A 288358-nucleotide genomic window follows, 5' to 3' on the forward strand; every position below is an offset into this window, starting at 1 on the left:
CATATTTTGGTATGGTTAGTCAACAAAATAACAAGCGATCAAATAGATGACATCATCTCAGCAGAAATTCCTGATCAGGAAATCGATTCAGGTTTATTTGATGTTGTTACAAAAAGTATGATTCATGGACCATGTGGTGTTCTAAATATTAATTCGCCATGTATGAAAGATGGGAAATGCACGAAGCGGTATACCAGAGATTTGATTTCCGAGACAATTAATGGAAATGATGGTTACCCATTGTATCGCCGACGCTCAACAGATGATAATGGCAAATCAATCAATCTACGAGTCAATAATCAAGATATTACAGTTGATAATAGGTGGGTTGTCCCCTATTCGCCAATACTATCAGAAGCATTCAAAGCTCATATCAATGTAGAATATTGCAATTCTGTTAAATCGATTAAATATACCTGCAAGTATGTAAATAAAGGCAGCGACATGGCTGTGTTTGGTGTTGCAGAGAACCGAAATGATGAAATAACACAATAAAAGACTTGCGTAGTAATGATCAACAGATATTTGGTGGCGCTTTGATTCTGATGGCTGGTGATTTTCGTCAGACATTGCCTGTGATTCCCCGTTCAACACATTTTTTAACATTTTTATTATTACTTATCTAATTTTTTAGACAATTTAGCCATAACCTCTGACAGCGAGGTTAGTGCTTTGTCATTTGGGTCAGCACCTGTTGCAGCTGCTCCTGAGTAGTCCATTCCGTTTTTGTACGCCTAGGAATATATGAAATAATTGTATATATGTATATATATTTAAAATTTGCAAAATTACTTACATATGCAGTTTATCCATTGTTGTGTACTTTTTTGTTTGCTTATTTTTCTTAAAACAGCTGTTTGACAGCTAAAAGCTTTTTAACTCACATGGTGACTTTTTAAAGCTTTTTTCTTATGAGGTTTGAGCAAGAATAGCCTCACAAAATATGCCTCACAAGAAATCTTTCAAATTTTTCCTCTCAACTCAGTTGAGAGGTTTTTTCAGAATAGGGCTGATAATTACGTTGGCTTGTCATAAGCTTTCATAGCTTGTATATTGGACTAGAGGCATTGCCAGTTAAAATGCTTTTTTTATTCACAATAGCTATGATTTTTCCCAAAAAAAGTAGTTGGCTATAGCGACAACCCTCATTTTGACAGATAAAAATGTAAACAAATGAAAAATATATAAATGAAAAGTATATAAGTGCACGAAATGGAAAATTTTATAAAAGATGCGGTAAGTAGGGATTTTAAATTAAAATTAAGACAAAATTAAATTTTTGTGTTTTCCAGTTGCTTGTACAAGTTATCGCGAGGAAACGACACACCCTAATTCCCGTCGTAATAAGAGCCTACCACTCTGCACATGTCGCTAAGTCAGCACATTTTGCGTGAGAACATTGGGTGCGGGTTGGTGGCTTGAGCTAAGTTAGGAATAATTTTAAGGGGCACTTTATACTTGACAACTAAGCCGAGATGACGGCAAATAAAATAATTTTAAAATTGAACAATACATTTGAATAATTGGCGCCCAACGTGGGGCACGCGAGTGAAAAGTTTAATAGAAAAATATAAAGTTCTTAACTCGACTCGTGTGACTACGATAGCTGGATCACTTAAAATCAACAACAATCAACTACTTGGACTCAACGTGGACTTTAAGAAGAGACAACCTTTGGCCCGATCAACTAACCGGAAGAACCTGAACCTAATTTTAATCTATTCAAATCCAATGGAAGGGTAAGTGAGATGCTCGTTTCCTGGAATAAATATAACAATAATTGTGAATAAAATAAAGGAAGGGAATAATTTACACAAATTCAAATGATGAAGAGGATAAGGAAATATTGACCATCCTTGCTGGTTTAGCTGCTGAATCAAGTTCGTCATCGGAGGATTCAGAACAAGAGCAGATAGAGCATCCAAAATGCTCTAATTTTGTGGACACCATTGATACTTTTGGAGATGAGGATTTCAAATCACACTTTCGTTTGAGCCGCACCACTTTAGATTACTTAGTAGGTATGCTTTGGTTTTGTTATGAGACTTTTCTGTATGAGTATTTTTTGCAGGAAGATATGAAGATACATATGTGGTTGTGATGTGACAACATCAATTTTAACAAATATTCGCTCTCGAACCTGCACCTTCTCTATGTTTTAAGTTCTCTGGTTGGACAAAGTGTTGCAGTTGGAGCGAAAAGCAGATGAGTACAGTAGAACAAGTTGAATAGAAAAAGTAGAACTAACAGAACATTTGAACTAAGCTTTCACTTTTATGTTACATTTTTATATGTTTTTATATAAACGAAGGTGAATCGTAATTAATAGTTATGTAATTAAATATTGACTTGTACCGTACCATTAAAAGGAATAAGAAACAACAAAGCGTTGTTGAAGTTGGGAAACAGTATACATAGGTTTATTGTACAATTTAAATATTAGTATTAAAGTTTTGTGGATTTTAACATAACATTATTTTCTCTATGCGTATATACTACTAATATTTGTGTACATGCATTTTCAAATAATTGTGCAATTTAAAATATTTTAATATCGGTATTCTGCTTGTCACGATTGTCCCATGCCTCTAATTGTCACAATCGTAATTTAGTGATTTTGTTAGTCAGGATGTCTCATTTTGGTACTCTGGCAGATACAGTCTCAAAAATATTCACCAAATAGTATGGTGAAAAGAAGGACAGCAATCAGCTGTTTAGTTTAGTTGATTAGAGATGAGTGCAAGTGCTTGGCAATTAGTTTTTTTTTTTTTTTATAAAATTTCAGCAGTAAAACTTCTTCTTAATAATTGCACAGTACAATTATTGAAAACTAATACTGAAATAGTTTATAATAAATGCTTAACATATGCATTTTATCAGAATCAATTGTTAAGTAAATATGAAAAAATTTAGCAACACAATTATCGATTAACACATGTGTTAATCCTTATATTTGATAATAATGGAAAAGGAAGGTAAGTAATTGTAAACAATATAAATTTTATTATTTTATGATTATTATAGTATATGTATATTGTATCTTTCTTACAGATCATAATAAAGTGTTGCGCACCTCGAAGGGGCAAATCGAGTGCTATCTCAACATTGTGCGGGTTCACACGGAGATAAAGTTGCATAAAAACGACCCATCGGGGGTTATTTTGCAATAATGGATAACAAGGTGCATATCTTCTAGCTACATACGCTACATAGCTGACTGTTTTGCGAAACAAAGAAAATCCGTTTTCATACGAAGAGAACACATTTAGGAAGTTCTTTCGATTTCCCAAATCTTTGTGCTGCGATCTCATTCATCAACTCAAGCCGCATGACCAACAGCAAACATCGATTCCATTTGAACTTCGGGTGAGTTACATTTTAATCTTTAATAGTTATGTAATTAAATATTGACTTGTACCGTGCCATTAAAAGGAATAAGAAACAACAAAGCGTTGTTGAAGTTGGGAAACAGTATACATAGGTTTATTGTACAATTTAAATATTAGTATTAAAGTTTTGTGGATTTTAACATAACATTATTTTCTCTATGCGTATATACTACTAATATTTGTGTACATGCATTTTCAAATAATTGTGCAATTTAAAATATTTTAATATCGGTATTCTGCTTGTCACGATTGTCCCATGCCTCTAATTGTCACAATCGTAATTTAGTGATTTTGTTAGTCAGGATGTCTCATTTTGGTACTCTGGCAGATACAGTCTCAAAAATATTCACCAAATAGTATGGTGAAAAGAAGGACAGCAATCAGCTGTTTAGTTTAGTTGATTAGAGATGAGTGCAAGTGCTTGGCAATTAGTTTTTTTTTTTTTTTATAAAATTTCAGCAGTAAAACTTCTTCTTAATAATTGCACAGTACAATTATTGAAAACTAATACTGAAATAGTTTATAATAAATGCTTAACATATGCATTTTATCAGAATCAATTGTTAAGTAAATATGAAAAAATTTAGCAACACAATTATCGATTAACACATGTGTTAATCCTTATATTTGATAATAATGGAAAAGGAAGGTAAGTAATTGTAAACAATATAAATTTTATTATTTTATGATTATTATAGTATATGTATATTGTATCTTTTTTACAGATCATAATAAAGTGTTGCGCACCTCGAAGGGGCAAATCGAGTGCTATCTCAACATTGTGCGGGTTCACACGGAGATAAAGTTGCATTAAAACGACCCATCGGGGGTTATTTTGCAATAATGGATAACAAGGTGCATATCTTCTAGCTACATACGCTACATAGCTGACTGTTTTGCGAAACAAAGAAAATCCGTTTTCATACGAAGAGAACACATTTAGGAAGTTCTTTCGATTTCCCAAATCTTTGTGCTGCGATCTCATTCATCAACTCAAGCCGCATGACCAACAGCAAACATCGATTCCATTTGAACTTCGGGTGAGTTACATTTTAATCTTAAAGAAACAGTATGTCTTCATGCAATCAAATTTCTCTAGTTTATTTCAGTTTGATATTTTTTATGCAATGGCTCATATCAGTGTTGCGTGGGAAATGCATATTTTGCGGTGATGAGCCAACCCACCATTTCACCTGAAACACCAAATGATCAAAATTTCAATACTAGGCACATAAGAGCAAGAAACACGATTGAAAGAGCATTTGGAGTTTTAAAATCACGCTTTCGTTGCATTTCAAAAGAACGTACATTGCGGTACAAACATTCAAAAGCTGCATTATTTGTTTATACTTGTACAATATTTCACAATATATTACGAAACCGAAATATTGCCAGATCGATCACCTCCTGAAAATGTGGGAGCAATCTCTGAAATCCATCACAAGATCGACTGAGGAGGCAAAAAATATATTTCACGTTTTCCCCAATCACACATGACTAAAGCTCTTCAGGCAGATATTAATCAAATTTATCGATTGATTGATACGGTGAAATTTCACCATAGACAAGCGCGAAGCATAAACATGAAGGCACTGCGCTAAAATACATAGCCGGAACTCTAGATTTCGACGATTTTAATGAACTTAAATTTAAAACACAGGAATTTACAGAATCCAATGACCGTCAATTCTTCCTAAACACACAACGGATTATATCTGTGTGAGACAACTATTCAACAATAATAAGGCGACATGCAAAACTACCTACAATAACCTTGATCCGATTATCGAAGTTGGCAGTGGCTTAATTATCATAAACGACCAAACAGTCGAAGTTCGTGAAGAAGAAACATCATCGGTTACAATATCCGGCACTTATTTAGTGACTTTCGAGGGAGAAGTTTGCATTAATGGTACAACTTTTTTCAATGAAAAAGTAAAGGCAACACTCCGACCTGGGATTCCTTCAACGCAGTTCGTTAACTTGACCGACCATTTGGAAATTTTAAGCCTACTTTATTTGTGCAAAATTAATTTGAGCAACCTTGGACACATTGAAAACCTACATGGAATAGTCCATAACCGCACTACCCTTTGCATGTTAGTGATACAGCTATCATTAATTGATGCAGCATTAGTATTTTGGATACGCAGGATGAATAAACGCATAAAGGACAAAAGTGACAAGAAGGATGCGGTAGCCAAGATCATGAAAGCGGCCCGATTTAGAAAAGGGGCAGTTAACACATTAGTCTGCTAGTCTGCCCCCTGTAGTGGGGGAAGCAGTACCTTCATCTTTCAGATAGTACATCCTTGCCACCCAACGACAAATTCGCTAAAGTTCGACAATATTTCACGAAACTAAACGTAAATTTTACTGCCAATTTCGAAAAAGCTGGTTCTTCACACATTTCCATAGACGAAACTATAGTACCATACTTTGGAAGGCACCGTACCTCAGGCACGGTAGACTGAAACAGAAATGCAACACTGTGTAGAGAACAGATGTGACAGCAGCGAACGGACTGGAATGACAACGAAACAGTAGGTACGAAGACGAATTAAGGACAGACCACGCAAGACCACCGGCGACCACGGACCATACCACTCCACATGCATGTGTGCATATAAGGTTACATAAAATAGTAAAACTCCAATTTATATTTTAAATAAGTGTTACAATAACTAAAGAAACGGCAATTTGTGAATCAAACCTACATACATACTTGTATTTAAATTACTAATGCCTATGTATGCTTTTCTTTGTGAAGACAATCACACAAAACAAATTAAAATCGTACAAAAACATCCAAGTCTCTACTTGTACTATTTTCCGGCATCCCTTCTGCTTTTAAAGCAGCAAGCGAATTGCACTAATAAGCAAAAGGCATATTAAAAAGTACAGAACTATATAAAAGAAAAGTTATATATCATCTCTCTTAACAGCTTCGAATTCTTAGGTGATGTTCTTGGGAATATTCAGTTGCTCTCTTAATTGTTATAACTATGCTTTTAAAGGTCACATTGGTCAACTGAATATTCCAGGCAATGTTCGGCTATCATTTTGTCACGTAGGCAAAATGCACCGCTAAAACGTTTGGGCTTGAGGAGAGATAATCAGTCTTGAATCAACGATTAAGCTGATATGAGCTTCGGATCAACAGGGGGTTATTGAATGCAGAAAGATACTGCTACATACCAAATAAAATTATAAATGTTATAATAAGAATAAAAAAATCGTGTTTTATTTAAAAACTAATCAAGGTGGCTAAATGAGTTAAGCTTTCCGCCCTCATACACCACTACACCACACAACACACCACTCATCAAGCAACTCTGTCACACTCAAAAAGCAACACTGGCACACTCTCCACACTTGGAGACCACACTCTCCACAGTCCAACGAGCAAAAAAAGGGCTCGTCCTGAAAGAAGCGTGCCTGTTTTTTTCTTCGATCACGACCTACGAGCGAGCAACATCAGCGGACTTTTTGATTTTCGACGCGCAGCAATTTTCTCAGTTTTTCACAACCATCGTGTGTCATCATTTTTGATTTTCGGCGCGCAGCAATTTTCTCAGTTTTTCACAACCATCGTGTGTCATCATTTTTGATTTTCGGCGCGCAGCAACTTTCTCAGTTTTTCACAACCATCGGGTGTCATCATTTTTGATCTTCGCACAGCAGCTCATCCAACCTAGTTTCGATTTGTTTTATATATACACTTGGTGCAGCCTCCGACCAAGGAGCCCAACATTTCACGGTTTTCCATACATTTACTGTCACTCCACTGGTATCCGACCAGGGAGATTTTCTTCTTTAACATTATACTTAAAATATTGTAAACGCATTTGTGAAGCTTGTGAATATCCTCCTGAATTAAAAGGCAATCATTTGGCCATAACAAAAAAGTCATTTTATTCCGGAGTGGGTGCTAAGGTGTAAGTGCTAAAGAAATTATCTATAAGTAAGTAAGTGGTAAAATAACTACAAGCGAAGAACAAAACTGGCGACGAGGATGCGATGATTGATATTAAAACAAACATCCAGTGTACGAACTATAAGCGTGAAGTTACATCAAGTGAATTATTGTTCAAGACTATTAAAAAACATACGTTACTGTACACAAGATAAAGGTGTACAATATATTATTTAAAAAAAATATATATATATGGAACCATGATACAAAAACAATAAGGAACCGTTCTATTGTGGTTTGTGCTTTAGAGTGGTTTGTGTTTTGGATGATACACTCAAAGTCTGTTAAAGGCTTACAATAACATTGAAATAATTAGCTGTTACCGATTGATGTTATAATAGCGTTTTTAATCTACTCTCAAATATGTATCTTTTTGTTGTGCTACTTGACCTAATTAATAATCATGGCATTAACATTGTCTGAAAGCTTAAGAGAAGCACAAAATGTTCCGACATTCTGTGGAACTGATAATTATAAACTATTAACATTTTTTCGTGATATGGAAACAATATTATCACTCACCCAACCAGAAAATATGGAAATTGAAAGAAAAGTGATAACAAATAAACTACGTGGTGAAGCTCTGCAGATGATAGAAACGCTGATTGAACCATCTTATGAGGATATAATTTCAAAATTAAAAACCGAATTTGGGGTAAAGACAAGGGATTTGAATCTTCGCAACGATGCAATGAACGTGGACGCTCGAAAGATCGAACAACTTCATTATAAGCTAAGTCAAATTTTATTTAAAATTGTTGCAAGGCAACCCTGTCAACTCACATATTCATGCAGCCCTGCGTTTTTCATTTTTACTTTGAATGTACTTTTTCTAACTTACTTGCGTTTTGACTTTGAATCAATAAACTTCATTTTGTACTTTAATAGAAAAGCAATATTATAGAACCGTTTTATTTGCACCGGGAATATTCCACAAGGTACGACCTTCCAACAGGTTATGGGCCCAGGTGCAAATTCCTGGGAGCCGAGTAAAATGAGTGCGTCATTTTTTAATATTGAGAAATTAGATGAATCTAATTACGATTCGTGGAGTCTACAGCTGCAAAGTGTTCTAGTGCATCAAGAATTGTGGTCCGTTACGTGCGGAGAGACTGCTTGTCCAGTCGAGGGTGCAGATGAGAAAAGCGTGTTACTTTGGAAAGCAAAGGATGAAAAAGCAAAGGCCACAATTATCCTTAGCATAACACCTATGCAAATAAGCCATATTAAAACCTGCAACACAGCGAATGATGCATGGAAGCGATTAAAAGAGGTGCACATACCAGAAGGTCCGGTAAGAAAAGTGACATTGTTTAAGCAGCTAATTGCTACTCGAATGGCTGATGAAGAGTGTATTCAGCAATATGTTTGCAAGTTTACAACACTCGCAGAAAAGCTAAAAGAAATTGAAGTTGACCTGAAAAAGGAATTGATTGTTATTATGCTACAGGTAAGCCTTCCAAAAAGCTTTGAAAATCTGGTAGTTGCTTTGGAATCGCGTGATACGCTACCATCGCTTAATGCAGTTAAAATCAAGCTGATAGAAGAAGGCGAACGAAGAAAAATAAGCAATTCTATATATGTATACCGAAAGTAGGGCGCAGGCGTTCATGGCACAAGAAAGCACATACGCTGAAAAAAGGTGTTTGGTTAACGCAAAGTCAAATGACACAGCAAGTTCAAATAGCAAAAGCAATGGCAAAAGCACACGATCGAACCTCAAATGCTATTTCTGTGGAAAAAAAAGCCATTTCGCGGCACAATGCAAAGAGAAACAACGAGAACATTCTATGCAACAAAATGTAAAGAAAAATGGTCTGTTCGTCGCAAAGCAATGATCGTTTTTACATAGCGGCAGCTTGGTGCGTCGACAGCGGCGCTTCGTCACCAGTGGTGGACCATTTTAGCATTTTTGCAGCTAAATTTAGCTTTTTTTTGTATTTAGCCGCAAAATTTTCATTTAGCATTTAGCATTTTCTTAGCTTTTTGCGATTATTAGTTAAGGATTTTTTAGCATTATTCTATCCAAAAAATTTCAGATGTTTTATTACTTTTTTGTATAAATAAAATCTGATAATTTTTAGTTGACTACACATTTATACATAAGTATAACCATGGCAACCATTTGCGTAGTGATTAAAAAATAAAATCTGGCATCACAGCTCAATAGAACAGCTGTGTTTTCATTCATCTCTAATAAAACAAAAAATAGCAATTTGTTTAACATAGACAATGGAAAGGTTGGTAGTTAACTAAAAAATGAAATTATGTGTAAATTTAAGTAATGATAATGATTTTTATAGGCATCTTAAAAGAAGTGACCCAAATGATTTAGATATTAACGAAGTTAGCAGTGACTCCGAAGAAAACACGTGCCGGCCCAGCACCAGTAAAAGGTAAATAAGTACTTATTCCGTGTGTTAAAAATGTACTAAAAATCATATACTCGTAAATATTGCAGAAAATATACCCAAAGAACCAGAAAAAGCTGGTTTAATGATCCGAGACTATGCAAGTGGATTGTCGAGCTAAATGATCAGGAGGTAAAGTGTAAGTACACTTCTTACTCATGAAAAAACTTCTAAGCATTTAGCAGCAGCATCGCCTTTCACAAAAAACAATCAAAAAAAACTCGATTTTCACCCACTAAACAGCAATTCCAAAGTAAAAGCAGCAGAATTATGAGAAGCTTTATATGTAGCGGTACACACTACGATAAGGTCAGCCGATCATTTAGTCCGTTTACAAAAATATATATTTATTGATAGCAAGGTCGCCGTTGGCATGACATTGGGTCGAACAAACAAATACTGTAGCAGCAGTAATATGATTGCTGATATTCTTACTAAGAATTTAGCAAGATCAACTCATGAGAAACTTACTGAATTATTGGGGTTGAAATAAATATCACAGATTAATGTTGCACGAATATGCTCACTGAGGAGGCGTGTTGGAAGGCAACCCTGTCAAATCACATATTCATGCAGCCCTGAGTTTTTCATTTTTTACTTTGAATGTACTTTTTCTAACTCACTTCCGTTTTGACTTTTGAACCAATAAACTTCATTTTTGTACTCTAATATTAAAAGCAATATTATAGAACCGTTTTATTGGAACCGGGAATATTCCACAAGGTACGACCTTCCAACAGGTTATGGGCCCAGGTGCAAATTCCTGGGAGCCGAGTAAAATGAGTGCGTCATTTTTTAATATTGAGAAATTAGATGAATCTAATTACGATTCGTGGAGTCTACAGCTGCAAAGTGTTCTAGTGCATCAAGAATTGTGGTCCGTTACGTGCGGAGAGACTGCTTGTCCAGTCGAGGGTGCAGATGAGAAAAGCGTGTTACTTTGGAAAGCAAAGGATGAAAAAGCAAAGGCCACAATTATCCTTAGCATAACACCTATGCAAATAAGCCATATTAAAACCTGCAACACAGCGAATGATGCATGGAAGCGATTAAAAGAGGTGCACATACCAGAAGGTCCGGTAAGAAAAGTGACATTGTTTAAGCAGCTAATTGCTACTCGAATGGCTGATGAAGAGTGTATTCAGCAATATGTTTGCAAGTTTACAACACTCGCAGAAAAGCTAAAAGAAATTGAAGTTGACCTGAAAGAGGAATTGATTGTTATTATGCTACAGGTAAGCCTTCCAAAAAGCTTTGAAAATCTGGTAGTTGCTTTGGAATCGCGTGATACGCTACCATCGCTTAATGCAGTTAAAATCAAGCTGATAGAAGAAGGCGAACGAAGAAAAATAAGCAATTCTATATATGTATACCGAAAGTAGGGCGCAGGCGTTCATTGCACAAGAAAGCACATACGCTGAAAAAAGGTGTTTGGTTAACGCAAAGTCAAATGACACAGCAAGTTCAAATAGCAAAAGCAATGGCAAAAGCACACGATCGAACCTCAAATGCTATTTCTGTGGAAAAAAAGGCCATTTCGCGGCACAATGCAAAGAGAAACAACGAGAACATTCTATGCAACAAAATGTAAAGAAAAATGGTCTGTTCGTCGCAAGCAATGACCGTTTTTACATAGCGGTGCTTGGTGCGTCGACAGCGGCGCTTCGTCACCAGTGTGACCATTTTAGCATTTTTGCAGCTAAATTTAGCTTTTTTTTTGTATTTAGCCGCAAAATTTTCATTTAGAATTTAGCATTTTTCTTAGCTTTTTGCGATTATTAGTTTAGCATTTTTTAGCATTATTCTATCCAAAAAATTTCAAATATTTTATTACTTTTTTGTATAAATAAAATCTGATAATTTTTAGTTGACTACACATTTATACATGTTACCATGGCAACCATTTGCGTAGTGATTAAAAAATAAAATCTGGCATCACAGCTCAATAGAACCGCTGTGTTTTCATTCATCTCTAATAAAACAAAAAATAGCAATTTGTTTAACATAGACAATGGAAAGGTTGGTAGTTAACTAAAAAATGAAATTATGTGTAAATTTAAGTAATCATAATGATTTTTATAGGTATCTTAAAAGAAGTGACCCAAATGATTTAGATATTGACGAAGTTAGCAGTGACTCCGAAGAAAACACGTGCCGGCCTGCACCAGTAAAAGGTAAATAAATACTTATTCCGTGTGTTAAAAATGTACTAAAAATCATATACTCGTAAATATTGCAGAAAATATACCCAAAGAACCAAAAAAAGCTGGTTTAATGATGCGAGACTATGCAAGTGGATTGTCGAGCTAAATGATCAGGAGGTAAAGTGTAAATACTGCCATTGTACTTTAAAACCAAAACTAAGTACACTTCTTACTCATGGAAAAATTTCTAAGCATTTAGCAGCAGCATCGCCTTTCACAAAAAACAATCAAAAAACACTCGATTTTCACCCACTAAAATGCAATTCCAAAGTAAAAGCAGCAGAATTATTAGAAGTTTTATATGTAGCGGTACACACTACGATAAGGTCAGCCGATCATTTAGTCCGTTTACAAAAATACATATTTATTGATAGCAAGGTCGCCGTTGGCATGACATTGGGTCGAACAAACTAAAATATTGTAGCAGCAGTAATATGATTGCTGATATTCTTACTAAGAATTTAGCAAGACAAACCCATGAGAAACTTACTGAATTATTGGGGTTGAAATAAATATCACAGATTAATGTTACAAGAATATGCTCATTGAGGAGGCGTGTTGGAAGGCAACCCTGTCAACTCACATATTCATGCAGCCCTGCGTTTTTCATTTTTACTTTGAATGTACTTTTTATAACTTACTTGCGTTTTGACTTTGAATCAATAAACTTCATTTTGTACTTTAATAGAAAAGCAATATTATAGAACCGTTTTATTTGCACCGGGAATATTCCACAAGGTACGACCTTCCAACAAAAATGAATAATAAATTTCACTTAGAAGGTTCAGTAGAACGTTTATATACTCCAAGGAATAATGAGGTATTGATTTTTGATGTGTATACTACATTTTTTACCGTTAAACATTCGAACTTTATTATTACAAAATAGTACTGATACTTTAGAAAAGGCAAGCAATAATATTTTGAATGACATTCAAATATTAAATAAAAGTAATTCTAAGGATAATTTAAGTACCTAATAATACTAATGGTTATCGAAACACGTTAAATCTAAATAATTCAAATAATAATAATAATCAGTTTCGGCAAAATACTAAATTTCAAAATAATTATGGAAATTTCAGAAATAACTTTCAAAATAATAGCGGAAATTTCAGAAATAATAGTGGAAATTTTAGAAATAATTTTCAAAAATGTGCTTTTAATAATGGTAGATACTTCAGAGATAATAATAATTATCAAAATAATAACAGTGGTAATTTTGTTGGTCGAAATCTCAGCCCAGAACAACAAACAACACCTATGGAGGTAGATAACTTGCAAACATACGAAAATTTTCGTCTTTCTCCACTACAAACGAATTACCCTTAATGAATCTTACCATTAATGATAACAGAATCAGGTGTTTCATTGATAGTGGTTCCATGACCACATTAGGCAACCTCGATACATTTAAAAACTACAATAATAAAAGAAAATTAAAAAAGCCTGTATTGTTAAAAACATTAATGGGGACTCGCTTAATTTCTGAGGAAATTATAGTTGATGTTCCTATAGAATTCAATATGGTAGATAAAACTATGTCTATAAAATTGGTGGAATTTGTGAACAAACCATTTGATTGTATAATTGGCGCAAACATATTGTTGCTCCTCAAGGCATCCATTGATTTCTCTATTGGTGCATTGGTAATAAATAATCGGACCTTTCAAGAACTTACAAAAGTAAGCAATCATTTAATGATTTTATGATCAACAATCCGGGAAAGAAAATCGAAATTTCTGATATAGCAAATCTTACAAGGACTCCATTTTTGCGAGCTTTTTCTCCCGACAATATTATCAAAGGATTTTTAGCCACTGGAATATTTCCATACGATTCATTAATTTTTTCTGAGTGTGACTTTTCCCATTCTGAAATCGAAATAAGTTCCGATGTTACCATCGAAACTAATCAAGCCGAACGTATTGAGAATTGCTTGCCAACTGATGCTATCCGGAGGTCACCATCTGAACCGAATTGTTTTTCTCCAGAGGTTATTCGCCCGCTTCCCGTACTGAAGAAGAAGAAAATCTTATCTAAAAACCAAGGCAAGTCAAGAATATATACAGATTCTCCAAATCACGATTAGAGGAATTGAGAGAACAAAGCGTTAATAAATCCAAGTTGCCAAAGCTAACGCTTTGTAAAAAAACAAAAACATTGCGCAATCCAAAAGCTAAAAAGCAGCGGAAGATAAGTTCATCATCCAGTGAAGACGGTTCCTACAGCTTGGCTGATTCTGTTAAATCCTTTAATTTTGGTGACGATCTCAACAACGAGGAAACAGCTATGGAGGTCACTGATGGAATTCCCGTTGAAAGCGAAAATTCCATGAATGAACATAAATCTTTAGAGGACGAAATGAATATTAAAGAGAATATATTTGTGCTGGTTAAATTCACGAACAAAACTGATTTTTATGTCATTGGTGTAGTCGTAGAAGTGAATAGTTCTACGTGCATCGTAAAATTTCTAAGACGTCAGCTCAAAACGCAAATCTTTTATGAACCTAATATCGAAGACAAAAGCTGGGTTTCTAGGCAGGACACAGTGCGTACGTTGCCTACGCCTGAACATGGACCAGGAACTTCTCGAACACAAAGCAAATTTATTTTTAACGTTTCGTCATATATGGGTTCTCATAGTAACTTGGTTATAAGTTGGAAAACAAATGGAAGAGAAGACTAAATATCAACTCATATCAACAATAATTATGAGAGAAAGTATCTGCTCTTGCTTTGGTTTCTCTAAAAAAATGGATTTTTGGACTTAACGTGTCGAAACCTCCCCCTTCTACCCTATACATACGGCATAAAAACATTGTATCCAGAGGTTTAGGAAGTCAACCTATCTTATAGGCACAATGAAGACATGTTTACAAATTTCGTTCATACTAAAGTAAAGACTGAAGAGTTACGCTATCGATGAACGAGAAGTGTCAGAAACTTACGTCGCGAGTGTAGAGCAGTAAAAGCCATTAAGCTAACAGAAGTTATAATGGGTTGTCAAAAAAGTCTTGCGGTATTTTCGCTAGTTGGCGCTGAAAGCGCGTAGTTCTACTTTTATTCGTCGCATCGGGAGCTCGGATGGGAGTTTCTTTTGCATCCACCGTATAGTCCGGATCTCGCACCAAGTGATTACCACCTGTTTCGGTCCATGGCGAACGCCATGGTAGTCTGAAGTTGGCCACAAGAGAGTCCTGTGAAAATTGGCTCTCCGAGTTTTTTGCCAATAGGGAAGCGAGCTTCTATGAGAGGGGCATTATGAAGTTGGCATCTCGTTGGGAACGCGTCATCGAACAAAACGGCGCATAAATGACTGTGATCGCATTATTGTAACCACAACAATTGAAAATTCAATAAAAATACCGCAAGACTGTTTTTGACAACCTAATATAATCAAGTGAGAAGTGTAATAAAATATAAGGTGAAGCAGTAGAAGCAGAGAAGCTAAATACTGAAGGTGAAAGACAGTATTGTCGTTAAAGTATAGAAGAGATAAGACAGTAAGAGTGAATGAGACACCAATTTTCAGAATAGAAAAATACAATAAAGAAAAGTGAAGTAGAGACAAGGAAAAAGCACAGCGAAAGAGTGACAACAATATTGTTTAAACAAGTATGAAGAATGACAGAAATCATCAGAAGACGTAAGATGCAAAGTACTTAAGAAGGACGTGAGTGAGTATAAGGAATAAAAAATAAACAAACAACAAGATATGTTAGACAACCAAAAAACTAGACAACAAATTAGAAAACTGTAAAGAATGAGTTACCAGTGAAAAAGAAACTAATCAAAATCAGCGAATAACAAGAAGTATGTGGCTATAATAAGTCATCATAATAACAGATGTTAAGTAAAATAAATACAAGTCTTTCTAAAAGAAGCAAGAAAGACAGGCAAACAACGATTGTTGGAGAAGAGTAGTTATTGACATCAAAAATAAGTAATAATAAGGCTAATAATTAAAAAAAAAAAGGAGCAGCAATAGCAGTTTTCACCAAATAAAAACACAATTTCATAAGAAAAATTTATAACTAAGTGAGAAAAAGAAAATATAAGTAAATGAATTTGAAGTAGTAAAGTAACTAAATTAAACATAGAATACAGAAAGCAAAGCAAACCAAAAATAAAAAATAATTAATTAATTAAGGAATTGAAAACTGAGTTATAAATTAATTATTATAAGTAACATTTTAAGCCGCAAATCAATTTTTCAAAGCATTTTTGTTACAGATACTTCAAGTCTTAAAAATATTACATAATATTATATATATTGTAAAATTGAAGTACACCTACATTTACTTCTTTTTTGTATGAAATATTAATTAATTTTTAAATACTTAATTTATGTAGCACGTATAAATTATATTAATATACTATATAAGTATGTAAGACAAAGAAATGCGACCGTGTGGACTGAACGTTTTTGACACATGACAACACTGACTGAACGAAAAAGGGACTCGAACGGAATAAAACCAATAACGGACGACACTTGAATAGCGGACGGCGAACAAGAAAGTCATATTGTAAAGCACCAGTTATTTAATAAAATATTGATCTTTTGTACAATTGCACTATAAAGAACCAGTACTTTAATAAAAGCGAAATTGATCTGTCATTTGTAAAGTTTGATAAAGTGAAATGTAATAAAGTGAAGGTAATAAAATGAAATCTATTGTGAAGCGAAGTTGGTCCAGTTCTCTGCACATCAGCCATTGGTTTCAGCAAACCGGACTTAGCGAGTCCGCTACGTTTTTCTATATATCGGTCGGTTGGCCGTACGCTATATCCTGTCATTGGAGGCTCAACGCAAGCTATCCTACATATATACATTTAATTACTTTATACCTAATTTTTTATATTGATAATATTCATAGTTGTAAAATATTGTAAGACCATGGAGGAACAAACGATTTTACGTATGACAGTAGAGACGTTGAAGGCACATCTAAGAAGAGTTGGGTTAAGTGTTCAAGGACGGAAAATTGTACTTAGAGACAGATTTCTAAGACATCTTAATCTCATGCAGACCCATGAAGAAGATATTGATGGTGAATCCGCGTATGAGGAAGCAGTTACACAACGAGCGGTTGCAATCAGTAGCAACTTGACGCTAAGAGATATTTAAGACAAAAAGATGGTAAATTACTAATCGAAAGGGAAATAAGAAAATGCGAAAATAAATTTTATTCAGCTTAATTTTTTAAAAAAAAAAAGTTAAATAATTCATTTTGTATGATAAAAAGAAATAATACTTGTTTATCAGACATGCTAAATAATAAACATGCTAATTGTACAAAGATTAAAGAAGCAAATAAAGTAATAAATATTATAAAAGACGGTGCCATAATAGTTTCCGGAAAACATATTGTGAATAATCATACAATAGTCGGAGGATATTTGATAACTTTTTTGAAGATAATATAATTATTGATGGTATAAAATATGAAAATCCGACTGGAAAAATTTTTAATTATTTAAAAGAAGGAAAATTTAAGTAATTTTTTATTAGATTTGCAGTTCCTTTTAGTTTCATCACTGCTTTCTATCATTGTGAATATTCACAGTAAACAAATCAAAAATTACACATCTATTACTTTTTCTATTACAACGAAATATGTACGTTTTCCTTTGAATTTTAATAAATATATATGTACATATGTGAATAGCGAGTTGGCTGCACGCGTTCGAAATAAAGCATTATAAAAAGTTGAACTTTGGATCTAATTATTTTATAAAAGAAAATTCAACATTTTGGTAAACGAATATATGAAACAACAAATATTGATTTAAGATTAGAAAACTTTAACATATTAAATCCAATAAAACAAGAAATTAAAAGAAATCCTATTTGATGGACATTTAGTACTTTTATTGATAATCATATTAGCTTATTTTATTACAAAAGTGATAACATACAGTAGACGCTCACAAATTAGAACTCTCAGAAATTAGAACATCCAGAAATTAGAACCAGAGTTTTTAATGTATTGATTGCTCTGAAATTAGAACTTGAAGTTCTAATTTCTGAGCATTTTTTTTTTATTTTAAACACAACCATTTTTTGTTTGCATTGACCGCTCTGAAATTAGAACTTGAGGTTCTAATTTCTGAGAGCTTTTTTTTCATTTTTAACACAAGGGAATTCCCATTCTTGATTTTTATTTTACTGAACAAATGTAAAATAGAAAGGGGAATCCCCAAGTTATATTTTAGTTTTTGTTTTGCCTTATTTTCCTAATTTCTGAGAATTTTTTTTTCATTTTTAACACAGGGGAATTCCCATTCTTGGTTTTTATATTACTGAACAAATGTAAAATAGAGAGGGGAATCCCCAAGTTATATTTTAGTTTTTGTTTTACCATATTTTTGGTGTTTTTGTCATTCCTATGTGAAATTTGATACACGTGGACATATTTTGCTAGACTCTACCGAAAACTAAAAATAACTTCCTTAAATCTAAAATAAGCGTAAAAAAGCCACTTTATCTTTAGAAACCAAAGTAAAGATATTGGAAAAGCTGGACAAAGGAGTTCAAGGGAATCGTCTAGCGCTAGATTTCAATGTAAGCAAATCTGCCATCAGCTATATCAAGTCAAATAGATCATCTACATATATTAAATGCTGTTTCCAACACTTATCAGGAAGCATCAAATAAAACTATGCATAGTGCCGAATATCCGAAAAAAGAAAGTCGTCTTTATGAGTGGTTTTTCAAACATCGCGAAAGGAAGTGTACACTGACAGGAACAATATTAAAGGAAAAAGCTAAACAAATTTTTGGTGAAGAATATCCCGATAAAAATAAAAATGCATTCCGAGCAAGCGATGGATGGTTTACTAAATTTAAAAAGCGACACGGCATTCGTTTTTTAAAAATTGGTGGCGAGATTCTTTCTAGTGATATTGCCTCCATCACTCCATTTATTCACAGATTCCGTGCAAAAGTCACTGAGATGGGGTTAATGGAGTCGCAATTATATAATGTGGACGAAACCGGATTATTTTATCGTTGCCTACCAGATAAAACATATAGTGTCTCTGCTTGTGAAAAAAGTGCGTCTGGATACAAAATTCAAAAGGAACGAATATCAATTTTACTTGGTTCAAATGCTGATGGCTCTCACAAATTAGTGCCTTCTTAGTTATTGGAAAAGCCAAAAATCCCAGGAGCTTCAAAGGTTTTAATAATCCACTTCATTACAACTTTTCCAAAAATGCTTGGATGACGTCTCGGATCTGTCATGATTGGTTTCACAAGATATTTATTAATGAAGTAAGAGGAAATAATTGTGCTTTTAATTTCTTTAATTTTAAAATATTTTTTTGTTTACAGGTCATCCAGTTTTCTCAAAAAAATAACTTGCCTCCGAAGGCTCTTTTGCTTATCGATAACTGCTCCGCGCATGCACCGATTGAGCATCTTCAAAGCAAAGATGGCAACATAGTTGCATATTTCTTGCCGCCAAATGTGACAGCAGCTGTGCAACCAATGGATCAAAATCCCATTAAGTTAACAAAACTTGTTTACAGAAGTAAGTTACTTGCTGAAATAATAGCTGAAGGTGGTGCACTGAATAGTCTGTTGAAATCCCATTCCATCCGAAAGGCAATAATATTTCTGAAACAAGCTTGGGATGAGATAACTCCAAAAGTGATGAGGAATTCTTGGTCAAAGTTGCTAAATTGGGACTCTGACCAATACGACAGCGATGATGATGTGCCACTAGCAGAGTTGCTTAACAAAAATGAGGACTGCAATGAATCTCTCCAAGTAAATCAAACTCTTTTAGCAGAAATTGATCCAAACAGTTTCATGTGTATTGCTGACATCGAGAAATGGAATGAAGATGAGTTTGAAGACCGAACTGGTGATGACCTAAGTAGCGATGATGAGTTTTCTGATAGCAGTGAAGACGATGTTGTTGATGACACACCAGTTATTTCAAATGTTATAGCTATTGAAAGCGTTAACAATTTAATAAATTGGTGCAACAAGAGTGAATTGTCTTCCAGTAAGCACATGACCAATCTTTTGGCCCTCCGTAACGATATTGTTATATCGGATTTAAAGAAACCAAAAAAACAAACAAATATTACTGATTATATGTCAAACAAAAATTAATTTTGAACTGAGCCCTTATCCTGAGTTTTTAATTAATTTCTGAAATTTTTAGTTGTTTTTTTTTTTTAATAATTGTTATGTAATGAACTGAATTGTTATGTTTAAAAAAAAATAAGAAAAGAAATAAAAAAAATGTTTTTATATAGTTTTTGGAAGTGGCTTAACTCTTAGTTTTATTATTCACGTTAAAAAAAAACCGTCCAGAAATTAGAACATTTCGGAAATTAGAACTACCCCAAAAACAAAGTGGTTCTAATTTCCGAGCGTCTACTGTACTTATATTATATTAAATATTAAAATTCAAAAGAAAAAGAGAAAATGTTAATAAAACCATCAACTCAAATTAACAACTTACAGAATATACATACATATGTAAGTTAGCACCCCATACATTCAAAATGTATCATATGATGCATTAATATCATATGATACAAAGCAATATAATATGACACCACTAAATCGCTGAGAGTGCGACACGTGTAGTGGCAACCTATGGGAAGCGCAGCGTCAGCAAACTCCATACCCGTTGCAGCGGCAAACATAGGTCTAGAGTTAAGTGTAATTAATTGTAAATTTTAGTTCTTGCGCAGAATTCAATAAAGGCGCATAGCTCCCAAATAAAGGGGCATTGCTCCCAAAAAAAGGAGCATAGCTCCCGAAAACCATTTTTTTTATTAAAACTAACTAAACGTTTTTTAACTTGTATATTCGAAAACGGGACGCTTCGATTTAGAGGTGGGAGAGTTAAAGCCACCAATAGCCAACGGCACTTATGCCTAAAAACAACAATAATCATATAAATTCATTATGTCAAATATGTTATTGACACATCGCCAATTAGGCAGCGGCCATCAACTATAAATTATGGCTCATTTTAAATAGAATTAGACAGCACATCATCTAACACCTAAGCTCTGCACTTCTTAGAATGTAAGATGAAACTTTGTATTGTACCTTTCGCAAAACGCAATTTGCATACAGGCGATGATGATACTGACGAAGCATGTATTTAACAGAACATTGATTTAATCAATTATTAACCAGCTGATTAAAAAACAAAGACTTAGTTTTCCAAAAAACAAAAAAAAAATGCGAAGGAAAAGTAAAAACATAAAATAATAGATGCGCTTTCCAAAAAACAGTCATTAAACCTAATCATACATGTAGGACCGGTAAACTCGACCGTACTAGATCCAGCGCTGATTGAAAAAAATATAATAATCTATTCTATCCATAGATCCGCAAGTTTGGACGCGGTTGTAATAATTGAACTATACCATAATTCTCAAGTATAGTTCTTTCAACCAATCTGTTATCACCGCTAGGTGCAAAAGGTTAGGTTAGACTAAATTCTAACTAGGGTGCTGTCGTGTAAGGAGCAAGTGAGATCTTAGTAAGAAATTTAAACTCGAATAACGAGTAATAAAACGTTAAGTTATTTGAATAAGAAATAAAAATCGGAGTCAAAGTAGAATTTCAATATCAGCAATTCATTTAGTAAACCCATTACAATTGGTGTTAGAAGTGGGATTATTAAATAAAGTTCTATAAGAGATGAGTTTTAGAATGGCTAAGTTTAATGAACTGGTAAGGCTGAGCTCATGCTACTACCGGGGTCACAGCTGGTGGACGGCCTACGCTAAGTAGGTTAGCTGCGAATAGTAATACGCAGCCTCCGATCAAGAGCTGCAGAAGAGGAGGGCTTGGCTCAAAATGTCTCACGCGCCCAATGAACCTCCCGCGAAGAGGCGAGAAGATGCCGCCTTAAAATAAGCGTCCACAACCACCACCGGGGTTGTACCGAGGGAGAACCTACCCAAGAGAGGGAGGCAACAAAGCGACGAGGGAACAGAAGACGACGAAAAACCCTGGGCCAGAGCCCATCAGAATTAAGACCAGTAAAATTCTGATTATGGTGTACTGGAAAACCGATACGGATCAGATTGACAAAGCGCTGGGGAGGACAGTATTCTGTCACCCTCAGTAGATAGGAGTGACATCTTACCGAAATGGCTGGCAGGCTAATATTGCTCTCACCTCCGTCTCGTTAAAACCATGGCAGGTCTTCAAGTACGTTCAATGCACGTTGCCAAAAAAAAATGAACACACCGCAGCAACAGCAAAAAACCCAACAGAAAGAACAACAGAACAAAGATGGTCAAGAAGAGGCATACGGCACAGTCTTCCGTAGAAGCAGTAAAGTTTACTGAACTAAAGATTCCACAACTTAAATTTTCATGTATAGTTTTATCAACGAATCAGTTACCTTTACAACTATAATTGAAGTTTCTGTTTTATACAATTCCGACAAGAAATAATAATAATTAATAAAAAAAAAATATTGACTTTGAGAAGCCAGATAAATATATTTCACAAGATGGTTCTTCAAAAGATATTATAGAGACTATTACTATCCAGCACATTGCTTTTGCAAAAAAATATACGAAGTTGAATAAACAACGCACATAGGTCGATTACTCAAAATTAGCTGGCCAAAAGTCCATTTTTTTAATAAAAGGTTATCAAGAAATAGTATTTACATAGAAAAAGAAATAGCCCAGTAATAAGAGTTTACCACCTCCACCCACCTAACATGCACTGTATGCTTGCGCCCGTATTTCGAAACTTGATCTTCGCATTACTTGTCTGCTATTGTTTTTTTGTGATCTCAGTTGACGAAGTTAAATAATCATTATTTTTGTGCTTTCGAATTATTGTTTCGCACATATTGTGATTGGATTTGAACAATTCAGGTAATATTTGTTATATTCGATGGATTTCGAAGTGATTACTGCTCGCAAGTGAATGTGTTAACAAAAGCGTTAGGTTATTTGAATTAGAAATAATATTACAATTGGTGTCAGAAGTGAGATAATGAAAGAAATTTCCATAAGTGTTCAGATTTCTGAACAGTTTTTAACGGTTGCAATTTTAGATATGAATCATCAACATATGTAAATATACTCTTAATCATTGATATATATTTATCAATTACCTATTATATAGATTGTAAGAGTTGTAGGCTTTGCAATACTGTATGCGAAGTACTGCCTATTGTAAAGGATCACATATGATCCTAAAGTAAAGAACAGATGGTGTTTTCACTTTCGAAAAATCGACTTTTTTTGTCTTATCTTATTGCTTAACATTTCAAGAATATGTCCTTAAAATTTTAAGTCGATAGAAGTAACATTCTTAGAGTTATCGTCTTATTAGTCTCCTGGCCTTTAATGCTCTAACTCTAACAGCTGAGGGCGGCCGGGATAGAAGTGCAGCTTTAGACGAGTTTTTCTCAAAACGACTTTTTAAAGTCCGTGTCATTTCAAAACTACTTGATCGATTCATTTATAACTTTGAACACATTTTTAACATATAAAATATCGCCCCCCCAACGTTTATTAAATAATTTTTTTTTCATTAAGGGTGTTTTCCACCCACAAAATGGCAGAATTTTTAGTGGAAAATAACAGTTTACACTTTAGATGGCCGCCAAAAACTTTCGAATGCAAACAAAAATTAACAGAGAACGTTGGGGGAGAGATTTGATTATAGTTTAACTAATTTTTCTTTATTTTTTATTTTCAGATAATTTCCGGCCGAGTTATAGTGAACACCGCAAATTCTTTTTTTCTCAAGACGTTCTGGGAAAAGCATTTACCTTCTTCATATCACTGAAGTTGACATAAAGCCATAACGGCAATGCGTTTGGAAAAATACCACAATCTTATATTTAGGTATAAAATCGATTTTATAATATATATTTAGAATAATAAAATATTTCTAAGACTGCAAATGTCGAACCAACAATTTAAATAGACTACCAAACAGTGCTAAAGGAATCCACAAATAAGTGCCAAGTGCCAAGAGCAAATAAGGCAAATAAGTTCAAAAGAAAAAAAAATCGAAATATAAAACTAAAAGCTGTGCATAAAACGTTGTTTGAATTTGCGAATATCTAACATATCGATAAATCGATAAAGCATTTTAGGCACTTGTTTAATCAGCTGTTTTTCGCAGGTAAATTTTAAGAATGTCTTCAAGTGACTGCAGCATTATATGAAACACCTAAAAAACAGAGAAAAGTTAAAGTAAAAAGACTGCAAAAGTTTAAAAACGAATGGAAAAGTAAATTTCCATAGCTTGAAAAAGATGAAGATCAGTTCAAAGCAAAATGTTCTATCTGTGCAATAACTTTTTCAATTGATAAAAGTGGCATAGGTCAAGTAAGATTCAAAATTGTTTAATACGTGGTTTTTAGTTTAAAGTTATCATTATTTTAGATAAAACAGCATAGTGAATCTAACACGCACGCAAGTAAATTAAAAATTACGCAACAATCTTCAATTTTAAATAATTTTCTACGATTGAATAAAGAATTTTCAAAATAAATACAATATCACCTTATTTTTTGGGCACAGTAGTATACAAGTTAACAATAGTTAACGTAATGAAGTTCCCATACTGTCAAAAATTGCAATGCATGCAGTCTGGATCGTTTACTTCATGCGTGATCAAATTAAATGTTTGGTCAGCGATTGTAATTCGATGATCAGCTCGATGCAAGAGCATGGCACATGAGCGTGGGAATGCTTATGGAAGTAATTAGAGACCGACGCTAACGGCGGCAGCGACGGTAAGAATAGTAGGTTAGCAGTAAGCTTACTGATTATTAAATAAACAGTTTTTGAAAGAAACTCAAAGTGTTAACTCAATTAAAATAACTTGGGTAGACGACAACACTGTCGCTACCGCTGAAGTGAAGTGATACGAAGTCAATTAAAAATAACTTATACGTTCAGCGCAGAATCCAGCGGATTGTGCCAGCCGTGGTGTGACTCCATCAGAGTTGCTGAGTCACCATTTATGGTGGTCGGGCCCAGATTGGTTATGTCAGAAAACAACCCCATTTGACCAGGCACCGAAGTTACAAGCTGGCGAACGTATAACTATCCGGAGTGAAGAGAGGTCAAGAGATTTAACCTTCGCATCCTCAATTAGATTGCAGCTTACCATCACACAAAATATTCCACTAACACAGCGTTTTAGTTCCATCAAACGACTTATCAGAACTACAGCCATAGTTCTGCGCTGGTTACCAAGGTATCGCCATTTTCGACAACATCTTGTTACAACCCCAGAGTTGGATAACCGTAACCTTACTTTTACAACCGGGAAATTTCGAAGCAGTTGCTTCGACCGGGCAGGATGTCTTAAATTTATTTTAAATTTATTATTTCATTTCACACTATGCACCCTGTGCGTTGTACCTCAATTACCTAGTATTCCTTACTTCTATTATTTCGTTTAACTATTGTATTACTATCGCTGTAAAGATCTCTTCTAGTTTGGATTGCCGTAATAAACGGACGTGTCTTAGTCCTGCGTTTGATTTAATCATTAACACTTTTATTTAGGTATAAAATCGATTTTCTTGTACATATATACACATTTAACAATCCATATCGAGTTGCTTTAAATCATTAACTTCATTTATTTAAGTTAATTAACCTTCTTCATATTACTGAAGTTGACATAAAGCATAACAGCAGTGCGTTTGGAAAAATACCACAATCTTATATTTAGGTATAAAATCGATTTTATTATATATATTTAGTCTGTCGTCAATCGTTTGAGTTAAAGAATCATCCCCGGAAAAGAAAACATAGTAGCTGATGCAATGTCACGTATCGACGTCCTACATACTCCAAGCACCATCGACTTCGCCAAACTTGCGGAGAGTCGAAAGTCTGACTCAGAGCTCAAAGACTTACAAGCTTCGAATTCCAGCCTATTAATTAAACCATTTACGATTCCAGGCAGCGATATAGACATCTTTTGTGATGTAAGCATTAGCCAAGTTCGACCATACTTAACTCCTTCGTTTCGTAAAACAGCTTTCGACTCCATACACAATTTGGCACACACCGGCGCCGCTAAAACAACAAAATTAATCGCAGAGAAATTCGTGAGGCCGCACATCTGAAAAGATTGCCGCTTATGGTCCAGGTAGCTAAAGTTCAGCGCCACAATAGAGCACCGTTGTCAATATTTACGTTAATAGAGCAGCGATTTGACCACATAAATATGGATATCATCGGACCATTACCACTCTGCAAGGGTTATCGATACTGTTTGACAAGAGTCGATTGAGAATTCGCGATGGTTGGGGGCATTCCCGCTCGAAAACATGACGACAGAGACCATTGCTTTCAATTTCTACACACACTGGATCGGTAAATTTGAAGTACCGAGTAGAGTAACAACAGATCAAGGTAATTTGAATCTACACAATTTCGAGTTTTCGTGCGCAGCAACACAATTCGTCAACCTCTTCAACAACCACCATACGAGGGACCATTTCCCGTAGTTGAACGCAGCGACAAATTCTTCAAAATCAAAGTCCGAGGAAAGGACGTAAATATTTCCATCGACCTGTTAAAGTCAGCTTTCGTCGCCGAGTATTACCAAACCCTGTCGAATCAAATAATTCAACATAAATGTGGGATCCGAATACCGGACTAGAAGTGGTCAACAATACAACGCTGACAAAAGAACACAATTACACGCAACCCTTTAACTGGACGAACTTTTGACGAAACACGAACAAAGACAAACCAGCCAAAGTTCAGTTGAGTTTGAGTTGCCGTCAACTGTAAGTCGTGCCGAGCCGTTGTCCGCGAAAACGTTTATGCTAGTGCGTATGTGTGTACTACATGTAATCTTAAGAACTATATTCAAGACTTTGTTTTTTAAAGAATAAACACTGGTTGAACGTTTAAATGTTGTGTTTAATATCCTGACGGGGAGTGTGGGTGGTGGTCACTATAGTAGTCCCCACAAGTGGTGTCAGAACTGGGATTGAATCGGTACGTGAAAAGTGACGCTTACAGTAAAATAAGCCGGGTAAAGGAAAAATTGTCGAGCAGTGCAATAAAACATTACGCGCATCTAAAACGCTCAAATTGAATATTCTTTAACCCATCGTTGCCAAGCGCAACATTTCGAATTGTTTTTTTATTTCTAAAATAAGGAAATAAATCTATGAAATGTAAGATAGTCTCAAAAAGAAGTACTAACAGATAGACAACAATTTTTTTTATGGCTTTTCAAATACAAATGCATTTTATTTTTATCATTCAAAAACTGCTAATTGAGTCATCTCGGGATCGATATATTCATCCAATCATAAAAAATATTAATTTAAATAAACCTTTACTTTTTACACTATACAAAGCTTTAACAATATCTTCTTTGTGATATAAACCCTTTTGGTGGACAAAACTACCTACACGTGTTGTTTATCTTACATTTCTAGGAAACGTTGCGTTTACGCAACCTTAGGAATAACAATAGTCTGTTATTGTTGTTACTCAGCATGCCATTCGTGTTAGAAATGTAATGTGTCAATAATGGGTTCTCGCTATTCAAGGAGTAGTTCTGTTTTGTTTTTATTATTCAGTTGGTTCTAGAACGTTGAGCTAATAACATAGATAACTTGATATGAGACTCTTTGGTTCGAGAGAGAGCTGTCAAAACTATGCTAATAGTATCACATAGTAATATCTAAAAACGTTAAGTGAGTGTATACAAATCAGTAAATAATAAGGCGAAATATTATGGCTTGGCAGCGATTACTATCTTCTCAAGAAATTCTGAGTACCTTAGAAGAGGAAGAGGATTTACAAGATGCCCACTCAAATCGATGCCGTATACATCCCCCCGACGGTTGACAATGTTACATGACGAGGAAGGCCTAGATGATGACGCGCTAGGTGATTTTGACAATATTGTGTCCACTGATATCGCTGGAACATATGAAATACACCGATTTACCCTTAGAGCCTGAAAACACGCAAAAGGTGAGCTCGGTCCTTCAACATCAAGAAGCCAAGACTGTCAAAGAAGTCCCCAAAATGTGTTCCAGACTGAAAAAAGAACATCCGACCCTATATGAGATTGTCCTACAAGAGTGATGAAACAGTAATGACACAAAATATTGAAGAACGTGTGGGTGGAAAAACACCTTTGAAGTATTTTCACTATTTTTAGTGATGAAATTTGGGAAACAGATTGTATGTTTCTCCGGAAAAATATGCTCGTTGACCATAACCGTCATTCATTTATCCTCTACGGTAGCAGAACTCAAAAGATTTTATGGTATATTATTATTGTCTGGCTATCATTCTTTACCAGCAACGAAATTGTACTGGTCAAAAGATGAAGACAAAAATGTATCAATTGTAAGAAATTGTATGAGTCGGAACAAATTTTACTCTATAAAGGAAAACATTCATCTATGTGATAATGCAGATCTGGATAAAAATGATAAATTCGCTAAATTGCGTCCTATTTTCGATGTAATGAATCAAAAGAATATGCAGTTTGGAATATTCTCACTCAACTTGTCAATTGACGAAGAAATGGTGCCGTACTTTGGACCTCATAGTTGCAAGATGTTCATCAAAGGAAAGCCTGTAAGATTTGGATTGAAGATACGGTGCTCGTGTATTTCAAATGGTTATCTGTGTAGGTTTATTCCATAGGGCGAAAAGGATAGTAACGACAATAGAAATGATTTAGGTCTATGAGAAAAAAACTGTTCTGGACCTATTGTCATGTCATTGAAGATCCTCGCAAACATCGCATTTTTTGACAACTTCTTTTCTTCGCACAAATTATTTTTGCATTCTGAAAGAGAGAAGGCTATTTTGCCACTGGTACTATTCGAGAAAATAGAACAATGAATAAAACCATGATAAATACGAAAACTCTTCAGAAAAAAGAGAGAGGATCATTTGATTTCAGCTTTGACCAAAAACATGAAGTATTATTAGTTCGATGGAATGACAATTCTGTGGTGACTGTGGCTACTAACAACGCAAAAATCGAACCATTGGATACGGCAAAACGTTACGATAGAAAAATAACAAAAAATGGTGAATGTGCCACAGCCCCAGGTTATAGCAGATTATAATAAAAATATGGGAGGCGTCGATCTGCATGATAATGGAATTGCCAATTATAGAAGTTCGAGTAAGAGGGAGAAAAGTGGTGGTAGCCACTGTTCATCGAATTTGATAGATAGTGTTTTAGTAAACTCGTGGAAGATTTACAATCTGGCAAATGAGCGATCTATGACTCAAATAAATTTAAATCTTACGTTGCTGTTAGTTTGATGAAAACCGAAGAAGCCCAACAATCAGATAATTCTCACTTTTGGGTAATTCAAATAGAAATTTAGGAAGACCATCCAAAAACGCATTACCTTCCAATATTCAAGGCTTCGATAATATTGGTCATGTCATAGAAGAGCACGAAAATAAACGTCGAAGAAGATGCAGACAGTGTAAAGTACAACTAAATTTATATGTGTAAAAATATCAAATACATCTTCATGCTGATTGTTTTAAAATATTTCACTCACGCTAATCGCTATAGTATTAGCGTAAGTGAAATATTTTAAATGTATTTTTATGACTTGCTTGTATAATATACAGTGGCTCACAGCTTATTTGACCCACCTTATATTTTCAAAAATAAATGAGTATAACTTATTAACTAAAAAAGATAGCAAAAAAACAAAAACGCAGTTATTTTAGTGGATATTGAAGGAATAAAAAGGCGCTTAAATTTTATTAAATTCACAAAAGGTATCATATTTATTCAACTTTAAAGAAAAATACTGATTTTTTCAATGTCACAGCTTATTTGACCCACTGCATTTAATGAACAGCTTCTCTTCCAAGAAGCTTAGCCTAACGGTGCTTTTTTTGTTTACATTTTGCTAATTATATTTGCACATAGAATTTTCACTTTTGATTGGATTTTGTCAAGAAAGCACGTGTTACAACCATGGGAAGACGCACAACGATAGAACAACGAGAATTAGTCCTTAAACACTATAAAAACGGACTTTCTCGACGAGAAATTGCAAAAATTGTGCATATACCAGATGGTACCGTGAAAGCTATCATCCACAGATTCGTTTTCGAAAACCGCATCGAAAATAAAGGAAGAAAAGCGCCAAACAAGGTTTTTAGTAGAACTGATGAACGCTATATTGTGCAAAAAATTAAAAAGGACCCAAGGATTTCAGCCCCAAAACTAGCCAGTGAGATGCAGGACATAACCGGCAAAACATTTTGTACGGAAACTGTCCGACGTGTTTTAAGAGAACATAATTTTCACGGTCGAGTTGCTCGCAAGAAGCCGTTTATTAATAAAAAAAATAGAGACAACCGCTTGACGTTCGCAAAGGAGCACATAAAACAGGATCCAGGATTCTGGAATGATGTCATTTTTGCTGATGAGTCCAAATTCAATATTTTTGGATCCGATGGATGTTCATATGTGTGAAGGAAGCCCAATACAGAGCTTAAGGATAAGCACCTAAAGCCGACTGTAAAGCATGGCGGTGGCCATGTAATGGTGTGGGCCTGTATGTCGGCTGCAGGTGTTGGAAGGCTTCAGTTCATAGAGTCAACAATGGACAAAATGCTTTATCTCAATATCCTAAAGGATAATTTGATTCAAAGCGCCGAGGATCTAGGAATAAAGGACGATTTTAGATTTTACCAAGACAACGATCCCAAACATACTTCGGGAATCGTTCAAACTTGGCTAATTTACAATTGCCCTCATGTGATGAAACCACCGGCGCAATCACCCGACCTGAACGTGATTGAAAATCTGTGGTCAATTTTGGATACCAATATCCGCAAACGACAGATCTCCAATAAAAACGATCTTAAAGTTGCGTTAATGGAGGAGTGGGCTAAAATACCTCCAGAAACAACCAAAAAGTTGGTGGAATCTATGCCAAAGCGCCTAAAAATGGTCATAGACGAAAAGGGAGGCCATACAAAATATTAAAATTTTATTATCCTTTTGTTATTTTGTTAATTTTTATTTAATTTAAGAAATGGGTCAAATAAGCTGTGACATTGAAATAAATCAGTATTTTTCTTTTAAGTTGAGTAAATCTGAAACCTTTTGTGAATTTAATAAAATTTAAGCGCCTTGTTATTCCCTCAATATCCACTAAAACAACTACGTTTTTATTTTTTTTGCTATCTTTTTTAGTTAAAAAGTTATACTCATTTATTTTTGAAAATATAAGGTGGGTCAAATAAGCTGTGAGCCACTGTAAGTTTCAGTAATCCCAACGTTGTAATATTTTTTTAACATTTCACGGAATGAAAAATAATTAATCAATATTTTTTTTTTAATGATTTTCTCTTTTTTATATTTTTTTAAACGTAAGAAACAATTTATGCAATATTTTTTAAAATAATCGGTTAATAATATCAATAAGCAATAAACATATTTACAAACCATGCAAAATATTTCGTTTCGTAAAGTGGGCACATAACGCCAAGTTGTACATAACGCCAAGTTGTACATAACGCTAAATTTGTACATAACGCTGAGATTGTACATGACGCGTAACGAACGGCTAAAATTTGAAATCAGCGACGAATCGGCACCGACACTAGCAACGGGAGATGCATAAAATATATATGTTCAACGGAATGCTCACCACAGTAAATAAGGGTGGATGCATGTAAATGACATCGGCAGAGGCTGAGCAGTAACGAGACAGCGAACGAATAAGAGCAGTGCACTTGTGTAACAGCGATCGCAACATAAATAAGAGAGGCAATGTAACGAGTTCCATTCAATTGTATTAGAGGAGATTTTGCACGGCGGTGGCTGTAAGTGCGAAATAGAAGCGTTTTGCTGCAGCGAGTTTACGAGTTGCGTGAATTCTGTACAAAAGGCTTGTGTGCAGAGAGTTTGTGTGGCGGTGGCTGTATAGCACAAACACACTGTGTTTTGAAAATATTGCTGGAGGCGGTGAAATTTCGTTACTTTGGGTTTACGACACGGTTGCGTGGCAGTAGCTGGAGAGGAGAGCGTCGATATAAGGAGAGCAGCAAGGTTGAGAGAATTTCGTCGAGTTGCGGGAAGCAGATAAGTAGAAAGTAGTAGCTAAATAATTGATAAAATGCAAACGAATGAATTGTTGTTGTTAAAACTAAGTGAAGAATTTGATACAAAATAGTGAAACAATTTGAATTTAAAGTATAATTCTATACCATTGTTAGCTTTAAGAGAAAACGAAAGCACACTAATTTTTTAAACGCTCTAACGTTTTCAGAACACATTTGTTTAACATTATATTTTATAACTGTGTTTTTTTTTGTTATCGCTGACAACGACTGAATACCATGGAACGGCGCGAAATTTTAAATTTGAATGTGAGTGGGTTGAAACAAAAAGCCGTTTTGCTAATTATATTATGTGCCAGTATATTTACAAAAACTAATTTTAATATTTTTTGATGGAAGGAAATAAACAACGAACAATGTGGACAAACAGTGACGAAAATGTTTTAATTGAATTGTGGCGTGAACAAGTCGGAGACTTGCGACGTGCTAAACGAAATTTGCCCATCTATGCCGATATATCTGTGCAAATGGCACATAAATTTACTCCAAAAGAAGTTCATGTAAAAATAAGGAGTCTGACACAAAAATATAGGTATACTATACTACATCAAAATAATTTGTTTGACATTATTAACTTTTGTGAAATTGCAGAGAGGCAAAGAAAAAAGTTGGACCCTCGGGGGGCAGTCCATCGGGATGGAAACATTTTGATGCGGTCCATCAAATTATCGCACTGACGGCAGCCAATACTGCTGAAATCTACGAATCAAGATACTCAGCTGATACTTTGCAAATATTTTGCGCGACGTGCAGGTGTAGTAAAGTTTAAGAAGTCTTAAAAATGAATTTTTAATCAATTTAACAGTGAATAACTTGGTGGATAGTGAGTGTAGTTTGCTTCTTAAATACAAAAAAAGCAAGGAAACAAAGTTTTTGGCGTAAAAAAAAGAGGTGTATGACCGAAATTTTAAAGAAGACGGCAATAGTAAAATCGCAAAACTTCTTTAAAACAATTCGATTTTATCCTCAGGATATATATATATCACATTTTCGGATGTCTCGTGAAACACAATTAATGATAATAATTAAGTTATAAACAAAAATAAAGAACGATTTCGCTTGCCTCATTTCTTCCATATAAATTTTGTAGATGCCGATTTTGTCACTTTTTCGCGCACGAAATGTCAAAATTTGAGCTGCTCGAACGTTTGACATTTGCAAAAGTTGCTACATTTTTGCGTCTATATTGCCGCAGTGATTGAGACTCGAACACCGCCAAACTTTGAAAGTTTAAAACAAATCGCCGACAATAATTTGGTGCGTGGACTAAATACAAATTATATTAATACTAATACAAATTGTGTTACATGCAATAAATCAAAAATATGTGCAGTGCCTTTTCCAAAGAAGTGTGAAAAAGAATCGAAACCAATACTAGAACTGGTGCACACAGGCGTCTGTGATCCGATTAACGAAAATCAGTTGGTGGCACAAGGTATGTATTTTCTCACTTTTACAAACGATTTTTCGACAATGATAATAAGTTCAGCGAATTCTTAAATGAATGTGGGATTAGAATTGAGATCGTATTCCATAGTTCATCAAAATGAACAGATAAGTGGCAACCACTTATCCGAATGTCAAATAGTGGATGCCAACTGTGGCTTACGTAAAAGTTGTGGGCGGTAAAGCTTAGCGTCCATCAAATTCATTTATTCATTCCTGATCGTAACGCCGTGCGCAACACAACGCACCGCGCTGAACTTTGTGACATTTTTTAGAAAGTTAAATTATATATGTATTCCTATGCATTTTTTATACAAATAAACGGAACAATTTAAGTGACTATAATTTGAATATTTCTACATGAATACGAAATTAAAAGACTGTGCCATATAAGTTAGCACATTAGTCTGCCCACTGTACTGTTCTTAGAACTACTCCACGTCAGCCAGTTAACGCAGCAATAGTCCGCGTTTTCTCATCAACTTGCCAATTCTTCACTACAACAACAGCAGGTGCAGTAGCAGCAGTAATGCCAAAATTGTGCCAAGAGTATGAAAATCAAGCAGGACTTCTATTTTTAAGTTTCAGTACTAATTTTCATCATTTCAACAACAGCATTATTTCAATAAAAGCACATAGTGCTGAGAAAAGAATTGGCGCCCAACACGGATAGAACCAAAACAAGGAATACTGAATACTGAGGACTACTGGAGGACTAGCGAAACCATACCAAGGACAATTGATAACATGATCTATAATATTATTATGTAATCAATATAAACAAAAAGCAAAAAAAAAATAAATGAATAAATAAACAAAAAATGTATTGAAGTTAATTTTGAATTTAATAAATAGCTCATAGACTAAGATATATATGTGGGGTTGAGCAACGCTGAAACCCTTTTTCGCATAAAGCTCTTCTTCGCAAGTTTCGAACAACAAGCGCAAAACCAGAAAGTGCGAATGTTAGACGAACACTTGTTGAGTAAACGCGTAGCCGTGCGCATTTGACGAATTTATCAGAAGACGACCGAAGTGTATCCTTTTTAAAGAAACTCAACTACCAATATCTTTTTCTCTTTTTAAAAACTAAATATCCTATTCGTGTAAATTTAAAGTTAATTGTTAATCGTTCTTTTGTAATATTCATCCGTGTTATAAAATAAAACTATCATATTCTAAAGTGTAAAACAATAGAAGATTGCAAGCGTAAATTTTATTTGAACAGAAGAAAACTACTTCGTAAGTGCGTGGGTGTAATCCCCACATATATTTACATGAAATCGGTCGTTTAGTAGATAAAAGTTTTGCTACAATACAAAAGATCGTTACTAAGTATAAAACTGTGGGGACACCCAGAAAATAAGTCGCGCTCCGGTCGCCCACGGGTCTTCAGTCATAGGGAAAATAGCTTAATTGTAAGCAAAGTAAGAACAAATCCCAAGATAAGTGCCCCTAAACTAAAATCTGAAATGGAAAATGAGATTGGAAAACAATGTAGTACCCCAACTATTCGACGTATATTGTATAATGCTGGCTATCATGGACGTAGTAAAGCCTTTCGTGAGTACCGTCAGCCGACATAAACGGATCGCATTTGCAAAAGATTACGAAAAGCATGACCAAACATACTGGAACCAAGTCATATTTTCAGATGAATGCAAATTTAGTATAAGTGGATCCCAAGGGTCGTGAAAAGGTATGGAGAAAAGTTAACGCAGAGTTAGATCCTATTAATATGACTGGCACTGTTAAACATGGTGGGGGTTCGGTCATGGTTTGGCGGTGCATAGCGTCAAAAGGGGTGGGAAATTTGGTTTTTATTGAGAACACTATGGACCGACACGGTTATTTAAACATTTGAAAAAATAATTTAAAACAAAGTGCTATTAAATTGAACATGGAGGGGTCATTCATCTTCCAGCAAGACAATGACCCCAAGCACACATCGAATATTGTGCGAGAATGGCTTTTATATAACGTGCCAAAACAATTGAAAACACCGCCACAAACCTTATCGAGCATTTATGGGAACACTTAAAGCGTCAAGTAGGTAAACATTCGATAAAAAATAAGGAACAACTAAAAAATATCCTTGACGAGGAGTGGAATGTAACTGTAAAGCCATAACGACAGTGCATTTGGAAAAATTCCACAATCTTATATTTAGGCATAAAATCGATTTTCTTGTATATAGTGATATATATACATATAAAAATATATACTTCTATATATATATCTATCCCTCTCCCTCTATAACACGTAATGTTTTTTTTAAAGAAATATACTTGTTTGCTTCAACAAAAGTCTGAAAAAAAAAAACAATTGTACCAGTGCTAAAACAAACAAAAAAAATTTTTACAAAAATTAAAAAAAAAACTTAAAATGTGTATAAAAACTAAACATTTTCAAAGCAGTGAAATAAAACAATATAAGCTCAAAAGTTTGTGGGAAGTTATAGGTGTTTTTAAATTGATAACTTTTATAAAACTTATAAATTCCCTAATATGTGTGGTTGACGGTGACCTCTAGCAAGGCCAAGGGCAAGCAAGCTGATACCTGGGCAAAGCAACGGTATCCTCAAGACAGCATAACGATCACGTGACGTAAGTACAATTTGCGACGACAAACACGACAGGAATCGGCAAATCACAGCAGCGCAGCAGCAAGTAGAAACAAATTGACAGCAGCGTCGTTGGCCGCAGCGGAGCTACAACAACATTGCAAGTGTTCTAGTAGCTACCGCATTAACAACGAAAGGAGTTTATAAATATATATATGTATAAACCGTTGGTAACATACAAATATACCAGCTCTTACTAATAATATACAAGTACATACATTTATGTGGAATTGAGGTAACCCCGACGTAGCTGGTAACCCTTAAATACAATCCACATATCAACCATTTTGCTACAAAACTTCTTTTATACGAAATAAAATCTACATCAACGATGACAAGGGAGTCGGAGAGTTTTGAAATAGCCGCGAAGTAAGCAAGACGCTCGACGAAAAGACGTGAATACAATTCTATTAACTTTTCTTTAAATCTTTAATCTAAATTGTAAATCATTTTTAAATAACTTTTACTCTTAATTAAAACTTTGTGTTTAAATGAGTTAAGCCTCCCTCACTCTATCCGGGAAAAACTGGCGCACCCTAGCACAACTCAACTCCCCTGAGAGGAACACCACACTTAGCATCGGAAAACAACATGCACTAATACAACACACCGGGGGACAAATTGCATTTCACCACAGCAGGATGACAACTATCTACCTAACAAAAGGATTGGATCATCGCTGCTTTGGACACATTCGTTTAATACTTTCGAAGAGAAACGTTGACCACACGGTTCTTACGCGCTGACCTACCTTGGTTTATATTTACAAACTTTATAAAATATTAATTTAGTGATGTAAATAAAATTATTGAAAAAATAAAGTGTATACAAAAATAAACAGATATTTTCATTTTGATTGCCGCAGTGGTAGCTGCACCCCACGATATTGAGTGTACACATAAACATGGTCCTTCGAGCCGTTTTTTAAAATAAAATAAAGGTTTCTCAGTAAGAACTGAATACTTTTTTAAGTACATATACGTTTTTTTGTATAAGACGGTTTTTTTTTAATTTTATTTTTATTTTATATGCTTTACTTTCAAACTGCAATATTAATATTATAGGCACACCCTAATGATAGGCTTGCATGTACTTGTTTTTGTGCAATTCAGAGCTCGTCGAAGAGATCAATATGCTCTGTACATGCACGAATTGTTTGTGCTAATGATTTTATGCTTATGTTTTTGTTCTTAAGCAATTGAGCGCTCGTTAAAGAGATCACTTTGCTATTTGTGCACAATCCTGCTTGTTTTTGTTTGCCAAAGAACAAGAGGTATTCGACAATTCATTGATAATAAAGTCAAAAGCAATATGGCAACAGATTCAGAAGAAATATCCTATGTATCCCTTAAATACAATAAACATTTTAAGGTCAATACAATTGGAGAAGACAAAAATCCAACATACCCTAAAACATGGTTTGCTGAGAAAAAGTCTAAACCTGTATTAACATTTCCCAAAAATTCAACAACTCATCAAGATTTGCGCAACATAATGAAGGGGTCATTAAATAACACTGTAGAAGTTGCAGCGGTTTTAGCTTATGCACGTTATATATTAGCGGGAATTGAAGAACGAATAGATGGTAAATGGGAATCATATGGAGTAGTTATTGGAGAAGATCGAAAAATTACACCATTGGATTTGGTCAAAATTGAAGAGGTTGAGACAACCTTCAGTAGTACTATTGTTTCTGTAAATGCAACAGAGGATGAGGATAGGTGGATAATGACTCTTATCACAGGTGTATATCGTGTAGAGTGGGCAACTGATGAAACTTACAAGCGAAATCTCATGAATACAATAACTAATATGGCAAAAAGTCATGGAATGCCTGGAACACATTTTCCAAATCTTGTTTGTTCCAATAATCGAGGCTGGGTCTCTTCATCCGAGCATCGAAAGTTGATGGCTTTAATTGATATGTTTTTCTTCCGATACGATCAAAATGAATGGGCATTTCTAAGAACAGGAACAATAGGGTCTCGATTCAAAGATTGTGCAGCCCTGCTCACTTATAATTACGCTTCATCCTTGATTGGTTTGACAAATCAAGGCGATCTATTGCTATGGATTTTTGATAGTACACTGGCGGAGGAAGCTGTTCGATTATTTGAGGAAGGAGAAGAATATGGTCTACAATATTCATACTTTCCATATCAAGTAGACTTTGGATTGTGTACAAGAAGTGCATACTCTGCAAGGATGAACCCCGCAATACATTGTTTCGGTAACATAATTGGTGCTATGATGGCTCAAATGAGAAGCTTCAATGCTCGGATGATCTTACAAGCAAACGTGAAAGACATTATATCGAATGCGCAGTTGTTGGGATTTGTTTTTGCCACACGTACTGAACGAAATATTCAATTTCTAAAACACAATGATCCAAAGTTGGAAAAAGGAGTAGAATCATATGGTAAAAAACCAGATACAAACAAGGACTCTGATGGCTCTGACTCTGAGAGTAATCCAAATGAATCAATTATGCCTAGTGGACCGGATCCTTTAGAGTGGTTTACCTGGTATGACCAAATAGATGGTAAACCAAACAGAGAGATGCGGAAATTCCTCAAGCAAGTCCAAGACAGTATCCAGAATGTTAGACCTGGATCCATAGGAGAAACTTGTAAAGGACCCCTATTCTTGCAAGATATTTGATGTGGATTTATAAAGTCAAACATGAAAAAAAAACATGAATATAAGGGTACACAATTTATGTAGGATAAAACAAATTTTGTTTGTATTTCGACAATTTGATGAATGAAATTATAATTTTTTATATTATAAATTTTAACGTAAATGTTAATAAAAAAATATATATGTCGACGAGCGGGGCGGCGAGAATTCTAATACAATTTATTTTCCACTTATCGAGATCACAATGTAGAATCGCGGTAGAGTAGCGTAGGCAGTGTATATGCGAATTTAATATAAATGAAGGTTTCTAACGAAGTGCTTAGAACGAATTGAATCTCCTGTCCGGTTGTCCATTCTTTTTGTTGAGTGGGTACAGGTGTGGTGAGTTGTGTTGGTGTGGTGTGGTGATGTAAGTGGATGGTGCCATCGGATGTGGTGTATTATGCTGTCTTGCTAGGGTGCGCCAGTTTTTCCCAGATAGAGTGGGGGGATGCTTAACTCATTTAAACAACTTTGTAAAATCTAAAACTATTCGTTTACTTATTGATTAAACGGATTATACAAGCGTGAGTAAAAGCCCTACATTTGTTACATATTATATAATATACTATATATTCGTTACCTTAGACATTACATATGTATATAAGCATTGAGTTAATTACGTTTTAAGAATTAATACTTATAACAAATCGATTTGGATACCTTGGAAATAAGCAGATTTAGTCTGGTGTTAACGTGTATAAAAAACATAGACAATTTTGATGGCAACGATCCAGATTTTATAGAACAAGTCGAAAATATTATACCGTCAATAACAGAATTTGATACATATAACAGAAATGTTATATTTGGTGTGCCGTTATATATTCAATAATTAAAATAAAGCTGTAAAAGTGTTTTTATAATGTCAAATAATAAGACTAGCGAAGACAAGCCTAAGAGCAGTCGTGGCGCAGTAGCTAGATCTAAGCCAGCCACTAGGCTTCAGGCTAGTGCCACTGCCAGTACTAGATTTGAGGAAAACCCTAGACGTAAGAGCGGTGATGCCAGCACTTCAAGGAAAGTAGCTGAAGTACCAAAGTGTAGGGGCTTTCAAACTTCAAAGCTTGTTCAGAGAATGAGGCCTAATAACTCCATACTAATTTTATATGTGATATATTTTACCAACAAGTCTACATCTCTGAATATTCTCAGAAAAAATCACGCTGTTATAAATTACGTGAGAGTAAAATGGGAATACCAAAAGCGACATAGTAATCAACTAACGCAATGCTATAACTGTCAAATGCTGTGCAGTAAAGGCGTATTGTTCATTATGTGTGGGAACCCACAAAACTACGGACTATAAAGAGGAGTCAGCTATCAAATGTGCAAATTGTAACGGGCACCACAAGTCTAACTTCTACGAATGCCCGAGCAGATTAAGTTATATTAATTTAAGATCTCAAAAACAGCAGAATCGTTCTAGACTTAAGGCAAACACTATTATTAATGCTCCTCGTATAAATGACAGGAACTTGTTTCCAAACTAACTTAGCCAAACAATCCGACCGACAAACCATACTTGGGTAACTTCGCAACAACTAAATTCACCAAACAGCAATGAAGAACTCTTCAGTATTGAAGAGATTAAGTCACTCACTTTCGAGTTAATTAAAAATCTGAGGAATTGTAAATGCTGACGTTCCATAATCCAAGGATCTAATGCAAATGTTTGAATTCATTTGCAACTTACAAACGAATCAAGAAGCGAAACGAGCAGACTGGGAGTTGTTGTCTCTCTCACACAGTCTGCTCAGAGAGACAATGCTAGTGAGTAATTGACTACCGAGCAGTGAACAAGTTCTTAATAGTTATTTTTCTCCTACTTCATTCGCTCTCAATCGCTATCAATTTTAAAAGATAACGAAGCGTTAGGACGCTTGCGTTGAGTTCTTAGAAGCGTTATAACGCTAGGAGACAAGAAAGATTCATTCGAGAACGGACAGCCAAACGAACAACAACCCATCTGTATATTCTGACATAAAATTTAAATAATTTGTAATATCTAAAATTCGCATTGAAATAAAATCAGTTACACCCTAAAAATTGGGGGCTCAGCCAGGAATTGGAAAAAGTGTTATTTAAGAACATTTTTTTTTTAAGAAAGAACGAAGTAACAAACTCATCGTGGAGAATTTTTACACATTGTATTAAACTCATTTTGATAAATAAATAAACATCCTACATACATACATAGAAGTGCCTGCATGCTCAGTAAGTTAGATGTAAGAAACAAAATTTATAATAAGATAGTAAGAATAAAGAGCTAAGCAAAGAAGCTTGAATTTTTATTCCAGGGTGACAAATAAAACTTATAAGTGAAGAATACCAAAAAGGATTTTGGTATCCCACTTGAAATTTATTACAACAAAACTGGCGACGAGGATGGGATATTACAGGCGATTCATGAAGGATTACTCAAAAATCGCATATCATTTAATAAAGTATTTAAAAAAGGGCGAAAACATAAATGTTAAAGACAAGACTACAAAGATTCGATATTAATGACATAAAAGGAAAGGAAAATGTAATTGCAGACTAAATTATGAAAATAATAATCTAATATGATGGAATTGAATTGAAACGAAATATTCACTGATGTTCAATCAACCCTAAATTCACTAGATTTACGCTAGATACTGCAAAGAAATCAACTTCAAAATATTCCTGGTGTTCAAATATCATTGAACATGCATATCAGCAAAGCCGAAATACAATCAAAATAAATATCTATTTTCAAATATGCGTACATACACATATATTTAGTTATTTAAGATAGTTTTAAAATTAGTATATAAGCAAGGAAAATACAAAATAAAATCAGAATGAATAAATTCTCAGCTCATACAAGTCTTTATTTTTCCCCCACCAGCGGTAAGAAGTTAAAGATACTTATTTGGGTTTATAACATTTGATAAGAAGTATGTTCAATGATATTTGAACATATTGGCGAGGGAAAGAAATGATTATTGAAAATTAGGGGACTGTATATGAATATTTATATGTATGATACTTAAACTAAACTTTCTTAAATTTAGTTATTTTGCGCTTGTAATATCGATGCATCAATTTCTTCACTTTTATGCCCAATATTAATGCAGTGGTTGGTGTGCATCTACTTCGTCTATCACCAATCCAACGTTGAGGTCTTTTCCGTTTGTGTGATCCGCTTGATTCTGCATTTTAACAGTTTCGGGAGCTATAATTGTTGGCTGCTTTCCATAATTTACGAAATCTTTTCCTATTTTGGTAAGTTTAGGATTGGGCTCAACTAAAAAATCCAATATTCTATGGCGATATAAAAGAATGGACAAATTTTACAAGAAATGGTACACAATAACGAGCAGTTGCCGAGCGCAGCAAAAATGCTGCGTTTTCGTCTCTGCTTAAAAGGCGAAGCTGCGCGATTAATACAGCACCTACAAATTTCAACAAGAAAGTATGAAGCTGCATGGAGTCTGCTAAAACAAAGATATGACAACCAAAGAATTCTGTTCACAACACAGTGGGAATAGAATAATGGATCAACCAAATATAAATAGTGACAATGCTGAAAGCGTGAGACAACTATTAGATACAACAAATGAGTCTCTTAACGCTATAGAGTCCCTGGGAATAAGCATTGAACAAGCTGATCCATTTATTGCGCGTGTAATTGTCCGGAAGTTAGACAAAGAAGGACTGAAATTAAATGAGCAAACAGTTAAAAAGACGAGAGAAATTCAACAATTATCGGACATCAGAGATTTTTTGGATCAACACTTTCAAACATTGAAAGCAGTGGCTGATAAAGAACATCTTAGTAAAAATCGTAAACAACATACTTATGTTCAATGTCAATAATACCTTGAATAATACAAGGCAGCCAATCAAGCAGATGTGTTCCTATTGTAAAATTGTAGGTCACACCTTACTGCAATGCAGAAGATTCAAACGCATAACCATTGATGATAGGCGTAAATATGTAAGGGACAACAAAATCTGCTACAGGTGCCTAAATCATAATTTGGGAGAAATTTGTAACAGCTACATCAAGTGTACGAAATGTTTTCGAAATCATCATGATACCTTACATGTTGAATCCGAAGAGAGCAAAAAAGTTATGTCCACAACAAATAGCTCAAAAGCAGTTATACTAGCTACAGCGCAAATAAGAGCAAAGACAGCAAGTAGAGAATATAAGTTAACACACCATAGTAGCCAACAACAAAAGAACAAGAGCAACAACACGCTTCCGGACAACATTTCAATTCCACCGAAATCGCTGACGATGCGTCTGGAGCTGAGCGTGCGAAAATTATTTTTCAAACTACAGAAGCCAGGTACTCCACTGCCAACTATATTGCTGACGACGCGCTCAACGAGTTGCGCGTGACAACAACAAACACCTATCGCTGCTACTGCGCAGGCAAGTCACGCGGCAGAGCGCGTGCAGTTTATTCAGACAGGTATTTAGGCGTAGTCGCCGCTGCAATAGTTTTAAAAAGTTCAGTTGTATTTACTCGCTCAGCTTTTACGGCTGCCCTTGCACCGAAGCAAGGGAAATAAAGAACATTATAAACTTATAAACAACCGGTCTTGTCATTTATATATTGCTAAGCGCACTTATAGATCAAGGATTACAAATAACCACAATATCCGAAGAAGCAGCACAGATATTAAAACTGCTGAGGATGAAAACAAAAACAAAACTATATGGTTTAAGTGACGCTGTAGTTGGTGAATCAAAAGCTACAATTCAGGTTGAAATTAAACCAAGATTTTTACGTAACTACAAAGAAAAGGTAAATGCCGTAGTTTTACCAGTTCTAAATATAAACTATACAATTCGATTTTGCGTGCGTCGCGTAAAGTGTTCGTCACATTAAAATATAATATGAGTTTACTATACCAAATAGAAAAGTTGGATGATACCAACTATGATACGTGGTGTATACACATGCAATGTCTTCTGGTGCACACAGATATTTGGACTGTGTACTATCGTACAATCGCAGAGATGACTCGCAGTATGCTTGTGCAGGCTGGACTTTGAGAGTCAGTATGGGCTGAAGCTGTTGCAACGGCAGTCTATATTCGTAATCATTCAGTTACTAAGCCACTTGGTGATAAAACACCATACGAATGTACGACATTTGTGAATATTTGATTCAAAAGCAGTTGGTCTAGATCAGTGTCGGCCAAAATGCATTTTTCCTATGCCCGGGGCATAGGCTAGCTGCTGCGACGTCAAACACGTAGACTCACACGTATACTCTTCTGCCAGCTTCAGAAAAAACGAAAGAGCCAGTAAAGTTATTGTGAAAATTAAAATGGAAAAGGTAAGAATGAAACTCGGAACATAAATTTTATACAATTACAAAAATTTTAGTTAAGGCAAAAGCGCCTACGGCTGAAACCGTCCCATCGCTGGACAGAGTCGCAGTCCCTGCAGCTGTTGCAAGCAGTATCCGACGCAATTAAAGATAGTCCAGAATCTTTTGAGGTAAGGGTTTTAGAAAAGTGAAAATGTTTAGTTACATCTGTTTGTTTTAACACGAATTTACGCATATCTTCCAGAAACCGACCTCCCAAAGGTTTTACGAAAAATTGCAGCAAAATACACATCAATCTGTCCTTTGCGTAGCTATGAAAAGCAAAATGAGGTACCTCAAAGCGTTGTACGTTGCCGCGGCAGCCTGGAAAAACAAAACTGGGTCTGGACTACTCGCTAATGGTGACGAGTCAAGCATATCAGCGCATGTCAACAAAACTTGTCCCAACTTTGACTTACTGGAAGTTATCTTCGGGCAATGCAAAAATGTAAATGCCGGAGTAATTTTTGAAAGCACTGACAGCATTGAAGTACTGACTGATTCCCCTTGTGCTGATAGTTCGTTAAACGATACCATCGATTCCTACGACTTGTGTGCGCTCGATTGTGAGGATTTAGTTGACCCAATATTACCTATAAGTAGCGATTGCAGTGCCGCCGCCGCGGGAACTTCTACACCACAAAGTTCGTTGGACTTTAGAAGTTCAACAAAAAAACCAAAAAGAAAGGGTGAAGACCCGTTCAATAAATTGATTTTTATTCAGGAGAAAAGGTTGGAATTAGAAGCTAAGAAAATAGAATTAGAAAAAGAAAAAGAAAAGAATGAGGTCGGGTTGAAAAGAATTGAACTGAATAATCAATTAGAAATGAAAAGAATTGAAACTGAATCAGAAAAAGAAACCCAACTGGAAATTGAAAAACTGAAACTTGCTAGTGAAGAACGCATTAAAATGTTTGAAATAGAGTTAAAGTTAAAATCAAAATAAATGTGAAACTTTAAGAGATTTCACATGGTACTTTTTTCGCAAATTTAAAAGATCTCATAGCAAAATACATATATGTGGGAGTGACAGACGAACGTAGGACCAGAAGTGGACGTAGCTTTGACGTGACAAGAATGTAACAGATAACAACCCTGTTGCTACAGGACAAGAACGTAACAGATAACAACCCTGCTTCTACAGAAAAGAGACGAGACAACGAACGAACGAACAAGTAGAGACAGAGAACGATTATTAGCTTAACCGACTCTAACGAACGATCAAACAGTTTCAGTTTTGGCATTAACCAGAGCGGACGCTCCGGTTATATCATACGTTAAGGACAATTGTATTAAGCTATAAGTGCATAATTCAAATAAATAAATTAACGCTTTTAATTAAATATAACCGCCTATATATATTTGAATGTAACTAAATGTTAATAGGCACAGAAGCACTTTTTATTTTTCTTGTAAATAAAAGCATATATTAATGGGTTTTAAAGATATGTAAACATGAGTTTCAATACTTTATTTTTAAGTTTCCATTAGTGATAACAATGAAAGGCGCTTAGATGTACCTTCAACTGTTGGTAAGTTTTGATCCCCAGGCTCGTCGGCTTCACTGTTTTCATTAATGCTTTCTTCGTCAACATCAAAACTACCGTCGCTTTCTTTTAATATAATATTGTGCAATATCGCACAAACTAATATCCACCGGCATACAATCTTTACCGAATTATCACTCTTTATTTGAATTTTGAGTTCTTTCAAGCTATTAAAACGTTCTTTCAATAAACCAAAGCAATGCTCAATGGCGTCGCTATCGTCGAGCGTGGTTCGGTGGTAAGTTGAAAAGGAAGAAAACGACGTAGAGTCAGTCGAGTTGAGGACTTGATCTAGTGAAGTCGTGTTCAAGAGTTAATAGTGTGAAGAGAGAAAATATTGTGAAGTGTAAGTGTGAAACCGAAACTCGCTACGCTGCAAACATGTCTACCGAAGACAATGGGATTCCGACATATATATAAGTAAATAAGCTAATGTCGAACGATAATACAGTTAAGCCTAATATTAGAAGAATGTCAGTACAGTTAGCATTAGAATAAGGAGTATGTAAACTAATAAGGAATGAAAAGTTAGTTAGTCTTAAGATTCACTTCAATAAATACGGTTGTCAAAAAAAGGAAGAAGCTTTTTATTTTGTAAACCATAACTCGCACGTCAAAATTATAGCTCCCAAAAGCAATAAACGCTTATACTTGAAGGTATGTGATGACAAATTGAAAATAAAATATGTTGATGCTATACACTCTGGCACTTGCTACGATTCATTAATTTGGAAAAATTAAAATTCTGAATCTATTCGAATATATAAAGATTAATTATGCAAGCAAATGCAACTCTCAATTCTCTCTCAAAAAGGTAAACAAAGAAATGTCATAAGAAAACACAGTTACATGGCGTCAAGCGAACAAAATTAAATTTAAAGAAAAAAATTAAAATTTTAGATGAATTAAAAGCGGGGGAAAAGATCGCAACAATCTCAAAGCGTACAAATATATGTACATGAAGCAACAATTCGTACCATAAGGAAAAACGAAACAAGGATAAGAAAAGTGGTTTCAGCCGCCAGTGCTGGGTGTTTTTTACGTGGGCGATTTACATTCCCATACTCTAAACATTTAGTAATTATATGTATATACATATGCATATAGTAAATGCTTAATATCTTACTAAAATATGGGTTCCAAATTCATCTAAGTTGAGTTGAGAGTGAGCGTATTCCTGTTATGTCAACTCAACTACTCAACTATAAACATGCATACAAAGAATGTCCATACAGTTAATCTTAATACTAGAATTAAGCGCACTAACAAAGAATATTAGTACAGCTAGCATTATGATTAGGAGTAAGAAAACTAACAAGGCATGTCAATTAGGTCAGTCTTAAGATTCAGTTCAATAAAAGCGGTTACGAAAAAAAAAAAGGCCGAGGCTCTTTTTTATTCCAAAACCATAACTCGTGAGTTAAGGAACTTTTCATTAAACAGAAATAACCAAAACATCTCTTGCAGCACAATAGTGTATACATATGTACATAGTTGATTTTATTCAAAAAAGATCGTGCCTATGAAACAGAAAGGAATGATTATTAAGGGATCCATTGGCTGCCGTTTCAGAACTGTTCAATAAGTTTATAGAAAACTGCCAAAAAAAAGTATACAATTGGTACCCATGGTTGCATTGACGAAATGTTAGTGCCGTTTCGCGGTATGTGCAGATTTAAAATGTATATGCCAAAAAAGCCTGCAAAATACGGCATTAAGATAATGGCGTTAACAGATGCTCGCACACAGTACTGCTGTGAAAGCATATGTGTGAACTCTGCGGGGTACATCGGCAGGTCGCGTGATGGGACCTGCATATGTGCAGACCGTTTCAGAAGGCAATATGTACAAATTGTGTACAAAACCTTCAGCTCTAACGTAACCGTTTCAGAAGGCAATATGTACAAACCATGTACAAATCCTTCCGCTCTTACCTAACCAAAAAATTCGAGCTTCGCTTTTTAGCGTCAGATTCTTTTGAGGGCCACCACCGCTCACAACTGAATCTTTCTCTTTCTCCCGCAAAACATATAACAGGTTCATAACCATATGGTTGGCAACCGGTGTGGGGGGGTTTTAGTCGGTAGGCGCAATCTAGCGAATCCGACACTATTTGTATTGATTATACATCACACATGTTGTGAACATTTTATTAATATCAAATAAAGGAAAAGTCCCTCACAGGACCTAAAATTATATTTTTTTATTCATAACCCAAGGAATAAAATTAACTGGCGCCAGTTAATACCAGTATCAACGACACTTATACACAAGTATATGAGAAACGCTGATAAAGCCAGTTCTGCCCTAATCAAATAAACAAGAGTATCAAACACAAGACTTTGAACATGCGAGACATGCATAGGCCGCATTATAAGCACTTGTTTACAAAAAATAATAAAATTAGACTTTAGACCTAAGCCACAAAACATGAATATGTTATCAGCTTAACGAATAATATACATATAACCCATAGCATAAAACGAAAACGTTCATTAAGTATGTGAATTTCTAAGAATAAAGATCATATTCTGCAAAAGAAAACATATATTTTTTAACCATTCATAAGTATATGAGTTAACTCGCCCGAGCAGGGACCGTAGTAAAAATTATTTTAAAAAAATCCTTCGGTAAATCGGTTTTAAAAGGACAACGAACCTTAGATTGGTCACCTCCATAGAAGGATTAATCAACAACCTCATAGAGGATAATATATAGAAGTTACAAAGTGAAATAACCAATTAAATTAAAAATGAGCATGTCACCAGAACAGGAAAGTGGACAAATAACCCTAACTCCAACCTTCCATTCAGCAGAGGAGATACATAGATCTGAATATGCTCAAGATATTATCATAATTCAATGGATTAATATAGAGCCTGGCACAAAATGGCTACGAGACTCATGGAAAGCATACGAGCTTTCGAGAGGGGCATAATAAATATGTGCAAGCAAAATTTCGACAATATAATAGATCGCCTGGATGACAACTTCGCTGACGAGAGACCATTATATATCCTCGAAGCCGAAATGATGAAATTAAAGGAAGGAAATCAATAAATTACATTATATCGCGACCAAGTGAATCAAGCACTCAACTTAGCTCTATCCAAAATGAGCATGACCCACAAGAATGAATACATAGCACAAGCAATGAGCAATGAACTCCAGTCCAGAAACTTGGTATAAAATTCATGATATTGTTACAAAAGTAGTATTAAGTTTGGTACCACGTGTGTTTGTATTGCTAAATGCATTTCTTATTGTAAACATTGGGCGCCGCGGTTATCTGTTTGTCCACTCATAACATGAACAACAGCTGCATGTATATGGAATGCATAGCACTACGTGCGTTTGTCTTGCTATATGCATTCCTCATTGTAGGCATTTGGCGCCAAGATTGTCTCGTTGTCCACTACTAATTGCCAGATGCAATATTCGAAAAGGACACGTCGGCATCAGCGAGGAGTGCGTGGCTATATAAGCCGTGGCAGCGCCAACGTAACGATCCAGTGCTAAAAGTAAACTGCTACTCGTATAGTGAATAAAGAGATATTGTTTGAATTAAACGGTTGTTTTAGTTTTATTTGTCAATCCATGATACGAACCTTAGAACAGTGAATTCGTAACAACATTATAATCACTACATTTAGTACAATTAAACAGGTATTTTGTCAAAATCTGTTAAAAGACATTATCATAGAGAATGAAAGAGAAGAGATGCTGAAGCATACGCATGAACGAGCGCAAAGAAAGGCACAAATATAATATTAAATAAAAGAGATACCAGAAACCTGTTATTTCCTACAATGAAGAATGACGCACAAAAATTGATACAGTTGTGTACAATATATAAAGAGAATAAATATGAACGTCACCCAGTTAAGCAAGTTTATGGAAAAAACCCCAATACCAGAAGGCGTAGGCACATCTATACAAATGGATGTATTCCACATTAGTAATACAATGTATTTGTTACGCATAGACAGTTATTCAAAATATGCATACCTTACGGATTGCCAATGCATTGCCCACACTCTAGTCACACGGTTATACAGTTGCCAATGTATTGGACACACTCTAGTCACGCTATAAAAGGAAAGGAAAAAGAAGTCACTCTGCGCATCATCTCACGTGCGCAATCATCCAGATTTTTTTTATTGGCTCATCTCGTGTTAATTACAATCATACAACTTGACGAAGACATCTCGTGCTAATTACAATCATACAACGTAAGACAATCATTATAAAAAACAAGAAAATTATTTGTAACGTACGTGCAAAAGCTTTGTATTAAGTGAGGGCTGATTTGTTGTAAAGTGATCAGTGCTCGTGTTAATAAACATGGGGTGCAACACCCAATCCGGAACCAATTAAAATTTACTTCATTTTGTACACTCAATATTAAACAGATGGAGAAGGTGGTTAATAAAATGAGCTTGGTCCATGCTGAGGTTCTACAATCCAAGGATCAAATGCAACGAAAACTTTTTGAATTTATTTGCAACTTACAAAAGAATAAAGAAGTGAAACGGGTAGACTGAGAGTTGTTGCCTCTCTCAGTCATAAAACAGTGGATTTGCAAAAAAGTATTAGTAAAACATATTTTTTTACCTTTGTTTCCAAAAAGTTGTACAAATGCACCATTGTTCATTAAATATTACATGTGTTGCATTTGTTTGTAAAATAAAGTTTGTTGACGTTGGTTTTTTCAATCGCTAAAACAAAGACTCGCATCGTAGAGAGAAATGTTAAAAGAATACAATAATGGTGCATCGAAACACGTCTATGAAATTGTGACAGGCGATGAATCGTGGATTACGCGTATGAGCCCGAAAATAAACAGCAGTCGCCCGTATGCAAGTTTCAATATTAGCCTAATCAAGCAAAAGTTGTTCGCGCAAGTTATGCATTTGTCATCATCCTGTCTTATCCATTGATCATAAAGTACAAGTATCAACACATCGTTTAAACGTCTGAGCTTGTGATCGTCACAAATATAAACATAGTTGTGTAACCATTAAATAAAAAAAAATATAGAAACCCAATTATGAGTTCCAAAGTTAAATAAACACAGATTCCGATTAAAGTTTTTTTGAAGGTATGTGATGATAAAATGAAAATAAGGTATGTTGATGCTACACATCCTGGATCATTAAAATGGAATACGAATCAATTAAGAACTTTAATCGAGCAGGAATATAAGTGAGGCACAAGAAACGTTTGGTTGCTAGGTACATTTTTAATTAAGTCATTTAATCACTAAATATATATATATTTTTTTTCATAGCTGACGGTGGCTATCCACTAGAGCCCCGGCTGCTAATACCCCACCTATTCATTTTTCTAATTTTAGCTTAGTAGTTATAACACATGTGATATAATTTGTTCATTAAAAATAAACATTTCTAATTTTAGATAAATCAATTGGTGTTGTTTTACTCCATTACCATCTGACATACTACATATATATATTTTTTCATAGGTGACGGTGGCTATCCACTAGAGCCCCGGCTGCTAATACCCCACCTATTCACGGCAGAAGGATCTTCAGAACGTAAATTTAACGTGCATGTACGAGTTAAGGAAAATAACACAACAGAACAACCTGAATGTTCTGTCGATAGTACAAATAGTTGTAAGCAAACATAATGTCCTTTAGTCTTAGTATTGCCATCAAACGTGAAGGTGGAGATATTAAACTCAACAAATAGATAAAATAATAAACACAATATTATTATTATTTATTATTCATGAATGATAAGTACTCAAAATATTGTTACTTACGAAAACTGGAAAACAAATTAAATTGTCATGAGTGCATAGAGGAAATATTATCTCAAGGGTACCCCAACACCAAGCATCTTATGACTGATAACGAAAATATGTTTGTAGGCAATGTAGCGATGGCGGTGTATAACAGACTTCATATTACAAATGCATTGACTCCAAAACACCATACAACAAGGAAGTATCAAGTTGAACGGGTTCACGGTACGCTAATCGAAATTTCGACAAACTTAACTAGCGAAAACAAAACAGCTCCTGGCGAAGAATTTTTTAACGCGGTACGACAGTAAAATAAAACTAACCATTCAACTGCAGGATACAAACCGGAAGAGGTATTCTTCAATCGGGAAAAGTATCCGGAAATAGAAGATGTTTTACTCAAAAATCAAGGAAGAGTATTAAATTATCACAATAAAGATAGAAAGAAAATTACATATACATAAGTCAGGTGATATAATTTATTCCCGAACGGACAGACGGAATAAAAGTGCCAATAAATATAACAAACATACTGAAAAAGAAGATCGCGGTGCAACCATTCTAGCTGAGAGAGGAAAAATTATCCATAAAGACAGCATTCGAAGACAGGCTATAGCATGTACGGCGGTATTATATTATTATTTACAATTTATTCCTCTTTTGCAGATCTAGTGACTGACCTCAGCAATAGAAAATTTATTTCGACTGAGACAGACATAGTGTATTTATTTGAAGACACACAATTTTTGTACCATGCAGCCTATTAACGACTATACTTACACCGTACTAAATTATTATGAGGAACAGGTTTAATGCAAATCCGAATGAAGAAGAGGCTATTCTTGTCAGTAAAAATAATATGTAGCTTAAGGAGACTTAAGTTTTGATTTTAATAAAACAGTCGTCGTTCTTGCTTTAATTAAATACTGCTACCGAAAACCGAAAAAAGGTTACTACTGTTATCAAATTGAAAGCAAAGCCAAGAATAACAACAACAGGAGTAGTTGATGCAATAATCAATATTATCACCAGCGTTGACCCATTTTATGATTTTACTTAATATTGCTTATGCTGCATATTTTTGCAATTATTTGGTTATGCTGCATATTTTTGTATTTGTTCATTTTAAGGTCTTATTTTTACCTTTTATTCTTTTTTTTACCATTTTTCACAACACTGTTTCTGTTAAATATTCATGTTGTCTCTTTTACACCTTTATATTTTACTAAGCATAACACCGACAATGCTATCATTATTGCTGTTTCAGTCTATTGCATTGTGCTTATGCTTAGAAAATTCTTAGTAAGTTGTCAAACGTGTTTAGTGGTTGAAATGCCGAAAGTAAAAGAATCGAAGCAATCTTTTTTAAAAAGAGTCACGGAGCAGTATAGAGGCATCTTACGCTGCGATGAAAGTGTACTTTTTTGTTTGTACTGCAACACAACGATTACCGCTGGACGGATGTTCAACGTCACACAAAAGTTCACCATTTTACATTTTGGTATAAAACCAATTTTCTTGCATTTACACATTTAGAAATCAAAACGAATTGCTTCAAATCATTAGCTTCACATATTAAAGTTAATTAACCTTCTTCATCTTACAAAAGTTTACATAAAGCCATAACGGCAGTGCATTTGGAAAAAGTCCACAATTTTACATTTAGGTATAAAACCGATTTTCTTGCATATACACATTTAGAAATCGACAACGAATTGCTTCAAATCATTGGCTTCATATAATAAAGTTAATTAACCTTCTTCATCTTACAAAAGTTTACATAAAGCCATAACGGCAGTGCATTTGGAAAAAGTCCACAATTTAACATTTAGATATAAAACCGATCTTCTTGCATGTAGACAATTAGAAATCCATATCGAGTTGCTTCAAATCATTAGCTTCACATAATACAGTTAATTAACCTTCTTCATCTTACTGATGTTGGCATAAGGCCAAAACGGCAGTGCTTTCGGAAAAATTCCAGAATTTTACATTTAGGTATAAACATGATTTTCTTGCACATACACATTTCGAAGTTCACGACGAATTGCTTCAAATCATTAGCGTCACATAGCAAAGTTAATTAACCCTTACCATCTTCCTCAAGTTGACATAAAGCCATAACGGCAGTGCATTTGGAAAAAATCCACAATTTTACATTTAGGTATAAAACCGATTTTCTTGCATTTAAGCATTAAGCAATCCATATCGAGTTGATTCAAATCATTAGCTTTACAAATTAAAGTTAATTAACCCTCTTCATCTTACTCAAGTTGCCATGAAGCCATAACGGCAGTGCATTTGAAAAAAATTCCACAATTTTACATTTAGGTATAAAACCGATTTTCTTGCATATACACATTTAGAAATCAAAACGAATTGCATCAAATCATTGGCTTCACACAATAAAGTTAATTAACCTTCTTCATCTTACCAAAGTTGGCATAAAGCCATAACGGCAGTGCATTTGGAAAAAATTCCATAACTTCACATTTAGGTATAAAACCAATTTTCTTGCATATATGAAAGCTAATACTGAAAACAAAGTGCCATCAGAGACAACAATGCGTAGATACGTTCCAAAATTATACTACGAATGTATGGAAAATTAAAAAAAAAGGTGGAAAATAAATATATATGGGTGTCATTAGACGAAACGACAGACGTCGAGCAACGTTATATTGCCAATTTTGTATTTGGAGTTCTTTAAGAAGAAGAAGAAAAAGACAAGTATTACCTTTTAAATGTAGCCGAGCTGGATTCGGCAAACGCAAGTAATGTGGCTGCATTCTTTAATGACAGCATGCAATTATTATGGCCAGTAGGCATACAATATTCGAAAGTCTTACTTGTCGTAACAGACGCAGCAGCCTATATGTTTAGGCCAGTGCCTAATTTCTTTTTACCAACCCTAGTGAGTATATAACAAACCATTGCCAGTTAGCTGTTAATAACTTTCACTCAACTGGCAATGGTTTCGTTAAAAACTCCCGCTAGATTTGACTCAATGGCTTAGCAAGCGATCCTGCTAGTCACCCTTTTTCACTTTTCCTAGCGATCTGAGCGAATCAAGACGTCATCCACCGGCCATCATAATCAGCATCACCACTACACAAGCGAGGTAATTTGTAATAATTAAAATTCAATAAAGAACCAACCTTTGTTACATACATATTCTATATTAGACACAAAACTTGGTGGTTTTCTTTCACTAACATATTTCCTTTCTTGTTTCATATTCTCAACCAACGACGCATCGTCCTCGAGTGACTCGTCGAGAGTTCGAGAATATTCATTGGTCCTTCGAGCCGGATATTAAGCAACCATATTTTTCAAGCGAGTTTTTGGCACTGCACACCAACGGACAATTAACACCGCACACCGGGATTCTTGTTGCACAAACACAAACGAGGCGCTGCACACTAACTGGTAAATTAACACCGCACACCGGGATTCTTTTTTTAACATAAATACATTTTGGCGCTGCACACCAACTTAGGCAAATCAAAGGTACGTAATTGGTTTTTAATAGCACTTTGATATAAATCGTTTTATAAAAAAAAAAACAAAAAAGGATATATGAAATATAAGAATAACTAAGGCACTTTGCTTCCAAATATGCACTATCTAAATGCAGCACTGTAAGTGTCATAATTTGTGGTATGTACCAGAGATAAATTTATCTCTGCATGTAACATGTTTTGCGCATGCATTGCATAGACTTGCTGAGTTTGTCCGTTGTCAATTCAACAAAGTAAATACGCTTATTGCAAGCAACAAATCTGTTTTTTTAAAGGTAAGGTTTTACTGTATTCACAAGGCAAACATTTATTTAACAAATTTTTTAGGCACCCTCGCGTAAAAAAACTTTTGGAAATGTTCCCAGATTTACCATTGCCCCCGAGTCCAGTTATAACCAGATGGGGGACCTGGTTGAAAGCTGCGGAGTACTACTGCAAAAATTTTAATGAAATTAAAACTGTGCTTGACACCTTCGACCCAGAAGACTCAGAGGCCATTAAAGTTGCAAAAAACCTTTTTGAAGATCAGCAATTGAGCAATCATCTACACATCTTTTTTGGGAATCAAGCAATATTTTTCGTAAGATAATTTTTATACAAAATAAGTATTTAATCGTAAAGTACATCCAAAAGCGTTGTACAAAGTGAGGGCTGATTTGCTGTAAAGTGATCAATTAAAAAGACTGTTCGATGTATCGGCGCAACAGGTTATTATCGATAATCGCTCATCTGCAAAATCAGCTGTTTACCCTGATCCCTATTTATGAAAAGAAATTGGGCTGCGTGTTAAGTACTACATTTGCGAATTGTTGTTAAAGTGAATAAAAGTGAATGAGAATAAACAAAATAATGAATAAGCGGAATTTAAAGAGACTAATTAAAAAGCAAAGGGACATTTACTTAAACAGTCTCAGTGGTGAAAAGTTTGACGAGGTAGAAATAGCAGAATCAGAAGTGATTGGTGCAACAGGAGAGATTCAGCCAGAGGTTGGGATTGAAACAAGTGTGTTAAATGAAGAAACAAGTGAATTAAATGAAGAACCAAGTTTAAAAGAAAAACTTGCGAAATGGTTTATTAAAAATAGACCTTCACGGGAAAGTTTTGAAGAGTTGTTACTAATTTTACGTAGCGAAAACTTGGATGTGCCGCGAAGTGCTGAGATTTTTATTTAGACGGTGATCCCAGAAGTTCCAGCTCTAACTGTAACTGCAGCGTTGTAATTGAGCAATTTCTCGCTGTTAAAAGTAGTTATAACTACATATATGTACAATGTACATTGCGTGACATTGCGTGACAATGTACATTGTACATATCAGAAGTATGTAGGAAATAACATTAAGCATACGTATGTATATCTCATTTTAGAGGATATCGGGAAGTTAAAATCATTTGTCTGTAAAAAGTTGCATCAAATGGAACGTAAGAAGCGCTTTATATTCCACAAGATTATATAACAAATCATTATTAATTTCAGAAACTCAACTTGCCCATAATAAAGCTGTAATGACTGCTCTGGCGGCACAGAAAATCGTCACGCAAACGCTAATTCGCCAGGAGTCATTGGGAGCGCCAATCGCAGAGCTTTTCCCACTTTCAAGTGAAGAAAGTCTAAAAGCGATAGAGGAAAAAATATTGCCGGAGAATCGGGAGATTTACGTAAGTGTGAAAGTCGTATATATTTCCCGGTCATATATACAGCTATCCACAATATAATAGGAGTAAAATTCAATATGATATTTTTTGCAACTTATATAGTTAGATGCACTTATTAGTTGTATATCTACATGTGTATATTTTGAAAACAAGAAATATATCGGAAAGAAAACATTAAATTTGTGCTTTGAGGAGAATTAACTTTTATGTTTCAAAAATAAAAATAGATATATACATGTTTGGAATTGTTGAAATGAGTTTTTAATTTAGATTTTGTGGCTTTTTTTTGGAGTAGAACTAAGCATGACGGAGCTACCTTAGGACTGTCCACGACGGAACCAGTTAAAGGCGAGTGGCAAAGTAATGCACTGGGCGACAATTGCCACCGTCAATGACAACACCGTGTAAAAGTGGACAGTTGAAAGCATTGCTTGGGTATTGAGCTAGAACTAGTACTGTCATCAAAAGGTCTAGTTCTATGCTAATTCTGAACTAGTCGAATTTTCTGCAGGGAAGTATCAAGCGTATGTACGTATGTGTATAAGTGCGTTAGATGCACTAATCTAAATAGCTGTAAAATATCAATGCGTTGGTATCTGAAGAATGCAATAAAAATAAACACATTTACACATGTGTATGTATACTAAGCATATACACATATATGTACATGTCGGCGCACCCTAATAGTGTGTGGATGTTGGTTTGCGTGTGTGAGTGTATGTGTATACAGTTTAGGGAATTTCATTAGAAGACTAAGTTCTCATTATTCCATCAGCCGTTAATTGTGCTGTGATTGGTTGTCGCTTCAGGAAGTACCGCTTTAGCAGGGCGACAGCGTGGCGACGCCACCATCGAGTGTGGTTGTCTGCATGTCGTCTCTTCAAGGAGTACCGTTTTAGCGGGATGACTGCGTGGCGTCGCTGTCGTCGAGCGTGGTTCGGTGGCAAGCACAGAAAGATTCCTTCTTCAGTTGTGTTTTAGAACTTAGTGAGTGAACAAGTGAACAAGGTGTACAAGTGAACAAGTGAACCAAGTGAACAAACTAAGAAGCCGAAACTCGCTGCGTTATTAGGATGTCTCAAAACGACGATCATGCTGCAACATACATATGTAGTTAAGAGATTAGAATTAAGAAATGTATTGACGAAACAAATTTAAATAAAGAATTTCAAAGTCAAACGTGAACTCTCACAGTACGGATTAAAAAAAGTGTTTTTCTGTACACCTGTTTTATCTTAAGCACACCTTAAGTGTTCAAATATCATTGAACATGCTTATTTATCAGCAAAGCCGAAATTCTACTGAATACAAATATCTATTTATATATTTACATGCAATGCGCATGCAATAAAAACAAAAATGCATAGGGACACATGTCATAAATTTAGAGAAGAGATAAGATTATCATACACACACATATGTATCAAAACAACCCCATGTCTAGCAGCAATAAACAATATGCTGCAATACATATAATATACACACATACGCTTATATTTAGATAGATAAGATAGTTTTACAAATTGTATATAAGCAAGAAAAATACAAAATAAAGATCAGATTTGAAAGAAAATCTCAATCGAAAACATTCCTTTTATTTACAAATTTTACTTCCCCCCACCAGTTGTAAGGGGTAAAAGAAGAATTAAAAGGAAATATTTCAAATAAAGGAGCCGTTAGCTATCAATTATTGCCCCCCACCCGAGGTAAGGAATAAGTGAAGCAAAACGCTTAACCTTTATTAACATTAAGTATAGACTGTGAAACCGTTCATTAGTGTTCAAATTTTTGGATCAATAAATTTCAAGGTTTTTTCAGAAAAAAAAATTCGCTACGTTTCGGCCTTCTAACTGTAACTCAAGTGACAACTACGAACCCGAGAGAAGTTTTATATTTATGTTAAAGCAAAATATGAATAAAAGGGATGACGATGCGTTATCATTCGTACTGGATTCTAAACCTTTTTACCAATTCAATCTTCCTAGCAGTTCACCACGTTCAGATTGCGAAAATCTACTTTATGAAGGTTTCTCTCTAATGGAATGCATACAATTCAACAAAATCTTAATTGACAATAATAACTTACTTGATCTTTGTTTCAGTGACCTACATGTACATATTGAGCGTACCCAGGAAATTACTATTATAGATCGGTATCATCCAGCTTCGAATATCTCAATTGATCTTCAAGTGGAAGTGGATTTCTACAACGGCTCACTCAACGCATTCATCCCTGATATAAAACGACGTCTATTAAAATTCCCCTAGTTAAGACAAATTTACATAATTTTCTTTTTTTTTACTTGCTGTACTATAATTTCTATGCAATAATTATATTATAATTTTATAGTATTTCCCCTCTAAATCAATTTATATTATATTTCTTTATATATGTTGTATAATGCCGATTGGCGTAAAATTATTAAATAAATAAATAAATTATGTTATTTTGGAATCACCAATTGAGATTGCAATCGCAATGTAAGGAGAGTACATACATGTAATGTTGGCAACACCCTGCGTGATGCTGGAAAGCAGCAACAAACTTCACGTCTCGAGAAGTAACGACAGTTGGCGAATACAGTTGGTGAAGACAATTGGCAAAGAAGAGAAAAAACATTGATTTTCCTAAGAAATGTGAAATCAGTTTACTTCATGTATACATACATGTAAAAGCTACGATCACTAAATTAGAGAAAGAGCTGAGAGAGCAGAGAGCAAGTGGCAGGATCAGCAGTTTTATGGTTTGCTCTTCTCTAGTTGTTTTAGCTAAATTCATTCGTTATAAGGACCTACAACAGTCAAGTAAACTATCTATTAACTTTATATTTTAAACTAAATTATAATTTGTATTGAAGAAATTCGGTTTTTAATCAAACATACCCCGTCGTTAAATACATTTTTTTAATTGAATTCGTTATGGTCGTCAAACATACTACGACTCTACATATGTACATTGGTCTAGTCACTGAAAACAGTGTTCCGTTCAAGGTGCTTAATTCCTATAATAAGCGAAAATATGTATAATTTACCCCATATATCAACGCCATAATGACAAAAGTGGTAAAAACTTCATATTAAATGGAAGCAAGTGTAAAGCTGTACTAGAACAAGTAGCTGCGAATATTAGACTCGATATACAGAATGTAAAAATCGACTGATATCTTTAAAAACAGATAGTGCAATGCAGCTTGATGGAAATATATTCGGAATCAGTGCGCAATTTATCAGCAAAAATTAAATTAAATCGCGAATTCCTAGCATGGTGGAACTTAAAGCAGCTGGATCAAGTGCATCCAAAAATCTGGCCCAAGAGACTTTATCGGTTTTAGAAAAATACGAAATAGAACTGAGTCAAGCGATCACAACTTAGCCTTGAAAATAAAGTACATACGACTTTACAAGTCAATCCTTAAGCCAGTATAGACGTATGCAATGCAGTCTGGGGTACGGCGAGTATATCCAACATTGAAATCCTCCAAAGATGTCAATCGAAAATTTTAAGAAGCATTGTAAGTGCTCCTTGGTATGTAAGCAACTTCGAAATCCACAAAGACTTAAATATACATTTTTTTAAAGACGAAATCAGCAAATCTTGTATTTATTAAGTATTTAGATAGATTGTCTAATCATGAAAATTTACTGGCAATAAATTTACTAGACAACAAATAAAGGTATTGCGATATATTTTTTTGAATTTTTAAACTATTTTTCGCTTATTTTTGGATGGCATTTTTTGTAACTGTCCATAGTAGGCTTTGTCAATTTTGTCACCGTTTTTTCCTCAAACTTTGCGTCAAATCAAATTCAAGTGCGGTTGAGTAATAAATGTGCAAATATGAAACAATTAACTTCTGATGAAAAAAGTGCAATTTTAACGTTAAGGAAGGAAAATTATTCCGCGAGGGAGATTTCAAAACGAATTGGATGCAGTCACGTCTCTATCCTTAAGTTGTATAAAAAATTTGATGCAACAAAAACAACAAAAAGGACTCCTGGAACTGGATTGAAAAACAAAAAGACCACTGACAGGATGGATCGAAATTTAAAAAATTTGTGCATACGATCTCGATTTTCGTCTTCAGCAGAATTGAGTTCCGAGATGAGGGAACGTTATGGAGTCACTATTAGTGCTTCTACAGTACGAAGAAGATTAGTAGCTGCAGGATTACGAGCACGACGGCCAAGAAAAAAACCAGTTCTGAGCACAAAAATGCGTGTTGCTCGGCTGAATTTCGCCAAACAACATCAAAACTGGTCTATAAATGATTGGAAGAGAGTGATTTTTACGGACGAATCCAAAATAAACTTAAACCAATCGGATGGCGTCGTATACGTTCGTAGAAGGAGACATGAAGATTTGAATCCTGAGACAGTTATAACAAGGTGCAAATTCCCACCCAGTTTTATGGTATGGGGTGGCATTTCCTACTTCGGTTGTAGCGAATTGGCTTTCATCAACGGTACGTTGAATGCTCAGGGCTACATTACAATAATAAAAGAGTTTTTGGAGCCATCAATCGATGCGCTGTTTCCAGTAATTGTTGATCCGATATTCCAGGACGATTCTGCACCATGCCATAGAGCGAAAATTGTGAGTTTTAAAATTTTTGTTATCAATAATTAATTAATTTAAAAAACCAGTAAAATTAAAAGCAATTAATTCATTATTTTCTTTAAGGTAAAGGAATATCTGGATCGAACGGGCATAAAAACACCGGGTAGTTTCCTTAAATGGGAAATATTCACGACATACATTTTTATCTTAACTACCTAACATATTTATGAAATAAGTTATAGTTTAAAGATTCAATAAAAATTCTTTTGAAACAAAAATTATTTACTGTCATGAGTATTTATTTCTAGTTTGAAATATGTAGGTAGTGGTAACTTTTATCTGCACAGTACTGTATGTAGATACTGGCGTCGCCAACGTAGTTTAACGATGAAATTATTTGTTAAAATGTAGAAAAGACAGTTGGTGACAAGAAGCACAAGGTGAAATATATACATATATTGAGAAGATATTTATTGTTTTATTATTTGGCGAAAGATTGTTAAAAGACAGTAAGTCTACTCTTTGCAGAAGCAGAGAAAAGCGTACAGACGTGTTCGAAATAATAAGAACAACCAAAGTGAATATTGAAATCATTGAATAAAATTTTCTCAGTAATATTTTATTGAACCTTTTTTTCTTAAAAAATTTATACATATTGTGAGTGTTAAAAAAATTGAAAATCTGGTCATCAAATACGCACTAACTTTTTTGTACTGCAAATTTTGTTGCATTGGGTCTTAAACAGCCTGTTCGAAAAAATAAGAACAAAGCATGAAAAATTATAAGAATACACGTTTGTTGTTTTGAAATGCATACAAATGGCCTTACATTTAATATGAAGTTGCTCCCCCACGATTTTTTATTACTTCGGCACATCTGGACTGCATGGAGTCTACAAGGGTGCGGCATCTAGAGAGGGGTATATTTTCCCAAGTATTCTTTGCTGCTCTCCATAATTCTTCCAAATTTTGTGGCTTAGCATCCCTTATTCCCTTTTTTACATCCATCCATAAGTGTTGGCTGCTAAGGTTAAGGAGCTAACACCAATGCCGATTGTACTGGAGCAGCAACCTATGGCGGTGCAGGTAAACATGCCATACCAACAACATGACTTAAAAAATACCTGGGGTAATTTTGATGGCACATTAACGATGTGGCCTGGGTTCCGTGATCGGTTCTCTGCTGCCATACACGAAAATAGAAATGTTTCACCAGCTTTCAAATTTTCTTACTTAAAAAATTCGCTCGTTGGTGGAGCTGCACAAACACTGGGCGAATGGCAGCTTACGGATGATAATTATATAGAGGCGTGGGATCGCCTCAAGCAGTTGTATGACCGCAAGTATCCGATTTGTCGTGAACATTTACGACAGTTTAATCGTCTGCCAGTTATAGGAGGTGTACCGCGAGCGCATGAGCTTCAGCGAATGTCTAATGTGACACATGAAGTGTTGCGGCAACTTGGAGCTCAAGGAGTCCCAGTCGAGTCTTGGGATATGATAATTGTTCATATGTTGCATGAAAGGTTAGATCCAGATACGAGTAAGCAGTGGGAGTTTGTGAAAAGAAACAATATCTGTCAGAATTGTATTAAGAAGGGGCACTGAGCTGATAATTCCTTTAAAAAAGTGTGTTCTCGTTGTCCAGAACAGACTAAACATAACAGCTTGCTTTGTCCGATGAGGGAGGTGGTAAAACAAGCACTAACGGTTAAAGTTGATGAACCTTATCGCAGGCGCAAGTTAAAAGGCAAATGTGGATCAACAAGCACTAAACGGCGTCGTAGCGCAGAAATTGGATATGCTCATCCTGGTTGGTTGGTCAAACGAGGCTTAAAGAAACAGCTCAAGTTCAAGTATTATAAGCCTCATAAAAAGAAAAAGAACATTACCAGACACGTAATAACAGAAAAATTAAAGAAGAATAATACTATACAAACAATATCTTCTTATATATACATAACTGGAAGGAATTAAAATTAAAATGTTTTATGGTGAAATGAAACAATGGTCGTCACAAAGTAAGAAGCTGCCTAGCAATTTCTCCAGGAAAAATATGAGAATAGAAGGCTACTGTTAGTCATTCCTAAATGCATCCATAATTCATATTCATTGTGTCCTTTCACATTGTCATTTGTCATTCTTATACTGTGCTTCCTCTGTACTTTAAGTCTTTTATAGTGGTTAATAAAATTTGAATGGTCATAGCGTTGACATCGTGTGTTTGTTCTCCAACAATATCTAACAAGGGTTATGGGTTCAGTCCCATCGTTAAGTGTGTAAAGTGTAAAGTAATTAAAATGAATATTAGCATCGACGAGCACGGCGGATTGTTGGTACACAGTGGTCGCCACGTGTCCGGAAGCTCCAGGTCCCGAAAAGGTCGCATTTATGAAAGCTGATAGTAAGGCATTGGCCTTAATTGCAATGAATGTTAAAACAACGGAGCTGCTACATATAAAAAATTGTTCGACTTCCAAATCAAAACCAAAAGGCAAAATGCTTAAATTTGTTGGTTATGCAGAAGGTGTTAAATGCTATCGTCTATACAACAGCGAAAATAAATCTATTACTATATCCAGAGATGTTATATTTTTCGAAGAGTCGATTTGTAATGAACACAATGTCACTAATGTTAATCGTTCATACACAAATGAAAGCAAATTTAAAAAGCAATCCACAATCTACACGAATTATTACTTTGATGATGTTGTTGCTGTGAATGATATTGCTACTGTTAATGATGCCGCAGATGTTGTTGCTGCTAATAACAGCTACAATTTACAGTACAAGTAGACTGGATTGGATCAACCGACAGCAAATGGAGAAAGTGCAGCAAGCATGAATTAGCTGTGAATGCATTTATGCTTTGAAAGGACTAAATTTAGATTTAAACGACAAACACGCCATCATAGTTCGAATAATTGTTCGAAAACTAGACAAAGAAAGTCAGAACGTAAAAAAAGTAAGGAAATACAAAGCTAGATAATGTGAAGAAATAATCGCAAAAAGTCCTCCACAATGATGACGAAACGCTCGAAAACAGCGATACTCCTAGCAACAACGCAATAATTGAACAAACTATAGTCGCAACTTATACAAGGATTTTTGTAAATTGGAACACCTTTCCCAGTGGCTGGTTACCTGAACCAGTGGGAATAACAAAGAATTTAATTGGTTATATTGAATATTGAAGACATCAGAGACCTGGGTATCACTATTGACAGAAGACTAAATTTCAAGAAACATATCGAAAAAATTACTTCGCAGGCATACAAATTACTAGGGTTGATTAATCGTATGTGTAGGGAATTTGAGAACAATTGCTCATTAACCTGCCTGTTCTCAGCATTAGTGGTACCCATTCTAGAATATGGAACAGTGATCTGGTCCGCATTCACGGACTCAATGGTCAACAGAGTAGAGAGAATCCAGCACAAGTTCTGCAAAGCGCTGCTATTTCATAACAGACACAGAAACGATATCAATTCAACAGAAGACGTCCGAAGAATCCTGAAAATAAATGACCTGAAATCTCGACGGCAGTTAGCAGACCTTATCTTCTTCTTCAAAATCTTCAATGGATTAATTGATGCCCCAAAAATCTTTGCAGACTTTGAAATCATACCAAATGAGCTTAACCTTAGACAGATCCTGAATCCTGAAAACGTGCAGATCGAACAAAAACTATGTAATCAATGGCCCAAAGGAAAGAATCTGTAGATTGGTAAACTCTCTGCACAGTGACGTCAACTTCTTCAGCGGATCTCTACAGAACCTCAGAAAGTTCGTTATAAAGGTTTATTAAAATACTAGCATACGAACTAGGTTACTTGTTTAATTCCTAATTTTATATGTTTAAGCCTGATGTCTTATTTAGAATTATAATTGTTATTTGATGTATAGTGCCGATTAGCGTTAAATAAATAAATGAAAATAGATCTCGATCAATAAGTAAGTACGCATATCGAGAGTATCAAGTAAGAAATGGAAACATTTTCTGCATGTAACGCTTTTAACGGTTTTATCGATTCTTGAAGTAGAATTAAAAAAAAAATAATTTTCAGGTATTTCCCGTGAAAATTAGTAAATTTTTTCAGAAAAGCCGTTCTGCTGAACATTTACCGAAATCAGTTTTCATAACACGTGTCGCACTGGTTGCTGAAGCTGGGTTCAAAGCACAAATTTCAAATATTTCAACGCCACTGAAATTCGCATACTTCGTTTGGTTGATGTAAATTCAATTAAATTGCTTAGTTTAGATTTTTTTAAGCGCTTAATCTACATATCTTACAATAACTTAGCAAATTAATACTATTAATAATTCTCGTTTGAGGCTGAGTTAAAAATAATATATATTAAAAAACGACATTTTTTGAGTCCTCATGAAATTTTACGTTTTACGAAATTTTCTCGTCGCAACAAGATTCTAAACCCTATCTTAGCTCCAACTTAAACTTAAATGCTAAGTACATACTTGGACACATGTAACTTTACAATGTTATGTTGGCCGCTTTTAATTTCTCATAGTTTTGTTTTTTCTGCAGACGTGTTTTCGCATGTAGGAAAAATGGTTGAATTGTGCGTTGGAAATCGTCGTTAGTACAAAAATCAAATTTACGCTGATAGGCCTCTAAAGAGAAATGAAATTTTATGAGTAAATTGTACAACGACATAGTAAGTGCATTATACACAGGCGCTAAACACTAACCTTTCAATGCCTTCGTCACGCTCAATGTGCGTATAGCTAGCTTTTCTAGTGTGCCCGTCCAGCAGAAATGCTGCGCAACATGATCGCTCATTATGCGACGCCATGAGGTTTTCAGAAAACTAACAGGATTGTATATGTGTTGTGCGGTTAATTCCGTTATCTGCAAATAAAATATATAATATATTGGAAATATAAAAAAATAATTATATTTGAATAACAGAAATTAAACTCACCAAATTTTGATATGCTTCTTCTGAGTTTTTAATCAATTCTTCAAACACTTTAAAATCTATCACAGATTGGAATGGTGTTTCAGGTAAGACTTTTTTATAGTTCGTATGCCGACTGCATTGACTTTCGTTGGAAGTTACGGCACTGTTTTGATCTTGAAGAAAAAAAAATAAATAATTAATAAATAAAAAATATGTTATTGTATTATACAAAAAATATAATAATAAAATAAACTTTTACTTCGGTTGCATCGAATCTTTAAACCCCTTCACAATTAGAAAATAATTTTGAAAATAAATAAATAAACAAAAAAAATAAATATTTAAATAATAAATAGTATTATTTTCAAATACCTTTGACAAACGGTGCTTGCTTTATAATCGCTTTGAGTTCAGCAATCACTGAAAAATGCAAAAAGTACGATTTAAGGTAAATAAAATATTTATTTAATAAAATTTTATAGAAGCATTATAGTTACCTCTTTTGGCCTCATTGAGTACTGTTATTGGACTTGTAATAGTTTCAGCGAGACTCTAGATAAAAATAAAGATTATAAAACTCATTAAAAATTATGAACTCTTTTATTGAGCTATGTAGTATGGCTATTGTTATTAAATAAAATTATATTATTATTTCCTAAAATTAATGTGATTATTGCCGGTTGCAACACTGCCATGTTGAAACATAATGCATAAAAAATAATTTAAATAACAATTGCATTCATTTATTTTTGTTTTTCCAGATATATTTTTTAACTTTTAAAACCAAGTTACCGAATTTAAAAAAGTTTAATCCCAGTTTATAATTAAAAATTAATCAAATAATTGTATTGCGTATGTCGTGTCCTACAATTACGGTTGACTTTTGACAATGAGAGCATATTTTCAATAAAATACCAACACAATGAACTCTTTTCGTTTTACTTTATTATTACGACGTATTTTTAAGTAAATAAAAATGTTTACTCTTGTTACCAAAAGCATATATGTATGTATGTATTTGATACATATAATTCACAACTGAAATGTTATTGTCTCACAAAAAAAATTATGAAAGGAATTTTTATTTAACCCATCATTGCTGAACACAGCCTGTCTATCAACGGAATTTGTATAACCGTTGCATTTTGTTGCATCTGGAAAGGAAAACTGGCAATTACAAGTAAAATAGTATGAAGCACTCATCCAACAGAAGTTCCGAGATCATTTCGAGTTTTGTTTGTTTTGAAAATATTATGGCGCTAAAACTGATGCATACTTTTGCGTTCGAGTAGACATTTCAAAGCTGGCAACTATTAATTTACATGCATCAAAACAGTTGAAGAATATAAAATACAAAATTCCTTCTTACATGCGCTGCTGCATTGCTGGATATATCGTGCTTAAAAGGACCCAATTCTTCTTTTTTGACTATAGGTAGGAATATATTTTGTTTAGACGCTTTTCTAACCAATGCTATTAGTTCATGCTGGTGCGTGAGTACTTTGTCGATTTTAGCAGTTAGCTCTGGTTGTAAAAAAAAGGTTACAATAATTTGTGCAAGCACAAACAAACAATGCCTACCATCCATATGAAGTACACGCTGTTCTTGTTGATTTTCCAATTCAAGTTCCGCACTATTATTTAATTCTTGTGATATATCCATTAAGAAATGTGCGCGAAATAATTCTTCTTTATTTTGCTTGTTGAGCTATGTTTTATAACTTGTTTTCGCCAGTCTTATATTGTTTGGCAGAATTAGAATTAATTAATCGCCTATGCACAAGCTTAACAAATGGCTTTATTTTTTTGCTGTAAAATAGTTAAACATCAGTTTTAAATGAGAAGAGGGTATCCACATGTGAACTTACTTTTCCAATAATTTTAAGTTTTATTGTGATTTAATTCACAAACTTGAAAAATTTCCACACAACCGAAACGCAATTAAAATTTTTGACAGGTAATGAAAAAAAAATTAAGTCATAACACTGAAGTATTTTGAATATTTTTTTAAGTTTCGCGTTTTCTAATCGATAACCGATAAATGGAACAAACATAAATAACGGCAAGGTGGTAGTAAGCATGTTTCAATTTTCGGTAATTATAGAAGGTTGTGCCAATACGAAGTGTACTTCCTCTTACGAAAGAGGTGCTTGTATCCATAATGTCAAATTCCTTATTTCTTGTTTTTTTTCATGAATATTCTGTTTACATTTTGATGATTTAGTGTTATTAACAACACTTACGTGGGATCTCGACAGGCAATAGATAATTTATCAAAATCTGTATTGCTATATTGTCAATGCATACTGTATATTGCTTATGTTCAGCAATAGTTGTCGAAATTGAGAGCAATACAAAATTATTCAAGTATTGAAGCGTAAAACAAATGAAATCTTTTTTTTTTTGCAAAATCTACATTTTGCCAATATATTTTTGTCATCCTCATACAATTTTTAAAGGCTTCAAGAGCTGGAACAGCTGTATCTACATATGTTAAGCTGTTTCGCAGCGTGGACAAATGTGCAGAAAAAATTGCTGATATTTTTTTAAATTTCTATCCAGTGTCTACTACAAAAACTGTTCGTAAACGCGTGCATCCCTTTTAGAAAACAAAAAATTTTGTCAAGGGAAATGGATATAACGACCATATCAATGCCTAGACGTATTCGGGATAATCGCCCTACCGCCTATAATCGGTTTACTGGTCATCTTCTGACAACGCACTTGAAATTTAATTAGGCTTCTTCAGTGGCACTTGGTCAAAGCTATAACTTTTTTCTCTGTTGAAGAAACAAAATGATAAAATCTACACAAAAACTTCGAAAGCGCAAAAAAAAAACTAATCCAGGTGCTCAACATAGGCAACATCCAACTGCTGTAATAATTTGCTGGGAAGTCTACTGTAGAGTTAAACTTTACTTCTGTTAAAATAGAGTTAAAGAGGTGTATCAACAGGATATTTTAGAATACTTGGTTCAGCAGTTAAGCACTATATTCTTCGATGGAAAGCATTGAATATTCCAATGAAATAGTATTTGGTTCAAGCAGCGTCATTAATATCAACGTGCTTGCTGCTAATGTTCAATGGTTGAACCGACTGAGGGTTTTTGTGAAAGGTGAATATTTCGAATAAAATTTTATACAAATGATAATATGTATATGCATAGCTAAATATAATTGTATTTATAAAAAAATATGTTATAGTTTTACAAAGGGTAGGGAGTAAAAAAAACATAAAAATATGTAAATATATTACTTACATGTAACGTGCGCCAATCTTCTAATAATGCACGAAACCGTATACGCGCACCAATATCACGCCCACATATATCTCTAACGTCTACCTCTTCTATATACTGCATGTAGTCTAAGCCAATATTCATGTCCTTCAATTTAGCCCAATAATGCTGCAGTCTATGTTTATTTAGAAGTTTTAAAAAATCATGTTCATGCGTTGAAACTATTTCAAAAAAGAAAGTAAAAAATGTTATAAAAAATATATATGTATGTATATATTATATTTCTATCTACCTTTTGTTTGATCATCTGTTTTTGCGTCGAAGGATATGGACTCCTCACTAGTTTGACAACCATCATCTTCATTATCATCATCATCACCAATAGATGAAATAATATTAGTCTCAACTAATTGGATAGGATCGAGAAAACTACTGTGGGCGCCATTTGAAGTATCGGCCATATCATGCTTTAAAGCCACTTCCCACTGTTGTTGCTCATCGCTGGAAACCGACGGTATTGTTTTGATTCTTTTACACATACCACCAAGTTCTTCATTGTTCGTTTTCGTTTCGACTCGGCTTTTGGATGTGCAGTTTTCATTGGAGTTATTGGTACAGTCATTTCCAATGTCCATAATGTCAAGTGTAGGTTCGACTTTAATGTTTGCAGATAATGTGGCGATGTTGATTGAGTTCTGAGCTTCATCGATACTTTGTGCGTTAGTTTTGTCTTGCATTCTTATATGACATTGGGGTTTTGTTTGAAAATAATCTTCAGATATAGCGCTGATGCAGCTTTTTAAATCGTCTCTAGGTATAGAATTCTGAAATAAACAAAAAAAAACGTTAAATTCGGCTGCACCGTCGCTATGATACCCTTCACAGTTTGAGTGGCAGTGTTGCCGATAATAATAACCTGCACATTACAAGATACTTTGTCAAATAAAAAAGTTTCTCTACAAAGACTTGAGTTTGATAGGTCAGTTTATATGACAGCTATATCCGACAAATGAGCAGTTCCTTCCAAGAAAATTACATGTTCAAAATGTAAGATCGATACCTCAAAACCTGTAGAACTAGTTACTTTAAGTGGAAGTTTCTGTTCTTAACATTTTTTTGTAAAACTATACTTGCTGTTCAGAAATATTTCCAATAATGCTTCGTTTATACAGTTTTTTTTAACAATTATTTTTTTTTTTACATGAATAACAGTGTATAAATTGTCTAGCAATTTAATGTATTGTGAGGAAAATAACTGTGCTGATAAATAATTTTACTATTATAAGCGCATGCTTATAGTCAGTCAGTTTTTCAATACTTCGCCTTAAGAAAGTATAAAATATATGTATGTATGTATACATTTAACCTATCGTTAAAAGAGGCGCGAGGAATGACCGATACCTTCTGATAATCTCTTCGAAGCCGCTTGCGTCGTGCATCTCTACTCCGCCGATTATTGAGGTCTGCTTTTTTTCTCGGCATTTTCACATAATTATGCTTCGTTGCTTATTTTGTGATATTTAAATTATTCATTTTCCTTTTTTTTTGTAAATGAATAAGTTATTGAAAGAGGGAACATTTTTTAATTAAAACCGTTAGTAGTTTAATTTTTAACTAAATAATACCTTACGTATTATAGCAGGAACAGCGAAACACGCTACTCCCTTCCTCAGTTGCCGTCCGTAGAATGCAAAATGTGTAAAAAATTGAACCCCTAGAAATCAGCCATCTTTGTTTGTTTTCACTTGAACAATGTTGCGTGTATGATTATTTACAAAAGCTTTCAAACTGTTAGCTCCCGATACATTTTATCAATACCAAATCGATAGTTAACAAATTTATCGATTATAACAGTACTTCGACAAGTTGTAATTAAAATAGAATTAGTTCACTAATTCAATAAAATATATTATTTCATAAAAATCATTACTATAAAAAGAAATTTGAGGTTAAAAGCTGGGGTAGGAGAATGAAAGTAACCGCGCTTTCACTATATACATATGTAGTGTGTTATTGGTTCAGTGATAAAAGATACGAATAAATCATTATGATCTTAAATCTTAAATTTGCTTAAATACCTTTAAGTTCATTTGCAAAAGTTTAGTTTTTAGTTTGGCTTCCTTAAGCTCCCATTTTTGCTTTTTTACAATTAAGTTGTGCTTTTCGAACTCCCATCTGTGTTTTTCAGCTTCTCTTTTGTTTCTCTTACAGTCCCGGCGATGTTTATCGGCAGATCGCAAATCATTTACACTATAACATGGTTTTCGATCAGGTCTTCGAGAAGATTTGATTTTTCTACACTGTGCAGAGTGGTTTGAATTTAATGACAAATACTTGTTTTCGCCTTCCTATAATGTTAATATTCATTATTAAAAACATAATTTACTTATGCAAATATACCGATTGATTTATATATGAATTCACTCACCTTTTCAACAGTCTCGGAATCTTGAATCGGATCGTCAAAACTACAGCTCTGCGCTGAAGCATTAAACATATTATTCATTTCAGGGTCAGTCTCAAATGTGTCTGTGGCAAAATAAATAAAACTTATTACAACATAAAAAATTTATTTAAAAATAAGTTTATTCAGTAAATTACTGAATGCTGCTATATAGTTTAAATTAAATTAACTCACCATTGCTTTCGACATCATTTGAGCTACAGTCTGCTGAAAATCCTACTATAGCTGAGAGTTTTTCAATATTTTCATCAATAAACAACTTTTGAAATGTTTGTTCCTCATCGTTTTTGTCTTTGCTTTCCATTCGTCTTAATTTACGCTTCAAATTATCATATTTTTCTCGTAAATTTTTAGATCCTCTTCTACAGCCAAACTTATTACCAAATTCAATATCAATATTTTCCCATGCTTTTCTTTTCTCCTCCCAAATCTGCGCATCAGTTAGTTTACTTTCAATTACATTAACGTATTTATGTGCCAATGATAGTAAAAAACTTTCTTCAGCAGGCGTAAAATTAGGTAGTCGGTTTCGTTTTTGTTTATGGGTCATCCTCATTCACTTGTATTAGATGCAGCAAGAGTGGATATTATTCAAATACTTTTTTGCTATGGCACGTTATCCTTGGTTCTGCTAGTTTGTAGTACATACATATAACAACGCTATAATTTTATTACTACACATAAGTATGTTGATTGCATTGTTACGTTATCCTTACTTTTTCGTTATAAGCCATTTTCTTTATGATTTAGTTAAAAAATCCTTCTTAGCTTCCCTACATAGATAAGGCGCAAAAATTATGCGTCAAGAACTTTAGACCGGGAGCCTCTGTGCAATGCCGCTTATGGGCAGCTGCTGTAAATGCGTTAGATAAAAGGCTCATTTCAACAGTAAATCACAATCCATAAACTAGTAATAATATTAATTTAAGTCTCTGTCTACTTCTAAACTAATAATTTTCGTATTATTTAAGATTTTCGTGAACGCAAATAATTAACAAATCACAAATTTAACTTGTGCACTCACATTATCCATGCACCAGAGAACGTATAATATTAAACGTTCTCTGCATGCACTCATCTTCACACCGGGAGTGTTGCCAGATATAATTGGGTTAATTGCAGACGATTGCACCGATTAATGTAAGTTCTACGAGGCTTATTTGTTTTATAGCGGGATTCTGTAACCAGTCTCTAGTCTCTGTTTGAGACATTTTGAGGCAAAGTCTCAATTTGAGACTAGTTACTATTCACTAAACAGTCTCTAGCGTTAGTCTCAAAATATTGAGACCTGGTAGTTAGCAGGTCACAAAACTAAAAAGAACTCTTGTCTGCCATTTTGAATATACTGAATAGAGATCATCATAGATATTAATCGATTGTCGTTTCTTTATATTTTGTAAGCAACTCAAACACGAAAAGGTTAAAAATAAATCAATTTTACATAAATTTCGTAAATATTATGAAACAAAGTCAACATATATTTTTATTTTCATTGATAATTATGTTTTTTGACTATGTTATAGAAAATTTAATATTTGTTATCGACATATTTATTTTCATTCTGAATAATGAAATGTAATAGATTTTGTGACTGTCACTTACAGAATAGCAATATCATCTCAAGTCTCAAAAATTGTCTCTAACTTAAAATCTCAAATTTAGAGACTTGAGACTGTCTCAAGTTACAGAATCGCACGGTTAAACTGATAAAATAAGGGCTAGGAATAATTAAGTTATATGTTTTTTCGGTAAATGTTCAGCAGAGCGGCTTTTCACGGGAAATGTCTTAAAACACTCGTTTTTAGTTCTACTTTACGAATATGTTAGGCGCGTGCTTTTAAAAACAATATTTTCGGTAAAGGTTCACGAGAGCGGCTTTTCCGAAAACGTGCACCAATTTTCACAGGAAAGGTCTTAAAAAACTCGTTTTTAACTCTACTTTACGAATATGTATGGCGCGTCTTTAAAATTAATATTTCCTTTGTTTTTATCAAAAAACATCGTATTTCCCGAATTGAAAAATTCACTTTTACACTTTACACGTCTTTAGATGTTAAAATTATACTTTCTATAAATTATGTACACGTAATTATTGCTGTTGTTTAGTTAATCAATAACAGAAATTGGTATTTATGTTATTTTTATAAAAATATAAAAACTTCACAATCACCTCACTTCAACGAAAATGGCAAGGTTATGTTCAAAATTATGGCATCACTGTTGTAAATTCGAATGGCCACTATTGATTCATGCACTGATCGTTTTCGAATTATCGATACTCTCAATATTCGAGACTGATAGAGAATTTGTAAAAATGAGAAATACATAATAGGAAAATTTATCATTCATTATTATTGTAGAAAGAAGAAGAATTTGGACACAGAAGAATTATGAACACCGGTGTTTTGGACCGACAGGGATATTTTTTTTCGAGCGCTCTTCTTTCGGCAATAATAATGAATTATAAATTTTCCTATTATGTTTTTCTCATTTTCAGCAATTCTCGATCAGTCTCGAATATTGAGAGTGTCGATATTTTAATTTATTTTTATTTTTCCAATTATTATTATTTTTCTATTATGTATTTCTCATTTTTATCAATTCTCTTTCAGACTCGAATATTGAGAATATCGATATTTTAATTTCTTTTTATTTTTCCAATTATTATTATTATTTTTCTATTATATGTCTCTCAGTTTTATCAATTCTTGATAAGTCTCGAATATCGAGAGTATCGATATTTCGAAACCGATCGCTGCTTGTATCACTAGTACCCAATTGAATTTCGAATAGTGATGCCATTTTTGGCGTAAATATCGTGCAAAATCATAATATTTCTTTTTGTTTTTATTACAAAAAAACATAAAAATAGGCAACGCGTCATACATATTCGTGAATCGGAATTAAAAACGAATTTTTTGAGACATTTCCCGTGAAAATTGGTGCACGTTTTCGGAAAAGCCGCTCTGCTAAACATTTACCGTTTTTTTCCAATTCTTTGGCATATTTTTTGGTTATACGGCTTCAAATCTCTATCTATAAGTGATTGAAAATAAAAACGATAGTGCACGATAATACAAAACTTCGAAGGCCTGGCAGCACTGCAACGTAAACAAACGCGAAAAATTGGAAAAAGAGGTTCGGAATGACATAAAGCTGTCAAAGTTGTTGATGCATACACTTTTTTATAACACACAGTTTTTACAAAAGTACAATTTAACAGAAAAATTGAAATAAATATAATAAATAGCACTTTAAAGTGAAATAAACTTAATATGAGTACTAGCGGTGATTCACAACCTTATTTGAATGATTTTATGATGCGAGACGATGAGGATGGCGTGTCAGGCGGTAAGTATTTGCTTTATTTGTTCACAACTGAATGAGGAAACAGAAAATTACAATATACAATGTTATACGTAGATGATGAATCAGATAACAAGCATAGCGGCGGAAATTATATGCTACGTGAACAGGATCGCTTCCTACCCATTTGCAATATTATAAAGATTATGAAGGTGCCTGTACCAGAGAATGGTAAAATCGCTAAAGACGCTCGAGAATGCATACAGGAATGTGTTTCCGAATTTATATCCTTTATCACTTCGGAAGCCATAGAGCGTAGTATAGCAGAAAACAGAAAGACCGTAAATGGTGATGATTTATTGTATGCGTTTGCCAATTTGGGTTTCGACAACTACGTTGAGCCATTATCTATGTACCTACACAAATTTCGTGAGGTAAGTAGATGTTTAACATGAAGTATATGATATAAATAATTATTTAGTTTACTGTCTAGTCAACCAAATCGGATCGTAATTTATATAGTGAGACAAATATGCTGCAAGATGATTCTTCAACTGAATTTCGTAAGACAGATCTGTCGTAAAAATAGCGCTTACCCAATTATACTATATCAATATATTTATTTAAATTGTTGAATTGGATTAAAAAAACATAACATAATACTGTTAAAGGCAACACTACACAAGTTTACACAATGTAAAAATGACACGCATGTATACACAATCATCTACAGCACCTTTATCTAGCAGATTATGACAAAATTGAGTTAAACATGCACTGTTCTATCACCAATAACCATTTACACATATTCAGTTTCAAAATTTATATTATTTATTAAAACAAAGTTATATTAAATTAATTCAAGTGTGTGTATATAAGTTGCGATGTTTATGTGAATGCTATATCTAGTAAGTTTAAAGTACAAAACAAACAAAAAATTTCTACAGCAATAAATGCGGACAACAGTAATACAACTATCATAACAACAAAAGCAATGACAACACATACTGGTGCATTAACAATAACAACAAATGCTATCAACCACACAACTGCATCTGTAGCCAACACTATTAACACCTATTCGGATGTGAAATTGTTTGAAATAATCGAAGCAAACCAGCACCAACAGCAAACACATCATCAACAACAGCAGCAGCAGCGTCAACAAAATGGTATTCATAGCATCACTATAACTCCAACAACAACCACATCAGCTGTGCCACTAAATTTATTAAGTACCGGTTGCAATCAATCAAGCAACATAACTCCAGTTGGTACATCCAATACACTGAACACAACAACATTAGGCTCTGTACGTCGGTCGGCGCGTCTACAAACTCGTCCTACTCAACTGCCGATAGTCACAACAGTGGCGAACGAGACGCCTGGCGCTATAATGAATGCGGATCAAATGATATTCTTTGATGCTAACGAATTGCATCAACATGTTTTGCAGCAACAACAACAACAGCACCATGTTAATGGCAATAATAATTATATGCATATGTAGAGCATAATTAAGCATTGATATTGTCGATGTAACGAATTTATTGTGGTCATTCTGTTTTAATTGCGTAAGTGGTAGAAGCTAGAACGAACTAAATTAAAGTGAAAAGCCTAGAAGAGCGATGGTTTCATTTATAAATGAAATATTTTTGTGAGACTTGAAAAAAATTACTATATAATTGTTTTAAAGTGTTACATAATTATATTATAATTTTTTACTTAAAAAATTCTCTTCAAGAGTAGTAGTTGAGGCGATAATTATGTACTTTTCTATAGTTTTGTTACTTATAATTTTCTAAAGTGTGTTTAGGTTATGGTTGAGACAAATTGTGTGTTGTCACAAAACTAATAAATATTTTGTACGCAGCGAACTTTTTTTTATAAAATGAAAATATTAACTTTAGTTATATTCATAATAAATATATAAATATAAATATTTTGTGTTCTTTCGAATTTACATAGAAATGTCGGGTCTACGCAATGTTTTCTGCCACTGCCAGCAACAAGAACAACTCTATTGTAGTAAAGCACCACCTAGAAAGCCATTTGTGTAGAATTTACCGTTGATAATTAAAAGGATGAAGTAAAAAATATTGATCTGGGTGGTAGACATAAAGTGATGAGCAAGACAAAACGTTAACTTCGATTGTTCCCAATCTAGAATACTCCCACAAATTAATTTTCCTTACAAGTACTTTGATGTTGTTGTAACAGTTATCAAATGTACAAGTACTTAATTTTGAGCGTTCAGTTTGTCTGGCACCTTCATGCCAAAGCGGTTCGATTTCGTCGGTTCCGACAAATGAGCAGCTATTGACGGAGAAAAGATCATGGGCGCAGCTTCAAATCGTTAATTCAAAACCTTAGGAACAAATTCGCGCATGTGTAAGCGGACAGATGGACATGGCTAACTCTGCGCAGTTCGTAATGATGATCATTTTACAAAAATAATTTTTTTACAAACCTAACCATCACACCACCATACAAACGGATTGGATGCGAAATATGGATCATAAAAATATATGTGTAATAGGCTACTAAACTACAAGTACAATAAATCAAAATTCTCATACCAAATATTTAAATTTTACAAACATTTTATTTCAAAAAAATATTTATTATCCTCTGAAGACACTTATCTCTAAAGTAAATATATGTATGTGTGTATGTGTAAATCTATAAAAAACGCACGCAACTACAAGCTAGCTACACTATAGTGTGAGTAATTGTTACACAATATAATAAACAATGTGGAAATTTAATTACTACAGTTTTTTAGTAAGAAATCGCAATATTTTAGCATATCGAGTAACAGTATAACCTATTGGCTTCGCAAAACATAATTTTCATATACAATTTCAGCATAACTAGTATATACAAAATCGAATTCGTTAACTATGAATCATATAACAATTTAATTTAATTAAAAAGATAAATTATTTGTTATTTGTTTTGAATTTCCGATAAAACCTCTGGTACATCAACAGTCTCAGCATTCATGTTATCATCACCTTCAGCAGCATCATCATCATCTGGGTCGGCCGGTTGTGGTTCGAACACGACGCGTCCACGTATGACACGTACGCGTGGACCAATCGCACGCGTATTCAATTCAAATTGACCACAAGTTTCCGGACGTGTGGCACGATGCATACTTAGACCGCTGATACAGGAGAATTGTTTGTTACAGCCGTAACATTTGTAACGTTTCATGCCAATGTGGCGCGACAAATGTGAAATGAGCGTTTCCCGATGCGTGAAACTTTGTGAGCAAATCTAGAAGGAGTATATGTATGTTATTGAAATTACAAAAATAAATATATACTATGTATATTAGTATGCCCGTTATTTTGCCGTTAGACGTTTGCAAAATACAAGAATCATTAATGTAAGAAACAACGAACAATTTAATGTATATGATACTAACCTCGCAAACGAATGGACGTTCGCCGGTATGCGTGCGATGATGTACAGTGACTTGACCGCGTGTGCGAAAACGTTTATCACAGTAGTTGCACTTATGCGGCAATACGCCGGTATGTATGGTGCGATGACAATTCAGCGTGCTGGTCGAGAAGAAAAATTTGTGACAGACATCGCATTCGTGTTGTGGATTTCGACCACAACTATTACGTAAATGTTCTCTGATCATAGATCGCGTTGAATAGCGGCGGCTACATTTCGGACAAATGTAACCTTCAGGATTAACTTTGGGTTTGCTTCTACATCGATTGCGGGTTAAGTGGGGTGAACGTGGTCTTGGCGGCAAGTCTGTAGGTAAACGATTATTAATTAGGAAAAGAAAGCACTGAAATATTTTTAACGATTTTCGCTTTTATTACATACCTCCATCTTCTCGGTAAATACGTAAGGATGTTGCATTGCTGCTACTGTCGCTAAAAGTGGCTGCCGATAATGCATCATCGTATTGTAGCGTTATCATATCCTCATCGAACTCAGTTTTAATATTCTCGGTTTTTATGTCAATATTTTGTGTTATCATTTCAGCATCTTGCTCACTTTTATGCACTATCACATCATTTAGTAGTTCCGTTAAACTTATTTCTGTATTTGTTTTAGTTATCGACTCTAGCTTAGCGGCGGCAACCACTTTATTCAACGGTGGCACTTCAACTTGTTGTATCTCAAATTGCCTATTGTTAGTGGCATCCTTTTGAAAATTAAGTGGCGTTTCTGGCAATTGCACGCGCTTTTCAGTTTTGGCGAGCAATGATACTTGCGGCGTGGTAGCTTTGGGCGGTGTACGCTTTGTGGTTCCTTGCTGCAAGGGATTGTTAATGGCCAACTTAACCAAAGTCGGTTGCGTATCTTTGGGTAACATCTTTACGATCTTGAAATTCGACGATAATTTTAACATTTTTGGCATCTGTTCACTTTTCGGTGAAACTTTTGCGATTTGTGTCGCATTCGTATTTCTTTGTTGTAATGCCACCGATGATTTCAGTAGCGATTGAGGTGAAGTTGCGGGTGTCGTTTTTTTTATTTTGTCTTCGCCTGCCTTATTTGCTAAGTTAAAGTACTTTGGCACACTTTTAAGAGAGAATTTGGAGGTAATACGTTGTGCCAGTAGGTGACTCAAGGGATTTGTTTTAACTTCTTGTTTCGGTGTAGATGCCACATTTTCACTTTCACTTGCGGTTGGAGTTAGCAATTCCTTACGTATGCGTAATTTGAGTGGCGGTCCAACCCGTTCTTCTGTTGCTTGAGAACTTTTATTGATTTCAGTGCTATTTGTAGATTCTCTCTTAACTTTGACTGGAAAATCAGGTAGAATCATTTCGTAATCGACAGGTTCTCTCTTAATCTCAACTGTATCATCTTGTATTTTTGTGCTAGATTGCTGCTCTGCACTTTTGAATAATGTTGGTTTCAATCTTAATTTCAAACCGGCAGGTGCGTAAGTGGTAGCTGTTGACATAAGAACATATTTTGTTAATAAATGCTCATCTAGCTTTAACAAAAACAAAAAAATTTTAACTTTGGCTGCACCAAGCTATACCTTTCACTGGTGTATTTTTGTAGCTTAAAAAGGTATAGAAATATATTTATCTTAATTTTTTTGGAGATCCTAAAGATGCCTTGAATAATGATCTATGCCAAATTTTGTGAAGATTTCTTTTAAAATAAAAAAGCTTTTTATACAAGGAATTGAGTTCGATCGGCTAGTTTGTATGACAGCTGTAAGCTATAGTTGTCCAATATCGGCGGTTTCGATTGATACCTCAAAAAATGAGAGTATATATAGATAGACAGACGGACATTTCTAAATTGACTCAGTTAGTGACGCTGATAATTATACAAATATACGTTTCCTTCTTTGTGCTACGCACTTCGCGGCCAACTTAATACAGTGTATATTAAGTTTACTTTGGAATAACTACTTACCATTTTTAATTTTATACGAGCTGGTTGTAAGTACTTCTTCTATGCTTTTTGTCAGCTTTGGCGTTTCATTGAGAATGCTGATCATACGTCCACATCTATCGGGTAATGATTGCCAATGTTCGTGCAGCTCAATCTTACTTATGAACCAGTCTCGGCACATAGAACAAACTAAACGTTTCAATTTGCTATGCATGGTTTCTTTGTGTTGACACATTTGTTCGAAGGTTTGGAATTTATGATTACAAACCTATTGAAATGATTGTTTTAAATGATTTTTAATGTAAATGTTTTCTTTAAATTAAGTATATAATCACTTACATCGCATTTTAAATGTTTTATATCATGTACATATTGTTCATGATTCTCACATTCTTCTAGTGAAGAAAACCAGTTGTCACATGACTTTCTAGTACAATATAAACGATTCTTTCTATGCTGTTCCATGTGTTGTCTATAATGGATTTCTTCAAAACAACGTTTCAAGCATATTTTGCACATATACTTTTTAGTTCTGCGATTACACATGGGGCCATTCTGTTTAAGTTTTGGCATGTAGGCCAACTCTGTGTTATTTGGTGATAAATCAGTTGCCGTTATAGTTATAATATTTTCATGCTCGTCTACTACTTGAAAATCGTTTGCAAGTAGGTTTAGCTGATCTTCTTCCGTGGGAGTAACATTGGTAGAGTATGGCAAGCTTTCAGACATGTTGCAATCCTCAGCAATATATAAGTAATCATCTACGGGCTCCTCTATAAAAAATATATAAAATATTTTAACTAACTTAATAACAATTTTAATAATAATCGTTAAATACAAATTCACTCATGAATAACAAATTGTGATACATGGCAACACAGTCGCAACTGAATGCGTGTAGTAAAATAAAACCGATGAAATAATTAGCTAATGAATATCAAGCAGCAATTTGCGTTTGTGTTAGCAATTGCTTTGGTTATTAATAATAATTTAAAAACGAACTGACTTGCTGCAAAAACTCACCCTTCACTTGCACATTTTGAGCCATGCTTGCTGAACTCATTGAATTCTGTTGGTTAATATCATCATCGAATTCTGTTGCTTCCGCATTTGTATATTCGTATAAATCTGGCTCAACTTTAATTGTAACATTAGCACTGAAATTGCCCGTATTTACAGCTTTTATAAGGCTATACGCCCTTTTGTCGCTAACATCAAAAGAACCTTCATTACTTCTGCTGCTTTGATTAGTGGCGTCACACTCAGTATCGTCCATTTCCGCAGCGTAGATTATCTCTAGCGGTTCTTGTTTTATTTGCACCATCTCCTCAGCCATTACCGTTAATCTTTGTTACTATTTTCAATGTGATAAACAAACACTTTAATGTACCGACCAAGTAAATTATTTAAACACGCATTACAACATAAGAATTACTGATTTATTATTATAAAAAATTTTACGGTGAAGCTTCCATCAGCACACAATTTTAAACCGCGAGAATGTGTGAGTTTCATGGGCGATCAACCAAACGTCAAAAACAAATGTCAAACATATGCAAAGAGAAGTATGGGAATTTGTGAGTAGGTATATTTTTGTTTGTTGCATAATAGTGTTGCCAAATAACATGGAATGTACAAAACAAAAATATTCTATTCTTATATAATTTTATTGAGAGTTTATTACAGGATTTGAATCATTACAAAATAAATTAAAATTTAACATTAAAAATAAAACATTAAGTAAATCAATAATAATTTATGGCTTCCTGCAAACCGTTACATGTATTGGACATTTAAATTTCGTACAAATTCTTCAAGAGTAGGCAACTCTGTGTGACGCCTTCTCGCAGCGGCCATTGTGGGAAATTTATCGATATTTGTGAGTTTTTCAAAATGTTCAGTTGTAAAGAATGTATTTTTTATCTTAATCTAAATACTTGTAAAGATATTTTAGCTCCTAATTCTAGAAATATGGAAAAACGTGCCAATTAACTGAAAATCGCTACTTACCTACTTTGGGTATTTCGATATTCATCAATGCAGCCGAAAAGAAGAAATCATATTACTGTGAACTAAAGCCAGTTGGTGTACGGTTGTACTTGTTGTTGACATTTCCGACGACGCATAGTGTGTCGTTTTATAATTGCGGCTTAAAAAACCTTCAAATTTTAAATGACACTTGTAAAGAAACAAGAAAGAGATAACTCTCTTTTTCCTTAATATTATACATACATTTATATGTTTTAACATCGTCTTTAATTGCTGAAACATTTTCACTAGCTTTCAGTTTCTTTTTTTTTTTGTTTTTGCTTATATTATGTATGTAGTTTCGTTTTTATTTAAATGAATATTTAGACCTTTCGTAAATTCTAAACAACGGAGATTTGCGTAATCTCTGTCTCTCTCTCAAGTAATAATAATGTCCTACCCGAATACCCGGTCATATTGGAATAGAAGGAAATGAAAAGGTAGACAAACTGGCCCGCTCGGTGGCAGCTGGAGACACAATTCCCCTAAGCTGCCCAGGCCATTTAGCTCCTTCAAGGGTTGTTTGAAGTAGTGGACCCTAGAGGGACATCGCAGGTATTGGAACACAAGGAACATGGGGCATTCTAAAAAGTTACTTTGCGGTAGTATTGATGACGGACAGACCAACTCGCACTCCTAAGCAAAAGGGAGCTAACAGGGCAACTCTAGCTACCTTTAAGATCCCAGAAAACGGGAAAAATGGACTCGACGGAACACAGGGTATGCATGGATTATCTATGTGAATGCTCAGCATTCAGTCACGGCGTCCAATATTCCAAATTAAGGGACATTGGGAAACTGGGGTGCCAAAGAATCAGTTATTCACCAAATTCTCTGAGTTTTTGGATTAGGCTTAAATCGGTTACCACCCGGGAGGACAATGGGCCTAATGATGGCTTTAGTGCGGCCGCCGCGTTTCGGTCTTATGTGCGTTACATTTATTTTTTCGTTTTAATTTCTTAAGGGCGACTATGGAGGGTGACTATCAGATAGTGAAGTAAATAAGTGATTCCTTCTGATTTTTACTGTTTTTTCGAAACAGTACGAAGATGATTTTGGTCCTCAGATAATGCAATTGCTATTGGACATACAGAAAGTTTATCCTGGCTATGTGGATAGAACTCTTCAGGTAACAATGGAGTTAAAGGAACTAGAAGTACCTACAGTATAATCCGAGGATTTGACTGATATTGTTCCTCCATCAAAACGGTTCCGTCACAAAACTGTACAGGATCTACTAGATGATGCATCAACTGCAACGTCAGTCAACAACAACGTCAGCCTCGAAATCCAACGCAGTATAACTCTTGCCAACAGGTGCTACTTCGGAGAAGCAAAGTCCTCTCTCCACGAATAAAGACCAAGTTCTAGAAGTCACTCATCATCCCCGTCCTTCTATATGGTGCAGAGGCATGGACTATGACAATGATTGAGTCGGCGTTCTCGAGAAAAAGGTTCTGCAGAAGTTTTATGGGCTTTTATGCATTGGCAACGGCGCATACCGCAGTCGATGGAACGACGAGTTTTGCGAGATACTCGAAACGGGTTATAGCAACAACATATCCATCATGTAAAACACAACTTTGGCTAGTGGCCAAAGAGACATGGCTCAAATAGTTATGAGACGAGGTCAGGATCTAATAGACCCCATGCAGCGTCGATGTATGGATGTAATAAAAAATGAAGACTTCAATCAAATATTAAGGAATTGAAAATATTTAGTGCATAAAATTTGAATTTTTAACTAAGTTCTCAATTAGAGCGCAATGGCATTGGTAAAGGGTGATCCATTTCGAGGTTTTCAACTGTTTTTTTTTAAAGAAAAAACACAGAAACTCAAAATTTAATTTTATATTTTCATTCGATAGAACATTCTTTGGCAATTATTTTTTGAAGATAATGTCTTTCAAATGTTGACAGCGGCTATCTCTCAGATGGTCTATACGTTGAGTCCAATTTTCTATGACTCGTTCGAGCATTTCGACTGGTAACTGGCGAATGACACGCGTGATGTTTTGCTCCAAGGACAGAATCGAAGCGAGATTGTCCGCATAGACTTTAGAATTTACATATCCCCACAGGAAAAAGTTTAACGGTGTGATATCACACGATCTTGGCGGCCAATCGACCGGCCAAAACGTGAAATTATCTGCTTACCGAGTAGTTCTCTCAACGAAACCATTAATTGTTGCGATGTGGGAAGTAGCACCGTCTTGTTGAAATCAAGTAGCGCCGAGATCACTAGCTTCACTTCACGGTCGTCGTTTACGGTAGCGTTCTCACCGGCATCATTTTTGTAGATATATGGACCGATGATTTCGCCTGCTCACAAACCACACTAAACCGTTGTTTTTTTTATGGATTTTTCCTCGTTCCAAATGCAGACATTTTGCTTGTTTACCTACCCATTAACACAGAAATGGGCCTCATTGTTGAACAAAGTTTGGCTCGAAAACATCGGATCTTCTTGGAACTCTTCAAGAGCCCATAAAGCGAAGCAATGGGTTAGGTCGAGCGGATTCGGTTCTTGCACAAGCTATACTTTGTACAGCAAGTCGTTCCATACGTCAGTCCGAGTTGCTGCAAAGGGTATCGAATCGATTCTCCGCGGTCTTCGTACACTTTCAGCTACGGCTGCTATATTTGCCTCACCGCGTGCCGGACGTGGTCTATTCGGTTAAATATTATCCAATAATAAATGTTGGGTCAAGATGGGTGATGGTGTTGCGAATACAGGGGTTATCCGGAAAGTAATAGAATTGAGTCGATTTAAAAAAAATTATTGAAGCAATCGTTACAATTCTTTAAAATTTTTCAAAATAAGCTTCTTCTTCAGCGCAGTTTCCAAGCATTGTAGGCGTCACGGAAGGCATTCTCCGGAATAGCCCCGATAGCCGAGGTGCATGCTGTTTGGATCCCCTCGGTCGTCTCAAAACAAAAGGAAGATTACCTTTTTGTCTCGAGCTCATACTCAAAGATCCATGACTCGTCACCTATGGTTACATTATTCAATTGGGGGTCGCTTTCACACATGTTAACATTTTCTTGGCACATTTGCACTCGCTGCAATTTCTGTGTCCTGACTCTCCAGGTGCTCGGAGACAACTAACCAGCCGCTCGTTCGTTTGCTAGGAACGCCCTCTACCGAATCCAGTCAGTACGCGCACGCTCCGAAGTACAGTCGCGGCGGAAGAAAATCCGTCCTATTACTTTTCGAACAAACCTTTTAGTACGCTCAGTACGCCGAATGTGTTGACAATAAGTTGCGAGAAGCGCGCGAAACACATTCCTTATAGAGCGTGAATTTTCGTAATAAATTTGAACGATTTTTAAACGTTGTTCAGGCGTAAGTCCTTCCTTGATGAAATGCCAAACAATACTAAACAAAAATAACATGACAACTTAATACCATGTTCAGACCGAAAATTTAAAAGATTAGATTACATTTAAGCATTTCATAACCCAACAGTGTTCTTACTGCCGTTAGTGATTTATAAATCAGATGTTTTTGACATTCAGCCATAAACATCAAAGTATTTATTAAAGGAAAACATTGTAACGTCGTACCTTGCTATAAAAATTGTCTTCTTTTTTCTAAATTATCTCCGCTTAAGGGGTTATATACAGTTAGGATTTTCAAAAAATCGATTTTTTTTTTTTGCGTTCTCTTAATATATATATATCTGAGTATGCACGTACAAAATTTCAAGTCGATCCGACGAATATTTTCGAAGCTATAGACACATTAGTGATGGCGCGCCGACTACATGTAAAGTGCTTTCAAAACTTTAAACTCGTTTTTCTCGAAACGGTGTTTTCAAAATCGGTGAGCAAGATTTCTCAGAAACGGCTCAACCGATCGGTCTGAAATTTTTACACAAGCTTCTTAGCTATATTTTTTAGTAATTATTGGAAGGATTTCCACATCCGATGAAAATTTCTTATTTTTATAAACAATTATAGACCCGAATTTTGGTCGAAAATCGAATCTTTTGCTTTGAGTAGCCCCCATTTTGTCAAAAAAATTTTTTTTGCTAATTCCTTCGATCAATCACTAGATTATTTATTATATTAATGAAATTTATTTGGTTTTTGCATTTTAGATGATCCAGTCCAGAGATATCGTGCTCACCGCAAGAGGCTTTTTTTTGCGGACCTCTGCAAAATTGGTAATATCAACGTTCCCGATCATTATTTTTGGCAATAAAAAATATGTGAATATAGTTTAAGGTTGTCATAATATACCTGCCAAGTTTCAAATCAATAAACGAAATAGTTTTCTTAGAACAAATTTTTGAAAAATGCCTTTTTTTCGACCTCCTAACTGTATATAACCCCTTAATGGAAAAATTGTGCAATTCAATTTTAATCTCATTGGACATATATTCGTGTCCAGCCAAAAGCATCGTACAGGACATTTCCTCGTATATGTGGTTATTTTTCCGCGTTGATCGCAGCTCTGGCATTTTTTGTTGCCACACCTCGATTAAGTCGGCCTCGGCAGCCTCACTCCACATAACTCGATTCTTTTTTTGAGTTTTTTCCATATTTTTTTTACTTTGTAATTTGATTTGTAATCAACGGCAATTTTTAGTTTTATTTTTTTGTCTTCTTTGTCTTGTTTGTTTAAATTTTTTTCCCTTTGTAGTTCTAAATCAGCTGTGATAATGTAACAGATTTCCTGTGCTGACAAGTAGATTGCGCAAAATCAGAGTCGCACAGAGAGATTTAGCGTGGATCAGTTTCAAATCATTTCAATGAAGTGATTTGGAACTGTCATTTTTGTATGGCGGAATCTTGATAAAATTTTAAGATTAGTGGGATAATCCATTCAACAGCCGAAATCGTGTGATTAAGTGTCGGTCTGAACATGGTATAATACGACTCACGCGTGATCTGTCAAAAAAGGCTAAAGAAAAAAAGTACCTCTATTTGGCTCAGCCGTTATTTTCATGAACACAGCTGTATATACTTTTAAACACCCGTTTACAAACACGTTCCCTATTAAAAAAGTATCGCAAATATTTTTTTTTCAAACAACGCATTTTATTCAAATATTTCATTCAAAATTCAAATAGTTGTATGTACGTTGGTAATGATTTTGTTATATGTATGTATATAATTATAATAGTAATCATAATAATAATAATTATAATAATAATAATATTCTCTTGTTTATTTATACCTTTTCATTATTATTATTTTGTTATGTTGTTGTTGTTGTTTTTTTTCTTCTTTATTTTTATTAAGTGTATAATAATATGAAGTGACTAATTTTCAACAATTTTTTTGTATGCAATTCAGTTGCTTTCTTCTGATTTTTTCACGCTCTCTTTTTATCTAGTAAATGTTATGCATTTATTAATTTTTATTTTTGGTGTGTTATTTATTATACTTAATTTCTTATTATTATTAATGTAACTTTGCTTTTGTTTTTAAAACTCTATAACCATAACAATTTGTTTATTTTTTCTATTCTGCTTACGCTTTACGTGACGTCACCTCAGCTAAACCGTTACATTTGCATTTAGCTTTTGCAGCTTGTTTGCTTATACGACGCTTAAACAAACATAGTCGAAATACTCATATGCATATTTTAGTAGACTCGGACTCGAGAGACTTTAAAGTTAGTAGTAACTTTTTGAGAGTTTTAGATAGATTTCCCCATATACAAGTAAATGTCAAATAGTTGTTGCTATTTGCAAAAGTCAATTTTGATGCTAACTATTATATATATAATTATGGGCCTGATAGTTGCGCGCCATTTTCGTTTTCGGGTTAGTGGTTAAGTGGTAAGTGATATATGGTTCCAGTTTTAGCATTGTAGACGCAATTAAAGCATTATCCCGTTCAAATTTTGCAATATTGCTACAGTTTTTGTTGTGTTCTAGTAAGCTAGTGTTCAATTTGGTTTTTTATTTGATGTATTTCTTCGCAAATTGTTTCCGTCTTCGTAGCTTTACGTGTATCGAGTATAAATTTTGACAAGTTTGCTGTGTGTCGGTTCACACACGGACTCTTTTTTTTTTTAATTAAACCAGTTTTTGGTTTTGTTGGCGATTGTACGGCGAGCAAAGACGAAAGGAACGTGTGCCCATGCTCGGGCGCATACTTGTTTGTTGTTCTTGCTCGCTTGTTCACACGAAGACTCTTTTTGTCGCGCCAACCGTTTGTTTGTAGGCGAGAAGACGACGAGAGGAGACGAAGTGGTCGTGTCACTCGCGCTCGGCACGCTTAGTGTCTTTGTTCGTAACAGTTCGGTGCAACGAAATTTGACATTCATTTTGTTTTTGAATTTCTTTCCATGGTTGCAAATGCGCTCGGTTTTAAATCTGTATTTACAATATGTTGGGAAATTTGAATTTTATTAAATATTTTTTGCATGTAATATGTAAATATGCATAGATTAGGTGAGGTTAAGAGAGGTTAGGATCGACCTAGATCAACCTAACAGGTTTCCTACTCGGCCAACTTAGAACGAGGACCTTGTGGTACCTATAACAACTATATAATTGATCATAGGACCCTCATAAATCGGGTTCTCACTTGGCTGATTTTGATCGACCTAGATGGGAAAATGAGGTATGCACTGCGACCTAGCATCTATTGGGCCCTAATCAACCTAACTTAGAACGCCTCAGAAATCGGGTTCTCACATGGCCAGCTTAAACGCGGTGTCGTGGTACCTATAACTACTATAAAATTGATCATAAGACCCTTAGAAATTAGTTTCTCACTTGTTCAGCTGAGAACGGCGTTCTGAGGCACTTATAACTACTAGATAATTGATCAAAAGGCCCTTAAATATCAGGTTTTCACTTGGTTTAGAAAGCCGTCTTATGGTATCCATAATTGCTATATAATTGATCATAAGACCCTCAGAAATTGGGTTTTTACTTGGTCAGCTTAGAACGCCGGTCTTGTGGTATCTATTGTTCATAAGACCCTCAAAAATCGGGTTCTCAATTGGCCAGCTTAGAACGCCGGATTTTTGGTATCTCTAACTACTATATAATTGTTCATAAGATACTCAGAAATCGAGTTCTCACTTGGCCAGCTTAGAACGCCGGGTTTTTTGGTATCTATAACTGCTATTTAATTGATCACAAGACCGTCAAAAATCGGGTTCTCAATTGGCCAGCTTAGAACGCTGGTCTTGTGGACATCAATTTCAGTAACATGTGTAAAATAGACATATTTTCGAAAGGGTTGTATAAAAAATTAGTTAATGAAAGAAATTTTTGTGCAACGCAAGAATTTAAGAATGTAATTTGACAGCCAATGCAGAAAATTGTGCAGATTCGAGTTCCCGCATTCGTGTTGCTCGTGTGAACTCAATGAGCGATGCCAAAAGATAATGAGCGCCAAAAGAATCCTCGTCTGAAGGCAGTCATAAAAATATTTTCAAAAAGCTTGTGTAATTATAAAAAATTAGTTATTGAACGATATTTTGTGCGCATGAAGCGTACAAGCATTTGAGAATGTAATATGAAAGGAAACGTTGAAAATTGTACGGATTCAACTTTAGTGTTGAGCGGCTTAGTTGAAGAAACCGAAACCCATATCGTCGCCGTCCTCTGACTCCGACTGCTCCTTTTTGGCTTCTTCCTTCTTTTCACCAGCAGCTGGAGCAGCGGCAACAGCAGCAACAACAAACTTGCAGCCTTAACGCTCGTATGAACGTAATTGATCGTCAAAAGTGTGCTCGTCTGAACGCAGTCTAATGCGCGCCAAAAGAGCACGTGTGTAAACGCAGTCTGTTGGTCCGTTGGTTTTTCTGCTGTTCGTACGTTAGTTTGTGCGATCGCTTAAATCGTTAGTAGTGTCGTTTAGAGCGCATGTGTGTGTGTTGTGTAGGATATGTTTAACATGTGTTTTCTTGCAATTTCTCCTTATTTTTTTTTTTTCTTTTTGAAATAAGTTATATTTAGTTATGCTTTGCTTGCGCTTTTATAGTTCAACTACTAAGTTTGCCTTTGGTAAATGTATGGAAGATTATTCATTTTTGTTTACGAATTTATAATGTTTTTTCGTTATTCAATTATCGTTTATATTTAATAGGTTTTTTTTTGTTAAATAGTAATTTAGTAGTCGTAAGTCAAGTAAACAAATGGAAAGTGTGGAAAATGTGTGTCTTACGCGTTTGAAATTTGTTCTTTAGAATTGTATATTTGTTAGATTTTTTTTTGGTAATTTTTATTTTGGAGACTCACTAAGGTAAAATGTGTACTATGTATGTAAGTATGTTGATTTTCTTTTCACTTATGTTTGTAAGTATGTAGTCTATGTTTGTTTTAAGTGTAATACGTATTTGTTGTTGTTGTTGTCTCAAGAGTAATTCATTTCATACAATACTTTTCGTCTTTGCTGCTTTGTAGCTTTTCTTTTATTTAATTTTTTTCTTGAATTATTTAGTTTCGGCGAAAATTAAACAATTTCTCAGTTAGTATTAAGTTAAAATGTGTTTGTTTGTGTTAAGTTTACGTTTAACTTTATATATTAGTACTAGCGTAGTTCTTTAGTTGGTTTAGCGCCACATAATAAATTATTGCTTTCTTAAAAGTTATGTTCTAAAGAGTTTTCTTTATGCTTAAGTGCGTTGCTTTTTCGACTGCTACTAACTGCTTCGTATTGAGTTTATGTTGTTGTTGTTGTTATTATTATTATTCTTTTTTATTTATTATAATATTTGTTTTTGCTTTTGCAACTTATATACGTAAGTTAAATGGCTGTTTCCTCATTGTTAAGTCATAAATGCCTATAGATTTTTTAAGTATATATTATATATGTATTTATATATAGTTTAAATACTAACTGCTTGCGTTGTTTGCAAAAATTTAACGGGTTTCTCTTCGTTATCATATATTTTATGTTTCTTTTTTTTAATTTCACTTTGTACAAATTGCTACTTTCTCTTACAAATCTTCTAACGCGCTAAATTGTTAACAATTAATTCTGTCTGCCAACAGAATCCTATATTATAATAATCATTTTTTTTTAATTTTAACTAGCTCAAGGAGTTTTAAAGTGGCTATAAAGTTAGGTCTACAAGTAAATGAAATATATATAAGTTTTTTTCGACAAATTAAAGTGGCGAAATGTATGTGCGTACACGGTTAGCATGAGTGTAGCAAGTGCTTTGCTGTAGAGCGCATTATTAACCTAACTAAAAATCTATGGCACAGGCATAGATCGCGCGTAGTTAGTCTTCTAATGTAGTACTTATGTAAATTGGGTGTCCTCTGCATACAATGAGCAGTGAGAAATATTAATTAAATATGTGCTAATATCTTTGCCTAATAAATGTAACGCGAACTGACTAAAGAGTATTTAAGCTTTTATGTAAAGGTTAAAATTTTTTTGCTTGTAATACGTTTTCTAATCGTTTTTGTGTTAGATTTTCAATTAATGGGCGCGCATGCGCATTGTATACATGTTCATATTATGCAAATTTCTTTGGTTTAGTTAGCTTTTCTTAGATTTCTTTTTTTTTGGTTTAGCAAATTAGTAGCGTTTCAATGTTTCAATAAAGTAAGTATTTGTTAGAGCTTGCAAGCTAGCTTTTTGTCATACTAACTAAGTAACTAGTACGTTCTTAAATTGCTAGAAAAATGTACATATGTAGTGATTTGAAAAATGCGTTTAGATGAGTTGCTTGGTTTTTGCAAATATTTGGTTAAGAATTTTATAAATTTTTTTTGTCAAAATTTATCAAGAAAAGAAAATAAAATAAAAGTAAAAAAGAGAAAAGAAAATAAAAGAAAAGAAAAAAAAAGAAAACAAGAGATAATAAAAGAAAATAAAAGAAAAGAAAAGAAAAGAAAAGAAAAGAAAAGAAAAGAAAAGAAAAGAAAAGAAAAGAAAAGGAAAGAAAATAAAATAAAAGAAAAGGAAAGAAAAATAACAAGAAAAAACTTTAACTTTTTGCACTGAAGCTATAATTCCCTACACAGGTTCAAGTTTGTTACAAATACTTGATCTTCAACGGTTAGTTTGTATCACAGCTATGTGATATAGTGCTCCGATCTGCATAATATATGCGGAGATTATAGCGTTGCTTAGGATAATAGTCCATGCCAAATTTCGTGCAGATATCTTGTCAAATAAAAAAGTTTTCTTTAGCAGTAGTTGATTTTCAACGGTTAGTGTGTATGACAGCTATATGTTATAGTTGTCCGATCTCAACAGTTTCTTCGGAAATTGTATCGCACCTTTGGACAATAATCCATGCCAAATTTGGAGAAAATATTTTGTCAAATAAAAAAGTTTTTCATACAAGCACTGAATGAGATTAGTCAGTTTGTAGAGCAGCTATATGTTATAGTAGTCCGATCTAAACAATTTCTTCGGAAATTGTAGCGTTGCTTTGGAAAACAGTCTATGCCAAATTTGGTGAAAATATCTTGTCAAATAAAAAAGTTTTCCTTACAAGCACTTGATTGAGTTTGGTCAGTTTGTAGGGCAGCTATATGTTATAGTAATCCGATCTGAACAATTTCTTCAAAGATTGTAACGTTGCTTACAAAAATAATCCATGTCAAATTTGGTGAGAATATATTGTCAAATAAAAAAGTTTTTCATACAAGCACTGAATGAGATTAGTCAGTTTGTAGGGCAGCTATATGTTATAGTACATCCGACATCGATGAATCCGGCAAATAAGCAGCATATTGGGTGAGAAAAGACGTGTGAGAAATTTTAGAGCGATATCTCAAATATTGAAAGACTGACAGACAGACAGACATATATATATATGTACAAACAGTCAGACAGACAGATATGCAGACATAAAGACATGGCTAAATCCACTCTGCTCGTCACGCTGATAATTTATAGCGTCTCCTGTTAAGTGTTAAAAGCTTCGTGACAAACTTAATACAGCATCTAAAAACTAAAATAATAGTGTTAATGCCGACCATAGACTTGACTTTAATTGTTGAAAAATAAATATCTTACAAAAGTTTACCATTCATAAGCACGCTTGGTTATGTGTGAGAGGCTTAAAAAGTTCGTCATCGTTTAAGTAGCTTTTAAGCGCTTTTTTACCGTGCCATTAAAGCACCAGCGCACACACAGCTGAAAGCTTTTGTTCTGCACTTTATTGAAGTAAGTAACTTTGAGTGTTTCAAAGCTGTTATAAAAATCACAAGCCTTTTTTTTCATGTTGCAGCTTTCGAAGCTGTGAAAGCTTTATATGGGTTTGACAGCAAGTAAACGAAAGTAGCATATTTTTCAGTTGTGTTTCGTGCTATTAAGCGAATAGTTATGTACAACTTGGTCTGCGTTCAATTAGATGAAAAAAATCTTAATTTTGTGCCATATTAATATTTTTTCAATATACATACATACATACATATATATAATGTTAACTACAACAACGTACATTTTTATATACTTAAATAATAAATTCAATTACTATTTGTGTTTTTGGTTTTTGTCTAACAATTCATAAAAATTTGCCTATAAAATTCAATAAATATTCTTTACAATATGATATTTGAAGAGAGTATAGGAGGAGCGCATGAAAAAAGACGAGAAATTTAACAATTACATTATTATTAAATATGTATATGTATGTATTTAGTTATAGCTTGTGAAAGTATTCAAGAGTTATAATTGTTTGCTATATATATGTATATATTTAGTTATATATATATATATATATATATGTCTATATATTAATATTGGTTTTGAAATAACGCTTATGCTACAATTTTATGCACTTGTCTGTCTGTTTATATATACTAAATATATTTGTTAAATTATATGAAAGCCATTTGCAACGCTCTTCAATTGCGCAGCTGCTGCGTCGCTTTATGTCATTAAGTTTTACTTAAAATTTACATTTCGTTTTCACTATAATAGTTCCAATATTATCTGTAGTTCATTTTTTTGCTCTCTGTTTATCAACTTTTTTTAAATTTTTTTTTTAATTAATATAGGTTTTATAATTTTATTAAAACTACTTCAATCAATCGCCTAACTTGCACTATTTATATTTTTCATATTTTTTGCATTTATACTAAATATTATATATATTTTACTTCTTTTAATATTAACTTGCTATTTTATTTTGTTGTTGTTTGCTGTCTTTATTTCTTTTTTATTTCTTTTTTATTCCTTTTTTTATTTATTTTTTTGTGTGTGTGTGTGTGATATTTTTCATTATATTTACTTGTCACATTTTACACTGGACATTGGAGTGTATCATATTCGAACATTAACGAAACAGCAACAAAAACGAAATACAACAAAAACATTGTAAAACCAAGTCCCCTATTCATTTTCCAACGGAAGCAGGCAATCGACATAACGACAAAGAGTAACATCATGAAGAGTATCGTTATGGAGCAGACCATGCCCACAGAGTTAACCTCGACAGGTGCATCATAGATGATGCCATAAATTAGCCATGGTATAGGTAAACTGAAATTGAAAGAAATGGCATATTTAGCAATAATTGTATAAAGTGAGAAATATCGTTAAGTAAGTTGAAATTAAGGTTTTTAAACTAAGTGAATTTTAATATATAAAAATTATAGATTTTAGCTAATAAATAGCTTCTGCACAACAAAAAATATATATTTTTTTACAAGATTCTCGGCTATAAATTCCGAATTCCACAAGTGCGTAAGAAGCTTTAGTCAACATTTCGATACTAGTGCTATAGTGTATAGCTTTAACGTCGTCAAATAATACATTTGTGTCTATTGTGAGCTCCTTGCTTGAATGTAACTTTTTTCTAGTGAGACAGTTTCTCAGGTTGTGAATTAGTTTAGCTTAGAAAGTACCAACTAAGGCTTAGGTTAAGTAAAAAGGTCGATGCAAAAACGTCTCTCCGTTAGACCGCTAAGAACTCCGGTGTGTTGTGATACCTACAACTCTTATTTATTGATTGAAAAGACGCTCGAAATTCGACAAAGCGCTCCGAGGCTGCCGCAAGTTTGTTGAAGCGATTCTCGGAGGCTGCTATTTATATTTCTGGCCTAGGCAACACTAAGTGTTGCTAGGTGCAATCTGACATTTCCATTGGAAATTTTGACGTTTTTTAGCATAACATTACTCAGAACGTTTTGCCATTTAATCGTGAATTGTTTTATTTACAGGGAATTAAAAAATTCATCTCGGCCAAAAAATGGAATTAACTCGTGAACATTTTCATGCGATCATTGTTCACAACTTTCGACGTGGATTATCACGACAAGAGTGCATCGATGAACTAAAATCTTTGTATGGCTATGAAGCACCATCCTAAAGCACTGTTGAAAACTGGTACAACGAATTCAATCGTGGCCGACGCTCGCTCAAAGACGAATTCCGTGAAGGTCGTCTAAAAAGCCGTTGTGCCAGAAAACATCGATGCCGTACGTGAACTGATAATGTAAGACCGTCATGTAACATGCCTTCAGATAGAGGCATGCCTATGCATTTCTCCCACCAGCATACATTCGATATTGCATGAACACCTGGCCGTAAAAAAGGTTTGTTCTCGTTGGATCCCGCACAATTTGGCAATCGCTCAAAAAAAGGCTCGTGTGGATTGGTGTAAAGAAATGCTAAAAAAATACGATCGCGGTGCTTCAAAAGACGTTTATAAGATCGTCACAGGTGACGAATCATGGATGTATGAGCCCGAAACAAAACAGCAATCGACCGTGTGGGTCTTCCAAGACGAGCCAAATCCAACGAAAGTTGTTCGTGGAAGAAGAACTTCGAAGTAAATGGTCGCCTTTTTCGAAGACGAATCATTGTGTACCATGACAATGCGAGCTCTCACACATCGGCTCAAACCAGCGCCTTTTTGACCGGCCAAAACGTCGAATTGATGGGTCATCCGCCGTACAGCCCTGACTTGGCACCCAATGACTTCTTTTTATTCTCACACATCAAGAAAATAATGCGTGGTCAACGATTTTCGTCGCCAAAAGATGCTGTTGAAGCATTCAAAAACCATGTTTTGGAGGTGTCTCAATCGGAGTGGCAAAAGTGCTTCGAAAATTGGTTTGGTTTAAATCTTGATGGAGAATATTTTGAAAAACAATAAAACCATTTTCGTTGATAAATATTCCTATTTTCATTATTAGGCCATATATAGCAGCCCTTAATAATACGTACTTGCCGTACTCGCTTCTTGACTAACTCTGCTTGAAAAAGACTACAGTAGTTCTCTTTAAGCTTCGCCCTATTCTAGAAAAAGCCCACTGCAGCTCTTAACCAGCGACTTCGTATCAAGAGTAGTTTCTCCGACATAAAGACCTACGTTTTTAGGGATGTCGTCGAAGAAGCAATAAATATCCTAATGTCTCAGTTTGGACTCTGTCACATACAAAGCTTTCCTGTGTCTTACAGCATCTTCGCGGTAATACATATGCCTAAATCGACAGGAGCTATTAGCAGTATGACATTCACTGGCGTTGTTACTTGTAGTGCACCACAGATGGCAATGAGAGCCGCAAGCGTCATTTCTCTGAGAGCCTTCACCAAACGAATATTCTATAAAATGTTATTGGTGATAGGCCCCTCTCCTTCTTAATAGCTCGTCTATAACAGTATAAGCCAACGGATGCCCTTCCATACTCTCTTCTTAATGTTTGACCTCAATAAAAGCTTTATGACAGCGAGCCTTCGAGAACGAAGAGAGGGACGCACGGAATTATTAAAATAGCTTATTTTCGTGTGATAAGCGATACTCCATATTTTCAAAGTTTTTTTGTGAGGAATAGTGCCGATAATAGTCTAGTTTGATCTGTTGAGATCAGCGATCTCCAATTGCCCAAAATATTTTAGTAAATGAACCACGCAAAACATTTGAGTTATACTTCAAAGAAAAGTATTAGTCATAGAAATGAATAAAGCGACAAGCAAATGCTTCCCTGAAATATGAAAGTTCTCTAAGCTTATAAAATATGAAGCCGCTTGTATGCTAATACCCTCAGGATAGCAGTAAGCAATGCTGATGTATTACAAAAACTCAGACTCAGAGCCAATGTCAAAAGCATACTGGTTTCATAGAGACAACGACGGCGGGCAGGGGGTCAGTCATGCTGCTATGGTGGGTTGTAGTTGGCAGCGTTTGTGAGTGGCCACATTGAGCTTAAGTGAAATGCAAACACGGTGATAATGAATTTTTACAAAAAATGCGTGCTTTCGAATACATATGTATGTATGTATACAAAGCAGTAAAATAAAAATCCAAGTAAGGGCAGGAAAGTACGGATAACACTGAGTGAGAGAAATACTCTAGATTTGGTGGTATTATACTGTAAGATATATGTGTGTAGGTTAATTTTTATGTAGACGGTGTAGCCAGGACTGCTTTGTAGTAAAAAGATGGTTAATCTCTTTTTGAAATATTTTTAGTCCATTTTTATTTCTAGTATAAAATTTTTTTTAACGTATTATATGATCAAATTTGATTCGGACTGATAAAAAAATTCACTTATTTTTTTACAAATCTTCATTATCGTCATCAAAATAGGCTCTTGAAAGCAAGCATTCCAAATTTATATCCAATTTTCCAATTAGTCTTTTAGTCTTTAAACAGATTCGGTTGGGTTGGCCTTCAGCGAATTTTAGTTCTTTCGGCTTCGGCTCGTCTTTGGAGCTCCATTCGCTAGATTGTTGAACAGTTTCGACGTCATATTCGTAAATTAACTTCTCGTCACCAGTAAGAATGAGTTCAATGAATATAAAGCCCTTATCTCCTTTGCAAACTCTACTCAACGTAGTTTTTTTGAAAAATATTCGTCGTTTTGGTACAAGTTTAGTATTAACATGCTTCATACAAACAAAACATTAACCAATATGTATTGAGTCATCATCTTCCATTTCTTTGATACCAACACGATGATTTCAAACACTTTTTTTTTGGCTATTTCGATGATATCGTCAGTAATAGAGACTGGCAAAGCTCAATGATCTCACGGTTTTCACTGAATGTTTTGTGTCATTTAAATACTGGTGTTCGAGATAAGTTAGACGCTCCAAAATACCTCTGCAAAATTTTCGAGGATTACGTAGCCTTGATTTTATTAGAAACACAAAATTTCAACTTGCTTACGCGCGCTCAGTCCGGCTCAAATTTGATCATATGATATATGATTAGACTTTCTGCTTTTGACGAGCTCTGTCGAGTGAAATAAACTTGATACTGAAGCTTGACTTCACAAGGCACTATTCTTGTTTAGCTTGGCCATAATATAATTTTGTAGGCGTGGTTATCGTCTCTTGTCATTGTTTCTTTAAAAGGCAAAACTTTGGCACGATGATATGGTTAACTTTTAATGTGTGATGAACCACAAAAAAAAAACCGTTATGTGAACAAAACTATAATGCACTGTGAGCAACAACACACGCTGTGCTTAATTGTACACCCACACATACACAACTGCGCACATTCATCCAATTGAAAATAACCATACGCAGGTAGCAAAGCGTATAAAAAACTTTAGAATAATTTCCAAGGTGCAAACATAGTAACATTTCTCTGTATATATGCATATGCAGGTGTGTGTAGGAGTGGCAAAATTAATGTGCGTACTGTGAGAGGAAAAAAAACACCGCTACACATCATGATACTAATTACACCAACAAGTGGAGAGTAAATTCACATACTTGTAGGCGCATAGAGCACACTGCTTGTAGCTTAGAGCTGACAGTGTGTATGTGCATGCGCATGTGTGTGTGTGTGTATGTGCATGTGAATGGGCTCATACTACTACATGCATGCATATTGATAGTGGTAGGAAATGTGTGCGACAAGGTCACAATTGTATGCCACACTCGCCTAGACAAAAGTAAACAGCAGCGCATTCATAAACTTGCTATCTGCTATCTCCTGAAGCACCCATACACATATACATATATGCATGCTTACATACAAATAAAAATATAAGCGCTGTGGTAACTTTCCTTGCATATTTGTCTGAGTGTGTGTATTCGTATTGGTGAGTTTTTGTATTCAAATTGCAACGGAAATGAAAGTTGACATTCGTGAATTGTAGGCAGTGGGTCAACGCATGTAAAAACTTCGACACCATAGGTGCGTGGTTGGCTAGGCATTCTCTGGGTTGCAGTGTTGGTGTGTTTGATAATGAAAATAAAATTTGCAATGAGTTAAATACATATATTATATATAAAAATAATAATATATGGAAAAATTTGATTTTTTATATTGGATAATTCATAGTACGTGAAGAAATCGGGACTTTTCAAAGTCAATTAATTAACCTAGTGGGAAATTTCGAAAAAACAATTCTTTCATATTTTGATTGTCTTTACCTTTATTAGTAACATACTAAAATTTTCTACTACTGAAATAATTTAAAGACTAGTTCAATCTGTTTATCTTTAAAATCTGAAGGCCTCAAACACTGAAGCAGTTGAGGACATTTTAGTAGATAAATAGATCTTTTGGGCAGAAAATTGACAGACTTTTTAATCAAAATTTCGCGCGAAAACCCATTTGTCGAAATATGTTTTCTCTAGGTTGTTGTGACTGTCAGTAACATTGTGACAAATGTCACATAAAAATAATCATTAGTTTTTGTACTCTCGCAACAAAGTTGCTAAGGAGAGTATTATAGTTTTGTTTACATAACGGTTGTTTGTAAGTCCTAAAACTAAAAGAGTCAGATATAGGGTTATATATATCAAAGTGGTCAGGGTGACGAGTAGAGTTTTCGAAATTCGGATGAATGTCGGATGTCTGTCTGTCCGTCCGTCCGTCTGTCCGTCCGTCCGTGCAAGCGCTGTAACTTGAGTAAAAATTGAGATATCATGATGAAACTTGGTACACGTATTTCTTGGCTCCATACAGAAGTTGTTAAGTTCGAAGATGGGCAAAATCGGCCAACGGCCACGCCCACAAAAATGGCGGAAACCGAAAACCTATAAAATGTCATAACTAAGCCACAAATAAAGATATTAAAGTGAAATTTCGCATAAAGGTTCGAATTAGGGAGGGGCATATTTGACGTAATTTTTTTGAAAAGTGGGAGTGGTCCCGCCCCCTACTAAGTTTTTATACTTATTATCTCGAAAAACTACTATAGCTATGTCAACCAAACTCTTTAGAGTTTGTTTCCTAAAAGGTTATGTTGAAAATCACGCTTAACATACGTGGTTCTAATTCGATTTCTTCCATTTTTGAACTGTATATGGAAATGCCTGAAGAAAACGACTCTGTAGAGTTCGGTTGACATAGCTATAGTAGTTTCCGAGATATGTACAAAAAACTTAGTAGGAGGCGGGGCCACGCCCACTTTTCCAAAAAAACAGCGTCCAAATATGCCCCTCCCTAATGCGATCCTTTGTGCAAAATTTCACTTTAATATCTTTATTTATGGCTTAGTTATGACACTTTATAGGTTTTCGGTTTCCGCCATTTTGTGGGCGTGGCAGTTGGCCGATTTTGCCCATCTTCGAACTTAACCTTCTTATGAAGCCAAGGAATATGTGTACCAAGTTTCATCATGATATCTCAATTTTTACTCAAGTTACAGCTTGCACGGACGGACGGACAGACGGACCGACGGACGGACAGACATCCGGATTTCGACTCTACTCGTCTCCCTGATCACTTTGGTATATATAACCCTATATCTGACTCTTTTAGTTGTAGGACTTACAAACAACCGTTATGTGAACAAAACTATAATACTCTCCTTAGCAACATTGTTGCGAGAGTATAATAATCATTAGTTTTTAGTATACGTTTGTCTTACTGAAGTGCCTAAAGTGCATTCGGCGATTTTTACTCTGAGAGATATTATTCAGCAAGGAAGTGCCATTAAATTTTGTGTGCGGAATCAAATTTCTGGTGCTGAAACATTTAGAATGTTGGAAAAAGCCTTCGGTAATAATTGTTTGTCACGAGCAAGCGTTGCTTTTTTTGCTACAAACTACAAGAGGGTAGAGAACGCGTTGACGACAAACCACGTCCAGGACGGTCATCAAATGGGAATCGCTGATTAATGGTCAGAACTTACTGGCATACTTCGAATCTTAAAGTATGAGTGAAAACCATTTTGAAAGATCATTTGGGCCTAGAAAAAGATTGGTTCCAAAATTACTAATTTCTTTCGAAAAACAGTATCGCGTTAACGTCGGGGAAACAAAGCTTTCCGACCATCGGGATGTCAAGAAACGTATTAATACAGACAAAGCGTCTTAGATCTATGCTTATGATTCGGAAACAGTTGATCATCGGTCGAATATGGATAAGGTGAGCCGAAGCCAGAAAAACTACGTAAAAGGAGATCAAAAATCAAGGTTACGTTGACAGCTTTCTCCGATTGTCGAGCTAAGGTGCACTCCGAACCACTTCCGGTTGGCCAAACGATCAACAAGGAATACTATTTGATTAAGCGTTTTAGTAAAAATAGGCCTAGGCCGTACGGACCGAAAATCCGTGGTCTTTGCACCACGTTAATGCACTGTCGCATACTGCATTGATTCTTCGTGTGTTTTTCGCCAAATTTCCAACCAATATCGTGCCACAACCACCGTATTCGCCTAATTTAGATCCGTATGACTTTTGGTTGTTCAGCAAACTCTAACGATCGCTCCGGAGAAACCGTATTGCGTCAATTGAAAACATTAAATGTGAATAGTTACGCGTATTAAAGGCTATTCCGGAAATTGGCTTTAACAACTGTTTCGAGGGGGATTGGAAAACATGTTGGCACAAGTGTACTGGAGTCAAGGGAAATTACTTTGAGAATTTTGAAGAATAAATTAAAAGTTTTAAAATTATTAACGAAGTCTTACTTCCTCATTTGCAAGGAACCATGACGACACAGCACACTGCTAAATTTTAGTATTCTGCCTCTGCCCAGAACCTACAGTTTGCACAAGAGTCAATACTCTTGTTAAATGTGTGCTTCTTGATACAATAGTGCTCAGTGTTAGATGCCACAAGTAGCTGAATTTTCCTCTCGGAAGGTTGATTACGCTTTTGAACCCAGTGAAGTTGTAACCACCCATTAGCAACTGGCGCTTGAATGTGAGTTGTTGGGAAATGTTTGAACAAGTCATAGAAAATTGGGCTAAACGGTTGGACCATATGAGGCCTAGCCGTATCTTTCGAATGATAATAAACATTTCCCATTAAATTTCAAGTTTCTGCTTTTTTTCTTTAAAAAGTAGGGAACATCGAAATTGATCACCCTTTATGTACAAATCCTTTCTAAAATTTCAGTGTTTTTGACTTTGACAATCGATTAAATGGTAGAACTTTCGTATATAGTTATGAGAAGGAATATTTTTGCAATACTTTCGGTTTGAGAACTCAAGACAGAATTTTAAGTTTCCAACGAGATCTCGTTTTTAGTTAAGAAAGTGTTTAGACTCTGTTTCCGATTGTGAGTAGAAAAAAATCCTAAGAGCCAAGTTTTACGAAGTAATTTAATGGTGGATACTCGCATTGATTAATTTAGGAATCATTTCTGGTTTACGAACACACTGAAGACTGAATTGCAAGGCTATAACGAGGTCTCGTTTTTAGATAAGAAAATTATCTTTGAACTACACTATATATAATATATTATAGTATTTCTAAAGTGCGATTTCGAAGTAATACATTTTAACTTGCTTTAGAACAAATATATTTCTTTAAGCCTTAGGTAAACTTACTGTGCGTTTTAAGGCCTGAAATACATTCTTTTCTCATATTACTCTTAATTTCATTAATATATTATTTTCACCACAGTAGTTGTTTTTGTCTTAACCAACACAAATTTTTATTAATATTATTATTATTACTAAAGAGGTTGTTGTTGCTTTAGCTTTCATACTATTTTCATACTTTTTTCTGTGTTTTTCTCAATTTTCTTTAGCGTTACTTCAAAAAAAGGCAGCCAGTACGTTTGAGTGATTACTCATACGCCATGTTGACCACAGTCAACCTCAAAGTAGGCGAAAAATCGCTGTTTAATGCTTTTAATTTATTATGGCTTGTAAAAAAGCTTGTAGAAACTAACTGTTTATTTAACGTAATTCACAAAACCGTTAGCCAACGCTGAGGGAGGCTAACTAATCACTCATTTATAACGCAAAGTTATGCTAGTGTCTGACATTTCCTACAAAACTCTTTTCAATCACATTGCTTTGCAATCTTTTGTAAAAAGTTGCTGAGCTTCACACATACTATATTAAATAGATGTTTTTGCATGTATATCTTAGCTGAATACTTTTGAAAGACTTGGCTTTTTTCAGTGAAATTCCACTTGCGCCTTAATGTATGCTAAGACATGACATACTTTACTCAACACTTGTATGTCAGTCCTTCTCGCTATGCATAACACTTTCTTTTCACACTTTTAAAATCCTTCATTCGTTTGAGGTTTTTTGTTTTGTTGGCAGCTACTTGTGCGTGTTGTTGCCACCAGCACAATTCAAGGCCATTATTTGCCACTTATCACACGCACTTGCTGCAAATAGACGCGTGCATGCGTAGCGTATGTATATGTAGTTATATAACTGTATATATAAAGAAATTTGTATGTGTGAAATTGTAGTTGCATAAAAGTCATGGTGAGCTTTTCATTCGGCGGCACAAAGTTCTATATATATGTACATATGTATGTGGTTAACTGGAATATATTGCCGTAGCGTATACATAAATATATTTAATATTCGCACATCTGCGTGAGGTCCACCACTTAACATGATTTTTCAGCGCAATCAGCGCGGTTTTACTTATTATTTTTCCATATTCTATACGATAGCTTAATAAATCTTTTCCTTTTGACCTTCTTTGATCGTATGACTTTTAATATTGTTAATTTTTAGGTAAAATTTAATGTGCTAATGTTGTGTGGTTTTTGTTTCCTTACTAATTGTTGACAGATCGGAAAATCAATGAAATAAAGCTTTGATGGAGCTTTTCTATCTAAAAATCTCCTGAATGATCTCCGGTATAGATGAGGTATATTTGTCGCAGCTAGTAATCGAGTATGGAAGGTATGGAAAGCAAATGAAAGATAAAATTGATATTGTTTGGCATGACTGCGTCGTATAGTCAATTTCTGACAGTTTTTTCACCCGCTGGGAAGCGCTGATGGGTCGAAACTGAAGGTTGGTTAGAAGGAAATCTTTTTTGGGAGTTCTTTCTTGAGCTTAGTTTTAATTTACCGGATCACCATAGCGTTTTTCAAACGTAAGACATAGTCACTGCATGGAAATGCAACATCTTTCAGATAAGTGAGCATACAAACGAACAGTAGAGGCGCCATACTTGCCTTGAGCTCGCTCACTGTGCGCTAAAAGTTAGTTAAGAACTGAGTGACCTCACTACCGATAGCACGTTACTTCATTATCATACTCATTTGTGTGGCTGGTCCGGTACTGCACAATTGGCAGGTACGTGATAAGGGTGAAACTCTGACGTTAACTGTCAAAACTCGATTAAACCCACTGTTAAACAGACCATTTAACCTAACTTGACTTAACCAAGTCATGGTAGGAATATTCTTAAGTCACCGATAGAGATCGACTCAGAAACAAAAATTGAAATGTGAACCAGCCAGTATTTGAAACACCGGACCTGAGAATCAGAACAGTGTTTGAAACACTTCAGAAGTCATAAGAGCTGGGGACAAGGAAAGATAGTAAAAGATCAAGCTGCTGGCGCTCCAGTTTTTGAAAAAGAGCTCAAGTGTCAAAAATTGATAGTAAAGGAATACGAAAGTTTCGTGAAAAGGAATCAATCCGAACCCGCAGAAATCAGCAAACTAAGCAGTTCCCAGAAACGAAACGCTCACAAAACGGGTCATCGAAAACAAATAAATACCTGTAATAGTTCTTTCTTCTACCCTTTATTAGTTCGTTTACTCATGAGTATAGTCAGCATCAATCCATTTGTCCAAGTTTTGCGGCTCAAGACCAAACTGTCTTTGAATTTTTATTAGAATGCCTGACTGGAAAACTTAGAAAAAGCGTTTTAAGGCCACAATTTTTGGAAAACTTATTTTATTTTCTTAGGAGACCTCAGCCTATACCTTCAAATATTTCAAGCATCCTCCTTTCCTTCATTTATTGAAACACCTTAGTGGTATCAAAGGCACTGCATTGACATTTGTGCAAGAACCAGCTTGTTTTCTTCTGCTGGCTCAAGCTTTTAGACAAATACAAACTTTTTGAGACAGTTTCGCTCTTGGAATGCTTCAATAGCATCAGAGCCTCGGCATTGCTCTTGAAGAAGCCATATTGTCTCCGAGGACGACTGCAGACATTTACTCTAAAACTAAACTCAATAGACACCTTTTTCTATTCATTGTATCAGCAAGTTGTTAATATTCAATACAAAATGTTTCTCAGAATTTTTTTTTTTTAATTTTTAACACTCCTTTTCGGCAGCTTGAACTATTTGCCACAGCATATTGCTATGAGTGCGCTGGCTGCAACCATTATTCAGCACGAGTTTAGCTCGTTTTTTAATACCCACATGGGGTAGAAATCTTTTACTTTATTTAGGTGAATACATACATATCGAGTATTTGATATTGACGGAACTTTTAAAGCACAGTGCGGCTGAAAAACATTTACATATGTATGTTTAGGTAAATATTTAAGTTTATTTGTTTGTATATAAGTACTATATATCGCACTACCGTGCCTATTTTCTGCAAACATTTTTTGGGACATTGAAAAATGCGGTTAAATGAAAAATAGCACAAAATGAAATACAAAACAACAAATAACCTGGCATAGACGAATATGCCGCCATTGTGTTAGTGAATAACGGTAAATAAAAAATAAGAAAAAAGTTAATAGCAACTGCACACAAACTTTAATACCCTTCTGAAATGATATAAAATTTGATTTTGATTGGTACGTTTGTATGGCAGCTTTATGCTATAGTGATCCGATCTGAACAATTTCTTCGAAGATTGTAGCGTTGTGTTGAAAAATATTTTATGTTAAAATTCGTGCAGATAACTGGTCAAATGAAAACATTTTCCAAACAAAAACTTAATTTTGATCGATCAGTTTGTATGGCAGCTATAAGCTATAGTGATCCGATCTGAACAATTTCTTCGGAGATTGTAGCTTTGCTTTGGAAAACAACCTAAGCCAAGGTTTGTTAAGATACCTTGGCAAATAAAACAGTTTTCTATACAAAAACTTAATTTTGATCGATCAGTTTGTATGGCAGCTATAAGCTATAGTGGTTCGATTTGAACAATTTCTTCGGAGATTGTAGCTTTGCTTTGGAAAATAATCTGAGCCAAGTTTCGTGAAGATATCTTGGTAAATAAAACAGTTTTCTATACAAAAACTTAATTTTGATCGATCAGTTTGTATGGCAGCTATAAGCTATAGTAGTTCGATTTGAGCAATTTTTTGGGAGATTGTAGCTTTGCTTTGGAGCATAATCTGAGCCAAGTTTCGTGAAGATGCCTTGGCAAATAAAACAGTTTTCCATACAAGAACTTAATTTTGATCGATCAGTTTGTATGGCAGCTTTATGCTATAGTGATCCGATCTGAACAATTTCTTCGGAGATTGTAGCTTTGCTTTGGAAAACAACCTGAGCCAAGTTTCGTTAAGATACCTTGGCAAATAAAACAGTTTTCCATACAAGAACTTAATTTTGATCGATCAGTTTGTATGGCAGCTATAAGCTATATTAATCCGATTTTAACAATTTCTTCAGAGATTGTAGCTTTGCTTTGGAAAATTACCTGAGCCAAGTTTCGTGAAGATATCTTGGCACATAAACAAGTTTTCCTTCATATACCTTGTTCAGGGGATTAAAACCAAAATCAAGCGACTACAATATTCGCAGATTGTAGATGACTATATTGCCTAGGTATGCATGTTTGCAAGTATTTATATTCCTTATAGTATATACCTTAGATGTAGATATTATATATCTTATATGTATATACTATATAGGTATAAACATATGTGGGAGAGCATTTATGCTGGTGAATGAATTTGGCGTTTTTAAGCGGCTGCTACTTGGGTACACGGAAATTTATGTGCAGCGAGGCTTGCGACTACCAACTATTTATATGCACCTACATGCATACCTACATACATATGTGGTACAGATACATACATACATATATGCATTCAATTGTGTTTTGCAGTTTTTCGGTCTACTTGCATTTACCGCTTTTTGTTTTGTTGGTATTCCGCTTGATTTGTTCTATGCACGAATTTTCTTTCGCACTGCATTGTAAGTGTGATTTATTTTGTATTTTGCATTTAACTCAACATACTTGCAGGCGCAGCTGCAGTCTATTTTACCACGTATATGACTTGTTCATTGCATACTTTTTTGCTTGGCCTTGGTTTAACGCTTCTAACTCATTTCTAGTTCACTAAACTCTAGAGGAAAGTCCATTTCCTTTTCGTGCGAATTTTCGTATTTCATTTGCGGAATTTCAATTTAAACTTGACGTGCAAAAAATGTGCGCTGCATACTTCTAGGAGATTTTACATTTCAGCAAATTCTAACAGCGACTGCAGTTCTTGCAACATATGATGCTATACTGTTAGCAGTCAATGAGTAATATGTACATATCTACCTACCATGTATTATATGATTTTCTGCAAATTTAATTTAAGCAGCTAAATGTATGCTTAGGCAAAACATTTGTTAGCGGTTATTTGGTGAAAAGAAGCAATAAGGCTTTTACTAAGTCCTTGTCCCGTCCATCGCGTTTCTGAACGGCGGCGATGTCAGCCTTTACTCTAACGAGGACATCAACCAGCTTGGCAGCGGCATCTTCCCAATTAAGGGAACGGACATTCCAAGTGCATGCCTTCAAATAATCCTTAACATGTTTGCCGGGGTCGTCATCAAAAGGGCTCCTCCGAGGCTGCTGTTTCTTACGTGGCGAGTCCCAAACCCAGCGCACATACCTGTTCTGCTTTCTCACTTTAGTTCGCCTTCAAACGGATGTTTTTCGGCTACCCAGAGGATACTTGGTGTAATACCCGAAGTGGTGAGCTGTTTCAGCCAAATGTAAAATAATAATTTCTGGCCACGCGGTCAGAGAACTCCTCCTGTAAGTTTACGTTGAGCAATACCTGAAGTTCCGTCAGGATCGGGAAGGACCTTTTCGAGCCGTTCGAAACCAAATGAGACTTCAGATAATGCAACTCCCTATCGTGCGACTTCTTCAATCTACTGTTGGAGAATATAATTTGACAAAGCTGAATAGAGAAGGTACAACGTTCTACAAGAAGGAACAACTTCTAGCGTTCGCCGATGATATCGATATCAATGGCCATAACAATCGCGCCAATAGTTCTGATTTCTCCAGGTTAGACAAAAAGCGAAGCAAAAGGGTCTGGTAGGGAACGAGGAAAAGATGAAATATCTCCTGTTATAAAACAAACAGTCGTACACTCGCGACTTGGCATCCATCTTACTATTAACAGTTATAACATCAAAACCGTAGATAATTTCGTCTATCTTGGAACCAGTATTAACACCAACAAAAATGTCAGCCTCGAAATTCAACGCAGAATAACTCTTGCCAACAGGTGCTAATTGAGACTGAGTGAGCAATTGAGAAGTAAAGTCCTCCCTCGACGAACAAATACCAAGTTCTTCAAGTCCCATGTCATTCCCGAACTGCTTTATGGTGCAGAGGATTGGATGATGACAACATCTGATTTGTCGGCGTTACCAGTTTTCGAGAGAAAGGTTCTGAGGAAGATTTATTGTCCTGCATACTGCAGTCGATGGAACTCTGAGCTGTTCGAGATATACGACATTGACAAAGTTCAGCGAATTAAGAGACAGAGGCTACGCTGGTTGGGTCATGGATGAAAACTCTTCAGGTCTGAAAGTATTCGACGCCGTAACCGCCAGGAGAAGCAGAGGAAGAAGAAGATCTCCACTCCATTGGAAAGACCAAGGAGGGAAAGACTTGGCTACACTTGGAATCTCCAATTGGGGCCATGCTGCATAATGAAGAACGTCTGGGGCTCTGTTATAAAGTTGTTATAAGATAAATACGCTATCTTAATTTTATTAAGATAACTCACATATGGGCTTATATATTTGGTATAAAGTCACCTGGAAGTTCGGAAATCGTTGTATTAGTTATATGGGAGCTAAGGGAACCATTGACCTGATTCAACCCATATTTGACACATAGACATATGTACCAATGTCAGCATTACTTTGTCATGGCGTAGTAAATATTATAGCCCTTTAAGTGTAGCCAAATCTTCGTATGACTTTCTAAAATTTCAACTTATTTCATTAATTATTTACGTCGCCTAAATGTAGGCAATAAAATAACAAAAAATCGAGAATAGATAAATTTTTCAATTCATAATTTAAATCATATACGCCTACATAACATTTTATTACAAATTTAATATATTTCCAAAATAGCTATCTGCCTGCCGGAAATGCACGAATCATTAATGTTCGCTAAACGCCTAATAATATGCTACATGCGTATATCCATGTATATACATACATACGGATTTTTGCAGATTTTAGTAGCGCAACATTATTTTGTTAGCAGCTTTTGTTGTTATTAACGGTTTTAAAAATGCATACACAAATAATTGGCAAATAAATAATTCAACTAAACATACTTGTATATTTTCAGGCGCAACCTGACAAATTCATAAATATTTGATAAGCAAATAATTCAGTTTGTAATGGCGCGACTTTTTGGGAAGTTAATGTGCACTTTTTTTGTAAATACTAAATTATTAAAGTTATTAAAGTTGCACAAAAATTTAAGCGAAGTTTGGTGATGTTAGTATCGAAGTATATCTTCAGGAGCGGAATATACTCGAGCTTTACAGTTTGCGCTGCAATTTTTTTTTGATGAGGACTTTAAGCTTCTAATTATGGTTTTGAATAAAAAAAATATTTAAAGCCAAAAGTTTAAAAAGCTCCTTCAAATATTTATAAAAAGAAAAAGTTTTTTCGAAAATATTCTATTTTTAAAATGATGATTGTCATAGAAAGACAACGACAAATCTTCAAGTTTTTCAAAAAACTTGTCATGCAAAATTAGATGGAACACAATTAGAAGAGAAAGCTTCTTTGGAAGAATTTTATTTTCCAGTAGACTATAGATAGAAGCCCAAAACGTCTTTTCAGTATTGTTTTGATGCTGATCGTATTTTTCCGAGATACTTAATAATATGCAAAACTAATGAGCTTTCAAAAGCTCTATAAAAATCTGGAAGCGTTTCAAAAGACTTATTATTATTTTTAAATCCGCTGAAAACAAATGTTGACCTTACTCCTCAGAGATACTTAATAAAAGAAGCACAACTATCGAGCTTTCAAAAGCTCTATAAAAATCTGGAAGCTTTTCATAGGACTTATTATTAACTCTAAATTCGCACGAAACAGAATTGATATTAAAAGTTTCTGTGGAAGAATTTAAGTTTTGGGCAGACGATAAACAGAGTACTTACCTACTTTCTTCATTGTTTAGATGTTGATAGTGGTCCACCGAGATATTTTTAAAACTATGAATTATTATTGAGTCTAAAATTCTTAAAAAAGTCCGAAAGCTCGCAAAAAGTTTGGGTATTATTTGCATAAACACAATACCAAGGGCTCATACAATTGGTAGGAAAAGCTCTTTCGAAAGTATTGCATATGGAGAATTTTGGATTTTGGAGTGTATAAACGATTTATTTATTTTCTTGATAAAAGCTTAATTTTTTTTTTGATAATTGCAAAGTTATTGATGGTGGTCTTCAGAGAGAGTGAAATATGTATAACTATTAAGTCTGAAAAAGCTTTATAAAAGTCTAGAAGCTTTTCAAAAAGTTTACTAACGAAACTCGCATAAAAAACAATTGAAAAAAAAGCACTTTCGGTAGAATTGCAAGATTTTGAAGGCAATCTGCAAGTATCTAACTACTGTCTTCAAAAAATCGTTTTATAAATCTAAAAATGGTAGAAGCTTTAAAAAAAGCTTGGTATAGTTTGTAAATATTCATAAAAATTTTTGAAAGAAAAATATTAAGGACTTAAAAACATATTTGCATTTTTTGTATAAAAAAGCATTTTTAGAAGCTTAAAGCTTAAAAGCTCCTCAAACTGGCAAGTATAATTTATAGTAATTTTGTATATCTCCAGTTCTAAAAGCTTCTCAAATATGTTGGCATAATTTTAAAATATTCATTTAAAATGTTTGGAAAAAAAGATGGAGGATTCTTATCTTTTGTTTAAAAAATCGTTTTGAAAAGCTTAATTAAACTTAAAATATTCATACAAAATGTTTGGAAGAAAAATATGGAGGATACTTATATCTCTGGCTTAAAAAATCCTTTTGTAAAACTTAAAGCTAAAGCTTCTCAAAAATTTTAGTAAAATTTATAATCATTAATAAACTAACAGACATTTTTTTCGAAAAAACGTGTATAATGTGTTAATGATCGCTAAAAAAGCTTCAAAAACTTAGATTTTTTCATGTTGTGAGTCAAAAATTTGCATTTCAATTGCAAAACCTCTTCAGATTTCCATTCAATTCCTCTTCAGATTACTTGTGACAATGTCAGCAGGCTAGTGACTACTTTACTTGACTACTAGTGGGCTGACTAGTGACTGTTGTCAATATATCGACATCTCGAACATTTTGCTACCTGTGGCAACCACCTGAACGTAACGTAACCTTACCACTGTGCAATATCCGCAACAGATAAACTTTGTACTAAAACACATTTTTCTTTTTCACTTATGTAGACCCATCAACTGCATACTTTCTGGCGCCATCTGCAAACTAGTTTGCTATCTCCATAACGTGTTGCAAACAATATGCATAATTTTTGTTTTGTTTTCTACTTTTCTTTGCATATTAGCTAGCATTACTTTGCAAGAAGTATACGGCAACTTTGCTCATCCCCTCTGCCCTCGCCGCAGCCTAAATCGCATGTCGACAAGGGCTTTGCTGTATCGTTGCACTCACATTTACCACTTCCTTCCACCAATGCTTGACGGAGCACAAAAGTTGAAATTGCGCTTTCCTTTATTCTAAGGATAAAATGTTTGTATATGTGCAATATTTGCATATGTGAGCTTATGCGGTTTCTTTACAGTAAACGTGTGTGTTGTGTGTGTGTGTGCTGAAAGAAAAGTTTTGGTATTCTTTTCTCTTCTGCGGTTTGGTTTACTTAGTCTCTTATGGCGACTTATAACATAGTAATAAACTTCTGTACACTTTTAAACTTGGCGAAAAATAAAAATAGTTGTTTTAAGTAACGGTAAATATATACACGTGCAAAGGATAAGTGGAAAAGGCAAAAAAAAAAAATATTTAAAAAAAAGTCTAACTGTTGAAATTCTATAGTATTTCTATGTTTAAAGTTTGAAATTTAAGGCATTTACTAGGAATAATAGGCAGAGCTAATATTGAGGTATTTTTCGTGGAATAATTGCAAACAAGGAGTTATAGCATAGTCAATAGCCATAAAGCCAAATAAAAATTGGGAGCAAAGTTTTTACCAAGTATTCATCAAAAAGCTTTTCCGGTATTAAAACCTGTGCATTGAACGCGTCACATAGGGTGTTAAGCTTTAAAACCAGTATATGTCACTCCACTGGAGTACCCAAAATCGCTGCTGTTCATTCTGACTTAGATTTCATCGTCTATTGATATATTGCTATAGACTCTGGTCTACTATGGTCGTCTATTTTGTTACTCTTTTACTACAAAATTAGCTTATGTACCATATAATCAAATTTGACCCGGACTAAGCACGCAAACTGGATCGATATATTGTTTTTTTTACCAGATTGCTGCGCCTGGCGATTATTTTCATGATAACACTGGCCTACACTCATTTTGGTGCCTATGATTTTATACTAGATTTTGTATGTATTTTGTGAGTTGATACGAGAAAACAAGTCACATTATCCGTATCAGCTCTTGTTCAATAGGAAGAAAAAAAAAAAACAAATTTAAAAAAAAAAAAAACATTTTAATTTATTTGGAAATTATTCATCCAGAAAATTTTTTTTAGTAATTTTCTTGAATGAGCTCGTCCTGTACAATCACGCATAATTCCCCAGCAATAATCTGCCATCATATGAGTATCCCATCTGCCTTGGTACCTGTGTTCCATTGTTTTTATATCCTGGTAAAAGCGCACACCTTGTTCTTCACTAAAATCTCCTAAATTATGTTCAAAATGATCAATGTAACTACTTAGGTAGTGCACCTTCAAACCCATATTGCATCCTAAATTTTTGAAGCTCAGCAGCATTTCTTCGACGAACTGTTTATAGTTATCTGCTTTTAAAGTTACCAAGAAAGTTTTGTATAACAACGACAAACGATTTCCACGCAAGTTCTTCTATTTCAGTCATAGAAGCTTCAAAATTCTTAGAACTTTTTATTAGTTGACGTATCTGAGGCTCATCAAAAATTTCAGCCTTCAATTTCTCCGCAGTCAATCCTGGAAATTTTTGAGATAGGAACTTGAAGCATTGACCTTTTTTCAAGAGCTTTGACAAATTGTGTCATGAGCCCTAGTTTTATGTGCAAAAGCGGAAGAATGATTTTTTCTCGTGGAACTAAAGGCTGGTTTATGACATTTTTTTCGCCAAGAACAAGATTTCTGGCAGGCCAATTTATTTCAGTCCAATGACTAGGTCTAGCTCGACTATCCCAGCAACAAATTAAGCAAGGGTATTTTGTATAAACACTCTGCTGGCCCAACAAAAAATTTACCATTTTCAAGTCGAACAAATTACCCAACCATGTTCAGTATATCTTATTTTTTCTAAAAGAACTGAAATTACGTTGTATTCTTCTTTCATAGATGTAGAGTGGGCCAGTGGGATAGGAGCATATTTATTGCAATTGTGTAAAAGGACTGCTTTCAAACTTCTTTTACTGCTGTCGATAAAAATACGCCAATTACTTGCATGATAAGTCTTCAGGCCCATGAAAGCCATCAAGCCGTTCACATCATGACAAAATACCAAATTTGTATCAGAAGAAAAAAATTGTAGCAAGTTTTGTTCTCCTGCGCGATAGAAAGTAATATTTGCACCAGAAGAAAGACAATTTTTTTCTTTCAATCAAGATGCTAGCAACTCAGCACGCTCTTTTGCAAGATCTAAATCCCTGATAAGATCACTAAGCTCACCTTGTGAAAAAGTTTTAGGAATTGATGTTTCTCCGGAGGAATTGATTTCTCTCGAAATCATAATCTTCTTCTTCAGAAATTTCCTTTTCGTCATCGTTACGCTCTCATCCGAGTAATAATACAACCTTCAGAATTTTTGAGCTCGAGGCTAGCTGGGCTAAGTGCGCCTTTTTTAAACGCGTTTTTCTCGAAACTGTGTTTTTGAAGTTGGTTGGCAAGATTTTTCGAGAACTACTCAACCGATCTTCATGAAATTTTACATAGGTTTCTGAAATACAATTCTTAAAGATTTGGACGAAGGATATTTTTCGATTACAACTATTTGAAAAAAATGTCGCGCAATTTTCACTGAAGTTTTAATTTTTTTATAAAAATGTTTACCAAATATCTAATTTTCAGTTTATTTTTTCTTTGTTCAAGTTCTAAATTAAGGTTTTTGCTAAAACGCGTATTATTTTTTCACTTTAGATGATCCTGTAAAATGTTATCCTGCCAACGCGGTAAGATTTTTATCCGAAGGGTCACTGAAAATGGCGTCGCAATGGCCGAGTTTAAAAGCTTCACAGGCTGTTTTTGCCCGAGGTAACCCATGTAAGCCCTTAAAATCTGCGTTTTACTCGTATTGTATTTGCTGAAGAGCTTACTGCGGGTTTGAGGCTAAACACAAGTTTGTGATTTACATCGATCGATCCATTTTCATAGTGGATAAATATTGTTATTCAGATGGATGTAGTTGATGAAGTATAATAATTAATCGAAACAACGAGGTGAGGAAAAATCTTGAGTTTAATTTGATATATTTTTGTTTGCTGGTAGCATCTTTTTCTCGAAAACTACAAGTATAATTAAGAGAAATTATTTGGTAAACTCTACATTTGTGAGTAGTCTCTATTGCTAAACACTAAAATATGAAATTGTAAATCGAGTTTTGGGATTTATTTTAACAATAAATTTCATAGTTCTGAACGGTGTTTAATGCTAAACACGAGTTTATTGCGTTAAAGTGTTTAAGTTCAGTTGGAAGTTGTGTGCGTAGTCCGAGTTTATGAGAGGTGTTCAATGTCAAGCACTAGAAGGGTGCTGATTTAACAATAAACTTCATATTTCTGTGCAGTGTTTAATGCTTAAGATGAGTTTATGAGTTTATCGTGTTAGAGTAGTGAGATTAAATGGAAAGTAGCTTGCAGAGTGCATGACAAGTATATTACTTCTCATCCCTTTTGAATACACTTAACGTATTGGCACAATCTCTATGGAAATCTCTCTGAAATATGGAAAGAATGGTATACCTAAAGTCGGTACAGCAGAAATGTCGAACAAAGAATTTTTCTCAAATTATGTATTCCTAACGAAATTTCTTAGGCGGAATCGTTGGAAATGTTGGAAACGGCTTACGGTAGTTTAGTTGTAGAGCGGTATAAAGCCTTAAAAGACATGTCACGTTCTGGACGACCTTCGACTTCTTCAACTGATGAAAACTGATTAAAAAAGTATATGCTGCTTGAAAATCGTCAGGCAAGTGTTAGATAGATGGCAAGAGAGCTCGACATCTCTTACGAGTCCGTTCAAATTATTTTGGTGGCTGTTTTGGGCATTAGCTGTCTCGATACAGCGGATTCCGATAGCACATTCATGGAGAGAGTTATAATTGCCAATGAGACATGGATTTATGAGTTTGACATGCGTATAAGTCAACAATCATCGGAATGGAACCCCTTTTCAGCCGATCGAAGAGATAAAACTAAATTCGGTGAAGGCCATTCCAAAAAGTGTTTACGAAAAATGTTTCGCGGAGTGGAAAAATCATTGGCATAAGCGTATTACATTTGGTGGGTATTACTTTGAAGGCGACAAAATGAATATTGTTGAATAATTACATATTTTGCGTTTCATTTACAATTTCTAGAACCTTTTTGGTCACCATGCAAAGTGACCTTTATAACCAGCGAAAACAAATTTCTTCAAAAATGTTGAATTTTGAGAATTTTTCAGCCTTTTAGTGTGTAACCTATCGCTGTCGTGTATAAATTGCCATACAACGGCGCCATTATTGGTCGCATTCAAATTTCACTACACCAGCCCATGCTAGTATATGTGCTACACGTGTCCTCACACAATTTCGCGGTATGCGTGTCATTGTATAGGTGTAGTTTTACCTTTCATTACTGTGGTAGTAGTAGTAGTAGTGATGGTTGTTGTTGTTAAGCGGCAATTTATACGTTTTTTATTACAGGGCTTAACTAGGCATACGGTCTACTAGCTCGTCTCAGGTGCACAGGGCGCTTGAATAACCGTATATGAGCCTTAGTGTATGTATGTGAGGGTGTATATGTGAGGGTATATATGCGAGTATATTGTAAATGTGTGTGTGTATGCAAGTTGAGATGAGGCAGAAGATGTCATTGAAATAGAGGCAGTTTTGTGGGCCAAAACTTGACTGCTTGTGTGAGCTTCACACAAATTCAACTACGCATTTGCATGTGTGTGTGTGTAGTATTTAAGCATTTGAGTGTCTGTGTGTGCGTAAGCACGCGAATAGGTCGGCTTTAGAGCAGATTTGTGGTACTTTGTTAAAAATTGATGTACCTCAACTTGTCACTGTCTCACTGATTGTGCTTGTCTCGAACATATGCCAGCACAAGCAACTCACATGTGTCCTATACATACATATATGGATGTGCTTGTGTGCGATATGTGTGTGTGGGTGTGTGCTTGATTGCTTCTGTTGGCGACTGACTGACATTTCGGTTATACGAGCAGAAATAAGTGCACCTACATGCGAGCCACATGCAACCACTCACAATACACGCTATATCCGACTTGCTTTTTTTTTTGGCTGGCTACGGTGGTGTTTGTGTGCGTGTGTGTGTGCATTTCGTATGGCCTGTGAACTTTTTCATTATTCAATGTCATTTCAAATGTTGAATGGCGTATTAATGAGTGTTTGTGAGACTTAACTGTGCTGGCTGCAGCTTAACGGTACACCAAACACACACACACACACACCTACATATCTATAGGTATGCGTGTATGTATGTATAATTGCTTTTATGCTTATAAGTAAGGTTTTAAGTTCTTTCAATTGTTCCACATTTTTGTGCTTTTTTTGTGTGAGTTTTTCTGGTTGCCTTTTTCATACGCTCAGCACTCGAAAGTTAAATTGGCGTAGGTGTGCGCTCTAAGTGCTCATGCAAATGTGTATGTATACATGTGTGTTTATAAGTATCAGTTATATGTGCACATCAAGTTAAGGTTAAGTGCTGAGTGGTTACAAGGTTTAACAAGGCTTAAATTTTGCGGCTTATTTCTGTCAAAGTGTCTTTTTTTCGCTTTCAAGTGATAAGCCATATGTGGAAAGTTCTAAACGCAGCTGCTGTGTTTGCGCTTGTGATTTGGTTTTGGATGAAATTTTTTAAAACTTTAATCTTTATTACGATTGATTAGCAGTAACTGCTAAATATATTTTGATAACTAAGGCTTAAAATATGCAAATGTAAATATTTTTTTACGGCGGTTGATACCGAATCGATAGATAAGTCAGAGGCTAGGCTCAAAGAGGTGTCGTATTATGTAGAATTACAAGGAACTTTCCAAAGTAAACAGGACTTTTTGAATCTAGCGCCCCTGGTGGCGCCATCTATATGTCGACTAGTGCGTTAGAATCTGCTCTCTTTATCGATTGTCCAGTGAGAATGACATGACATTTCATAGATTGGAAGTAAAGTCATTGCGTTTTAAGTGTCAGTATGTTTGTGTTATCGGTGCGAAAATGAGCTTCGAACAAAGAAATATATATGAAAAATGGTAAATATGTTGGCTCTCTTCGAACAAAGAGCCAACATTAAATTTTGTTTTTAAATTGGTAAAACTTTTACCGAAACGTTTCAATTGATGAAACAAGTTTATGGCGATGATTGCCTCTCCCGTAGCAGAGTGCACGAGTGGTTTTAACGTTTTCAAAGTGATCGTGAGTACATAAATGATGATCAATATGTGGGCCAATCGAAATCCGTGATCACCGGAAATTCCATCGAAACTGTGCGTGAATTCATCAAAAATCGGCCGAAATCAGCCGAAATCATCATTGAAATTCATGGAAATGGAATTGAACATCTCCAAAACATCGATTTATCGCCTTTTGATCGAACATGGGGCTTACGAAAGGTGTGTGCACGGTTTGTTCCGCACAAATTGACTGACGACCAAAAATTGCTTAGAATCCAACATTCGAAGCACGATTATTTGACCAAAAATTACATTTTAACCATTAAACACACCCCGTATTCACCTGATGTGACACCGTGCGACTTCTCCCTTTCGGAAAAATGCATTTGCCCATGAAATAAAAGCGTTATGCAGACGTAGAAACCATTCAAAGGCTTGCACCGGCATACTGGCGGCCATACCGGCCAACGAGCTAAAACACTCGTTCAACATGCTTTTGGATCGTGTAAAAAGGTGTACTGAAGCAGAAGGAGACTATTTTGAATAAAATAAATTGATTTTGCCGAAAAAATCTATTGGTTCTGTCTTCTTTTAAAGTCCTGTTTACTTTGGAAACCACCTTGTATGTATATAATACTCAGCATGAACTGATATTAAAAACTTTGAATTACATTCCTTCTAATGAAGGATGTGAAGTGTAAGCAAAAAATGTCAATAGTCATAAAGTTTGATGGCTTCTCAACAGGTATTAGCAAAAGGTACAAGGTCTGACGGGAGACTTAAATCTGGTACCACGGGAAGCAGAAAGCCCTTGGATTACGCTTCAATCTGCTGATAGGGTCTGGCAAATTGGGGAGATTCGTGGTGAATGCTGTGGCTAAATGCAGCTATAATTGAAAATTTCACAGTCGCATTTTGGCCTGATGCCGGATTTACATCACGGCAGCGGTTTTAGATCGGCCTCGAACCCGATAAAAGTGGAAATGTTGTCTCTTCGCCCTTATCAATTAGGCCACGAATGGCAATTACTCACGTAAAATACAATGAAAATTGTGTCCATATATGGAGAAGGTCAGGCGAATGGTTCAGCGGAGAATGCTCACAAGCCAGCAGAACGGTCTGGGGCTGTTTTTCTTTTAATGGAGTAAAAGAGATTCAATTAAAATATTAATTTAAAAGCATCAGAAACAGTCAGGCCAATAGTAAAATCCTGGAAGCCAATTTGATACTATCTATCGAAGAACTGCATCAGTATAAAAACGACATCTTCTTTCAACACGATTCGGCGCTATGTCATAGGGTTAATATCTTTAGTAAATTTTTTTTTGGTTCTACCACCTGTTATCAATCTCATTCAAATTTAATTTCAATTATCTACCTTTTTTTTTTTGCTGGTCGTCAGTTTTGTGACTGTAAAAGAAATAAAGCAGTTGGCATAGCCTTGGAAAAGCCTCGATTTTAGCCTTATCAAAAACATGCGGGAGAGTATAAAGAAACAGGTAGCCGCATAGTGGCCGAAAACCAAAAAATGACGAGCGATTTTTTATGTATAGTACTGTATATATTCTTTGGTCATTTCTTAAAGTGTATTTTTGATATCAAAAAGCCCTTCGCAGACTATTAGAACCTTGTTTTATTTCACGAATGGGATTAAAAATCGCTCATTAAAAATAAGACGAAATTCGACAGTAAAATTTATTCATCTTAAAGAGCAATACTCGTTTACATTCGAAGACACCAGCTGTTACGTCACATATTCTATTCAAAAGTGATATTATGGCGAGCATTTCAGAATGTCTCCAAGAACTCTTGAGATATGGAAAACATTTCGCATTATATTTTGGATGTGTGTTAAGCCCTTAATTAATAATTTCTCGAAAATAAATAATTACATCATGGGCTTTGTAATAGCCCATTAAAAAATACTATTAAAAAGTTAAAAGTATTAAGCCGAATTGCCTATAAATAAACGTATGTTAGTCCATTGCTATTTCTCTCTTTGTAATAAATAAGCTTTAGTATTATTATTACCCTTAAATTATTATTGTTGTTATTTTAGTAGTAAAAAGAAAGTATTTTATAAATAAATTTAAGGTATGCTGCCATGCCAAGACTGTAGGCGACGTAAAAGTCGGGATCCGTCGATCCGCTTGTCGTGTGAATGGGACGCTTGAATCTTGGCCTTTGGACTAACAATAACGGATCGTTTCTCTCAAATGAAAATATGGTTTTGGTCGTCGCCATATTCTCCTTTTAGATTAATACATTTTGTTCAAGATTTAAGTTCTTTAGAATGCAGTCCTGCGCATAATTAGTAAGGACACAAACCAATACCAGTCAGCTGATTGTTGAATGCTGAATGATCAGTATAATTTTAGCCTTGAATTCATAGATTAGTAGTTTCACTCTAGCTTTGTGATTGTAAATGTAATTTTATCATATTTAAACTAAAGACACACATATGTATATGTCTGTAGATATGTATCATGCGGCGTGATGCTACAATCCGTTAACCAAATGTATATTTAAGGAGGAATTCAATAAAGAAGCGGCCTATTTACGTGATAGACTGGTGTACGAGCAATACGAGCTTTTCAATTGGCGGAGTTTTAGGACAACTTTTGTACACATTTGATACCGGTTCGATATTGTCAAGCTTCGTTGCTGTCGAAATGGGTGAATATCTTTGACCTTTTTATTTGAATTGCATATTTTTCCAGCGACCTACCGTTTATGTTTAGAAAACAGTAACTGATCGCTTTAGACTAAATTATGGGCGTTTAGTTCAGAGCGTAGTTCTTACTTCCCAAAGTTAGATGAAATGTCATGAATCTTTGACAGTTTCCTAACACAGGCTAGTATCACCAGATAGTATTGAATTTGTTTGTTAATGTCGCGATCCCTTATCTAGGACTTTGTATTATTATAGAGTTCAAAATTTGAATAGAACTCTTTTTTGAAACCTGTAAAGCCATGTAACCCCTTAACCGAGTTTTATGAAATTTCGAAAATCATTTTTTTCACTCTGTTCTAAATAAGAATCAGAGTAGAGCCGGATTTATGACCAACAAAAAATTATATTTTTTAGAATAAACAATTGAATTTTACAAAAAAAAAAATCAATTTGCCGTGAAAGTTCGAAAATTCCAGAAATTACCCGGAAGTTAACTTTAACCTTGAATAACTTTTAAAAGAGTGAGTATATCGAAAAATTGTTCAGACTTTTCTTGTAGAGCATTCAATTCTGTACAAGAATATGACTTTTTTATTCCTACAAACGAGAAAGCTCCAGAGAAAACAAAATATTCGTAAAAAGTGGTAAAATCCCATGTAATTTCAATGGGAAATGTACCGTGTTTGGGGCAAGGTTTATTATGAAAATTAAGGGCTTTTTATGGTCTGATATTTTTTTTAGATGGAAAACTAAAAGTTTAGGAGGCGTCTCGTCAAAAATAATCAATTTGGTAAATAACGGACACCCTACTCCATATATATATAGCTGTTATAACAAAGCGGACTCTTTTCACCATAAAAATTGCAAAAGTAAAAGTGCGGAAGAGAATAAGTCATAATGAATTTCAGATGAAAAATATTCAAGTCAAGTCCAATCCACAGCCAGACAATGCCGAGTATTCAGGATATTTAGTAAGAAGGCATACTGTTTCTCAAATACAGCACAGTTAATTAATATTGTCTGGGCAAGGTCTCTTTTCTCAAAATAGCTCCATATTTGATTTGAAATTTGATGGTGTTGATTGAAAATTACGATAGTAATCCGTGCTGTAAACCGAAGTTGTGGTAAGTCTTAGCTTGCATTAAGACTGCTCTTCGTATTGAAAAAAGATCGTTCGAAGTTCAAACCTCTTGGAAAGAGGGTTTTTAAGGTATTAAACAAGGTAAAAACTCCAAACTTTTCGTCAGAAGCCTTAATGATTAACGAGTACTTCTCAATGATTCGAATTATTTTATTGGTTAGATTCCGAACAAAAAATGTTGTAAGAAACCCTTTAAGCATCCAAAGTCTAAACATGTTTTCTATTATTGCCAATTTTCGCTCAAAAATAAATTTGCTCTTCAAAATTTGGAAATATAAAAAAAAATATATTTTTATATATGTACATATATTAAAGCTCTTTCCTATATACATCCTGCTGTTGTGAAGTTGAGCGTTAGCCTTGCTCTCCTGTAGATGCTCAAAATTTCTCAATCAACTGATTTGAATTTTAAAATTAAATGGGTATATTGCATATTTAGAGTGAAACCAAGATATTTATGTATCAGTTGATAAAAGCAATTCTGCTATTTGTTCGAAAAACTCTATTGATATCTTCTCTTTAGCTCTTCCATTTAACACCTTTCTTGATTACTTTTACTGAGCACTTCTCTTGTTTTTTTTTCATGAGCACTTCTTAGAGTTCTGAGCTGTTGTTTTGATAATTTTTCTTAAGCTCTTCTTTAAGTTATAACTACAGAAATTTTTTTAATGATTTTAACTTTCAGTGACTGTATAAAGCCGTAATCAAATAACAGCTCGAAAGAATACTGTACAGCAACAAACGAAACTCTGGCGGATTTCTTTCTGCTATGAAATGTTGACCACTAAGCACAATTCCATAATATTATTTTCGAAAAGTTTTTTAGTCTCCTACAACAAAAAAGAAACTTAAACTAATACTATCAAAAGCCAGAAGCTATATCTATACATATTCAGAAATGTAGATCCCATCGTGACCGACTCAGTAGCGAAATATAGACCTCATCCTGACTCAGCATTCAAGCACAATAATTAGTGACAGCAAAATACTTGCAAAATCTATTGATATTTACTAAGCATAATTCACTAAAATCACTCGCACTTATATATTTATAACAAGAAAGGTAATTTGAAATGTTACTTACCCAACAGTGACGTCAAAAATATTGCTACCAACTGAACTGGAAACCGCCATATCACCGAATCCCTTACGCGCCACAATCACCGACGTTATCAAATCGGGTATTGATGTGCCAGCGGCAAGGAAGGTCAAACCCATAACCTATACGGCGCAGTTGGTGAGTGGGGTATAGGAAAAACACAGTTAGCAAATATTCAAAAGCAATGAAATGATGTATGAAGATAAGTCTCAAAAAAGTAGAAATATGTAAAGATATAAAGAATGACCCACATTACACATACATATGCGCACATCTATGTACATATATACATATGTATGTGTTTACATCCACTCACCTCGGGTGGTATGCGTGCCGTATCGCCGGCTACGTTCGCCCACCACACCATCAGATATGAGAAGGCAGCAATCCATAGTATAGAGCCTATGAACGTGACCGGGTAGTATTTCTTGCCGCGCGGTGTACGCGTATCGGGCAACGTCAGCCACATGGGTATTAGCAGTGGTGCCACCATTATGTAGGTGAGACGTTTGCGGGCAGTATCGGGCCATGCCATGCTCAGTGGTTCCGGCTCATCTTCAATTTCATTGGCCTAAATTTTGCAGTTTCAATTTGTTGTGTGATTTTGTATTGTTGTTGTTTTTATTTTTTAATTTTTATTTTATGTTTGTGTGTGTATGTGTGTGAGTGGGTATTTTGGTAATTGTGTTTTTTTTAGTGGCATCATTGCGTTCGTTACAAAGTGGTGGGTTGGGAGTATTTTTGGAGGTGGGCAATTTATTGTTGGTTAAGGGAGAAGAGGTGTAAATGAGAAAAAAAATTTATTAGTAACTGTTATTTTGAAATATTTTTCGGTATTATTAAATTTTAAATATAACTTTGTGATAAATATATATATATGTATAGATTAGTAAGTATTTAATTTAAATATGGTTTTTAATAAATTTACAAAAGGATCTTAATTTGGTTAATTTTGGCAAAATTTCGTTATAAATGTATGAAATTTGTATTTATATTTATAAAGAATATTAATTGTTTATACAAAATGCAGTAAATGACGTTTTGTGAAATATGAAATTTTATAAAAAAATTAATTGTGATTTTAAAATATTTTAAAACAATCATTTTGAGAAAGAAATATTTGATTTTTTTTTTGGAAATGGTTGCGCAGTCAATATAATAAATATTCTTAAATAAAACGAGTTCAGTGAAAATGCGCTTACAAATTTTTTTTTTGTATTTTTTTTTTAACTTTAAAGCAGTAATTAATAATTAAATAATAATGAAAAGTGAAAAAAAATTTTAGAAAAATAAAATAAAAAATATTTGAATAAGTACATAAGGCATCTACCATACATATGTATGTATATATGTATGTATGTATATACTATACATTCTTGTATGGTGCTTGTGGATTAATTTTTTTTATACTTATTTATAATAAATTAAATTATGTCTTTTAAAAGTATAAAAAAATAATACTCTATGTTGAAAAATGTGAAATAAAATATTTTGAAGTTTTTTAAAAATAAAATCAAAAATTTTTACAAAAATATTCTAACAAATAAAAAGTGTAATTTTTAAATTTATTTCTAATAAATTGTAGAATATATTTTTGTAAAAATATTTCAAAAAGTAAATTAAAAGATGGACATATATGTATTTCGAATTTTCTTTTGAAAATTGTTTTTTTTTTCATAAAATTTGGTCAACTTATTTCACATATTGTTAACGTTATTTCAGTTTTAATTTTTTATGTGTAGAGTTTTACAATCAATATTAGAGCTGTGCCTAATTTTGAAACACTATTTTTTAAGAGTCATTTAATTTCTTTCAATTTTACAAATTTGAATATTGACATTAGAAATTTTTAATTGAATTTATTTTAACATTAATTTTAATTTTAATTTTAATTTTTAATTTTAATTTTAATGCTAATTTTAATTTTAAATTTTAATTTAAATTCTAACTTAAATTTAAATTTTTAATTTTTTAATTTGCATTTTAAAAAATATTTAAATTTTAATAGTTAAAGAAATTTTAAGAAGTACTGAAATAGTTTCAGATAAAAAATAATTTATATTATTTTATATTTTGAAAAAAAAATATTTTCAATTCGCAGAAAAAGTATTATTTACATTTTAATTATTATTATTAAAGTCTTATATTTTAAATTTGTTTTATGATATGTTTTCGGTTTTTCAAAAATTTCAAAACATAGAATTTTTGATTTTAAAATTAATTTTTTTTAAAGAAAATTTGGTTTTTATTACTTCATTTGAATTTTTTTGTTATTTTTTTTAATGTTTTGAGTTTTTAAAATGTTTCCAAATGTGGAATTTTCGTCGTAAAAATTTTATTCGATTTTAATTTTTTAAGAAGATTTTGTTTTTATTATTTCACTTTATTTTTTTTTTGTTCGTATTCTTTTGATGCTTTTAATTTTTGAAAGTTTTTATTAAAACAAATTGTGTTAAAAATCTTTTAAAATTTTGGAAAATTTTCAAAGATTCCTTTAGCAGTTAGTCCGTTGATTGGAAAATTGCTAGATACAATGTTTGAATTATTGAGAAAAATATGTGTTTTTTTCTTTGCGTGAACAGTTCAAAAATAATTTGTTGAAATAAAAATTACAAATTAATAAAATTGGAAATTTTGAAAAAAAATCTTGAGTAATAATTTTTGTTTATATTGTTTGTTCTGAAATACTAACTAAAGTTATTTTTTAATTTTTATTTTTCTTTCCAAATTAAACAATAAAATTTTTAATTTAAAAAATTCGAAATTCGAATTTTTTAAATGAATTAAAAATTATTCTTACCTATTATTTTCACTTATAAATTTAATTAAAATTGAAAAAACTTAACACTTAAAATTTTTGTTACATAAAACAACCAAATAGATTTTATAAAATGAATATTAATAAAATGTTAATAATCTTAAAACACTTTTTCACTGAACTCATGTGATATAAAATATATTATGGTTTGTAAAAATATGTAAATTTTTTTTGATGTTATATAAAGCGATAGAATGTTAGTGATTTAGTAAAAAGTAAAGAAAAAATGCTTTTGTATGTTACACTACTAAATAATTTAGAAAGAGAGTATTTTGTTTGGCAAGGTTGTAGCTAGCTAGATTTTTGGGGTAAATTTTTTAAACTAGTGGCCTGATAAATAGTTTTTATATTTTTTTGCAAAGAATATTTCAATTCCAACAACAAAATATTAATTATTTTATTTATATTTCTTATTTTTTTTTTATATTTATTTTATTCTATTTTACAAAGTTATATTTCAATTATTAGGGTAGATCAAAAAAGACTATTATTTCTTGCTTGTTACTCTGGAAAATAGCTGCTTAGTCCACTAAGAAAGTTCTTCCAATTATGAGCTCTTAATTGTAACCCGAAGGAAATAATCAAACCACGCTTCTAACTATTTGAAAAAATATTTCGTTTCATAGATTTTGTAGGAAATTCAATGCTCTGTAATGATCTCTTACGATTTTTTTGTAAATCTAACCGGCCTAAAGACATTAACGCTTGAAATTTTATTGTTTTAAGAAACTTTTTTTATACATTTTATAAGCCAATGAAAACAATTATTTTAAATTGGAAAACTTTTAGTTTGGCCGAAAATTTACTGCTTTTCAAATTGGTCGCGAGCAATAGTTCGTTTAAGTTGAGCGTTGGAGAGATATCCATTGTCAAACAGCAAAAAAAAAAAATTAATAATAAAACACAGAATTAAAAAAAAAATATAAAATAAAATGTATAAATTTTAGAGATAAGTAAGTTTTCTGGATTTAAAGTGATTTTAATCTCTAAACAAGATATTTTTTCATGTAGACATATGTATATTTTTCCGCTAGATAATAAGAAAAAGGAGATAACAGTTCCCACGACTGTCACAACAGTTCCAAGGACTGTCAACTCGGCAGAATTCTGCAGCTAGAACAACAACAACAAAAGAGATAACTGTCGGAGTACCTTCGCGAGGTTCCTAGAGGTGTCTAAGAAATCATTTTTCAAAAATTATTTAATTTTTTTGATTTACCCTAATAAATAAAATTCTTTTTTGAAATCAGGTTCGTAAAAATAAAGTACAAACTTTTAGAAAAGTTTAATTTCATAAAATTTTTTCAATAAACTTTTCATTCAAAATTTTTTAATGATTTTTTTTATTTTTTTTTAATTTTTTGTAGTAAAACACAATTTTTTTGTTATTTATTTTTAGTTATTTTTCTACTCAATTTTTTTTTGTTTCCATAATTTTTTTTTACTATTTTAACAGTTATGTTTTGAGATTGGTTCTTACTAAACTAATGGGTTGTCTGCTCTAATATATATAACTACAATAACTTTATATTTTCGAAAGTGCTAACAAGCAATTTATAACATTATGCTACATTGTTTAAAAATATTTCTAAATTTTTATTTTATTTTTGGTTTTTTTTAAAGTTAAGGCTTTATATAGCTTTTTTAAATATTTTCAGAAAAGTTAATGCTTTTATACTTAATTTTAAATTTATTCATTTATTTAAAATTTCTTTATTAATTTTTTATTAAAAAAAATAATAATATTTTCTTTTTTTAATTTTTTTCATTAAAGAAATATTTAATGGATTAAAATATTTTTTTTTTTGCTTAAGAAAAATTATTAGATTAAATTATTGTATTATTTTACTTTCTAATGTTTAGAAATTAATTTAGTATTTATTTAACTAACATTGAGTCGCCTAACCAAGCATTTTTTTTATTTAATATATTAAAATTCTGGTTTTTAGTTTTGTTTAGTTAAATTTTAGAAAGTGGGTGAAAAGTGATTGAATGCATGCCAGTGCTGATGAACGCTGTATGATCATGCTGAGTATGATTAATAGCAATAAAGCAAGCATAACATATTTTGTACATTTTTTATTTACAGTGTAAAAAGTGAAATATTCTTTATTGCAAAAAAGAAAAAGTAAAAAAAATGTAAAAAAAATGTATATTTAATATAAAAGTTGTTTTTTATATTTTCTGAATCCTACAAACAGTAAAAGAAAAAAAATTAAAAAAAATATATATTTATTTTAAAATCTAATAAAAAAATTAAATTTCAAATAAATAATTTTTTTTTTAATTTTTTTGAAACCGATAATGTTTGTAAAAAATTTATTTAGAAAAAATTATTTACATATATATATAATATTAGACTGAATATTGTAAAACCTAAAAGAAAAAAAATTAAATAAAAAATTATTTATAAATAAATTTAAATATTTAAAGAAAAGTTTTAAATTATACAATTTTTATTATTTTTTGAATTATAAAATTTGTATAAAATATTGTATATAGAAATCGAAACATATTTTTTTTGTAAATAGATTTTTTTCGTAAATATTTACTCATTTTACTTACAATGAATATTTTCAAAAATTTTATTATAGAGTCGAAACATGTTTTTTATATACGATATGTGTATATTTTTTTATTTTTTGGGTTTTTAAAAATTATTTTTGTGGTGTATAAATATTTTTTAATTATTTTTATGAATATATTTTATTTGTGTTGCTTTTCTATTGCAGTAGAGTTGAAACATTTTTTAAAATACAATATATATAATTAAAAATATATAAAAATCAGAGCAAAATAATTTTTATTTATTTTATTCTTAATTTTTTACTTTCATTTATTTATTTATTTTTTTGTTTTTTAGTAAATTCTCATTGAACTGCTACAAGCGTCTTCGATACCTTTACCTTAGCACTTCACAAATTGAAACTAATTTTATCAATTTCCAATCACTAAATGTCCAATAAGACAATCTATTACCAAAATATTACATTAATCTCGCCCAAAACTTTGCCAATCCCCACAAAAACTAAAAAAAACTATACTTCCGAATTTCGGCAATTCTCAAAGTTTTACTATTCGCCCAAAATAAATAAAAGAAATCAGCGCAGCAGAATGTAAACTGCATCCCGCTGAAGATTAAAATGGCTAAAATATAGTTAACTGATTGTCCACTAATGAAGGACATCAGCTTAAGCGCATTTGCTGCTCGCTGCAACGTCTGCTGCTGCCACATTATTATCCTTCACACTCGAATGCCGCACAAATGCAGAGGAAATCATACGAATTTTCACAATTGAGTGCATTCAGCATGAGCGCTTAAAATGCTTGGTCTTTTATTCTTGCATTTTTAGTTCAACACTGTAATTCACAGGCCACAAAGTATTTGCTATCGTTGTGGTGAATCTACTTTCACTCTGTTGTTTTTGTTGTCGCTACGCAAAAGTTTTAATATTATTTGCATTAGTTGCCACTATCTATTCGTAGGCTTTGGTGAAATAATGCAGCTGACAAAAATTCTTATGTAAATTTTGAAGATATTTGCTTTAATATGAGCAGTACCCGGCGTATACGTAACTTTTTCTTGGCTTCGTAAAGTATAAGGCTGGGCGTATACGTAACTTTCGTACATGTCGATGTGTGGTGCTTATTTCGTATTTGTTGTTGGAAGTTATTTGCTTAAATACGAGCCGTACACGGCGTATACGTAACTTCGTGGCTTTGTAAAGTATGAGGCAGGGCGTATACGTAACTTGGTAGTTTAGTATGGTAAATGAAGGGTCAGAGCGTATACGTAACTTTTTTTTCATTTCGATAAGTAATACTTATTTGGAATTTGTTGTTGTTTATAGATTTTATTTTTGGCTTACCTCAATAGTGAGGCGTGTAAATGCCTCTGAGAGCATAAAAGTCTTTATGAAAATATAAGCCTGAAGTTTTCCAGATCATTGCATACTTTTGGGACTTTGACGTAGCATGTCTACTGATCTAAGCGAGCTAGTGCATGTATGGTTGAAAATATTTAAGTCTTGGAACTCTTTATCGGCTTAGAAAACACGAATTATAATTATATAAGAACTGCACATGTGAAAAGTATTCAGCATTGGAACAGCCAGAGTTAACGTTTTTTCTTGTTTTGCTGCTTTTTTGATATTTATGAACATACTCGACTCGCATTTAAGTCTATTTACTATTTTTAGTTAGCACAAATTTAAATGTACTATACATTCTTTTTTTAAAAATATTAATTGCAATTTTTTGCCTCAAAGTTAATCAAGAAAATGATTTGTGTTCTCAAAAATACAAAAATTTCCTTTATCAATAATTAATTTTTCGTCCGCTGTTGTATTTAAATCTAAATAAACGTCACATTGGACATACGCGTCGTATACGTAACATTGCTTCATAGCCTAGATGTTGTTTGATAATGTCATATTCATTTTAAATAAATAAATTATACAATTATAGTAAATTATTCATAAGCAACTTAATTGGCACACGAGCATACATATATTTCCCACCGTTTTTTGTTGAATCAATTTTCATTTTTCACGATTACATTTTCAATTTGCCACGCTGCCATACTTAACAAGCCGACATACGCACTTACCCACGAAGCATAACTGCACTGAATTTATTTCTAATATTTACTTGACATTTCTTGTTGCCCAACTTAAATTCCATTTTAATAATTTAAGCTACTTAAGTGTCTTTTGGCGCAAATCTGCCACTCGATTTAGCCAAAGGCACCGTCAGCAGCGAGCGGACGCGAAGGTCATTAGTATAGAAGACACATATACATACATATATTATATGTGTATGTGTGCTGATGTCAGTGTGTGCATTCGTAATGCGTCAATACACACATTTGCATGCGTTTATGGGAAGGCGGAGTCTAGGAGTGCCATCGCATGTTTATGCATGTACGAGTACGAAAAGTCCCATGTTGAGTCGCAGCACCAGCAGCAGCTAACGTGCGTATAAGTGTTGCTGTAAATGCTTCATCGCCAACCGCGTCTAACATTCGGAATTCGAATTTCATTTCACTTATGATGACATTCAAAAATACAACTTTTTCTCCTGTCTAATTCCTTGGTGACAAGTGTCGCCCTCGCTGTTGCTGCCGATGGCATGCCATTGCATATGAATATGTTAACAGCCGTCATTGTCAATCATATGCGCAAGTATGTATGAGAATGTGCGCATTTGTGCTCGTTGTAGTATTTTCGACAATACGCATTTCTGCTCAGATGTGAAGGTGAATTTCATTGTCATTGTTTTGTGGGCACAAAGGTTTACCTCTCGCACGGGTTTCATGCAATTTTTAAATTTTTGCATTTGAATTGGCTTAACTTGAAAAGTGATTTCTAAGTTATAACATGAGTTTCTGCAAAAATTAAGTTTCAATTCCATTCTATTTCATATAATAATGTTAACAAATTATTAAAACTAAAGCTTAAGTTAAATTTTTAAACAGATTTTAGTTTACGCTGTGCTCAAAATTAGTTCATTCATAAACAAATGTTTCATTTCCATTTTGTTCCGCATTGTAATATTATAAGATTTTCTTTAAATATTATTTTTTTTAGATATATGAAAACTTTTATTTTCGAAAAATAAGTTCAAATTCAATTCAATTAAGTTCCGATTCCATTTTGTTTCATATAATAATAATAAGAAAGTCCTAAAGTTAATGTTTTAAAAGTGTTTAAACAGTTTTTTTAGATTACACTGTACACAAAATGAGTTTATTTCTAAATTAGTGTTCCATATCCACTTTGTTCCTGGCAATAATATTATTAGATTTGTGTTGGAAATAGATTTAATATATTTTAGTTTTTGTAGCTATATACGGGGCTTTTGCGAAAATTAAGTTCCAATTCCATTTTGTTTCATATAATAATGTTAAGCAGTTTTAATTCAACCGATTATATGTTCTTAAACAATTATTTAGAAGACAATGTAACAAAAATTGTTTTCTTTCGAAATTAGTGTTCCATTTCCACTTTGTTCCAATATTATATATTTTTGTTGAAAAAATGATTCTATTTACCTAAATTTCGCAGCAAAAATAAGCAAAAGAAATTATGTTCCAATTCCACTGTGTTTCATATAATAATCAATATATGTATATATGTAAATATGTACATACATACATACATACATATTTACATATATACATACATATACATATAACACTAAATATTTTCCTTCTTTTAAACATTGCTACAGCATTCCTTAGTCGTGTCTAATGACGTTATGATGTTTGTTATTTCAGTCAAGTGTTTCATTTTCCGTTTTTTTCAATATTTACTCATACGATGTTCCTAGCCAAATTTTTTTTTAAAGTATTAGCAGCACACAATTGTGAGACTCAAACAGGCTGTTAGTGCGATTTTTTAACGGGATATATAATATCAATAATTTGTTCAATTTTCATTTTGTTTCAATATTTACTCAAGTGGACTAGCGTTCCACTTTCACTTAGTTCTATGCGTTAAAAAATTAATTTTTAAACGAAACTCAAGAAAATGGTGTAGTTTTCTATTTTAAGAGTTCCATTTCCAAAAAGTTTCAGCTCTTAAATATATGTAAATTCACGAAAATGATTGATAAACAGTTTTATATTTTCTATTTTAAGAGTAACTATTAGTGTTCCATTTCCAAAACGTTCCAGATCTTGAATAAATGTAAGCTCATGAAAATGATTTATGAACAATTTTGTATCTGATTTAAGTATAATGTTTCATTTCCAAAACGTTCCGGCCTTTAAGCAAATGTGAAAATACGATTTTGGAAAACAAAGAAATTATACTTAGTCCAAAGTTTTATTATTTTATTTACATAATTTAAGCAATCGATTTTTATATAATATTTTTTATTAATTTAGCAACTTTTGGAATATCGTGTTTTCCAATAGGAATGCTATGATTTCTAAGTGTTGTTTTGGTAAGTGTTGCTGAAGACCGCAATTTGTCGATTCCAACATGTTCTCAAGAATTATAACTGTCTCAAATCAAAACCTGTCGGATTTTGAGAAAGCATTCGGGCTTGCATCCATAAAAAGCTGCTCTCACTCAAAAACTAAAGCCACTGGAGCAATGGAAATTTCGTGAATGAGCTGATTTTGCATTTGAACAACTTGAAAATGATAACGATTTTTTAAGAAAATCAACGTCTCCGGTGGGGCTCACTTTCATTTCAGTAGTGCGTTAATTAAACAAAATTGTCAATTCTGGTCCGAAGAAAATCCACATTTCATTTCAGTAGTGCGCTAATTAAACAAGATGGTCAATTTTGGTCCGAAGAAAATCCAAAAATTATTCATGAACAACCATTGAATTCACCTAAATTGACAGTTTGCTGTGGTTTGTGGTCTGGAATCAGCGGTCCGCATTTTTTCGAAATAAAGTTGGTGACACTGTTACAGTTAGATCGATGAAAGCCAACTTCTATGGCCGCAATTGGAAGAACAACATCTGGTTCCAACAAGACGAGCCCACGTGCTACACAGCACGTGTAAAAACCGATTTTTTGCGAGAAAAGTTTGAAGATTTGATTATTTCAAGAAATTGTGGCATTGAATGGTCATTAGCCTACTACTACTTGTTGGGTTATTTGAAGTCAATAAACTAGACTTTAGCAATAAACTAGACTCCCCTAAAGCTTTAGAAATCAATATTGAACGAGCTTTTCATGACAGACTACTTAATGTAGTGGAAAAAGTACTCGAAAATTGTGTTCGCCGAATTCGTCCCTGCAAAAGAAGTCGTGCATGCTATTTGAGTAATGTTATGGCTGTCTTTTATTTATAGCTTATATTGGTATTTTGTATGCTTAAATTTCAGCTACAAAATTTGCTCATCTGCAGTCTACTATCAAGGGTATTAATAAATTGCTTTTAGCACCACTTTCAATTAATTGCTTTAAATCAATTATCAATTACAAAGATTCCCTTATAATCTGTTTCCGTTTCCTACAATTAACACACCGTTGCGCTGCTTTTGTATCAATGCTTTTCACTACATTTATCTTCAAGCTGCCATTTATTGAAATTGATACATACATACATATATTCATATGTATACACCCGTCAACCCGTTCAACTGCGTCCCTTTAAATGCCTTGAGGGTGCGATAAAGTGCCATCAATTTTACAAGTTCCCCTCACAGCTAACCGGATATGCATAAGCACATGTACACACATACATACACATGTATGTGTATGATATTTGTATACAGAAGTGTGCAAATGTTTTGCTGCAGCTGTCGTTAGCGCTGTCTGCCTTCAATAACTTTTAACTTAATTTTCCCCCAATGAGTTGAAATTCATTGGCTTTCACAGATTTTCTCAGAAATAGCGCAAGCATATCAATGAACTAAAGTGTTTATATATTATGTAAATATGTACACTTACATATGTGTGGCGTAGCATTTTGAATGCTTGTATGTATGTGAAACGGGTTGCGTTGCTGCTTCATTGTTTTTTTTTATAACCTGAAGAGGGTTGAAACATCCGAGACCCTATAACTATAACCGTCTGCCTATCTATACATACCAGAATTTGCTTATTGGACATGATATCTTGACTAAAATATATACGAGGGCTGCTATATATATTTTGGCCTAGGGCAACACTAAGTGTTGCCAGGTGCAATCTGACATTTCCATTGGAAAGTTTGACATTTTTTAGCATAACATCACTCAGAACGTTTTGTCATTTAATCGTGAATTGTTTTATTTACAGGGGAATTAAAAAATTCATCACGGCCAAAAAATGGAATTAACTCGTGAACATTTTCGTGCGATCATTTTTCACAACTTTCGACGTGGATTATCACGACAAGAGTGCATCGATGAACTAAAATCTTTGTATGGCTATGAAGCACCATCCTATAGCACTGTTGAAAACTGGTACAACGAATTCAATCGTGGCCGACGCTCGCTCAAAGACGAATTCCGTGAAGGTCGTCCAAAAACAGCCGTTGTGCCAGAAAACATCGATGCCGTACGTGAACTGATAATGTAAGACCGTCATGTAACGTACGTTCAGATAGAGGCATGCCTATGCATTTCTCCCACCAGCATACATTCGATATTGCATGAACACCTGGCCGTAAAAAAGGTTTGTTCTCGTTGGATCCCGCACAATTTGACAATCGCTCAAAAAAAGGCTCGTGTGGATTGGTGTAAAGAAATGCTGAAAAAATACGATCGCGGTGCTTTAAAAGACGTTTGAGCCCGAAACAAAACAGTAATCGACAAAAAAAAAAATCATTTTCGTTGATAAATACGCCTATTTACATTATTAGGACAGAAATATATATAGCAACCTACGTATTATATGACAATATTGTTCTAGGCAATGTAAACATGCTCTGAAAAAATTGTTAAGATTGGTCCACTATAGCATATAGCTACCATAGAAATAGATCGTTGAAAGACAAGAGTATAGAGACCTTTTTTGTTTGTTAAGAGCGGACCACTCCATCATATAGCTGCCATACAAACTGATCGATCCGAATCAAGCTCTTCTATGGAAACCTTATTTATTTGAGAAGAAATCTTCACGAATTTTGACAGGGATTATTATTTCAGGCGGCGCTATAGCCTCGGAAGAATTTGTACAGATCCACTATGAGCGTTCAAAATCGAGATACAGATCTTTTCATACCCTTATACTTATGTTATAAGAAAAACACCTGTAAGTGGTGTTATAGATTTGGTGCAGCCGAAATCAACATGTTTTTATTGCTTTTACAGAAAAATTTATAGTTTTTTATTTTGGTAAGCCAGAAAGCGCTCAGGCGCTCGCCATTCGATATGTGAAGCATTTGTCAAGTGGCTGCTGGTGCAAAAGGTTTGCTCATATGTATGTGAAAATTGATTGCTTTAGTTTTGAGTGTGAACAGTTAAAAGCAGAGGCAAGTGTGGCGCCCAATAATGTATGTGTGTATATGTATATGTTTATATATGTATGTATATGTGTTTGCACCAACATAGTTTCTCAATATAGCAGAGGTCAATTGTTAGGCTGACTTGAGCTCGTTTGCAGTATTAAAAAGAAAGCATACACATGTAAATATGTATCTCAGCCTGTTTGTATGGCCTACTTTCAAAATTTCCACTCATAAATCTTATGAAATGAAAATCAAACTGATTGAATTGTATATCCCACAGCCGTTGAACCTTTCTACACAAACACAAACATTTCTTGATGAACGTCGGCACATAAATACCTAAAATACCCCACTGCCTCAAACACACACATATATGCATATGTATGTGAGTATTATGCCAGTAAGGAAGTGAAATTGCAAGCAGCAGTGTAAAGCTGCCAAATCTTTGTTAGATGTGCTATTTTCCTATACAAACTCAAACATACATGTATACACTACTACAAACACACCTACTTTTGTGTACACAATGAGGCAGGCAAAAGGTAAATTGATGACTACGCTGATTGATTTTCGCTACTAATGGTAGCTCAACGGTGGGTGGCTGGCTGCTAACATACATCAACACACACACACACGCAAATATATATATATATGTGTATGCGTGTGTGCTTATTTCGTGCGCTGGACCAGTAACTTTATTGGTTGCCCGCTGCTGATTACTTTGCTTGAGTAGTTGGCAACGCTGCTGAATCATTGCTTCGACACTGTGGCGCCGCTTGTGTGCATAGTGGCTGCTACACTTTACTTGCTCAAGCCAAGTTATTTGGCGAAATGGAAAATTTGTTGCTTTTATTGTTGTTGCCTGTTTCAGTATGTCGGGGTAATCATTTTGGTATCAAGGGCATTCGGTTTGTGGTGTTTTGCTGGAAATATTGATATATTGTTTATATAATATACATATATGTACATATATGTATATGATTTAGGCGACAGCGAAGTGTTGGTATTTATTTCCCGAAAATTGCTATAACGGTATATTGGTATGTATAGACTTGAGCGCTGCTTAGAGTAATTTTTTTCCTCAAATCAAGTATCTAGCACAGCTATATTACTGCTATAAATGAATTCAGATTTGTCAAATATTTCAATTTCCATTATTTATCATGTACAAGAAAAGCTTTTATATCTGCAAGCAGTAATATTGCACAATATCTTACATTCGATTGGAAATCTGAAACCTTATTAAGATGGTATTGGTAAATGATTCACTTTCTCGGCTCAACTCGCGCCAATAAGATTTATATGGTATACTACTACGATGCAGTCTGTGGTGTTTCAATACCATACTGTATCAAAGTAAATATTAACATAGTTGGCAATCATGAATTACATAAATGTTAGTTAAAAAATAAAATAAGTAAAAATAAAATAGTTCCAGTTTCAATTCCAAAACGTTCCGTCTCTGATTTGTTTTATTTCGATCTTAAAAACCATTACCTCCTTCGTTACACTACAATATGTTTTAGATAGTATTTAAAATATTAAAAAAAACATTCGGTGTCGTTCCAATTCCAAATCGTTCCTTTTCTGCTTTCGTTTTGTTTCTAATTATGATTAAGATATTACAAATAAAATAAGTAAAAATAAAATAATTGTTGTTTCAATTCCAAAATGTTCCGCCTCTGATTTGTTTTATTACGATCTATAAAACAATTACCTTCTTCGTTACACTTCAGTATGTTTTAGACAGTATTTAAAATATTAAAAAAAAACATTCTGTGGGGTTCCAATTCCAAATCGTTCCTTTTCTGCTTTCGTTTTGTTTCTAATTATGATTAAGATTGCAAATAAAATAAGTAAAAATAAAACATTTTTGTTCCATACGTTCCGTATCTGATTTAATTTTATTTCGATCTGTAGAACGAGTACATCCTTCCATTCACTTCATATTTTAATTAATAATTAAAATATTTATTACTAAGAAACTCACTGTGGCTTTTCAATTCCACTCTGTATTACTAATGATTTATTTTCATTATTTAGTTTTAATTATGGCTTAAAAACATGATCAGAGATGAGTTGTTTGAAAAGTTTAAGAATTCGAATTATTTTTGTTCCAATTGCATAACGTGTCAGAATTTTTTAAATTGTTTCATTTTCATTAGTTAGCATTTTTAAAGTGTAATAAAATTATCAACAGTTGAAGTGTGTGAAACATAAAAACTGTAATTAATTATGTTCCAATTCCATTTCGTTTAGTCCTTTTTTTTTGTAGTTAGTCCTCTTTGAGGCTAAATAACACCATCAAAAGTTGTGTTGTATGAAAAGTAAGAATTATTCATATTCCAATTCCATATTGTTTCTGAAATTTTCTTTTTCTTTTGAAGCTTTATATTCGAGAAGAAATTAGTAAGAAATTTGAGTTTTAAAACTTAAAAATAAATTGGTTTTTGAGTTTTTAAACTTCATAAGTCTACACTCCTCTATTTATCGTTACAAACATATTTTAAAATTCATATCGTTCCTATTGAAATTTTACTATGGCGGAGCATATCAGCAAACATTAACAAATATATAAATTGTTTGAAATATTAATTTTGGTACAAGAGTGAAGCCTAAATGGAATTTAAAATATTAATATATATTTTTGTAACTATTTGCTATCAAATTCGTTTCATTTATAACTTTATTTGTAATAATTGTTTTGCTCTGTTTTTTCACATTTTACCTACATATGTATGTATGTATGTATGTAAATAGTGATTTTTTCTTATAATAATCATGTTTAACTAGTTCATTCCAATTCCAAATCATTCGAAATTTTGCCTGAAAAGCATTTCAGTTAAAAAAAGTGTTCAGAAGTTTTGTTCCGATTCCATTTCGTTCCGCGCTCTATTTCCAAATAGCTTCTTTCCCATAATGCTTATTTACGTTTTATGTCACAAAAGCCTTTTTGCAAAAAAGTCCTTATAAAAATATTTGGTTCCGATCACATTGCGGAATTTAATTTAATTTATATTTTTACGGTTATTCTATATGAGACGTATTTCGGTTAAAAAATAGCGTAGAAAGTTTTGTTCCGATTCCATTTCGTTCCGCGCTCTTTTTCCTCATAGTTTTTTCATGTATTGCCTAGTTATTTTTTCTGGCGAAAAGCCTTTTTGCTAAAAAATTGTGATTAAAATATTTTGTTCCGATTCCATTTCGTTCCATATTATATTTAATTGAACTTAATTTAATTTATATTTTTACGGTTGTTCGATATGAGAAGCAGTTAGGCTAATAAATAGCGTAGAAAGTTTTGTTCCGATTCCATTTCGTTCCGAATTATATTTTTAAACAGCATTTGCTGAAAATGTTGTAGACCGTTACATGTTTTAAGATTTCCTCCTTAACTTAGCTACTGTGCCGCAATATCGTAATTACGAATTTCAGCTAATCCTCACCAATCCAAGCCGTTTGCAATTTTAATAGCAAAGCAATAGTCAAACGGTCTTTTGCTTTGATTTTTTTCATTTGCCGGATTATTTGGCGTATTCTGTTCGGCGCTTTTACAAATATGCATATATTCATAGATATTAGTACACAGCTATAAGCGGTATTTGCTTTACTAATTTGTTGTCGACTAGTACGTATACATATGTACATACACAAATACATATTTCTGAGCAGAAAAGTAGGACTGTTTATAAGACATACAGACATGTAGCTGCTTATAGATATACATATGTATATATAATTTTTTCTGTGTTCTTGGAAGCTCGACAAGGCCATTGGGCCATTCCTGTGGCTTGCCTTGGCAATTACACAGACTAGAAGGCGCTAAATGTGCTGCTGGATATATTTATGTACAAAATTACACAAACAAAAGCGCTATTATATGTCTGTTCGTAACTATGTACATTTGTGTCAAAGTTCAATTGATTTTTTTTTACATTTTCCTTCCCACTACCCTTCGCAGCAAGGATTTAAAAGCAAAATTGAAGATTTATAGCTGTCAGTGCCAACAAATACACAGGCTAGCCAAATCACGTGACCTTCAGCAATGCTGGCATATACTTATATATAATATAGGTATTTATTTTTACTTTAGTAATATATTTCTCACATTTACACATAACGTATTCTAAGGGCTTATATAATTTTTTCTCTCTTCTTTCAAACATCTTTTGCCAGCAAAAGAAAACCAAAATAATAAAAAACGATTTTTTATATCTATAATTGATGAGCGAGTCTACGCTGTCTAATGTTGAGCCTAATTTGTGCTGACATATCTAAAATAAAATTCTGGCAGCAATTGTAAATGACAGCCGTAGACAGATTAGTAGACACACGACCACACATAAACGTTTCAAAGATTGCAACCCAAGCGCTGATAATGCCACAAACACTCGCTCGAAAGCAAATGATGGAGAGATAGAGAGGATAGAGAGTGTGAGAAGATGAAATAGAAAAGCTGCGCAAAAAACGGTATAAGTAATCCCGTTATTAGCAGCATAGTAGATTGCAACCCACTAGTACGTGTTAATTTGTGAATATTTGCTGAGCAGCTCTTCCCACGCAGCGAAGGCACTAAGGTGATGGCAAATGCCAAGGCAAGCAGCTTAAAATCGATTAGCATCAATTTCCTGTCACTGACAGTGTGTGTATGCGAGTATGTGCGCTTTAGCAGTCACCTGCAGCCTGTGGTGGTGGTAGCGAATGGGCCTTTTGTCTTAGCTTGCCTCCAGCTAGTGGTTGTCCGGCATTTACATACACATATGCACAAATATATAAACGTGCACACATATGTACATATAAGTGTGTGTCTGTTTCGCCGGATCAATTGACCACTTTACCTTCAAAACACTCACACACACATACAGATATGTGCATACGTGGAGCATATGCATAAGTACGCTTGCAAATATGAGTTTATGCCCCTTGTTGTTGTTGTATATTGAGCTTCATATGCTTTTAGTGATGCTTCACACGTGAGCATATGCATTGTTCATAGTGTGTGTGTGTGTGTGTGTGTGGCACCATGCGGGAGTACATTAAATCGTTGCAATTAATTGTGGGCGTCGCTGGCGAGTTTGTAAAATGGCTTGTGTGGTTTTAATTAAATTTAAGCCGCTTTTGTATGAAGCTTACTTAAGTACAAACACGACAGTGATGGCATACACATATTTGAGTATGTGTGGCTGTATGCTAATAGTTTGTTGAGTGCAAACGGCAGGTGGATATGGTAAAGCGTCAGAAGCGCATCGATATCAGTTAGCTGCCTATTAAAGCAGGCATGCGATACAATTCTGTTGTGTATTTTTGATTAAGTCGAATATTTTGTTTCGTTTTCCAAACGTTCCTCACAGTCTGCCTATTAATAATTGTAATGGCATAAAAAAATATTTTTTACTAATAAAAATTAGGTAAAAAAAACACAAAAACATTTTGTTCCATTTCCATTTCGTTCCTCACTATATTTAATTGAAAAAAATGCTCCACCCAAATTTGTGTACACATAAAACTAATTTTTGCCACCAAAAAATGAAGTAAATTTGTTGGTTCCATTTCCATTTCGTTCCTCTTTGTATATTATAATATTAAAATAAAAAAAATTGTCTAGAGAAAATATAAATAATATTCAATAAAATTTTGCTAGATAAAACTAAACAATCAAATAGTTTTTTCCATTTCGTTCCTCACTATACATATAGTATGTATGTATGTATATAAACAAAAAATCAAGTATAGGCAATTGTTGATTGCATTAAAATTTCTTCAATTATGTTTTGGACCAACATTCGCTGCATCCAACTCAATAAATTCCAACAAAGTGTTCAATTTCATGGCTTTTTTTTACTAATTCCTTAGGCTTAGGAAAAATTTGTTTCAATTTCTATTCGTACCACATTGTAGTTAATATTTTTAAATTTTCATTTCGTTCCCCAAAATTGTTGAAACTGAGTAAATGTTTCTAATACCAAAAATGTTTTACATATGCATACCTATGCAGATTAAAAAAAAATTGTATGAAAATGTTTCGATTCCATTTCGTTCCATGACTTTAAAACCCACACATTTTAAGGCGATTCCACATCGTTCCGCAAATTTTGCTAACATTATTCACAAAAGTTTTTGTTAAGTTTAGAGAGTCTAAGAAATTTTTTGTTTCAATTTTATATTATTTCTTACGCAATATTTTTTTAAATTCATAATGCACTTACCACAAAATTTGAATTGAATTTTAATAAATATACATTTTGCTTATAGGAAAAATAGTTTTTATATACAAATGTACATATGTAAACAAAAAAATTATAAAAAACTGTCTCGATTCCACTTCATTTCTTTAGGTTTGCTAACGTCGTTCTTCTCAAAGATTTTGGAACTGTATTTAAATTTAGTTGTAGATAGTTAAAAAAATTTACTTCACATAAACAAAAAACTAGAAAAAACTGTTTCGATTCCACTTCGTTCCTTTACGAAAAATGTGTTTAACATTTTAAGGCGTATTTTTTACGTTAATAACTTTAACCTAAAAATAATGTTTCGATTCCAATTCGTTCCTGAACTTTTTATTAATTAATACTAGTTATTTTAGCATAAAAAGTACATATATTAACATATTTCGATTTAATAAATAAATTTCCAATGACAAGGAGTGAAACAAAATAGAATCATGCAATTCCGTTTTTGAAATAAAAATAATACAAAGTAAAACACTGTGCAATATCTTAAACATTAAGTCACATGCAGTTAACTATTTACAACTGTACATTTTAAGCATAATTTTACTTCTTTTAGACCAGATTTATAGCGTAAAACTTATACTGCTAAGAAGAAGCAAAATTACCCCAAGGCTAAGTGGTGTTAACGTGATTTCTATTTGGTGTTATTGTTAGTTTAAGAATCGCTGAGTTGTACTAAAGATTTTTGGTTCTAATTTTGGCTACTTTGCAAATTGCTAATGTCAAACAAAAGTTATGTAACAACAGGCCAATTCAGAAAAACAAAATTCAAAGCTACTTTTTTTTTGTAAATTCATGTCAATTAAAGGCTTTGCTAATTTTTTATAATTATCAAAAGTGTTTTGGGTTAAGCAACTTATGCAGAATTCGATTAGTAAAAGCGAATTGTAATTAATTTTCAATAAAATCGCTAATATCTATAACCATAATAAATATAATAATAATAATAATGATATTAGTAATAATTTTTTTTTGTTTTGTAAAATTTAAAATTTTCATTATAAGAAAATTTCGAAATTAAGTTAAGTAGAAAAATTTATGTGATACTCAATTATGGTGAAGACTAACTTTGATGCTAAATTTGCGTGTCTGAATTTTGACCCTCTGATCAATCCAGCTCGGACGACGACCACTTTGACTTTGGATGGATGGCTTTATATGTTACAACGTGTGAACGATAACGATAACGGTAAACGGTTTAACGGGTAACAGTAGTAGTATTTAAATGGAAAACAAATTTGTTTCATAACGGGAACAACAGTTTCAATTTGTTACGAATCGTTACAGTTTTGGCAAGTGTGGGGTATAGATTTGGAGAAAAGAATTTTTGAAAATTTTCATTTATTAAAATCATGAATTTTTTTGTTTGGTTTTTGAATCAATATATTTGCTTTTTAAATAAATGACTTAATATTATTTTGAATAGTATTTAAAGTAATGTTTTGTAGTAGTTGTAGTACAGTACAGAGCGCTATAGAATAATGAAATATTTCAATATGTAAGTACGTACATATTTAAAAACTTATAAAATATTATAATAATATGTATAAGAATATGAATATAAGAAAGTCTAATAGCGAAGAGTAGCATAAAAGTATTTGCATAGCATACTATAAAGAGAGAGAGAGAGAAAGGCAAGTATATGGTAGGAGAAGTGAAAATTTGGAAGTATTTTTTTTTCAAAGCAAATTTTAAAAATACTTGTTCGGTGGTTGGTGGACAGGTGGTGCGTAAAAGGGTCCACCTTTTAAGGGCAAAGTTTCTTAAAATAAATTTTAAAAAAATTTCACATAAATCTTTTTTAAGTGGGGTAAAACTAAAATAAATTTCCTTAAGCGTATAATCGCTCCAAATTTTTTTGATGCTGAAATTAAAAAATGTAAACCAAGTAAATTTTATTTTTATGAAATTATTTCTATGACGTTCGATTTGTGGCAATCATGTCAGAAGTTTTAAAAATTATGAAAATTAATTTCTTTTTTTATTTTTTAAGCCTTCATAATAATTTTGTATGAGAAACAAAAAATACAATCATTTAAAGCTGCTAAAAATGTAAGAAAAACTATTTTTATAGTTAAATTAAGATAGCTGGAAAAGCACAAAAAATTTTTTCTTGTTAGAAGTGAAAACCCCTTAGAAATATTCAGAAATTAATTTAATTAAGAAAAATATTTTAAATTTTCATTAAAGCAATTAATTTTGTATGGAATTACAAATTTTCAGTTTTTGTATTAAATTATAAATTTATAACCGGTACAAAAATTTTGATTTTAAATAACAACTATTAATAAATTAATATTTTTTTTTTGCAGTTTTAGAAAAAATTAAATATTTAAGCCTTCTTCAACCCTTAAGAGCATTAAAAAAATAACAAAAAAATTAAAAAAAAATTTAAAAAAATTTAAACACTTAATATTTTTATGGAATCAAAAATTTTCGGTCGGCCGTTTGTTTCAGATCATTTTAGGTTAACTAACATATCGCAGCGTTTTCGCGAAAAATTGTAATATATTATTGTGGGCAAAACATCGTAAGACTTTTAATATAAATTCGCCAAATATTTTTTTTTTACATTTATATTTTTTATCTTTGCCATATATCACATTAAAGTGCATTCGGAGATTTTTACGATGAGTAAATTTATTTAACAAAGAAGTTCCACTAAATTTTGTATGAGGAGTCAGAATTCCATCATTGCATCAGAAATTTATGCCGAATTGTTCAGAAATTTAGAAAAGGCCTTCGGGGAAAATTGTTTCTAGCGAGCAATTTTTTTGATTGGAACAAATTGTTCAAAAAGGGTCGAGAAAGCGTTGACGACGTACCACGTCCAGTACGGCCATCAGCATCCACTGATGATCAACACGTCAATAAAAGAAAGGAATTAGTGCCTGAGGATCGAAGATCGTTGAAATATCTGAAGGGTCTGTAAAAACCATTTCATTTGGGCCTAAGAAATGTGAAAGCAAAAATTGGTTTAAAAATCACTAATTTTTTTCGGATAACAATCGCGTTAACGTCTGTGAAACAACGCTTTCTGACTACCGGGATATCATGAAACGTATTATTATTACTGGCGATTAGTCTTGGATCTATGTTTACGACCCTAAAACAAACGATCAAGCGACCGAACATCTTGGCAAAGGTGAGCCGAAGCCGAAAAAACCACGTAAAATCAGGTCAAAAAGCGAGGTTATGGGACAGTTTTCTTCAATTATCGAGGTGCAGTGTGCCCCGAATTCCTTTCGACCTTTCAATCTGTCAACGAGAAATACTATTTGAGTGTTATGAACCCTTTGCATGAAGCTATTCGTAAAAATAGCAGGAATTATAGGTCGACAGCTCTTGGTTTTTGCATTACGATAATGCACAGTCACATATTGCATTAACCCGTGTGATTTCTGACTATTCAGCAAACTCAAACGACTGCTCCGGGGAAACCGTTTTGAGTCAATAGAATAGATTACTTGAATCGCTACGCGCATTGAAAGCTATCTCAGAAATTGACTTTAACAACTGTGTCGAGGATTAGAAAAAACGTCGGCATAGGTGTATTGTGGCCCAAATGGGATTACTTTGAAGGGGACGTTATACATAGATTTAAAAGAATAAATTAAGAATTTAAAAGTTATAAACAAAGTCTAACTATTTTTTGCTCATATTAATAGACTTCACAATGGCAAGTGGAATTTTTGAAGCCTTCAAGATATTAAAAAAAAAGTAAAATACAAAAATACAATGTAAAATTTACTTAAATTTTTCATACTGTGTATATGTTATTTTATTTATTTTTAGAAAAGAAAATTGGAATTTATAAAAATCTATTAAGCAATTAAATTTTAAACACTTTGTAAATTTTCAGACGAAACCAAAAGTAATAATAATAATTAATTACAAGTTAGTATTATCCACAAAAAGCTACAACTAGCAAGTAGTTTGAAAAATATTAGAAACTGTTTTGGAAAAATTATCAAATAAAGCAAATAAAACAAGTTTTATAAAAAAATATTTTTTACTGAGCGCTAACTTTTAATTCAGGTGATCTAAAGACTGCCATACTTGCAAAAATGAAAGAAAAGTAATTGGTAGTCTCTTACTATAACAATTTTATTGCCACAAGAATTTAAAAAAGCGTTTTCAAAGCGTTTTTTGACAGCTTTAGTGGGTGTAGGGCTTGTCTCAGAAATTAGTAACAGTACTCAAGTATGCCAAAAGCAAAGCAAATATACTAGATGAGATGTTTGTTGCTTTGTATTCGTCCAACAATTTTATGTAAAAACTAAATTTAAGTGCAGTACTGAGTGAAAAAATATAAAGACATAAGGGGATTTATGAGTTTAATAGCAGACATATTGTTTGGAGAGTATTTTATAAAACTAATATGCGCACATACAAAGATAGAGAGCGAGAACAATATAGAGAGATGGAGCTTAAAGTTGTAGAAGGAGAGAGGAAATAGTTCTTGTTTCTCTTTTAAAGAGAAAAAGCTAAAGCCAAACGTAAATCAAGAATACTGAACTAATTCTGTTATCGAATATGAAGTATTCTTACACTATGTTTCCTCTTTGAAAAAATATACCCTTTATAATAATATGTGCAAAAAGTCCACAACTAAAAAGTAATAATTGTCAACTCTTATAGGAAAATATCAGTAATATCCATGGTTTCTGACTGCCAAGAAATGTGATCATGGATGCAATGTCGAGTTATCTTAGCTGGTCGATTTTTTTTCTGCTGTATAATGTCCGAAACTCCTACTTACTGCAACGAAAGAAAAAAGTTACTTTATGTGTTACCGAAGTGAGAATTATGGCGACTATCCCCAGTGTTTTTCTGTGTCTTTTCTAACATTTGAAGCATTAAAACTTTTGTTCGGAACATTGATTGTTAGATAATTTCAGTTTTATAATTTTGGATGTCCTTAGAAAGTGAAGAATAGATAGTTGTCAACTCAAATGCTATAACCTATGGTTATATTACCGAAGAGAATCTTTATCTCCAAAGTAGGAAGGAGAGACTATTCGCTGGCCAAATCTTTCAACCCAGTTAGTCCTACTTCCTTCATGCTATAAGAGATGGATAAGATTGTTGACAACTACATACGATCGAAGGCGCTGAAAATCCTACACGCCAGTCAGCACGCGTACAGAACAGATTAATCTACTAACACTGCTATTAACCAACTTACAGCTAAACTCCAGAATTCGCTGGAAAATAGCGAGGTTGCGATGTGCGTCTGGGGACAGTTGAGAAAAGGAATGTGGCGGCTCCACTATGAAAATGGATAGTGGCTTTACCGCGTACCAAAATAGATGAAACCATCGTGAGGGAGAGTAGAATTCGTCTTGGTACTACGAGGGGCTGCCCATAGGGTGGGGTTCTATTCCTATGAAGTATTATAGGTAGTTAGGAGTGCAGCCCTATCGGGCTCAATTAGCACTTGATGTGCCATTTTGATACACTATTCGTAGAACCTCCTGTAACTGCTGTTACGTTTCACCTTCTCTCTCAAACCATTATGAAGTATTATAGTAGATGAGATACTTGAGTTACTCAGAAATAATGGTACTCGGTGGCAGGGGTGCGCCGATGACATATTTATAATGGCACGAGATAAATTTGAGAATACACTCTGCGAAATATTCAAAGAGGCTTCAGACAAGCCAACAAATGAAGGTCTTAGAAGATACAAAACTGGCCCTTCTTCCAAGAGACGGAGTTACGAAGAGGGTAGAAGTTTAAAGTTACTCTCGACAGTAAGGCAGAGTGGAGTGATTCCACGGTCGACTACTGAGGTGCAGCACTATCCAGTGATATACTGACGGCTCGAAAACACCGGAAAGCAATGCAATAGGCATTGTAGAACCGCATACTAAACTACTCATACAAATGGAATGTTTTCAGAGCAACTTTCAAGTGGAAGTCTTTCCTATAAGTCAGTGTGCAGAAATCAATCTCAAAATGCAACTATCGCAACCAGCGTGTCGCTATACTCAGCGATAGTCAAGCGATACTAAGAACGATCTCAGCTTATAAAGTCAAATAGCTATTAGTAGAGGACCTATACACTGCTCAGGTGGTTCTGCCCCCTATCGGTTTGCAATCGTGCACACCACATAAATGGATAGCTGGCAATAAGCTGACCGACGTACTAGACCACTCTGCGGCGGCTGCCTAGATGATGGGGCTAGAACCATGCATTTCGGTTTGGGGAGAGAACTACACTGGCAGCGGGCGTCAGGAATGTGCCATGCCAAGTTACTATTAGGAGGGTATAACCTAGCAAGGTTTAGTGAAATAATCAACCTCCCCCGACACAAATTTCTTCTCCATTTCGCGCTCTATACTGAAACAGACAACCTGATTCTAGATTGTCCAGCATTTTGTAGAAGCAGGCTCAAGGCCTTGGGATCCGTCCACGTGGGCAGGGATCACATCATCTCGAACGCGCCCAGCAAGCTCCAGGATATGGGAGAGGGAACAAAAGACCATAAGTCGCAGTGAATTTTATATGTATACCAGATAAGATGATGATGTTTTTTTTTCTTAAAATGTCATCAACCAGTATGCCTGATAAATTTAACATTTCTGACGTGAAATTGTATTGGATATTTTCTGTATTTATGATAAGTTGTTTCATTTTAGTGTAGTACTTCCTAAATAACACATAGTCTTTGCAAAAACAAACTTTAAAATATCTAAATTTTAATTGAAAAAGTACTAACTGTCTTAAGTTATTATTCTAAGTGGAAGCAGATGTAAAATAAAATCATTTATTTCAAAAACACTAATTTTTGAATAAAAAAAAACGAACATCTAAATGCAAAACTTTTCCTAAAAAATTTTGAAAGTTGAAACTATAGAAAGTATGTACATAAATAGATAAAATAAGCTTATTTGTATTCAATATAGTATAATCTTGGAATAAAATTTCAAAAATAAATTTCGAAAATGTTTAAAAAATTGTTTATTTTATAAAATCTCACAAATATTTAGTTCTTGGCATATGTCCCGTGTTGGTGTCATTGTGTTTAGCCTCCTAATGTCATATTCTTCGTATAACTATGTACTTGTGCATGAAATTAAAATGGTTTCTATGATTTTAAGTCGCGTTGTATGCATGTGTTTTTTCTGTGTGCATTCTGTTTTAGGTACTCCTCCGCGCTTTCGCTCCGATCTGACTGCACACATCCAAGCTAATTAACGTTATAATCGTCCTGCTGACTTAATGTGCAAAGAGATTAAAGTATATACACATACACGAAGTTGTTGCAATCAGCGCATATGTTGCAACTGCAAACTTGCCACAAGTGTGCCACCATGATAAAATAACACATTTGCTGTTGATAAGCAAGAGCAGTGGCAGCTATACTTAGAGTAAGAGGTAGGTAGGGCGGCCAGAGATCACGTCTCACATTTGCCGCGTGCTAATTTTATGCTGATGGCGTAATTAACGAAATTTTGGCAGCTAAGTTGTGAGCGTTCTCACTTGAGTTGGTTTTCATTAACTGCCACGAGATCTTTATATAGCCATAGTTATAAGGGACTATATACATTTTTATACATACATATATACTTATACATATTTATATGTTAATGTAAGCACTCCTTAATCAAGTGGGCTATAATATTAAATGTTACAGGTACAAGTGTGAAAATTGGCAACGTGGCATATGGTATTGAATGCAAATAGTTTGGTTTATTGAGGTTAGATTTTGGTGAATGGCATTCAAAGTTATGACTTTAGTCCAAAAGGGGTGAGTAATTAAGTAAGCGTCAACCAGTTAAGTAAAACTTAAAGAATTCTTAATATTTATCGGTAAAGAAAGGTTTGTGCAAATAGTTTAAAAATCTTGCATAATATTTTGCATGACGGTTAACCGCTTCTTTTAGCTTTGGAAGCAATATCTCGCAGTTGGGACTGAGTTTGGAGCGTAAAAACAATACTTAGATATGGTATATATCTATGAAAGTCTTATTTTCTTATCAAGCTGATAATTTGTGTTCAGAACTTACTCAAAATCCATAATAAAAGCGTTCAACTGTTAATAAAACATCTAGGTGTTAGAGCACATATTTGATGGGTTTTAGTTTGTTTCGTTTAGCTATGTGAAAAGGGCGTGGGGATGAGGATAACGTTTTGAAGTATTGACAAAAAATTACTATTTTCATTTCGACTGTATCAGTTTTGACGGAATTTCATTCTGAAAATAGTAGAGTAGAAACAGTCTCATTATAAAAGACATAAACTGTACTAAAAGCTAAGTGCATATGTTCCGTTCTGATGTGAGTAGGGAAAGAGTGTCTCTCTTGCGAGCTATGACAAGGCACCCAAACTTATTGTAAAGGCAGGCCATTGGATACTGCGCTGCATACAATGGTGTCATGGCTTGAGGAAGCCGTTAGGGTTAAAGAATTTGCTGTTGGGACCTTCCTTGATATTGAGGGAGTTTTCATAACGTCCTGGCGGAAGCAGTCGTAACTGCTCTGGACGGTCTTGAGGATGAATTAAATCTCAAACACCTTATTTTCAGTATTCGGTGCGACATAGTTATTGAAACGGAATGGGGTAACGCACGTGCTCTACGGAATGTAAGTAGGGGAACCCCACAGATGGTGTTCTCTCTCCTCTACTAGGAATACTCGTCGTTAACGACCTGCTAAAAAAACTTGATGATAGTGTCTGCCGGGTGATTGCAGTGTAGCAGTTGACGCAAGGGTATCTCAGCGTCGTAACAAATTGAGCAGTCGGAAGGGGTCTAAGCATCAACCCAGAGAATTCGGGTTCCTAAAAAAACACGTGTCTGAACAGTCGGAAATCCTCACACACTTTGACTTCATACCGGATCACATGGAACATTGAGTCGAAAAACCGAACCGAACCGGCGTGAGAGTTGTGGATGGGCAGAAGCCGTTAGAAGAAAGAGATAGGGAGCTTCTTCACGAATGGGGCAAGGCTTAGGGGAAAGGTTGGTTCAGATTTCCTGATTATTGCAGTGTTTTCCAAGCCGAGGTTGCAGCCAATAAGGTAGCAGTAAATTTACTGTTCCGGAGTGCAGCCTTCTCAGAGAAGTGACAGATAGCAAGGCGACGATACTAGCTTTGAACTCTTTAACAGTGCGTTCAGGGTTATTCGAGGAGTGCTCAACCTCGCTATCTATAGCATCGAGTGTCTTTGTGATAAGACTGCCAGGCCACAGCGGAATCGCAGAAAATTATGAAGCTTATGAGCTAGCAAGGAAAGATACCCTAGAATCGCTATCAGTCGAATAGGAGCTGGTCTACTAATAGATAGCTGGACTACGCGTGAGCTTGATCTAGTGATGTTTTTGCCCTCAGTAAGGCTAGCCTCTTACTAGTTGTGGGGCTTCTGATAGGCCATTGTCCTATTGGTGTCCATGCTGTAAGACTACGAATCTTACCAGAAGCCATCTGCAGAAGCTGTATGGAAGAAGATGAGGTGGAAACAACTCCGCACTTCCTTCCTGATTGTGCACATTTGTTTTGGCTACTGATCTACCCTAACCTAACCTAGTCACCGAAACTCAGTAAGAGAGTTTACAGTTTTTCTTAATAGATATTAAGCTTGATTATCTAAACTAAATTACTTTTGAGATAGTGACACAGCAGCTTTTATTTCAGATCTTTCAATTCAAACTTTCTCATGTGTCTCATTCTATAATTTCATACAATGTTAGCCTTTTTCGTTTTGGTTCGAAGTTTAGTACTGTCTTTTATAATAATTTTCCTCAGCAACTAAGGCGATAAAAAGAATATTTGCTTATATAATAGTATTTGAAGCTAAAAGGAAGCTGATTCTCTTGAAAAATCAACATTTTAAATTAAGCAGCAGCGCATGCGCGGAGCAGATGTTTGAGTTTAAGCTTTAGCGATGTCAAATGTAGGCGTATTTGTATGGATTCGTTTATACTCGTATTAAATCTATTATAAATGCTTATGCTTGTATGTTTTGTGATAATGTATATAATGTTTTAATAATTATTTTCTTCTTGCCTACATAATTGTTTAAACTGAAGGAGAATAATGAACTAAACTTATCTCTAAGCAAAAGTTATTTTAAAGCTATGAAAGTATAATACCAGTGTGTTTTTTGGTTTTGCTTAAATTAAAATGTATTTTTGAAATAAACTAAAAAGTTGAAAATAGTTGTTAAATTATCGAGCACCCACACACATTAAGACATACATACAAGAACACCTGAAATACATACAATACAATAAACGGTTACGTAATCAACACGGAAGTGTACATATGTAATTGCTGAAGGAAGAGACAGTGAGAGACACAGAGAAAGACAGTGAGAGAGGTATGTGTTTTTGTTTGAAATTGTGTCAGAGGGTTGGACGAATTTTTATAGCAAGTACAGATATAGAGCAAGATCCAGCTGAAGAAAGAGGAGTTCTTGTGGTATCTGAGATATTTTTAGTGGAATTAGATTTGAACCTAAATAATCTTGATTAATGAAGATTTTTTGGTGAGCAAAAGTCTAATGACTCGGGTTTCAATGAAATATATGTGAAGGAAATTTCTTCTTAACTAAAAAAAAAACAAAATTAAATATGAATACAAATGAAATATCTTATAAAAAATTTTGAAGAATAGCCAGATATATTATATGTAGGTAGGTAATATAATTAATGGTTAGAGGAAATTTAAAAAAAAATATTTGTTGGGATTACGTAGATCTCGATTAAAGGTCGAAGACCATATTTTTTAGTTTTTAGGAAAATTATGGGTCATACAAGGTCTGCCGCAAAAGAAACAAAACTGTTAAACAAAAAATTAATATTTTTCAAAAGTTATATTTTTTATTCAAAGTAGTTTCCTTGTGCTTCGATTAAGCGTTTAGTCCGGTCAATTAGCATTTCAAATGAGTGTTTAAGGTAATTTTTCGGAAAGCTCTCGAGAATATCGGTCGTCGCCTTTTGGATAGCTGAAATGTCCTGAAACCAGTGTCCTTTCATGGGCAAATGAAGTTTTCCAAATAGGTAAAAATCACAGAGTGCCAGATCAGGTGAGTGGGGTGAGTGATTAATTGTTAATATGGAGTTTTTTGTCAAAAAATCAGTGACAAGCGTCGACCGATAACACGGCGCATTATCGTGCAACAGGCGCCAGAACCCTGCCTCACAATATTGTGGTCGAGCACGATGAATGCGTGACAAAAGACGCTTCATAACACCAAGGTAAAACACAGCATTAATCGTTTGGCCAGGTGGGACGAACTCTCGGTGTACAATACCCTCGGAATCGTAAAAACAAATCAGCATTGTCTTTATTTTTGACTTCTGAAGACGACTTTTTTTCGGTGATGGCTCGTCTGGATGCTTCCATTCGGCACTTTGAAGTTTGGTTTCGGGATCATATTGAAAGCACCACATTTCATCACCAGTCACAATCGAATATTTGTAGTTTATGTCCTTTTTCGACTCCTTAATCAAATCCTTACAATGTTGGGTTCGTAGCAATTTTTGCTCTTCAGTCAATTTCTGCGGAACATACTTGGAGCACACATTCCGTAGACCCAATTTATCTATCAAAATGCGATGAATGGAGTCTTTGGTGATATTTAACTACATTTCCATGTAACACAAAGAAAATTTCGGCTCATTCTTAATAAATTCCTGCACTTTTTCAATATTGTTTTGGTTAATCACTGATTTTGGCCGGCCCGACTTCTGATCGTCACAGAGGTCCCCACGACCTTCTTGGAATCTCTTAAAGCACTCATGCACATTACTACGGGATAGGCACTGATCACCATAGACTTTTTTCATCATTTGAAATGCTCCAGTAAACGTTTTCCCAAGTTTAAAACAAAATTTAATATTTGCTCTTTGTTCAAAATGCATTCTACGACCGATGACCAAAAGCTGCTGTCACTTTTTGATCGATAACATCGATTGTAGTTATCCAATTGTCTTAAAATTTTTACGAAATGTCAACAAGAGATTAAACTTTTTATTTCTGTTTCTTTTGCGACAGACCTTGTATATCAAAAGATAAGAGGAGCTGAGTACTAATGGTGTAGTTTTTCAATTAACCCATAGAATAAGTTGGCCGATGGGTTATGATGTGGGCGTTATGCGTTAACGATGGTCTTTAACTATAACTTTAACTATTGTTTCATGGTTTCTATATTCCGAAAAGTTGTTGTCCTTGTGTGCTCTTTTAGTATATGTCATTCATTTGAAGAGCAAACAACAGTAATTTTTTGCAGTCAAAGTTTATGTCTGAAGCAGCGTTTTCATGACTTTTGTATTTTTTCTCTACATAATGTGAAACTGAGCGAACGTGCCAAAAATGGTTTGCATGATTTGAAATTGATAGTTTTGGCTTGAAAGACGAAGAACGCTATTAGCAACCAAAGTTTGAAACTGAGGAACTGTAAGTTTTATTCGATAAAGTCGCCGAACACTGGATAAGCTCGCAGAATCTTCGCAAATCACTCAAGCAGATATTTCAAATCGTTTAGAAACCCCGAAATAGCCGAATACATTAAAAAAAACGGAACAGGCTGTCATGTGAACAGAACCTATTAGTATCGGATAGTAATAAGTGATTAAAAATGGATCTATTATGATAACCCTTATTAGAAAAAAATTGTATGTGAAACCTTGACAACCAACCAAAGCAACTGCAAAGCCGAATATCCATGACGCAAAGGCAATACTCTGTATTTTGGTGAAATTAATAATGGTGGGTGTCACTAACAACAACTTATCAAAAACCCCCGAAGTTTGAGACTACATACGAGGCAATAGTCAGGACAGTGCTCTACCTCAGTTGCAAGACCGGTTCAAACTATTTGGAAGACAACGGGTTGAAAGTTTTGCCTTGCCCGTCTTATATCCCAGAGCTTGTCACTTCTGACTACCATTTGTTCTGGCCGATGTAGAACCTCTTTATTGGAATTTGATATACACCAAGGTATTAGAAAATGGCTTAATTTCTTCTCGACTGCTTAATTGGCAGATCTTTTGAGACGGAATCCACCAATTGTCAGAAAACTCAATTGTCAGAAAATTCATTGTCAGAACGCTCAAATTTTGAAAAAAAAATGCACGAACGCTATGCATCCAATATTTGTTGAAGTTAAGTTAAAGGAATTGTTTCTGAGTCTGGCGATTACTTTTCACTACAACTAAAAAGATCTTAATCTAAATGATAATGAAGGATTTCTTAGAAGATTTGTCCTCATTTTAGTAGGCTTTTGACCTTGATGCAAATATCTCATCCTCTCGTAATAAACCTTTAATTAATATGAGACTGCATTTTCGACACTGAGCTTTGTAATATGCTTTATGCTGGGTTCTACTTATACTCTGCAGACGAGGGAATTTTTAAGAACAATTTTATTGTTGCTTTGCGCGAGATCAATTTCGAAGTTTTTTCGAATTAGTATCTTCTTTGCGATGGTTAGAGACTATGATTGTTTTTGTGCTGGCCACTAAATCCGTACTTTATGGTCTATGTATTAGTCTCTCTTCATAATGATCTTAGCAGTAGGCTAAGACACATAGTGTTTGGTTGAGATTTAACCAAAGTAAAAAGTTTGCGATGAGAAAATATATTGCGACAAGCAAAGGGTAGTCGTTAAGAAACCTGCTATAATCCTCCGATCCTTTGTAGGGCATTTCACTAACAAAAATTATAATAATGGAGACGTAAGGACTAGTACAAAATCCACGCTGTTTCGGTGAAGTTGTATCAAAGTGAAGCGTTTGAGTTGCGAAAATATGTTGAGTGAAGCAGTGGTTAGTGTATCTATGTGCCCTCATATAATACAGTTCCATTGTTATTTACTTCACGGTCAAAAATTATGGTGAATTATACAAGCTTGGTGGCAGAACATACGAACTTTATCTAAAAATTCTAGTATTTTGATTTCTATAATGACTTTTCAGACAAAGGTCTCTGGACAAAGCTTATTACTATTCCTTAGAAAGTACGTCGATGGTATTATTTTGGGTAATATAAGCAAATAACTATCTTTGGGCAATTTTTTCGTATGATATTTGAAATAAAAAAGTATTAATATTTCAACAATGTTGGGAAAACTTGTGAAACAAATTAAATTTCTATTGAAAGCGAGTTGGTGATGAGTAGACTTGTTTGAAATTAGCAAAAATCTCTTGAAATAAAGACTTGATGAGTGGTTTATGAAAATATATCACCGAAATTATCAAAACTCTCGCAATAATAGGCTATTCAAAATATGGTATTTGTACGACTAAGTGATAGTATTTGATATTCATGCTTCCTATGGTTCTTAGGTCAGGAATTGGACAAGTGATTCGCACTGCTGTAGCGGTGTTCTTCAATTTCACATATGTATGGTTGTAAGAGAGTACAGTGGTGCTCAGTTTGCAAATTCCAAGCGACCGTGGTCTGTGTGTGAGTATTTAGTGTGCGTGTATTGGTTATGCATTTCAAATATTTTTTTTCGTACTCCATTTTACTAGCAGCGCTTGCATAACACAAATTTCAAATACAAAAATCTTCAACTCGCACAAAAAGTTTGCTGACATACATGTGTACGTATTTGTGAGCGTGTGTGTATTCGTGTATGTGTGTGAGTGTGCGAGTGTTGTGTGTGAAAACAAATTAAATACACACACACATAAAAACAACGAACGTAAGTTATTATAAATGTTGCTAGAATAAAATAAACGAGCACATACCAAATTCATATGTGCTTTTTTATCATCAAACTACAGCAAATTGAATTTCACACTATTTTTTAATAACTGTTTTTTTTATTACGTTTTTTTTTTTGATAAACTAACCGACTTGCTAGTACCAAAAATGCTTTTCATTCGTAATTTGAAAAAAAGTTTCTGTTTTTTTTTCGTTTTACTAACAAATTGTTTTCAACAAATGCATTTGACGCATGAAACTAAACATACATTTAAAACGGACAGCAAAAAACAAAATCACTTGTGAAATAGAGAAATCAAAACACGCTTATGGAGCATTTTAAGTAGACTAGCGGTGGAAAATAAATTGTATGTAGAGTTAATAGATGCAGAGGATAGTGTGTGACTTTACGTATGCACGTCTAATTACCTAAGAATATGGGAGACAAAATTTTATGCTTGTATGTAAATACTTATTTTTAATGCCATAAATGATGAAATTGTTAGCCTTATTTGTTTAATTCAAATACGCAATAGTTTTAGAAATATTGTTTTTATAGAAATAACGTGTATTCATAAGAGATATTATGTTTATAGCATAGTTTTGGGAGTGAAGAGAAAAAGTTTGGCGTTTAAAAGTTTTTACCATACATATATTTTTGAAACTTTAGCATATTATTAGGCGCAGCATATGAAAAGGAGGTATTTCTGTACAAAATGTTTTGTTCGGTTAAAAGTAGCATACTTTTTGGCGGCTCTAGGTTTTTCTGAACCGTAAATATTTTTTTTGAAACTACATTATAAATAGTAAAGGAAAGGTTTGATGGAGGGTATTAAATACAAATATATACTTTGTATAGTATATTATTAGGCGCATTATTTGAAGAGAAGCCATTTTTGTATAAAATCTTTTGTTCTGTTAAAACTAGCATACATTTTGGAGACTATAGTACTTCGTATATCGTAGTTTTTTGTTTGAAACAAATAATGCGGTAAATTTTGAATATAAATTTTAATTTTTAAAAGTATACTATTAAGCGGATATACATATGTTGCTCTACGAGAGATCAGTTTTCAGTTTTTCTTAAATTTTTATTCTATTGTTAACCATCCTAGGCTATTATTGTTGTTCTTTTGTTGAGAGTATCTCTTAAAAATCTCAAATACAATAAAGAAACCCAATTCTGGCTTGAAAAATTATTGCATACATTTTGGCGAGAATACAAGTTGTACGTTTTATCTGTCGTAAACTGATCTTTTGCGAAAACTCGTCTTTATAAATTTCTGATTTTCACTCGGCACAATATTGCTATAAATCTCTGACTGAGCGTTATATACAGTATGAAGTCAACTTTTCAAAATTTTTATCTTTATATTGGACATATGGGCGCTAAGGGTAGTATTAACCCGACATGCGACTCGTGTCGAGGATCAGATCGGCTGGAGGTCCTTAAATCAGGGGCCATGCTCGAGCAGACATAATTCCCTTACTTAGACTAGAGTTTGGATCTTCGGTAATAACATGAAAGGAACTAGTTGTTCATAAAAGAGGGCAGCGTTTGCAAGAGCTCGAAAACAGCTGACGCAAAAAATAGGAGAAAAGTTTCGTCTAGCTGTAAGGCTAGCAATAGCAAGGCCATTGAAACTCAGACTAGCTCCAGAAAGTCAACAATACCAGCGACAGCTGAAACCACACCTTGTACGCCAAGCATTGCTGCTAAGCCATAGATGTCAGAAGTGTTACTGCTAGTAGTGATTCAATCTGGGAATAGTCTTTTTTAAGGACGACGACTCAGCGTAGTTAGTGTATGCGAATAAGCCATCTGCCAACCAATGAGGGGCTTACAAAGCAGTTCCATGAATTAAATGATGAGACCGCGTTCAGCTGAATAGGTTAAGCTGTCAGCCAAAAGACCGAAAACGCTTTCAAAATCGTAAGCAAATTCTGGGAGGGGACTGATCAATTTGGAGGGGAAAAACAAATGTAAATAGCTATTATTCAAGGGAATAGAAGTAGCAACATTGAGCAGATATTGCTCTCCTTTGAGATACTTTAACTTTGCAAATTATTCGGAGTGCTATAGATTAGTGAAAGCAAACTTGAAAGGAGCAGCAATTAATCATCAGCTTAGAGTGAATTTACGTTTCAAATTAAGCTATAATGTAAAAAATAGTCCGAAATCTGGAAAATATTTTTTGGATAGCTTAAATATAACTATTTCTTATAAGAAATTCCGCCTAAAAGTGTGCTGGATATTTAAAAACTGCATTTTATCGGTGTAGCGGCATTTTCAAGTGGTGCTAAAACTGTTCATTACTATATGTTGCCTATTTTCTGCAGTTGTGGGTTCAAAGCTAATTGTTTTTATAATAAAAGTTGCCCAAAAGTATGCTGTTAAATGTTTAAAAACTGTTTTATTTTATCGGTGCAGTGGCTTTTTCAAGTGGTATAAGAAATATTTAATATTATTTGTTGTAAATTTTCGGAGTTGTATGTAAAAATAAAAAAAAAATTGATTTTTAAACAAGGGCCGCCTGAAAGTATGCTTTTTACTGCAACATTTTGAAGTAAAGTACGAACTTTTTAATAGTATTTGATGCATATTTTTTGGATCTGTATAAAAATATTAAAATTAATTGCTTTTGAAACAAATGCTGCCTAAAAGTATGCTTCATATTACAGCATTTTGAAGTAAAGTACGAACTATTTAATAGTATTTGATGCATATTTTTTGGATCTGTATAAAAATTTTAAAAATTAATTGCTTTTGAAACAAATGCCGCCTGAAAGTATGTTTTATATTTTCGAGACAGTTATCTTTCAACATTTTTTATTTTGCAAAATAAGAAACATTTATTAATTTTTTTCATATTCCTTCGATCTGTAAAACAATATTAAAAAATAATATCTGCCTGAAAGTATTATTTAAATTAAAATAGTTTTCTTTTCAACAGTGCAGCAATATTTTGAAGTGAAAAAGGAACTTTTAAATATTATTTCTTGCACATTTCTTGAAATTGTGCAAAAATATAAAAAATTAATTGCTTTTAAAACAAATGCCGCCTAAAAGTATGCTCTTTTATACTAATAATTTTAAAATTGTTTGTTTTCAAATATTTGAATACAAAATTTTTACGCGTTTTCTGCAATTTCTTTCCAACACTGCCCAAAAGTATGCTAGCTCATTTTAAATGTACGCAAAACTAACTAAAAGTATGCCTACTATATACTGTAGTAGCTTCAAATACATTACTGAACAATTTACTCTTCTTCTTCTTTACTAAATACACACATAAATTTAATAATAATAAGCATATAAATATTTATAAGGCATAATGTTGTTGTAAATTGACATTGGAACAAAACAATTGCCACTTACCGAATCCAGTGTCGTGTCAATGTTGCCATTGGGTCGATCGGCCAATGTGGTCTCCTTCAAATTGATCTTGACATGATTGGCAGCCGATGTGGTGGCGCCGCCGCGTTGCGGTTTCGTTGCATCGAGCAGTACCTTGAGCGAGGCGATCGCATGCAGTTGGGTCGCCTTCTCGTCCACCTTGCCTGGAACATCATCTTTGTCATTGTCATTGTGTGCATTTGATTTGGTTTAGAGTTTATTTATTTTTTTTTTATTGATTTATTTATCGATTAATTGTTGTGTGCAATTTTTTTTTGGATTTGCAAATTAATTTTTGTGATTTTGATTTGTGTTTGTTATTTTATTATAATTGATTTTTTTTTTGGCAATTTAATTCGTGTTGCAAAAATAAGTTGCAAAATTTTATTTTGAGGAAATTCAATAAAAAAATTTGAAGTATCAAATATTTTTTTTTTTGGTTTGGAATTGCAATTGCGTGATTGGCATATGAGCATATTAGCATTGGCATTAGCATATTAATTTAGCGCATTGCATTGAATTTGGTTTTCAGATGCAAAATTGTTTTGTTTTTGTACGAAAATTTACGTTTATGATGCGTTTCGATACGATGCATTTTTTTGTATGCGATTTTGCAATAGACGTTTGTTTGGTGGTTGTTTGTGTATACGATTTTTTTTTTTTGAGTTTGAAAATTTTTCAAATATTTTTTTGTAATTTTGCAAATTTTGATTTCGTTATTTTTTCGTTTGATTAACGATTCGATTCGATTGCGTACGATTTATTTTGTGTAAACGCAAAAATCCAAGTTGAAATTAATTTAAAAAAGAAGAAAAAAAGAAAAAAATTTATCGATTAAAAATCGAAAATCGAATTGAATGCAATTTAATTGATTATTTTTTTACAAATTTACAATATTGTTGTTGTTTTTATTTATTACAATATTTTTTTGTTTTAACAATTTATCATACAATTGAATTTAGTGAATATATATAAATATAACGTACAATAGTTTCACTATTTAAACAATTACTCAATCGATTAATCATTGAATTAATTAACGTGAAAATAATTTTGAAACAGAAAAAGTTGGTTTGATAGACTTTCATTGTTTCAAACAATTAATTCATTCAATAATTTTGTGTTTGTTTACTAATCAGTTGGAGGAGAGAGATAGCGTTAGACAGAGAGAGAGTTATGTATATAGTTTGTGAGAGAGACAGATAGAGAGTGTGAAAGAGCGAGAGAGAGAGTAACAGTTACTAACACAGGCAGCTAGCAGGAGACTTATATTACATAAAACTTGTTCTAAATTTAATTTACATTATTATTATTGTTGCTAAATGAAACAAACTGACTAATTAACAGTAACAACTGGTATGCTAGCAAGCAAGAGTGATTGAGAGAGAGTGAATATCTAAGTTATGACTAAAGAAAACTAATAAGAATTTGCTGAGCTAGACTATTAGATTTGCGGAGCGCTAAAGGAAAAACGTTGAGAGAGTGTGAGTGTGTTGTAAAGTACGCTATAACGCTAAAAGGTTGAGAGAAGAGTATGTAGACGGCGTGTGGAACACTCTTGGAAAGTTTTCTACAGCTAATTTATATTTCAGATATATTTAAATATTCTATAAAAAATTCAAGGCAACTAGTTCGGAGAAAGCAAGCATAATATAACAATCTAAAGGCAGAGAGAGAGAGAGAGAGAGAGAGAGAAAGCGTAGGAGTCTAGCTCATTGATGGATAATTGAAGTGTGCGCTAAACACAAATATAGGCTGAAGTTGGCATCTGCCAGTGGATAATGTATGATAAGAGAAAGAGAGTGAGAGAGAGCACGGTCTGCCAATTACAGTAATGCCAATTATGTAAGATCTTATTAAATTTTAAAAGCTTTGTAGTAACGAATAATGCATTTAGGTCTTTAAAAGATTTTTTGTCCAAAAAAAATTTAGAAATTTATAATAAAAATCAAAAATGTTATATTTAAGGAAAAATTTTGGATTTTTAAAATTCGTTTTAAAAAATTTTCAATCACTTAAATAAAATAATAATTTCAAAGATTTTTTGTCAAAAAAAAATTTAGAAATTTAAAAAAAAATCAAAAATGTTATATTTAAGGAAAAATTTTTGATTTTTAAAATTTATTTAAAAAAATTTTCAATCACTTAAATAAAATAAATTCTTTTTTTTCAAATTTTTTTGAATTTAAATTTTCTTTAAAATTCAAATATTTTTTTAATTTAAATTTTTCAAGAAAAAAAATCGAAATTTAAATTTAAAGAATTTATTATTATTATATTTTTAAATTCTTAATACTTTTGTCGAAAGTTGGAACAAATTAAAAAAAAAAATCTTAAATACAAAAAAGTAAAAATTAGAAAAAAAAATTCAAGAATTTAAAAAAAGTATTGAGTTTTTCAAACTTTCAAAATTTTTTAAATTTAAATTTTTTTAATTTTAAAATCTTAAAATGTTTTTTATATTTTCGAATTTCAAAAGTAAAAATATATGTATATTGAATTTAAAAAATATGGAAATTTGAAAAGAAAATAATATTTAAAGAACTTGCTATCTTTTAATTTTTTATTGAAATTCTTAAAATTTCTGCTAAAAGTTGGTTTGAAATAATTTTAATTCCTTTAATATTTTTTCTAATATTAATTTTTTTAATTTTTTCCAATATTTATATTTTGAAGTTCTTCGAAATGTGTTGAGATTGCGTTTTAATTTTTAATTTTCTTATAATATTTACTTTTTGAAATCCTAAAATTTTTCCTTATTTCAATTTTTTTTTCTTTTTTTTTAATATTAAATTTTTAAAATTTCTAAAGTTTTTGATTAAATTTAAATTTTTTTCATCTTTTTTCGAATTTTCTTTTTATTTATTGGAAATATTTAAAAAATGTAATCTTTTTTTTTACAATTTTCAATTTTAAAATTTTCTTTTTTTGTTGACTTTTCTTAATGTTAAATTTTAGAAAGTTTAAAATTTTGGTTCGAATTTTGATTTAATTGTTTTTCATGAAATTCTAATTTTTTTAATGCGCACAAAAAGTGGTTGGGTAAGGAAGTTGCTAGTAAAACTTGCATAGCTTTTCTAAAGAGCTTTTTGCTAACACTTAAGGAACTACAACTAATTTCACTAGAAAAAAATTATTTCACTACTTTTGTTTTTGTTTTTTCTTTGTCTTTATTTTCATATTTACCACGCCACGGCCAAACTTTAGATTTTCGCTTTTCATTATTCATGTTCTGTATAAATGTATAACTATGTTTTTATGTACTTATGTGTGGTGGTAAGCGTTTGCCTGCGTGTGCGTCTCTGGTGTGCGTGCGCGCATGAGAGTGAGTGTGTTGTTTTCCTCAGTGTTGGTTAGTCTACTTTTCAGCGTAACTTTCACTGATTTTGTGTTTTGCTGCAGGATTATGAGTGTTGGAGTGAGGAAGCTTTTTTTATCGGTAGGGATTTGGGAGTGGAGCTTTTTGTTGTATTATGTGTTAGTTTTTTTTTCAATTTTAATTAACTTTAATAGTTTGTGTTTAGTTTTGTATGAATATGAAAAGTTAATGATTTCGCATTTTTTTGTGGAAAAATGTTTTATTTTGCCTACTTGTGCTTTCAAAGCTTTTTCTTAATATTTATTCTTGCGAAAGCTGGGGACATACTACGGGAAATGTAGCGTTTAGAGATTGTTATACTACGTTTGGTAAATATTTACTAAATTTTTTTGGCGGTGAAAAAATATAACTGTATAAAATATTGCTCTTTCAAACACTTGTTGCCTTAAAAGCTGCAAAAAAATAAAAATAAAATACCTATATGCATATATTAGTAAGCAGTTTCAATTACATTTGTGTGTGAAAGCTCTTTATTTGCAAGCCATTTGTGTTAGTACCTACGGTAAGTCCTTACTTGCAAGCTTAGGCCTGCGCGTGAAAGCAGTGTAAAAGCTTTGTTGAGCTTTTTAATAATTTCATTACTAAATCGCTTGTTGATGGTGACATTAGTTTTGTGTGGGCAAGGGTTGTACTAAATAAATTGGTTGGTTGAGTTAAACTACTTAGTTTGCTATATTTCGTAAATAAATTAGGTGTTTCTAAATTTTCTATGAAAGCTTTGTTTGAAATTATTGTCTACTTTTAGGAATATATTAATATCTAAGACTATATGAGTAAGTACATATATACAAATGTATTTTATTTTATAAAAGATGGGATTATATTTTCAAAGGCTGAAAAAGTGTTTGCATACTGAGATATATTTATGATACTCTGCTTCGTGTCCACTCATAAATTTAGGCAATAGTTTTGTTTGATGTTTCTAATACGTTGTAATTATCAGAGCTTTGAGCTCATGTTTGTCTAACAGAGAGAGATTTAATATTTCGGAAATGACATTTGGGGTACACATGACTAAACTTTTCACAAGATCTCCCATTTTGATAAAGACCTGATTGAAAAGAAGGGCAGCTAATAAAATGGGAGCTCTCAGTTAACTTTTAGCTAATTAATTAGCTTTTTTCAATATTTCACTTGGTTAGCTTTCGAGAAGTTTAAATTGAGCTTTTAATTTTTACCTGTAAAATTAATTAATTAATTACCATAGTCATGAGCTGTCTTGGTATGATTAGCGGACAATATTTTGTGGCCTTAATAATGACTCATTTTCAAAATGCACCCTCCAAGTTTTTGGTGAAAATGTGGCAAATATGGGACTTAATGCAGGGATTAATGCAGGGATTTGAGTAAGTACCAGGTCAAAAAGCAGTCTTATCTAGTTTTTCCTTATTTGAAATACTCTCCGAATTTAGTTAATAAGGGAAATTAGTTTATACATCCTTAAATAGTTAGAGCTTGAGATCTGCAGAAAGCAAACAAATGGAATTTCCAATTGTTTAATGTTTTGACTTTGCACAAAAGCTTCGAAAATCTCATGCTAAAAGTCCATTGAAAGTCCAAAGTATAAATTTTGTAAGGTTTGAATTTCCACAAAAGCTAATCAATATCAAGGAAAATATGAGAGATATTAAAGTGGCTTAAAAAGCTCAATGGTTTCTAGAAAAACTGGTAGCCGTTATATATGTACATTAATACTGACGGTTCATAGTTAGCTATTTGGAAATTTCTAGATCTTGGGTAGCTGATTTAAAAAGCTTTTAGCTTGTTTAAACGTAATTAAACAAATAGAAGCTTTAAGTTTGCAAGCTTCATTAAAAGTACTATAATGTAATAAGTAAAAAAATTATCTTTATATGAAATGAAAATAAGAAATTTTCTAAATTTGAACAATACTTTACTATATGTAAATATACAATTAAAGCTAACTACCAGAACAATAACAAAAAGCACATAAAGTTATAAGAAACGCAATACATATATATTATATCTATATAAAGTGTTGATTATGGTAAATATTTTTAATTGTACACATATTATCGAAAGCTTTTCATACCATAAGCAATCGTCAAAAAATCAGCTTAAAATAAAAACAAAAATAGATTTCAGAGCTTATTAAAGCTTATAAAATTGTGAATAAATTTCGGCTTTAACAATAATATTTTATATTGCTGGATTTGTGCAGTGAAAGCTTACTAAAAGATGAAATTGATAGTTTTTGTACGGTAAAAGCTTTAATGTTGGATGTAAAAAAGCCTATGCAATAGTGAAAGCTTTTTATACTACAAATGCGCTTTTAATCACAATAAATGTTATAAAAATAGCTTTGAGAGTTTTTAAACTGCAAATAAATTTCTTTTTCAATATTAGAATTTTTATATTGTTCGAGTTGTACAGTGAAAGCTTATAAAAAGACGAATTTTCGATGCAGTAAAAGTTTTGACATATGATATTTGCAAAAGCTTAAGCAAGTATTCCTGAAAGATTTTCACATATTTTCGTATATTGAAATATAATAAAATTGAGCTTTCAGAGCTTTGAAAGCTCTATTTGTATACTGCAAACAATTTTTTATTTTAAGATTAATCTTTTTTTAATTGCTCGGAGTTGTTAACTAAAGTCAAAACTGAAAGACTTTGTGAAATGAAAGCTTTTAAGCTTTTCGAAGAAAACATTTTAAGCCTTTTGCTATTTATATGATATTTACAAAAGCTTAAGCAAGTATTCCTGAAAGATTTTCATATATTTTCGTATATTGAAATATAATAAAGTTGAGCTTTCAGAGCTTTGAAAGCTCTATTTGTATACTGCAAACAATTTTTAATTTTAAGATTAATATTTTTTATTGCTCGAGTTGTTAACTAATGCCAAATCTGAAAGACTTTGTGAAATGAAAGCTTTTAAGCTTTTCGAAGAACAAGCATTGATGTTAAATTGTAATGTAACTACATATTAACAAGGATTTTTTATGAACTCCAGCATATAGCCACAAATAAATTGAAATAAGATGGAAAAGCTTTTAGAAAGCTACGAAAAGATTATAAAGCTTGGACTGAAAAATAGAATTTGAAAAAAAGTCTATGCTTTTCATCTCATTTTCTAAGTTGACATTGTATATACTGGTAAGCATAAAAATGCTCGATTTTATCTAGCTTACAATGGTGAAGGTTAAAAATATTTCTAAATTGTTTAAAATATGTTTGTTAACCGAAAAATAAACTTCCTATAAATAATATTGCAGGATTTCTTTAAACTTTCGTATTCCAAATATAAAGTCAAATACTTGAAAAATCATTTAGCGGTAATGGAAGAGTTTAGTTGAGTTTAAAGAAAGCTTATAGCTCAAAATATATAAATGTCTGCACCTTCAAAGAGAAGTCTTCTGGAAAGAACAATTAAATATAGCTTTTACTAGAAACAAAGTCTTTCATAAGCAAGTTTTTTAAATTGAAGATACTAGAAAAATGCCTAAAATTCTAAGAAGATTTTTCGTTAAATATTTCGCCTTTAAATCAATTCCACAAACTTAGAAAATCTACTCTTGACCTTCGAATATTTAACATTTTGAGGTAACAGTACACATATGTGTATATATTGTATAACATACAATTCTTAAACCGAAAAAACTCTCACAACAAATAGCATATAGTATACTTCACAGCCAAATTACACCCAAACCTTCATTTGGTGTTCCACAAATTAGTTGAATAAATAAATCTCTGCGTAAATAATTTGGCAAAACAAACTGTTAGTGCCAAATCTCCACAAAAATAAAAAAATTGGCAGAAAATTTTGGAAACTTTATCCGCTATTAATTTTTTTCTTATATTTTGGTAATTTTTAAATTACTCTTTTGACTTTACAAAGCCGATGGCGACATACATAAATTTCCGAGTAATTTATTACATTTGGCGTCCTGCCATGAAGTGACAGCGGTAGCGCTATTGTCTGCTAAGCTAACAGCGGGCTGAGTTGTGAGTTGTAATGGTTTACGCCAGCTGTGACGCCCTTAAATGTGAGACTCTGACATACACAAAGAAAAATACAATACAATTAGAAAATGGTTTAACTGTTTAGCTTTTTGTTGGGTGGACAGTAAAAGATGGTGGCTCAAGGCGTTGCCCTGCTGCACCACTGGCTATTTGTTTGCTTTGCCCTTAAAGGTCAGTTTTGTGGTGTTCAAGTGAATTTCGTAAATATTCATAAATCTCTGTAGAGGCTACAGACCGCAAATTTATCTAATGGCAAATATTTTGTGATTGTTTGTGTGTATGTGTGTGTGAGTGCTTAACATACCGTATAGGTAAAAGTTAAAGAAACAGTCATCTGGTGTCCCGACGGTATGATACATTGGAGGAGGTATTGATAGTGAGGCCGTAGAATCTGCTAAAATTTGCGTTAAGCGCTGGCATCCTAAAGAATGACTACTTCTCTTAGACCTACCAACTGAACTCCATCTGGTATCGCAAAGAAACAAAACTGGTCTACGTGTGGCTTATTGGTCATAAGATGCTTGACAAAGTAGCTGAGGATCCTAGATTCATCAAACGTATAATTACTGTTGACGAGACATGGGTTTATGAATATGACATCGAAACTGTCGAGCAATCCGGCAAATGAGACTCGAAAAATGAGCCAAAACCGAAAAAAATGTTTGCCAAAAGTACTGAAGTTCTTTCCTACCGAGACTTGTAACAAGTGTACGGAAAACTAGATTAACCATTGGCATGCTTCAAGGACTTTAAAAGGGCCTATTTTGATGGAGATAATCAAAGTTTTTATTAGAATATGTCAAATTGCAGTTTTTTAGTTCGATTAGAATTTGATCCGATGGTACATGGATTGAGATTGATCTAAGCTTCATAAATAATGACATAACTTCTACTATAACTTAGGGTTTTGCGACAAGGGATCCTCACTTGACTTAAATCTGATGAAAATTCTCTGAGGAGAGAAAACAAAAATCGAATATTTGTTGACCAAGTTAAAAACAGTAAAATATACAATTTAAAGAAATCTAATAATTGTTATCGATCGGCCCTCGTTGGATTGCCGTCCGAGCTTTTCAAATTTGGATAAGAGGAATGCATCAGCATCTGTGTAGAATATGGTCGGACGAAAGCATGTCCGATAATTAGAATTTAAGTGACCCCACAATCTACGCCATATAACGTTCTGTCGAGCGTACTGTCTGAAAGATTAAAGCCCACCGTCAACTAACTGATTAGAGCTTATAAGTGTGGCTTCAGGCCTGCAAAATCAACAACTGACCAGATATTCACCATGTGCCAAAACTTGGAAAAGACCCGTCAAAAGAGTATCGGCACACACCACCTTTTCGTCGATTTCAAAGTAGCTTTTGACACCACGAAAAAGAGCTGTCTTTATACCGCTATGTTTGACCTTGGTAGCTCCACAAATCTAATACGGCTGTGCAAACTGACGTTGAGCAATACCAATAGCTGCGTCAGGACCGGGTAGGACCTTTCCGAGCCGTTCGTTACCAAACGAGGTTTCAGACAAGGGGACTCCCTATCGTGAGACTTCTTCAATCTATTCTTAAAGAAAATAATTCGAGCTACAGATCTGAATAGAGAAGGTACAATCTTCTATAAGAGTGTGCAGTTGTTGGTGTACGTCGATGATATTGATATCATTGGTCTCAACAACTGCGTCGTTAGTTCGAATTTCTCCAGACTGGATAAGAAAGCGAAGCCTATGGGTCTCGTTACAAACGAGGAGAAGAAATATCATCTGTCATCAAACAAACAGTCAACGCTTTTGCGACTAGGCTCCCACGTCACTGTTGACAATTTCGAAGTCGTTAATAATTTTGCCCATCTTGGAACCAGGATTTACATCAACAACAATGTCAGCCACGAAATCAAGAGTAACTCTTGCCAACAGGTTCTACAAGTATTTCGGACTGAGTATGCAATTGAGAAGTAAAGTCCTCTCTCGACGAACAAAGACCAAGCTCTACAAGTCACTCATCATTTCAGTAGGGTGCAAAGGCGTGAACGATGACAACATCTGATAAGTCAGCTTTACGAGCTTTCGAGAGAAAGATTCTGCGGAAGATGTATGGCCCTTTGCGCTTTGACAACGGCGAATACGTCGATGGAATATATAAGCGGTACGAGATATGCGACGACATTGGCATAGTTCAGCGAATTAAAAGGCAGCAGCTACGCTGGTTTAGTCATGTCGTCCGAATGGATGAAAACATTCCACATCTGAGAGTATTCGACACAGTACCCGCGATGAAAGCAGAGGAAGAGAAAGGTCTCCTCTCCGTTGGAAAGACTAGATGGGAAAAGACCTGGCTACACGTGGAATCTCCAATTGGTGCCAAACAGCGAAAAGGAAGAATGACTGGCGCGCTGTTGTAAACTATGTTATAACCGCGTAAGTAAAGTAGAAGAAGAAGTCATAGAACTAGCCAAAATTTTCATTTTTTATAAAATAGCGGTTTCCAAAAAAACGACTGTCACTTTAGAGTGACTTAAAAAATCGAAAGTAGTGTGAAAAGTTATTCCTTCCATCATTATCAGACAAATGCATACATCTAAGAAGATCCTGTGAAAATTTCAATTCGATCGGGGTAGCGTGTCGGAGAAAGTTTCATCATAAAATTATGAATATATAGTAAATATATTGTCATAGAACGGCGAATATTCCTAATGGCCACTTCTTCAACAAGAACCATGCATATTTATGTCTAAATATAAATGTTCCCTTTTCTTTATCTTTATGCTAATGTGCTGGCGCGCTCATAATTTATCTACATCTTTTGGCATATTAAATTCTTGTTGGTAAATTATATGTATGCATAGACTCTACTAACTTTGGACGCGCTGGAATTTTGGCAGCATTTCAATTGTGGCACCCGAATTACTGGTGCATAACGCCCGCTGACGCCACTTTTCGACCTTAAGCTTTTACTGGTGTGAAAAAGAAAAGCACCAGCGAACTTATATTTATATACAGCCGAATGCAATGCTTGCTGTGATAATTGAATTTGCAAAATGCCATAGATGAGCGGAAAATATGCGCCATTACCGGGTGTGACGGTGAGGGGAAAAATAAAAATATTTTCTTAAATATATATATTAAATAGAAGCTCAAAAAAAAACGGAGGACTCAGAGCAAAAGGAGGAGTCGCACAAATGACTAAACTGCATGCTATGAAGGAGTGCACAAGGTGCCTTTCTATGTGTGTGCTGGTGTGCCTGGGTCCGACTGCGGCAGTACTCAGCATCAATATGTGTTTAAGTGTGTGTGTTTGGCTGTTTTGGTTGCCATTGGCATGAGCACGTCATTTGCGAATTTAGCGTGCACTAACTCACACATAAATACATATACACACAGATATATATATATATATACACACACACATATACATACATATATTATATTTCTTCACACATACACAAATTGACAGTTGAATGCCATTGCCAATGGCGCTGTCAGTTATTTTATCAATGACTGCTGTCGTCGTCATCACTGGAATTTGTAATCGACATTATACCGCCACGGCGACAACGTCGTTTTGTCGACAGCGCATAATAACTGTGAGATTTAGTGTACCAGTTTTGTTTTTGCTGCGCTTAGTCTCTTCAGCTGCAGTTTTGAATGAATCGTCCATTTCGCTGCTGCTCTTCAGCGCACTATTAATTTTCACTATTTTTCGCTGCTTTTCACAATGCTTTTCAGCTCATATTTAGTTTACTGGCGAGTACGAATATACAAAAGTATATTTCTATGTACTTGTAAGCATACATTTGTGCACTAGTGTTGTTGTAACAAATGATTGTTGTCAATTTGAAGCACACTTGAATAATGACAACCGAAAAATGCCAACACGCTTGTGTTTATATATCACTGTCATGTATCTATAAATGAGTATTTGTAGTAAGTAGCTCTATTGCTGAATTGTGCTACCACTTTTGTATAAAAAAATAAAAACTACTAACTATATATAGACAAAAACAAAACGTTAACTTAGGCTGCGCTTAACCTATATTAGCTTTCACAGGTGCATTGCTTATAACATATAAAAGTCTTTGTCTTGATTTTTTCAGTAAATACAGATGTCAGTTATATGCTATAGTAGTCGAATCCAAAAAAATTCTTCGGATATTATAGCGTTATCTTAGACAATAATCTATGTCGAAACTCGTGAAGATAGCTTGTCAAATAAAAAAGTTTTCTCTTGGAAGGATTTTTCAAAATTCGATTTATTTTCGGAGATACAATCGATTTTGTGACGTGGCGTCCGTGTTCACTAGAATTGTCTCCTAAACTTTAAACGCGTTTTTCTCAAAACTACTTTTTTTGAGGTGATTGACATGATATCTCAAGTTCTACTGAACCGATTTCTTTGAAATTTGGTATATATCTTCTTTATACAATGCTCTATCGTGTCTGTCTTGGATTTTCAAAAATTTTGATTTTAAGTATTTTTAAAAAATTCGAAAAGTTCGAAAAAATCGGTTCAAAAAAATTTTTTTTTTCAAGTCGACGCCATTTTTTTTTTTTTTTTGAAAATGGTCAACCCGATAACGACATCCTTACTAATGAAGAATCTTCTTGTTTTTTGTTTTTTAGATCTCTCCAAGGGTTGAAATCACGTCAACCAGGACACACCGTCCCGTATCTCGACTAATTTTGGTTTTTTTTGTTGCAATTTTTTTTTATATTATTAAAATGTCAATAAAAAACATATATAAAATGGATAGTAAAGATGTTTTTCAGTTTTTTTCATCTTAGTTTAAAAAAAGCCTAAAATTCATGCGTCTAGACCGAATATCACCTTAAGGAGAAGGGACGTGTGCAAAATTTTTGTATCGATATTTCAAAAACTGAGGAAGTAGTTCGCGTATATAAAGACATACATGGCTATCGAGCAAACTCAGCTTGTCTCGTTTATCATCTGTACGGTATAGGTACTAGGTACCTTATATGTAGTGTCGTCGACAGCACTGTCTATTGGAAAATCCAGTCGAGTTCGCAAAAATGTGTAACAAAAATTAACTGTTATTCTATTATTCTTAACTGTTTATGTTTGGAATGTGAGAACAATCATCTGTAGGCCAGTCGATGGAAGTCGGTAACGATGGAAATTGGCTTATAATGTCAGCGTCAAGCTGCTATGAAAATCAAACTATTCAGTTCCTGGACGCCATTTTCAAGCGTCACGTCAACCAGAGAATCGGAATCTAAGCAATTTTTTATGTACTATACATATATATACCCCAGAAAACTTATACATTGGTCGATAAATTCATCATTTGGTTTGTTAGAAAAATGTACTCTGGGTTTCATTAAGGTACCTCACATACAGCCAGCAATCAAATGGAGCAAAGTCAGCCAGATGTTCGAAAATTCTGTTACTAGTTATATAGGGGATAGGCCCTTTTTCGCAGAAAAATACACTGTTATGAGTAAAATACGTTCTCTCATTTTCATTGTGATAACTCCTTATTGGCCGATATGTGCGGTATAAAGTCACCCATTAAGCATTATTTGGCTTCAATATGAATATAGAGTTTCGTTAGTTTCTTACAGCTAATTGTTCTTTGTAATAGTTTTTCATCAGTTGAAGTGAAAACCTGTTAAATGGAGAGCAATAATTTTTATTACTATTCGAAAAATTTGGAAGTGATTTGAAACCAATCGGCTTACCGTGAACAGAATTTAGTATTGCCTTTTTTCTACTACTGTGCACAAGAAATAGTAAGACTAATAATGAAAGATCACAAGGGCCTAAGAAAAGTGAAAGCACGATTGGTTCCAAAATCACTAAATTTGTTTAAAAAACAGCGGCTTCTTAACGTCTGTGATACAATACTTTCCGGCTACCATGATGTCATTAAACATATTATTACTAGTGATGAGTCTTAGATCTATGTTTACGACCAGTAGCCGACGATGAATCGGCCGAATATCGTGCCGAAGCCGAAAAACCACGCCAAAGCTGCTTAAAAATCAAGGTTATGTTGACAGTTTTCTTCGATTACCGAGGTGTGGTCCGCTACAAGTTCCTTCCGACCAGCCAAACTGTCAACAAGAAATACTATTTGAGTATTATGCGTCGTGTGCGAGCTATTCGTAAAAGATGCTGGAATTATGGGCCGACAACTCTTTGGTTTTTTCACCACGATAATGCACTGAAGTCCTCTCTCGCCGAATAAAAGCCATACTCTATAAGTCGCTCATAATGCCCGTCTTGCTATATGGTGCAGAGGCTTGGGCGATGACAGCAACCGATGAGTCGACGTTACGAGTTTTCGAGAGAAAAGTTCTGCGAAAGATTTATGGTCCTTTGCGCGTTGGCCAGGGCGAATATCGCATTCGATGGAACGATGAGCTGTACGAGGTATACGACGACATTGACATAGTTCAGGGAATTAAAAGACAGCGGCTACGCTGGCTAGGTCATGTTGTCCGGATGGACGAAAACACTCCAGTTCTGAAAGTATTCGACGCAGTACCCGCCGGGGGAAGCAGAGGAAGAGGAAGACCTCGACTCCGTCGGAAGGACCAAGTGGAGAAGGACCTGGCTTCGCTTGGAATATCCAATTGGCACCACGTAGCGAAAAGAAGAAACGACTGGCGCGCTGTTGCTAACTCGGCTATAATCGCGTAAGCGGTGTCTACGCCAATTAAGAAGAAGAAGAATGCACTGTCGCATACTGCATTGATTCTTCGTGAGTTTTTCAACAAATTTACAACCAATATGCCACCGTTTTCGCCTGATTTAGTCCCTGTGACTTCTGCCTATTCAGCAAACTCAAACGAACGCTCCGGGGAAACCGTTTTGATTAAATTGAAGACATTAAACGTTAAGCACTACGCACATTGAAGGCAGTGCCAGAAATTGACTTTAACAACTGTTCCTAGGATTGGAAAAATCGTTGGCACAAGTGTATTAGGGCCAAGGAGGATTACTTTGAGCGGACAGCAAAGATTTTTGAGAATATATTAAGACTTTTAAAATTATGAACATCGTGTTTCCACCTTTTTACCCATAGTAGTATGGGCTGATTACTATGAAACCACAAACAACTTCGAAATTAAAAATAGATATATATATACATAATATTTGAGGCTTTTCAATCTTCACAACTTTATGCTTCTGCTTAACTAAAGTTCCATCGCTCCCTTATATTCTTGTCATTCTCACTATTTCTTAAAAATTTTTTCCACTTCATTTCATTTGTTTAATAGAACACACTCCTTCCCACGACACTTTTCGGCCGGCTTTTGTTTTTAACGATATTATTTTATGCCTACGGCTTGGATTTGCGGCCATTATCAACTTCCTTTTGCGACGCCCATTTATGTAGCGCTACAAAGCCGCCCACTGTACGCTCGCTCTGGAGTAGTTAATGTGTTTAAAAGTACCATAAAATCCAGCCGTCTCATTTGGCCAGCCTTTTAAGCAATTTCACATAATGATAGCCGACCGAAGGCCACTACGGCGTCAGTTGCCCCCGTTTGTGCTTGCGTTTTTTCCACTTTGCTTTATGTTCTACTTGCTTTCGGTTTCTTTTGCTTTGTTTTGCGTACGCACGCCAACATTTCTCGGCAAAGAACGCAATGCTGCGTTGAAAGAAACGCAAATCTGCGCTTTGATTACTCGCATTGATGGCGAACTTGAAGCGCGCCTTCCACGCGTTGCGGGTAATTTAGGTTTCATGGCATGTTTGTGTGTGTGTGTGCACCACGTAAAACTTGCATAATGACAACGTCTGCGTCAGCTTAGGCTGCCTTAATAATGACGCAATCAATGTCAAAACGCTTTTAATATGTCAATGACATAAACAAATTTTGACAATTTCTTATTTGTTTGTATTGCAATTCCGTTGTTTATTATTTTTGCCCCAAAGCTTTTCGTATGTCATCGTCAGCTTTAGGCTGCTTAAGCAAGTTTGAGTAATGAGCTTCGCGCAACGAAATGTATGTCACATTTATTTGCTTTTATTCAATAAGAAAACGCTTTTTTGGCGGATACGGTGGGTGCCCTATAGGAAACTGGCATGATTTTGAACTGGTGTGTTGTTCAGCGGCATTTCTAGTAATTTTATATATTTTTAGCTTCGTAAATGATTTGGAAACCGGAGTGAGAAGAATCGGTATTTATAAAGCGAGGTGCATGGATCCAGATCTAGAACGCAATTGGAACTTGTTTTTTTAAGCAATTTACATTCTAGCTCTGGAGCTATGATCTTCACTCGATAAGCTCTGGCCAACAACCATTACTTGTACAGCTGTGAGGTCTTTCTGCCTTAGCATGCAATGTATAAGGTTATTTGAAATACTTAGCAATGGTTAATTTTTTTAGGATACCAGACCACTATTTCAACCTGAGGTCTTTGATATTGCCAAAGCCGCGATGCAGGCCTCTAATGTTACCAGAAGCAAGCAACTTCACTACTATTGGGTGCCAGGCCACAAAGACATCGAGCGCAATGAAATAGTGGACGAGAGCCAAGAATGGTGTACGGCTAACACCCGAAATTGAATGAACATTGAGAAACCCATGCATTATCAATACGACGATTTGAACAGCAGCGTGGTAAAGAAAATCAAAAGCCATTGGAACAAGCTTCCTGGGCGCAAAAGTCATGTGCAAAACGGTAGACCGGAAGTACACAAAATTCCTACTGGCACTCGATAGAAGAGACTGTAGGAACATGATCGGAATACTAACTTGTCACTGCCTGGTTGCGACACACACCCACGGAAAGGGGCTAACAGATCGATAAGACTGCAGGAAAAGTTTAGGGCAAGGCTACAGAGAAATAAAGGAGCATCTCTTGGGCACTTGTCCCATGTTGCCAAAACTACGCTATAAGTATTTGGGTCCTCACGGTATGACATACTGGTAGAGGTACCGATAGTGAGGCCACAGAGCCTTTTGAAGTTCATGTCAAGCGCAGGCATCCTTAAGGACGACTACCCCTTACGATCCTAGTAGCTGAACTCCATATGGTATCGCAAAGATCTAAAACTGGTCTATGCGTGGCTCATTGGCCTAACAGACCAACTTTATGAATATGTGATGGTTATTTTTGAGAAACGAAAATTAGTAGGCGAAATTTTTGTTTGAATGAAAAATCGAAAATTCCTTCTTTAAATGTATGAGAACCTAAAAAAAGAAAATTAGCGACACCTTAGAGTTAAGCTACAGCGCCTGGCTTGAGGGAGGATTTTTTGTTTGTCAATCACTAACATTTGAGGGGGTAAGAGTTGAAAAAAAATTCAAAAAAATTTTTTGAAGCACCCTAATCCTCATACTTCAATGGTCAAAACCATTGTTCGAACTTCGAAATCATCGCTGTTGTGAGCATCTTTTCCTGCAGGGTATATATGCTTGAGTTTAACAGTTAAATTTATTATATGCGTGTGTGGGAGTGAGTATGTGTCCTAGCTGCATATGTATATGTGTTTGCCTGTGTACATATGTATATGTATGCGTTGACTATTACTAGTTCTATGTCCCAATTCCTTGCACTCTCTTACTTGACTGCCTTTGCTTTCACAAAACATTTCTTCAACTCGCAAATTCGCTTCCTCCACTTCACTACCATTTCTATAGCCCTTATTTACTACCATCTTTAGTGCTTGTGTGCCTGCGTCTAATGACTCAATTGATTTTGTCGTTTTCACGCATTGCTCAGCAAGGCGACGCCTAAAGAATATATATGCACACATACTCACATACACACACATGCATATTTTTGTATGTGGTTTATGCGCTAATGTGCTTTAGTTTGCTCGCATGCATGTTCTTGACTTTCTGCTGATTATGTAATCTTTATAATGATTTGTTTGCCTTCGATGGTATATACGAGTATATGTATGTACATATGTATGTATATGTGAGTGTGTAATTGGGTAGTTAGGCAGCAATATCATTGTTAATGGCTCTTCCATTGACGTTAGCAATAATATTGCAATAAAGCTTAAATATTTATTAATATTATTTGACATTTGTAGTAATATGTTATTATGTAATAATCGCTAGCGAAGAGTAGTCATGTAGAATACACTTGAAATCGTTGGTAATACTTGTGTTATTAGTCAATACTTATATATAGTATATCAACAAAAAGGCTAAAGCTTTTATGTATGAGCTTATTAAGCTATTATTCATATATATGAAAAACACAATAGCAATTTTTCGCTTGAAAATGTTAATAATGAATTAAGAAGATCGGTTTGGCATAGAAATATTTGATTAATTTTTCATAATACTCATTCATTTCTACTCAGCTATGAGATTCTGAGCATCTTTAATTGCTTATTACTCGTATTAACTTTGAGCTTTTGGGATTGCGAATGTGTAAAATAATAATTAAACCGTTAAACGGCTCGAGTTTGATATAAGATGGGAAATTCATACTACAGCTCAATGATTTTATGACATATTGTTATGAAAGATATTTACTACAGAGCTTAAAAGCTTCGCGGCAATAACTTTTCCATCAATTTATCGGTATTAATCTTTGACGCTACCATACCATTCCTTTGCCCTTTGAAACTAAGATAAATATATTTACGAAGAATAGGTATACTGCCGAGCTTAGTACTTTGGGACAAGTGAAACTATTGTATTAAAATAATTTTTCGCACATCTACTTTAGTTATAATAAATTCTGTCTCTAACTTAACTAGCATAAGCTGTGGAAAGCACCAATTATTTGTGATGTTTTCAACCCTCAAACTTTTTTGCTGAACTCTCAATATAAAAATGTCTTTCGAAAGTCCAAATGTGTCTTAAAGGTTAATATAGAACCGTAAAAAGTACCAAATATTTGCTCAAAAAGAGATCTACATTAAAATTGGCATGACTATAAATATATTCTGGAATTCAATATCATTAGCGAAATGCTTGGAGACTGCCGATGGTTGAATTTTCAGAAAACTGAACTGTAGCTCTGAGGACACATTACACTGTATTTTGTGAAAAATCTTTGCAATATGAAAGGCGGTGAAAGCTTAAAAGACGCTGCATGACATAATGTAAAGGCTGTCGGAGACCCAAATTGCTGATCGAAGTTAGACTAAAATCAAGAATAAAGTCTCCTCAAAAAACTCCGGTCATTTGAACTAAAGGACGGACGCCAAGTAGAGGTACTCTTTTCAATAGCCTGTTTTTGAGAGATCACGCGTGAGTCGTCTAAAACTGGCATGCCATTTTTGTTTTCAGTATTGTTTGACATTTCATCATGGAAAGACTTACGCCTGATCAACGTTTACAAATCGTTCAACTTTATTTTGAAGATTTACGTTCTGTAAAGAATGGTTTTCGCGTGCTTCGCTCAACTTATGGTAAACATAATCGGTCTTTTCTTCGCAATACCATCCCCCATCTTGAGACCAAGCATTCATTATGGGATAATGTTCGACCGATTTGGCCAAACACGCAGTGAAGGAAATATAGCAGCCGTAGCTGAGAGTGTACACGAAGACCTTCCCAAGTGACATCGCTTTGTCCTATGGGCTCTTGAAAAGTTTCAAAAAGATCCGATGTTTTCGAGCCAAATTTCGTTTAGCGATGAGGCCCATTTTTGGCTCAATGGGTATGTAAAAAAGCAAAATTACCGCAATATTCAAGAGCTGCCATTTTATCTAGAAAAACCAAGGATTTGGTGTGGTTTGTGTGTCGATGGAATCATCGCTTCATATTTCTTCAAAAATAATGCCGATGAGAACGTTATCGTTAATGGCGACCATTATTGCGCCATGATAACTCACTATGTGATGCCTAAAACTAAGTTTGTGATCTCAACGACATTTGGCTTCAAGATCATGTTATATCAGACCGTTAGATTCTTTCCTGTGGCGATATGTAAAGTTTAAAGCATATGCAGACAATCCCGTTTCGTTTTAAGTCATTCGCCAGTTACCAGTCATAAAGCTCGAACGACTCATCAAAAATTGGACTTAACGGATGGACCATCAGTGACGCAGCAGCGCAGACCATTTTTCATGGCAAAGAACTAAAAAAGAGTTATTCTTTCAACGATTTTTAAAGATTTCTGCGACTTTTGAATACGAGTACGAGTTCTTAAACTGATTAATACTTGTGTGCTTCAGTTGGCTCAACTGCTTGTGTTCTGAGTAAGCACCAACAAAACCTAAGGGCATTTTTAGTCGCCTTAGCAGAGGAGATCCGTGAAAAACTTTAAGGCAATTAGTAGAGCGACCCGGTCACACAAGTTAAACCATAGACAAAAATCAAACTCAAGAGCTCCAGGAGGACTATAGCTCTGCATATATAGGAGCTCTGCACAACGAACTTTTTTCACACGAAGTATATAAAGTTTGGTATAATTGAACCAGTCATATGAATTTTTATATATATAAATCTTCTGACCGTGTGTTTGTAATTGAACTGCTCCTAAACGGCTCGACCGATTTTGATGAAATTTTTTGTGTGTGTTTAAGGATATTCGAGGATGGTTTAGATTCACAATTTGGTCCATTGGAAAATGTTTTTTAAATTAATTTTTCATTTGTAATTAATTGCTAATTTTGGAATGTTTTACATTGGATCCGATAGATTGCGCTACCTTAGACAGATTCTTCTTCAAAAATAATACTATTGCTAAGTATTTGGAATAGAAGAAAGGAACTACAACCAAATACGCAGTAAAATAGATTATAACTGGCTCAGTAGTCAGTCGCTGAGTATGTATTATACCACGTGCATCCCAAAAGAGTGATGTTATAACCTTTTCAGCCGACTTTTTCGTCTTTCCACGCCTGAGAACCGGTTCATCATGTGCAGTCCACTAGAATGGCAGTCGATTGGACTTCAGTGGGAAATGATGGAGTTATGTTTCTATTGTCACACACCGACGCAAAAATTCGGGTTTATTACGATTAAAGAGCACTCAAACACTTCTCAGAATACGTTATTCATTTTTTTTGTTGGATTATGAACTTGCAAGGCACCCACTTTGCACAGAGCTTTCGCCTCTTAAAGCTTAGCAAATAACTGTTCATCGGTGAGTTTCCCTCAGCCCAAACTCAACAGTATTTTCCCCCAAAAAGCAATGCTTTATTAACACTCGAAATGTCTTATGATCCATTTTTTAAAAAACTAACACAAGTTGCTTCATAAAAGTGCTATATCTCATTAACTAATAGTTATAATCTAACTAATAAAAATCATATAGATGGTAGTAGTAGTAGTATTATCTATGTATCAGCCACAGTGAAGCGTGGACGGGTCCTCTAGTTCTATATAAATATTTAGGTACATACAAGCATACAATTATATATCCATACAATATCCCAACAGTCTCATTTGCAATTGTAATTGAAGTACCTTTCCATAGTGCGATTTCTAGAAATTCAAAAGCAAGCACAAAACCACCGGATACTCCTGTTCGCTCACTAAACTTTCGTGACACACATATACCCCAGCACATACCATATAATTGATAGCAAAAATCAAGAACAGCAACACGCAAATAACAGCAGTAAAATGGGAAAAATTACACTAGATAAAACTGGCAACATGTTTTAACGGACACTCACCCCAAACAAGTAAGGACTCTGCGGCTTTTTAGGTTTGCTCGCGCAAATGCTACTGGATATAAGTAAGTAGATAGGTACATATGTATATCGAAATGGAAGTAGGTGAAAGAGAAATAAATGACAAAACCACAGAGACAATGAATGCGCAAAAGGAGTAGGGCAGAGTAGTGAAATAACAAAAAATATGAGTAAGCAAATCGTATAGTTTGCACGGAGCACCACCGAGTTAACAGAGTGTAAGGACAGCTTTGGCGATTTATTATATGAGAATAGTAAAAACTATTTACATAGATAATTTTTTCACAATAGAAATCACAATATTTAACGAAGTAGTGAGAAGCGTACGGCGCATGTTATAAAGTGGAGCGGAGGAGAAGCTTAGCACCTTACAAAAAAGAAAACAAAACAAAAAAAGGAAAAAAAGAAAACATAAAAATAAATAAAAAATTTAGATAATTTATGCCCAGGGAGATGAATATATTTTTACGTAGCGAAAAAGTAATGACACCGTACAGCTGGTTTTGACTTTGGACGAAAAAGTTTTGTGACAAATCTGCTGGGTGGCTCATAAAATGCAAAATAAATACCACACGTTGGCAATCAGGGGCACAACACAAACATTTATCAAAGCACCCAAATTTGCTGAGATTGCAGCATTCCTTTTAAGTGCGATGGGAATGCTAATGAATTGTACAAAAATGGTTGGCAACGCTATGTCGAAACTGTGATTTATTTGGGCAGACTACACCTTAAATCTTTCTAGGTGTTTAACAGAGGCTTGTTTTCTATTTTTGGGTTGTGTGTTGGTGCTGCAAAAGAACGAATCAGGTTTGAAGTCACCTTTAAGTGGCTGTTGGTCTTCTGTGGGAAAAATTATTTTAGAACACTCAGCTAAGCTTACATACCGCTAATTTATCAGAAAAATAAACTCTTTCCGAGATTTCATCTTATTATAGTTAACTGCGAAGTTAACAGCCACAAGTTTGGTATTCGTGAGCTCAGCTTACTCGGCTATGACAATCAATACGGGTTTCACTGTTTCAGAAGTTCAATTTGTCTATACGCTTTAGTTCTGCTTAAAGCGTTTTTACTGACTGTAATGTTTAAACTTTCGAGATCACTCAGAACATGTTGATATTTCTGCTTCAGCACGTCACTGAATCGCCGTACTTTGGCGAATGATGAATCGAACAAGCCACCGGTATAAACCATACAAAGTGACATAAACAAATAGGGGTAGAAAGGTAAGGAGGTACAATGCTTTTAATTGGATTGGTTTTTTGATAATGAAAAGATGTTCAATATTAATGAATTAGAAAATCTATGATACATTGGGACAAGAAAATACCCCGAAATTTTAGTTCAAATATACCGGGTAAATAATATTTCAAAAAATTGTTATTTTAGTATTATGTAGTATTAAGTATTATGCCAAATATAAGCGCGATCTGTCAACCAGTTTGTTTACAGCAGCTGCTTAAGTCGGAACACCTCAGTAGTGCTTTGCGATTTTCACAATGGATAAAAATATCGTACAAAGCATTTGCCTCAAATTTTGACAAAAGTTGACCGTTTTCAAAAAAATAAAAAATAACAAAATGGCGTCGACTTGAAAAAAAAAAATTTTGACCCGATTTTTTCGACCTTTTCGAATTTTTTAAAAATACTTCGAATCAAAATTTTTTGAAATCCAAGGCAGACACGATAGAGCATTGTATAAAGAAGATATATACCAAATTTCAAAGGAATCGGTTTAGTAGAACTTGAGACATCATGTCAAAAACCTCAAAAAAAGTAGTTTCGGGAAAAACGCGTTTAAAGTTTAGGAGACAATTCTAGTGAACACGGACCCCACGTCACAAAATCGGCTGTATCTCCGAAAATAAGTCGAACTTTGAAAAATCCTTCCAAGGTCATATTTTTGAACGTCTAAGCTTTAAATTATGTAAAAAAATCGATTTTTTCAAAATCCTAGACCAGAATACCCCCTTAATCAAAAAAAAAAAGCCTGGGAGTGGTATAAAGAGTTTAAAGACGGTCGAGAGATCGCTGAAGACATGACTCTTTCTGGACGATCATCGAAGTGAGGTGTATGGTGCTTGAAACCGTCAGGCAAATTTTAGAGAGATGGCAAAGGGCTTGATGGATATTTTGCGTATGAAACTCGTTATTGCTCGACTCGAACCGATAAAGCTGATTAAAAAACAAAAAAAAATACCGTAAACAGGTATTATTGGATATGCCTGATCGTGCGAACTCCTACCAACGAGACATGGGTTCATGAGTTTAACATCCAAACAACTCAACAATCAGTGGAATGAAGGAAAAAAAAGAACCGAAACGAAATTTTGATTAATTTGATGAATTTGATAATATTTTGAAAAAAGTTTACTGAAAAGAATGATTATCAAAAATCGATCTGAAATATTTTATACTTCTTTTTCTTCCCAATAATCTGTTTATTGGCTGGAATCGTCGATATAGTATATAGTGAGTAATAATCCATAAGACTTTCAGCAAGCTTATAAAAATCTATTTTTACACAAGTCTTTACCACATATAATAGGTTGTCAAAAAAAGTCTTGCGGTATTTTCGCTAGTTGGCGCTGAAAGCGCGTAGTTCTAGTTTTATTCGTCGCATCGGGCCATGCTATACCTATTTGGAAAGCCCATTTCACGCGCTAACACGTGTTTGATTGATTGTCGTCTCTTTTAAGTCGTTCGTGAGTTATAGCGTCGCAAACATGGAGCAAAATAAAGAGAAAATACGGCATATTTTACAGTACTACTACGATAAAGGCAAAAATGCATCTCAAGCTGCCATTAAATTTGCGCAGTTTATGGACCCGATACAGTTTCCATTTCCACCGCACAACGCTGGTTTCAACGTTTTCGTTCTGGTGTAGAGGTGGTCGAAGATGCGCCACGCTCCGGAAGGCCTGTCATCGAAAATTGCGATAAAATCGCTGAATTGGTCGAAAGAGACCGGCATAGTAGCAACCGTAGCATCGGTCAAGCGCTGGGCATGAGTCATCAAAAATTCATTTCAATTTCGATAAAAAAAAAAAATTCAATAAAAATACCGCAAGACTTTTTTGACAACCCATTATTTAATGATGCGCATTGTTTGAGTAAATTACTAAGAATTTCTTTCTCGAAAATATACCAATATTAAAGGCACGATAATTTATATTTGCCCCAGTAATTTATAGAAAGTTAAAAATACACAAAGAAAACATTTCTTTCAACGGAAATATCTCTTCAAAAACATCCCTTGGCAATTTCATGGAAAAGCCACACTCCAATTATGATTACTACTAAAAAATGTCGCCATTGAATTGCAGTGAAATGTCCAAACAATATAATAAAGAAAATGAAGGAAAAAATCATTATGAGTTTCAATTTTCGGAACCATAAAGTAAGCATTTCACTTAACTGCACATTTGCATCGGCACGTAACATGGTAAAAGTGTAAAAAAATGTAGTTGTTGTCATATTTCTCGGCACTCATTTGACTATGGCATATAACTTTATTCATTTTGCATACATATACACACATGCATATATGCAGTGGTTACCATATCGCGTGAATGTCTGCGGTTAAAAAAATATGCGGCGTTGATTAATGCAGTGTTGATTTCGTTGAATGTGCTGCTTCATTCATTTTTCACTTTTATGAATGAATTACCGTTAGCACATGCTCCATGGAAATGCTTACTTTTAGCGGAAGTGGGGTGCAGTGCCTGATAAAAGCAAGTGTGAGTTTAAATTTAAAGCAGAAAACCATTGGCGTTACACTTCAATACCGGTTACTGAGCAGTTGCAGACATGAAATGGACACCAATTCTCATGAAATTCTTCAGAAAGTGGTCAAGACTATCAATGTAAGTGAGCTACGACTCGGAAGATGATTCCGCATAGCTTATAAGTGACGGATCACTCGAGGTTGTGTAGCGGAAGTTTTGTTTTCTATCAGTTCTCAATTCGATTGGTAGCCACGATCATGTGACTCGACATAAGCTGATTATTTTAGTAGTCTTTAAGTTTTTAGTATGAGACATAAAGCAACACTTTGGACGAGTTTGAAAATGCAAAAAACTCACTTGTTCTCATACCACTTTATATACTTATTGAACTCTTCATAAAACCGATCTTCTTGTGTATGAAGTCGGTAAGACATGGTATATGAGAGATAATAGAGACCCGAAAAAAGGGCCTCAGGATAGCATGAGAATTCTTTCCTAAGCATCTTCAAGCGAAAATCGGAAATACCCTGAGACTCAAAAGGAGCAGGAATAACGCCATTTTAAAAAAGGCTCTTAAAATAATTATTTTATTGAAATTTGTATAAACAAGTAAGGAAAGGTTCGAGTGCAGCCAATCAAAGCCCGGGGAATATTTTAAGGTGTCAAACCAATCATAGAGAGATGTTCGAAAATTCTGATATATATATATATTCTTTTATAGGGGCTAGGCCAAGCTTTTGCTCAAATTTATCTATTTTAGGCACCAATATACACTGTTATGAGTAAAACACGCTCTCTCATTTTCGTTGAGATAGCCCACGTATTGGCCGATATATGCGGTACAAGGTCAGCCAATAGTTCCGTTCCGATTCAACCCTATTTTGACATTTAGACATCCGATTATAAGAGAAGGATTATCCCTTAATTTTAGTTATATAATATATGTATATCACATATTCTTCGACATTTTCGACCAAAAGTCAACAATAGGTACCGGAGTTTAAATATTCGGTTCCTAGGGGCTTGAAAAGTTTTTATTGGATTTAAAAAAATTGTGGTCATAAAATGGCGCACACTAAAGACATTATTTGTGCAAAGTTTTATCCCGTTATATTATTTGTTTCTTGATTTGTGGAAACTGAACGAATGAAGTGAAATTTAATGTTGCGCTATATGGGAAGTAGGCGTGGTTATTTTCCGATTTCGCTCATTTTCACATAAAAATGAAGAATGCCATATACCAAATTTTGTCGATCGGGGTCCAGAGATATGGGACTTCCCCAAAAAGTGGGCGGTGCTATGCCCATCGTCCCATTTTCACACCGGCTGCCATAAAGCCCTTTCATATCAACTCGGAGGTAAAATTTAATGTCTCTGGCGTATTTACTTATTGATTTATCGCGCTTTTAGTAGTTTTTAACATTACCGTTATATGGGGAGTGAGCGGAGTTATCCTCCGATTTCATTTATTTTTACACTTTCGATAGAAATTTGTATAAGATTCGTACTCAGCAAAATTAGTTGTTGTATCTTAAGTGGTTTAGGAGATATGTACATTAAACTTATTAGAGGGCGGGGCCAAGCCCTTGCTACTGGAATCCCCCATACCAATTACAGTTTTATATCTTAATTTAGTCCTTAGTTATGGCTCTTAATGTGTTTTCGGCTAATGGCGATTTGTGGGAGTGGCAGTGGTTCGATTACGCCCATCAACGAACACGGAATTTTTTTTGTACAGGGAACCTTCACTTCTTCAATCTGCTGCTGGAGAATATAATTCGAGCTTTCTTTCTTTTACGATTGACATGATATTGATATCATCGGCCTTAACACCCGCGCCGTTAGTTTTGCTTTCTCCAGACTGGACAAGGAAGCAAAGCAAATGGGTCTGGCAGTGAACGAGGGCAAGACGAAATATCAACTGTCATCAAACAAACAGTCGTCGTACTCACGACTTGGCTCTCACGTCACTGTTGACAGTCATAATTTTGAACTTGTAGATAATTTCGTCTATTTAAGAACACCACCAACAATGTCAGCCTGGAAATTGAACGCAGGATAACTCTTGCCAACAGGTGCTACTTCGGACTGAGTAGGCGATTGAGAAGTAAAGTCCTCTCTCTACGAACAAAAACCAAACTCTATAAGTCACTCATTATTCCCGTCCTGCTATATGGTGCAGAGGCTTGGATAATGACAACAACTGATGAGTCGACGTTGCGAGTTTTTATACTCTCGCAACAATGTTGCTAACGAGAGTATTATAGTTTTGTTCACATAACGGTTGTTTGTAAGTCCTAAAACTAAAAGAGTCAGATATAGGGTTATATATACCAAAGTGATCAGGGCGACGAGTAGAGTCGAAATCCGGATGTCTGTCTGTCCGTCCGTCCGTCTGTCCGTCCGTCTGTCCGTCCGTGCAAGCTGTAACTTGAGTTAAAATTGAGATATCATGATGAAACTTGGTACACGTATTCCTTGGCTTCATAAGAAGGTTAAGTTCGAAGATGGGCAAAATCGGCCGACTGCCACGCCCACAAAATGGCGGAAACCGAAAACCTATAAAGTGTCTTAACTAAGCCATAAATAAAGATATTAAAGTGAAATTTGGCACAAAGGATCACATTAGGGAAGGGCATATTTGGACGCAATTTTTTTGGAAAAGTGGGCGTGGCCCCGCCCCCTACCAAGTTTTTTGTACATATCTCGAAAACTACTATAGCTATGTCAACCCAACTCTATAGAGTCATTTCCTTCAGGCATTTCCATATACAGTTCAAAAATGGAAGAAATCGGATAATAACCACACCCACCTCTCATGCAAAGGTTATGCTGAAAATCACTAAAAGTGCGTTAACCGACTAACAAAAAACGTCAGAAACACTAAATTTTACGGAAGAAATGGCAGAAGGAAGCTGCACCCAGGCTTTTTTTAAAAATTGAAAATGGGCGTGGCGCTGCCCACTTATGGACCAAGAACCATATCTCAGGAGCTACTAGACCGATTTCAATGAAATTCGGTATATAATATTTTCTTAACACCCTGATGACATGTACGAAATATGGGTGAAATCGGTTCACAACCACGCCTTCTTCCAATATAAAGCTATTTTGAATTCCATCTGATGCCTTCTCTGTATAATACGAGTATAAACATTAGGAACCAATGATGATAGCGGAATAAAACTTTACAAAAATACGGTATTTGAAAAATATTTGTAAATGACGGATAATGAAATCTCGATTATCACTTTACCATGCGAGAGTATAAAATGTTCGGTGACACCCGAACTTAGCCCTTCCGTACTTGTTGAGATAAAGGTTATGCGGAAGATTTATAGTCCTTTGCGAATTGGCCACGTCGAATATCGCATTCGATGGAACGATGAGCTGTATGAGATATACGACGACATTGACATAGTTCAGCGTATTAAAAAACAGCGGCTACGCTGGCTACGTCATGTTGTCCGAATGGACGAAAACGCTCCAGCTCTGAAAGTATTCGACGCAGTACCCGCCGGGGGAAGCAAAGGAAGAGGAAGACCTCCACTTCATTGGAAGGACCAGGTTGAGAAGGACATGGCTTCGCTTGGAATATCCAATTGGCGCCACGTAGCCACGAAGCGAAAAGAAGAAACGACTGGCGCGCTGTTGCTAACTCGGCTATAATCGCGTAAGCGGTCTCTACGCCAGTGAAGAAGAAGAACATAACCCTATAGCTATCTCGCTTAGTTTTAGGTGACACGTACAACCGTTAGATGAACAAAACTATAATACTCTGCAGCAACTGGTTGCAATATAATATAAAAATGCGGGCCTAATTCGGAATAATATTCTTTTACAGGAATGTTTTGGTGTCCTCAATGACATAAAATCAGCACTTAAAGCGATAGCTGTCAATCTAATCGCCGATGGTACATCTCGTACTGAGTGTACCGAGGCAACCGAATACAAATGAGCAAGATAGCAAAACAAGCTGGATTATCAGAGCCCATATTTCAAGAACCGGATATGCATAGATCCAAAAAGACTGAAATATGAAAAGAAACTGGTACTCTCGCAAAATTTTCGGTTTATTTCTGCGAGAATACAATCTGAAAAGGTTCAGCAGTAACGATTTAGGACTACCTTTAGTTAGGTTAAGGCATTTGGTGTGTTTCGGTGGAACCAGACCTTATTGGCGTCTCCTAGCCCAAAAAAAAGGAAGAATGAGCAAATCCAAATTGAAAATGATGCCTTTTTGTCTTTTTTGACATCAAAGGCATCGTCAACCATGAATTTGTTGCTCCTGGACGTTGACGGGCCAAGTTTCAGGTGGAAGTCCTCAACAGACTCAAACGAACGGTCAATTGGGTCCGCCTTTATTGTGAACAGCTACTTAACCAAGGCCGGCATCCCAACGCTTTCGCAGCCGTCATACAGCCCAGATGTGGCCCCCGGACTTTTGTTTGTTTTCTTGCCAGAAAAAGAAAGGCAAGCATTTTGAGACGAATAGGGAGCCGAAGAAGATATTCCTCGCTGCCGTCTGAAGGCTGGAACATACGCAAAGGTAATGTTTTAGAGAGTTGTCTGTTTGTCCACCATCAACACTACCCCAAATTCCTCGAAAGCTTGTGGTAGGCATTGTTTTGCTGGTATTCCAAGACCGCAGGTGTTCCTCTAGGGTTCAATGCTTCAAGATTCCCCAGGTGTGCAATACAGCTTAACGACTTGTGTCTGATCTAGTTCTTGCCTTCTTTCATAACCTAACGTTGCGAGTCTTGGTATAGTCGATAGGATAGTCTTAATTTCTGTTGGGATACCCACTAGAAGTTTTGTAGACTTGCTGATTAGAGCAGAAGCTCCCTTGGCACCTTCGAAATTTTAAAGACTGAAGTAGTCATTTATGTAAGTTGAAGCCAATTTCTGCGTATGAACTACTTCGAAAGAAGTTTAGGTGTGAATTTAACCGATATTTGTTCTCTACTATCAGATTATGAAGGTTCTTTCAATATATCAAGTGCTTGAAAAGGCATTTATAACAATGCAATGGGTTCTAAACTAAAGGTGAGATCAGAAAAAGTCGAAAATTTTTAATGGGATTCATTCAGAAATATAGACAGAATCGTACAAGTGAGAGAAACATGGTGAAATTTCTGGTCGAAAGTATTAAGATTCTATGAGTTATGTTCGCCCTTAAATTTCTCTATATAAATCACATAAAAATTTATATGATATGTTTCACGAATCCAAACACCTAGGGTACTTGAGTAGCGGTTGTCGGGCATGTATTTCAATACCATTCAAAGAAAAATTTATAATTTCAGTAAACATTTCACTCAGAGCTATGGATTTAATTCAGACTATTGGAAAAAATCTGCTCAAGCTCACTTTCGGAATGTAAAAAATTCTTCAAAGGCAATTTGTATAAAAAATACAATTTGAAAAAAAAAACATATCCACAATATAGAAAAAGTGTCTATTATGCCATTACAAAATCATTATGGGTGTGTACTAAATGTTTAAGTGGCGCGCTGCGGACAACAGCAATTAGTTGGCCGCACACACGCTCAGATTTTCATGTAACCTGCTGAATATTGAATGGATTTAATAATTTTATGACAGTAAAATGTAAAACGCAACAACAACAATATGCAAAAGGTACGGAAAAACTGCGGTGGCATGCAGCGACGAGAAGCAAAAGTATGCGAGCGCTAAATGGTCTTGTTAAGTGTTTTAGGGTAAGCTTGGTGACATGGTTACTCATACGCCATGCTGGCTAGAGCATATGTGTTTGTTGTGGAGTAAAGGAGTATATTTATACTATATGTGTGTATGTACAAATATTTTTATACATATTTTTGTATATATATATATATATATATATAACTATTTAAACAAAACGTACATATATTAATTGCCCCCAAAAGTATGCTTGTAGACTTTAGTTTTACCTTATGCATACATGGAAACATTGCGATTTGGTATAAACGAACAAACAATGATTTCCTATATATTTTATATTTTGTATATTTTCATAAAGCGTTCAGCAGCTGCCAAACTTCATGCAGCCGTGTTTGAGCAGCCAATTAATAGTTTGATTGAGACCTTTTAGGCAATATGCGCAATAAATAACTTTCTATTGACACATTGTTGAGCAGAAAAACCGAAACATAGCAGAGAAAATAAAAAAATGTGAACTTTGGCTGCATCGACACTGTAATTCGTTGTAATACCCTTCACAGCTACATTTATTATAGCATAAAAGAGTACAAATACATCTTTATTTTAATTTTGATCACACAGTTTCTATGGCAGCTATATGTTATTGTAGTTTGATGTGAACAATTTGTTCGGAGATTATAGCTCTGCCTTGCAAAATAATCCTTGCCAAATTTTATGAAGATATCATGTCAAATAAAAAAGTTTTCGACACAAGAACTTTGCTTCGAACGTTCAGTTTGTATAGCAGCTATATTGCATATTGGTTCGAATCAAATAATTTTTTCGCAGAATGTACCGTTATTTAAGGCAATAATCCATGCAAAATTTCGTAAGGATATATTGTGAAATAAAATACTTTTCCATATAGCAACTTAATTTTCATTGATCAGTTTGTATGACAGGGATCCGATTTATACAACTCTTTCGGAGCGAATACCGTTATTTTGGAAAATAATCCTTGATAAATTTTGTGTAGACATCTTGTCAAGTAAAAAAAGTTTTTCATACAAGAACTTGCTCGAAGATCAGTCAGTTTGTCACCTGTATATGCCAGCGTTGTTCTCCCCGGCGATTTTAATTAGCGTGCCCCTTCTTGGCAAGAAAATCACGTGTGCTAAATTTCAGATCTTTTGCAGGGTATGAAAAATCATAAAACTGCTGCATCAACGGAAACGCTAAAATTTTTTCACTTACATATGCTCTTCCCACATTTCCTGCAGATTTTCGCACCCACATCGAAAGCTAACAACTGACTTTTGCACTTTTTTCGCTTGATTGTATTTTTGCTATCGTTTTTGTTTTTGTAAATTTTTTCCACAATTTTGTTTAGTTTTTGTTGTTTTCTGTTGCTGCTATTATCAACACGCTACGCTGTTATGGTCAAAACTGGTATTATTAAGTTGTTGTTGTTATTGCTATTGTCTCCTGTTGCAATTCAATTTCGCGTCACTGCACGTTTTTTTTCACCTACATGCTCGTTTTTGTTGTTGTGTTGTTTTTTGTCGCACCGTGATTTTTCAAGCAAAGCTGCTATGTGCCAGCACACCTATGCATATGTGCATATGTATGCATGTATGTATGTATGTTTATGTGTAGTGTGCGTTGCAAAAAACTGTCATATATGCAAATTTATGTCGGCATGCATTCTTGTTTACCGTTCAACTCGTAAATGTAAAGGCAGCTCCGCTATGTGGCGCAAAAATTTCCATCGCGTTGGATCACTTTTTGTTTGTTGTTATTGGTTAGCAAATATTTTGCGCGAATTTATGGCTGCAACTGTATGTATTTAACTTTCGAAATTGGAGTTATTTGAGTTTTTGAAATAATTTGCTATTAGTTCACTCATCGACACAATTTATCCCAAGGATTGAAGGAATGTATGAACAGTTCATGAATAATTTTCGAAACAAGTTCATTGCTGGTTTTGACTGCAAGGACAAAAACAACTGGGGTTTTTAAGAAATACTAAAGGAAGAACATATTTGATATGAATTTGGAACAAAAACTTGACGATTATTTAGTTGTCGAGCCAACTTACTGGCCAACTGGCCTCACAATAATCAGAGACGTCCTTGACGTTGGTATCTCGACAGGTCTTAGACCAAGATAAGTACACACTAACACTTGTTAGGAGCTACTATCTGACTACGGCGCAATTATGCTTGAGGTAAATACGCCAGTACAAACCCAGTAGGGTACATACCAAGGGACAAATATTTTAAAATACCGCATATGGCTAGATAATAATGTGGGCTCCAACATCACTCAGAGGCAGATATTGACTATGTTGCGGAATTCCTGACAAGAAGCATATACAAAGCTGCCCACATGAGCACGCCTGTTGATAACTCCTCTATAAATCGTAACAAATTGAGCAGTCGGAAGTGGTCTCGTCATCAACCCAAATAAAACCGAAATGACTTTGTTTCCTAGAAGACACAAGTTCACGGAGACAACGCTGGCGCAAATGGGAGATATCCATCTACAACCGGCGGATACAGTGAAATATCAAGTGCTCATGCTGGATAAAAAGCTTTTATTGAAATCGAATATCGAAGACAGAGCAAAAAAGGTATCGTTTGCCTTATACTGCTGTAGAGCCATTGGCAAAAGGGTGGGTCTCTCACCGAAAGTGGTCCTCGGGCTCTACGGCACCATAGTCAAGACCATTATGTTCTATGGAGTCTTTATGTGATGCAGCGCTCTAGAAAAGACCACACTTACAAAGAAACTCGAGAGCGTTTAACGGGAGGCGCTCAACAGCATTTATGGTGCCCTAAGGTCCACCCCAACCATGGCACTTAACGACATCTTGCACATAGTGCCGATAGACATCGTCGGAAGGTGTATGGCTGCGAAAGTTGCTATCATACTCAGATAATCTGGGTTTCCAATAGAGCACATGTTTGAACACTCGGAAATCCTTACACACTTTGACTTCATACCGGATCACTTGGATTATGGAGTCAACAAACTGAACTCTGGCGGCTGCTTCGTGGCCCCATACCGTTGAGGGAGTTGTGACTGTGAAGAAGCCGTTGGAGAAGAGGGACAACAAACGGAATGTTTTACGTAGATACCTGCTGACTTCAGTCTTACCCCACGGTACTCAAAAGTACAACGGATCAAATCAATGCGTTGATCAGCGCCCTGTAAATGCCAGGCATTTTCAGTAACAATTGGCAGTGTGGAATGGACACACTAACCGCCTTGGTAGGGTTCGAGGCCCATCTAAAACCTCTACCGTACTATGGCTCCGACACCCGGTTGCAATGCGACTCCACATCAAGCTAACAAAAAGTCAATTCTACCGGCATTTGGGTATAAACCACGATCACCACGAGACTCCCCGAGGGGCCAGTCTGCATGAGCAGGGCTCCTGCTTCCCGCGGTACCAGAATTAAGTTTCCGGTCAGACCTCAGTGATCTTCTTTACGGATGGGTCAAAACTTAGGGAGAAGCTTGGTGGAGGGGTTCACTGTTAGTGTCTTTCAAGCCAAAGTAACAGCCATTAAGGTAACAGCAGATCTACTGCTCCAGAATGCAGCCTCCTTCAAAGAAGTGACACTCAGATAGCATAAATTTGCACAGGCGTTTAATTTGGGATGTCTGAAGGTATGCGCTCCCAAGTGTTTAAGGCTTGACCTTCCACATCTGGGGCAGTTAAGAAAGAAGTGTTGAGTTGTTTCTACCTCAGTTTTTTCCATACAGTTAGCGTCTCGTAAGATTCCCAATCTTACAGTATGGAAGCCATTAGGGCAATGGCTGGTTAAAAGCCACATAACTAAGAACAGGCTAGCCTTACTGAGAGCAAAAATATCACTAGATCTCTTGCGATCGATTTAGAGAAGAAAAGCTTTTGCGACAGCGCTTGTACCGATGGTAGCCCAGCGCTGGTCGAGGTTCCGCGAAGCTCAGCTATTTAATATTAGAACACAAGTAGATACGGAAACATCGACCGGCTCCCATTCTACCGATAGCGGTTCTAGGGTACTTTTCCTAGCCACTTCCTCAGCTTTGCAATTTCCTGCTATTGCGCTATGGCCCGACACTCATATCAGTTTAATCACAAAGACACTCGGTGATATTGAGAGGCTGCACTCTAGAGCAGTACATCAGTTTCTACCTTAATGGCTGCAGCCTCGATTTGAAAGTCACTGCAAGGCCAAAAAGCATTGAAACAAGTTTTTGTATGGCAGAAATGTTTCGTGAACGCTTCTAAAAGAAGCCGTTTTTGCATTAGATTGTGATTGGTTAAAAACAAAATGGATTCTTTATGCAAGAAACCGTGTCTGCAAACGATCGAATCAGCGGCTAAGCCAAATATCTATGACTCCCGGATAATACCATATATTTGGGGAGATCTGGAACGTTTAGTCCAGTACATCTGGATATTTTCATATCGTTTTGAGTATGTACTACTATAGTTAGAAGCGCATGGAGAGTGAAGTACATTCGTATTTTGTGGTAATTCAATCCTCTAATAACGTGATTTTGGATTATTTTATAAGAAGGTTGAGAATTATAAAAGCTCAGCTGATCAGTTAACGAAAATCACTACCTCACTGACAGCGGCGAATAAGGTTAGACCTGGACAAACATGAGTCTGATTATTTCTCACCTTTAACAAAAGATCGTCGCTGATATCTTGCCATAAGGACGGATGATGGATGCAAGGTATGGCTTTTACTACCTCTGTGACCATATGGGAAAAAGTTAAAAAATGTTATTCAAAGTTAAAAATGTTTAAATGACCAGTCCGAGTCAAATTTGATCAGTTGGTAAAAAGGATTCTCAAAATTTGGTTTTATATAGTATGCTCTTTACCAAACTGTTTCTCTTATAAATATCCGTAAAAAGGCAACTTAGCCAAATTGTGTAGCTAAAGCACAAATCGAACGGTCAATACTATTCTGTTAGTCAATACTTGTAGTGCGATTTAAAGTTAAATGTGGTGGATATACATATGTACGAGTATACTACATACTCTCCTCATTTCACGAAAATTTTTAATTTAGCTATCCAATACACCATTCACATGACCTTCTTAGCAGCAGTATTATGTAATCGCCAACACGAGCTGCCATTGAGCTGTAATAATCAAAGCATGGTCACTAGACTTCGTTGGCTTAACCTACTAACCTCATTACTATTTCAGCACGTGTGTGGGTGTGAGTCCACACATGCCGCCTTCTCCAGTGATTAATTGCTTTTTTTCGAGTCGTATTGCATGCTCAAATATTTACTCTTTTCGGAAAGTGTCGAAAACCGTGACTGTGTGTGTGTACAACCCAGCAATTTATAACTCATAAAATTTTGTTGTGTTTGCGTTGATTTGTGGATTTCATGTGGCACGGCGCCGCGTAAGCGCGCGAGTAAATATTGAATTGAAAATTAAATCAGAAAAATAGCAAGGGATGACATGAGGGAGTATTTGGAAAAAATGTGTAATTTCCAGCGATGTGCAAATCCATTTTGGATTATGGAAAATTTGAGTATTTTTCAGAATATCACGAATTTTAAATAGATAAAGCACAGGGTTGAACCGATCGATTTGAAGAGAAATAGGTTTTAACATTTTCAATATTCTAGTATAGTAAATCTCATTTCCAGAAACTGATATATCGATGTGCTGGTGAGGTATTTCATAATGGGAAATTTTTTTCTAAAATAGTCCATATACATATTTCCGATTAAGTCCACAGTTTGAACTCACTTATTTTCAATATAGTGCTAGCTTTTTTATTTTGTAAATAATTTTATTTATGAAAGGAAAATTTGATATCAATATTGTAAAAGAAATTTATTTTGTCGAACAGAATGTTTAAAAGAGAGATTTCCAACCATTTTTAAAAATATTTAATAGACATGCCTTTTGCCAAATTAATAATCTTATATCACTATAGTAGTACCTCAAATATAGTAGTTTTGATAAAAAAAAATTTATTTTATAGAGAAAATTTTTAAAACAGTGTTGCCATACCTATTTAAATTATTTGACATTAATCTTTCGTTTAAACATACTTAGTTCGATGTCCGTATTGTAATATTTTAGTTACTTTAGCATTTTAATTTAATAAAAATATTTTAACAAGTGGCAACTCTACGCAAAATAGCATTAAAAGGTTTTAAATATACTCAGATCGATGTTCGTATTGTAATATTTAATTTACTTTAGCATTTTAATTTAATAAAAATATTTTAACAGGTGGCAACTCTATGCAAAGTAACATTAAAATCTTTTAAATGTACTTAGCTTGAAGAATATATAGTAATATTATATATACTTTGGCATTTTAGTTATGTAAAAAAAATTTAACAGGTGGCAACTCTTCGAAAAACAAATTTTTTTTTAACCTAAAAGCTGTCTAAATCTTCAATTTGATATGTTAATAGCAACACATCATTTGTCTGTATTTTTCTACTAGTATGAAAATTTGCAAGATATGGCATCCTCACTCAAAAAAAGTTTAAGTTTGCTGAAAACGCTTTAGTTGAACGCCTATAGAGCACATTTATCGTATGAGTTTTTATAAGTTACTATTTATCCTATGACATCAGAACAGGTGGCAACCTTTTAACTTTTTTTATTTACATTTTCTGTGCATTACATCGAACAATTAAACATTTACATTATAAATTAAATTTGGTTCATACTCCATACTGCGAGCGTGACGCTCCTGTCATTCAAAAAAAATTACCGTAACTGAGTCTGAGAATCATGATGATCTCGTACGGAGTAGAATGTAAATGAGTAAGAGATTTATATCTTGATCACAAATGGTTAAGACTATAAAGTGTTTAAAATCCAACTTTGCGGAAGCCTTGGTCAAGCATCTTATCTTTTTTTGTTAAGCGTCTTAATCTTATCTTGCAAAGAGAAAGAAAACTGATACTCAGAAAATATTTTTGATAGCAAAAATTGAATAGCAACTTCACCATTGCCAACCATTTAAAAGATATTATTTGTTTATGGTCGAAATCGGGAAATTGAACTGGGAATGAACATAGGCTCTGAGGAGGGTTAATATGTATTACGACTTCCTACATCTCGCTGACCTCAAATAATGGCTGGTTTATCTAAGATTTGGATTAAGTTTCTTAAGAAACTTGCTGTAAAACAGAGCTTTGTGAGATCACTGTTGTACTACGGATAGTATGGTTCGAGGTGGTATTCTTGAAATGCATTATCGTTAACCGATTTTTTGAATAAACGGGTACAAATAAGGTGTATATATCATATAGTCCTCTACAGCCAACCGTTAACACTTATAGCTTTCGAGAATTTATGGATTATGAAAGACTTGAGCTCAAACCCTAGATCTGCAAACCTTTAATGAGTAAGACAAGCGCTGGTTAATATCCAGTATGTATCCAATTGCGGAATTCTTCTGGTTTCTGAACTTCTTGCCCTTAGCAAAGTTTACTTGGTCGAAATTATAGGAGACGGGACACTGTCTAATAGCTTCACACGAAGTCTGACTAAATATCTTTGGATTATGCAAGACCGACATTCTGTTGTCCTCTTGGGCTCAAACCTTGCAAGTTCAAACCTTTAGTGAGCTCGGCAAGCGCTGGTGAATATACAGTATTTGTTCTGCTGCGATATTCTTCTGGTCTTAGGAAAGTTCACTTAGTCGGGATTATAAGAAATTGGATATTAGCTAATAGTCTCACATTACTAAATATCTTATTGAATTAATTTTGCCAAAGCTGTGTGGACTAAAGCGAGGTGGAGTCGTTTAGGCACTTCATACTTTCGAACGAACTTTTAGTATGCAATAAAAATGATGAAAAATTTCAATTTGAGGCTATGTGATTACTAAACTGCGTGCGCGACACGCCGTAAAGTTTACCCAAGATATATGTACGTTAAGCTGCATATTGATTCATTACGATACCAAAATGTATATTTGCTCTGCAAACTGCTCATCTACACACCGCTACAACAGCATTAGCGGCAGTTGGCGCTCTTGAGTTGTTGTTGCTTTGAGTGGTGTGACTGCCGCTGCAATATTAATGCTGCTATATACTAGAATTCACTTATACACATGCGTGTATGTGTGTTTGAGCTGGCATTTCATCATTTAGCGCGCAGTTACGCAGCATTTACGCATAATTGCGCATAGTACGCGCCCCGAAGTATGCAATGGTTTATGAGTAATCGTTCGCTTGCGCTTATTGCCACCACACAAAAGCTCATTAGCATAAACATATGGGTATGTGCATGTGTGGAGGTGCATATGTTCGATGATATTACTCTTACGCACATACATGTATGGTTCATGTGTACATATGTTTGCGTAGTTTCGGTGTTTTACGGCCACTCTGGCTTTATGACAGACTTTACTGACTGGCTCAAATGGCGCGTAGTGGCCATTATCGCGGGAGAGTCGCTTAAGTATCGCACTATAACTGACACATTGCAGCTGTGGTAGGCATTCGAAAAGCCCCTACTTCGCTGGTTGGCTTGTTGTGGTGTGATTATTATGTGTTTTTAATTAAAATTTGTAGCGTATTTTTTCTTTGAAAATTATTATTCGCGGTATTGTCTTTTTTCTATCTCCCTGCCTGGCATATCTACATAATTAATCCGCCATTTAGTTTTGTGTGATTTTATGAAAATTATTTTAGAATTTTCCACTGCAGCCTGCTAAGCTGTCAGTTATGCTGTGCTATCAAATGGTGATTTTTATGCCAATGCCAGCCGCTCATTAGTGCCTATATTTATTTTATATTTGAATATTCTGTATTTTAGCGACCACTACATGCTGCATATCTATGGATAATACAGTTTTGGGCTGCAATCGTGTGTAGTTTGCTCAACAGCACTAATTAAACAGCGAAACATAATAAGCTGTTGCATGATTTTAGGCGCTATGTCTTATTAACTCAATGTTTATTACGTTTTTTGCAGTATTTTGCATTGTTGACATATTTTATCTGTAGTCTTTATATTTATGTTATTAATTGCGGCATTTCCTTTTCCAGTTCTACTAAATTTTTTGATTAATCAGGGGGGAAAAATAAAAAAAAAACGTAACTTCACTTGCACCGTAGCTCAAAAAAAGTTTCTTTGCAAGAACTTGATTTTAATTGGTGAGCTTATATGGCAGCTATATGCGGTAGTGGTTCGATATCGGCAGTTTGTACAAATGAGCATGATTCGGCAAAGTAAACCAAAGCGAATATCGCCACAAATGTAGGCCTTCTGAATGGACACTGTCGAATATGTTCTCAAGCAACTAAAAATTTTGCCAAAATTTTATGGCGGAAGGCAAAGGAATCATCTCGTCACTAGCTCCTCTACTGCTCGGCTTCTGCCAGACTGATATTGAAATATTTCTATTGATATACATTTGGTCAAGTTATTAAAGTGGCTGTGTAATTTGTGCTGAGCTCAAAATGCTTCATCGATTTATGAGGATCTGGTAATCCACTTATTAGGAGTTTATGGGTAACACAAAATACGAATATAGTACATATGTCCAGCTGAGATCTATCGATTGCGGATCAACCCTACGACCTAACCTAACCTAACCTAGAGATCATCAATAGCTCGGCCAATATTTCATTGTGTTTTCATAAGAAGCTAAAAAACTAATGCTTTCTCACAATTTGACGCTAAATCTAGAGAGGAGTTATGCACAAAGCAAAGAAAACAATTTTTTAACCAGCAATATAATTATAGACTGAAGCTGTATCAGTTTCATAGGTAACAGCAAAGATCTTCTAATATCCCCCTCATGATAGTTTAAAATAAAAAAAATATTAATCGGTGTATTATTTGGTACTTTAGTCAAAACATATGCTCCCCACGATGAAATCTTCTGTTTCAAACCAATATTTATAACTTTCCTACATGAGCTTTCACAAATAATAAAGCTCTTGACAAAGCTTTCACTATAATTTTAAAAGCCGAATCTTGATGTTGTAAAAGCGAGTTCATACTACGCAAATTTTCCTCTCCATCGTTTTTGGCAAATAAAGTTTAGGATTTATCATTTGTACAGGAGGTTCGAGATGAGTTTTTTTCCAACAACGTGAAATATGAAAAAGAAACATGTTTGGTTGCAATAATATATGATTCTAGCAAAATATGCGAAATATCAAATAATTTAAGCCGCTTGGCTTTCCAAATTTCTTGGAATATAGATTTATAGCGTGTGCTTTCATACTTATTTATGTTATTTGGCAGAGCTTTCACTATATATTAATATTATTGCTATTGCTATACTTTCATGATAAAACCGATTAAGTGTTAGATAAAAAATGTAGATTCTTTATTTTGAGATCCACATTTATAATATTTGAGAGTAGTTAAAGTTGTAGGCGCCTTGCCTTTCACAACCTCCTAAGCTACATATTTATAACAAGAGCTTTCACATTCGTTGAATTGTTTGCTGGGCTTTCACTGTATTTTAGATATTTTTTGTTTTCTGTAATGAAATCGATTTGTCCCTATAATAGACCTTTCAACTTTGTGTGTTTAGTCCACGAGTATTTCAGAGCGCGGTTGTATGGCCAAGTGATACCTGAAGAGGCCTTTCAACCAATCTCATAGAATAAATTTTGAGTTATTCAGTTTTGTGAAGGTACTGTGATATGTAAAGATGAATGTCGGAAGACGTTTTCTTCATTTATGTGGCTATGTTCTGGATATTATCTGATATGATTTGAGATTAGTTTCAAATGGTTGCGGCTGCAGAAAGTAATACATATTTAATAGTCATTCATATAGGACAAAAGATTTACATATTTGTTATCTCCTGCTCAAGTCGGTACTCAAATTCGGTATAATAAGTGCAACTCTCAACACGCATGGTAAGAAGTCAATCTTCCCGGATATAAGTTTTCTATAAATAAGCAAACTTGAAAAGTATCAAAAAAAAAAAAACAATAACAAAAGAGATAATCTTCATAAGGTTAGGGGGTGTGTCGTATACTTTAGTACATATATATGTACTATATGAGTCACTTTGCCACTGGGATGTTTGGAGAGCTGACATCTTGTACCCTAGTCAGTGACCAGTTGTCGTCACTTGCAACAACAACAACAACAATGGCTATGAAAAGTAAAATAAAGAAGTAAAAACGTTACTCTCCAACGGCCAACAGCAGCCAACAAAGCCGAGAGTGACGTGTTACTTTGCCACCGGTGTACTTGACGTTCTAATGAGTGATGAATGTAACATATGGGATTTTCCGTTACAATCGCCGCAAGCATTTTAATGCAAACACCCGTTGCTCATACATAAATAATTACCAAAGGCACATATCACCAGGCATATATCTTTCGATATGCAGCATACGCTTGCTGCTGCTGTATGTGGCCGCACACAACTACACACACATATGTATGTATAGCAATGCATATACATACATTTGTGCATACCAATACTTATACAGGTGCACATATGTATACATATGTACTCGCTGGCTTGAACCAGTGACTTTGCAGCCATTTATTAACCCTCCCACCCACTCACCGTTTACTGTTAAAAATTTCACTTACAACATTACTGCTCTTGCTGTTGTTAATTTTGGTTTTTAATTTTATTTTTTGACCGTGTTTAAGTCGTCTCAGGCGCACAAGCTGCTCATGTCAGCTGTTGCACTCTAAAATGACAGTTGAAAAATTTATTGTTCCTGTCGTGTTGGCTGAGTTGTGGCTACCGAGTTGTAATGTGAGAGATTTCACTGACAATCATATTAGTTGTTGTTGTTGTTGCTTTAAGCTCGTTTAACCGGGTTTTCAAACGACGTTGGATTTTAAAATGAGACATATTTTGTGCTGATTGAAAGGAACGTGAGTAAAGGGTGATATTTTGGAGTATTTTCGAAGTATTTCTATTGGAAACGTTAAAAATTGACACAATCTAAGGAGTTCGACTTATGGTTTCTATTCATGATTAGCTATGAAGAAACATAAGGTTAGGTTACAGTTCTTATTCCAGTATCGAAGACACGAAGATTTCGCTTGGATCGTTGTGCTTTGTGATGTTTACATCGATCCTCCGTGATTTCAAAAACTCCAAAGTGGTGATCATAATAAAGCCCTTATGTTTTGACGTAAGGTTATGGGTCCAAAACGAATTTGTGAGGCTGTTAAAATCGATTCTAGCCAATTTGTCCAATGCACCGAAATAATGACTACCGAGAAATTTCCTCTTGTCACTGCAGGGCAAGCTGAAAGGTTGAGAAGAAAGTGTTTATATACAACTTTAGCGATTGTCGTCGGCCAAAGTAGTTGCCGCATGTGTGGGTCTTGGATAGCGTCCGGTTAGAACTTCTAAAGCAAAAGCAAGAGTTCAATAGAAACTCTTTTGGAAATTTTGGAAAAATTGGAAGAGACCTAATACCAAAACCTTACATATCGATATGCTATAAATACATATGATATATGGTGAGCTGTATTTCCATGATAACATTCCGATCCGATTCCAGTATCATTATTTTATTTGTTTTTAGTCTCGGGCTTGAGTAATAATTTAAAGAATTTTTAGAGTTCTAACTTGTTGTTGCTGGCTTATAATGTATTGTTTATTGTTATTATTTTAAAACCATATTTTCTTAAAATTTTATGACTTTGTAGAGTTCTGAATTTTGTTCACGAACTGACAGAGAAGTTGTGAAAATAATCATAATTTAGGTCTCACGATATTTGGAGACTTTTTAAAAAGTGTGTTACTTACATACATATTTTTGAAAAGTATAAGTACAACATTTTTTTCGAGACTTTGTAGGGTTCTGAAGTTTTTCTAGCGGACTCACAATAACCTGTTAATGCTGGGCAGATTTATAAGTGTTGTAGAAATAATCATAATTTAAGTTTCGAAATTGTGTTCTGCAGCAGAGGTTACATATTTTTATTTTTTTTTACGTTATGTTAGTTATTTATAGTTGGAGACTCTGTAGAGCTCGGGTTTTCGGGAATGTTCGGAGACTTTGTAAAAAGTGTATTATTTTTGTATTGGTATTTTTTATATAATTATATTTTATAATATTATTATCTATCATTGAAAAAAATTTAAATATATATTTTTTTATATTATTGTTTATTGTTTATAGTTCGCAGAATTTTGTAGAGTTTTTAATTTTCACACGCGATTCACTAAATCGCTATAAATGTAGTGCCTTTTTCATAACAGGTTTAAAAAAGTTTTGGAGACTTTGGAGAGTTCTCAAATTATGTCGTTTTTATGTTATGTTATGGAAAGTTCCTTGAAGGTCGACATATATAGTAGCTATCTAACATTTTAGAGTTTGGAGAGTTTTGCTAAAGCAGTGGATTTCTGATAATATTTACTAATCAGAAATATATACATCGAGCAGAGGACAAAATTTTGCTATTTTACTAAAAAACTCGCTCTTCTTCCCTTATTGAATATGATAACAAAACTTTCGTGCAAACGAAACATTGCTGTAAATAAATAAATGTAAGTGAATGACAATAATTATTTTCCACATAACAGTGGAAAATCTCGCATTTAACCGACATCAATTTCGTACTTATCTTTACAGTTATTTTTATACACACGTGTTCAATGTTTAAAGCTAAAATTAATTTCAAATGACGCTTTAATTATATTTTTAGTAACGTTAAAGGAAACACCTGTCTAATAGGCGAACTGAAACACACGACTCGCACAAATGCTTGCGATTCTATAATTACGCACCACTACCATTGGTAGTCTACGCAATTTCATTGCGCCTAAAAATAGATTTATAATATGGCTATATTTATGGCGGCTTCGGGAGAATTGTGTTTACATTTGCTTGCGCTTTTTGCACTAAACCTTTTGCCGAAAAGCCACAATTTTTACACAAACACATACCTACAAATTGTGCACATTGACGTTTTGACGTCATAAACGCAAAAATGAGAATGATTTCCGCCTCGTGACAACAACAAGTTATTTTAAAGCAACATAAATTTGTTGCAAAAGCTATGGTCAAAGTATCTCTTCAAACTGCTGCAACTGACATACGTCAGTTGTATGTGGGCAATTTTTTTATGCTTCTCCTTAAGGTAAAATTTCAGTGTAATAACGGTAAAAAAAATACTGACAGCAAAAAGTTAATAGCCGAAGTGTTGGCGGAGGCCAGCAAAAAAGGGTATTACACGCCTCGTTGGGCACGTAAACTCAAATTTCATTCGGGATTTAAGGACTTCATTTCTGGACGGTCGTAGCGTGAGTGTTGATGGCAGGATTTCATGCGTATTCTTGCAAAGTGTCGAAATTTGCTTCCTGTTGCGGGTATTTGTAAGGAAACATGTTTATGGAAGGGACGCAACACTTAAGATTTATGTGTTTACACACACCTACAAAGTTTGTGCTCCTTTACGGTTTATTAGTTTTCCAGGTACAAAGTTTCAATTAAGCTGTGCGTTGAAAGAATGACAGATGAAGCGCAATATATCGGCTAATATATGCACCTGAGTTTATATTTCCACGTTTAGTGAAGTTAGCTAAAGGTTGTGAGCAGTTAAAATAATTAAACGTTGAGGAAACTCATTAATCAAAGCGCACAAAATCTTGTTTTTGCTCGCTACAAAAAAATTAGGTAAGCTCACCTGTGTTGTAAAAGAAGTCTTATTACTGCTCCGACCTAAAGTAATTAATTTTGCGAAATGTCGAGTGCAAACAACTACGCTTTAAGTGAGATGAAGTGTTAATATTCACTGTTTTCATTAATATTTTAAAATTTCCATATATTTTCCTTTGTTTTTCTACGAAAGTATTAATTTGTAAGTTTTGGAGAGTTACAAATTTAACGTTATTTGCTGAAAATTAATTAATTAACGTTTTATTTAAAATAATGCAATAATATTGAGCTTAAAATTTTTTTGGAGACTTTGTAGAGTTGCAGTTTTATATTTTTGTATATACAATTTGTTTGCTGTACTTATTTTTAAGTGCCATGAATTGTTTCAGACTACTATTTTTTGCTTGGAGACTTTGTAGAGTTCTATTTTTTCATACAATTTGTTTCCTACAGTTCTTTTAGCTCACAAAATGTTATTTCAGACTACTGTTTTCCGCAGAGTGACTTTGGAGAGTTTTGGAAATTTGTATTTTTTGGACTTTATTGGCTTTTCAGCCATAAACATTTTGCCGTTTTTGAAATTTTTAGAAGTTTTCAAAATATTGCAACAAATTTCTAATAAAATATTTGCATACAGGAAAAAGGCATAATTACATTTCACTTAGTTGGAGAAATAATTGCTAAATTTTATATTTTCTTGACATTAAGAATCAAGTTGTATATTTAATAAAGCTTTAAGATTATTAGTTACCTTTTGTAGAAATATTTACACACACACATATGTATATATGTATGTACTTATCTAAATTTGCATGCTTTCCGTCTACCAGCAACATTTATGTACATACTAAAAGATTGTGAGCTTTCAAGCTAAAACTATAGGTTTTGCAGAGTTAGACACTTTTCTCCAACTCGTTAAATTTTTTATTATGTAAACAATGAATGGGCCACTCCGGTTCAGACTTCTCAAACTGCCGTTATGTTATGTAATACTTGGTGCTGTACATTGTACACTTACCAATTGGCAACTGTGAGCCGTCAGCCTGTCACAGTTACCTAACAAGTGGATAAACAAAATATGAATTCACGTCCCAGTGCTCACTCAACAAAACCAGTTAAGAAGTTTCTCGTGCTATCCCGTACTATTATTACTGCATTTTGCTGTTAGGCTTTTAGGCTCAGTTACTTGTGAATTTCTTAGTTATTCAGCAAGCGTAACATAAGTTCAGGCACGACCTTTGTACGGCAGACTTCGTTGTATGGGTACATTTAAATGTATATGCATGGTATGGCTGCTGCTGTACGGCGCCTAACAAGATGTTATGCCTAACAAGACACGTGCAACTACAGACATGTCGCCAAAGCGTTGGATAAATTCCATGCTACATCCTTTCTTCTACACAAATACCCTCACATACTTTGACTGGACACTTAGTTAAGCTTATTAGCTTACTAAACAAGAATGTACTATTTGCTGTGCATGCTTGGCTGCGTCGGAGAATTGTTATGTTACACAAAACGATTAACAGATTAGTAACAAGAAATGAAAACATTAAACTAGCTTTAAAGACTTAAAGCCTTTAATGTTGATTTGAAGGAATATTGGATGACATGTTATAGTAAATACAGCAAATTTGTCATATCTTATAGTGTACAATGATTAAAGTTATTAAAAGTGTTATGCATACAGTATTTTGTAAAAATTTAATTTTTGTAGACTTTGGAGACTTTTTGAAATTTTAATTAAAATGCTATATTTGGGCATTATAAATAGTTTTTATCAGGTTATATGTGAATTTCAATAAAAACAAATCATTGGAGACTTTGTAGAGTTAAGTATATAGTAAGTCATTTTGTAAGAATTGAAAAACTATTGCAATTTTAATTAAAAATATGTTTGCTATAAAATTTAGAGTATAAACTGAGTGATGGGTTATCTGGGAGTTACTTGAATTATACACAATAAGTACAAATTTGTACAGTTCTGCTTTCAGAAATTCCAATTCAGTTTGATTATTAAAATTAAATTTTAATTTGTTGTATAGATTCCATGAGACAATTGAATGATTTCGCAATAAATGTACACTAAACCCACTTATGGGTTATAGTTTCTATTAAGTACGGATTTTAACCAAAATAAATGCAAATGGAAATACGTCTCTCCATACATTTCCCCATTGTTTATTAAGTTGGAAGTTGATTATGTAGACTTATGAGAATTAAAAAAAAATATTTAAAAATAGTTATTCATCTCTGGTAATACATTTGACAAAAATTTTTGGAGACTTTGTAGAAATCAAAAAGTTATTTTAAAACTGTTACGTACGTACGTACATATGTATGTTTAACCAAAATACAAAAAAAGTGGAGACTTTGTAAAGTTTTCAAAGCAGGCTTAGTTTGGTTATTATATAAATAATTGATTAGGAGATATGATATGTGTTACTCATTATAGCTACATATAAATTTTTGGAGACTTTGGAGAGTTCTAACTTCCTAAACTTTGAATTATTTTCAGCACACTTATTATCAAGCTATATCATCTAACGATAATATAAACGAAACAATTTTGGAGACTTTGTAGAGTTTTCAAAAAAAGTTTGCTTTTGAAATCTTGTAACTATTTGAACACGAGTTATAACATACAATTCTCACGATTTAAGTTCTTAGTAAGATTATACCTAACTTAAAGTAAATTAGCAACTACAAGTTCAACAAAGTGCCAAGAACCGCTTACTTGAAATGTAAATTTGCAATTTAAACGTTGCTGCTACACACATAGACACATGTGTGCATATGAATTTCTCAAACACTGGATTGTACTTTAAAATTTATTTGCGGGCAAAGTGTGGAGCCAACCTTCAGAAACAGCTGCTCTCCACAGCCTCAGAACACTTGTTGTGGAGTGCTAAAGGAAAGTCTAAGCAGGCGCATTGCTGCACGAGTGCCGACAATCAATGACCAACACAACTGCTAGCTGTTGATACAAATACATATATAGCTTAAAGCACATACTCACTCATACAAAGTGCATAGAACTGCCTTCAAATAAACTAAATGCCGGAGGCAGATAAAAAAAAGCACTCGTACAATTATCCAGCAATAGAGTGAGGTAAGTGTGAAAGCGCGTGAGTGGCATAAGATATTGATATACTCCAATGCATACACTAGCGCATGTTTGTGTGTGCCGGACTAAGCGCAGGAAGTAAATGAAAATGGAAATACGTCTGTCCATACTACTAGCTCGTCGCTCGGTGATTGGCCAAGGTGGCGTAATGAAACATAAAGTTGTTGCTAATAAATTGTTGAACTGCAGCGGACAGCAAGGTTTGTAGCAAGCTCTCAGTTGCACACATACATACATATGTACGTACTACACTATGTTCGCTTGGCGCGCTTGCTGCAATCGTTGATTTTTCTGCTGAGCGTAAAATAGTTGAAAAATTTTTCATTGAAATTGAAATTGCAATCGTTTGAAGGAAGTGAAGTGTGTTAGTTCAGATTGAATTTGGCAGCGTTGCTGTAGTTTTTCCACACATTCTCAGTGGGTAGCAAATTAGAGAAGGAAATAAGTGAAATCGAAAGCTCAAGAAAAATCGGTCACTACTATTGATTGGCTACAAATAGTATTATACCGCTCTATCAGCCAATAGTATTTGGAACTTGGTGTATGCATATATATTTGTATATACCCTATCAGTGAGTGTGCATCAACGATATTCTAGACACACCAATTTGTAAGAATTCTATTGCTTGCAATGGATTATCTTATATTAGTTGGTGGTGGCTTCAATCGCTAAGAAAATAGAAGTTTATTTATCTTCCGATATATGTAAGCTGAATTAAAGAATTTTTCGGAGACATTTATTTTGGAATTACTAATTTGACATTGGTAAATATCTGGATCATAAAACAAATAATTCAAATTTTTAACGTTTGGTACCTCGGTGGAGAATTAAGATTCTTTATTTTTGAACAAAAATACAATTACACAACTCCCGCAAGTGTAAACATTTTTAATTTTTCTCTAGTGCCTTAACTTTTTGGGAGAGTTGTGTAGAGATTTATTTTTTTGAATAAAAGTATAAGTAACATCCTCCCAGGGTCTTTAGTGTAAACATTTTTTAGTTTTTTTCAGTGCTTTGAATTTTTGGAGAGTTGTGTAGAGATTTATATTTTTGGATAAAATTATAGTTCCCAGGGCCTGTTGTGCAAAAAATTTTAATTTCGAACTTTTTGTTGCTCTGACTTCTTTGGAGACTTGTCACAAAATTTATATTCTAGCATGAAAATAAAATTAATTATATTAAATTAACTCAGAAATTTTTGATACTTTATCTTTTTTGGAGAATATTGTAGATATTCTAAATGTTGTATGTCACATGGCTTATATTTAAAGTGGAATATTAATTGTAAAAAGAACTCGTAATCAAAGCTTGGAGGACTTTATAAATATCATTTAGAGTGCCCAAAATTTGTGTCTTGCTAATTCTTGTACTTATATAAACTTGAAAGACAAAGTTTAAAACTTCAGAGGAAAATTAATTAACTCTTTTCGAGAAAAAGTTTTTGGAGACTTTATTTTAAATTTAACTTACTTACTTATAACTTTGATTTTGGTGTTTAGGAATTTATGGTGCTTAGAACTTTTTGGAAAGCTGTGTAGAAATTTTTAAAATTCGATTTACACATGACTATTAATTAAAGCGGAATACTAAATGTATCAAATACTGAAAATAAAAGCTTTGGAGACTTCATAAATCTACATATGGGGGTGTTCGGATTTGCTTTTTTCTATTTTTTGTACTTTATAGCCCTTCTGACCCACAGTTTATATGGTCCAAATTCCTTGAGGGGAACATTTTTGACATAAAAGTAAGTACTTAAGTCTTAGAAAACATTTTAGCGTGCAGAAAATATAACACTATACCTCTTGGAGAAATATTTTGGACTTATTTTTTTGAGGCTTTGTAGAGTTGTGCACTTTTTTTTTTTAATTTTTCATCTCTATTTATATAGTTATATTATCAATAGAAAATTATATCAAAGCTTTGTTAAGTTTTGAGTTACTTGATATACGGAAAAAATAAGTAGTTTTGTTTATATTTAAATTGGAAAGCTTTCAAAGCTTTTGTTTGGCTTTTTCTGCCGAAATTTCACTAGTATGTTTTGTTATTCCTCGTTGAAAGATCAAAGTTTATTTTTTAAATAACCTTAAAAGCTTTTTAAGAGCTTTCCTATATTTTTTAGAGAGTTTTTATACTTTTCATTTAGATACGATGTCAAATTATCACATCCCCGCCTTGAAGCCGTCACTGAATGCGATATATGTATATAATCCGAAAAGCTTTTAAAAAACTTTCATATAGTTTTAAGACAGTTTTCAAGACTTTCATTCAGATTCGCTGTAAAATTTTCATATCTCTACAGTAGACCCGTCATTTCATGTATTTTATACATTATCCGAATAGCGTTTAAAAAGCTTTCTTATATTTTTAAGAGACTTTCAGTTGAAGTATCATGCCAATTCGCTGTTAAATTTTGGCATCCATTCTGTTGGGCGGGCTTTGAATATATGCGAATGAATTTCAAATTTACATAAAAGCTTTTTTAATAGCTTTCCTTTCGAAGCTTTCATTCAGCTTTCGCTGTGGAAATTCCATAAAACAAATTTTGGGGTTTACATTGAAAGCGTATAGCAATTTTTCACATATAATATTAAAAACTTTTAAGAGCTTTCCTGTATTTTCTGTCCAACTTTCAATCAATTTTTGCTGAGAGCATTTCACAAACATGTTTTGGCGCTAACTATGCTCAAAATATAATTTTGAGTGTATAATATTATTTCGGCGAATGTATTTTTATTCTCTGCAATCCCTTTATTTTATTGTTTATTTAACAAAAATGGTGCTTCATTGGTTTGCGCTTTTAAAAATTTGAAGTCCAGTTTTCCTTTAGAATCCGCAATGCACTTAACATTCCGTTTTCACTAGTTATTTTTATTTTGTTGTTAATATTCTCTTTCACTTCAGCCGCTGCCAGCGGACATCAACTCACTTTATCTCTTTTAGCTATGCAAAAATATTCGATCTCGTGACCTTTAAGCTTGTTTATGCAACCTTTGACTTTTCATCTGGAAAAGCTACTTACACCAATTAGAAGGCGGGCGCAAAACTTGTTTACTGATTTATTTATTTTTTGTTTTTGGGAAGAATTAGTGAGTTAATTGTCATGGAATAAATTTGATTTATTTTTTTATATTGGAAAATGATTGCTCGACCTAAACGGGATAGTCGCATAGATTCGTAACAACATATAGATACATATTCGGTTTATTTGTACATCTCTATGTTTGCCAGAAGTTTGCTGAAATGCACCAAGTTTGCCAGGAGAGCCAGTAAATTCCAATTGTATTTTCGAAAGAAACTTTAGTTAAATATTAGGCATGGTCATTAGATTTTAAAATATTTTATTTTTTGCTTTCAATAGAAGAAATTCATAGAAAGGACGAATGATATATATTTATTCTAAATTTCATACTTAATAATATTAATTTACTTTTAAAGAATATAACAGCCACCTTCGTTAAAATCGTCTAAGAGACAAAAATTATATTACGAAGTAAAAAATTTCGAACAGACTGCTTTCCTCGCAACGTTACAATCAACCACAACACAATCGGAATAGGATAGAGTGAGTTAAAGAGGGAAGCGAGACGCATTTGCAGACAAACAAAGAGATAGGCTGAAATGCGTGAGTACAAAGGCAAACTAGCCGACAAGGGTAATGCTCGAAAATTCTACGAAAAGATGAGGCGACCAACGAAAGGTTTCAAGACATGAACAAGCTATTGTAGAACCCCTCGAGGTTATCTAGTCACTGATGCCCAGAGAGCATACTGAAATTATGGAGGGAAAACTTCTCACGCTGCTGAAGGATAGTGAAAGCATAACACCAGAAGATGCTGTACCCGATAACGCAATCGATGATGATAGAACGCACGTTTCATTGCCCGACCATGAAGAAATTCGAATAGTAAGCACTCGTCTGAAGAACAATAAAGTGGCGGGGCAGTGTATTGCCAGCTGAGCTATTCAAATACGGTGGCGAAGAACTGATAAGGATCATGCGTCAGCTTCTTTGTAGAATATGGCCGGACGAAAGCAAGGAAAAGAACCATGACAGCAGGATAAACACACACCATCTCTTCGTAAATCGGAAAATTACACGCGTAAACTAGTATGTCAATGCGAGTGTGTTTGGCTGCTGTTTTTTAACCCGGTTAAAAGTTTGTATGAAGAATTTAACCAAAACAAAAATATTGAAAAATTAATTTCCTTGAAATTTTTTGTTTGTGAAAATCATTGAAAATTTTCCACAAGCATTTTGGGGAATCAATGCTATAGTCGTACCAAAATACCTGAATCTTTCGGAAAAACGATCTAGAGTAGAGGTTGAAAAAGAGATGCTTGAAAAAGTTTTTGATGTGGCCAGTCGAAAATACTTCATCTCGATGAAAATCCAACACATAATATCTCTCTATGATTGCCGTGGTGTGGTTAATCATGAATTTATTTCATAGGGCCAAACGGTAGAAGGAATGCTAGTTGACCATAAACTATAAACTCTTTAAATGAAAAGTTGATCTTCTTTTTTAATATGTTTTTTTTTAAGAACGTCCATCATTGCAAATATATTTTTTATCATCACTTAGAATTTGCTTTCAAATTATTTTTCTTGTTTACTGTTATTTCGCAGCATACTTTGTAGTCCACCACTTGACAACTAACTTTGAGTAGTTGTTTTGAAACTTTGCGAAACGTCAACACTTATCAAGTTTATGTTTATATTTTACCCCAGTTGAACTTCCGCTCTAGTGCATTTATGATATAGCGAAGCACTTGTGTCAGCTTTGGTACTATAAACTATAAAATGCGGAGCTTTTTAGTGACCAGCTCTGTTGTAAAAAGAGAATATGTGCGACAAAATATTATGAAACTTTAACGCTCGCTCAAATGCAGATATGCCAAGCGAGTGGAAAAGTTGTCTTCTCAAAAAGTAATACTCACTAAATTAAGAAGTGTACAGTTCAAGAGTAGAATTGTTTAGAATTAAGTGTAAAAGCTTCTTAAGCATATTCGTAGCATAAGTTTTGTTGTTTAAAAATAGTAAATTGGAACTAAAAACTTTAACAAGTAGGTACGAAAAGCTTTCATGGTATATAGTGAAATAAAAATTATTTATAAAGTATATAAAATGTTTATTGCAAAAATTATTTTTGCGAAAGTGTTTGTGAAAGCTTTCGAATACAAAAAATTTGAATAAATTTCAGCTAATATTTTTTGCATTATAGCTAGCTGAATGCTATCAGTAAGCGCTCGAATTGTGTTAAATTTTTATTTTTCTACTGACACCTTACTCCGAGGGGTTTGTATAGGAAAGCTTTTATGAAATATTTCTACGAGCTCAAAGTTACTTTCATATGTTTAATCTTGTCTGCAAAACCTGTATGTATCAGCTTAAAGATGTCGCAGGTTACCATAACTTGTTTAAATTAAGCTTTCACTTCATGAAATTTTGGATGAAAGCTTTGTACTAAATAAAGTGTCATACCACATTACGGGCTTACTTTAGCTAAACATTTTTTAATAGAACTAATTGAAACTTTCACTGAATAAGCTTTAGGGTGAAAGCTTTGACCTAAATAAATTTTCATACTTAATGAACTAAAAGTTAATACAAACTTGACGTTTAAATGAAACAATTGAAGCTTTCACTGTATGATCTTTAGGTCGAAAGCTTGTACAAAATAGATTTTTTTTATCAAAAGCCCGACTTTCTTTCTTTTAAACATTTTTAAATAGAGCTAATTTAAGCCTTCACTGAGCTTAAGGTCGAAAGCATTCTTCAAATTACATTGGATTCAGGGTTTACTATCAGTTTAAAAGACAGAAAACGGAGAGTGAAGCTTAATGTTTAAATGAAACTATTTAAGCTTTCACTTGATGAATTTAAGTATGAAAGCTTTGTACTAAATATATTTTTCAAACAAAATGCTGTGCTTACTTTCTTTTAAACATATTGAAGCTTTCACCGAATGTGCTTTAGCTTTGTACTAAACAATTTTTTATAACTGATGCAAGGTGTGCTTTGAGTTTAATGGACTGAAAAAATGAATATTTTAAAATCGTTACTTTTGTTGACAGACGAATATTCTGCCTGAGATTTGGCATTGCTGTCTGACAAAACAAAAAGACTAGATATACAAACTCAGCAGATAGCCAAAGTAAGTAGAAAATGCAAAAAACAAAATCGCCACATAAGCGAAGTTATTGAAGTTATAGAAATATGAAAGACTTTGTTTTTAATTGGAGTTCAATAGGGGAGCAAATAAATTCAAATTGAATGTTAGGATTATAAAGCTTTGTCAAATTGTGAATCACATGAAATTAGAGAAAATTTAAATAGTTATGCAAGATAATTCGAAGCTCTCAAAAAGCTTTTAGATATTGCCATTAGAGCTTTCGAAGTATTTTTCAGCTTTCAAAGTGAAAATTTCGCAAATACGTATTATTATTCTTATTTGAATCGTCTATACATATATTATATATAATCGGGACAACTTTTTGAGAGATTTTCGATATTTTCTAGAGAGCTTTCGAAGCATTTATTAGGTTTTTGCTGTCAAATATTAACAACCACACGTTTTGGGCCGTCATAGAGCGTATGTGAAATCATTTCTTACATTTTTTTTAAATTTTGTCCATAGCTTTTACATATTTTCTATAGATTTTTCAAAGCTTTTATCTAGTTTATTCTGCCAAAATTTCACAAACAAAGGTTTGGCATATCCATAGCTTTGATATATTTTTTATAGAGTTTTCAAAGCTTTTATCTAGTTTATTCTGCCAAAATTTCACAAACAAAGGTTTCGCATATCCATAGCTTTCATACATTTTCTACAGATTTTTCAAAGCTTTTAACTAGTTTATTCTGCCAAAATTTCACAAATAAAAGTTTGGCATTGAAGGCATGTAGGAATATTTCATATAAAGAACTAGCTTTTAAAGAGCTTTTCTACGTTTTTTAAGACCCCTTAAAGCTTTCGTTCTGAAAATTATGCAAACAAGCGTTAGCGTTTACTATCTATAAAGTCTAAAACATGTGGGTATATTTCATATAAAGTGTCAAAAGCTCTCTAAGTGCTTTCCTGTTTTTCTGCAAAACTTTAATTCAGCTTTTACTGTTAAAATTCCACAAAAAAGATTTGGTGCTAACAGCGAAAATAAAAAGAATACTTCATATATAATATGAAAGTCTTTTTAAGAGTTTACCGATATGATCTTTTTATATGCTTTCATTTAGTTTACTTGATTTTAAGCTTTCACAAACACTTTTTATCGCTTACACTAAAAGCATGAATAAATAGAAATACATATTTTTATTAAGTAAACTGCACACTAAACTAATTTACTTTGAATATGTATGTATATTACACATAATAATAATAACTCGCAGCTCAATACCAATTCCGAAAAGCAACACTATGCAATAACACAACCAACCAATTTATTTGTGGATAATAAATATTTCTTAATCAAATCAATATTTCACTTACGAACGCAAGTTATTTATAAAAAATATATTTGTATATATGAGAAAAAACGAACTGGTTGCAGCAACAAATTGCAAGCAGCAAAAAGTTGTATAAGAAATTTTTGAAAAAACTCGCTTCAACATTTTTTATTAATTAACTAGTTTATTATTTGAATAAATTCAACTCCAAACTGACATTGAACAACACAAAATAGCGTTTTTTACACACATTGAGTAAATATTTGTTTGTTTTTGTAATTTTTGGTTTCTTGCTGAGCAATTTGAATTTTTAATAATTTGTTTTTTGTTAAAATTTTAATTATTTGTCTTTTTTGTTGGTAATTACACAAACAAAAACCAAACTAAATGCAAAAAATCATGATTATATTTATATTTATATGTATATTTGTAAATAAACTCACATAATTGCAAATTTTTTTACAGAAACTCATGTAACGGAACGTAAAATTTTCTTTTTACAAAACAACAATCTCACTGGTTTTATATACAGGGTGATGTGTGGATGTTTTTTACTTAAATGTTGTTTTCAAATATTTTTACAAAGATTTTTTTTTTTAATTTTGGAAAATGTTTTACAGAATTTTTAAAAATTAAAAATTTTGTATTTAGTTTTAGAATTTTTGTAATTAAAATTTTGGAATGTATTTTTAGTAATTTAGTTGTATCAGAATCATAGTAAACAAAGTGGAATTGACAATTTCAAATGGGTTGGAACAAAACAATGAAACTACAGAGAGAGAACGGTTGCTTAAAATTTACAATTACCTACCAAAATAATTATGAATATTTATATTTATTGCTTAGTTGCTATAGAAACATATTTACAAGTCAAATAATTATTTGCGCGTATGTATGTTAGGAACAGCTGAGTTTTGATTTGAGTTTGATGTTTCTTGGTGAGTTTATTTGAAGTCTCAAAGAGCCAAAAAATTTGTCAAAAATTGCGTTTTAAAAAAATCTTGTTTTTAGCTGAGGAAGGAGAAAAAGGATTGGATTTTTTCTATGAAATATGATCACTGTCCTCAAAAGTATTTTATTTAATGCAATTCTTTCGATGTTTACGCGTCGTTTTTGCGATATACCCGGCAACATTTTAACTGTTCATTTACTGGTCTAACTATCTCTAGAACAAAGTAAAACCGCTATCTCTTTACCTTAAATCTGAAACGGTTTTATATACAATGATCCATAAGATCTCTTTTGTAGACTATAGTCTTCAATCTGTTGGTAAGATGAAATACCAAGGGCTTATCCTTGGTACAAAGCTTTCTTGGAGACCAAATAGTGAGAAGAGAGTAAGAAAGGGATTGGTTATTTCATATTGCTATATAGGAGCTATAGGAAAAAGGTCCGGACTCTCATCAAAGTTGGAGTTTTAGCTCCTCGAAACCATAGTCAAGCCAATAATGTTCTATAGTGTATTCATCTGATGAAGACCGATTAAAAATAGTAACTTGCTACGAAACTTTGACGTGTTCAAATAGCAGCTCACTTTGGCATCTGCGATGTCTGCGAACTACACCAAAAATAGCATACGTAGACATTCCGCCAGATGTTTTGCTGTGAAGTGTGCTTAAATCTTAGAGAAGCTGGGTAAGTATATGAAGAGGTCCGAATAGGTTACGCTGTTATTCTGTCTTCTTCAACCGTAATCACGAAAATTTCAAAAAGGAGTGGCCAGTCGTACCGACTTTTCCTCTGCTCACATATCGACGAGGATTATGTCGATGAGGAGAAGTGGCTGAAGAATAGGCGCAGTGAGTTTTTTCGCTGAAGAGTCGAAGGTAGAAGGGAAGGTTGGAGAGGGAGTTTTGGGGATCTCCGTCAATTTTAGCTTTGGGATACCGAACCACTTTAGAGTTTTAGACCGATAGATAGTTTAGCTGCTATTAAGGTGGCGGTAGGCATACAGCTACGATGTGCAGTTGCTTTAAGGGAGGTGTGCACTTATGCCGTGAGCAGAGCGGTAATATTAGCCCTGAGCTCTCTAACTGAGAGATCGGTAACTGAGACTTAAAGGAGTATCTGTCCTCACTGGAAATAGCATTAAACTTCTTTATCATCAGTCAACTGAAAAGCCGATAGAAAGAGAGGCCACCTTTGCCTGCCCACATCGGAATGAAACCGAGTTGGATTTTCATTTGCACTTGCGTTCTAGCATTGGACGAAGGACCTCGCGCGCATTCAGCAGACGATGGTCAACGATTAGCTTCTGTGTGACTGCGAGGTCATTTTAGTCTTGAACAAAACGAAGGCGCTCTACTGAACTACTTGCCTTTAGAAAAGTTCATCTTGCCGCAATCTTACGAGTTCTTACTGAACACTGTCGAATAGGCATTCATGAGGTAACAGAAGACGTGACCGAAACTTACATTAGCCGTCTCAACAAATTTGTGATTGGCTCAAAGCGCTTTGTCGATTTATTTAGGATCTGTTATATAAAAGTTTTAGGTACCACAACGAACCGGCGTTCGATACGGTTCAAGTGAGACCTCTGTTAGAATCGAAATGTTAACCTAATCTAAATTGTCTCCGGGATATTCTTCTCGATTTATTTACTTTTTTTTACTCAGTTTGAACCTGAAATAGTCTACTCATTTATCGCCGTCAAAAGTAGACAGTTTCTGAGCCGACACTGTTTCAGGTTTAGAACAGTAAACAGGTTCTAAAGAAATATATGTCTGTCATCCCGATCCTTCCAAATGTTTTGAAAGGATGTCGAAATTAGAATAGCGAAATCGATAGATCCGTAATGTATAACAAAATCGATGTTCGATGACGTGACACCTATATTGCCGAAAGGTTACTCCTTAATTTACTAAAACACCTTTATTGTGCAATATAAACACTGTAAGGTCTTATATCTACAAAAATCTAAATTTGACTCTGATTAAAACTATGTGATGCTGAGGGTCGGTCCGTGATAATTGGGGTTTTGTCTAAAATCCTTCGAAGCCAAAATCGGAAGTTAAGGAAACACATATCAATACTTAATATATCGAAATGCTTGAATCGCGCCATTTCTTACCAAATGAAAAATATCGTTTTATCGACTGTATACTGGCATAAACAAGAATATCTTAAATATATATTGCAAATTACGAAAAAATTTGAAATATCGTTTTAAGAGTATCGATAAATTTAATTACAATTTTCCAACGCAACTTGAATCTCGTTTTAGTATCGATCATTTCAAATTTAAGTTAGTAGTAGTTTTTCAAAGTGAAAAACATAACAATATTTAATGTCGATATGCTTGATGAGTATCGATAGTTATCGAAAGCAAAATATCGGGATCTTGGTTAAATATTGTTTAGAAAGGAAGATTTTCTTAACTCGTACCAAAAATAAGGCGTGTCAATATGAAATTATCGAAAATTTCGATTACAAAATATCGATAACAAAAAATATCAGCCATAATATCGAGATGCCGGTTTAATATTGGACAGATATTAAAATTTTTATAACCTATACCGAAAGTAAGGTGTACCGATATAAAACGACATGTTTGAAAAGCGTCGATATTTCTTAAATGAAAATGTTCGATATATCTACATATTAAATATTGGCAAAAAAGAGAAGTTTTTATAAAAAAATTGTGTTTTGAAATTACGTATACCGATAAACTATATCGATTGTGATAATATCGATGTTTCATAATCATAATTTATCGAAAAATATCGACATAATTTAAATGTGAAATGGTCGTTATGTCCATTAAACTTGGGCTAAATAGAAAAGTTTTTAAAATTTTTAACAGAAATTACGTTTACCTATAAACTATAAACAATATCGATTGTGAAAGTATCGATGTTTCATAATCATAATTTATCGCATATATCGAAATAAACTAAATTTGAAATGTTCGATATACACATATAATATATTAAATATTGGCTAAAAAGTACTGTAACTGTAACTGTCAATAATACCGATTATGATATCGATATTTTATAATCATAATTTATCGAAAAATATCGAAATAATCTAAATTTGAAATTTTTGTTTAGAAATTCAGGTTTTTCATTAATATTTAGCTCGGTGCTTTCTGAACTAAACTAAAACCGTTCTCTTACTAACTATCACCCTGTATATATTTTAGCAACTGAAAATATTATGCATACTCGCCGAAGCAAGACCACTTTGTATTTCGCTATTGAACATAAGTTTCAATGTATGAATATTTTCTTAAAAATCCAATTTCGTACAACAAAAAAAAAACTTGGCAAATTATGAGTTTTAAATAAGCTTCTAATTAAGAAAAATATATTTTCATATTTTTAGAAAAAATTTGAAATTCTGCATAATATTTATGAGCAATCAGGCAGCATGAATAACAGCCAAGTAAAATTTTGAAACTGAAGCAACACTAACAACAATAAACGCAATTTAAGGATCAAGATTTTTTAACTCAAAAACAGCAATAATTTCTTTTGTTTTATTTATTACTATATGTGATAATTATAACTAAGCGTTAACGGTAATTTGGATGAAATTTTTTTTTGGATTTCTTTTAATTAATTTTTGGAAAAATTTAGCTTATACTAAATACAGCAAAAGAGCGTAAAACGGAATTTCGCAAATTTTCTTGCTCTTTTTTCACTATACTCAAATTAAGCGCTTTGAAGCTTCTAGATTTTCAATAACTTTTTTGAATTGTTATGTTACGATATTTTTTTTTTAATTTTATTTAATTATATGCTTCAAACTTATTCATTATTAAAGGCTATTGTTATATGTTATCGGGGTGGGGAAAGCGGGGGTATTTCTTTGGTTTGTTGTGGTGTTTGGATTTGGGTATTTTAGTTAGAATTTTTGGGATATGTATTAGTGGTATGGATTTGCGGTTGTTCACAGTTTTGTGTGCGTGTATGTGTGCGGGTGCGCATGTATTTGGTGGTAGTGGTGGTGGTGGTTGTGGTTGGACGGGAGGATGTTAGGAAGTGCAAAACACTAATGGAAACGTTATGAACTCACCATCATGTAGCGGATCTATTGTGTGTATCATAAGCTGCAATAGGCCATGACGGAATTTTGCACCGGTGTGTGTACTACCAGCAGTTCCACTGCTATTACCTGTTGCGCCAGCGCCGCTGCTCGATCCCGGCGGTCCAGAGCGTGTCTCCGATGCGGCACGCGATGTGACCGAGCCGCCTGGTTGTGTGGCCATTGAAGTCTCCGATGAGTTCGCCGCATTGCCCTGTTTGAGTGATGAACGATTTGTTGTTGTATCGTTTTCGGATTGATAGTAGTAGTAGAGGCAGTTGTTGTGTTTGTTTTTTGGTGTTGTTGTTGTTGTCGGATTTGATTGACAATTGTTATAGCAGATAGTTGTTTTGAATTGGATTGTTCGTTGTTGTTGTTGTTATTGTAGCGAGAGTAAGCGAGATAAATTTGGTTGTTTCAAAAAAGAGATGATGAGAGGGAGAGAGAAAAGAGCAAACATGTTTGTGTTGTTGAGAGAAAATTTTTTGTTGCGGTTTTATTGGTTTTAAGGAGCATAAATAAGTAAAGGCGCCGAACGAAAGAGAGAAAGAGAAAGAGACAGAGACATTATATAAGAAAAAAGCGAATAGAAGAGAAAAAAGTGTAAAAGGAAATTTATATAGTATATATGTATGTATATATTTTTAAATTTTTATAACATAAAAACTTTATAAATATATTTACATATGTATACATATACATACTTATATTAGAGCGTAATTTAATTAAGTTAGTTTCTTAAATAAGAATAAAGCTGTGAAACGAAAATGCTACTTTTACTTTATTAAGATTCTTGCTTTCTTAATATTCTTCTTGAAATATTTGTTCAAATTTGCTGTTCATGGCGGTAAAAATATTTCGAACCTTTAAATTTAACTATTTGGTCAGCTTGGAGAGAAAATAATATACTAAGCCTATTTCATGAAGCAAACATATATAATCGTTTTTTAAATATACTGTTGGAAGCATCAAGCTCTTTGAGAAAACCCGCTTTTATCTAGCCAGTACTGAATAAAAGTGCACTGAGCTGTAGAAGCTCTTAAAATAATTAGCGGCTTCGTGGATTCTAAGTCTGGAGTCTTTGATATTCCTTTTACATAAAAAGTGACCCTTATAAAACGAGCTCAAAAGAGTTGAATTTTGTAAGATTCTAAAATTTGAAGTACATATGTCTAATTGGCTATAAGTCAGGAACTTCTTATATCGGTTATGCTACTTGATGGATTACTGGAGTTCCAAGTCGGGTTTGTGAAAGATCTGGAGATTCAGAGATGAAGTGTTTCCTAGTTTATATTTACTCTTCCTGGACCTTTTTATTAAGACCTTAGTTCTAGTCGTGCCATATTTTTGCCATACCTGATTTTCTACAAAGCACTTGGCCATATATTACCATCTGTTCTGAGCTATTGGTTTAAATTATGTTTTGAGCTCCCTCTTTAATTTTCTTAACAGATTGATTTGCCAAACTTGTTCTTCGGTTGCCGAAAATGATTCGCAAACCCAAAACTTTCTACATTTATTGACTATATTGGAATTAAGCTTTGACGAAGACAAGGATAGAAATACCGCCCTTCTATCTGTGTATCCTAACGTCATTATTGTGTAAAACTCCACAGGCATTCTCCATGTCTAGTACTACCGCGTGGAAAATGCTAGCTGAGTTTGGTATATGGATAGGGCGAAAGTTATCAACGAGTGCCAGGAGGAACTTAGTGTATTTTGGATCTTCATATGACTTTTGCAGTTTTACATCCTGGTAGATTGTTCCATCGCATTTTGACCTTGACCAGCTCCTGTCCAGATCTTCGTATATACAATTTTATTGCCAATTCTCTGTCAAGAAACTCTTGGTTTCTGAGAATAATTAAAAGTTTACTTGAATATTAACAATCGAGCGAAAAAAATATTAAACTCGTGCAAAATTTGAAAATTCCCATGGAAGATTTTTACGCAGAAAAAAAAAACCTCAAAGAGCACTTTTCTATTTCCGTAATATACTAAATAAATAACACTATATTAAAGCAATACTTTTTTCGAAGTTGGTTATTCTCGTAATGAATCGCGCGCTGCGTGCTATATTCGCTCAATATAATCGCTTAGCAGAGTCGGTGATTCGACCAAACAATGGATCGGCTTCACACCGCATTTACTCTAGAGGACAATGCTTCGTAATGTGCGCACCAAAGACGCTATGGCTGCTGTGGAGCTGAGTATCGAACAAAACCCGAATGAGTCCATTCGTTATCGCGCGCAAAAAGTCACAGCTTCAACTTTTTGGAAGAGTTTGCAAAAAGAACTTTGCGGGTGCACAAAATACTCGTACAACTCAGGCAAGAATTGAAGATGTTCGACCATCAACGGCGTCACACGTTCGGTAAATGGTCCCAAAACTAGATGAATACCGATTCCGGTTTTCGCTAGAAAATTTTATTCATCAATTTTCGTTAAATGGGCGTTAATAAAAAAATAGTTTAGCATTTGAAATAATGAGGAAAATAATGGAGCACCTGTAATGCAATTGTCCTGTATTGACAAGACTACGGTGTAATCATCTGGGGCCCCCACAAGCATCCTATAGGATGGCTACTCCTCATGAACCCAGTAAGTGAACCCCTTATGGTATCGCAAAGAACCAAAGCTGGTCTATGCGTTGCTTATTGGCCAAATTAACCTAACCAACCGACTGTCAACTAAGAACGCTATGGAATTGGAGCATGTTGATGTGGACGACCTTTGGTTCTAACAAGAAGGCGCTACATGGCATACAGCCAACGAAAATATCAATTTCTTCAAATTAATTTTTGGTGAGGGGATTATTCCATGTCGTTTGTTGGTGACAGTCATACTTTTCGGTATCCAAAGGTTCAGGGGAATTGCTATAATTAGGAATTATTAGAGTCTTTTTTATCAGTTTTGATTTGAAGCTTCTGAAGAAAAGGCTAACGGGGGTTTCGTTCTTTAAAATTACTCGAAAGCGTATGAATTAATAAAGTAATTGATGTTGGATGAAGTTTCTCAAACCTTTTTTATTCCTAAATTTGCTTAGGATTAGAGAGGTAAATATATAATGGACCCATTTTATATATCCACTGTGATGCTTATGATTATACATAGGGGTAATAAAATTGGTTTGATTAATATAAATTATTAAAAATTTATATATATATTATTTATAATAAAAATTACATTTATATTCATTTTAAATATTATTTAAAGCAAGTTTTCGCACGTAACCTTTTCGTTTCACATCTATATCAAATACTCTTAATAACTATTTGTTCTAATTAGATGTGGCCAATTACTGCTTTCTAAAAAATATATATATACGTATAGTAATTTATATGTATAAAAATTAACTAAAGTAAAAAATAAAAAATTAAAAACAAAAATTATATTTTACAAAAAATATTTTACACATAACACAATACAGATATTCTTACAACACACATTAAACATCGAAAATGAAAAATGAAAAGGTTCTCAAACAAATTTTTAGGTGTGTTTGTTATGCGACAAATAGAAGAATATCATTGGCAGAAAGCACATATTAGTTGTGGTTGGCAAATAAAATCAATCCATTGCAATTTTCAATTTTTGTTTTGGTGAGGGAACAAATAAAGCGTTTGATTAGACACTCTAAGGACACTGAATTGAAAATTATGTTGTTTAAGAAATTTTAAAAAATGTATTTTGATTAAAAGAAATTATTTAAAGTAAAAAAATGTAAAAATAGTTACTGAAAATATATAAGAAGCTATATAAAGCTATATAAACTATAAAGATTAAACGTAGTTTTAAGCTTAACTAAAGGTACTAAGATGCCTGAATGTCTTTGAAATATTTATATTTGGAATCACATACTTCGGAATTGTACTTTTTAAGTTCATATTAGAAGCACAAGCATTTAAGATTAAAAGTTTGCTAAAAAGCACCGTTTTTGGTATTTAAAGCTTTATCCCTATATACTTATTGAAAGCTTTGTATGGTATTAACCCTATATGCTTCTGATTTGTTTTTTGTTATTGAAAAATTAGCCAGTTTTCCAGATCTTACTATTTAGAAATATGTCTTTGTACTTTTCTTTTATTGTAGCTATTTCTCCTGAGCTTTTTTAATAAAAGCTTTCAATGAAAAAAGTTTTCAAAAATTATGAAAATTATTTTTTTCCAATTGAGAAGAAGGTTTAGATAAGATTTTTTTTTATTTTAAGATGAAACATTTAAAAAAGCTTTATGAAATCTTAAAACTTTGTGAAAATTTAGTCAGCTTTCCAGATTCTGCCATATAGCATTATCCTTAAATACTTTTGTTTTATTGTAGCTATTTCTCTTGAGCTTTTTTAATAAAAGCTTTCTGTACAATAAGTTTTGAAAATTTACGAAAAGCTTTTAAAACGTTTTTTTTTAATGTATTAGAGGAGAAATGTTAAAAAAGCTTTTCTATTTTTAGAAGAAGCTTTTAAAAAAGCTTTACAAAATTTTGAAAATTGTAAAAGTTAAGTCAGTTTTCCAGATTCTGCCATTTAAAAATATCCCTACATACATTTGTGTTATTGTTGTTTCATTGTAGCTATTTCGATTGAGCTTTTTTAATAAAAGCTTACTGTATAATACGTGTTATTGTATTCATTTTTATTGAGCTTTTTCAATAAAAGCTTTCTATAAGTTTTCAAAATTGATAAAAAGCTTTTAAAATATTTGTTTTATTATTTAGTAAACAAATTTTACATAAGCCTTTCTTTAAAAGTTAAGTGAGATTTCCAAAGTTTTATCCGGGATAGCCAATTAATTTAGTGCTAACCACAGCTTTTCAAGTATTTTAAAAAGCTCGCACTTTACAAAGTATTTAAAAAGCTTAGTGTTGCTTAGTTTTATGCACAAACTTTTTCTGAAAATTGCGATTTTTGGTTGCTTTTTAATTCATTTCTCGTTTCCTTAGAATATTTTCTTTGTGCTAAGAAGCTTTCCTTTGTGCTTAGAAGCTTGTACCTAAGCAGCTTTTCTGTTCAATGTGTTGGTTTACTCTGCTTATTAATAACTGTAAAGAAATTTTTGTGTTTATTGAATGGAAGCTCTGAAAAGCTCTAATGGTGTGTTCCATAAACATTTCAACAAATTCTGGAAGATATGAACGAAGCTTTTTACTCAATTCTAAAAAAATTATGTGCTTTGTGCTTCAAAGCTTTTAAAGCTCTAAACATAGATCATCAAAACTTGTAAGTACAATTAACACAGGCGTTTTGTTAAGCTTAAATTAAGCAAAAGTATGTACAAAAAATACTAAAAATATAAACAAAATGAATGGAAATCAATAAATCTTTGCTTGAGTTTTTGAATTTTCTTAGTAGTTAGTTACGTTAGGTGAAATTAGAAATTTTCATAATTATATACAATATAAATATATACATATATATATATATATATACATATATATATTTCAAATAAATATATACGCTTATTAGTAAAGCTTTCTTAATACAAGATAAAGCATAGAAATAAATTGGAAAATTAGGAAAGAAAATTTTATTTTCAACTAGTTGGTAGTAGTTAGTTAGTTTTGTAAAAGCGCAGTGGGAAGTTTTTGTTGTATTTAGTTATCAATTATTTGCTTGACTTCATAACAGTCATTCAGTTTTAATTGTAATATATTAATTGACTCACTTCTTTTAAGTACGCATTGAAGTTGAACTAATTGTAGAGTTTGTTAAAGAGCATAAATAGTAAGTATATTTACGAAATTAAATAAAGGAACAGCACAATGGAACTAAAAAGAGAAAAAAATTACAGTTGAATTAAGAAATCATATATTTTGAACAAAGAACAAAATTTTATAGCTAAAGCGCAACATAATTTGATAAATTTACATTTTACGAAATGCAAACGGAGGTTTAGCTAAATGAAATAACAAAGATTAATGCTAGTTTAATGTATGAAACAGCTTTCATATCAGAACTTTCACAAGAACTTTTACGCATCGAACTAAAGTGTGAAAAAGCCTACAGAGTAATGTTATGAATTCCAATAATGTATAAAAGAGCTTTCATGTCAAAGATGTGCATGAAATGAACTTTCATTACAAAGGTATCTACCAATATATAAAAAAGATTTCATATAAGAAAAAAAATTAATTTTGAGGTATGAAAGAGCTTTCATAAGTAAAGTACGCACCGATCTAAAGTATGAAAAAGCTTTTTTTAGCTATGAATTCAAATAATGTATGAAAGAGCTTTCATATCAAAGATATCCACTAGTGTGTAAAAGAGCTTTCATATCAATATCAGAAGAGAAAATTAGTTTGTGGTATGAAAGAGCTTTCATAAGTAAAGTACGCACCGATCTAAAGTATGAATAAGCTTTCAGCGTAATAATGTGAACTCAATCAATGTATGAAAGGGCGCTCATATCAAAGTCATCCACTAATATATAAAAGAAGTAGAAGAAAGTAAGTATCGATCTAAAATATGGAAAAACTTTTATAGTAATAGCATGAGTCCACTAATATTTAAAAGTGCTTTCATATCAGAAGAAGAAAACAGTTTTGAGGCATGGAAGAGCTTTCACAAGTACGCACCGATTTAAAATATACAGAAGCTTTCAAAATAATTGTACGAATTTCATAACAAAGCTATGAACTAGTTTAAAACGCTTTCATTTCAAAGGTGTGAAAGAGCTTTCGAAACAAAAATGTTCACCTTTTTGATTTATGAAAGAGAAACACTTGTTCAAAACACTAATTTTTAGTATAAAAGAGCTTTCATATTAAAGCTTTGAATTAGTTTACTATTCAAAGATATGAAAGATCATTCGTAGTAATATATTTTTATTAAAAAGCTTACACGGCATACGTTTACGCTTGTCTAGCGTTATGAAAGAGCTTTCACTGCCACAATGCAGACTTCTTTTTCGATAATGATTGAATATATGATAGGATAATTTTGCTAAATGCATATAAATTTATGATAATCACTTAAAAAGTATCATTTCCATGATGAATTAAATAAAAAAACTATTCTTATGCGCGGTTCTAGCGGTTATAATGCCGCAATAAATTCCATTATATGGGCATGATTGTGATATGTGTATTATTAAACATGCAATAAGAATATTGTATTCAAAATCTATTTTCAAAATTGTTTTGTTATTATAAATAAAAACAGAGAAAATTGTGAAAAAAATTAAAATTAATTTGATGTTTAATTTTTTTATTATAATGTTTTATTTGATTTCGATAATTTAATTATGCCATTCATAATTGCCGTTGGTTCGTTGAGGGTAATATCACGTTTTGGATTTGTGCAATGACAATATTTTTCCAGAGAATTTTTTTTTAATGTATTCTGCTTGAATTATGATGATTTTATATAAAAACAAAAAAAAAACGTTAACTTTGATTGCACCTTAGGTATGAAAACCTTAAAAAAAAAAAGTTTTTCAAGAACTTGAGACAAGTGCAAAGTTTCAGATCCATACCTAAACCCGTGAGGCACTACTTCCCGTATGTAATGACAGATGTATAGAAGAACAGACAGAAGCACGTGGCAAAGTAGAGGTACTTTTTTCAATAGTCAATTTTTTGACAGATAACGCATAAGTCGTGTCAAGTGGTCATGTTACTCTGTCCAGTATTGTTTGGTATTTCATCATGAAAAGACTTATGCCTGAACAACGTTTACAAATCGTTCAACTTTACTACGGAAATTCACGTTCTATAAAGAATATGTTTCACATACTTTGCTCAACCTATGGTCAACATAATCGGTATACTTACTATTGTACTATTTGAAACACCATCACCCATCCTGAGACGCAGCATTCATTATTGGATATTATACGACTGAATAGACCATGTACAGCACGCAGTGAAGAAAATATAGCAGCTGTAGCTGAGAGTGTACACGAAGACCGTTGAGAGTTGGTTCGATCATTCAGTTTGTATGGCAGCTATATGCTATAGTTAACCAATCTGAACAATTTCTTCCGATATTACATTGTTGCCTTAGAAAATAATCTATACCAAATTTCGTGAATATATCTTGTCAAATGCAAAAGTTTTCCATACAAGCCCTTGTTTCCGATCGTTCGATTTGTATGGCAGCTATATGCTATAGCTAACCGATCTGAACAATTTCTTCCGATATTTCACTATTTCTATAAACAATAACTCATACCAAATTTCGTGAAGATATATTGTCAAGTGAGGAAGTTTCCCATGCAAGCATTTGATTCCGATCATTCAGTTTGTATGAAAGCGATATGCTATAGTTAACCGATCTGAACAATTTCTTCGGAGATTATATTTTTGCCTTAGAAAATAATCTGTGCCAATTTTTGTGAGGGTACATTGTCAAATGTGAAAGTTTTCCGTACAAGAACTTGATTCCCATCGTTCAGTTTGTATGGCAGCTATATGATATAGTGGTCCGATATCGGTAATTCCGACAAATGAGCAGCTTCTTGAAGAGAAAATGACGTTTGCAAAGTTTCAAAACCATATCTTAAAAACTGATCACTTATATGTATACTTTATAGGGTCTCCGACGCTTCCTTCTGGGCGTTACAGACTTCGTGGCAAACTTAAATACCCTGTTCAGGATATAAAAAACATGCTTTGGTGTAGTTTGTGGGCCGGTGAAATCATCGGTCCATATTTCTTCAAAATTGATGCCGCTGCCAAAGTTATCGGGCCATGACAACCGACTATTTGATGCCTAATATTGAAGCTAGTGATCTCGGCAACAATTGGTTTCAACAAGACGGCGTCAATTTTCACTCATCAATCAACGGGTTTATTGAGTGAACATTTCGATTAGCAGAAAATTTTACGTTTTGGACCGCTCGATTGGCCACCAAGATTCTGTAATATCACACCGCTACATTTTTCTTTGTGGGGATGTGTAAAGTCTAATGTTTATGCGGACAATTTCGCCTCGATCGCGCGTGTCATTTGACAGTTACCAGTCGAAATGTCATCGAAACTTGGACTCAACGGATGGACCATTTGAGACGTAGGCGCAGAGAACATTTGAAAATGATAATCTTAAAAAAATAAATGTCAAAGAATTTTCTTTCTTTTCTTCATTGGATTTGAAGTTTCTGTGTTTTTTCTTAAAATAAGCAGGAAACCTTGAAATTGATCACCCTTTACTATAGTAGTCATGGATCTTTGATGATGATCCCGAGACAAAGTGGAAATACTCCGAGCATTTTGAAATGACAGAGGGGTTCCAAGCAGAAGGAGTTTTTAAATAATTGTCACGATAACAGTCCTATTACTTTTCGGACAAACCCTGTAAATTTTAGAATGGCCGACGTTTTATTCTTCAAAGCAATTCTCATATATCCTGTTCAGCGCATCAAAAAATAACAAATCTTTGAAGTGAACTATTTCCCTGACGTACTTTAATTATTATTTTTTTTATCAAATTCTTATAATGTTCCTAATAAATTTTTTTGACATTATGTTCATATCAATAAAAATATTTTTTACTAATTAAAAAGTGGTTTATTATAAAATTTTGTAAAGCTCAAAAAGCGACATCTATGATGTGAGCCAACGCTTGGCTAACAGCCTTAGAAGCTTACTGTGGAAAAGGCGTTTCATATTTATCATGTTGTCAGCTGTTCACTACAGCAATACAAAAAATTTTTGTTATTGTATTTTTCAAACATTTTCTTGTGGGTGTTGGCGGGCTATACTTTAACAAATTTCTTTATTTCTGTGTACCAACGATTGACGTTGCCGGTGTGAATACGCAGTTCTCCCGACTACGCAAATTTATCGATTGCCAATTAAGTGTAATTTCGTAATTTCAAGGTGGCGAGTTGTTGATTAAGGAAACGACGTAGCTGATTGCGATTGTCATTTAGCTTGCATTAGGGTGGTGCAACTTTTTTTCCAAAAGGAGACGCAGTAGACTTTAGTAGGTAAGTAAGTGGGTTAAATGTGTTTTGGTATATTATATTGTCTAACGGCAATTGAGAGTGCGATCAATAAAAATTTCGTGATGTATTTTTCAAATTCTCTTAATTTACTTCGGGATAAACTTACTATTTCTGTATTTTTTTGATATGTGTGTAAAAAACTGATTTCTGTGCTCAATAAGTGCGAATATTTTGTGCCTTTCATGAATCGGTTGCAAATTTTAATATTGGTGAAATTTAAAAAAAATTTCTTTCGACATAACCTCACATTTTTTCTTTTTTAACGTGAATATTTTGAGTTTTTCTTAATTTGGTTCAGACTTTTAACATTGGTGAACTTTTTGAATTCTACTGTTTTCGTTCTAATCTAACAACTGTGGTACTTTTATGATATACGAAGCCAAATTGATTCTTACTCTTTAAATACGGATATTTGAGCTTTTCTTAAGGAATTTGTATATTGGTGAACTAATTTTGTCAGCATAACGATTGTCATTATTTCTATACTTTTACGGGTGTTTTTAGCTTGTCTTAAACCGCCTGAGAATTCTATGCATGTAAGAGTTGATGAATTCTTAAGTCGTATGTAGCCGCTCAAAATATGTCATTTCATTATAGCACTGTACTTTCTTAAGAATTAAAAGACTTTCGTGCTTTATGATTGCAAATAATTTTACAACAAATTTCAAAGAAATATATGTCAAGCTCATAAAAAGCTTTAAGTACTGCTTAAGCCACTTGAAAGCTACATATGAGCGCACAAATTATAAGTCTGGCCGCTGTGTGTTTGCGCCACATATTTGCATGCTTGCATTAGCGACAATTTTCTTATCTGTTTCTGTCACTTGTGCAATGTCACTAGCACATATATTTGTAATGTTAATATTTTGAGGAAAAATGTGTTTTTTTTTATTCATGTAGCCCTGTCTGCTGAGCTCTTCCCACACAAACCGAATGAAGAAAATTGTATTTATTTCTATATAGTCTATATATATGTATGTGTGTGAGTGTATGACTGCATTCAAATATTTCGAAGGTCATGCTAATCGATGCATATATATATACCACTGTTTATATGTATATACAAGTACATGTACATGATATATGCATACAAGCCAAACAATAGAGCACTTAAGTTCTTAGCCGAAAGCACGATTTGGCATTGAGTGTGCCTGTGTGCGAAAGTGTTTTGTCGCTCGCACTGAAAATGACAGCTACAGTGGCGAGCACATACAGCTGTCGGTTAAAGCGCTCTTATAGTTGTTGTTTGTATAATACATGCAAATTCATGCTTTGTTTATTTTTTTTTTTTGTGTTTTGGGAATGAGTTGAGTTGGTGTGAACAAATAGATGTTTGTTATTGTATTTAATAATAACTTGTTTAAGAACAATTTAACACAAGAATAATTGTTATGGCATAAGCTATGAATAAATACATATATGACAGTAATTCAAAGGATTTAGAAAAATTAATGAAAAAAAAATATTTAGTGGCAGAAAAAATTAAAAGGAATTAAGAATTGCAATTATAGTGAAAATTGATTTTCTTATTTATTTGAAAACGGGTTTCTACACGACTTGCACTGCTGCTCTCTGAGAGCACTCATCAGCAACTCGGTAAAGGGAACTGTGGGACGGCATTTCAAGCACCTTACGTACAGCTGCAAATGAAACCACTGGGTATCGGAAAAGGCAAAAGAATGGTTGTTATGAAAAATACGGCGACCAACAGAAGGTTTCTAGATCGGAGCATGCTCTTGCAAAACCCCCAGAGGTGCTCTGATGCCCAGTGCCTACTGAAATTATGTTGGGAACATTTCTGAAGTCTGCTGAATGGCAGTAAAAGCATAGTAGCCGGAGATGGCGAACCCGATTCCCCAATCGATTACGATGGAGCCGTCATGCCATTCCCCAACCATAAAGAAGTTCGAATAACAATTATCCTTCTGAAGAAGAAGAAGTGGCTAGCTTTTCAAAGCCGGCGGTGAAGAACACCTGAGGAACATGCATCAGCTTCAACTAAAGCCCACCGTCAACAAACTGATTGAACCTTATCAGCGTAGCTGCAGGCTCGGAAAATCATCAACTGATCAGACATTCACCTTGCGCCTATCGTGTGACTTCTTCAATCTACTCTTAAAGAACATAATTCGAGCAGCAGATCTGAATAGAGAAGGTACAATCTTCTATAAGATCGTGCAACTGCTGGCATACGCCGATGATATTGCTATCATTGGTCTCAACAACAGCGCTGACAGTTCTGCTTTCACCAGACTGAATAAGGATGCGAAGCAAATGGGTCGGCTAGTGAACGAGGGTAGGACAAAATATCTTCTGTCATCAAACAAACAGTCGTCGTACTCGCGATTTGGCGCTCGCGTTATTATGGACAGTCTTAACTTCGAAGTCATTATCTACGACTACGACTCTATCGTGGAACCAGCATTAACCCTAATAACAACGTTTGCCTTGAAATCAAACGCAGAATAACTCTCGCTAACAGATGCTACTTCGGATTGAGTAGGCCATCGAGAAGTAAAGTCCTCTCTTGACGAACAAAAACCAAACTTTACAAGTCACTCATCATCCCCGTCCTGTTATATAATACAGAGGCATGGATAATGTTAACATCTGTCCGAATGGCTGAAAAAACTCCAGCTCTGAGAGTATTGGACGCAGTACCCGCCAAGGGAAGCAGAGAAACAGGAAGACCTCCACTAAGAAAAGGTGGTGAAGAACCTGACTACACTTGGATTCTCCACTTGGAGCCAAACGTAGCTACTATATAACAGCGTAAGCGATGTCTACGCCAATAAAGAACGAAAATACTCCACCCGCACATTCAAACCGTTAAACTTTAATTTACTTAGCGTGTTTGCGCGCACTTGCAAAGTTCTACGTTTACTTTTTCCACTTGCATAGCTACTGAATATACTGTTAGTTGCTGCAAGTGCTTGTGCTTGATTTCCATTTGCCCTGCATTTTTTGTTGTTTTTGTTATACGAGTACTAGTTCTTTCTAAAACTTAGTACGTTTACTTTCGTGTGCTTGCAGCCAATCAACGACTGATTACCAGGATTAATATGTAATTGACTATTAGTCGTGCTGTTTGCGCTGTACTTTGCTTGTGTGTTTGTTGTTGGTTGGTTGGTTTTTGTTACCAAAAGGCTGCCTTGAACTATGTGGTTTGTTCTATAAATTATTAATTGCTCTAATCGAGCTTGACTCGTGGGCGCATACTTTTTTTCGGCGATTTGGGGGTTTTGCATATTTAAGTTAAATAAAAAAGTTTACTTGTAGATTTATAATTATAATTTTTTAAAGAAAATTATATAATATATGCTTTTTCAATTGTATAGTAGATGTATTGCTTAGCTTAAGATGAGAAAAAGCAATGAGATGATAGGATAAATTAACTTATGTTGTTCGACGAAGATATCACCCTCTTATTATGATCATGAGGAAGATGGAATGGCTAAAGATAAACGGTGTGCTCATACAAATGACCGACCTCTTTATTCCATCTGATGAAAATAGACTTGAATTGATCTATTTAAACTGTCGTCCATCTAACTCTGTTAAGGGGGGAGGCTGCTTTTTTCGATTTTTTTAAGTTTCTAAAGCAGGCTCTCCCCTTAACCGCGATGGTATGGAAAAGGTTAAAGAAATCACAGTTGGAAATCGTCCTATGACGATTGAGTTAAACATTTGTGTATGAAGCCCGCCAATGGTATACTTGTATAACATATAGTTGGGGAAAAATAGTTCTTAAGCCATGAAAAATGAAAAGCACAACTAAGTTTTTCATATGGCTTAAATCTCTTTCCGAGAATTTTGATGAGCACTACTGGCTCTTGCAGATGAGGCCTATAGAGTCTGTAGTTTATATGAATAACTTGACGCAGTTTAGAAGTATTCAATTGTGGTCAGAGTCAGAGTTAAATTTAAACTTCACTAATATGAAGTACCTGGGATTTATTCTGAACGAGTAAGATTGTAAAAGATCTTTTAAAGCTGGCGTTATACCAAGTGAATCGAATTTTGTTCAAAACCACATCCACCACCATCAATCACAACGGAATGGAACTTTTCTGAGAGCATTCGCCAGCATTTGCTCGAAAATTTCCAAGTTCTAGATGCGGTAATGGTCTAATAAGAACTGTCTCAATGAGCTATAAACATTTTTTCGATGCCTTAAGGGGGTATTCTGGTCTAGACGCATGAATTTTGGGCATTTTTTAAACTAGTTAAAAAAAAAATGAAAAACATCTTCACTCCATTTTTTTATATGTTTTTTTATTGACAGTTTAATAATATAAAAAAAAGTTGAAGAAAAAAAAAAACAAAATTCGTCGAGATACGGGTCGGCTTCAAAAAAAAAAACGGTGTGTCCTGGTTGACGTGATTTCAACCCTTGTAGAGATCTAAAACACAAAAATCAAGAAGATTCTTCATTAGTAAGGATGTGGTTATCGGGTTGACCATTTTCAAAACAAAAAAAAATAACAAAACGGCGTCGACTTGAAAAAAAATTTTTTTTGACCCGATTTTTTCGACATTTTCGAATTTTTTAAAAATACTTCAAATCAAAATTTTTAGAAATCCAAGACACACACAATAGAGCATTATATAAAGAAGATATATACCAAATTTCAAAGAAATCGGTTCAGTAGAACTTGAGATATCATGTCAACCACCTCAAAAAAAAGTAGTTTCGAGAAAAACGCGTTTAAAGTTGAGGAGACAATTCTAGTGAACACGGACGCCACGTCACAAAATCGGCCGTATCTCCGAAAATAAGTCGAATTTTGAAAAATCCTTCTAAGGTCATATTTTTGAAAGTCTAAACTTTCTAAATATGCAAAAAAAAAACGATGTTTTCAAAATCCTAGACCAGAATACCGCCTTAAACATCCAGGAAAATTTAATTGAATTTCAATAGAGGTGGTAGTAATTTATATAACTTCTTAGCATTAAGGAGATTGACTTAAAAAAAAAAAACAAGTAAAACTAACGGCATTTCAAAAATTAAATCAGATTATGATATATACCTCATACAAATAATTATATGTGCATCATTTATTATCTTGAATAAAATAGTACAAAAGCTGATATCGAAATTTTGGGTATGTGGTTAAATCAAAAATAGTCTTAGTAGTAAATATTTATACATATGTGCATATTTGATTTTTATGTTTTTTAATATTTTTAATGATTATCTATATATGCTATTAATAGCCATTATTATTACCAGTATTCAGTATTACGGAATTAAGTCGGGATGGCATCTAATCCACCAAGGATTTAAGGTGGGCTGGATCAATATTGGCTCATTCTTGGTCTATTGCCTTTTTGAGGTCCTTTCTGTCTCAAACTGTATACCGTTCTTGAACACTTTTTCAGAGACGATACCCCAGAGGATCTCAATCGGATTTAGGCCCGGACTTAAGGCGGACCAGTCCAATACAGGCATTTTGCGCCCCGTAAAGATGGATTTGGTGACCGAAACTGTGTGTATTGAAGCATTGTCCTACTGAAAAGTCCTGTCTTCGCCTTATAAATTGCCACCAAATTCTATTAATTCACTCTACAGGAAACCCACATACATTTGAATATTCATTAGGGTAGAGATGTAGCACTTATATGGCTTTCCCCTATGGCAGAACGCAGCCCATACCCTCCCACTGCCACCGCCAAACCCTCGCTTAAAACAGGATCTCCGATCCTGGCGCATATCTCTCTAATATCTTTTGCAACTATCGGGGCCATCTAGATTGAACTTCTTTTCATTACTAAAAATTACGTTATGCCTTTCTTAGCATCAAAAACGGTACTTATTTGCAAACTCCATGCGAGCCTTCAAGTGTCGCTGTGAAGGCTTGGGTTTAGGCACCATGGGGGTATGTTTCAGTATGGATTCTTATGAATTTTCTATTCGACTGTCAGTTATTTGGACACCCATACGTCTTTAATTTGTTCGCTACTCATTAAATCAACCACAGCAAGTCCTTGTATTTGCCGTTTGCAACGCAAATCGATGTTGCTTTTCCGCCCACTTCGTCGAATTGTACCATATTAACTTACATTTTTTAGGTAATTAGAGATGTAGTTCCGGTGTCGGTTTACTTTTTTTGCGAAATTAGTGATATTCGCCCCGCCATCACGTATTCCTTTAATGATACCTTGTTCAGGGTCTGTCAAACTGGTTTCATGAGGCATTTTAACTAATCAATGTCGAAATATTTAAATTAATTCCACTATTTTGAACAATTACATACTTTTAATAAATATATCAAACTAATTTTTGCAACTTAACTTCCGAAAACGCTATTATCAGCAGTTGCGATCATTTCGCACTGATGTGCACATATAATTATTTACTACGCAGTACCGAAAGCTCACGCACATTTTGAAAGCAACGGTACAACGAATGTAAGGAGTAAGCAAACATTTTGGTCATTTTACAACAACAACATATCACCAAATAATTGCTCAATTTCAGAAACAGGATACTTTTTCATATATGGCGAAAAAACAGGAAACCTAGTTATGCACATATAATTATTTGTATGAGGTACATATACATACATATATCGCCACCAAAAATTCAAAATAACGTAACATCCCTTTTCATAAGTTTACAGGCGTAGGCAGAGCGATATAATAGAAACCACGCATAGAAACAAATTTGGTTTTTGGTTATAAAATGGTTGCATATTAGTATTATCTGACAAAGGAAGCCGGAAATTTTATGTTACCTATATGTAATATGGTAGTGAATTATAAGCAATAAAAACTTTATTTCGATCTTTTTCTTGATACGTTATTTTGCATTTTAGGTGACCATACATAAATGCTTGTTTGGTTGACTTAAAAAAAACACCAAATAAAGCTCGTGCTATTGGAACAATTAATTCAGAATATGATAGAATCCATGCCGACCTGTGAGTTTTAAGACGTGAGCCTAAGTCTTTCATATGATAATTAATTGAATTAGAAATCTCATTTTAGATGAATTGTTGGGGTGACTCGATAACCTATAGGATAGGAAAATGTTTCCAAAATTTCAAATCTGTTAAGGGGTATGACCATTGTTTGAAAAAAAAAAACTTTTTTTTGGCTTAAACTATGCTTTATTGTCAAAAAATTAGTTTCAAGTCGATTTGTAGCGAAGCCGGCTTTAAAGTTGTATAGTAAGTCCACTTTCGGCTGAGTTTAAATAAAGCCTCGGACCCCCCTTTTGATGACGACCATTTTTTTAACTATCTCTTTTTTTAATTGGCAAGTCAAGTAGCTATGAAAATTGTTATTCGATAGACTTCAAATATTGATAATCCTCGGAATTTTGTACAGAAGTACTTGGAGAAGATTTTATTGATTCAAAACTTTTTATGAGGCCAGTTTATTTACGAAATGGTTAGCTAAAAACTAAATTTTTCTGTTTAAATGCTTATTATTATTTTTATTATTTTTATATTATTTTATTTTTGAAGGAATCAATATTTCCAAATTCTGCTACGTACGTGTAGGCATTCGGAAGTAGGTGTTTTAATTATTTTATTTTATTTTGTTTGTCCCGCGGTTTATTAGTTCTGTGAATAAATGCTAATATTGCAAAAAAATCATTAAAAATAATAATAAAATTAGACTGCACAAAATTGTATACTAGCTACCACAGTGGCCATATAAACTGCTGCTATACCAAGTGAATTAGAAATCTCATGAGAAAGAGTAGCAAGAATTGCTGGGAAGGCGGAGTAAACTATTAAATAGGAAAATCTCTACCAAAATCTCGAAGAGAGGCATATTAATACTCAAGATCGTTGTCTATGTAGAACCAAAATACTAAATAGAAGTGAAGGGATCGATACTGGAAATTGTGATTGGAAAATACTCAGGGAAGGTGTTGGTCTCTGCCACAACAAGAAATGTCTAATACATACATATTTCCTAGGCACAAAGGAAAACTGGCTCAGAGATCTTCTATAATGTTTCTATACTGTTTCCAATCGGCTTCGCATAACTTGATATGTTGTAAATGAGTTATGTAGATTGATTGCCTTCATCAGCAAGCTTGTGATATTAGAGTAAGAGTAAAACCATGTTCCTAGGTATTCTCTAAACCCATATCAAGTTATATGATACAAGAAATATCCGTACTTTGATTATTTTGACATACATAAGTATGCTGTTTTCAGGACTCATAACATTGAACCCATCTCTAAAAGGCGTATAACTAACTGACCTACTAAGTGGGCACAAATTTGAATATAATATGGAAGTGGAGAAATGTAACTAAAATTAATTTTGATTTCCGAAAAAATTAATGAAATTTGTGTTAAAAATAATTGAATTTTTAATAATGAAATTTTATTAACCATGTATTCTTTATCGCTATAGTTATATAAACCATCATTCACTTAAATGTGAATCTTTGCCAAACCACCAGCGAAGAACTTTTGGCAGCTAAGTTTTACTTTAATTTTGAAAAGTATGATATTCACACAGGCATAATCACAAATCGAATTAAAGTATTAAAGCAACGAGCTTTTGCATTTACCACAGAAATTGCTATTAAAAGAAGCTGCCTGAATTTGACAAACACTTACACATTCACACATTATATACATATATCTAAGCAAGTGGCTTTAACAGAATTCAAATGCCCACTTCAGTTGTGCGCGTAAACCGGAGTGAATCATAGGCGAGTACTTAAGTACTTCAGAGAATTTCATTATCCTTATCTCACGCAATGTGATAGCTGAGTTTGTGTGCAGCTAACTAATGGGCACGCATACACAAACATACACGTATATAAACAAATCGCAACGACTTGTGTAGATAGGAAGGTGTTTGCATGAAACTGAAACTGAACTGAAATAACATTATAACTTCAAGTCGTGCAGTTTACGCCTTTGAGCGCCTAAAACCATGCAGCACCTTACTTAGTTTCTCATGTATGCAAATGTATATAAGCAATATACATATCTTTTTGTACTTAAGGCGTTAAGTCATGACCGGTTCGTAATAAAATTTGTAAATGTATGTGTGTAAATATGTCAAATACTTAAATTTAATTGCTTAAGAAGTGTTTCCGCCGCTCTGATTACCTGACTCACCGGCTTAGCCTGTAGCGGCTTGACGTGTTTATAACGGCTTATCTGCCAGCATTGCTTGATATGCATAGTGTGTATGCATGGTATAAATTAATTAGGCATACATAAACAAACATACGTGTGTATTGTATGTAAGGACTGCGCTTAGGCGTCGTCTATTTTTGGCACCCGCGTGGAGCTGCGACACGTGCTGCGGGAAATTGTATGCCCACAATAATGAGCTATAATTTATACTTTGTGCACAATGACATCATATACCATACTCAATTTTTTTTTATTGGAAATATACAAAAATCTATACTATACTTTGTGAGGTTTCAAGAAAACGCTCAACTTAGGACAGAATGCTGTGTAGGCTTTCAGATTTTATAAAACAGAACTTCTTCTTTTCTCTTCCGCTCTGTGATCTAGTCTCTTAGATACTGTAAATAAAACTTTAGAATTTCACCAGGAAAATGTGTCTTAAATGTTTAGTTGAATCATTAATTAAAATTCTAAACTGAAAATTTCGGGATCCGATTTTCGGGATTGTACATATTTTGTCATGAAAATTTGTCCTAAGTATCATATAGTACATATTTACTGCATGAATAAAAAAAAAAGTGTATACAATATTTCGGTATTTTTATAGAATTTTTTTTTAACTGGGAAATAAACAAAAAACTTCATCTCATAGATTTCTTTAAGAAATATTTATTTTCACCAAGAAAATATGTCTTAATCTTATCTATAGTTGAAACACTAAATAGAAATTTATACTGAAAATTTCGGGATTATGCATATAAAGCTTAAGCTCTTGACAGCTTTTCGCATTGGTTATTTAACATAAATTATTGAATGCCACACAATCCTGAATCACACACAGAATCCTGAATTTTGGGATTTATTAGAGTTCACATTTTTTTTTATTAGTATGCGAGAGATGATAAAATACTAAAATAATAGGTGCCTTTAATTATATTTAAAGAAAATTGTCAGATCAAAAAAAAAATACATATGTACATACATACATATGTGAATGTGCATAGTATGTGTATGAAATATGAAATTTTCGGGTTCACATCTGAGTGCACTGATTCAGTCGAAAGATTATTTATTGAAATAACTTTACTATGATATTTTTGTATATTATGACCTGTTCAACTTATATGAAATTTCGGGACACCGATTTTCGGGATTATATGAAGCGTACGGTCTATAATTGCTGCTTATGCTCGTTACGCTTATAAGTTATATTTAATTTCAAACATAAAACGTAGTCCCGAATTTCGGGACTAATTAGACTTTACATTTGCGTGTACTAGTATGCTAGAGATGATGAAATACTAAAATGCTAGGTGTTTCTAATTAAATTCAAAGAAAAGTTCTTGATTGAAATTGAAGAAATGAAAATGAAATTGTCCTGACGCCATTTTAAAGAATTGTTTACAAAATTTGATTCAGCTGAAAGCAGAACTATATAAAAAAACACTTTAGTATGCTAGCTGTGTGCCTGACCCCCTAAATGTATGTAAGTAACTTTTTCCGAATTGTCATAAATTACGTCCCGTTTCATGGAGTTGTAAGTATTCGTTTGGCATCAAAGGTTAAGCTCAAGGTCCTTCAAAAAAACCAAGGATAAGTTCTAGTAACCCGCTACTTTCAACTCGTAATCCGCAATACCGAAGTTAGCTTTACCGGTAGCTTAAGAAAAATAATCTATGTGTGCGTGTTAAAGGCAATGAGTCGGGGATAATATTAATAGCCATTGACAACTCTGATATTATTCAATATCTGCACGTCAAATGAAATTTGGGTTTCGTCAGTGTCTAAGAAGACTATCACTCTTCAACTCCAGTTACCAAAGTAAATTATATTATATATTATGATCGGCTGTTTCGAAGTAGCATATCTTCTTCTTAATTGGCGTAGACACCGCTTACGCGACTATAGCCGAGTTAACAACAGCGCGCCAGTCGTTTCTCCTTTTCGCTACGTGGCGCCAATTGGATATTCTAAGCGTAGCCAGGTCCTTCTCCACTTGGTCCTTCCAACGGAGTGGAGGTCGTCCTCTTCCTCTGCTTCCCCCGGCGGGTACTGTGTCGAATACTTTCAGAGTTGGAGTGTTTTCGTCCATTCGGACAACATGACCTAGCCAGCGCACCCGCTGTCTTTTAATTCCCTGAACTATGTCAATGTCGTCGTATATCTCGTACAACTCATCGTTCCATCGAATATGAAATTCGCCGTGGCCAATGCACAGAGGACCATAAATCTTTCGCAGAACCTTTCTCTCGAAAACTTGCAACGCCGACTCATCAGTTGTTGACAACGTCCAAGCCTCTGCACCATATAGCAGGACGCGAATTATGAGCGACTTATAGAGTTTGGCTTTTGTTCGTCGAGAGAGGACTTTACTTTTCAATTGCCTACTCAGTCCGAAGTAGCAATAGAAGAAGTAGCATATTCTATAACTTAAAAAAATGATTTTTTGATAAACTCACAAAGTAAGAATAAACCCTTGAAGCAAGTATTTGAAGGAAACCCAGCCTGAGGGATTTTGGAGTCGAGCTTGACAAACTTTTGTATATCCTCAACTAACAGTTTTTGAGATATCGAACTGTAAAATTGTACACGTCGTTGTCTACCCAAAAAACTACGCATTTATCAGAATTTCCGATATCGGAGCACTATAGCATATAGCTGCCATATAAACTGATCGATCAAAATCAAGTCTTTGAATGGACGACTTTTTTATTTGACAAGATATCTTCTCTAAAATGTTCGCCGGTTATTGCTTAAGGCAACGCGCCAATCTTCGAATATACAAGTACAATTCAGATCGGGTCATTAAAACAAATTGCTGTCATACAAATTGACCGTTCTGACAAATAATCTTTCCGAATTTTGGCATGTAATATTATCCAAGGCAAAGCAGCAATCTTTGAACAAATTTTTCAGGTCGAATCACTACAAAAAATAGCCGCCACATAAACTAACCAATTCAAATAAAAAAATAGTTTTTTTTATTTAAAAATTATCCTCAAGAAATTTAATAATTCATAGTTTCTTGTTGGAATCAATTATTTTCGAATATATTGTTATATAATCAGACGATTATATGATATTTGAAATGAAAATGTGTAGGATATTATAGCTTAGGTGCAGCCAAAGCTTTTTTAACTTAATATTCAAATTAAAATCCAAAAATTGCCCCACAGGGTTCTAATCCAATCAGCAATTGCATTGCATATTTTAGTGCAACACCACATAGAATAACAACAAGAAAGCCATACATCTGCTAGTTTGCTGCAGTGAGTCCATAAATCACTTGATTTGTTTATAATTTTGTCGTTTCATGTCAAAACCCATCGGCAATCAGCACTCAGTGTGCGCCAATAAACATTGTTTGCAAGCTGATTTGTTGTTGTTTTGGTATGTCTTGCAGTGACTGCAGACAGTATTGTTTGCTACTGTTGTTGTTGAACCAGCAAAATAAGCAAAACGACAAAAACAACAACACAATAAATTGAATATAAAGAAATAATGCAAACAAGAAGGCATTCAAATATTTGCCTACAAACGCCTACATGTGTCGATGTATGTGTTTGTATCGTTTATATGTGTGTGTATGCAAATCAGTTTGCTTTATTTGCATTCGCAGTGACGGCATTGAAGTTGAGAATTATGCATTTGCTTGCAATATTTTGCCTTATTGTGGCAAGGAGTGGCGCAAGCGCTCGTCTTGTGCATGAATGCGCGCGGCGCGGCGTGTGGGCGGGCAGTGCTTGCTGCGGCGTCAGTTAATAGTAATACGAAAATTTGCATTCGTCTTCAATAGTTTTCGTCTGAATGCCAGTTTGTTTGCATGCATTTGTTTGTACTATTTGGATATTTTTGTTTGTGCGTGTGTGTGTGTGAGTTTCTCTGCATTTATTACCGTATTTCTGCCTAAAGTTGTGCGCTTGTATAAGTGTACGTGTGCGTTTGTCATTTGTCAGCTGCAAATTTGAATGGAATTTTGTCTCTTGGCAGACATTTGTTTGTATTAGTTGCCGTAGATTAAAGGCTTCGATTTGCACTTTGTTTTGACTAAGCCTGAAGGTCATTTATTACGTACTTTTGAAGATTTTACATAAAAACAATAGGTATGTTTTCTTGATTGCTTTAATTTGCATTTAAAGCAATTCACAAAAGTTTCAATACACATGTAAAGCAAACGGCATTGTCGTGTAATGCAAATTGTGGTGAATATATGAGTTTTCTAAGGAAGGTATGCATAATTTTGAATAACTAACGGCACTTTGTTGCAGTATTTCCTATTTTTTTTATAAACAATTGGTACTTAGATTTTACAAAATGCTTGTCAGCGTGGAAAATTTGAGCTTTTTCCAAGTCGTTGATAAAAAGGTGGATTGGTATAATCTCGAGAGGTCCGAAAATGTTGAGATATATGTATTTGCTAACAATAATTCTTAAGGGGGAGGTAAGGTTTGACAACTTTTTTTTTCCATTTTTTTTTATTTATTTTTTCTGAACCATCAACATCTCAAGAATATTGTGTTAAAGTTTTAGGTCATTCGGAGAAAAACTAACGAAGTTACAGCAGGTTGAATAACGGTACCTCTAACTACCTGCGCTGAGTGTACAAAACTTTGAATCGATTTTCCCAAAAATGTCATTTTTAAAGTCGGTGACCAGCCTAAAGAAAAAACTTCTGCATCGATCGTTTTAAAATTTTGTACAAATATTCTACATATATATAGCTCTCAAATGACGTCGAGTTTTTTCAAAAATTTTAATTTCCAAGAATTTTACAATAACAAATAGGACGATTTTTTCGTCCAAAATTGTCATTATGGCTTGAAAATGGTACCAAAAATTGAAAAATTTAAAAATTAAAAAAAAACTCGACGTCAATTGAAAGATAAACTAATAAACTAAGGAAAGTATTTTAACTTTTTGGTTTCAGATGATCCAGTGATGCTGTAGGCTGGTCACCGCACAACAACTTTTTTTCGAAGTGCCTGCAGAGATCAACGATAAATCCGTTATTCCTCCCTGTTTTTCTATAAAACTTTTTTTAAGTATCCTTCAAATGTTGTACTTTCATATAATAATAAGTAAAATAAACCTGCAGCAATAATTTTTTCTAAAAAAATTCACGAAGAAAGGTCTTTTTTCGACGAAACAAACAGTGAAGTAACTATACACTCCGATAGAAGAGTTGCCTAACAAGCTTTGAGCTCACTGACCGTGCATTCTGGGCTGGATAGGGAATGCCTAACCTCATTGTTGACGACAACGAGTGCTTTTGTAATAAAGCTAGTATGGATGCCAGGCCACAGTGGAATCGTAGCTAACTGTAGTGCTGATGAATTGGTAAATAAATGCACTTTTCCTCCACTATCAATGAAATGGGAACGTGTCGGTGCTCCCCTCTACTTGTTTGTTCTACAATACTACTATATAGCTGTGTTTCGCGGGAGCATGCCCAGCGATGGCCGAACATCGGTTAAATCCCTGTCACAAGGGCTTTTTGATCCAAAATCGATCGTAATAGATCCGTAATAGATCCAGCATTGCTTTACCGTTGCCCACCCTGTAAGATTGAGTACTTTACAGCATATACTGAAATAAAAGAATAGTAAGAGTATGCAAGAAGACTTCCTTCTTGACTGTCCCGCATTTCCCTGATCAAGGCTTAAGCACTTGGGAGCTCACACTTTCAAATATCTCACCGAGCTGGTGGGAATAGATTTTAGTGGGCGTAAGGTGCTTTGTTGACAAATACGTTCGAATAAAAGAGTTCTATTTGTAAGACTTCACAAAGGACTGTATATAATTATTCAAGTCCGATCTCTGGATCAGTCGTCTAACTTGGCCTTACCTCATTTAGTTCGCTTTAATGATCTGCAACGCGAGATGCATAATTGCGTTCAGCTTACGTTATACAAAGTTAGAAAAATAAATAGCGGTAAATAATGGAAATCAACGAGTTCGACCTTCGTATAAGCACCACTTCCATCCCTGGGCTAAACATTGTACAATAAACCTTTTGTGAATATTTATATCAATGGTATAAAAAGAAACTGAACGTAGGGACACCACAGAAGTTAACGCAGAAAACCTGATGGGTCGAATTTCCATCCGCAAATCTTTGTGATTAGTCAGATTGACAGGGAAACACCTTTTATGATTTGACCCCTCACGAACAAATTTTTAAGTCCGACCTGCATTGTCAACCTCGGTATCATCTGAAGGAAGGTTTGGTCAATAGGAGGGAATTGTGTTCCTTCAGGACAACGCCAGGCCACACAATCGGCAGTTGCTGGACGAGTGGATATCACTCCATTATAGTCGCTTCTAATTACCGATGAAGCTATGAATTTTTCTTAAATTACGCAAGAAACTCATCTCACCTATCCATTTATTTCATAGAAGGCTATCGAATATTATACTCAAGTAGCCACTGACAGTCTGAGGAAGTCTTTAGCCTGTAATCTGGATTATTCCCACAAGATAAAAGAAATTTTAAAAATTTAGAATATTCCACCAATTTAATACATACGTGTGGTGTGTCAAGAGATGACATAACTGGATTATTATTTCGTTATACCAATATTCCAAACACGCGTTGGAAGGTTTGAAGTTTGAAGATGAGTAAGCTCTACTCGATGAATATTGTTACCAAAGAGAGCTCGATGGGTCTTTCGAAGTCCCTCAAGCAGCCGGATATATTCTGAAAAGTCTTAAATTTAAATCGTGTTAAGCATACAAGCTATGTAACGAGTGACCCAAGTAGTGGTATTTTTTTTCAAAAGCTTTCTTCTTACAGATCATGTCGAAGTCGTGTCAATCTGTCCTACTATTTTTGTTCAGTATTGTTTGGCATTTACGCCTGCACAACGTTTACAAATCCTTCTACTTTTTTACGAAAATTCACGTTCTGTAAAGAATGTGTTTCGCGCGCTTCGCTTAACTTATGATCAGTAGAGTCGGCCTACTGAGCGCACTATTCGCAACACCAAAATCCATCTTGACAACCAGCAATTATTATTGGATAATATTTGGCAGAATAAACCACGTCCAGCATGCAATGAAGAAAATACAGCAGCCGTAGCTGGGGGTGTTCACAAAGACCGTGGAGAGTCGATTCGAGGCCGTTCGCAGTAACTCGGCCTGACGCTTGGAACGACTTGGTACATTTTACGTCGAGCTCTTAAATTGAGAGCGTACAAAATACATCTTGTGCAAGAACTGAAGCCCTTCGACGTTTCCAAAAAACATCGTTTCGCTCTATGGGCCTTTAAAAAGTTCAAAGAAGATCCGACGTTTTTGAGCCAAAGAAATAAATAAATGGCAAAGAATGTTCCTTCGAAGGATTAGAAACCTTCTCCATTAAATTTGAAATTTGTATTTGCTTTAAAAAAGTAGGGAACCTCGAAATGTATAACCTTTTAGTATTGACTTTAGTTTTGTATTTACAAAGTTGTATATATGTACCTATTTATATGCTCGTATATCTAATATATCTAGAGTGGGGTATGCCAAATACGGATTCGAGGGGAAAGCGCATCCTAGAAATGGCTGCGCGCCTAAGTCTAATAGTGCTCAACACGGGAAATGCAACCACGTTTAGAAGACCGGGATGCGAGGAAACTACACCAGACATCACTCTATCATCAGAACGCTTGGCAGGCTCAATAAAGAAATGGAAAGTCCTGGAGGATTACACTGGTAGCGATCACCAGTACATTTCCTTCACTATCGATACTGGAACAAACGCTAACCAGCACAGGAAAAAGACTGCAACACGGAAGTGGAACATTTCGAAGCTAAATACTTCGAAACTGATCTCTGCAATAGACGACCAAAACCCATCTAGCAGCTCCCCAAATAATGCAAAAGAAATCTAATATATCTAGTACATGAAGACACTTCGTGTGTTTATCATGTTTATCACATGGAAATCCAAATACGCTCCATTTCTTCCATTAATTTTACAATTATTTGCCATTTAATTGCAGATTTGTAGAAAATTTATGCTTACACAGCACACACTCACGTACACACCCTTAAGACACATCGATATGTAGATAATTGTTCCCAAAAGCAACCACTCGATTACAATAATATTTGCAATTTATTTAAGTGCTTTATTAGCATATTCGAATTTCTCCGGCTTAAGCTCTTACACTTTGTTTTTGCTTGAATAGCAATATAAATTTTAACAATTTGATTGGAAGATTTTTCATCTCACACACATCCAAGCATACAGGTAAGTGTATATAGTGCACTGGCTTGAGGTGTATTAGCCGTAGATTGCATCTAATGGCATTTGTAGAAATAAATTATTGTGCTTGTATAACGGTTGATTGCCAACAAATTGTTGCTGCGAGTGTATTACAATGAAATAAATCTAAACAGGTCTCTGGTGTTTTACTGCAAATGAATTTGAGTATTAAGTTGGCAGATTTTGTAAATGTTTTTTGTTGTGTTTGAAAATTTATGGTATTGACAAATTTCTCTTGACTTTTGAGTAAAATTGTAAATTGAATTGTAATTGTTTATTTATTTGTATGGTGTTCATATTATTTTACTTTGAGGCGACAATTTATGAACAGTAATTTTTTGGGAATTAAAAAAAAGGAATAAATAATGTTTTGTTTAAAAATTTTAAGTGTATATTTAAATATAATATGTATGTACATACATATACATATGTAGATATACTCTGAAATGTCTTTTAAAGAACTAAACATGTTAGAGTTGCCATTTTATTTACTTTCAGCTCACGCGAATATATTTTTTTAACTAAGAAAGTAACATATGTACATATGTATGTATATATAATAAAGTAAAAAATAATATGGGGAATTTTACTGCCAAAATTTTTTAGGGTTGCCACTTTTTTATAAAAATGTATTAAGCAACAAATTTTAATGATTGTCACTTGTTTTTGGAAACATAATTATTTGAAGGTTTAGGGTTTTGTTTGGAAAAATTTTTTATGCAAATTGTATTTAATGCTTAGGGTTGCCAATGAATTTTTTTGTATAAAATTTTGTACGCCACTTTTCAGAAAAGAAATTTTTTTACATTATAAAAACAGGTTTAGGTTTTTGATTGCAAATATTTTTTTATTAAAATTTTATTTAAAATTTTTAGGGTTGCCAATTATTTTTTTTATTAAATTTTGTACGCCGCTTTGCAGTAAATAAATGTTTTCATAGATTAAAAAAAAGTTAAAGGAAAAAAAGGTTTGTTTGCAAAGATTTTCTATTAATTTTTTTTAATTTTTATGGTTGGTCAATGAATTTTTTTGTGTAAAATTGTTTCGGAAAAGAACTTGTTTTACATTATAAAAAAGGTTAGGATTGTTTGCAAAGATTTTCTATTAATTTTTTTTTTAATTTTTAGGGTTGCCAATGATTTTTTTTATATACTATTTTGTGCGCTGTTTTTCAGAAAAGAAATTTTTTAGATTATAAAAAATGTTTAGGCGTTTGTTTGCACAAATTTTTTATTAAAATTTTATTTAAACATTTTAGCGTTGCCCATTAGTTTTTTTGTATAAAATATTGTACGCCGCTTTGCAGTAAATAAGTGTTTTCGTAAATTACAAAAAAAAAAAATTTAGGATTTTGTTTGCAAAGATTTTTTATTAAAATTGTATTTAAAATTTTTAGGGTTGCCAATAATTTTTTTATATAGGTACTATTTTGTGCCCTGTTTTTCAGAAAAGAAATTTGTTTAGATTATAAAAAATGTTTAGGCGTTTGTTTGCACAAATTTTTTATTAAAATTTTATTTAAACATTTTAGCGTTGCCCATTAGTTTTTTTGTATAAAATATTGTACGCCGCTTTGCAGTAAATAGATTGTTTGAAGATTACAAAAAAGATATTGTATGCAAATTTTATTTAAATTTCAGGGTTGTCATTTTATTTTTTTGTAATTTTTTTTTTTTGGACTTTGCTTTTCAATAAAGGAACCTATTGTGGAATTTTGTGTTGATTTACTGTCTTATTTTTATTTCAATAAAGATAGCTTTAGTGGCATCCTACTTCGATGTGAACAACCGATTAAGTTTACTTCATTTTTAGAGTTGTTGGCTATAAGCTGGTTAAGCCTTTGAAGCATTGTAAAGCAAAAAATAGAAAGAGATATAAAATCCTTCTAAATCAAGAGCTGAATAATCGTTTTATTAATCAAACTTAAATTTTTAATATTTCATCTATTTTTTCAATACAAAAGCTTTGGATTTTTTATCATTGAAATTTAGGTTTCGTATTTAAATTCAGTTTTGTAACGAAAACTCAATAAATCCAAGTGTGTTATCTTTTTAATTAGAGCAAAAATATATTTACCATTTTTCATATATTTTTTACTGAATAAAATATTAAACAAATAGCAATGCCATAAGCGCCCAGTTGTTGTTGTTGCCAACACACACAAAATTTATGATTTAATTATTGTTGTACTTTTGTCTTGAACAGCAATTAGTAGTTTGAGAACTTTGTTTATGGTTAACAAAGCAGAAACAACAAAAAAGGAATAAAGAAAAAAAAACAGTAAACAAATAGTATAAAACTCGGGCTCACAACACTGAAATTCATAAATGTGCAAAACTGCAATTTAATATGCATTAGCGCTTTACATAAATATCCATACCAAAAAAGCACAACAACATGTGTGTGGGTCGCCCAAAACACACACACACACACACTTCAAAGCTGTGGGAAATTTTTAAAATATATGTATTTCACACATTCTACCAACACACACAAACACAAGCAAATTTACACAAAAGTGCGAGCAACTTTCCGGCATTACTCTGGCCACAGCAGTGAAGTGTTGCCGGGTTGCTGTTGGCTTTTCGGGTTTTCGGAAGTTAGCATACTTTGAGGCAATTAAAAATTCAGAAATTACAAACAAAATGCCATTAGTGTGTGCATACAATGGTATTAGCAGCAGTAGTACCTAGTGTGTTACTAGGTTTTTGTAGCAAATTGGTAAATAAGCAAAGTGTCGGTTGAGAATTCGTATTTATTTTTAACGAAGAGCATAAATTGGATTTATGCGCTCAGTTGAAGTTAAGAGATTAAGAGATTAGGTGCGAGAAGATATTATAGTAGGTGTTGCTTGATATAGTTCACACACATATACTATATATACATTCAAGTAAGAGTGTAATTTTTGGCTGGAGAAATTGGTATGTATTGAAAAAATGACAGATGGGAAGTTATAGTTGTATATATGGGAAAAGCTAAAGATCAAGTGCTCATTTTTAAATCCCAAAACTGGACAGAGCGCTTTAAACCATTGTATTGAGAACAAAGAGAATATTTTAATAATTTTTTAGGAAATAGAACTAAGCAACTTTCTTGTACAAGAACTTAGAAAATAACACCGTGGTTAAACTCTCTCATAAACTAGTAGATGACAACCATATATGACAACCAGCAAGTCACGCCTGCCGGTAGCTCCAATGAATTAAAATAGACAGTTGTTTTATGATCATTATTTTTCGAAAAACTGGATAAGTCAGTACTTAATCGTAATTTCAGATTTGGCAGATCTTCATCTGGATTCTTGTATTTCTATGACAAAGTAGTAGTTTTCTGAAAAGCATTTAGTTTAATCAACAATAGTGGCTTCGAAGAAAAGTTCACCGTTTTGTAGAAAACAAATTCGAAGAAGGAATGATATTGGTTGAACTGTCAGTAAAAGTAAGTGAAGTCGAATCTATGTCCGGTTAACCAATGCACAAAAATACTCGGCAATTTGTATTTACAAACTTTACGTTCCTATCAGTTATCAAAACTGAGGTACTGCCGATCCTAATGAAAATATTTGACTAGTTTAAAAATATTTAGGAAATTAAAAAATATGGTGGCAACACTTTTCAGGAATATTTCCGTTGTACGACTTTTAAAGCCTTCCTGGATTTAATATTACTTCACTAAAAATTTTTAACAGGTGGCAGCTCTTCTAAATATTTAATGCAACTATTGTGCTTTTAATGTTAAGTGGCTACCCTAAAACAAATGCTAACGAAAAAAAAAAATTTCGGCTACGACTCGCATATATTTAATATTACTTTACTAAAACTTTTAACAGCTGGCAACACTTTTCGGAAATATTTGCTTTGTATGGCTTTTAAGACCTGCCTATATTTATTATTACTCTACTAAAACTCGGCAACTCTTTTAACTATTTAAAGCAAATATTGTTCTTCTCATGTTATGTGATTACCCTTAAACAAATACCGACGAAAAACTCATTTTTTTGTGTACTAATAGATAAGTACTAATAGATAGATAAGGCTTCGAAAATATTTTTAGATGGATACCGATAATGGTTTTAATTTATTGTATTGAATTTAATATGCAAATAAGTGGCAACCCTTAAAAAATAATGTTCTAAAATTGTTGAATTTTTAGTAAGACTTTAGGTTTTCTTCCACTTAATATGTTTTTACTTAATAATTTTAAATGTGTGAACTCTCCCAAAAAATATATTTTCAATAAAAATATTTATTAAATTTTTTATAAATTTCTTCCACTTAATATGTTTTTACTTAATAATTTAATAATTTTAATTTATTTTAATGAATTTAATATGCAAATAAGTGGCAACCCTTAAAAAACAATGTTCTAAATTGAACTTGAATTTTTAGTAAGACTTTAAGTTTTCTTCCACTTAATATGTTTTTACTTAATAATTTTAAATGTGTGAACTCTCCCAAAAAATATATTTTCGATAAAAATATTTATTAAATTTTTTATAAATAATTACCATTTTAATTAAATGTTTTTTTTTTTTTTTGAAATTTAATGATATTTGGAAGATTTTTAATATGTGGCAACCCTATTGAAAAAAGTCACTTTACTTAAAACCTGCGTAATGTGATAAAATATTCTAAAAATATTTCTTTATTTACTTCATTAAAAGTTTTTATGTAAACAGGTGGCAACCCTGCTCAAAAAATTTATATTTCTAAAAACTGTTTTATGTACCAATCTCAATGACAATATTTAAGTTCTGTCTACTTTTTAATTTTTATACTTAAAAATATGAAATATGTGGCTACTCCTAAAAAAAAAATTTCACAGAAGATTTTCGCTACTTTTTAGTTTTTATACTTAAAATATTAAATATGTGGCTACTCCTAAAAAAAATTTTTCCACAAAAGATTTTTGCTACTTTTTAATTTTTATACTTAAAAATATAAATGGCTACTCCTCCAAACAAATTTTCGACAGAAGAAGACTTTATACAATCTCTAACCATACAGCGATATTTAATTTGTTTTGCATTTGTAAAATTTTTTGAATGTGGCAATCTTTACGAAAAATATTTTTAATTGTACGCTATCTTATATCTTAAATATATATTATATCTATCTTGTATCTACATATATTTACATACGTATGTACATATATTGTATTTACTCTTTTAATCCGTACCGTTTTATTAATTTAAAAATGTTTAACATGTGGCAACCCTCCCAAAAATTATTTTCACTAGTAAACTTACTTAAACTACTTCATTTCTTAGTCTTTATTTACCTTAAATTTTTTTTTGCTTAAAAATTTCGCATAGATGGCAACCCTTAAACGTATTTTTTATGATTTACTAATTGTTGTTTTTGTAAATTAAAATCATAAATTGTTGATCGTGAAAGATTGGCATTAGAGAGCATTTAAATAATTCTAAGTCAAGTATAGATTTATGGTGAGAAAAAATGGCAACATCTCCACATCAAGTATCCCATTACATAAGATAGTTAAGAGCTATTTAAAGGGAGTTAAGTTTTAATACAATTTGTTCTTCTAAACTAAAAAATTATATAAAATTAAAATTGTTTATAAACCTTAATATTTGGCCGACATTTGCTAACTATAGCCTACCTGCAGGCGTTGCTGCTATTTCCCTTGCTACCAAGCAAATGACAATTTCATTTTATTACCGTAAACCAAATGCACATATGTTATGTATATATACACATATATATCTATATGTGAAATTGCGGACATTAAAATAACAGTTAAATATATGTATGTAAACACAGCCAGCGCTTTAGTGGTGTGAGTGTGTAGCCATTTAACGAAAGTGACAATGGCACTAAAGGGATTGCGCAAGGCAACAACCGACGCCGACATGACAGCAAAGACAAGTAATGCAACAACAAAATAGAAGTGCCAAAAAATGGACGACGGAGCATATGTTAAGGTAGAACAATAACAACAAGAACAGCAACAACAATAGCAATTAGACAGATAAACACAAGTGAGTTTTTAATTATAATGCACGTTGCTAATTAATGTTTAACAGCGGCGTTGGGGAATAATTAATTATTATTTTAGGAGGCGAGCATGTAAGTGAGTCTGAAGTGCACAAACACACATTCAAACGAACACACATACACACATACATTAGCATATTGTGGCATACGAAAACAAACACTTGAGCTGGAAAGTGAGAAAAATTGCTGAAAACTGAAATTAAAATGCTCACTGGCACATGCCGCAACACACATAGGCACCACACATATACAACTATACATACACACACATGCAACCACACCAGCGCCTTTCATAAATGTATGCTTCTTGCCGCTTTTTAAATATAATTCCTTGCCAGTCTAATTAAATTATGGGCGAATCGTGTGCAACTGTGGTTGTTGTTGTCGTGTAGCTGCGTATATATAGGTATGAATTATAAACATTTTTTCGTTTAAATATAATGTAAATTTACGTGACTTTGTGCATTTTTTAAATTTCATAATATCTGCTTTTTAATTTCTTCGCTGAAAATGATTTTTCATTTCTTTTCATGTCAGTTTTAATTATCATTTACATTTCCTACGGAAAGGCATAATGACTTTCAGCAAACAAAAAACTCATCTATTTTAATATATTTAACATAATTTCAGGCGTTATCATTTATGTTTAGCACACATAGTCATGCTAAGTGCTAATACGTGACTATTTGCATGCCAATAGCTGTCTGGATTGGTACATGAGTGGCGTGCAGGCCGTTCTACTCTTATTTTCTCTCTTTGGTAACTTATTGCTGCGTTAATAATTGAAGTAATTAAAATAATTAAATTAATAATTACAATTAAAGCGTTGTATCTAATTCTGGTTTACTAAAAGTAGATTATGTGCGTATATAACGAATGTACATATATTGGTTAGTCGAAAAAATCATTTTGAATTTTGTCAATAGATGTCGTTGCAGTCGTATATCTGCAGTGCTACTAAGCACATTGTGTTACACAATACACAAGGTCCGCTCCAAAGTAAACAGGACTTTCTGAATTTAGTGTTTCCTGCTGGCACCATCTGTACAAGATTTGTCGCAAAAGAAACAGAACTTTTTAAATATAATTTTTTCTGGTGGTGCCACCTATTGGTGAGTATATGATATACAAATTTTGATCTCTTGTTGACATTTCGTAAGAATTCTAAGACAATTGGATAACTACAATCGATTTTTTCGATCAAAAAGTGACAGCAGCTTTTGGCCATCGGTCGTAAAATGCATTTTGAACAAAGAGCAAATATTAAATTTTGTTTTAAATTTGGGAAAACGTTTACTGAAACATTTCAAATGATGAAAAAAGTTTATGGTGATCAGTGCCTATCCCGTAGTAATGTGCATGAGTGGTTTAAGCGATTCCAAGAAGGTCGTGAGAACCTCTGTGACGATCAGAAGTCGGTCATCTTCAGAGTCAAAAATAAAGACAATGCTGATTTGTTTTTACCATTCCGAGGGTATTGTACACCGAGAGTTCGGCCCACCTGGCCAAACGATTAATGCCGTGTTTTACGTTGGTGTTATGAAGCGTCTTTTGTCACGCATTCGTCGTGCTCGGGTCCTGGCTCCTGTTCCACGATAATGCGCCTTGTCATCGGTCGACGCTTGTCACTGATTTTTTGACAAAAAACTCCATATACACCCTACTCACCTGATCTGGCACTCTGTGATTTTTACCTATTTGGAAAACTCATTTGCCCATGAAAGGACAGTGGTTTCAGGACATTTCAGCTATCCAAAGTGCGAAAATAAGCTTCGAACAAAGAGTCAACATTAAATTTTGTTTTAAAGTTGGTAAAACTTTTACCGAAACGTTTCAATTGATGAAACATGTTTATGGCGATGATTGCCTATCCCGTAGCAGAGTGCACGAGTGGTTTCAACGTTTTCAAAGTGGTCGTGAGGAAATAAATGACGATGAACATGTGGGCCAATCCATTTCATCAAAACTCATGGAAACGGAATTGAACATCTCTAAAACATCGATTTATCGCATTTTGACCGAACATTTGGGCTTACGAAATGTGTGTGAACGGTTTGTTCCGCACAAATTGACTGACGAACAAAAATAGCTCAGAATCCAACATTCGAAGGACTATTATTTGACCAAAAATCACATTTAACCATTAACCACTCCCCGTATTCACCTGATATGGCACCGTGCGACTTCTTCCTTTTCGGAAAAAAACATTTGCCCATGAAGGGAAAGCGTTACGCAGACGTAGAGGGCATTCAAAAGGCTTGCACTGGCATACTGGCGGCCATACCGGCCAACGAGCTAAAACACTCGTTCAACATGCTTGTGGATCGTGTAAAAAGCTGTATTGAAGCAAAAGGAGACTATTTTGAATTGAATAAATTGATTTTGCCGAAAAAATTATTTGTTTTTTTTTTTAAGTCCTGTTTGCTTTGGAACACACCTTTTAGTGTTGGAAAGGTGAGATTTTAAGCTTCATTTAACAAAAAAACGGGGAAGTACATTGGATACCACATGAAAAATTTAATGGACCGCATTAACATCGGCAATTCTTTGCTGAAACAAAATGAAATCGAGCCATTTCTGAAGCGAATGGTAACAGGAGACGAAAAGTGAATGAAATACGACAATAACGTGCGAAAAAGATCATGGTCCAAACGTGTTGAAGCTCAACAAATGGTCGCAAAGCCAGGAATGATGCCTCGAATGCTTATACTGAGTGATTAAATTGAAGCAAGCAATCGAAAAAAAACGGTCAGAACTGATCAACAGAAACAGCCTCATCTTCCATCAGAACAACGCTAGACCACACACATCTTTGATGACTCGACAAAAACTGCGAGAGCTTGGCTGGGAAGTTTTGATGCATCCACCATATGGCACTGACCTATCACCATCGGACTGCAATTCGTTTCGTTCAATGCAGAACTCTCTTAATGGAGTAAAGTTAGCTTCAAGAGAAGCTTGTGAAAATGCCTTGTCGCAGTTTTTCGCCGAGAAACCAGAACATTTTATACTGATGGAATAATGTCTCTAGCGGAAAAATCGAGGTAGACCATCACCTGAGTATGTTGAGGTGACAGCCTATAGAAATGGCTCTCGGACTAATGCCAAGACTGTCTCAATTCCGTTATAATCCCCGCCGGTCTCAAAGTATCTTCCTTTCCGGTGCTGCTTAATAACTTGTCAGGTGTGTAAGGAAGCAGTGACCAGAGTTGGGAAAGTTTGGAAAAGGGAAAGACTAGGGGCTATGCTCAAGTTAAATCTTACATTACGCGCTCGTGTCTGGATCCTAAGCCTACATCTCTGGGGAATTAAAGGAAAAGTTGTAAAATTACAATATATTTCTCCCAATTTCACTAATTTAGGGCGATCGGGCTCGAGGGAGCCAGGAAGTACATCGGAAATCACTGGTAGGATTTCGATTTTTTCTTTAGCTTTAGCATAGTAAAGATAGTTCTTAAGATCGTCACTGGACTTTCTTCTTTTACTTGTATTTTCTTTCCATTCAGTCCTACGTAGTGAATTCAAGGTGCTTGCTATTAGACCGACGAGAATAAAGTATTCCATGGATTGCACAATCATTTGAAAGAAATTTTAATTAAGTTGAATTTGAACTTTTTGAACTTTTTTAATTTTAAAATTTGGCAAACAATTTTGGAATATTTTTCTGTAGTTTAACTCTACCAAAAGAGGGTGGATGGCGCAGGACACGCGAACCACGAGTAGAACTCTTAACATGTACACGGATATCGCGGAGCTGTATCTCATGCAGCCTTTCAAGCTGCCGGAATATTGTATTATCTTACAGACAGAAGGCTCTGCGGTAACGAAAGCTGTTGAGTTGGGAAACAACGCAGGAAATGACATAAGGAATATCAACAAAACAATAATCTCACATTTTCTTGCGTAAGAGAATGTCTTTAAAAGCTGGGAGGTAGTAGATATATTGGTTGTCAGAAAGCGGAAACAAATGTACTGGGTTCGAGACCACAAAGGCGTTCCGCGAAACGAAATAGCTGCTTAGACTGCCACAATTGCCATCTGCTTGACTAACGAATCAGTACGGGAACGCAAATCGTTGAAAACGATACACAACGAACTTTTCGAAAAGATTGACAGATGGATAAATGTGAGATGGAATGTCTTAGGGACATATAGAATCGCCAAGATCATGTGCAAGGGAGCGGAAGGAAAATTCGCAAGCATTCTATTCACAGGGTATTGTAAAGACTGCAGGACAGTTGTTGGCCTAGTAACGGTTGTTGGTCTAGTTAATGGCGGCACATTTGGCCACCATTAACAGTGAAACATGAAGAAAGGGCAGAAAAGTAAGTATGGAAGAGAAGAGCTGGAATATCTCCTCTGCCTAAGTCCGGCCTTATCTTGAACTGGCCTTAGATATATAGGAGTTTCGCAGTTCAAGGGAATCTATGAAGTATTAAAATTAGATATGAAGTCTCCATTAAACTTCGCAAACAGCGTTAATGCCATGCACGACGTAAACCTCAGCTCGTAATAAAACAACTCCATCAGGCTATGTATGGCTTAACAACCAGTTAGGGTAACCTAACCGAATCTGTAGTTAAAAAATAGTACTAATTCTTTAATTCATACTTTTTCATGGTTTTTTTTTTAAAAACATATAATAAAAAACATATAATAAAAAATTGCCAAATTTCGAAAAACAAAAAAAAAAAATAATAATATTACAAAATTTATTTAATTACCATAAAATCTAATTTACAGCTTGTTTTCCTAATTCTCAAGCCTTAAAACTTTGTATTTTTCGCCTAAATATTTAAACGATTTCACGCCTCGGAAACTTTTTTTGTCAACTTGTGTCAAAAATCTCTGATATTCTGTCAGTTTTACGTTGCTTGCTCAACCAGCTAATCAAGAAAGGCTAATATGAAATTCAGCTGACCTTGAAATGTCACTTTGCAATTTTTATAAGAAGCGTAGAAATACTTGTGATTTGCGTGTCAAATTAGGGAGTGAATAGTCAAGTAAGGAATAAGTGGATTGGTTTGTGGAGATGGCAGAGAAAATTTGCAACAAAGCGTGGTGGATATTTTTGTTTTGCAAACATACAGGGAAATGCGGAAGAAATTTATTGGAATACGAGAACTAGGTAATACTAGGTTTCATAAATATTTTAAAAATATAATCAAAAATACAATTTAGAAGTTAAAATTTGTGGAACCTTCTTTGGTAGTTTAATTCTTAAGAAATATAAATTGACAAGAATCATAGGCAGGAGTATAAAATATTTATTTTAAAGCTTGTGATATCAAATAAAAATTTTGTGAAACTTTCAATTCAATACAAATTTTTATCTAAAAACATAAAAACAAATTTTTCCAAAAGAAATTATCAACTTAGTATTTTGGAATGTTTTTGATAAAATTTCCAATTTAGTAAAAATTTTATATAAAAACAATAAACAAAGTTCTTTTTAACAAACATTTTCTCAAAAAACTCTGTTCAAGTCACTCACACTCGTACTTTCATGCTCTCTCAGTAATTCACTCATTCAGCAAACTTTAGCAGTGCTAACAATAAAAGCCTTATTCCCACAAAAACAACAGTTTTCAATATTATGTCCGTTATCGACGCTCCTTGCGCTTATATCCACTTGTAAGCGGATATTTGCTGGCACACAATGGCCTCGGCGAGTTGCAAGCCTGCGTGAAAAATTACGAACAATAATATGCTGTAAATAATATAAGGCAACGAATGGACTGAGCGCCTGCGAGTAACGACAGTCATTAAGGGATAAAAGCGTCTCAAGAAGACCACAGAGTATATTTATGCAATGCTTATAACGCTTAACTGTAGTGAAATGTGTATACTTACATACTTACTTACTGCTCAAATGCGGAAGTAAATGTATGATATAAAAGTAATGACATAATGGTTAAATGCGGATTGTATTTGTGCATGCGATTGCGTTGTGGCATGTAAGCAGGATATAAGTACGAATGATATGGGATATTGTATAATTTAAAACTAAAATTTCTTAAATCGAGTTAAGGTTTTTAAGAAGAAATTTGCTCGCCGTTAAACGCAACTTAGCCCCACTTAACAAGTCCATGTAATTAAGAAATTTTTTTTTTCCTGAAGTTGGGTTTTTGTCGTAAACTGACTGACTCTATCCAAACTCATTACAACATGTCTCTAACGAACCAATTCGTCCATCTTTCCATTATCGCTATACCTGGGAGAATAGTAAACTGAATTGTGCTCACTTTGCAGTTCTATTGTAAACTAACATAATCTCATTCATTAACTTTGTATTAAGAAAGTTGATGGATTGGCTAGATAAATAAAGTTAATCCACTTTCCATAACCTAAAAATTTATTAATATTTGACTGAAGAGCAGATTTACCATATAGTCGTTGGATCTTAAAGTTTTTTGTAAGAAAGCAAATGCTTCCTACTTCCCAAACCGATGTCCGATTATTATAAAGGTTTTCAATATAAATGTAAAGAGTTTTTTCAAAACGACGCTACAAAGGTCGGGACAGCAAGCGATGTAAAAATTTTCCCTGCTGTTTTGGTATTTATCTTCAGTAAGGTTTGCCATTTCATTATGGAAAGATATACGATCCAACAAAGAGTTGAAATTACTTTAATTTAATACCGATTTGGAGTCGGTGTCCTCAAGTTTAAGAGCGCTACGTCCAATATATGGTTCTCATAATCGTCCTGTCAGATCAACAAGTGAGCGTGTAGTGGCAAAATTTGAATTCACAGGCACATAACAAAATGATCTCGTGCCAGTGAGACAACGAAATGCCCATAGTGTCGAGAATATTGCTGACGCTAGCGCATCAATTGAGGAATCGTTCTCAAGCGTTGGGCATCTCTGTGACGTCATTGTGACGAATTTTGCGAAAAGATCTTGGCCTACATCCTTACAAGATACAACAACGTCGTATTTTCGTGAATTGGGCTGAGCAACAACTTGAAAATTATACGGATTTTCTTTGAAAAATCATGTTCAGCGATGAGGCTCATTTCTGGCTGAATGGTAGCGTTACCGCTTAATGATAACCGAATATTTTTGACCCGAACAGGATGATATGGACTTGGACAATATGAGGTTTCAACAAGATGGCGCCACAAGCCACGCAGCGTCGATGTCACAATCGATTTATTGAAAACGACGTTTGGTGAACGTGTCATCTTACGAAATGGCCCAGTCAGTTGGCCACCTCGGTCGTGCGAATTAACGCCGTTAGACTGTTTCCTGTGCGGCTACGTCAAGTCTACGGTCTTTGCCAACAAGCCAGCGACGTTTGAGGAACTTTGTACGAATATCGAACGAGAAATTGCAGCCGTATCGGCCGATTTATGCTTGAAAACCGTCGAAAATTGGGTTCAGCGTCTCGACTTCTGCAAGCGTCACCGTGGTGGGCATACAAAAGAAATCGACTTCCATACATAATGGCATTGAAAGTACTTTCACAAGAATAAAGAATGTCAATGATAACCCAAACCGTTTTTGTTTCATTGAAAATCCCATTACTAGATCCACTGCTCTCACTGAATCTACTTCTCAGCCCACATGTTTAAACAAATTTTGCTTTTTCGAACTCGTTGGTGCTATGGATTTCTATATCCTAAAATAACTCTGTGCTGCTTGTATTATGAACTCTCTAAGCTGTAGATGGGAATTTCGTCCACGTTGCTTTGAACGATGACTTCAAAGAGGGCAATACTGGTGATGCTTAGCAGCGGAAGGTGAATCTGGAGAAATGTAGTTGCGGTAGCAATTGTCTACCCAGGACTGTATTGCTAAGGAAAAAGAATAAGAAGATATTGCGACATGGGTCTAAATTTCATGGACAAGGACAAGCAAGTCCTTAACCAACTGGATGTGTTGGAGATTGAAAAAAGCTGCGGTTTCTGCTTAAAATATATTACAAGGTGCTCGAAGAAATGGCACAGTAAACCCTTTATAAGACAATCGGAAGCTGAATCCTCTCCATTTCATAGAGATTACTTCAGGCTACCAGTTATAAATTAATAATGAAGACCTACTATACTGCAACTCTCAAGGACCCTGGTGTAATAAGTTTCTCACAAAATGACATTAGCTTGGTAGCACATTTTCGAAATAACTCAAAACAATCGAGCGTTGAGAAACAGTAAACAATAATCGGATGCCATAAAAATATTGATGACATCCAGCAGCTGCCACCCCAAACCCCATTCACACATAATAACTTTTTATATCTTCCACCGGCGCTGCAATTGCGCTATGGAATCTATTGCGGTTGCATCAGCGGCTAAACCGGATTCTGTGAGTTTTGTTTTTTTCTTTTCTCTTTTGATTACCCGATTTTCTACCTCATGGCGTCAACGCGCTCGTCTCCTAAATCAAATACAGCCCATTACTATGCTGGAGCTGAAGCTGTAGCCGGAGCCGTTGTCATTTATAGCAATATTGTTGTGGCTTCTGTTGTTGATTGCTGATTGCTGTTGCTGATTTGCGCAATTCAAGTAAACAGCCGCCACAGCAGCAGCAACAACAACAACATATGTGTGCTTGTAGGCATTTTATTGCATTTGCGGGTAATCAAAAGCATAATTGCTTATTTGCTATACACAATGTATTGGGTTTTGTGTGTTGTATGCGGTTGCTACACCGCTAGATATGCAATTATGTGTGTATGTTTGTGTATGCGGTGAGCTGAGATTGGTAATTTAATCTGACAAATAAAACAGTAGAATAATTTAACGCTACTCGGTAACGGGAATGATGCTGTAATTGCAAAAGTATGCGTAATTATTGTTTTGCATTTTTTAAATACTTTTTTTGGCATTGATAATAATATTGGTTGTCAAGTTGTAAGCACGCAGTGGAGGAAAATTAGTAGTAAGAGGCGTTTTATTGTTGTAGAATTGGATTACAGTTTTGATTTTTTGAATTATTTTTTAATGTAATGGTAATTAAAATTATAATCGAAAATTTAGTCGCAGTGGTAATCATAAAAGTTGCGGTAATGGTAATCGAAAATTTAATGGTAATGGTAATCATATATGTAATGGTAATGGTAATGGTAATCGAGAATATAATGGTAATCTTATATGTAATGATAATTGTAATGGTAATGGTAGTTTTAATTTTAATTAAAATTTTGATGATACTTAAGTTGACTGTAAAGTCGTCATAAATGTCATATATTTCATAGTATTGATAAAGGCAAGGGTTACCAGAAAAAGAACAATGGCAATCACACATATAACTAACGGTAATGGTAATCATAAATGAATAGTCATTGCATTCAGAAATGTAATCTTAATGGCAATTAAGCATGCAATGATAATGGTGGTAATAAATGAAATGGTAATGGTAAGGTAATTATAAATGTAATAGTAATTGTATTCATAAAAGTAATGTTAATATTAATCACATATTAAATGACAGTGGTAATCATAGATGTAATGGTAATGGTAATTATAGGTATTGTAAGTTATAATGGCACTGAAGATGATTTAAAATTGTTATTAACATATTTCATGGTGCAAATATCTAAGACATGTACATATATAATAATTACCGGAAAAAATGTAACTCAGGTAATGATAATTCAAACTTAGGTAGTAATGTTAACAGCTCAAATAATTGTAATTGTAGCTGTAGTCTTCGTCCAATAATCATGCGCATAGCATTAAGCGTAATGCTATCAAAATTTGTTAAAATAATAATAATGAAAGCTTCGTTCGCATGTAATGCTAGGTGAAAAGCGGCAATCAGTTTATATATTATAATAAAATAGTAATTATAGTGGTATATGTACTTGAATTTATAACGTAAAAAAATTGTAAGCATTAGGGTAATCGTAATGTAATTACAGTAATGATTATTAATGAATATTTTTTAATTGGAAATTAAAAACATTTGATCATGTATATATGTAATGGTAATGGTGATCATAAATAAAACGGTAATGATAATCGAAACATTTGTGCTAATGGTAATCATTAATATAATCGTAATGGTAATCATAACTGCAATGGTAGTCATTATCATTAAAATAATAATATTGGTAATTGATAATTAATGCAATAATTACCAGAAAAATACCATGGTAATCACAAATGAAACGGTAATCGTAAAATTAATAGTAATTTTCAACTAATTAATTGGTAATTAAAATTACTTCAAATATTTCAACATTCGAATTCTAAAAGTACAAATAAATGGTAATGAAAGATATTTAAAAAATTTAGTAATTGAATTTATAATATGAAAAAATTTTTCGTAATAATTAAATTAATATAACAACATAAAAAAAGTAATTTATAGCAACTACAGTCTCACTAATAATTGGTAATAAATATCGAAAAATGCGGTAGTGAGAATTTCAGTGGTAATTAAAATGTAATTCAAATCTTGTAACTGTTATTGACGGTTGTTAAGCGTAACAGAAATGCAGGGTTAATGCAATTGTATTGGGATTGGTAATGAAAACTGTAATCTTATTATTATTTAAGTGCAAAATGCTGCCGTGTCTGCTGGGTACTACCAGATAGATATTTCTTAATGAATTCTTTGCAATAAAATTTAATTTTTCCACACTATTTTTTTGTAATGTGCTTTTTATATGCGCAATTCATTACCTGGCAGTAAAAACATAATATACAACAAGACTTACAACATTACAAAATAAAAACAAATATTTTTCCTTACATCATGATGCTAACAGACCCCACCTTCCTTTTCAAATCTGACATTTTTATGCAAATTTTAGTAAATATTTTTTAAATATGCACCACCTGAATCTATTTACATATACACAAGCATGAGTCAGTCATATGTAACTAGGTACTTAAGCAAGTTGAAAGCGTCGAAATATTTGACAAGAAGACCAGATGCTTAAAGATTTAAGTGTCGTACGCCAACCAGGCGTAAATGATGCAATGAAAAAGTAAGGGTTACGTTTACGAGAGCAATTGGGTGTACTTAAACTTTTTAGTGCAGGCGACCTTTCCGCCATCCACCAGCAACGCTTGAGTAGCACATAAAGTTGGGCAAGTGTTGGTTGTATTTTGGAATTCCACGCCCTTTTTCGTGCTATTTTAGTCGCAAGAAGTTAAGCGCATGCCGAAATTAAAGCGAATTAACAGCTGAGCATTTAATTTAGGATTACTGGCAGCAAAGTAGCTTAGTAAATAAACTTGGGATCGTGTGATAAGTTGGCAGGCTGTGGAAGAATCATAGGAAATTTATTACGAAAATATTGAGAAAGCTTCGAGGGCGGACGTAAATGGGAGCTCAAAAGACTCTCCCATTTTTAGTAGAGTTCACGTCGTACTTCTGGTTGTTTGATACTATGAATTTTGTGAAGTTTGATCTCAGGTGTCTTTTAAGAATGAGTAAGCATTAAGATACTGATATACTTGAATCTATAAACGTGAACATCTCCTGATGAAGAGTGAAGGACTTCGTATATTTCAGACCTAGCTTCAATTCCACCAACAATCTAAGCCTTGAGATCCAGTACAGAATAAATTTCGCCAACAGTTGCTACTTTGGAATCTGTAGGCAATTGAGGAGCAGATTCCTCTCTCGACCAAAAAAAATTTCGTAGTACAAGTCGCTCGTCATTCCTGTCTTATTACACCGATCAGTAGCATGAACGATGACGAACCGAGACGAGAAAATACTTTGGAGCAAGAACTATTCTTTGCAAGCTCTTTGGGGCCGTCTGCGTGAGTGACGAATGTCGAAGAACATAGAACCACGAACTATATAAGCTCAGCGTCGACATGGATATAACTAAGTTCAACGAATGGGCTGGTTGGGCCCTATTGTTCGCATAGAACTAATGCATCAGTGCAAAGGTCCCTCGATTTGAGATCGTTAAGTGGACAATAAAAGCAAGGACGCTCACGCGCCCAATGTAAAGAAGAAGTGCACAGCGAGATTTCTGCACTTGGCATGTACAACTGACGCGACCTCGCAAAGGTTATAAGCAACTGGCGAAGTTTCGCGCTTACGGCCCAAATCAATCCACAATTTTAGTGCCAAAGAAGAAGAAGAAGAAGATCACGTTTTGATTAAAATTCCATAAGAGAAGAATTTAAATATTCTATTTTCAATTTTTTCAACGACATAAGCCTTCCTGTGAACTCAAAACAAACAAACTGGCTTCACTTACTTTTGTATTGGTAAATATTCGAATTGTTTAAGAATTTTTCCTTTTGACATTTATTCACCTTCTGCTTCTTACTGCCGATGTGGGTCAAGAGAGAAAAAGCAACCAAAAAATGAACAACTCACGTTGAAAAATATTTGCTGCAAGACCCTTGTGCCAGAATACAAGTCTATGGATGCACCAAAAACTAAAGGTTTACACATACATGCACAAAAGCCTTTGCCGAAATAAACTACGTCCTTTAAATGCTCATGAAATTTTCCTTATACACTTTCAACACTAGTATGTACGATGTATGTATGTATGTCAACCATTTTTGTATTTGTCTGCAATGGATGTGTGCTACTTAAACGCTGTCGCATAGCAAGCGCTCTCTGCTGCAAGTTTCATTCCTTCGTTGCATTAGAATTTTCTGCCACACACATTCATGCTTTTCCTAGGCACGTTCATGCCGAAAGTAGTTGAAATATTTAAATATTTAAAATTTTAGGTTTATTTTTGGTGCTTTGCACAAGCGTTTTAAGCACTTCTCTGCTTGTGTGAGTGGTGAAAGCTAAAAATTGTGCGCGTCGACAAAGTGTGTGTACACAATGTATTACTTGCAAGCGTTGTTGCATAGTAAATTTGTTTAAACATTTTTTTTGTTTTAGGGAATTTAGAATTTCGGTATTTGGCTGAAGAATACATAGTCCAATTTTATTAAATTCTAGTAAAATATATGGGATTGAACTACACTTTTATTATACTGAGGAAGATTTTAGGATTGTCAGCTGGGTGGGAATGGCTACCACATTCTAGAACCTAAAATTTTTGGATAAAAAATTCTAAAATTTTTGGAAAAAATAATTTCGAAACTGTTGAAAATTTGTTTTTTTGAAAATTCTTTAAAAAAAACTTGACAATTTTCGACTTATTTTCTTTAATAGTTAAATCTCAAATTCTTAGATTAAAAAAAAAAAATTATGAAAAAAAATTTTAAAATTTTTGGGAAAGAAATTTGAAAACTTTTGGAAAAAAGTTTTGAAATTAAAAATTGAAAGCTTTTTGAAAATGTTCCGCAAAGATAAATTGAAAACATTCCAAAAAAAATTTTGAAATTTTTTATTCATCAATTTCAAGAATTTTAAAAATTCAAAGTTAATGAAGATTTTTTGAAAAAATTTAAATTTTTGGAAAAAATAAATTGATAACTTATTTTTTATAATAGCTAAAATCTGAAATTATTAGAAAAAAAAATCAAAACTTTTGTGAAAAAAAATTTGAAAATTGAAAACTTTTTGAAAATGTTCCAAAAAGATAAATTGGAAACATTCCAAAAAAATTGTTAAAGTTTTTTTATTCAACAATTTCAAATATTTTAAAAATTCAAAGTTAATGAAATTTTTTGTAAAAAATTTAAATTTTTGAAAAAATAAATTGATAACTTATTTTTTATAATAGCTAAAATCTCAAATTCTTAGAAAAAAAATCAAAATTTTTGTGAAAATAAATTTGAAAATTTTTGGAAAAAAGTTTGTAATAAAAAATTTAAAACTTTTTGAAAATGTTCCGAAAAGATAAATTGAAAATGTTTGAAATTTTTTATTCATCAATTTCACGAATTTTAAAAATTCAAAGTTAATGAAGATTTTTTGAAAAAATTTAAATTTTTGGAAAAAATAAATTGATAACTTATTTTTTATAATAGCTAAAATCTGAAATTATTAGAAAAAAAAATCAAAACTTTTGTGAACAAAATTTGAAAATTGAAAACTTTTTGAAAAGGTTCCGAAAAGATAAATTGGAAACATTCCTAAAAAATTTTTGAAGTTTTTTTATTCAACAATTTCTAATATTTTAAAAATTCAAAGTTTTTTTTTTTTTTTGAAAAAAATTTAAATTTTGGAAAAAATAAATTGATAACTTATTTTTTATAAAAGCTAAAATCTCAAATTCTTAGAAAAAAAATCAAAATTTGTATGAAAAAAAAAATTTTGAAAATTTTTGGAAAAAAGTTTGTAATAATTGTAATTTAAGACTTTTTGAAAAGGTTCCGAAAAGATAAATTGGAAACATTCTAAAAAAATTTTTGAAATTTTTTTATTCAACAATTTCAAGAATTTTAAAAATTCAAAGTTAATGAAAATTTTTTGAAAAAATTTAAATTTTTGCAAAAAATAAATTGATAACTTGTTTTTTATAATAGCTAAAATCTCAAATTCTTCGAAAAAAAATCAAAATTTGTATGAAAAAAAAATTTTTGAAAATTTTTGGAAAAAAGTTTGTAATAATTGTAATTTAAGACTTTTTGAAAAGGTTCCGAAAAGATAAATTGAAAATGTTTGGAAAAATTTTTTGAAATTTTTTTTCAACAATTTCAAGAATTTTTAAAATACAAAGGTAAAGAAAACTTAAAAAAAAGAAAATTTTTAGAAAAAATAACTTGATAACATAATCACATAATAAAAGTATTATGAAATGTTTTTTGAAAATGCGATTGGCAAGTTTCGGCTTATTTATTATAATAGCGGAAACCTTAAATTCTTAGATTAAAATAAAAAAAAAATCAATTGGAAAACAATTTTTAAATGCAAACTGATCGATCAAAATCAAGTCCCTGCATTTTTCATTTGACTAGAAATCTTCAAGAAATTTGGCATTGATTATTATCCAAAGCAACTCTGCAATCTTCAGTTCGGTCATCTATAATATATAACTTCCATTCTAACTTACACTTTTTATTCAAGTTCTTCAACCAAGTATGCTTAGTCACATACAATATTGTTGTTAATACTTGAATGACAGCTGATGTGATGTGAGCTTAGAGCTCTTTACACAGCTATTATTTTGCCATGCAACAATCTCCAGCTTAATTCATGCACGTCCAATTATTTATTTATTAACACTTCTTTGCAGTAATTTAAAAATTGTTTTACAACAAGATTAAAATCTGATGAATCAGCACATAATTTAAAAAAATTATTTCAGCTACACTTCACTGACACACACACACATACACACACACACACATCGATATAACTGAGCGCAAATCAAAGTTTGGCAGCGAGCAATTTCCAACAGGTATCGACATTAATTATTATTTACGAACGAAAAAGATCTAATTTTGTCGAGTTTTCGCCCAAAAACAACAACGAAAATGAAAATCTTGAATTCACACAACTGTTGGTGGTGGTTGCGAGCAAATAAGCAAGTGCATTGAGCACAATTAGCGGCACCATGCCAACAACAATAGCACGACCCCACCACACCTACACGCTAAACTGTAGTTACTTAGGTATACTGAAAGACACGAAACGCCCGCAAGCATTCAACACCCACATACGGACACAGAGACTTACGTTCCACTTAACCCAGTGGGTAAGCAGTGTCTGAAAAAACCACACGGGCTGCTGGATGCTGCTGAAGATGATGACAGTTAAGTTGCTGATGACGCGACCTGTCATTGCGACGGCGATGACGACATGCCAGCCGATGTCATGATGATGTCAATAAGACAATAGGTGGTCATGAAATGCTTGCTGCTGCGGCGAAAATGATGCAGATGATGGCGCGGCAATAATGTGTCAGCGCGCACAAGAAGCAGCAAATTGGCAAGCGAAAACAATTTTGCCAATTAGAAAATTATACATTATGAATAGACCAGTCAGTCACAGACAGTCACACACACACACACATACACACACAAACCTTATTATCATCATAGACATCCATTGCTGCCCAATAATTATGCATTCGCCTTGGCACTCAGGTTGCTCATACGCCCCCAAGGACATACGACGTTGGCACAAAGTGAAAAGTGCCGTAGTTTTGTTGTTGGCACAAAATTCTATATTTTGACATTGAAGCTAAAATGTTTATAGTTTGGCAGCAAATCATATTTTTGTATTATTTACTATGTCTTCGAGCAGCACTCCCCACTTCATGGCACCTTTCACTCTCACACTCATTTAGTTTGCAGTTTTGGTGATTCATTAGCATTTAAAATCATTTGGGATGCTTATAGTAGACATTGCTGAGTACCCAAAGTAACTAATCTATAATAGACACATTGGATACAATGTCAACTAGCAACAATAACAAATACAAGCAAGCGGCAAGTTTGAGTTAGCAATGGTCTGGCAATGTTTTTTGTTGGCTGCGGAAGAGAAATGGGATACGGAATGATAATTACTATTGAAGTCTGCTGTCTGTGTGAGTGATTGACTGACTGCCTGCCTGACTAGCTGAATGAGTGACAATGGGGAATTGAGAAAAAAATGCATAATAACATTTTATTGAGTTGCAGCGCTTATTTATTGCCAGTTATACTCTCACAGCATAAATTATGCAGTAGTTGGAGTGGAGTTGATTTACCGAAAATGTGCATAAAAGCTTGCTTTTGGTTTATATATATTATAAGGAATACATAGGTATTAAAATGTTGCTGAAATTATTGATGTGAATTTTTTTTTTTAAACCGAAGCTATAATGCACCTCAAAAATAAAGAATATTGCATTTAAAAACTTGATTTTGATTGTTCAGTTTGTATGACAGCTTTATGATATGGTAGTCCGAGTATTTTTTGCCAAATTTCATCCACAAGAACTAGACTTTGATCGATCAGCTTGTTTGGAAGTTATATGCTATAGCAATCCGATCTGAACAGGTTTTCGGTTATTGTATTTTTGCCTTAAGCAATGACCCAAATTTCGTGAAGATATTTTCTCAAATGAAAAAGTTTTCCCTACAAGGAATAATTTCCGCCCGTTCAGTTTGTATGGTTCCAACAAATGAGCAGTTTCTTTAGGAAAAAAAAACTTGTGAAAAATTTCAGAAATTATCTCAAAACTTGAAGTATTAGTTCGTGTAACACAAACACACGGACAGACAGACGAATATAGCTAAATCCACTATAGGGTCGACTTTTTCTCCTGGGTGTTACAAAACTTCGCGACAAACTTAATATACTCTATTAAGAGTATAATTATGTTGAACTTCTCTTACGACAATTTTTATAAATACTCGATGTCTTCCTCCGTTAAATTGACAAAAGGTTAACTTAACTTGATTTTACTTAATTTAACTTAGCTTACCTTAACTTAACTTAACTTAACATAACATAACATAACATAACATAACATAACATAACATAACATAACATAACATAACATAACGTAGCATAACATAACATAACGTAGCATAACATAACATCACATAACGGTACAAAACGTAGTTTCACATAAACAGAGTGTAACAATGCATACCGTAACAAAACATAACCTAATTTAACTTAACTTAATTTAACTTAACTTAACTTAACTTAACTTAACTTAACTTAACTTAACTTAACTTAACTTAACATAACATAAGGGAACACAACGCAGTATAACATATACACTGTATAACAATGCATACCGTAACATAACTTAACTTAACTTAACACAGCATAACTTTAAAATACCTAACACATCTTCAAGTAAAATAGTATAACACAGTAATGTAATAGTGACATAAATAACATAACATAACATAAAAAACACTTAAATTAATATTCCTCAATTCCTTCTTCTTCTGGCTGTTGCTGAATTTTCCTCTGTTAAAATAATATAACATAAAACAGCGCATAACATAATATAACCTCTTTTTACACGACTTGAAGTTCCCCCTTCTCTTGGCTGTTGCAATGTTACTTACTTGTATAGCTGATTTTTTCAATTAACATAACCAAGCAAAACATACCTTAACTTCACATATTGTAATTCAAAAAAAACTTAACATAACATGAAATTGCCTGGCTTAATAGCATTTTACGACAGGATAAACTATTACAGAGAACACAATAAACCATAGGTAGCAGTGCAAACCTCAATTGTTTCCTACCTTTTTTATATGATAGAACTAGTGAATCCGGCCACGCATTGCTGTGGTGTGTTTTTTATACCATTATTCATATAATAAACTATTCAATACAGTGAAAATTTTATTTACTTACGTTTGAAGAACAAAATAACGAATTTAATGCTGCTTTCTCAATGTCTGGTTACCAGCCTTTCTATCCGGTTGATAGGGTTGTCGGCTTAATAGACTGTACTTAATAAATACCAACAAACCGCCAATGTGCATGGTTAATGGAGATGTCTGCGTAATAGAGCGTCCATTTAATAAAGCTTTCACCGATTTTTTTATTTATGAATTGTTTTACTGTCCTGAGTTCTAAGTTGCTTCAAACTGTACACATTGTGTTAAATTTTGCTCAAATCGGTTCAGTAGTTAAGGAGTCTATCACGGACAATAATTTTTATATATAAAGATATAACGGAACTCAAAGTATCGCCTAAGGCTTACGAGCTTTATTTTCTGTTTCCAGCTGTAGTTGCCCTCCATGTACATATATATGTATGTACCTTTAAACCCCTTTTACAAAGTATAAACAAATTTACTAAACAAAAAAATAAAAAAAAAATAAATAAAGTAAAATACCCAAATTTAGTCAATGGGCTATTTTAAAAGCAATGAATAATTCAAATCGAAAATACCTACCTAATAATAGCTGAGTAATAATACGCATATACAGATACATACATACAAATATAATATTACTAACGTCTGACTTATGCATCACCAGTAACGTTATGCGTTTGTCGTAAAACGATTGTCACTTTGCCTACAGCGAAATTCATCAATAATGCAAATTAATGCCAAAATTAATGGTATCAATGAACTGAAGACTGTAGTGACACACACATATTCATTTCAACATAAGTATTTCGTCATCAAGGAAATCAATTGCTAATTCAATCAGAGTTTCTTGAATATACAATATGTCACTAGTTTCTAGTATATACTATATATGTATGTATATATACATATTTATGAATTGTGAGTAATTTTCGAATCCGAGAAAATCAGAATTAGTTCCTTGTACTATGGGGTTTTTCAAATTACTATCACTTTTGATATACTGAGACTTGCTATAAACTGTGTTACAAGATTTCGTTGCAAATATTCGAGAATGAATTATCAGAAAAATGTGCTGTTATATTGTATTATACTTATATATTTTACATCTACCTATAATATTAAGTCAGCAGCGATTATTCTATTGTATATCCGTAGCAATATATAATATAATCGGAAGTCGATTTCTTATCTTTAATAATAAAATGATCAATCCTTTATTAGTTTGTTCGATTCGCTGTTATGTAAGGGGCAATATTCGCCGTTGCCAATGTGCAAAGGAGCATAAATCTTCCGTAGAACCTTTCTTTCGTAATGTCGACTCATCAGTTGTTGCCATCGTCCATGCCTCTGCAGCCTCTGCACCATATAGCAGGACGGGAATAATGAGTGACTTATAAAGTTTGATTTTTGTTGGTCGAGAGAGGACTTCACTTCTCAATTGCCTACTCAGTTCGAAGTAACAACTGTAGGTAAGAGTTCGTCAATATACGTACAATGGAAGTTCTCGCAAGTGAGGAAAGTTCTTTGAGTGCCATTCACTTGGGAGTGCCCAGAAATGATTCATTTGCATATGGCTCAAGCAGCACACGTTTTCCGGCCTAAGACCAAGTATCCTCTGGGTAGCCAAAGAACAACCATTTGAAGGTGAGGTAAAGCTTGTTTGGGACCCGCCACGTAAAAAACGCTCCCACAGGAAGTCAATACAAATGGCTTATTAAATAAAAAGTTTTCTTTATAAGGGCTTGTGTCTGGTGGGTCGGCTTGTATTGCTGTATGCCTGTATAGCTATTATCTATTCAAGGTACATATATACTATATATTTAATTCTCATATTATTGGTTTATTAATAATCTTAGCAATCCTTAAAACTATTTTATTGAGTCTGTTGCCAGCAACAATTGCAAAAATTCTGTAAGATTGTAGAATATTACGAAATGTTTTCCACGTGCCACAATATTTACGAATATTTAAAAATAGTTGTTGTTCATAATGCCCGGCAATTCATACTAATTAGCATATTGAATACATGCTCATAACTATTTTATTTATTTATTTAGTAATTAGCATAAAAATCGCCAAAGGAAATTTTAATAAATTCCAGTCAGTAAACGCTGGCGTTACAATGATGCGCTCGAGTAGTTGAGTGTATTTTCAGTATTCACACATCTAATAGTAAGTATATTGTGTATTGTGCAACAAAAAGTTGTATGGATATTTAAGTTCTTTTTCTGTATTTGTGTTTATTGTAAACGTTACTGTAGGACAAGCTACATATGTTTACATACATATGTAAATGGTATATACTAGTACTTACATGTATATATATTTCAAATTTATGTCTATTTATATCCCGAACCCGCTGTATTAAGTTAGTAACAGCCAGAAGAAAACATCGGCGAACCTATTAAATAGTTATATGTATATAGTATAAATAATCAACGTGTCGAGTTAGCCCTTTTCATCCGCCTGCACAACCGCTCGATCTGTGTGTATATATGCGAACGAGTCCCTTAGTTTTCGAAATAACGATCTCAAATTTTTGACACCCCCTTTTCTCTTTCACAAGCTGCTCATTTGTCGGAATCGTTGATATCGGACCATTATAGCATATAGCTGCCATATAAACTGGTCTATCCAAATCGAGTTTTTATATGGAAAACTTTTTTAGTTGACAAGCTATCTACACGAAATTTGGCACGGCTTATTGATCAAAGCAACGCTACAATCTCCGAAAAAATTGTTCAGATCGGGGAACTATAGCATATAGCTGTCATACAAACTGACCAATCCAAATCAAGTTCTTATATGGAAAACTTTTATATTTGACTAGCTATCTTTACTAAATTTGACATGAAGTATTATCGAAGGAAACGCTACAATCTCTGAAAAAATTGTTCAGATCGGGTCACTATAGCATATAGCTGCCATACAAACTTACATATCAATATAAAGAAGAAGATCTTTATATAGCCTTTTATGCTATAAGAAATACATCTGAGAAGAAGACCAATAGTAGCTTCAGTGCAACCGAAGCTAATTTTTTTGTTCTTATTTACGTGTTTGTTGTAAACGTGACTGCGGCACAAGCTTTTTATATTACATTTATGCACATACTTTATGTATACATAATTATTTTATGTGTGCAAAAATACAAATTTATGCATGTTTTTGTTTATAGCGCATATATTATAATTTCACAAACACACACAGGCATGCGCAGTAGTCGTTTTGTTTGTTTATTGCCCATTTGACAGACAGCTTGACTGGCAACAACTCGCCAAACTGGTTTGGAAGTGTTTAAGCGTTAAGCGATTAAATTCTTACACACTTACTACTGTACATTACTGCACAATGACAGGTGTTCAAATTATAGAATATTTAAATATTTGTATGCATTCATGTGTGTGTGTCTGTAAATATTTATTGAAAACTGCACGTATTTCGTGTGCATGTGTGTGCTTGTGTATACATTTTCAATGATTTATTGTTGCTAAAATCTTAAATGCAAACACTTATTATTTTAATTAGCATTTTTTTGTGGTTGTTGTGTTAACTTTTTGTCAATATTTTTGTGCTTTTGTTTACAAATTATTTTCACTTTGTGTAAATTATAAGTTGGCACTTTGTTAATTGAGTTGACTGCTTGAGTCGTAACTGCATTAATAGCGGTCACATAGGTTGGTGTGTGTGTGTGCGTGTGTGTGTTTACACCTGTGTATAAACAAATATATATGAATATGCATAGTGCCACACTCCAGCTTTAGGCGACAATGTGGCTTAAAGAGCATAGCCATTTATACAATATATATATAAGTAATATATATACATACATACATACACATATAAATAATTTTATATACATATATAAAGAAATTTACACATAGTATATACACATACATATCACAACCATTTGCATGACTAACTTGACCCAGTTTAGAGAGCTGGTCCATCAACTTTTAGCTTCATCATTAAGTCACCAAACAATGTCAAGTCTTCGAGAGATTGAGATTTCTCTAGCAGTATTTCACTTCTGACGAAATTATATGTATATTTACAGCTCATATAGTAAATAGTGTTAGTGACTTGCAACAAATCACTGCATTTCATACGAAACCGGCATTTAAATGAAGCTCAAACTATCTCATATAAGTATTGGAACAACTCATTGAAATTCTTGTAATGCTGTCGTTACAAAAACGAAATTGTTTTATTCAAAACGAACCGTAATTTTATTGTGATGTTCATGTTTGAATACGAAAATCACCTGCAGCTGCGACTTTCACGTACTGCCTTGGTGACCTTTATTAGTATACACAGAAGAGCTACTTTAAGTAATAAAAATTAAAAGTAATCAAAGTAATCGAAGGAGAATTTAAATATACGTTGGCATTATATAAAAAGCAGAAAAAATTAACTTCAGTGCCACTGAAGCTATAATACAATTAACAAATAAATAGGTTTCCACACAGGAACTTGATTTTTGTCGTATAGTTTGCATGGCAGCTATATGCTTTAATGGTGCGATCTGAACAATTTGTTTGAAAATTATAGCTTTATCTTTGGAAATAATGTGTACCAAATTTTGTGAAGATATCTTGTAGAATAAAAAAGTTTTCCATATAAGGACTTGATTTTGATCGAATAATTTGTATGGTAGCTATATGCTATAGTGGCGCGATCTGAACAATTTTTTCAAAAATTTTAGCAATGCTTTGGATAATAATTCTTGCCAAATTTCGTTCTGAGATCTTGTCAAATAAAAAAGTTTTCCATACAAGGGCTTGAGTTTGATAGAGCAGTTTGTATGGCAGCTATAAGCTATAGTGATGCGATCTGAACAATTTCTTTGTATATTGCACCATTGTCCCGTTTAATTATCAAAGTCGAATTTCAAGAAGATATCTTATCAAATGAAAAAGTTTTCCATACAAGGACTGTATTTTAATCGGTCAGTTTGTATGACAGCTCTATGATATAGCAGTCTGATATCGACTCTTCCGATAAATAAGCAGTGTTTTGAGAAGAAAATAGCATGTTCAATGTTTCAGAATGATAGCACTAAAACTGAGCGACTAGTTCTTATATATACAGTCATCCGTACACGTTTCCTTCTAAGTGTTACAAACCTTACCCTTAATACTTTTATAGATACATGTGATCCTAATAAAAGACTTTGCAAAATTCTGCCAGCTTTAAATGTATAGTATATCTATTAGTGAGGTATTATTACTCTATTTTCATAAAACTCGATGAGAAAGTTTTTGACCAGTATTCTCTTAAATTCAACTGAAGGTGGCCAAATCTGTTGTTGTAGATCTCATTTAGTTTAGAAATATCAATTTGAGTTTGATGAGTAGTTTAAAACTGGTCCAATATTGGCCAAATACTTAAAAAAAAAGTCCTTAATACCGCAAATTTGGATTTTTACTTAGTTAGGTTATGTTGGGTTACACTGGTTCATTGCCACGCCATGCATAGATCTACTGGTCCTTAGTAATATCAAATGGAGGAGAAGTATTTGTCATGCAAGACGTCAACTTTTTTGCGAACTTTAAGAGCGACTTGATATCTAAGTTTGATACTTCGTCTAGTCCTTTGAACTGCGAAGCTCAAAGATATTTAAGATGGGTTCTAGATTATGCTGGAAAGAGGCGTAGGAGCTGCTCCAGCGTCTCTCTCATGCCAACTTCTTTGGTGATCCAGCATGTACTTAACTTAAGGCATTCATTCGCAGCCTGATCCGTCTATCAGCCCTTTTGTAAATTTCATTGTATGTATATGTTCAATAGTTAGACGAATGACGCTTTTGGCAATCTCATCAACTATTTCGTTTCCTTTAGGGCTTGGAATCCACTATGTATGCAGTCGCCTTGCGGCACACTTTAGTAAATGTAACTAAAGTAGTAACCAGGGCAACTTAATTCCATAATTCACTTAATTAAATGATTCAATTACTAATCAATAAATCGGTATGAGGATGAGTAAAATGCTATCCATCCAGCCCGAGCTTACAATTGTAATATTTAAAATTACTTCTGGTCACTTTATACCATATTTTTCAAACATACATATATACTCCATTTACAAAACCTAGGGCAACTGATAAATGTAGCAAAATTTTTTGATAAATATTTTTATAGTTAATAGAAAATTGTGAGTTGTAAGATAGTTTTTTTTCTTTATAACAAAAATTCTAGAAAATAATCTCCGAAGAAAAATCTAAAAATTATATAAGCAATTAGCACAAATCAAGTGCAAGCGATCATAGCAATTAGTTATACCACTTTACTTAGATATTCTCTGTGGCTGGCAAAAATTTACATTACTAGCTGTTCCATGTTGATATTCCACCGCAGTCTAATCGAGGAGAGGAAGAGGAATGTTGATGGTTATGAAACTAAAATCAGTTAGTAACATTATTCCAATAAAACCTTCTTCGAAAAATTTACAGGAATCTCAGACTTTGAATGATACTACAGGCGGTGTGCCAGACCACCATTTGCCATGATCGTTAACTGCTCAACTTTTGACAACGCGTTTGAAGCAAATTGTACTCAACAAATTCAAGTATTCAAGAACCATGAAAGTATACTTTTTTTACAGTTAAAAAAATGTTCACTCTTGATGACATTTTTACTAAGAAAAATGACAAAATCTACGCAGAAACTTACAAAGACGGAAAAAATGTGACGATAGGCTCTAGATAGGGTTTAAAGTGGCCACCACTCAGCTGCTGTAATGGTTTCCCCACCAAGGAGGTTAAAGTGAAGATCTGTATTATCAATTTATCTGAAAAAAGGGTTAAAACGGGAGCAAAGATGTACGTTTTAGAAGTGGTGATAAAACAATTAGGCAATATTTTTCTTGATCAAGAGCACTGAAAATTTCGTCAAGATTCTGCTTCAGCATACACAAGGCAAAAATCCACACAGCAGTGGCAATATACAAGGTTATGTAACTGTATATGATTGTCCAACTTAAAATACAGACTTGAATCCATTAGATCACAGTTTGCTAGCAGAATTGACGAGCATAGAATATGGTAAATTTGGAGAGTTTCGAAAAGTCTTAGGTTCGCTACTGACCAATGGCCATATCATTTGAGTACTTGTGTGAAAGCAAAAGCATAACACATCAAATATAATTTTATACATTATTAAATAACGACCGGAATTTGTAACAAAACTTATGGCAGTACTAACAAAAATTCGACTGTCTTTTGGGTAAAAAAGAAAACGCCTCAAATGAGTCAAATTGTTGACTTTGTTTCGCTTTAATGACAAAACTCTCAGTTTAAAACAGAAAATCCAATAGAAGTAGCGTTTTGACAGTTTTGATTTAAACAAAAAAATGCTTGAAAATCGTAACCTTCAATTCTTACGCCAATAGACACTATTGAATCGCGGTATTAACTGCGACTGATCACTTCATTGTACAGCGAAACGAAAGAACGATTGGCACACTGTTGTAAACTCAACTACAATCGTTTAAGCGGTGTCTGCGCTAATAAAGAAGAAGATAAAATAATATAATAATAATAAAGAAGATCTCTTCATTGATCATCGACGTAGTAAACTCAACTAGATAATGAAGACATCTTCTGTGTGTCATTTCAAGGTTTGATACCTTTCAATATTAGATAATTCACTTGCCTTCTCTAACCGTTCTCTATGGGTTTTGAATATATAAAATCGTGGCAGAAAAAAACGCATCAAAATGATCAAGTTTGTAAGGAATTTCATTATATGTAAATCGAGGCACTTCAGGGCGACTTTAACAGTCGAAAAAAGTGGTAGGTCTTTGTATGGTGTGTCTTTCTGTGAAAAACTATAAGCAGAATAAACAGAATAAAATCACTACTCCATCTACAATTAAAGCTATATTTTCACTCCCATAATGATACACGATTTCTATAAGAATCACAACCTTCTTATGAATCAATAGAAATTCCAATTTGGTTACAAACTTTTATCAAAGTTTGCCTTTTTTATATTGCTCTGTAAGCTGGCATTACGAATCCACGCTTTGTGCGCATTTATAATGCGTTAACCGCAACAACAATAGCAACAGACGCAAACAACTCTCACCGATATTGAATTAAAATACAAACATACAAACATAAACCGCAAAAGATGCGTACAAACGTATGGTTATGGTATGGCGTCCGGCGGCAGATGATTTAATATGCATCATGTGGCATAATCTGAGGTTTATTTTTATTCAATATGGAATAAAAGAAATTCCATAATACATATGCAAAATAGAAATATTAATAAAAAGAGACAACTGAAAAGTGCAAAGCTCACCAAATGCGTTCAAAGCATCTGTGGTGGCTTATGGTTTGTTTTTGTTGCAGGCATGAGTAATTTACGCAGCAATGCGAAATGCCAAGCTACTTATATATGTACATATTTATATATTTCTTCGTGCGTATTTCTATATTTCGTCGCTTGGACTTGAACTGAATACCTAAAACACCTGAGATGTGAGCCAGAGCTGATTTGCGATAAACAGCTGATTTGTTAACAACTCTTAGACAAATAACTGTGCGATCGATCGATCGTTCGGCGCTGCTGCTTGTGGTCGGTTACGCTTTGGCGTGTGGCAAACGCGCGCTTTCGCAACGCTCGAATGCACAGTCAGCAAATCACAGTCAGTAAATCACAGTCAACTAGCCAGTTTAATACGTGAGCTGACGCGGGCGATATCACAACAGACTGTGCTGCGGTGGGACTAGGTCTGAGATCGAATAGCGCGCTAACGAATTTGCGAAGAAAACATTATAGAAATTACAATTAATTACGATTTTAAAATAATAACGGAGAAAACATAAAATATTTTTGGGAAAAAATATATTTCAGTGCATGAAAAATATTAAAAGATAAAATTTGAGAATAAAAATTGGTGGGGGCTTACTAAGTTTTATAAGAAGAAAACAAAAACAACACGAAAAAAAGTGAATTAAAACAATATATCGTTAAAGCTTAAATTTAAAAAAAATTAAGCTTCAAAATAAAATAATATAGCTTAGAAAATAAAAAAAAACATATAAAAATTGTCTTACAAAAATATTTATGAAAGTAGAAGTATATTTTAGCAATAAAAACAACAACAACAACAAAAAGTGCAATTCGAAAAACAAAGTGAAAATAAAAACGCTTGACAAAAATAATTTGGTGAGAGTTTAAGAATAGTTTAACAACACGAAGGTGAAAAAACAACAACAACACAGCACTTTTTTGGAAAAAACATTTTACAACATTTTTAAATAAATTAATTTGGCAACAATTATATATAAAACTAAAAAATAGTTGTGGAAAAAAACAACAACAAATACTGAATGCTGAAAGAAAATATTAAAAAACAAGAAAAAACGTTAACTTCGGTTGCACCGAAGCTAAATACCCTTCTCAGGTGCATTTCTGTTAGTAACTATGTGTTCAGTTTGTATGGAAGCTACATATGTATATGCTATAGTTAACCGATCTGATCAACTTCTTCGGAGATTACATTGTTGCCTTAGAAAATAACATATACCAAATTTCGTTAATATATCTAGTCAAATTTGAAAGTTGTCCATACAAGAACTTGATTCCGATCGTTCAGTTTGCATGGCAGCTATATGTTATAGTGGTCCGATATCGGTAATTCCGACAAATGAGCAGCTTCTTGAAGAGAAAATGACGTTTGCAAAATTCCAAAACGATATCTTAAAAACTGAGGGGCTAGTTCGTATATATACAGACAGACGGACGGAGAGACGGACTGACAGACGGACATGGCTAAATCGACTCAGCTCGACATACTGATCATTTATATATATACTTTATAGGGTCTCCGACGATTCCTTCTGGGTGTTACAAACTTCGTGATAAACTTAATATACCCTGTTCAGGGTATAATAAAGTGTTATTGTCAGATCAAAAATCAAATAATTAAAAACAGAATAACTTTTTTAATACTCTTTAATTAATTTAAACAGAAATAAATTTCAAAAAAATATTGAAAATTTCGTTCAAAAAAAAATTGTATCTAAAAATAAGGCAAATTTTGAAAAAATAATTTCATCTGTAATGAAAGAAAGACGAGAATTTAACGAAAGAAGCAGTAAACAGGTGCGCCCGAAAATTTGAAAAGTTCGAAAAATTATTGGAACAATATACATAAGTATATAAATACTATAAATAGTAAAAAAATAAAAACAAAAAGTTTCGAAAAAAAAACAAAATAGTTAGCTGTGATCCTTATGTTGTTTCTGCTGTTATAAAAAATATTCGAAGATTCAAAAACTAGCAAATCATATATTCGAAAAAATACCTAAAAAAATATTTTAATTTTAAACAATAATAAATTAAATAAAAACCAAACTAGTTTAAAAAAGACTAACTGAAAATATTTTAGCTCAAAAATTTATCTTCGAAATTAAACATTTAACCAAAAACTGAAAATTTAATAAATTGCATATTGTCATCCCTGTTTTCTCGTTGCTGTTACAAAAATAAAAAAAAATATTGATTGAAAGTTCAAAAGCAGTAACAAAAACAATAAAAAAAATTTTGTTAAAAATATTTAAACTCAAAAAATTTTTCTCCGAAATTAAAAATTTAACCCAACATTAAATTAAATAAATTAAAAATATTTTAATTAAAAAAAAAAATTAAATAAATTAAAAATATTTTAATTAAAAAACAATATACGAAATAAAAAATCAAAGCCGTAAAACTAAAACTATTTGCCAGCAAACAACTGCAAATTGCCAAAAAATTCTACCCACCCTAAATGAACTCTACAAAATGTTTCTGCGTCGCGCCATACAAGTCTCCACAGTGCTAATCTATTGGTTAGTCATTGTGCCGGTAATTTCGAAATATTTGGAGGACATCAAATGGATGCGTCGCAACAAATGGACGCGTAAGAAATTGGGCTTTTACGGCATTGCCGCCTTCGCCTTCATCTTCGTCTACTTCCTTTGCATGTACGCGTATACGTTGTGCAAGCGTTGGGAGCGTAAAATCCTAACGGACATGAAACAGTCCGTCTCAAAGGCGGCCGAGTCGGAGGTACCCTCCGCAGCCACGTCAATGGCTACCGTCGCCGAATTGGAGCCACTCGAACGCAAACGGCCGACGCGTCCGGTGATTTTACCAGCGCCACCTGCACACAGTGCCAGCGCACATTTACTCATGAAGGAGCAACAATTGCAGGAGCAGCAGCAGCAGCAGCAACAACAACGACCAACTGGTGCGCGCAATAAAGTGAATATTCTGCGTTCGGCGCCCAAAATACCCACGGTGCACCGTTTGCCGCCGTTGGCGCCATTGCAGGAGCAACCGTACGGTAGCGAGTTGGAGGCGAAGAATAAGCGCATAAGTCGCACGGAAAGATTGACAACAGAGTTAGCGGATATTTTGCGGCGTTATTATCGCATGAGTACGGGTAACGGTGGCGGCAAAGCGCCCACAACGATGGCGGAGCGTGTGTAAAAGACAAGAAATATTAGCTAGTTGCTTAGTAAATTGGTCGTATAGCTTTGGTTATAATATATTTATGTATTTTCGTTCAACTTGAAATGGTATTTTAGTGGAAAGCTTCGAATTTAAGAGTTTGGAAGATAAAACTTGGTTGTAAAAATCCGTAATGATACTCTGCTGTGGTTAATTTCTATGTGTAGGTGTTGCAGTGGAGAAAAGAAATCTCTTTATATTTGAATAAGATTGGTCTCAACTAACTAACTAACTAACGATGATAACTTTATTTTCGAAAAACAGTTTGTGAAAGCTCGCAATGAAAGTTTAGACGATTGTGTCAAAATCTCTTTACCTTTGATGAATATTGGTCTCAACAAAAATACGATTATTATTACAAGTAGTTAAGACTGCAGCGATGATAGTATTCTTTTCGAAAAATTATAAGTGAAAGCTCAAAACGAAAGTTTAGACGGTTATGCCAAATTATGTAAGAGACGTCCACATTTGACAAAAATTGGTCAACACAAATGGTACCAATATTGCAAGTAAATACATGTAGCTATAATTTGCGTTCTGCAGATTGATTTGTGAAAGCTCGAAATGAAAGCTTCGATGGTTCTGGAGAGTTTTTTAAATGACTTCGAGAAATGAAAACAGAAATTACAACTATTTAAGAATATTCAATCGATCATTTTTTTTCGAAAACCGATTTGTGAAAGCTCATAATGAAAGCATCGGCGTTTTTGGGAAATTTTGTAAGGAATTTTCAGAAGAAATATTTTTTGCTTGACGAATAACGATCGAAAAACAATTTGTGAAAGTTTTAAATCAAAGCTTTGATGAAGTTTCTCAGTAAAAGAAGTGAAAAATGAAACAAAAAATCAAGCGATATTTATAAATAATAAATATGATGAAAGATTTCTTAATACATGACATATAATTTGGGTGGAGTTCAGAAGAATTTTTAATAATTAAAGTAATAATAATGTGTTATTATAAGCTAAAGTTCAAACTTTAAGTGCTATGGTTTCAAAAAAGTAACAAATGAATTTAAGAAATTGTAAACTTTAATATAAACAATGAGTGTTAAAAAAACAGATCATTATTTTCCAAAGAACACAAATTTCATACAAAAAATGTATATATACATAAAGTTATTGACTAAAATTAACAACTTGGCTGTGTATGAAAATGAAAGCTCCTGCGTAAGCTTTAACCTGTAATAAAATAATAATAAAATTTTGCAAATACTGCTCAAAGTAAGAAGAAGCTTTCAATTAATGATTACTCCAGTGAAAGCTCCACTGGTCATACTAATGAAAGCTCCGAAGAAAGCACTGAGCTAAGAAGTTTATTTAAATTAAATTTAAATTGTATATATTGTATAAATATCGAAGTGTGTTTCTTGTACGAAAGCCAAGCCGCCTGTGTTAATATAATTTACTTTTAATTATATATTTTATATTTGAAATTTGCTCTCAATTTTCCTAGAATATGATCAAAATGAATTCAGTATAAATTTTATTTTTTATTTTGCTAATTTTCTTGAAGTTTTCTTGAGCTAACATTGAAAGGAATAATATTTTAAAGAGTACTAACAAGGTAGAGATCGTGCAAAAAGTCTTTGAGAAAAAAATTTTGAAAAATTTTCAGAATTAAATACAAATTTTTTAAAGCTAAAGAAATTATACCTTACTTTTTTTGGTCGTTTTTTTTACAAATATTATATTTTTAACTATAATTATAACTACAATTATAACATAACTATAACTTTTCCCTTCTTCTGCACTGCCAAACATCACTTTTTACTAGAAATAACTTTTTTTTATTTGCAACGTTTATTTATTTCAATTCTTATTTTGGCTTGCTGTTCATTAGCATTTGACGTTTTTGTGTTGTAGACATGTTAATTTGCACGTCTTCGCATTGGCCACACTTGATTTGGGTATTCATTAATATTGTACAACACATGTAGATATGCAGATAGGGATATCCTTTTTCGGTGAACAACGTCAAAATCGTTTAAGCAATGAAATGATAATAAAAATAAAGCGCTTTAATGGCAAATAGCAATAAGAATTATTCAATTATTCCAAAGGTTAATTTGAAATATAAGTGAGGTATCTCAAAATAAGTCGGCGAATATATTTATAAGAGATGTTGCAGTTAGCGTGGCTGAGAACATTTTTAGAAAAATTTAATAATGAAAGTATAAAGCCTTTTGTGATTTGTGTAGAGACAAATATTTTAAAATAAAAACATGGAAATTCTATAAATAATTGAGAAAAGAATATTTTTTTTTTAATATTTATAAAATATATAATTAGAAAATAATACAAATTAATATGAAAATTTATACCAATTGCGTTCAAATTAAAAAGTTTTTGAATTTATTATTTTCGAAATGAAATTATGTAAACTAAATCTTTAAAAATATAGAAAAAATAATAACTTTTTCTTTATTGGCGTAGGAATGGCTTACGCGTTTATAGCCGAATAATAGCAACTAACTGGAATTAATATATTGTTTTTTAATGGAATATTTTCTGAATAAAAAATAATTTAAAAGATATATAAATATGAAAACTACTTTCAAAATAATACAAATATACTGAAGTAAAATCAGAATATAACAAAAAATTTATTAAAAAAAATAAAAATGTGTAAAATTTTGTTTTTTAATAATATAAAATAAAATAAAAAATATAATACAAAAAAATAAGTAATTTTATATAACGCGAAAAAATCAAAAAACAATAATCTCTATTTTTATATAATAAAAAGCCTTAAAATATAATATCAAATATATACACACACGATTAAACTTTAAAAAAAAATTATAAAAATATCGATTAATATGTTATAATAAAATAAATACATTTTTTAGGTTAAAAAATATAATATTATAAAAATTCCTCTTTATAAAATAACGTAGTAGAAACTTTTGTAAACATTTTAGAAAAAAAAAATTTCTTTAGAGAAAGCAAAATAAATAAGTTGTGACAATTAAACAATATTGATTAATTTAATAAATTATAGTAAAGTAAAACATGTTTTTAAATACAATAATAAAAAAAATAAATTTTTGGATGAAATAATAATAATTAGAATTATTTTTGTATTTAATAAAATAGTTGAAACAATTACAAATGTTAAAAAACTATATTTTTTCTTTAAAAAAATCAAAAAAATGATTTCATAATTTAATTTTGAAAAAGTTATTTGGAAACAAAGAGGAGTTTTTTTAAATACTTCGTTTTTAATAAACAAAAAAATTAATTATACTTTTAAATAATAAACTAAATAAGTTTCTCCGTGATAATGAATCCCTAGTGTGATAAAAAGTGTTCTTAAAATCGTTATAAATTTTACTTAAATAAAAAATTTCGTTAAAAATTTAACTAAGAAAAATTATTCTTCTTTAAACATAATGTCGTACATAAATACATAGAAATCTGCATCTCTGAAGGAAAAATAAAACCAAAGACTTAATAAAAATAGCTTTAATCATTTGTAATATTGTAATTGTATGATTTTGAAAAAAATGCTTTTCGACACCAAAATACTGTTTTGAAAAAATTGTGAAAAGTTTTTGAAAAAAATATATTGTTATTAATTGCCATTTGAAAAAATGCTGAAAATTATTTTTAAAAAAAATATTTATTTTATTTTTACCAAAATACCATTTTGAAAGAATTATGAATATTATTGTTAAAAATTATTTATTCGCCAAACTGCCATTTTGTAAAAAATTTGAAAATTTTTGCTATTATTATTATTATGAAAATAAAAATAGCTTTAATAGTTTTTGATGTGCTAAATTACATAAACAAAAATTATAATCATAATTTTTAAAGAAATGCTTTTTTGAAAAGATTTGAAAATAATTTTAAAAAAATATTTTTTTTTAGTAAAATACTATTTAGAAAAATTTTCAAAAAATTAAAAAAAATATATGTTTTTTACCTGAATAGAATTTTGAAAAAGTTTTGAGTATTATTTCTAAAAATATTTCGCCAAACTACTTTTTTGTAAAAATTTTGAAAAGTATTTATACATTTTTTTCACCAAAATATCCTTTTGATAAAAATTGTGAAAAATATTAAAAAATGAATCATATTTCGAAAAATTTAATTTTTTTTTTTATTTAATTTTAAAAATAATTACAATTTTTTCCCACCGAAATACCACATCGAAAAAGAAATTGAAAAGAAAATAAAAAGTTTTCTCCATAAATCCTTTGAAAAATTGTGAAAAATATTTAAAATAAATTATATGATGAAAAAATTTTAAAAATTATTAAAATTTATCAAATTGTAAAAATA

At 33.7% G+C, this 288358-nt stretch overlaps 7 protein-coding genes and 1 pseudogene across 10 annotated transcripts; 4 read left to right on the forward strand and 4 right to left on the reverse strand.

The window, feature by feature from the left end:
• The first annotated feature begins 9508 nt into the window (after window positions 1-9508).
• On the forward strand, window positions 9509-20132 carry LOC120768827 (annotated as a pseudogene).
• A 17372-nt stretch (window positions 20133-37504) lies between these two features.
• Window positions 37505-38854, forward strand: LOC120768828. The gene has a single exon (XM_040095580.1). The coding sequence runs from the start codon at window positions 37505-37507 to the stop codon at window positions 38852-38854; it is 1350 nt and encodes a 449-aa protein (XP_039951514.1).
• Window positions 38855-63854: 25000 nt separating this feature from the next.
• On the reverse strand, window positions 63855-72932 carry LOC120767263. 4 transcript variants are annotated; one of them, XM_040093134.1, is made up of 11 exons: window positions 72620-72932; window positions 72078-72531; window positions 71868-71968; window positions 71518-71787; window positions 69732-70263; window positions 69461-69660; window positions 66698-66752; window positions 66573-66620; window positions 66222-66373; window positions 65989-66148; window positions 63855-65910 (listed from the first exon to the last, which is right to left on the reverse strand). In XM_040093134.1, exons 2-11 carry the CDS (start codon window positions 72457-72459, stop codon window positions 65771-65773), a joined length of 2040 nt encoding a protein of 679 aa, XP_039949068.1. In that variant the 5' UTR covers window positions 72460-72531; window positions 72620-72932; the 3' UTR covers window positions 63855-65770. The 4 variants fall into 4 exon arrangements, with proteins under 4 accessions (XP_039949068.1, XP_039949067.1, XP_039949066.1 ...); XM_040093133.1 differs by having other exon boundaries at window positions 72078-72534; XM_040093132.1 differs by having other exon boundaries at window positions 72078-72563.
• LOC120767265 lies at window positions 67245-68085 on the reverse strand. The gene is made up of 4 exons (XM_040093136.1): window positions 68069-68085; window positions 67782-68009; window positions 67570-67724; window positions 67245-67510 (listed from the first exon to the last, which is right to left on the reverse strand). The coding sequence occupies exons 2-4, from the start codon at window positions 67861-67863 to the stop codon at window positions 67460-67462; spliced, it is 288 nt and encodes a 95-aa protein (XP_039949070.1). The 5' UTR covers window positions 67864-68009; window positions 68069-68085; the 3' UTR covers window positions 67245-67459.
• A 2072-nt stretch (window positions 72933-75004) lies between the features above and the next one.
• On the forward strand, window positions 75005-77120 carry LOC120767264 (transcriptional activator HAP3). Its single transcript, XM_040093135.1, has 4 exons — window positions 75005-75254; window positions 75327-75643; window positions 75703-75772; window positions 76157-77120. Exons 1-4 carry the CDS (start codon window positions 75179-75181, stop codon window positions 76717-76719), a joined length of 1026 nt encoding a protein of 341 aa, XP_039949069.1. The 5' UTR covers window positions 75005-75178; the 3' UTR covers window positions 76720-77120.
• Window positions 77121-77794: 674 nt separating this feature from the next.
• Window positions 77795-82122, reverse strand: LOC120767262 (zinc finger and BTB domain-containing protein 38). The gene is made up of 6 exons (XM_040093130.1): window positions 81624-82122; window positions 80940-81373; window positions 80622-80868; window positions 79062-80144; window positions 78643-78986; window positions 77795-78491 (listed from the first exon to the last, which is right to left on the reverse strand). The coding sequence occupies exons 1-6, from the start codon at window positions 81934-81936 to the stop codon at window positions 78159-78161; spliced, it is 2754 nt and encodes a 917-aa protein (XP_039949064.1). The 5' UTR covers window positions 81937-82122; the 3' UTR covers window positions 77795-78158.
• A 12611-nt stretch (window positions 82123-94733) lies between these two features.
• On the reverse strand, window positions 94734-221377 carry LOC120769007 (sodium/potassium/calcium exchanger Nckx30C). The gene is made up of 6 exons (XM_040095847.1): window positions 221120-221377; window positions 160574-160755; window positions 143602-143685; window positions 123904-124158; window positions 123573-123709; window positions 94734-95054 (listed from the first exon to the last, which is right to left on the reverse strand). The coding sequence occupies exons 1-6, from the start codon at window positions 221310-221312 to the stop codon at window positions 94814-94816; spliced, it is 1092 nt and encodes a 363-aa protein (XP_039951781.1). The 5' UTR covers window positions 221313-221377; the 3' UTR covers window positions 94734-94813.
• A 61889-nt stretch (window positions 221378-283266) lies between these two features.
• Window positions 283267-286316, forward strand: LOC120769403. Its single transcript, XM_040096381.1, has one exon. It carries the CDS (start codon window positions 283359-283361, stop codon window positions 284046-284048), a length of 690 nt encoding a protein of 229 aa, XP_039952315.1. The 5' UTR covers window positions 283267-283358; the 3' UTR covers window positions 284049-286316.
• The last annotated feature ends 2042 nt before the right edge of the window (window positions 286317-288358 follow it).

This window comes from Bactrocera tryoni, chromosome 2 (assembly GCF_016617805.1).
Source record: "Bactrocera tryoni isolate S06 chromosome 2, CSIRO_BtryS06_freeze2, whole genome shotgun sequence".
NCBI classification, from domain to species: Eukaryota; Metazoa; Arthropoda; class Insecta; order Diptera; family Tephritidae; genus Bactrocera; species Bactrocera tryoni.

Excerpts from the sequence above, each read along its gene's own strand:
- LOC120768828 (XM_040095580.1), top strand. The coding sequence starts at position 37,505 with ATGGCAACAGATTCAGAAGAAATATCCTATGTATCCCTTAAATACAAT.
- LOC120767265 (XM_040093136.1), bottom strand. The coding sequence starts at position 67,863 with ATGGATATATCACAAGAATTAAATAATAGTGCGGAACTTGAATTGGAA. Across the intron at positions 67,725-67,781 it reads GCGTGTACTTCATATGGATG|AGCTAACTGCTAAAATCGAC; the intron begins GTAGGCATTGTT and ends TTTTACAACCAG. Across the intron at positions 67,511-67,569 it reads CCAGCAATGCAGCAGCGCAT|TTGCCAGCTTTGAAATGTCT; the intron begins GTAAGAAGGAAT and ends GTAAATTAATAG.
- LOC120767263 (XM_040093134.1), bottom strand. The coding sequence starts at position 72,459 with ATGAGGATGACCCATAAACAAAAACGAAACCGACTACCTAATTTTACG. Across the intron at positions 66,753-69,460 it reads AAGATTGGCGCACGTTACAT|AGTCTCGCTGAAACTATTAC; the intron begins GTAAGTAATATA and ends ATTTTTATCTAG. Across the intron at positions 66,374-66,572 it reads GCAAGCACCGTTTGTCAAAG|ATCAAAACAGTGCCGTAACT; the intron begins GTATTTGAAAAT and ends TTTTTCTTCAAG.
- LOC120767264 (XM_040093135.1), top strand. The coding sequence starts at position 75,179 with ATGAGTACTAGCGGTGATTCACAACCTTATTTGAATGATTTTATGATG. Across the intron at positions 75,644-75,702 it reads ACCTACACAAATTTCGTGAG|TCAACCAAATCGGATCGTAA; the intron begins GTAAGTAGATGT and ends TTTACTGTCTAG. Across the intron at positions 75,773-76,156 it reads TGATTCTTCAACTGAATTTC|CAATAAATGCGGACAACAGT; the intron begins GTAAGACAGATC and ends AAATTTCTACAG.
- LOC120767262 (XM_040093130.1), bottom strand. The coding sequence starts at position 81,936 with ATGGCTGAGGAGATGGTGCAAATAAAACAAGAACCGCTAGAGATAATC. Across the intron at positions 81,374-81,623 it reads TCAAAATGTGCAAGTGAAGG|AGGAGCCCGTAGATGATTAC; the intron begins GTGAGTTTTTGC and ends TATTTTTTATAG. Across the intron at positions 80,869-80,939 it reads TAAAACATTTAAAATGCGAT|GTTTGTAATCATAAATTCCA; the intron begins GTAAGTGATTAT and ends TCATTTCAATAG.
- LOC120769007 (XM_040095847.1), bottom strand. The coding sequence starts at position 221,312 with ATGGCCACACAACCAGGCGGCTCGGTCACATCGCGTGCCGCATCGGAG. Across the intron at positions 124,159-143,601 it reads CACGCAAATTTAGCATCAAA|GCCAATGAAATTGAAGATGA; the intron begins GTTAGTCTTCAC and ends TGCAAAATTTAG. Across the intron at positions 123,710-123,903 it reads CGGCACGCATACCACCCGAG|GTTATGGGTTTGACCTTCCT; the intron begins GTGAGTGGATGT and ends TGCGCCGTATAG.
- LOC120769403 (XM_040096381.1), top strand. The coding sequence starts at position 283,359 with ATGTTTCTGCGTCGCGCCATACAAGTCTCCACAGTGCTAATCTATTGG.